The 288,358-nt window shown below is 36.0% G+C and overlaps 1 protein-coding gene and 4 long non-coding RNA genes across 5 annotated transcripts in view; 3 read left to right on the forward strand and 2 right to left on the reverse strand.

The window, feature by feature from the left end:
- The first annotated feature begins 25,511 nt into the window (after positions 1 to 25,511).
- Positions 25,512 to 30,206, forward strand: LOC135297038 (uncharacterized). The gene is made up of 2 exons (XR_010359055.1): positions 25,512 to 25,708; positions 29,002 to 30,206. It is a non-coding gene; the product is annotated as an uncharacterized LOC135297038 (long non-coding RNA).
- A 19,989-nt stretch (positions 30,207 to 50,195) lies between these two features.
- Positions 50,196 to 228,497, forward strand: KCNH8 (potassium voltage-gated channel subfamily H member 8). Its single transcript, XM_064414163.1, has 16 exons — positions 50,196 to 50,667; positions 106,535 to 106,768; positions 121,642 to 121,773; positions 136,474 to 136,601; positions 138,802 to 139,042; positions 153,991 to 154,148; positions 158,720 to 158,927; positions 180,988 to 181,185; positions 186,177 to 186,376; positions 188,220 to 188,469; positions 192,804 to 193,018; positions 207,757 to 207,795; positions 209,478 to 209,833; positions 213,726 to 213,832; positions 214,905 to 214,981; positions 225,599 to 228,497. Exons 1-16 carry the CDS (start codon positions 50,592 to 50,594, stop codon positions 226,307 to 226,309), a joined length of 3,330 nt encoding a protein of 1,109 aa, XP_064270233.1. The 5' UTR covers positions 50,196 to 50,591; the 3' UTR covers positions 226,310 to 228,497.
- Positions 55,212 to 61,170, forward strand: LOC135297043 (uncharacterized). Its single transcript, XR_010359063.1, has 3 exons — positions 55,212 to 56,050; positions 59,445 to 59,616; positions 60,037 to 61,170. It is a non-coding gene; the product is annotated as an uncharacterized LOC135297043 (long non-coding RNA).
- Positions 74,579 to 77,190, reverse strand: LOC135287646 (uncharacterized). The gene is made up of 4 exons (XR_010351208.1): positions 77,069 to 77,190; positions 76,927 to 76,972; positions 76,419 to 76,558; positions 74,579 to 74,819 (listed from the first exon to the last, which is right to left on the reverse strand). It is a non-coding gene; the product is annotated as an uncharacterized LOC135287646 (long non-coding RNA).
- A 55,407-nt stretch (positions 228,498 to 283,904) lies between the features above and the next one.
- Positions 283,905 to 288,358, reverse strand: part of LOC135287655 (uncharacterized) — a 4,708-nt gene continuing 254 nt past the window's right edge. Inside the window, exons 2-3 of the long non-coding RNA XR_010351220.1 lie at positions 285,791 to 285,890; positions 283,905 to 284,078 (exon numbers count right to left, since the gene is read on the reverse strand). This is a non-coding gene — a long non-coding RNA (uncharacterized LOC135287655). The remainder of the gene's footprint in view (positions 284,079 to 285,790; positions 285,891 to 288,358) is intronic.

Genomic DNA, 288,358 nt, shown 5'->3' on the forward strand with positions numbered 1-288,358 from the left:
TGGAATGGGTCTTGGAGCAATCTGGTCAAGTGAAAGATGTCCCCATGGCAGTGGAGTTGTAACTGGATGATCTTTAAGGTCCCTTCCAACACAAGCCATTCTACGATTCTATGACGCTTTGATTCTATGATTCGATTCTATGATTCGATGATGACTTTCATTCTTTGCATCAGAGAAGGAAGGTGGGCAAGATTGATTCCTTTCAGTTAAATGATAGACACAACGAGGACAAATCTCAGGGTTAAGGAGCGATTCATGGACCACTGGTATGGATGAGATCGTGGTGGGTAAGCCTACACCAATACGCAGATTTAGTGTGAGCTTTTCACATTAATAGTTCAGCTAAAAAGTTGATGGTAATGTTACTCGCTTGCTTGTGAAGAACTGAAAGGGATTTCTAGATCCAAAGAGCCTAAGGAATGTAATTTGTTCCCCTACAGACAGATTTTAGCGTGCAATCATGGAGTCACAGAATGGTTGAAATTGGCAGGCATCTCTGGAGGTCATCATCCAACACCCCACTCCAGGTGGGTCACATAGAGCCAGTTACCCAGGAACATGTGTAGATGGGGTTTTTTTAAATCTTCAAGGAAGGAGACTCCACAACCTCTCTATAAAACTTGTTGCAGAGTTCAGCCACCCTCACAGTAAAAAAATTGCTTCCTTATGTTTGTGGAGCCTCTTGTGCTGACACTGAACATTGTAGATTTGTCCTGTGTGCATGGGCCCTTCAGGTATTTACATACATTTGTAAGTTGACCCATCAGCCTCCTCTTCACAAGGCTTAATGGTTCCAGTTCTCTCAGCCTTCCTTAAATGTGAGGTGTTCCAGTCCCTAATCATCCCTGTGACCTTTCAGTGAACTTAGAATGTTGAACAGAGTTTCTGTTGATAAAAATATTGGCACTTTTACGAGTCACAAAGGAGAATAAAAAAACAGACTTTTAAAGAAAATGTCCCTGTGTTTTGTGTAAAGTAGTGAACTCCAAGGTATGATTGGAAAGAGCCATTTCACACCTGAACTGAGTTCTGGGACACATATAATTCAGCCATAATCAGCCATCTTTTTTTTTTTTTTTGGAAATATGACGTAGATGACATAGCCAACTGTTTACAGCATCTTCTATTTGAGTAGAGGTTCTGACCACTATTCTGATCAGTATTAAAGAATAAAGGAGTACATAAATAAGTAAGAACTTCTAATACAGGAAGATGGTAGCTAGACTGTAAAAAGTACTGCTTATTAATTTTTTTCCCTTTGCTTCATACAGTGATTCTGCTATTGCAGGCTGGGTGCCAATAATTTGGGGTGGTGAGACATGGGACTAATACAAAATGTGTTCAGTTTATAGTTGGGCTAAAATAGAAGCAAAGTTGAAAACAAGCAAAGTTTAAGTCAGACAGTTTCAACTTTATAAACTTCCTTGCTCTAGTTTAGAAATATTACTTGTGATGAAGCAAATCTGTTGGTTCGGGTGGGTGTAGGGCCCCCAGTGCAAGCTGTGAGATCTTTAGCCCAAAGAATCAATAAATCTTCTAATTGTGTCATGCCACGTCTGTGATTTAGACTGCAATATATTCTGTGATTTGTTTAATAAACTTGCAAGCTTAAATACCATGCTTTTGTGGGATGCTCCCCTGGGATTCATCCTTAAGGCTGCCCAAATGTATCTCCTCTTCCAGTGACCTACGTAGGAAGTGACATGAGACATGTGGTGGTTTAATTAGCAAAATGTTGGCATCAGATTAATAAAGAAGAGAATATCCTTTTCTAGAGTTTCTGTTTCATATAAATATCTCTCGCAGAGCTCTGGTTCCATATGGCAATTAGGAGTACTTGTTAACAGTTGTTTAGGTATACGAATAATGAAGGTGAATTTTCTCCAAGACTGAAAGAAATAAGGATGGACAGACTTGTTCAGATGGAATCCAAAGTCATCAATCCACAGATAAATAGTCATTGATTTTTTAAAATTCAAACATGTATTGTAAGCTTCTAATATTCTCATTTCTGGGTAGGTTTTTAAAACTATAATTACTATTTTAATTACTTTTTATTTATTATTGCACTGCTAAGGCTTACTTGGAAATAAGAGTCATTATTTCATGAAAAAAACACGCATCTCAAAGAAGCTCATATAGGAATTGGAAATTTCATTATCTATATAAGTTGAATATAGTTTTTAAATATAGTGAAACACTGAGTACTGGATTTAAAAAAAACAAACCCACAAACAATAACTAAAGTTCATTTATTCAGCTGAATTACTTTCTAACTTTGGAACACCCATCAGAAGACAAAAAGAAATTTTGAATTTACATATATTCAGAATCTTTCAAAGATTCTTTCAGTGTTATTGTTTGAGAGGTAAATTGCAAAAGTCAACCATAATATTCAACCATAATATTCAACCATAATATTCAATATTTTATTGATGACAACAGAAGTCATAGAATAGTAAGATTGCACATTTGTGCAAAGTAGAACTGCAAGAGGAAAATTCTTTAGGGAAATTTCAGTGAAGAAAAAACCTTGAATTAAGACTGCTAATGTATAATTTTAAAATTTTCCTCCTTGTCTGGAAAAAAAAAATCTTCAGCTTTCTTAGGTCTAGGAATGTACTGTTATGCTTTGTATAATTGACACTAAGATTGCTAAGATAAGGGAAAATGGACATAAAACTATGATGAAATTTTTTTATTAGCCCAAAAGTGGAGTTTGGGAGTATCACAATCCTCACTGCATTAGGTTTTAAATTATCTTTTGCTCTTCCTTTCCTTATTTCAACTTCTTAGAAGAATAATTAGGAATAGTTCTGTTATTTGTATATCTTCCAAGGAGCAACTTTTAGCAATAGACAAAGAAGACCTTAAACAAATCAGAGACAGATCTCGACAAATAGACTAAATAGCCAGACAGACAACTGATGATCATGACTGAAAAAAAATCCTTTAGTCTTCTCTGTCTTTACAAGAAGAGCACTTCATTTTTTTTGACTTCTGACACCTTCTGTGATGAGGAAGGCCAAAGGCCCACTTGGAATTGAGTCTGGCAAGGGATGTCAAGGACAACAAGAAGGACATCTACAAGCACATCAGTAGCAAAAGGAAGATTAGGGAAAATGTGAGGCCACTGCTGTATCAGATGGGCATCCTAATAATGGAAGACACAGAGAAGGTGGAATTACTGAATGGCTTTATTGCCTCAGTCTTTACTGCTGAGGTTGACCCTTGGAGTCCCAGATTTGGAGATAGCAGAATGCTGAAGAAAGGAAGATTCCCCCTTGGCTGGGTTGGGTTAGAGATCAGGTAAACAAATTTAATACCATAAACCCATGGACCCTGAGGGAAAATACTCATCCGTGCTGAGGCAGCCGTTCAGCAGCCTATCACCCTGATAGACTGGTAGGGTTCTGTGGAGTAACCTAATGAAATTCAACAAGGGCAAGTGCGGGGGCCAACACAGGTTGGTACTTGACCTACTTGAAAACAAATCTGTGGAGAAGGACCTGGGAGTCTTGGCGAATGACAAGCTGACCATGTGCAGGCAGTTCTTTTGCAATCAAAAGACCAATGGTATCATGGACTTTATTGGGAAGAGCGTGGCCAGCAGATTGAGGGAGCTTGTCCTCCCCCTCTACTCAGCCCCACTGAGGCCACATCTGGCTCTGTGTACAGTTCTGGACTCCTCAGTACAAGAAAGCCAAGGAAAAGATTAAGCAGAGTGCCACAAAAAATTGTTAGGGATCTGGAGTATCTCTCTTATGAAAGACTGTAGGAGCTGGACCTGTTAATCAAGAGAAAAGACTGAGAGGGGATGTAATTATGAATAATAATGAATATTATTATAATATATATATTATATAATATAGTTATATATTCAATATAAATATCTCAGAGGCAGATGCCAAGAGGATGATGCCAGACTCTTTCCAATGATGGTCAGAGACAGGACAGCAAGCAACAAGGCCATGAAACAAACCACAAGAAATTCCACCTCAACATGAGGAACTCTTTTACATTGAGAGTAGCAAAGCATGGGAACAGGCTGCCCAGGGAGGTCATGCACTCTTCCTCTCTGGAGACCTTCAAAACCCACCCAGATGCATTCCTGTGTCACCTGCTCTAGGTGACCCTGCCTTGGCAGAGGGGTTTGACTAGATGAGCTCCAGGGGTCTTTTCCAAACCTAGACATTCTGTGAGTCTGTGAATCACGAAATCATGAGCTAAAATATTTTGGTATCCTTCTGACTGAATTAATTCATAATTCATTTTAATTCTCACATGACTACAAATAAATTACACTTAGTAGTGTTTTATGTTCAACCACACATTCAGAATGGTATTATTTTTCACAAGTGCCTTACAATTATAGATATCTTATTATCAGAATAGAATAGAATATTTTATTTGTAAGGGACCTAAAATGGCCACCTAGTCCAATGGCCTGACCAATTCACAGCTGATCAAGTTAATGCATGTATTTAAGGACATTATCAAAACACCTCCTAAGTACTGCAGCTGTCACCTACCTCTCTATTAAGCCTGTTCCAGAGTCTGACCATTCCCTCTGTAAGGAAATATTTCCTAATGTTTAGTCTGAGCCTCTCATGTTGCACCTTTGAGCTACTCCCATGCATCCTATCACTGGACATGAGAGAAAAGAGGTCAGCACCTCTCTCCACTTCCCCTCCTCAGGAAGGTACCAAGAGCCTTAATGTCTCCAAACTGGACAGACACAGTGTTTTCAGCCACTCCTTACAGGACATTCCTCAGGGCTTATCACCAGCTGTGTTGCCCTCCTCTGGACACATTCAAGGCCTTCCACACCCTACTTAAATGGTGGGTCCCACCACTGCACACAGTGTCCATGGTGAGGCCACACCAATGCTGAATGCAGTGGGATGGTCACCTCTGACTGGTTGGTGCTGCTGTGTCTGATGAACCCCAGAATGGAGTTTGCCTGCTGGATTGACAGGACTCACTGCTGACCAGGACTCCCAGATGCCTTTCTGTGGGAATGCTCTTCAGCCACAGTCTCCCAGCTTGTGCAGGAAAAGTTATACTTGAGCCTGGCATCAGAGTTAGTTGTGGTTGAAACCTCCTCAGTTTTATTTATATGTTTTCTTGTTTATTATCAGAATGGTTGAATGTCTGTTGTAGAATTTCAAATGGCTTGAGCAGTGTGTCAAATTCTCTTTGCATGTGATGAAATTGTTTTATTCTGCAAAGACTGTGCCCCCCAAAATGAGAGGAAGCCCACTTTTTTTTGTTCTTAAATGTATGTAGGTTAGCAAAAACATTCTTCAAAGGATTTGAATGAGACTTATGGAACATATGCAACTAAATTATGATACTTGCAGAATTCTTCAAAGACTGTGCAACAGGATATGGTTTATATTGTTATCTAGGTAAAACCATAAACTCAAAGAACAACAGATCTGCAAGAATGATTTTCTCAGAAAACATGCCACTTATGCAAGCTAGACATTCAAAGCTAAAACATTGATTTAAAATACTTGGGGTTAGATTTAATGAAAAGAATAATAAAGAGTCCTCATGTTGCTTAGTACAGACAGGCATACATTAGGCTTCCACAATTTATTTCATCTATTCACCTTGTCCTGCTGTTACACCACTGCTATTTCAATTTTGAGCTTTGTGAACAGAAGCATATCCATGTTCTGAGCTCTACTGGTTAATATAACAGTGATTCTGTAACAAAGGTAAAAGGAGAATAAAATAATCAGGTTTTCCTTTTTTTTTTTTTTTAACCCTTGTAACCTCCGTGTTTGAAGCTAAATTCCGGTAACAGAAAGGTTAGTATCTTCATTTAACAAAGAGGTCTTCATGGACTGACTCCTTTGAAATCAATGGGAGTTTGTGAGAATCATAAATGGCATTGGCAGGGAGTAATTGCAGGGTCAAGGAACAGTGTGTCAAAGCACTTACCTCTGAGATATTTCTCTCTGCCTATCTGTTAGCAGCAACAAAGAGAATTTCTTTCATTTCTTACAGCAACTGAGTCTTTTTAAATAGAGGAAGAAAAATAAAACATGAATCCATTCTTACTCAGATTTGAATTGAATGAATAGAACTAATGTATAATCTTCTTTCTGCAAAGTGATAAATATTTACAGTGTGTAATGAGATTTCATGTCAAAAATTGATGGTATTTATTGTGTTTTAATAAAAGCAGATTTGAAAATGTTAGTTTTATTAAAGAAAAGAAGTGTTGAAAATATTGCCATTTTCACATTTGCTTTTTCTATGGAGACCTTATATGCAAAGACAGATTTTGAGCTAACTATATTACTATGGAAATCAGTTGCAACAGAGTAGAAATGGTATGAAATAATGAAAACATTAATACTTCTTTACACCTTGTTTCATTTATTTATCAGTTAAAATCTCCTCTTTTTTTCTTTGCTATTAAGGCTCACACATTCCAATAATAAAAAGGTTTTTCTTCTCTTTTCATAATTTCTTTTCTCCATTCAAATTTTCAGAATTCTATAACAAGAAACACATTTCATACACAGAAATAAGGAAGTTAAGGGCACTGCCATGTAGGGTGTTCAAGTTATGTGCTACACAGAGATTTGTGTCTCAGTGAAGAAATTATTTTCAGCAATATGTTGCTGTTAGAAAACTGTATCCTCTCTCTTCTCAGTGATGAGTCCAGTCATCAGTTACTTCCAAACTGACTTATAGCAGTACCTTAACAAATGTTGCCATTAAGTGATCTGCTAAGTCTATAGAGCTCAGCTTTCTTGGGGATTTAAGACACCTCGGTCAAAATATCAGTACACTGGTGATGAGTGCTTGAAAATATCCATGGGGTTCCCTCCATTTGTAGAAAACTTTTAATCATTTAATGTTTGACAAATAGATGAAGCAGGTGATCAGGCTTGTTCTAAAAAAACTAAAAACTCTAAGCAAACTCTAAAGTAGTTCAATAATATTTAGTTTCCAGGTCATGTAGCTTCAAAATCCCTGTTGGCTAGTATTTATGTTAAATTAGTGAATGATTTTCAAAAGGATAAATGCACAAGGAGTTCTTATTGTAAGTTAAAAATATAAAGGAGGAAAGGTGAGGGAAAAATATAGTAAGATGTGAAATTTAGCCTATTTTGTGCAATAATGATTGTTTTAGGTTGCATGTATGTAACATGCATGTGTGTATTAGCATGTGCTACTCCTTACATCAGCATTTGTTCTTCAGGCAAACAGAAAGAAACCTCTTAGAGCGTCCCTTTAACTGGCACAAAGCCAACCTTGCTCATTTTCTGCAGCTGGCATGAAAATAAACTCATTTTCCAGAAGTGACCCCCATTATTTCATTTTTCCTAGCTCCCAACAAGTTGATGAGCTATAATACAAAGCAAAGCAATTAATTGTTATATGGCATCTTTGTTAGAGTAGTAGTGGTGATCAGCAGTTGGGGAGGAGGAAATAGTCTTGAGCATGTAGTAAAATACAGATTTTCAGCAGAATAAATAAGTAAAATGGCTTCAGATAGAAGTTACACACTATTTAGTTATGGGTGGAGAAGAAAAGAAAGGTCTTATGTAAAACAGACTAGAGATTTCCCAGCTAATTGAGAGAACTTTGGGGAGGTTTTTTTTTTGTTGTTGTTTTTGTTTTTGTTTTTTTTGTTTGTGTTTTTTTTGTTTTTGTTTTTGTTTTTGTTTTTGTTTTTGTTTTTCCTTTATTTTTGTTTGCTTTTAAAATTCTAAATCCCCCTTCTGCACCTGAAATGCGAGCTTCAGCTCTGGCAAGGATGGAATTCTCTTCTAAGAAGAGGTGTTGCCCTACAGTGCTGCTCTGCCATAGAGAATTACCAACCAGAGCAGAAAGTCACCCAGTCAATCAAGATTAAATCTTCTATAGTGACACCAGACACAGCCTGGGCTTCTGTCTACGGGGCAGCTGCACCCAACCAGTAGATATTTGTTGTGTTTCTTGTTGAATTTTATTCCACTCTATATCAGTAACTAAATATTGATTGAAGTTGCACCTGAAGTTCAGCCTTTTATCCTATTTCAGCATTGCAAATGTGAGTCACTGGCTGTTCTGTTGGTAATTGAGGTCTCTTCCTTCTTTGTCACACTCTCTTTCTCTCAGCACTTCCCATACTAAAAATGCACAGGAACTTCCAGGAAATTTTAACCTCTTACAGACTAGATTCTTCCCTAATTCTAGTTTTGAATTGTGGACATTGAATTGTGGGAGGCCAAACCAGGGAAGCCTCTGATAAAAAAATAAGGCATTATAAAGCAAGTCAGTGAGGCCATTACTGTCATTGGAAGCAGAGATCACAACTCTTCTGTTGCAGAGTACTGCCAAAGCTGGGAAAGGTGAAGGGAGGGATTTTACAGCAATGAATGACTAAGAAGACAGACAGTACTTCCTAGAGAGAAGGTAAGAGTAGGAGATCATTAAAGTAAAAATGGAATACTGCAAATAACCCATTTTGGCACCTGGTATTTGTCAGAGAGATAAAGACAAGAGCAGCAAGACATTGTGCTGTTGGAGAAGGATGAAAGAGGCAGTTGTGATCTGGATGATCATCTGGATTCCATGGAAATGACAATGAATTAAGTCTACTACCTATGTTACTTTAGAAGATACAGTAGAAAGGGGAAGAGCCTGGGGAAACAGGAATGCAAATTGAGAAATTCTTTTTAGCAGCAGTATGACTAACACAGTCAGGTTAAAACAAATTGGTTTTAAGGGACTATTTTTAATCCTTGTCAGTTCATCATATTCCCTTGCTACTGGGTGTACAGCTGAAGAGTATAAAGGATGTGGGAACATTAAGCTACAGACCAGAAGGATGAGAGGGAAGATCTAGGCTGTTTAAGATGGTGCTCTTATCAAGACCACTCTTCATCTCACTATAACTTTTCTGCATGTTGTTATGCTGTCCACATTTCTTTCCATGATCAAACAGCTAAAACCAATTCCTTCTCTGCACCTACACAGAGATCAAAGATAAATTTGGAGCTGGTAAGTCACTTGATGAGAACTAAAGGTCAAAAATACATCTCCAGTTAAGAACATTTATCTTACTGATTTACTACATGTCTTTGGAAGGTTATCAGAAGCTCCTAATACAAGTTATATATTAATATTTCAGTTGTTACTTGCAGAAGGACTTCTCCTAACCAGTAGTGATTTTATTTTTCTTAAGCCCTTTCTTAAACTACAGAATAAGCATGTCTTCTGCCAAGCTGTATCTCAAACCTGGGCAAGAAGGACTTACTGCAGACATAAAAGAAGTAGTCAGGTGTCTACCTGAATGTGAGGTTCTAATTTTCATGTTGTGAGACAGCTGAACTGTAGCAGATGTCGTGGGTATGTGTTGTGTTTGGAACATCTGCCTTCTTCAAGGCTATCTGAGAATGAGGTTTTTTTCTCTTTTCATGCTGTATCTTTTGATATACCTGGCAAATGCAGCAACTCTGAACCATTAACCACTTGAATGGTGTATGTACTTGTTTCCCATAAAAGACAATGTCTTGCTGACAACTGTTTGAACTAACATACCTGCAGAAACATGCAAGTCTGTGAGAATTGTGTAAAGTCTTGGTATTACTGTACAAATGCAGGGATGACAGTCACTGTGTGAAAGTGAATTGGTGAAGAAGTACCACAACAGTAACAACAAATAATCTCTGTTTCTAGTCAAGTGAAGACTCCACAATGGTTAAATTTTTTTTTTGTATGACAGTATTTTTATAAACATGTTTATAAACAGGAAAAAAAAATCTGAAAAAATTTGTTAAACCATCTATAATAATTATTGTTTTATGTTTTCTGCAAAATACAGTTCATGTTGACCATACACTGGGTAGCAGTGGGAAGGATTTTTTTGTTTCAAGATATTACAACATGGCTTTGATGCTATTAGTGACAAATCCATCCCAAGTTCAAGTGACAAAACCACAAAGATGGAAAGATTGTGGTAACTTTAGCCCACCAGTGATATAGTTGGCCTACATAAATCATATTCTACTGAATATCCTTTACTTTGTTATCAGCCTGAGACTGACCACTGGATCCATAAAATCTGTAATCTTTTGCCTGTTGGAAGAGCTCATACACCGTAAACATTTAAAAAAAAAAACAGATCAAAGGCCATTAAATTAGTTAGCAATGCTTCCTGTAGTGATTCTCTTTAACCTTTCTTCTGATTATTTTATCACACATAGGTTAAGTATTATGTTCTGGTCCTGCATATAAATCAAACTTAAGTCCATTTCAGCAAAGAGTGATACAAAAGAGATCAGTGCTATGTGCTGAGACAGACAGGCTCACTGTCCCAGCTGGCATAAACTGGCGTAGTTGCAGGAGGGCTAAGTTATTTTACCCTAGATGAGAATCTCTTTGTTGTGTGTCTCAGAATAATCCTTTATTGAACCAAGCCCAAGGGGAGAAAGGGAGAGAAGAATGATGGAAAGAAGGAGACCAAAAGGTACGCAGGGCAGAAGTAGACAAAACCCTCTTCCCCTATCACTGATTACAAATTATTATACAAGCTGAGCCCCATATTGTATACTTCATTTACAGTAATTGTACAACAGCTGTATAATAGGTGTAGTTTAAGGTATGAGTGTTGCTCAGAGTGTAGCTTAAATGTCCACAGTGAGATGTGAATATGAATATGAATGGTCCTGGCTGCATAGTAATTGGTGGTATTATGGGAGTGAATGGAAAAGCTACATATGGATGAATGGGTGGGGCTGGGGAAGGGCGCAGCACAAGAGACTAATGGTAGATTTTATTTTCTCACATAGATGGCTTTTCCTTTCAATAATTAGCCAGCGGCAGTAGAAGGAAATGAAGAGAAAGAGAAGGAGACTAGTTTGGCACATTGAAGCTCTATACTCATTACATTAAATCATTCCAATTTCCCTCTCTTCACCCCACCTACCTAGACATTGATTCATCCACATTAAACTTGTAAGAAGTTCCAGCCTGCATGGGGAAAAAGGTTTTGAGAATGTGATAGCGTTAAAGCAAAAGCATGGTTGTACAATATACCTTAGAACTCTTAAAAAAACAGCCAAAAGACCTTCAAAAATAACCAGTCTGGAATGGAATAATTCTTTTTCACACATACTGCTGGTTTATGTGTGTTGCTGTTAGGGTGTTAAAAATGAGAGGTGTATGGTGCTGTGCAGGAATGATGAGTTTGGAGTCAGAGCTAAGCACAAAATTACATTTGTTCAGTTTTCATCTTTTGTTACAATAAAATTTGGAAAGCCTTTTCTGGTTTTGCTTGGGGGTTTTTTCCCTTGTTTTTTTTTCTTTATTATTTTTGTGAATTCAAATGCATGGCAATCTGTCCCTTTGATCCAACTGAATACGTGGTTATCAGCCAAATTATGAAATTTTGACTGCTTGGGTGATTTGTACAATTTATTGCTTTATCCAAAATTCTGTAAGTGCAAAGCAAGAATTAAATTTCACAACAGGAAAGAGACTTAAGAAAATCTTGTATCTGCAGTATCACAGATACCACATATATTGAAAGTTCATATAAACTCAGAGGCTGATCCTGCAGATGTTAACACTTCAGAAAACTTGAATTCAGTGTGATTTGCTCACCCAGTACATGTGCTCATATCCATGACTGTTTGGGGGTTATCCCTCCAGCCAAAGCATATGAATCTATTTTGCATTTTAGGTTGTAGTGAAAAGCTCTACAGTACAGAAGTAGCAAATTATAAAACAAATGAAATGGGTTCTATATCACATTAAGACAGAAAATATATTTTGTGTGAAAAACTTGACAAGTTGGTGTTATGCATATTGCTGATCCTCCAGGTCTGTGTCTTTTTGATGACCATTTTTTACTTTGCCAAACATTATTTCCTAGAGAAGACATTTAAATCAGAAAACCTAGTATTGCATCATGCCACCTATTTATAAATTCTAAGGAATAAACACAGCAAAAATTAATTACAATTATTCATGTTCTTGAAAATGACAGTACATCTTGAAAATGACAAGCAAGAAGGGTCACTATTGCTCACTTCTTTTTTAAAACAATCTTTGTTTACCTAGTTCCCAAGTGTTAAGAGCCAGTATGGTACATTTGCATAGGATAACTAACATATACCACACCATTTTCACGTCTGCAAGTACACGTGAGTAACCGTAATTACACGTGACACCAATTACTCTATTACTTTGTATTAAATTATAATGGAAAATTCCACTAGAGAATTGAAGCCTAATTGCATCTTAATTTGCATATTTTTGCATATTAATTACATCTCAGATGAATAATAAATTTCAGCAGATTTTTAATTTATGCATAGACACAAAAACAAGTGGAGAAATAATTTACAAAAAAATACCAGCAACTATTACTTAGGGCATTCAACTAATTTTGCTTAGTTTAGCAAAACAAAACTTGGTTTGTTTAATATAGCATCTTTAGGCTGATTGCTGTTTATTGCACAATATGTCAGTTTTGAAGCACAGAGAAGCTGAGTCTTTTTAATAGAAAAAATAAATGTTAATTCAGAGCATTTTAAGTTGAGGGATTTTACATTTTTGAACAAAACGTTTGCAGGACATTGCTATTTAATTAATTTGAGAATGGGCTTAATTGTGATAGTTTTTTTACTTATAAGACATCTTATTTAGTTGCATTTTTTAATGAAGGAATAAAAAATAGAATATTAAAAAATGTCTTGATGAGGAGGTTTCTCTGTTAATCAAATGTGGAATGTTTTCTTGTTTAAAGACAGCAGTTAAGCCACTACAATTTTGATGACTATTAGTTTCAAACAAAGGGCAAAATTAAGGCCAGGAAATGTGTAACACTTTAAATCAACATATATTTAAATAATTCTGGAGGTATTCTCTTTATTTCAGAGTCATTTTATACACCAGAAAGATAGTTATCAAAATTCACAAAAAGATCTTACTTAAACTTGCAAAGCTTTTCTTAACTTTAGAGACAAAATCATCCAAGTTTCCCTCATGAAATTCACTTGGACAACTCACTTATACAAAGTTAAGAAGGTAGGAAAAGGCAGAGTCAACAACAGTGTTTGCTCTTTTTGGCTTAGCAGTTCTCAAATCTTTATTTGAAAATAAATATATATTTTACATGTCTCTGTAAAATTTATTTAACAAAAAACAATTAACAGTAGGAAATTCACAAAAAGGCTTTGCTTCCATAAATTTCAGCCCCATTATCAACCCACTTACTGCTTTTCAGCCTAGTCTATAAAACTGAAGTCCCTTTACGCTGTCAATTCATCCCAAAGCCTAATCTGGTATGATGCCTTTTGTACCTGCTGCCGCAGTCAATCTGAGACTGCCTGCACAAAGAATAATTCTATTGATCATTTGCCAAATTGTACAAAGAAAATGGATGTCAATGCTCTAATAAATCAGGAGACTGTCAAGATGAATGAACACATTTGTCTTCTCCTTTGCTCCAAAAAAATTTTTAAAAACCCACACAAAACCACCAAACCCTAAAGAAGCATATATTTTCTAATTTGTTTTGTAGTTCTGCCACAGTAGCAGCTAAGCAGAATAGGAGAAGACTGTGTAATCTCCAAGAGTCCACTCTATATATCTTCTGGTGCAGTATTCTGGATTTTGCTGGTTGAAATGGCCTGGGAGACTGTAAAAATAAGTACTTCATAGCATATGTTTACATTGTACCAGTTACAGATCATTATTTTTACTTGTCAAGCAGGAATCTGATGAATACCGAGCTGTTCTTTGTGCTTTACCATGACATTTTTTAGAATTATTATATCCCTAGGAAAAGTTTTCTTTTTCTCTGGAAAGCACTGAATGTAGCAAATGTGTTCTTGTTGTGATGTCTATTGCTATCATGTCTCCAGTTTCTGGTATCAGGCGCCTGTCACTTGGTTCCATCTGCATAGCACACCAAATCCCATTAGTAGCACCATCTTTAGTACCCTTCTTGTTAAAAGTTAAAACAGTCTAGCTTTCAAAAATAGCATTCTAATGAGGATCGGGATTGTCCTTTTACATTCTGAACATCCCATTTGGCAGGGTTCAGATAAGCAGAGGGAAATTGCTCTGAGTGAACTGGGGATATGAATCTTCAACTGTTAAACAATGGTTCCCTCTCATGGACGGTGGGAGCTACCACAGTTTGCAAAATGTGGCTGGAGAGTGGCAGCATTAAAAAAAAAATAATTTTACTTCTTCTATACACCAAACATGATATATTTGCTTCCAGAAGGTAGGAGAAATAGTCTCTACAACACTCACCATTACTTTTGTCTATGGCAAAGGCAGGTGGGAATGCAAGATCTTTTTTACACTGTGCAAAGGGATGCACTTTTTCTTTTTTTTTCTTTTTTTTTTCTTTTTCTGCAAGGTATTTTAACTGGGAGAATACTTACTAGGAAATTTATAATAATATTATGTATTATTTATTAATTCATCACATAAGAGAAAAATTTAGCATCTTATCTCAATAAAGTGCAAGTTAGTGTAAATAACTTGGTCAAATGAGATTATAATGGATAATGTATTTTGTAGTTATACTTCAGATCAGTCTTTGATATCTTGAGATTGGATTTGATCCTGCAAGATAGTAGAGCCTGGATCTCCTTTTGGAATTTGCAAATGTAAAGTAATCCCAGTAATCTGCATGGATATGAGAATTCCCTTCCCACAGCACCTTCCTTCTCCCTTGAATGCCCACTGCAATATTTCAGGATAAAGTTATCTACTTTTCCTTAAATTGGTGTTATTTAAATCTTTTGCTGCCTACTTCTGTAACATTAGGTTTCTTTTTCTCTTTCCAGTTAAGGACCACACTGGACATCACAAAGAAAGCAAAAGAGAATTTGCCAGTTTATTTGCGGTATTTATTATTTATTCTGTTTTTCTAACTAAATGCCTTTTAGTCCTTTGCAGATCTATTTGGGCTTTGAATGTTAACATTCTCCTGCTTTATTCTGGAAATCAGGACCAGCTTGGAACTGCACTCTTGCAGAGATGTGTTTCAAAATCCCTGATTTATCTCTCTTTCCGAAGCATAGTTTGATCAACCAGTTTAGCAAATGCCTATACAAAGGACAGATGAAAAGTGACATTTTTCCTGGATACAATTTTCAGCATTTGACCTATATCAAGACAACCAGTATATTCTACTCCTTAGATTCCAAATGTATCTTGGTACAAGATATTCTTGCAGATGTTAACAAAAATTATTCTTAAATTCAAAAAAATTACTCCAAAATTACTCTTAATTTCAGAATTGCAAAAGAAATAACAAAATTTTTAGTATTAGGATGGAAACCAAAATTATTTATCTGCTGATTTATTTTATAATCTTAAAATGTTTTGGAAACTTTTTTTAAAAATCCAACATAGCTGTCAAAATGTACTGTTTGTAAGGGGAGATTCTATTGCAGCATATGTGAAAATATTTTTTGTTAATTTTCCGAAGTGTAAGAAATTTGCAGGGAAAAGAAGTTAATTTAATGTGAATTTCAAAATACAAGTAATGGACACAATTTTAAAATCAGTCACTCAGATGCTTTTGACATTTGTGATATGTCATTACTGAATCAATGTAATGTTTGTAAAAATATACTGCATGTACAAAATAAGAAAATAATAGTGAAAGATTCTGAAAGTCACATCATAGGGCTGTGTGCACGCAGAAGATATTGATACAAAGGCTTCAGGAATAATTTCTACTGTTTGTCTATAGAACATGTAAGAAGGTGTGTCAATGCTTTTCCAAACTGCTTTATTCTTGTTCTGATTAACTCAAAATTAGAAGTTAATTCTTGGCTTCTTTTCAGAAGGTGAGCTCTAAGTATCAGTTCACACATTTATATGATGTGGATGCCTGGCTTCAGGGAGATGAGTTAGAATAACAGCTCATTTCACACAGAAGTATCATACATATAACCGAATCCTAATTTCCCTCCTTTTTAACTCTAATTGCTCCATTTCACTGTGCTATGCACCTGTAATACTAGAGATAAATTGGCTTCTTTGAGGCTGTAATGGTAATTTTTGTCATCCCTGTCCACTTCAAGGAGCAACAGAAGATGTCTGTTTCCACTAGCAACAGAAAATGAAAAAGATGAATTGCAAATCTGATACAGCCACAGTGTAGGCATGATCTTGCTCAAGTGACCAAGATGTAGTGACCCCAATGAGTTCTAAAATTCAGCACTTTCCTGATATATTTCAAACTTAGGGTGTTGCTGTGATTTCTTCAACTTTTGTGTTGTTAGATGACGGGAATTTGTGTGTTTTGTCAGGTGAGGTTTCTCATGTGCAATGCAATGTTGTTGAAGGGTAAGCTGAATTGGCAACAGAAAACACAAATCCATCAATCCTGGTATCAAAAGACTACAGCAGCCAAGTGTGACCTGTACAGTCAGAGACTGGCTACCAAGCCTCCAAGCAAAGTAGACCCAGGTCACAGATCACCAACAGGAGCAGCATTACCCTGGAAAACTGAGCTGCTCTTGTGCTTCTACAGTGGAGTAGATTAGGACCTGTGGCTGTAGGTTTGGCTTTTCCATAGTAATCTCCTCCACCCCATGGAAACAGTGAATCTGCAACTTTGACTGCACAGGGCTCTCCCTGTCCTATTTGGACCACCTCAGCTTTCATCTGCATGCTTATTTTTCTATAGCTGAGCATCCTGATTTTGAGTTAATATTTATCTGTCATCTTTGGGGTTGCAAAAATTGGTTTTAACTCACTGCTGAGATGCCTGGTGGTGGGTCTGGTGTGAATAGTATGACAATTACAGTTGCATACTTATCCAGGTGCGGGAAAATGCAGGAAACTTTAAGTAAAATATCTGAATATAAGGCAGAATATGCTATAGAGATTTTGGGTAATCTTCTGCTTTCATTTATTGCTTTGAGGTATATATATGTTTTAGTTTCATATGTACTTAAAACAGTTTTGTACTTTGCTATATAATTCAGAAAAACTTGGAAGTAAAAACCAGAGAAAGAGATGTTGAAATAAAACTGATCCATTTCCCTCCTTTACAAGCAGATATAAAGAATAAAATCCATGTGATGAACTGATTGCTGTAGTTGTCTTGTGATTTTTTTTACACTTTTTCACTTATTTACTTGCAATGCAGAATATAGCAGGAGAATGGCACCTCTGTCTTATTTAGTTAGGTGTTTGGAAGGAATGCTCAACATGCTGGGTACGAAGATATGAGTATCTCTCAAATGAGTGGATGTTACTTCAGTTTTCAGAGACCTTGGGTCTATGCTTTTCCTTAAATTAGACTCTCATTTCTTATTCATAAGATTGCCATTTTCCATCCCCGCTTATGCTTTCAAATTTCAACTTTGGAAAGGCAAGATTTGCTGAGTCAGTAGTTTTAACTGGGGTGGTTCAGTATTTGACTTTTCCTGTAGTTTTTTTCTTTATAGCACCCATGAATGTTAATCAGGACAGGAAAGTATTGGGGAAAGCCTTTCCTTAAATCAGCAAAGTGTTAGCTGCAGAAGAAAAAACACAGACTGATTTGTAGCTGCCAAAACATTTTTGGGTTACTAAGCTGCTTACCATGTTCTTTGTCTCCTATCTGCTATATAAAAAGAGTGTTTAAAAACTGTGTGAAAATTTTCAAAAACACCTTTAAAAGATTCCATTACTTAAAGTGATTTGGATAATTGTGTTCAATGGTAGCCATTATTTAAAAATATAATTAGTTGCTGAACTCAGAGAAGGAGGGAAATTTCTGCAGGTGTTTCTCATTATTTGCTATGCATACAAAATATCTGCATAAATTACCATTATTATTTCAATGTATACTAAGAGACAATAAAGCATTAGCAAGCAAAGGAAAATGTTGTTGACCCACAATCTGTGTTAGCAGCATAGAGTTTTGCCCTTCAGTGTTTTTGAGGCACATGTGCAACAGCATTCAAGATTGAAATTACAATTTTGCACCTGTAACAACATTAAATATGTAACAAGAGTGTATCAGAAGAATATTGAAAATGCAAAGACATTCGGAGAAAGACAGTAGCACATGCTACATGACTATGCCACACAAAAGAAACATTGATAGGCAGAATTTTTTGTTCTGTATTAAGGCTTCAGGTAAAGAAAGTCATTCCATAAGATCTGAGCCTCCAAGAGTATATTTTTAAATTTATTGATGCTGCTACAGAATCATTTGTCTGTGAAGTGCAGAGGCCAGTTAAGAACTTCTGACTTTTGATTCTCGTTCTGAGCAAGACATTCTGCAACTTTGTGAAAGTTTCTATTTCTTATTCTGTAAAATGGAGCAATAGAAATAATAAGAGATGAAAAATAAGCAGGAAAAAATATCAAGTTGTTTACTAGATCAGTAATTTTGAATATGTGTATTCTTTATGAATACAAGAAGATATTTCAGACAATCTTGAAATAGAAATTTATTCCATTTTAGAAACTGGAGTTATTCACTGCTTTATATGTTAGTCTTATAAGCCTTTGTAAAAGTAAGCTTTGATTAGTTTACTGGAATGTTGATGTAAAAAAAAAAAAAGCATTTACTCATTGCAACAAAAGTTTTATCTTTCGTATCTGAATGTGTTTTATTTTTGTCCTTTTGTTTTTAAAATGTTATCCCATAAAGAGGAAATGATAGTAATCTGAAGTCAATGCATACACATGAATAGTAAACAAATTAGTTCTCCCTTATTGATTATGAATGCTTTGCATCTTATCACTGTAAGTGGTATTCTTAACATGCCACCAGGTAAATAGGGCTGCCTTGAAGGGAGCTCAGGGTGGAATGGTGTCCACATCCTCAGGATGGAATGGTGTCCACATCAAGACTTTTTTAACACTTCAAAGTTCATAAATTTTGATGACGAACTTCTGCTCTGAAGTATTTATGCTGTAAGCAGACTTTGCATCTACAATACAATCCTATGATGCTTCATTTCTGTGAGGGAGATGCAGTCTCTCCGAGACTCAAGTCCACAAAAAGTCTAGAAGGGCAAAGGATCATAACTAGAACTCCTAACAGAAAATATGGGTATACACTTCAAGTAACCATTTGATGGTTTTTACACTAGAACATTTTTTTTTTTTATTAGTCTTATAACCCCCTTTAAAAAAAAATTCAAAGGATAATCTGTGGTAATTGACTTGCATTTTTTACTAAAAGAATGTGATATGTATAAATGCATGATAACACAGTGTGAATTAAAGTCTTCAGGAAGACTGAAATGATGCAGTGGCTATCTGCGTAGGAACAGATTTCAGTGTTCTCCATTCCTTATTCCTGCGATAATGCCAGACCTTACACAAAGGTGTATCAGGAAGTGACTCAGTTTTGTGGAGAATACTGTATTTGTAATTCTCCAAAGTTCTCCCATGAATTCAAGGATAGCAATTGATATTTAAAGGCACTAGGAAGCATCTTAACGTTCAGGTTCAGAATCAATAGCAGAAAATGTAATGGTTATGTCTTACGGAAGTCAAATTTTCAAAATTTTTGAAAATCAGTTGCATCGGTAAATAGTCAGGTCAGAAATTTTTAGTCATCTGCTGGTAATTTTAGACCAGTTTATTCCATACACTTGCCACTTTACAATGAGCATTGTCTTCCACTGAGCATACTCTTCTATCCTTACTATTCTAATTTTCCTTGCTTAATGTAAAATATTTTCTCTTCTGAGTAGAATGTTCCTTTGTGTTTGCTTTGATCTGTAAATTCTTTTTAATTTGGAAGGGCTGTTTTTTTGTACTGTTCTTGGTGGATTCCTTGTTTTTAACTGGAAAGGGGTAAGAAGTTGTTTATAATTAGTTGAAGTATGATTATCCGAAAACATAACAGTTGCAAAATCTAAGTGCAGGAAAAGTAAGAATTCCAGAGCACATGACAAGTGTAATGATACACTGTATAAAGGTGTCTAGCCAGAATGACTGTGCTGTGTGACAAAGACTGTTCATTTAGAAAAAAACATATCTTTCATTTACTTAAAAATTAGCTCCATTTAAGGAAGTGTTGCATTTATAAAACTATTCTTCATCGTCCTAAAAAATCCTGTAATTTAAAATTCCACGTGATATATTAATACTTTTAACAGTTCAAGTGAATAACTGGGTACTAGCCTTGAAATTTATAAGAACTCTGATCTCCATAATTTTGGTGGTGTATCACAGTAACACGAAGGAGCAGATTTATTCATTCTTTCTTCCGAGATTAAATGTAATTGGTTTAAAGAAATAATAATTCTTTTGTTTGAGTTTTATGCATTACTTATGAAGAGCTAACACATTTTTCTGAAGTCTGACAAAGTGTACGGTCTTTTATCCTCATTTCCCAGTGGATAAATACTTTGTTAATTAATAAAGTATTATACTAGCACTTAGTGCCTGCATTTAACAGTGGAAGGATTTTACTCAGATTATGTTAATAGATTGTCTGCTTTATTTTTGCATTAATTACAACCTTTTCCTGTGATGTTGTCATAAAAGAATTGTCCCTATGAATACAGGGGGCTTGTTTGGATTATTTTTGTGTAACTGTTCTGAAACAATGCCTGTTATATATTGTTATTTATGCTATTAAGCTGGATGATTAATCATGTACTTACAATTATAAAAATTGCAAATTCACCTTTTTTCGGCTTCTTTACAAGTATATCCTGATATATATATGTATCTGTATATAAGTATTTAAAACATGTACATATTTGTGAGTATCTTAGATTTTCATAGTATATTTTTTTCTGATTATATGGCTTTTACAATATCAGATAAATCACATCCGAGAGTAGTACAGTTGCTAAAGAAATATATGAGATTTTTTGTTAAGCAAAATGGAGGAATGAAACAAAATAATAACCAGAATGTAAATAAAATTTCACCATAAACACTTACCTGTGTAACAGTGTTGTAATTCTGTGCATATTGCTGGATTGAGTTGGTCCAGAGAAATGTGTAATTGCAGTGGCAGGTCTTTGCATCTAGTCCATAAGACAGTGTATGTATGTGGGAAACAGAGGAGCTTCATGGAATTGTAATGTGGGACATTCTTAATTAGCCTTTACCTATGTCTATCAAATGAGAAGAAGAAACAGTTTCATTTTTAATGTCTTTTGGACACATTTCCTTGAAAGGAGAAATTATTTGTCACTATAGGAAAGTACATTGTATTATTTGGTTTTTGTATTTCATATCTAATGATAGAAAGAGAATCTCCTTGTTGGACATTTAAATTAGTGAACCTCATTGCATTCTGTGGGAGTCTGATCATACTGGCCTGTAAATAGAAAATATGTGACATTTTTAGAATACTCAAAACAAATCTAGATGTGACCTGGGGTATTAATTCTACATGAGATGTGTTTTAAAATATACTGCAATTAATAATTTTTTTTTTCTTCTTCATTTCCCAATGATTCTGCTGAACTGCTGATACGTTGGTAATGAGGAAAGCCAAGTTTTCTATGTAGCCTCTTATTTATTCAGCTTGTTGTTCTTATTTTCAGATAAAAGGCTCTCTAAAGGCATTGATAATTTTTAAAAATCTATCTCCAATCCTAAAAAATATAATTACTACATGTGCTTCATTAAAAATGTCTGAGTTACTGGAGATATGTTAGTGGAGTTCCATGTTATAATTTAGCCCAAGTGCCCATGACTCAGAAGGAAAATAACTATGAGTGGTTTATCATTCTGTTATCCATGGCTTTGGGGGTTTGTTTTTGGTTTTGGTTTTGGGTTTGAGTTTTCAAATTTTTTTAAATTTATTTTATAGTTACAGATTTATTTTAATTCATTCTATAATTACAAATAAATAATTAAATGAATAAATGTCTAATTTTCCTGTGTTCAATCTGATGGTCTATATATCACTATGTGCTACCAGGACATGATTCCCAGCCCCTCTCACACACCTACACTGTGGTACCACAATAGCTTAGAGAGCAGTCTCTGCACAGACTTGTCCTGCCCTAAAAGAACTGAATCTCTACAAACAAACATCAAGGGACATTGGCAAAACCACCTGCAGAAGCTTACTCAGAGTGCTCACAGTGTGCTAGGACCTGTCCAGATCTCTCTGTAGCTGCTTCTTCTATTGTATTCATCAAATTCACTAAGGAAAATAGGTGAAAATAAAAAGGCAAAAAATACAGATACACCTTCCAGTATTTTACATCATATAAGCCATCTCTTACCATCTAAATATTGCTGGTTTTATTTATTTTACTGACCGCACTCAAAAAAACACCTCAATTCAGTCTTAGATAGAGACAATTTCAGGTCTGGGAAGTCTTCTGACATTGTTGAATGGGAAAGAAACCAGTTTTTTTTGATTTTTGAGACATCAGTTTGTCTCTTAAGGGGTTATAGAGTTTTGGAGGCTAAAGCATGAAGAAACTTCCAAAGGTATTTTTCTTGAGATCAGGAGCACGCTTTTGCTGCGAATCATCCAGTAATCCCCATTGCCATGATGTTTGCATTTTGAAGTGGTTCAAACTTGGAGATGAAACTGAAGTGGAAGCCAATACTCCCCAGTGTGTATTGGAAGAATCACCAAGAGTGTTCATGTCAGATTTCAGTAGGTACAGTTTTGTTTCACAGATCTGTTCCTGATACATGACACAATTTGCCAAAACAGAGTTGGCCAACTGTATACCTCAGAGGATCTGCTAGCAACTGGATACACAGATTGTAGGAAAGAAGAATGTCATAAGCCCAAAAGCTTGCCACTCACTCCAAGTGGGAAATTTGTATTACAGAAAGGCTCTTAACCTTCTGCAGTTTTCCAAGGGGATCGGTGATCCTTGAGAAGACAACACTGACCATCTCCCAGTTTCTAGGAGAACATACAACTCATGATGCTTCTGGATCCTTTGCCCAGTCTGAAAGCTGCCTGCTTCTGATGACGTGGTCCTACCAACTGCTCCTCTTTCATGTTGAAAACACTGTAAAGTTGTATGAAGAAGCAGAAGAGACATGGACAAGACTGACAACTACCAAGACGTAGGTGGTCAACTAACTAAAAGAAGGTCCCTCTCTTTTTTCATCACTGAAAAAACCAGGTACATAAGAGCAGCTTTACTAATTTAGTGGTGTTGACTGAAGTGCTTGCTTGAAAGAAAATCAAACATGCCCAGAAATTAATGGTATGAAGGTGACCTTCTGATAGTACAAAATCTAGTTTTTCTGTGGTAGACAACTGAGAAAACCAGAGTGCATTTTTTCTTTGGAATGAAATAATGTTTTTAATTATTGTGAAATGTTTAGAGAAACCAGCAGACCTGTATTAGCAACTTTTCCAGATAAACAGGAGTCTTTGTCATTAAGCATGTTACAATTTGATGCAAACACATTGCTACCTTTAAAGTGGAACATTTTTCTTTATAAACCTCTAAATATTGTGATAGCTATCAGCTGTCATTCATTTAAGGACAGTGATGTAAAATGGCTGGAATTTTAGAAACAAATCTGCAGAACCTATTATATTTTTGTAACATATTTGGAGGCCTTCCAAGCCACACTTTCAATATAAGACTAAGATGGGCAGTATTATTGGACTATTTTTTGATAATGCAGTTTAACAGTTTGTTTGGAAGGCCCTGGGCAATTTGGTTAGTGCTGTTTGATGGAGCAGTGTCATCAGCATGAAGTGGAACAGTTCTGCTTGTAAGTGTCTGGCAGGAGATCCGAGCTTCTGAGCCTCATACCAGCATAAGCAATAAACAACATGTTATTGTATGCTCCATTTTATATTTTTATAGCTGAAGAAAATTAATAATGCATGAGCATCCAATAGGTCTCCATAAGACTCTGCCTTGAAAATAAAAATACAAACTACAGCTTGTGGTAGTATAAATGTCTCTACTTCATATCTGTGAGCACACTTTCCTGCCTCTCGAGGCAACAAGAACCTGGGCTGAATTCTGGTCTTGCTGAAGTCAGAGTTCCACTAGACCCAGATGTGCCAGCATCTCACCCTGGTTTGCAGTGGTGAATTGTGGCAATGTTGCTGCTCCAGAGACTGCATCAGGTGCTGCTGCTGCTAGGCAGTGCAGATGGAGAACAATCCCTCTTTGTAATGCTCAGCTGCCCTTTTGTTGCCCTGTGTTGAGGCTGCATAGCAGATACAGCATAGACATTCCTCATCAAAGAATATATTTGAATTCAGATTTCCCTGTGTCCATACCCTGAAAATTTATCCTTATTTGCCTTTTATCCTTTTTTCTGCCAAGAAAAGTCTTCCAGATTATTGATCATGTGAAGCTGCATAAGGACAGAGGTGCAATGCGGTTGTTGACAGGTGAAGAGTTGATAGGGTCTGCCTCTAACTGTGCTGTTTTGATCCAGAACTGTTGAAAACACATGAGAGCTGGACTGCTGGGTGTGATGGTTTCCATACCAGAGCAAATGTGTGAACACTGCTTATCTGAAACTTTCAGGTAGGATTTATTGGTTGATGCAAAACCAGAAAATGAAACACCTTGGAATTGAGCATTATACCTCAATAACTAGATAAGGTAATTGCCAAACTAATACTTGAATTAATTTTAATTTGCATCATGCAGACAAACCTTTCTTTGTTTCATGAGATGGAGTTGAAATGCCATGAGCACTTGAAGTCATTTTCTGGTCTTTATGACACAGCTGCAGAAATTCTAGTTGGTTATCTGCAAATTCTTGGATGCTCTGCCATCAAATTAGATCAAATATTGCTTTTCACTTTGCCTTACCCAGGATCTATACATGCTTTACACCTGCAGTTGTGTGGTAACAGATTTGGATCTATGAACTGTGGGATTACTTCACAGTATACACCAAGTAACTAAAGTTAGGGTTAAACTATCCATTGTACATAAACCAATGTAATATTGGTTGTGAGGGAGAATAAAAATCACATTTAGCATAGCAGTGGAGCAGTGTAAGTTGGTGATAGCTAGTCTAGGGATGATGCCTGCCTGGAAGACATACTTCCACCGTGTTTTGGACAAATATTAATATGAAAATCATATTCTAGTTTTGGTCTTCATATTGTGGCTGTGGTGTTTCTACTCTACTTTGTAATGCTCTGAAACCTGATTTACAGTACCACTAAGGTAAATTAAAATAAATAAGCTCAAAGGCAAAGCTAGAATCTAGAAATGCAGCCCTACTTTGCTGGAACCAGTCTTTGGCTGTATAACTCACCTTTACGAGAAGTCAGGCAGAATTCAAGTGTTCATGGTAAAATATAAAAATATCTGCCCTTCACAAGAGCTAGGCTCTAATTACTTGTTTATTTATTGTTTGAAGAGAAACTATAAGCTGAAACCTAAGAGGCAGAGATTTCATTTTCATTTCTAGTGTTTGATTGCACAGAGTGACACCTGATGGCTGCATAGAAGATTGTCTTTGTAATACACATTGTGATAGATTAACAGGTTTTCAAGACAGAAGGATTCTATTAATGTGAGCCACCTGGAAATTAGCACAGATCTCATAATTTCCTCAGGTGATTCTGGTCTTGTCATTCATCACCTGGAAACACAATGAATCCTTCAACATGTTAAAGTGTGTCTGTGAAAGGATATAAATTGAATGAATATGCCCTTGTCCTAGGGTGGTTGATGATCTAGGTAACTATTCTGGTCTCTGCTTTTCTATAATGTTTGTTGTCTTTTTGTTAGATTAAAGCTACTAAGGTGTAGAAAGTCTGCAGCTTCCATGGGTAAGTTCTTCCGTTATTTGTATAACTTTGTGATTAACAAATGAATGTGTCTTGTCAGTTTATTTTCTCTTTCCACAAATTTTCTAGTTTTGGCTAAAAATTCTGCAGTATAGCTGTGATCATGTGAGTTTCTCAGATAATGCTTCTTCTAAAGGTCCTTGGGTGAAGAGGTGGTGGGGTGTTGCAGAGAAGGAGAACTTGCTAGATGTTTTCAGTGAAGAGTAGAATTCCTCCCACTTGCAATAGAAGAAAAGATTTAATAATAAAATGTAATTTTGGGGATTACCCTTTTCACATTTGGTCTATGTGGCTGTACATTTGAAGCAGATCTAGGTGTCTCTTTCATGTGATGCATGAATATTCACTAGGAGCAAAGTAATAATTTGTAATAGGTCAAATCTGTATCATTAGTCTAATATAAGCAATTGCATTTCAGATTAAGGATTTAGTTTAAACGAAAAAAATGAAGCTCACAAACAAGGGAATAAATTGCGAAATCTGGTTAACCTTTGTATTTATGTGGTTAAAAGTCTGACAACTTCTATGGTTAGTAAGAATGATTAAGTTTCTATGCTTAGGTTTAGGTACTATAACTTATAAACTTACAGTTTAGGTACTATAACACTAAGTGTTATAGTACCTAAAATACCTCTTGGATTTTATTATTGAAATTTTCTAAAGTTTTTAGTCAACAAGAATAAAGAGTAGATGGAAGAGTATTTAAAAATTACATTACTTTAAATGTCAACTGTTTTAAACTCCATGGAAAAAGAAACTTGGTCAATATTTACAAGCTGTATTCAGCTGCAGAAGTTAAGAGAATACAATAAAGAACCCTTCAAAAAGTATAATATTTGCAGAAGCAAGGCAGTGCTTTTCACATCAGTAGTTTCATGTTTCTTAATTTGTAGGGATTTTTATAAGTAGCTGTATGACAGCTTTTATGATAATATAGAGATCTGCAATGTTGATAAGGATTTAGATTACTAAAGAGAGAAAGCAAACAAGATCAAAAATATGAGGGACAATGCAAAGTAGAGTTTTATAAAAAGGCTGCCTTTATAGCTCATCAGTGCAAATTTCTTATCAAAATGCTCCTTGAGCTAAGTAAGGGTTACTTATTCATGTGAACACCTGACTTATAAAATCAATCAAGCACTGATATCAAAGATGTCTGGCTTTTACATCTATTCAGGTTGATGCTTCCATTAACTTAACTTCACACTCTAAAAGCGTATTTCATTTCTAAATATGCTGTGTATAACTCATTAACATCAGAGCCCCCAGCAGTAATTGCTTGAAAGTGAGTAAAGAAAATCGGAAAAGATGAAGAGCTGAATTGCCACTTAATGAAAGAAAAAAAAATCCACAGACACACACTTAAATTGGCTATCATGCAATAGCAAGTCTTTTCTCTATGGAAAACATTCAGACTGCATTTACAGTTTGTGTTGAGATGTTTAAAAATGTGTTAAGTAATACTAAATACTCCTTAAAAGCTCAATGTGCTCCTAGATGGAATTTTGCTCAAAAATTACACTTGTTAAGGATCTTTTCTTTATGTTTACAATATTTTGTATGCTTCTTCACACTACATATTGTGGTTATGTCAGCCTTTAGAAAGATCTTAAGAATGAAGTAAAACTCAATTTTGAGAAGGTATGAAGTAGCAGAAATCTGTTTTTAAAAAAACTTCATTTCAGTCAAAGCAACATCACTACTTCCATTATCTGATTGACCTTTGGGAACTGAAGTCTTTTGAGTGCAAGATAGTCCTGAGAATGTGCTTGCACATGCTTCTTGCTTGTGGTCACCATGTAACAGAGGGGATGGCTTCCCAGTGGAGTCTGTCAGTATGGCTCCATTTGCCTTGGTGCAGTTGGATTGACTTCCATCAGCTGCAGACCTGTGTGGGAGTGTGCAGGGAGCATCATGGAGGCAGGCAGGCAGCAGCTTTAAATATTTTAACATCATGAAGGCAAGTAAAGGTGAGGATGACTTTTGTCAGTTTATCAGTCTACAGCAAAAAATGCTTGATTTGATTGTTATAGTGCCACACAAGGATGTATTTGTGTGTGTTCTATGCTACTAGAAGCTAGATTGAAACATTTTGCGGGAACTGTTGGATTTGGATTGAAACTAATTGTTGTTGGTGCTATTTATATTGATTCATCTAGTGCTTTTACTCCAGTTTTGCAACGAAAAAAATTCTTGTTTTCAAGACAGTTCTTCCAAATTCCTTCAGGTAGCTGTTGGAGAGAAGAAGGTGGTACAGTGCACTGGCACGGCTTAATGGTAAATCATTCCCAACTCTTGCAGGGGCTCCTACTGCAGGATCAATATTTGTTATTCTTATCCTGGGAACTAGCATATCAGTTTAATAATGCTGTAAGATTTCTTTTTAAAATATCTGTGTAGATGTGATCAAAGTAGGAACTAAATATTTAGGTACATATATGAATTGTGCTAAGGGTGGATAGGGATGAAAACAACCACTGAGAAAACTGCTCTACCATTGAGGTACAGGAGGAGAGCATCTAGGAAGATCAGTGTTTTACTGGTGTAGCTATAGAGATTAATTTCTCCCTGCTGCTTTACAGTGTGTTATTCAAAGGGACTACAGGGAGCAAGTTTTGGGTTGGATTTATCTCATTTGAATCAAACTCTAAGCTTGACAGGGTCAAGATGGAGTGAAAAAAACCCCACCATTTTGCTGAAGTTTAAAAAAAAATCCAGTATTTTCAAAATAACAATGAAGTTTACTTTTTTTTAACTTAGCTATGAAAGGAGGAAACAAAATATTTATTTTTCACACTGCACCTGTTTCTGAACACCTTCCAGTCATGAACAATATGATTCCTATCAGGCCACATGCCACTCTGATATTTTATCTCCCTAAAATGACAAACACCAATAGACTTTTCCCACATGTATATATGGTATTTTGGGTGTGCCAAAGCTGTGCTGCATGTCTTTAGCAGTAAAGGGAAAGCTGAAGGCTGATAAGCCTTTAACAGATGTAAAAACCAGCAGTTTTCTTTGTTCTATAGACCTACAAAGCCTCATTTTACAGTTTTCAATATGCTCCAGCACACATGTAGTTTTTCTACTTGCTTCTACCCCCACTAATTCCTATCGGCCTAATTAACCATTGCTGCCAGCGTAAGTACTTCTTCTGTGTATATTTTATAAACTTTTCTTAGATTTAAATGTATTTTTAATGCTTCACGACCTGTGGTTTTATATTGCACATGTTCCAGAAATCTGTTTTTGGTAGTTCCTACTCTTTTCAGACACACGTTGAGCAACTCCATTTTGGCAAACCAGTATGACCATTTGCCAAAGCACAGGCACAAGAATGGCAGAAGTGTGCCTTGCTCTGGGACTTGCACCCACAGGTGGCCAGGTCTTGGTGGAGTGACACAATATGTATTTGTGCAGTGACATTTTGCAAAGACCTGATGGCATGTGTTTCTATTGAGAAGGCAGAGCAACTTTGTCTTTGTCACCTCAATGATGCGTTGTTCCTGGGCCTGTTTCTCCTACCTCAGTCATGTATGGACACTTCTGGAGCAGGCATGGAAGATGTGGAGTGAGAAGGTACCACTGTTCCCGTGCACTGCTCTTCACAACATGCGAATGCCTGCTTGGACCTGTGCTAATGGGTGCCATGGAAACAGGATTTGTTCCTCACCACAGTCTGGGCTTACGACCACATAACTTGTTTCAGACAAGTGTGAACTCAAGCATAAGGTTGGACTCATGCTTAAAATCAATCCTGAAGTAGCCATAATAACCACTTCACTAGTTATGGAGGGCTGAGCTTGCAAGAGCTATTTTGTGCCCTGAAAATGTGAATGCTGTTTACAGTACATTTTCTTAGTTGGTAGGATTTATAAGTACACATCCTGATGTAGCCTTTTCCAAGTCTCTACACTGAAAGATAATAATTAATTTTGCAGGAGACAAAAGTCCACAATGAATGAAGTATCAGGGCTTAAAAAAACCTCTAAATCTAACAGTCTGCCAAAACCCCACACACTAATTATAAAGCTTATATAATTCTTTATGGTACACATTAATCTAAATTGAAAACATGGGCCACAAATTTGAGCTCACCACAAGTCACTAACCTGTTACCTTTTTGTTTTCATTATCATCTGCTGTTTTTCTATGCACGCAAAATAATTCTCATCTAAATGTCCAAGTATTTCATAAGTACTTAGATGAGTAACACTCTTGTTCCAAGGAAAACACGGTCTAATATGGAACAAAGCACAAGTAATTAAGAGGAGCAAAAAGGAGATTCGATAACATAAATGGGATCCTGCTGCTTTCCTATGATATTTTTGCTTCATTCTGGAGTTGTCTGATACTAAGTGATAAATAAAATCTGTTATTTCCAACTGCTGCACAAACATGCCAATTGCAGTTTTCTGGGCTTTACTGTTGGACTTGTCTTTGTAATAATCATTAAAGAGGTCAGTTTTCAAGCAAATTGTTTTGTTGTCAATTTGGAAGGTATTCTACAATAGTGACCAAATGCAGAATTAAAATTTGGAAATGCTGAAGAAACTGGAATTGGAGCATTTAAGACCATTACCATTAGTGGAGTAGAAAATGTGTGCCAGTTTACTTGCATAGGACAAGAAATATTGTGAGACAGGAAAAAAAATGTGGGTTGTAGAGGAGAAAGACTTGTAAGGGAATATTTTAGGTAAAGACAAAATAGAAGTAGAATTCTGGACTAATTAATTAACTAAAGGTTAATGTAGTGTGTTTGGCTTCATTGGGCAGCAGGAAAAGACAGAGAAATATGGCAGATACCTCCCATACTGCCTGTGAGAGGCTGGCAGAGGGAGCTCAATTAATTGTGTGCTGTTTTGAGGGTGAAAGTTTAGATATTCTAGGGACAGGGCTCTAATGAGGCTTCACTGCTAGTCCTAAAATTAAGCTTGTTTCTGAGAGTTCAAGACTCCAGTTTCTGATACTCACACAGACAGACACACAGATATCTGACACATTATCATTCACAGTTTAAGCTGCTTTATTGCCACCTCAAAAAAAAAAAAAAAAAAAAAGAGAGAAAAGATCTTATTATGTCTGTTTCTTTTCCTTTTCTCAGCTTTCCAGAACATGCAACCCCAATTTTACATGTTATTCTGTGAAGATCAAAAGAAAGTCCTGCTTCACTCCACTTGTACTACATACAGTTGCTGTGCAGAGAGAGACGCACAACAGTCTTTTCTGATCTCTCAGACTTCGCCAATTAATACATTTGTGTAATTCGGCCCCTGTCATTAGTAATTCGTGGGAGGTGTAACAGCAAAGCGCAGCATCAGTTTTTGTTATTGTCTTGTCACCATTCCCATTACTCCCACCTTAACGTCGAGCCATTTCTTTTTGCACGACTCCCTCATGCTTCGCATAGCAGAGAGGAGTAGGAAGACAGGTCCCTGTCTAAACTTGTGGTGCTGGATGAAACTAGTAGGAATGACGTTTAAAAGGGCAGATGTCGCTGAATTGTCACCTGCCGCCCCTGCCCGTCCCAGAGGAGCGGCCGCGGGGTCCCGGCTGCTCTGGAGCGCAGTGCGGGCGAGCGGCCGCCAGAGGGCGGCCGTGCCACGCCGGTCACCGCCGCGGGAGCGACCCGAGCCCGGTCCGGGATGGATCGGTCCTTGGAAGCAGCCGAGAGGGGGGAAAGGGCTGAAAGAACACCCACAGAAGTGCTATAATAAGAATGCGCGTGTGTTTTTTTTTTTCTTTTCTTATTTTTTTGTTGTTTTTTTTTTTTTTTTTTTTTTTTTCTGGACCCCATTAACGCTGTTTAAACCAGAAGTGTTGCAAAAAATTATTTGAGAAGGGAATTTAGGCGTGTGCAATAGGAATTTGTTAGTTGTGAGGTGCAGTTTGTAACCCAGGATTTCCGAGCGAGATGCTCGAGTATGTGTTAAGCTTGCTGAACAGCCTGCTTCTGTTACTGGCTTGGTTTTGTGCTTACAGTGCGAAATAAAATGTGTCAGTTCTTGATTAATAAATAAGGCTTGTGCGAAGAATGATGCAACAAAAGTATTTAAAACACCTGTTCCTCTGTTTTAAAAATCAACACTGCTGTACCTTTGAACAGAGTTAACGCTATACTTGAAATGAGTCAAAATCTTTCTAAAAGTGCTGGAATGCTGTTTCTAGAGATTAAATCCAAATATTAATTTCTAGTTTGGGCTCATTCTTTTTGTTTGTAGGATATGTGAAAGGCCATGCTAAGGAAAAGGTAAGGTGGGTGGATATGATAGAAAATAAAGCAGTGAAGGAATTATTAAATAGCCATCTATAAAAGTCCTTTAAGTTCTCCTTCAAAGAAGATTTTGAATGAAAGATTCAAAGTATAAATACTAGTGACATATTCTGTCTTTGAAGAGCAACAATGTTGAAAATCTTCTTTTAAGACCTAGAAAAATTCTTATGGAGTATTTCTCTGTTCAAAATACCTACTTTTGCCAGGAAAGACATCTAACACTAGATAAATCTAAAATTTTCACATTTGAAACAGAATAGGTTTTAAGAGACATAATTGGTTTTGAGGTAATGAGGCCAAGTGTTAAAGCTTTGAGTTTTTCCCACAGAAAATCAGATTCCAGAGGCTGTTCTGGAAATTATTTGTAATGTCCGTTGGAAGTAAATGCATCAATTAATTGTCATAATTGCTGTCAATTTCACTAATTTGGATTGTGAGATTAAGCTTCTTACTAGGTTTCTTCTCTCAGTCCTCAATCTGACAGTCAATATTCAGAATTCTCCTACTTGTAATCTCAAAAAGTTCACTTATTGGGTTAACATAATGTTGTGGTTTGACACTGGCCAAATGCCAGGCACCCAGGAAAGCCATTCACTCACTCCCCTCTGCAGCTGGACAGAGGAGAGAAAATTTAACAAAGGTTCATGAGTTAAGAACCAGGAGCAATTGCTCATCAAATACCATCAGAGGCAAACCAGGATAAACTTGGAGATATGAAATTAATTTATTACTAACAAAATCAGAGCAAGATAATGAGAGGTGAAACAAGCCCTTAAAAATGCCTTTGCCCCCACCCCTGTAGCACCTCCTGCCCCGCCTTCTCCACTGGCCTTGGTGTTTGCAGAGTTGTTCTCACTCCACTCTTCTCTAGTCACAACTGAAACTGCACCACAACTTTTGTTTTGATTTTTTTTTCTTAAATCTTTTATCACAGAGGCATTACAACCATTTCTAATTGGTCCAGCCTTGGCCAGCAACCTATTCAACTTTGGAGCCACCAGCAGTTGACTCTTCTGTACATGGAAGAAGCTTCTAGCAGCTTCTCACAGGAGCCACCCTGTAGATTCCCACTGCCAAAAAGCAGGCTGTGCAAAACCAAAACGCATAACTACCCACAAAAGTGGGTGAAACACAGGAGGCCTGTGCTGAGTTTTTGAACTCTCATATTCACATTCATTGTGTCTTTTTGGCCAACTCTTGCTGTCACACATCAGAGTGGTAAAGTTGTTTCACTGAACAGTTTCATACAGTGTTTTCCTGTAAGTCACTTCTCATCTCTTTATGCATGTGCTTATAATGGTGTTTTCTTAATAATATCATCAGAAGTCACATTTTCAGTAGATTCTGAGGAAACATGTATGGCCAGCGCCATCCCACACAAAAACGAGCAGGCTGTATCTGAGTAAGAGGTGGAATTATGCAAGTGTTCCCTCTTTATCTCTGAAGGAAATCACTGTAGGCTAAAGTAATTCTGTAAAGATCCAGAAATATAAAGTTTAATTACTGCAATTACACACACACACCTGAAACAAAAAGTTCTCTAAATGACCTGGGGGATTGGGGGTTTGGTGGGTACATGATGAGATGCTAGACTAATCGTGGTCATGTCTTGGTTCCTTAGAGAGCTGGTAATTGTAAAGTGAATGACTCCGTGTTTGTTGTTGCATTTACAAATTGTGGTATGCTTAGGCTTTGCAGTACAGCTTGATCCTCACATAATTATGAGGCTGCATGTTTTTGAAACTTGTGTGATTGCCTGGTGATTAATGTATGGAATAGATGGAAGATTATGACACATGCTTAACACACTGCTTTTACATAATGTAGGAGATAAGACATTGTTTGGATTTCCTGAACCAAGCTGTTGGATGGCTAGGAAGTACTTGGTATTACAGCCAGGCTCTAATTTGGTGCTTTTCTTTCCCCAAAAGAGGCTTTGCATTCTTCTTTTAAGGTCTTGACTAATCACACAGAACAAGCTGGTTATATTAATATATGGTATGTTAATAAAACTTCATCCTCTTGTATCTCATAAGTTAGCATGTACCGTGAATGATGGGAATTTTAGATGGATTAAAACCATTCTTTCAAGATCCCTTATTTGTTGACTGTGGTATTTTAATTCAAATAAAAAAGCTGTCTGATTCTCATACAGAGGTGGCACAAACCTAGTTTAAAACTAGTTGAGAATAGTGGCAAAGTACTTTCTTGCTGGCCTTAAGGTGTGCAGGAAACTCAAAATGGTCTCAACGCTCTAGGAAAATCCGTAATTTCATTCTCTAGCCTCTAAATCAGTATGTTTTTCTGTTATAAAACATAATGTCTGGGAAATGCTACACTGAGGAGTTGCATGCAAAACCACAAATGGGAGTGGAGGTTATCTGCACTATTTGTGTTCTCTGTTCAATATTTCCCTCTTGTGTAAAAAATATAATGCGTTTGTCCAATTAGTGTGGCTCTTTCCTGAATTGCTCACATGTAATTAAAATGTGATTGAAATATCTGTTTCATTTCAATTTGTGAGCAGAGGACAACTTTAAGAAACTGCACTGTGCACTGCCTCTGGCAGCAGAGGTGGCTTTGGAAATCTGTGTCACCAGACTGTGCTAGGGAGCCTTGTCCCACACATTGTGCTGACACAGATTTTGTCAGGGCTACAATATCACCTGAATCAGAGGAAACATAGGCTGGAAAAGGAATTAGATTCTTGAAGTTTGCTCTGAATCTAGAAGAATTTGCTGATTAATTTGATTAATTTGAGCACCTATTAAACAATTTCTACTGCTAAAATTAAGGAGGCTGAAACTCTTCCAGGGAAGCTAGCAGCACCAAGGAAGGAACTTGTTAAGCTGGTTTTGTGTGCTTTAGGCTGCTTCTCTGTTTGTTTGCTTGCTGGTTGTAGAAGAAATGGGTTATATGAGAGAAGGCAAAGACTCACAGAATACTCTGCAGGTTAGAACATTGGAACCATTTATGTACACAACAATTCTAGATATGTTGCTAGCCAGGTTTGAGATTTAAAGTAAACTGCCTATGCTAAGTCGGTAGATTACTTTTATTTCTTATATCCTTTTCCCTTTCTTCCCCCAAACTGTAACAAATTCTTAGATATCAAAGCAATAATCAGCAGGTTGCCCATTGAGCAACCAATCCAGAACTTTTGAGACAAAGACTTCCTCTGCTAACTTCAGTGAACTGGAGAACAAATTTGACAGGCAAAACCTAAATTTATGTCACAAAGTGACATGCTATTTTCCATAAGTATAACCTTACCTTTTGAGTGCATGTGCTCTTCCAATTAACTGTAAAGAACTCTGCTCTTCTGGCAGTAGAGCACCAATTTTTACATGATGAGCTGCTTGTGAAGCTCTTTTCTGAGAACTGGACTTTTTCACCAGAATCATGAACATTAGTCATGATTGCTTCCAGGTTGCTTTATGTCATTAGGAAACTGGTTTCTCTTAGTTTTAATTCAGGCTATTTAGCAGTAGGTGGCATCCTACTTTAAGATTACAGTGAATTGTAGACTTCCTAGCATGTGTTTTCACTCAGTCTAGAAATAAAGTTCTTAGATCTCTATTTTTATTCGTGTGCAGTATTACCAAGGGAAGACTTTTTTTGGCTTAAAGTAAACAGGAATGTGTATGAGTTCTGATGTGTGTACTATATACTGGAAGCTTGCTAGTACCATGCAGTGAAAGTCCTAGTTGAAATTGAAATTGGAATTTGTTTTGCAAGACTTGAAGCAGACCTTTTAAATCAGGAGAGATGAGCAAAGTCAAATTATTAAAGGCTTTTATGAGAAGCTGGATTGGTTTCAGCTTTCTCGGATGCTCATTGTGTTCTGTCTGCAGTACCAGTGGGAAGTGAAAATAATTAATCCTGAAAATTAGATTGAACGGCTGTTCAAAGCAATAAAGGGAAGGAAATTAATTGCTAGTATTGATACACTATCCTTAAGTCATCTCACTCAATATCACAAAGTGTCAGATTATGTGCTTAGGTAGAAGCTAGTGAAAAAATATAACTCAGATGTGTTTAATGGAAAAAAATCTAAAACAAAGTTTTGAAAGGAAAAGAGTTAGTGATGGCTCTAAGTGATAATGCAGAAGGAAATTGGGGGTGGTAAGAATCTTGGGAGGTGGATGATGGGGAAATCAATCAGTAACTGAAGCTGGTTTTGTAAGAGCTTAATATGCTTCACCAGAATCCCTGTGACTTGGATTAGCTACTGTCTTTTCAGACTCAAAAAAGGTTGTCAGAACTGTTTTAACAGCCTCCAAAAAGGTTCCTAACTTCCTTTTCCTTCCTCCCAGTCCCCTTCTCCCGCCCTGAGGATTTCGTATGTAGAAATACACTTTCAGTACAAGTATAGATTGCTGAGGTATCCCTGAGAGCATTCTTTGAAATACCAGTGCTCACTCAAGTTTGAATGGGAACTACCAGGAGTAGGTAACATTTGACACTCAGTGTCCTGAACTGGGTGAGGTATCTCTTTTATTTTAGTATGTATTTAATCGTGTGGATTTTGGCCAGGACAGATTTACCTAACAGCTGCTCATTCTCTTTCTAATATGATAATTGTATCATGCTGAAAAGGAAGAATACTCAGTGCTTAAATGTTTTTGTGTATCTGGCCCTTGTGATGCAAATTAGCAGCTTTTGTAATACTCAAAATCACATGGGTGCTCAACAAAAATATTTCATTTATTGTCTAATCTTTTCTCTTTAAGCTGATCACTTAGATTTTGCATAAGAGAGCAGCTCTGTTTTAATAAGTGGTAAAAGATTTAAACCTTGTTAAATGTTCCATGAAAATGTACAAAGACATAAAAGGTGTTTAAACATTAGTTTGATATGAATTGTGTATTTAACTTCATTATAATAACTCATTTGCTTAACATCATTCATGTACTTATGTAACCACCTGAATGTGGGCTGTGGAGAGACAGGTTTATGAAAGAATTTTTATGGCACACACTTTCATCTCAGTATTTATATTTCTGAAAGGAAAATGTTCCAGTAACATGATAGGTCATGGGCCAATGCACCTTGGGTATTACTGTCTCTAGACTCTGCTTCATTACAGATGTTTTTGTGAAATATATCACTTGCCCATTTAATAATAAACAATAACACTGAGTTACATGCAGTCCTGTATTGCACAGGAAGCCTTGCTAATGTTACAAACAGTGTTTGGTGAATGGGAATGGTACTCCTCAAATAAAATAATATCTTCCTCTTTATGTTTAGCTCTTACTAATTTACCATCCATAATCTAGTTACAAAATAGGCAAATATATAGTCAGAAATAGAAATAGGACATGGGAATTTCAGTATGTGTTTAAAAAGTGAGAATAGCAATGAAGGAAGCATAGAATGAGTTGCTGTGAGACAACACATGTGCAAAGCATAAAAAGAAGACACCACCCCCCCCACCCCCCCAGTTTTAGCGTCAATTTTATGTTTAGACCACAGCTGGAGATACTGTGTTTATCTTTTGCCAATTTCAAATGTTGTATAAGAGTTCAAACACTTTTTTGAGGTTTTTAAGGAAAGAGAATGGATTCTTGAATTAAAAAATTTAAATGAAACTGCTAAAAAAGATTCTTCTTTGATAAAAGCAATTCTATGTACATCTAAAACTTAGTTTTTAAAGCCACATCAAATACAGATAATGAATTAACGAATTATGTCTGGCTAGCATTATTTCAATTTTTAGGGTTTTTTTAAAAATGTTCGTCTGATCTGGGTCCTTGACACCTGCAGTGAAAGCAATAGGTCCAGTGGGAACTCACAAAATGTGTATGTTGTATAATGTTTAGAGCCAAGGACTGGAAGCTGTGGTGTATCTCCAGTGCCATCAGTACAATTACACCAGCAGAGTCCTAGGCTTTCTGTCTATTCAGGAGCTTTAAAACATATAAGTAATCAGGTCATGCTGTGGCTGGAGGCAAACATTGACCACAGTCCTGGAAAAATGCATGTTGAGAATTTAATACTTGAGTATGCTTATCTTACAAAATACACTGCAGCAAGTGCTAAGGGTATTTCAAACAGAGCTTAACGATAAGCATATTACCAGTCCTATATTAGTATATGTTTTAAGTGTTTTGCTGGATTAGCTCTGGAGAACATTAAACTTGTGCTTACAGTACTAGAGCATTGATTCAAAATTCTTTTTCATAAAAGTAAGTTTAGAGAAAAATCAAGTACTTACTTGAGTACAAGTTGTATTAAAAATATTTGCAGCAGTAGTATATTGCTGAATTGAAGTGGGCCAAAATATGCTCATACAAGCCCTTTTCCTGTAATTCAACCTATGGTCAGTAAAAGTATTAATTTGAACAAATTTCTGCTAGTTATAATATTCAGAGTAGCATATTGCCCAATTAAACTAAGGAAATAGAGGCAGATCTAGCTGTGAAAATAATATCCACCTTCTTCTACCACATTTCTATAACCCAAAACCACACTAATGATGGAACTGGTTATCAGTCAGAGGGTTGCTAGCTTGTATTTTCACCTGAGGAAGCAGCTGGTCCAAATTAATATTTCAAAGCATATTTTTAAAGTTAATTTTTTCCAGAATCTTTCATGTGCTTCTTATATGCTCATTAAAATTGCTTCATGTTCCTCGTGGTAAGGCTGCTCTTTTAGTGATGTAGCTGCATTGGAGGATGAGGGCCCAGATCACATATGATGCAAAGGCCAGACTTCCAAATTGTTCAGGGTCTGATTGCATCCTCCTCCAGCAGCTGCTGCTGGATGGCTGAAGAGGTTCCTGCCCCAATCACTCAGCTCTGCTCTCTGCTGACTTGTCCAGCATTGCCTGGGATGGTGGTCCTTGGAGCAGCCTCCCTCGCTCAGATTTATCAAAATGGGCTGGAAAAGCAAAGGTGAGGGAATGATTACAGGGACATATTAAGACTGGGGAGAAGGAGAATGGGAGTCCTGATGGCTATAAATCATTTGCTTCCTGCACAGTGGAGGAGAAAGTGAGAGCAACTTCTCATGGGGACTTCCAGAAAAAAACAAGTGATCCTCAGGAGGCAAAATTACACAAAACAAACATTTTTGTAAATCCTCTACCTTTCCCACCTTCCTCTTTAATCATCTAAAAACATTTAAAATTTTGATCTTCAGTTGTTAGTACCTTGAACTCAGTGTTTTCCTGACCTTAATTGAAGTTTGAACAGGCTGAAGCTGATCCTTGCCCTTTATTTTAGTCAATGTGATATTGCAATCTCAGTCGTGGTATGAGAAGATTCTCTGCTGTGATTCTTGTATTTTCACCTATTAGTCCCAAGATGCTTTATTAAAGATACAAATATTCCAAAGATAAACAAAAAGTAAAATGCAAAAATTATTTCATGTCTTCAGAGTAAGAAAATGTGGTAATACTTAATGTGAAATGCAATGGTTGTCCATGTTTTGGTTTAAAGAATGTGAAAATCCAAATGCAATCTTACATTTTGTGCTATTTTAGGTAGGATAAAGTGTCCCAAATATCAGAGGTGTTAGAACAAGCTTTTCACTATGTGAAATTGAATGAGATGAATTTTTAAGAGAAAGACATCAATATTTAGCAGCTATGAGAAATGTAGAATATTCATTCCAGAGTCTGGAAGTGTAGTCAAGTATGCAAATTTACAGATTTGGAAGACACATTCATAGTTTTGAAATTAAATGTTTGTGAAAAGCAACAGGATTAGTCAAAAGTTATTACAATAAATCTGAGAACCACAGTATACATTCATAAACTTTGTGTGTCTTGTCAAAGAGGAGATAATTAATTCCAAAGGTGGGTTGGCAGTTATTAGGTGACAACTTTGCATTCTGTTTTTCTCAGTTCTGTACAGAAAAATACTAAATGAAAATGATAGAATAAGGCAATAGGACTCGACTTATCTAATAACATACTATGGCCTTTTGATTTCCAAATGCTTCTTTTTCTTGTTTACCATATGTTATGTCAGTTATATCACTACAATACTTGGATTTTTCAACAGGCACTTTCATGAACTGTTATAAGTGCTTATCTCAACTCTAAAAGAATATAACAAACTAAAACTACTGTGAATGATGATTCTCTGCCCAGGGCAGTAAACTCTAGAATGCTCCAGCTGTAAATTTATCTTTCCAACCATTTACAGAGCATAGATAATATCTGTCTCTTAACCTGTCTAGTGAGCATCTGACCTAAATTTCTAATGAAAAAAATAGCTGTTTAGATTTCAGGAGCCTAGAAGTTTATTTGGCCTGTATAGTTTAGTAATATAAAATTTACTTAGGAAAATTATAAGCTAATATTAATGAGATAACACCATAAATTGCATTTACATGTCTACCTGTGTATATATTGCTTCAAACAAATTGGATGGTAGAGGTTCCCTTAATTTTCCATGTTCATCTGACAGATGATCAGGTAGTGGAGATATTCATAAAGAGCAGGTCATAGTGTTCATATATTTCTTAGTTCACCTGAGTAAATTTGTGATACTTATTTTTGTGAGGCTTTTGATTGTTGTTTCCTGTGGATAGCCTGGTAGAACAACTTAAGTAGAAAAAATGTTACCAAAAGGTGGGAAAATGAATTCTGTCCAAATCTTGAATTCCAAACTGAATGTTTCAGCTCACCTTGAATTTGACTCCACATTATTTGATCCCACTAAATAACTAGATAGAATAATTCCCACCTCTGCTGTTTGACACTAGATCAAATATTTGAACGTGATCACAGGTTTGAGTTCCTTAGTATGAAACAAATCAATTTAAACCTTAATCTGAGGAGGTTTTTCGTACAAGCAGCATAATAAGATGCTATTTCTTGTAAAATAAATGTGCATCAGAAGAACACCTGGGAAACCTTTTCCATGGCTGAGAAATCTCAAAACAGTGCTTACAAAGTGCTCATGGATTTTATATTGTTCAGTTATTATGAGCTTGGAAGAAGCTGTGAGCTTTTTTCTGGACCATGGCTACATTATCTACTTAAATGTTTTAATTTCAGCTCTTCATGGGACAAAAAGTGCTGACACAAATTCTGTACTGAGCTTTAAACTGCACTGTAACAGCAAATGCCATCCTAGATAAAAGATTAGTCTTGAAAATTGTACCAAGAATATACCAGCTAGTCTATGCAAAAAGGATAAGGATATTAATTCAACCTGACTACGAAGTAGATTATACTATAAATAGGACTCTGAGGCTGCATCTACTGCAAGGCTGGTAATTTCCTACAAAATCCATTGCATGTATATGTGCCCTAATCCTGTAATATGATCCTCAGTCTAATCCTTACACCTAGCTATTATGCCACACTAATTTTCCTGTGTAGAGATCTCTGTGTACCAGAGACTTTACTTGCTTGGATCAGAGCACTGCCTGTAAATGGAACATATAAAAGTATAAGGAATATTTTATATAGAAGGTAAGCTAATAGAGGATTGACACATCTGAAATCCCAAATTCTTTGAAATATTGAAAAAAATGGGACAGATCAAAATCTAAATAAAAAAAAGAATTCTTTAGGTCCAAAGTGTCACACAGACTATTTTGCAGCATATTTTGGAGCTGATGAGTTAAAGATTCATTTCTTCAGACAAAGTGCAAAAATAACCTATTTTTGCCCTGTTGGGAGCTTGCTGGAAGAAGAGCACACAAAAACTAGATGGATGTGATTGCAGCATAAAATTCCCCTTAATCCTGATTTCCACATTGCCACAATTGTTTCAGTTACAGGCAAAAATGCTGTGGGTTTTTTTGGGTTTTATTGGTGGGTTTTTTTGTTTGTTTGTTTTGTTTGTTTTTTTTTTTTCTTTCTCTTTTTTTCTGGCCTCTGCACAAACCTCTGCAAAATTAAGCATTTCTTGAATCTTGCTGCTCGTTCTTAGACCTGGTGTGCTGCCCACTCTCCTCTCCCTTGATTTCATGTTCTCCTACTTAAACCCTGTTTTCCCTGTTGTCACCAGTGTTGCACAACAGATTTAGTCCCAAACTCAGTCCTGTGCCAAACATGGTAACTTTCACCTATTAGGCATTTCCTTAAATGCCTGTTTCCATAGGATTTCTTTGCCAATTCTTTGCCTTAGTCATTGAGTTACTTTTTCTCTGAACAGAGAAACTTCTTTCCTGCATTCTTTCTCTGTCTCTATCTTTTTGCAGTGTTCCTCTTTGCAAATATCTAACTCAAAGTACACATTCTGGGAAGACACATTTATGAAAATCTCTCCAAAGTAAGGGAGAAAGATATATGTTTTTCTTATAAGGGTGAAAACAGGGTAGTTTGTATGATTTATTTGTGAAGATTTGGAGTATCTTCTAGATAGAGAAACATGACTTCTGACTACTGAAATATCTACTGGTTCTTCTGCTTAAATGGCCTCATGAGAAGAACAACTAAAGAAACTCTTATTAAGATGGAAAAGAAGTTGATGAGTTGGAGAAGATTAAAAAGCAAATCAATCAGTATTAAGGCTGATCTGTTACAGACTTGATGGATCAAGTTAGACTCCTGTTTCTTAATTACTTGCTGTTTAACTGTTGTCTTCTGAAGAACTTGTTATGTAGAAGATTTACTGCAGAACAAAAGATTGTGGAGGATTTCTTGTGTTTTAGGGGTTTTCAATTTATTTTTAAACAGTTATGCAATTGACCTAAGTAGAGGAAAACTCAGTTATCACTGTTATAATCAAAAAGTCATGTAACCTGAACTGTAGTTAACAGAGGTTTCATCTAAAATCTGTGGAAAATGGCACTTTTCTTCTATTTCTGAAAAGATGTATGTAGTGCAGTATCTTAACCAATTTTACCTAGTCTAGTTGATGCAAGGATTCTTGAAAGAATTCTAACCCACTTCAAATATTTTTTTTAATCAGTACTCATTCTTTTTTCTTGTTCCCCTCACTCTTTCTTCAGTTAGAAGGTATTATTACATTCAGTAGTCTGACAAATTTATTATTGCTTCAGCTAGCTCTTGGCAAAATACTTGATCTTGGTGAGTCTGTACTTATACTAATAAATAATCTTGGGGTTTTTTAAGTGCATTTACACTTTAGAGATAGGTATTTTGGAACTATTGTAATATATTGTAAACACATTTTTCTCTAACAATTGGGAATTTTCTTAAACTGCTCATGACATTTTAATGATGCATTAAATCCACTTTTTTATCTCTGTGATGATTGTGTTTGCAATCTTCTATGGTAATAATGAAACACCTCAAGATACCTTTAAAATATGTGAAAATTAAGGCCACTTACTATCTGTATTGATGTAGAAGGTACATTTGTCCTGCCGTAAGTATTGGTCCTGAATTATTTCTGTGTAAAACAATGCTAAAAGAATTAAGTTCACATCGTCCAGTTACTGTTGAGACATTATGAAAGGTACTAAAAAATACTCTGATTATACTTACATAATGGGGGGAACTTCAATTTTCTCTATTGGGAGCTTTCTAAAGCTAAACTTAATATCTGACTTCAAGTTATTGCTGTTGACTTCTGCAAAGCTTGCCAATAGCACCTTAGAGAAAATGTGCTATTGCTGTTAACACCCAAACAAGCTATATAATTGAGTGGTATTCTTATTTACCATCAAACCCCCTAAATATCAGAGAATTTTCACCTGTGTCTCTCTAGGAGGATGTTTTTGGTAGATTATATTAATATATAAATTAGACCTGACATCTAATTTAAGTTCTATTTAAAGTACGTACATCATAGCACTAATTTCTGTGTCTTTATGATATGAAGTGATTAAAAATACTTTTACATTATGAGCTTGGAATTTTCCAATGATTTTACCTTGTTTTAAACATTAACCTTATTTTTTAATATTAGATTTTCACTTTTTGAAATGCAGTAAAATCTAAGAGAAAAGAAGGAACAAGACCCAGTAATGCCACTCAGGCTTTTTATTAATGAATCCTCTGTCAAGGCAATTGCACTGATAAATCACAAGATGACATCTAGTGAAGTACTATTCTGTTTCCTTTTGAGAATTCTGTGTCTTGGTAGTCTTTCGTGACTTGTGGTGATTTATAACAAACACTGTTGCTCTCACTTCCTTCTCCCTTCACTTCATGGATGGTTACCGAAATCTTAATTCACATCAGCACCACAACAGTGCTGGGAACCAGCATAGCTGCACTGCTTAATTCTTTCAGCATTATCTGCCGTGCTCTGTAGGTCAGAAAAATTAATAAAGTCAAACCAGCTGGCGTGTCTCAGCCTTCTCTTTATTGCACTGGTGCAAGTCAGGAAAAATAGGGCTGAGTCATGCGAGTTATTTTCGTGATGTTGAAGAAGCTTAAGAACAATATAAATTGTGCTCAAAAAACACCGGGTAAGGAACAGAAGAAATTATTTTAGACTGATCTGGTTTAAGGATTTTAAAATAGGTGTACTTATCAAGGGATTTGTTCTGTCTTTGGAGTTCCTTTTCAATAATGGTATTTAGAATGTAATCATGAAATTTAGATAGCTATTTCCCAGTGTTGAGGGGATATCTGTGTGGAAGCATGGTAGCACAATTTCTAATTAACTTGGAGGGATCTGTGCGAGGAATCACTTTTTACACCTGCATGTAGGAAGATGATGTTTAAGGCTTAAGAGAAAATCCCATATCTATAGCTGTGCTTGTGATTAATCTGTATTCAAAGCATCCTTCTACAGCTCTTATACAATCAGTATCACCTCTTAAACTTTTGGACTGAGTTCTCCTTTGTTTTCTTTGAGCACAATCTTGCCTTGCAAATAATTCTGGTACTGTACTCTTTGAATCCAAGCAGATAAATGATAATAGATTGCATTTCATAATGAAATTATTTTAAACTCCAGGTCATAAAAAAGTGAAGTTCTGATATTACTATAAAGAATATTGTCAACAGCTATTTTGATATTCAGTAAGTGAATTCATTTTTTTTTTAAAGAAAGAATTTGGAAGAAAATTAACACTACTTATTAACTGGTGAACTGAATTGAACACATTTTTTGAGGTGTAGAATAATCTACAAAACATCAGCATTGCCTCTAATGCCACAGTGAGGGTGAAAGGCTTATGATGTCTTTCATACCCAGGAAATGCAAAATAAGCCATTACAATGGTTCAGTCTCTTCTGAATTCAACTTTCTTTTTATCTTTATTTTACTCCAACAATTTTAAGAAGAAAATTCTGTTCCTATTTAGTTAACTATAAGGTTTGTCACCAGAATTGTAGTGTAGCTATTTTATTTTACTTTTTTATTCAATATTAGTAGTATTATTTTTGAGGGCTTTAGCTTTAGTTTTCTGGGAGTTTTGGTTTTGTTTTCTGATGAAAACCAAACTCCACTGAAAAAGATACTATTTTTTCAGCTTCAGATGCTAATTTTGTGCATAGAGGTACATTTCTCCTTTATGCAGTACTTTTTTCCAATGAGCAATGAGTTTTTCCCCACATGATGGTGCTCAATTAATGTTAGAACAATTGAGTGTCTTCTTAATTCCTGGTTGTTTGAAATGTGGTTCAGTAACTTTCTGAATGCTACCCAATCTCTTAAATAAAAACTGCTAATTTGTTTCTAGCTTTATCAGAGGTTTTTGTTAAATTTTGTTGTTTTGTGAACATTAACCATATTCACACAATCCTTGGAGATTAAAATTATGATTCTGCTTTTATAGACTGGAAAGTGGAAAATTTTATAGTCTGAATAATTTTGAGATCTGCTAGTCTATTTACCTTTGATTCTTTGTTTTGACAACAGAGCAACTTTTAGATCTTAATTCATTTTCTACTTTGTAGAAAACAAGAGACAGCATCTTCTCTCATTGTAAATCCAATGGACACATGAAATCTGGGTCTGTGAATGCATGAAGAGCATTCTAACCATACAAAACACAAATCAATATTGTATAAATCATTAATATACTTAGTTGAGCAACATGCATAATGGAATTAAACCTTATCCATGATTACTTAGATATTTCAAAAGAAAACAAAAGCATAAATTGCAGCCTAATATGATGATGATATTAGTATAATAGAACCTTGTGCATCTACCACAGTGTTTTTTCAGTACATTAGTGAATGTCATGTCTCTGAACATCAGGTTTGCATCCTTTAACGCACACCTGTACTGAAAATTAGCTTTTGCCAAAATGTTTCCTGGTGTCAGCCAGGAGCAGAGGAAAAGTGAGGCTTAAATCTTTAACTTCATTCAAAGTACCATCAAGTGTGGATTCTTCTCTTTGCTTGCAACTTCATCCGGTTTGTAGGAACTCAGTCTCCTCCTGAGCCAGAAGTGCTGGCTTTGCATTTAAATTTCAACCCAAACTGTCCTTTGTTTGTCAGAGTTTTAGTCATGCAGCTCTAGTCTCGAAAAGTTCTCTTGTTGGCTTATGCGCAACAAAAAGCAGGGGCCAGCATTTCTTCAAGTACAACAGCCATTTATCAGGATAATATTCTTAACATGCACTACTTCAGACTAAATTAGCCTGTTCATTGCATATGAACAGCAGGTTGCCATTCTTTGCCATTTTCAGGCTTTTTCATAATTTCTTTTTTTTCCACTGGATGCCAATGTTAACAAACAAATAAGTGGGTGGCAATTTCAAGCACAAAAGCAAGCTACGGGCAGTCCTTGTTAATTTGGTTTTCACTATCTCCTTTCATTTGCATAATTGTAGCATGTAAGTTGAGGTCAAATGGTTATGCCAGGGAAGCAACTCCTGACTTCTTGCTTCATGAGGTAATTCATGATACTGTGGAACATTAATAACAATATTTAGGAAAAGTTCTGTTGGTTAAATCATAAAGGAAGAAAAGTTATAAGCAAAAATTCTACAACATGTTGGTCCCTACTTATATTTTGTGCAAAACTCTGCCCATGCAGAGTTTTTCTGGGTAACAAGCAATAATATAGATTATACCGTGTCTCACAATGTAATGTGCTATGTTGAGTGCAAGTAGCTGTGGATAAGTAGGGGGAAATGTATGGCTGAGATTTTTTTATATACTGTTGAGTAATTTGAAGTGGCAAACCTTATTTTCTTAGATAGTCCTTCTAGTCTAAACTCTAAGCCCACGAGTAAACTTCACTTGCAATGTCTGGATACTAATGGTGTCCTGAAGACAGTGCTATCAGTACTTAATTTCTCGGCTTTGGTACTGTTTATCTGTAACCCTTATCCATACATTTTTACATATATTTATGCTTTTGAATTCAGCAAAATGCTGAAAAAGAAAGGAATAGGAGGAGTGGGCTATTTATGTAAACTGGATACAGACTTATATACAAAATGTCAAAGTTAGATTCCAACTCTTGTTTACCTGTCCTTGGCAGCAAAAATAGGTATTATAATAGGCATTATGTCCAGATATTCCAGATATTAGAAATTGATACAGCAAAATTGAAGGCTGGTTTCTTGAAACAAGACAAAAAATCACCCGGGTTTTTATTTAAATTTTTGTTAAACATTTATATATATATTTATATTTTTTTTTTTTATATATATATATATGTGTGTGTGTGTATGTGTGTGTGTGTGTGACTATTCAGAGACCCTTTGATTTTCATTTAAATCTTAAAAATAATTTTCCAGGACTTGACTGCAAACTTTCAGCTCCTCCTTTTACCTGTCTTTTACATATGCTCAGCTCTTGTCTGTTTTTCTTAACTATTTCTTCTTTTCTTACCAAATTTCAGCCTGTTAAATTTGTCTGCTTTGAGCAACTCTAAGAGTTTACTGTGTTTTGCAGTAAGCTCTCTGAAGTACCACTTTGTATTAAGGAAGATTACTCTTATTAGTAAAGGTCTCTAGAATATACTAAAAACAAGTGGACAATGGGATACTGCACTTCAATATCTCATCTTTTGTAGTTTGAGCCTTTTAATGTACATTATTTTTGTAATATATTTTATTAGCTCAACCTCCAAGGCATTTGGGTGGTTGCTTTTAGATACACAGAACACAAATACAAAAATTTTAGGAGCTTAGTTGTTATTAATTGTTCATAGTATGTAGCCATTTCCACAAGAAATTTATAACAGTATGGTATGATTGTGGGTACTTGTGAAGAACTGCAAACCTCCTCTTTCCTCAGAGATGAAGAGGCTTTCAGCAGTATTTGGTATCCTTCCCTCTTGTGCATCAGAATTTCCTTGTTGGTAAAGCTTTCACTGCCATTGCTGTCACACCCCCCTGGCTAGTGGTGAATTTCAATAACCAATATGTGTTCACCCCTATCAACATGGAATATGCCATGTAACTCCTCTGGCACTTATCCATCCTTTCTGAGCTGTGTGTTTGCATAACTGTTTGGCATTCTTTGTCTAAGTGAATTCCTAAGGCTTTATTGAAACAATTTTTGTCTTATAATTAAGAAGTTTCCTGGAGCACTCAATAATGCTCTAAACTTACTGAAGCTGTTATGTCCTAAAGCCCTCAAAAGGCTATGATTAGAGCTCAGACTTGGTGTGGCCATTTATGAACTTACAGACTTATCACGCAACAACTTGTCTCCCCTTTTGTGATGACCATAATTGAGAAATACATTTATATGTTTCAATGTATATATGGGTTTGCTTCTCCTGGCTGCCTGTATTGGGACTAAGAATGCATTCTTTTCTCTTTCACTGCATCCCTACTTAAATGGTGTTAGGGCAGGTCATGGAAAAAAATGCAAACTGAAACACAATTGCAGCACCACAGGCTACAACATAGGCAAGTCCTTTGTCAGGTTTCAAACCTTTGGATTTATCTTAACAACCTCTGTTGCTGAGCATTTTGGCAGAAGTGAAAACCTGATCATGCTTTTCAGTTTTCCAGGTATTGAAACAGGATGTTCTTTATTTCACTACTGAGTACATGTACCATCAAACCCAAGTAGCCAGAAAAGCTAAATGGAAAACTAAAATTAGAAATTAATTTTGTGACTCTGCTTATATTGAAATGGAAGATATGAGAATAATAATGAAAATTAAAAATTTCTGGTATTAAAAATTGTTTAAGGACAAGGCTGCTGCTTATATACTTAAAGGACAAGGCTGACATGAATTTGAAGATTAATTATCAGGTAGTGAGAAACTGATAGTACTTTGAGGTCTTGAAGACTTCCAAAGTACTGTACAGGCAGTCTCTCAGTTCATGTGCTACTTCTGAAAACTGATCTGGCAGCTCTATATCAACTAGTTTGTGAAAGGCTTCTGGTACAAGGGCAACTAGACAGATTCATGATCTCAGCAAAATACTGCTGCATTCTCCAGAGCCAAGGTGAGGTTACCATGGCTTTATATTGTGCTAAAAACCCTGTGTCTCAGCATTTTCTGAGGTTCTGGTGGGGTTTTCTGTTTCATTATCTGTTGTAAAGAAAGACCATTTTTTCTCTTTTGTAACCTCTCTGTGCTGCTTATGCTAAAAAGTGGGAATCAAAGTCTTCTAACCATCTGGAGAAAGAGAGAATCATAAATAAACAAGAATAGCAAAAAATACAAATAGCAGTACTGTAAAATAGCAAGACCCCAACAGGCTTCCTCTGCACAGCGGCTTTGTAGATTAGGGAGCGTACTCCCACTTCATTTCTCTAGGGTCTTTTAATCCTGAAAGAACATGGGGCAGTTTTGCCATTGCTGCTACAGTAAGTGAAATGACTGTACTATGGAGAGTTATCTGGCAGCATTTAAAGAGCCATGGTACCAGTCTGAGCAGATTACTCATCTGAACATGGAATGCCACCTCTTTATTACTATTGTTTCATATTCATTTATTGGAATTTACACAATAGATCTTCTGGGCTAGGATATGTATTGATTCTGTTTGGCTGGTAGGAAAAAAAAAAAAATCAGGAATTTTCCCAGGAAGAATGTTGAAAGAATGTTATAGAATGTACTAACAATCAGAGAAATATCATTCCTTAAATAAATGAAATAGCCTAACCATGCAGATGATGTCTGAGGCCACACAACTGGTGGAGAATTATCCATGTCCCAGTCTCACTCTCCAATGAGCACCTCCAGAGGCATTTCCTATCTACCAAGGGTGTTCCTTCTCCTTGCAGCAAAGTAAGCCCGTGCTTTACCCTGTGATATTGTTACTCATGAAACTGTGAGCTGAGATGCCTGGGACCTTTCTCAGGTGCTGGAGCCGAAGTGTGGCTGAGGCTGCCGGGGGCGGAGGAGGCTCGGTAGCCCCCCGGGGCCGCCGGTCCCTGCGCTGCCCCGCCCCACCCGGCTCCGCTACAGGTGGATAAAGGTGGCTCTTCCCCAGCTCCCCGCTCTCCTCCAGCCCGTCCTTGCTCACGGCGGCTCTCCAAAGCCCCCTCCCCCTCGCCTCGGGAGGGGTGCGGGGAGGGGGCGCGGCTCCGCACCTCTGCGGGGCTCCGCACCTCTGCGGGGCTCCCGGGAGCGGGAGCGCTCTGCGGGGCCGGGGCTGACGGGCGGGGGGCTCCCGGCGCCGGAGGCGGCGCGGCGGCATCCCCATCCTCCTTCTCCTCCCTATCCCTCCGCCTCCTCCCTCCCTACCTTCCCCCGGGCGCCCTCTGCACTTTCTTCTCGAGCCACCCTCGTAGACAAACTTTGATGGGGAACCTCGCACCGCGCTGGAAAAATGCCTGTTATGAAGGGATTACTGGCACCCCAGAACACCTTCCTCGACACCATCGCCACCCGGTTTGACGGCACACGTGAGTGCGGGCTGGGGCTCCGGACTCCCGGAGCAGGGGATGCACGGGGGGCATTGCGCGTACAGTGGGAGCTTCCTCTTCCCTCCGCCCCCCGGGGTTTCCCCGGTACCAGAAGCCGGCAATGAGGAAGGCGAGGCGAGGGAGCTCCCAGCCTCTCTCTCCTGCCTGGCTTCTCCACAGCTTTGCAGGCGAGGAGGGCTCCAGGTCCCCTCTTCCTTCGAGGGGGCTCCGAGGGGCTGGAGCCCGGCTCCCTGCAGGAAAGTTGCGCGCTGGACTGGGGCTTCCCTCGCTGCCCGGGCAGCCGATAGACCGCTAGGGAAAGGCACGCTCAGAGCCTGGGCAGGGCTTTGGTAGGAGGTTTGGGGAATTTATTTTGTTTAGTACCCCCAGCCTTGAGGGGGTCCAAAATCTCCCCAGAAGCTGAATTTCTGTGAATCGGGCTCAGCAGCGGCAGCAGCTGTTGCAGGGCGTTGGTGGGGGCCGGCAGGGACCGGGGACCCCTCGGCGGCGGCGCTGGCGGCGCGGTCCCGGCTGCAGCACCACGGACAGGTCCGGCCGGGCGGGTCCCGGCCCGCGCTCCGCTCCCGCTCCCGCTCCGCTCCCCCCGCGCCGGGCAGCTCCCCCGCCGGGCGCTGCCTTCCCCGGCACGGCTGGCGTGCTCCCCCTCCGGCCGTGCGCCAGGCCCCGCCTGCATCTGCACTTTTGTTTCTTCTTTAGAGCATAATAAAAGGAGCAGGGAGATAGCGGATTTGGGCCAAAATGGACTGCCACCCTTTTAATTGCCTTTTAAGAAATCTAGGCATCGATAATGGAGAATAAACAAAGTCATATTTGAGTTGCTGCTAGCTGTTTCTTGACTGAAAACATTGCTATCTAATTGGTTTGGTATCTTCTTGATTATTGGCATTCCCCCTATGGTTCAATTACCGCGTGATTAAGACAGCTGAACTGTGATTACTGAATCAGCAAGTTGTAAAACGTCAAGAAAATGATGCAGTCACAGAGATCAATTGCAGAGAAGCACGGAACTGCATTATAACTGCTCTGCTAGTCTGAGGATGCACAGATAATTATGATCCAGGGCTGTGTGTAACTGATACTTCACTATAAAGCAATCTCTCGTAAGACTACTTAGATGTACCTTTAAATTTCTTTGACTGCAGAACTCAAAGTCCTTTCCCACCATCCTCCAACCTTTTATTTCTGTGTATGGGTATTATTTACTGCGTATTGAAGCATGTGGCTCTTATTAGAGTTTTGTTGCTGCTACTGCCATTTGCCAGAAAAGCAGCACTTCCCTTCTTTGTGCTCAGGACCCTCCCCTTTCACAATGGTTTCCTTTTAAAGGATGGAGCACAGAGCCTGTGAGCTTACACACAAACACTTCACATATTCTACACTGTTCTTCGAAGATTCAATTTAGCAAGCAACATTAGTTAAATAAAACACCAGAAAAATGTCTAATTCCCACCTTCTCAGTGCCACAAACAGGCGAGTGTTGTAGAAAGCTCATTTCTTAGATGGATTCTACACCCATATTGAGCTACTTTTTTTTAGCCAATGATTTTACTGACTTTCACAAAGTGAAGGACTGACCTTTTCTTAAACAAAAAACAGACCCCAGCATCTTACATTGAAATTGAATGCTAACAACTCATCTACTTTTTCCTGGCATATAATTGAAAAAGAATGTAATTAGGTGTTTAAGTTCACCAGAAAGTACAGCACATTATCTATTTATTAGAGTAATTGCAATATTTCTTTTTAGTTAGTTTTCCAGAATCTGACTTAAATATTAAACAGGTGTGTTCTAGAAGTTGTCATTGTACGATTACTGGTATGTGAAATATTTCAGGATGTTCACATGGAAAGATGTTTTATGTACTATATGGTTTTACACCTAGAAAAACTTTGAAGGAAGATACTGTTCCATGGGAAACTGCTGGCATGTCTCTTAAAATACAGAATAATATAACATCTCCTTTAGAATGTTAAAGTGGTGAATCAACTTCATGTCATCTGAAACAAAGTTTCAGAAATAGAAATTAGTTCAGTTCAGAAGCAGCTCATCTGCTTTGTTGCTTTGGAAATGCTAAATTTAAGTATTCTTTAACTGGCCAAAAAAATATTCAAATAAAGAAGCAAAATTTTTCAAAATATGTGTACATATCTGACCATCAGGTAGAAAAATTAAAACCAATTTATTTTTCATTTAAGTTGCCTGTGTGGCTGGTATTCCTGAGCTTGCTCAGGTGGCTAAAGCTAGAAGTAGTACTCATGGCTAATCCTTGCAGGAATCAGTCCCATGCCTTACTAGTTTTACAGGTGATACAGTCTGTGGAAAGAGTAAGATTGATACATGGCACTGAACCTGAGGTTATGTTTCACAAACTTTGACTTCCCACATGCTGATATTTAAATGATAAAATACAGTCTCATGTCCAATGCCTTTTTTTTCTTGTTTCCTTTTTTTTTTCCCCTGTTGTTTTAATACAGTCTGTAGTTAACAGACGTCTTTTCAGTTTAAGCCTCTGGAAAGGATATATTATGTTGTCATCAGTGATAGACTAATCCACCAATGCATCTTTAATCCAAAAGAGGGATAATTCTAATTCCGGGCAAAAGTGCAAGAAGGGATTCCAGATAATATTAGAAAATATGCTTTGCTTTGCACGGAATTTTCAAAATTTCATTGACAGAACTGTACTAGTACAGTGACTTATGTTTAATTAACAGTTATAAATTGCACTATGAAATACTGCATATCTCAAAAAATATATAAAGAAAGTTCTTGGCAGGTGCTTCAGCTGCTCAGAATTTTCCCAGTAGATTTATTTTTTTTCAGTATGTTAGACATCAGTATTCTTTACATATAAAACCAATAATATGTGCTAAAGAAAGCACATATTTGGCGTTACTATTAGCTGTGCAGAAGATTGCAGAAGTCTCCTACAAATTTCCCATTACCTGTGTTACACATGTGGAAGAGCAGCATTGAAGGTTTGCTTCTCTGGATTTCCATGGCAGAGCTCTTGGTTCTGCCTATGTGTTTTTATGCCGACACGTTCTTCCTACTCAAAAATATCTTTTGTGTTTCTGACAATTTAAATTAATGGTTTCTCACAATGTTTTCCTCTCCATCCAAAATGTAAACACCAAGTCATCCAAAGACTTTTTGCCCTCTCTGTTAACAATGTGTTTATTAAATATGTGGAAAACAAACACAAGCATTTCAAATGAGTGGTGTGTGGTTTAAGGGTTTTGGTTGTTTTAGTTTTGTTTTGCTTTTTATATTTTTGAAACAAAATAACATTTTCAAGTGTGAAAATATTTCAAATATAAACCTATCATTAACCCCACCACCAAATATTATGAAACTGAATGTCTGAACTGAGTTATTTCACTTCAAGCTTTTGAATGGAAAATGTGCATATTGTTGCTTCTTAACCCTATTTAGATTAGGCAAAGCATTCAGAGATAGTTGCATGGTAGAAAATTATGTTCTATTGTTTTCATATATATATATATGCAAACACATGTACATAAATATTCTGCATGCACTATTTATTTATTTAAATTGATTAAATACACACCAAGGAGGTGGTTTCTGAAAATTTCTGAGACTTTCTCAGGGAGTAAAGTTAACAGAGATTCAGCAAATGGCCTTATTAATTTGTATTTGAAAAAGAACAACATTTTGTGTATGGTTATACTATAAAATGACAGCTGAAGTTCTATGCTTATCTGCTGTCTGTCATATGTCATCAGATTCCAAATTAAGTATGTACTTCACATTCTTGTTGACAAGTTTACACTACCCATCTAACCTGAAGATCAAGCTGAGTAAATTCCTTCTTGCTCAGTGTCAATGGTCATAATTTGTTAATTCTCCATTTACTGAACATCTTCTACATTCAAATATATTTTCCAATTAAAATCGTGCTCAATTACTAACAGAAGGATCTTTGCACCTAAACGGCAATTTTCATAACTGTTTGGTTTCTTTCCTTCCTGATAAAATGGAATCAGTTTTCTGATTGTTTTAGTTACCCTTGAGGCGTGATTGAAAAGCACCTGATGAGAACATACAGACTTAAGCATACCAAATGTGATGTCAGCATACTTCTGCTGGCACTGTGGGTAGAACCAGGTTGTCTCTTTTGCATCATTGTCAGTAGGTTCGGAGCTGAAAGCCTTTGTACGCAGTGATCTTTCCAGATTGCAGGGTCAGATTCCTCCCCCACTCTTTCCCAGCTACCCCCAGCACTTGCTTTTCTGTCTCACAAACAAACTGGTGATGTCTGCTAAGTTGAACCAATGAACTAACACTTTTTGCAACTTTGTTGTCAAATTCTGTCTCGGGGTGAGTCCTATCTTCTCTACACCAGTCAATGTGCTGCTTAATAGTATCACAGAAACTTCAAAAGCAGAAAAGTGCTTCTTGGCTGCCTGGGGGTTCTCAGGAATTGCAGGCTCAGTGTCATGTGTAGAGAAGCAACAACTCAGTTTCCAGGGGGAGGAAGCTTTCGATTGGACTCCAAGATCAGAATGGTCCACCTGACAAAGACAAAATATGCTCCAATTACAGACTGGGAGCAGAGTGGCTGGAAAGCTGCCCAGCAGAAAAGTCCCTTGGGGTGCTGGGTGACAGCTGGTTGAACATGAGCCAGTGTGTGCCCAGGTGGCCAAGAAGACCACTGGCATCCTGGCCTGCATTAGGAATTGTGGGGCCAGTAGGACCAGGACAGTGATCATAGACCATACATGGCACTGGTGAGACTGCACCTTAAATACAGGGTCCATTTGTGGGCCACTCAATTCAGGAAGGTGCTGGAGTGGGTACAGAGCAGGATAATGAAGCTGGTGAAGGGTCCGTAGAGAATGTCCTCTGAGGAGTAGCTGAGGGAGCTGGGGTTGTTTAGCCTGGAGAAAAGGAGGCTCAGGGGAGACCTTATCACTCTCTACAGCTGCCTGAAAGGAGGCTGTAGCCAGCTGGGAATTGGTCTCTTCTTCCAGGCAACCAGTGCCAGGATGAGAGGACACAGTCCCAAGCTGTCGTAGGGGAGGCATAGGTTGGACTTTAGAAAGAAATTCTTCACTGTCCCTGGAGGTGTGTAAGGAAACGCTGGCACTTGGTGTAAACATGGTGGTGTCCAGTCATAGGTTAGACTTGATGATCTCAGAGGTCTCTTCCAACTGAGTTGATTCTGCGATTCTGTAAAACCCTGTGACCAAGGAAGGGTGATTCAAACTATGATGAGCACTGATCAAAGTCAAAGAGGCTTCAAAGCAGTGACAGTGGAAAATCTGGTGGTCTTTCAAACTGTCCTTCTGAAGAAATAAGAGCAAGGAAGCTGGGCAAATTCTTTGTCATAGAGATGGGGTGAGTTGGGCAGAAGGAAATATCCAAAGATATGTCTCTTGTTGCTCCTATGTTAATGCAGAATTGTTTAGTGCTTTTTCTTATATCCTTGAACAAGTAAATAATAGGGTGTTGTGAATTAATAATTTGTCAATGGAAAAATATACAGCCAACCCTGGAAAGAATATTGCTTGTTCTCGTCTCAGAGCCCCAAAAAAACAGACTTGGCCCCTCTCTTCTTTTCTCTGTAAGATGTGACCAGTACTGCACCTCACTGTAGCTCTGTTACTAAGAAGGGTGAATATGATTTTTAATATAAACCAGGGATTGTATCTTGGAACCTGTTTTGTATTGTTGCTCTTTGCTGGAAGTGACCAATTGGCTAGATTAGGCAGCTAACTGGAAAATCTTTTCCTCTTCTTTTGGCACATGTTTTGGGGGTGTAGAACTTCATAATTTAAGGTCAGTTTATCTGGTTTTCTTCACTTTCAGCACTTAGAGTAACTTCTGATTCTAACTTGAGCTAAAATTGGACCTGAAAGATGGAACTGGAAGGGTTTCAAGGCATCTTAAAACCATATTTTGCTTAATTTTTCAGTTCTAGTCCTAAGGATCTGATTCAAGCAAACAAAAATATATTCAGGCATTATTTTTAAAGTGCAATCATTTTAAACCATGAAAAAATGGTCATTACTCTGTTTTATTCAGAGTCCATGTTACTGCTAGGAAAAAAACCCAAAAACTTATGTATTCAAATTCTTGGGTGATGTCCTCTTATTTTTTGCTAGACAGAAATAAGACAGGATGACAATTCTGTAGTTCATCCATTCAGAGGCTGTATAATTCAGTAATCACACTAATCTTAGATTAGTATTAATAGAAAGTTGGACTTATAGCACACATCATTACTTCAGAAACAAACCCTGTATTTGAATTCAAGGCAAGCATTTGAGATTTAAGAGTGAAAATATTCATTATATAAGGGATATTTTTTTCCTGACTAACAAAAGAATATTATCTTCTGTATTTTTTTTGGCTAGAAACCTGATACACAGTGCAGTGATCAAATCAAAACTGTATATTTGAAGTTACATATATTTGAATGAACATGTACTTTGTGTGAATGGAAGAAATTTTTTAGTGTTTCTAAACCATAGATGATTACCTGGATTCCCACTGGAGAGTTTCTGTAAATGTCCCTTTATTCCCTTCCCAGACATATATTACTTTTTTCTCTGTTTACGCATTTTAATGAGTAAATAGGTTTATCCTGAAAACAGCCTTCTCTTATTGTTATCACTACATTCAACTTCTATTTTATCACTTTTTATTTTCCTTGTGCAGGTAGTAATTTTATATGCATCCCAAGTCTTTTTGGATGTAAAGGAAAGATGCTCAGAGTATTTTTCGGGGCAATAAAGAGTAGAAATGTGACAAAAACACTGCCTCAAGCACAAGTAGGAGTGTAAACAAATAGATGTACATGAATATATTAAAATAAATCAGGCAAGATACGGGTTTACAGAGCATTCACTACTCCTAGTACTAGTCTGAGGAAATGAATTTTTGAAAGAAAAACAAGGTACATATATTGCTCATGCTGTAGCCTGGAAAAGGTTAACAAAGGCAGTTGCTACAGCAGTTTTGCATTATCAAAAGTAAGCTCATCTTACCTTGTGTTGAAGTGGTTAAAAGCAAAAAGCAGATAAGGAACGACCTGCTCACAGAGTAATTTTGTTTCTTGCCCACTCTATCTAAAAATAAATAAATAAGAAACAAGGCAAAAAAGAAAAGGTGGCAAGGGAAGGGTGTGGGGGAAGGGGAGGCACAGCAAGATAAAGAAACAAACACAACATTCCCAAATCTCAGAGAGGAGAGAGATTTCCTTAACAGTAAAAAAATATCTTCTTTTGGACTTTATCTTGCCAAGAGCTTCTGGCTCCTTCTGTTTTCTGGTACTGATAGTAGTATTCAAAGACTATGGAACAGGTGTTGTTCTTAAAATACAAGCACATTCAACGTTGAACTTGACATTAAATATCGTCTGAGCATCCCTAAAGCTTAATGCTGCCTGTCAATCATTTCAGGGACAGCTGAAGACAATTGTGTTATGGAAAAATATGTTGTCTTCCCTGTTGATCTTTTGAAGAGAAAACAGCTTCCAGTGTGCCAGCACTCAATTCACTTTCTCCTTAGGCCTTATTTCTGATGACTAGAAGTCTAGGATTATTTTGCTTTTTTCTCTTTTTGAAACTTATAGAAATAAAGAAAGAGTCATTCTGACCTGAATAGACCTCAAATTCATTGTTACAGCTTTTTTTGGTGGCCTTTTCTTTTTGCCTTTCATATCACTCAATAGCTAGTTATGATATGTGACTAGGCATCCTATTCCAAGGCATGAAAGAGAATTCTGGGCTGGTCCTTTTGTCATTTATTTGATGTTTAGAATGAGAAAATTGTTCTTGGACAAATAGCTTGATTTTTTTTCTCCCCCTAAATGTCAGATAACTCCTGGACAAGTGATAAATGTGTTTTTTGCAAAAGTTCTGCCTTTTCTCACATTTTAGTTAGGAATATCTCACAATTTAGTTTAGGAATTTATAGTGATGTAAAAAACAATAGAGAAACTATATTGTTTTAGAGGAAAATATTTTTTGCAGAAAAAGCAGTCTTCTTTATGGAAAATCAAAAGGACTCTGTGGAGAGTCAAAAACCTTTGCAAGTCAATAATAATCACAGTATATTAGTGACAAGCTGTTTTCTCTACTTTGTTCTGTGTGGTTTTTTAATGGTTGAAATCAAAATACATGGTATTTTATTCCATATATTTCTTTTTACTGTATGAATTATGTTTGTGAGATAAGATATTCACTGCATTTATTAAACTGGATTGTTTCTTTATTGTGTTGAAAGATCTTGAGATTTGGAATTTGGACTTTCCATTTTATTTTTTTCACTTCCAGAATAGTGGGAACAAGAATGCACCTCATAAAACCTGTAGTTATAGAATTATATGTTAGTGATTTAAATAATTAAAAGTTCAATGTAGAACAGAATAGTTAATAAATATTAATGAAAGGTCTTGAGCTACACATTTGCCAAGATTAAGGAAAATTAACAGGATCACTGATTTATAGAGGAATATATGTAGCTGTAAGTTGTGTCTGCTTCAGTGCTGTAATAATTGGGTGACATCACGGGAGGAGAAAGGTGAGAGAATAGTGTGGTTATACACTATATTTTGGGGACCTTTCAAGGTCTTACTGTAAATTAGTGTTTGGGGTTTTAATGATCCTCTTTGAAGCAGAGCTATGACTAAGTTATCATCTTAGTCATGCTCAAGAGTTGCTTCTGCACTGGAAACAGGAACCAGGATGCATCAGAAATCCTGACTGTCCTCTTTGTATGTTTACAGGAATATTTACCCAAAGCTGTTGGTTTGTTTGGGGTTTTTTAGCTGATGTGAATGAGATGTTTAGACTTCACCAGGAGAGTGACTCTGCTGCCTTGCAGAGCATGCACCTGAGAGTGTTAGAGCAAGGCACTGTCCAGAGATCTGTTGCCAGCAACTTCCTGCCTGGAATTGGGTAGGTGAGGCTCTTCCATTGTACTGCACTGAGCACTTTTCCTAAGGAAAGGGGTGGGAGGTTTGGCTACCCACATCAGTCATGTAAATACACTGCAGTGCAGTGTGGGACCAAGAACAGGATTCATCCTTTACACACAGGTTAAAACCTACTTCCAGATTTTCTTCTGATAGGGTGGAGGTTTGTATACAACTATTTTCAATTCCCTGTGAAAGCTTGCCATTTTCCCCTCTGAATTTTTTTCAAATTCATTAGCAATTGCAGTTAATTATTAATTAACCAATATTTGTAACTTTAGAGAGTAGCCATAAGTGATGTCTGAATTTTGAAAAAGCAGTCTCCTATCCTTTAACATGAACCCTTAAAAACCCCAAATTATAAGCAACCTTAAACACAGAATTGATTATTATTTTTTTTAAGTTTTCTTACAGAATGAACTGCAGTGGCAATTGATTTTTAGAGGTAAGAGATAGTCCTGGGTGGTAAAGTGCACCAGTGATGTTTGGCCAAGAAAGGAAAAAGGAGGGAGCAGCTGTGAAGAAGCAGAGATGGATTGACTGATGGGCTTGCTGAGTGAGCAGCAGGCATTGCTCTGGAATGAACCAAATGCTTGCCCACGCTGCTGATCGATCCCTGCAGCAGAGGCAGTGATCAACAACAGTCAGGAGGGACAGGTGGAAATTGCTGCCAACATTTAAACACATCAGTCATGATTCTTATATAAATAAGACAGGCAGGTGTTGAACTGTGTTCATACTGCTGTGAGCAGTATCCAGATGGGGATTTGGGGTTTTGGTTCCAATTACAACTCGGTGCTAATCATCAAATTAGATAGTGGGAGCAGTAACTCTTGGAGAAATGCAGAGACTTTGCTGCCTGCATCCAGTTGGAGCTATCTGAATTCCAGTTTTCCCGCCTGCTTTTGTTCTGATTAAATAAGACAGTTATGTATCAGAAATGTGCTTTGACACCAACAGTGTCTTCAGAAAAGCAATTATCTGTTTGGACATTTCAACACTTAGTATTTCAAATAAGCTTATAAATAGAGAAACATATAGGCTGGTGATAACCTGCTTTAATTACAGGAGAAATTATGCTTCAGATGGTATAAATGGTTCATTTATGAATTTTTCTGCTGATGTGTGTCTCCTGGGAATGATTGCTTGAACTGTCAGGGGAGCTACAGACCTTCTGTTTGTGTCTTTTGTGGTGAATTATTGAAATGCTGCTAATTTCTGCTGGGTTTTTTGTGGGTATGCTTTCTAAACATAAATAATCACAACTTGATGTTATATCAATCTCACCTGGAATATATCAAATTACTGAAGCAATAACTTTATATAAATAGGTATGATCACTCAAAGAAAAAGGTGGAAATAAAACCAGCCAATAAGTTTATGCATCAGTAAATCAGATGTGAAGTACAGGTAAATATTTCAACTGGCACTCTCAAGTGATGAGCATGAGGAGTGTCTCTTCCAGGGAAGCAGCGGACTAAGTTCAGGGACATAAAAGTTGTTTAATAAATAAATAAATAATCTGGAATTATAGTAATTATTTTGCAGTTTAGCTTTATTCTTCATTTTAAGACAAGTTTCCCTTTTATGAGTTCAGTGTAGGCAAGGTCCTCTCATATCCTCTCACAAGGAGGACAAAGGCCAGAAAGCCCAACAGTAGAAATACTGTGTGATCCACACCATGATGGATGGATCTTAATAAGCTGAGTTTTAGGAGCTGAGTGAAATAATTACAAGTAAAGCTAAGAGGTTAGAATTAATTGGGAGAACATTATTAGGTTTTTCCCCAGCCTGATATGGTTGATATGTCAGTTTATATGAACTGTCATTGAAAATAATGCTTCTAGGTGATCTATTAAAGGTTATGAGACATCTTCTGCCAACTTTACATATTCTGTTTTATGGTATGACTTTCTAAAAGAAGCAAGAATGAAGAAGGAAATTTTTTACAATTATAGAATGAAGGCATTGACTTCTAACCTTTTTGATGCTCAACAGTCTATAAAATTGATTGTTTATATTTAATTAAGATGTACATAGCTATTTATTCAATGAACAATTTTTTCTGAAGTGAAGTTAATGAGAAAGAATCCTTGTTACAGTGTTTCTTAGTTTGATAGTAGCTATTTTTCTAGCTATTAAATTTTGACATATTGCTGTGCTGAGAACAGTGATTTTATTTCATCTGTTTTAATGCTTAGTGTATTGCAGCAGTTTGCACAGCACTTGAATGTTTTGGTGTTCATTTATCATGGCTAATTCATGGCTTCCAGGGAGAATCTGTGAATTGCACAATAAACTAAATGTAATAACAGAATAGTTTGCTCTTGAAAGCAGGTGCTTCTTGATAGGTTTTTCAGGGCTTGGCAAGCAAAGTTTGTGGCAGCAAAATAATACAGTGAGTGTTCTAATAGTTTGGCTGTGCAAAAAAAATTGAATCCTTCCTTTTTGACAGACCAGTGTTTTCTTTGGCACGTAATATAATGCCATCTTGGGCCACATGATGCAGAATATCTCTGGGGCTGGTGATGAAAATTTGGATATGTCTTTCAGCCAGGCTCAGTCCAACTTCAGGGCTTGCTGTTCTGCTGCAGGGAAGCCCCAAAACTTCCCTTGTTCTGGGAACCTCTTTTCCAGATAAGTCCTTGGATAACAAATCAAGTATCAGAGCTGGCATCTACATAAAGAGTGTGGACACCTGGCAGGAAAGAGTCTAAATTACAGCACTGTCTAATGGTCACAGGCCTGTCTACTGGGATTATGAGGCAAGAGTCAAGAGCTCTTCTCTGTATTATCAAGAAAGTAAAATAGTCGCCGGCAATAAATTAAATTTTCTACAGAAATTTGATTTCTTTCTGGTAACACTGCTGCTCCACACTGAGGGATATGTTTGTACACTTGTTAAAATATCAATAGCTCCTACATGAATTTTATACTTGCACTTAAAATCAAACATGTGGTCTAATTACAGAAAACAAACTAAAACATATTTCTGAAGCAAAAAAAAAAATCTTCAGTTTTTAATTAACTGAAGTTTTGGATAAATCCTGAAATTTTATCAAGTTTTAAGCTTTAGAAATAATTCTCAGTAACCTTTTACATTTTGTTACTCAAGAAATGTCATGATGACCAAAATAATTTCAAGGTCTCTTGTTGCATCTAGGTATTTCTCTTGTTAAAATATAGTGTTAGAGAACATAATGGCTACAGCAGAAGAGAAATAGAGAAGGAAAGAAAGGGAAGGCTGTGTCTTATTTTCAGAAGTGCAAATTACTATGAGAGTTGCAGATGCAAGATATTCACCACTAAAAACCACCCTTACACCTTATCTATCCTATTCTTGCCATGAAAGGGACATGTTTCACACCCTTAAATCCTTCCAGCATAGCTCCTTTATATGAATGGATTGTTGCACGTGAGAAGCATATTTCCATCCCTGTGTTTCCAGAGTTACTTATAAAATCACATCCAGACAAGACCAGACTAGTTTGGAATGTTAAACTTGGCTGAAACTACACTGATGACAAACAGGAAGGAACAAAGCATGCGACTAGATCATCTAGGCCACAGAAACTCATCTTGCATTAGAAACAGAAAATATCTCGCTTTTTCTAATCTTATAATGGTCTCAATCATAGACTTTGAAGAAATGAAGAGGATTTTTCATGACAGGATATTTGTAGCAGCCTACACTATGATGAAACAGCACGTCTATAAAGAGCAACTCTATCTTTACTTGCAATGCATATCTTTCAGAACATTAACGCTCAGTCAGCAAGACAAAAATTTTTCATATAAATGTGGTTTTAAATGTCCAGGAGAAAAAAAATATTCCTCTAAAAATGTACTCTATTTTCCAAAAAGTTGTTATAATGACACAACTTTCACGTAGCTTTCAGACCAAAGTCAGAAAGCAAATTGCATAAATGTTTAAAAAGAAAAAAAGCCTAAAAATAAAAGAGGGACTCAAACAAACTTACATCAGTGAAAATGTGGCAATAATAAATTTATACATTTTATCACACTGATATATTTTTATTTCAGAACTTCAGGACTGCAATATTGTTTTCTACCACATTTTGGGAAGCATCAAAAACATAGTGGCTTTTACTTGTATTAACCACATTTTCTGAGAGACAGCCGAATTTATTTTCAATCTACTGAATGTAAAAACAGAACTACTATAAATACTCTAAGGTGTCATGCTGTGTTTTCCTGCTTTCCAAACCATCAAGACCAGAACCTCCTGGCACTTCAACCAATTGCACTTAGCTGTTTCTTCAATGTAGTATCTTTCCCGATTCCTTCAATTCCAGCTGGATACCAGTGGCCCAACCTGACTTTCTCCCAAGATAGTTCTTGACTCAGCTCAGATCAGTTGGAAAATTTCTTTTGCCAAGTGTAAGAGAGTTGTCCTTGAAGTGTGGGGACATTTAGTGGCTTCCTTGTTCACCAGGTTAACTGTAAAAGGTTAACTGGGAGGTTTTATTTCCATAGATAATACACAGGTTCCAAAATGTTTCGTGAGAACAACAGCACAAACCCAAGTTCTTCTCCATAACTGAAATATAAAATCAGTGATAAGAAATTAAAACATTTAGACCCTAGCCCTGGACTGGTCACCTTTAGTATGCAGTGAAAATGGTACAAATTCAAATGGACATCTGGAAAATTTCTTTGGATAATCCTTTTCTCTTTGTTTTTAATTAATAGTTTTTGTTTCCTAATTTCACAAAGTGATGAAATTCTAACATTTAATATTTGCTAAAATATCAGAAAAAAATCCCTTCAGCTGTTGCAAATATATGAAAGGGGTAAAAAATAATTCTGTGTGTCAAAGAATCCTTGTTTACCCTTTCAGTTGAGCTGCTATATGAATATTCTGTAATCCAGTACAGTCAAGCTGACACTGAAATTTTGTGAAATTGGGGTACGAGTAATTTTTCTCCTGGCTGTTTCATAAAACTTATTGTAACTCTTCTTCCCTGATAAATGTTGCAGAAAATAGGCAGGGGATTTAGTGTTGAGAAGAGAGGAGAAGAAACTGAGGTGTATGGCAAACACAGTCACTTCAGTCTTGTTTGCTTTATTACAAAAAGCAGCAGTACATTAAAACTTCCTTGAGAGATTCAGCAAGCATGGGCAATCCATTGCAGTTCAAATATCACCCTTTAGAACACTCTGAAATAGACACCTAACTGATTCTGTATTGAAGCTTTCCAATTTAAGGCTTTTTTGGCTTCAGTAACCTAAAATAAATGTGATACATTAATTCTGAGTCTGTTGCTGTGAGGGAGAAAATAAATCAATCGAAATGCTCAGAAGATAGTCATATATGCCATTTGTCCTTCTTGCTATTTTAGACAGGAGTTTTTTTTTAGCACTGAATACCTCTGAAAGGTATGCTGAATGTGGCACTATTTTTCTTTGCTGAACTGGTCCAAGTTATTTGCAGAATGGAGTACAGGAAAGTGCTTTTCTGTCTTTTGTCTGCAGAGGGAATCTTGCATTCCTGATCTTTAGTGCTTCTTGGATGCACTCTAATTAGAGGTCTAAAATAGACTGTATAACTCCCCTTCATAACTGCATAAAAGTTAGAAGAATCTTGTAATAGCTCCTCTCAAATCTCTCATATCTGGAAATAGTGAAACCAATTATGTTTGAGAGTTGCCTTTTTCTGCTTTTATGGAAGGATCTTGCATAACACCCTGAGAAACACACCTCTTAAGAGAACTAATGCAGAAAGTGAAAGAGTGGTCAAAAGCAGAGCCACCTAATTTCTTGTCTTGCATTTTTTTCCATGCAGATGGACTTGAACTAATTTCATCAATAGAAATTACTGCCTAAGTGGAATAATTTATTTGCCTGAAGCAATTTAGAAATAAATGACACTTAAATGAGTTTTCTAACAACATTCTTTTTTTTACACTGTTTCAGATAAATCATATCACACAAAATGAAGCAGCTGGAGATAGTTCTGACACTTAAGAAAAGACCCAAATTTATAGCTATAAATTTAACCCATCTGGATGTGAAGAATATTTTTTTAGATATGTGTGATATTGGTAGCAGTCCTAATATGCACATATTTTCTGATAATTAAACCATTATTTCAGTTATTTAATATCTTTAATATTGCTGAATACAGTTTTGGTTTTGCCTAAAAATGTACTGGAGGAGTATGAACTTAGCTGGTTTTATTATTAGAATCAAAATCTGGTTGCTGTTTGTTTGGGTTTTTTTAAATACTGAAAGAATCACTAATGTAATTGCCAATGAATCACACATTGCACGATACTCCAAATCTTTCATGCAGTCTTTTGTGGTTTTCCCCATGAAAACAATTTCTTTCTAAAATAGAAGCATTGTCTGTCATGCAGTGTCTGAACATCATGTACCTACTACGTTCTCTGTTGTTCCATGCAATGGTAAAGATTATATCAGAGTAGTTTCCATATAAGCTGAACCATAGATTTATAACATTTTATGCCATTAAGTATTTCAAAATAGTTTTATCCACTGTTAGGATGAGTTATGAAGTTATACATTTATAACACAAAAATCAGCAGAACAGAAATACTTTTAAATATTTGTTCAGAATCAATGATTATAAAATGCCAGAGCTTTATCATTAACAATGAAAAATAACTCTCTTATTTGGTTACTTTGGCCTGCATTCATATTTTCATGTATAGAAATGGGGTAATAAGGAACAAGTCCCCCTGACAGATCTCGAAATACAGATACAAAATTATTTTATGAAAAATCATCCATATCTGATGAGTTAGCATGTTATATATAACTTGCAGTGCATTATTTTTTATAAGTGACTTCATTCTTGGAAATGTAATTTTCAGATAAATCTAAGGAATGAAGTCAATTTTAAACTAAAATGTGAAACTTCTGGAGGACCAAATGTTTCAGTGTCTTTATTAGGAACACACTTACTAAATGGATTGCCAGACACAGGAAGGGGACAGGCGGGTCCAGATGGTGTTTTCACCATCTGAAAAGTGTCCTTCTCTCCATTGATTAGAGAACAGAAGTATAGAATAAATGCCTGAAATTTGACAAGGCAAAAGGGACCACTAATGGTCTTTTTTCATTGTCTTTAAATGGCCATAAAGGCCACAGTTATGAAGTTCAATCATTGAAGAATATTGATTATTTTCAATAAATTAATTTTATATATATATATATATTACAGCAAGTTCTAATTGCTGCAGTGATTGAATTGAAAACCAGTTCAGAGATAAAATTTCTTTCTGACAAACCAAGTTAGTATTGATATTTGAACTTAGGTCTACTGACCATATTTATCATCAATAAGGTAGGTTACATCTGCAGAGCAATGTATTGAAAGCTGTGTGCCAAATTAAAACTGGGAATGGTATTTCACAGGGTTGCTCTGACTTTACTCTAGGTCTGAACTTAATTCTATTTTTAATGAAATTAAATTGCAAATTAAAACCCCTGTATAAGTCTTGGCTTTCAATGCAGAGGTAAATAGAGTAGATGTAGAAACAGATGAACGTGGGAAGCTGCCCACTCTAGGTGAAAAGGAAGCATAGGTGGGTCAGGAGCAACTGGGTTGTTGTTTGCCACTTACCTCATGTTAGTTCATAATCCCATAAGCCTTTGGGAGATTACTGTGGAACAGAGCAGTCCTGTAACAATGCCTGTCATAGTCATAATCGGGGAAAAATCCTGTTTCCCGGTAAACAGAGGCAGCTCTGTGCACCCACCAAACCATAAGCCTTTTCAGAGTAAGCTCTCTCAGGCTGGAAATACTGGCTGCTTGCCACTGCATGCTCTCCTTCACTGCTCCTCAGGAACTTGCAAGCCCAGACTTGAAAAAGGAAAGAGGGCTGAAAATGCCACTCCACAGATCAGATCATACACAGACAGAATATTTTCCATGGGAATGTTGTCCTACTCTCTCTTGATACTGCTTGCAGTGGTGCGAAGTGTTTCACTGCATAATGGGAAAATACACAGGCAGTAGGTTTATAGGAAATTCTTGATGTCTGTACTTTGTAACATTATTATTACTTTAACTCAAACTAACATACATCACTGCCTCTTGTTAAGAAGTTTGCATTAAAAATGGGGTGTGGTCTGAATAGCTCATAGCAGTGGGGTTGGAACTTTAAGGTCCTTTTGAACCCTAATCATTCTATGATTCTAAGAATAGGTCTCCTATATATCCTTTAATTTAGATAAAACCTGTATGTGTGGTCCCTGTATGGTATCTGTAGCGTGTTTCACGTTTGCTGGACTCACTGCACTGCTAATTCTATGCAATCTGTGGGACAGGTAGAGTGGGCATGGAGACCTGGTTCATTCCTGGTCTGGAATGGCAGAAAGCATCATTGACAGTGTGCATGACAACCTATAACAACATCCAGATCCAGTGAGATTACACTAATATGCAGAGTAGACTGCATTTCTGCAGTTTTTTTTTATTTTTGTGTTATAAATGCACATGTTGCATTCATTGGTGCTGTCCCTCAGCAAAGGCTTTGCCCACTATTTCTGGATTTCCCATAGTCATTCTTTCTATCTTGCTCCTTCAGAAGTAAGTCCATGGGAGTGTACTGCACAAAAATATAGGAAATTAAATTCTTTCCAAGTAAGAAGACGGAGTGTGATATGAAGGCAAATCTGAGGGGAAATTAAGATATCTGATAGTTCTAGAGTTGAGTAGAAAGGTGGCATTTTTGATTATTTAAGTTATACCTTCATTCTGGCTCTTGAGGCAGCTACAAGGCTGAGTAAATAACAAAATTCCCTAAATCAATTTTCTTCCATCCTTGAAATGAGACTTCATGTACATTTAACTTGCAAGGGAGCTCTGAATAATATTTAATGCTTTTAAAACATCTTGAAGATATGCAATGATCTGCAAATATTGGCTATCACTCCTTAATTATGAAGAAATTATTCATTTTCCAAATCCATTAACACTGTTATTATTTTATCTTTGCTTACTGCTCTAAATTAATATATTTTTTAAAAAAAAGATATAAATTAAACTTAAAAAAGAAAATTATTTTTACTCTGGTCCCACCTAAACCTCCTTTGGGGTGAGTGGCCAATTCCATGAGAGTCCCACCCCTGTTTGGCAGAGCAGTAGGGTCGTGCTAAGTTCCAGCTGCTGCTGTGATATGTCACCCACAGAACAATATTGACACTATAATATTGTTTGTTTAACTCCAGCTTAATCGAAACTTTGGGTTTCTGAGTTATGATGCCAGTTTTGTTTTGAGAAGATTTATAATATCTGTGCAGTTTCATATTCTCTAGGTATCATTGTCAAATTAATTGAAACAGAATTATGTTGTAGAAAAGGGTTTCTTTCCATGCTTTTTTCAAAGTTAATATATAATGTTGCTATTACTCCTTATCATTTTGTACCTCAAATACTCTCTTTTTTTGTTTTCTTGTACATTTTTTTTTCAATTGGAGTTATCCATTCTTTATTAATGCAATGCAATTTTTTTGAAAATCACAATAAGAAACAAATTATAAAGGATTCTTCTTTTATTTTATTTTCTTTTTTTTCTTCTAGGTACTTTGTCATTTTAAAGTTAGAGTACTTACACTCCCTTTCTCTGTGTGAATTCTCCACACCCACTTTCTAGGAGTTAGAGTGATGCATAGATGGGACAGACCAGAGAAATTAATAGTTGGAAGACCAGAGATTCTATTTGCTAAAGACTTCTGAGTCTTAAGCCAAAAAATGCATATATACTACTTTTTCAGGGACTTAATGTAGAGAAATCCTACTATCATGGATCCATTGGAAAGCCTGTTCCTGGAATTTCCATTTTCTTTCTTTCCTTGAGTTCTGGAAGTCTCTTGTTTTGATTTGGTTTGGGTCTTTTTGGTTTTTTTTACATCTGTTTCATACCATTCAGTGTATTTTCACATTCTTATAATGCCATTTTTGCTTTCCCATAGAGACTGGGTGTACATGGGCAGTGAAGAGCATGATCACAAATCTCTATGGCCGTCATCCTTTCCAGCTGCACAGCTGGCTCTCATTCCAGCTGTTGTTCAGTTATCACATCTACTACTCTTATTTAGGAAGAATTTAATTTTTTACTGGCTGATAAAGAAGTATACACAACCCTGCTGACTTCCAACGTATCATGGGCCAGGGCTTAGTCTCTTCTCTTTTTTTGTGCTCTATGAGTTTTTCCAGGCTCACTCCTTAACTGTTTGTGTGTAAATCACGGGAGTGGTGGCACTTTATCTTAAAATATTCTTTAAGATTTCACCAAAAATACACTTTGAAACATATAAAAGCAAGGTCTTCTGTAATCTTAGCAAGTAAATTATCTTCTGAATTGTAAAGTAAATAATTTTTTCATGGGGATAAATTCCAGAAGTTCATACTTATTTAAATCTTAACATTTAAACCCTTGGAGGAAGGAAAAGTATCTATAGGATGCTATAGTTCAGCAATAGCTTACTGTTCAGACTAAAATATTTAAAAAGCTCCTATGCCTATGTGCAGCCAAAAATATATGTAATAAATTATGAATGGTGAACCTTAGATTTTTATTTGAAAGACAATAGGAGAAAATATGTGTTTTTTTAAAAAAAACAACATTTTAAGTCTTGTTTGCCATCCATTTTTAATAATAGGTTTTCATATTACGTGCTACAGTTTGTGCTGTTTCTTGAACAATTTCATACACACTTTCAGATCAGGATGTGCCATAAATATCAGAGTATAAATAATCTATCATTATACACACATTTCATAAATAATGTATGGCTGTGACAAGAATGAGCAAGCATGACTTCTAAGGAAACCTTTTGAAACACTGATAAATATATGCAACAAAAATTTGTAAAATTTATTCTCCAATTGTAACAGCTACACACTGATGTAGTAAGGAGATTAAGTGAATGGTTAATACACAGAAAAAAAGGAGCATTTGCAGACACTGTTAGTTGTGAATACAGATTATAATTTTCTTTTAAGCTATTACAGTGCTAGATGAGAATATTACTGGTCTATTAGTAAATCAGCTAAGGAAAAAAGCTGACATATATCACACTTCTGAAAATCATGATGTTAAGTAATGGTGGTCTATGCAATAGCCTATGAAACCTTTTTGGGTGTATTATCATCAGATGATAAATATATCAAAATGCAAAAGTATAATCTAAAAAATTCTGCTCAACTATTGGTTAAAAATAAAATTTCATTTTTTCCTACTATTATTGATTTATCACAGAACACAATTTTCTTCGTGTGTGTGAATTTGAATCCCGAGTACTTCTTTGTAATTAACTAATTTGATTTCTTAAGCATATTTTGCATGTACAATTTCTCAATGAAAACCATTCCTTTCCCTGTTATCTCTTCCAGTGATGATATGTTCCATTTACTTCTGAAATTTTGTAGATGGTAGCCCTTTCTCCCTGAAAACCCTTAGAGAAGTTTAATAGTTTATCTTCATTGTTGCATTTTTCCTTTGAAAAAAATGCACAATTTAAAACTGGAGGCAGAGGCAAAAATATGTGGGCAATTCATTATAAATGGAGTTGTAAGTTAAGTTCTCCTAAAAGTATCACATATTATTATGTTTTAGGGTCTTTCAGCTCCATTAATGACATGGAGATAACTGATTTTTGTAGCGAACAAGAAATGTTTAAATATCCTGCGTTAGGCATGGCGTTAAGTAGGCATGTATTACACTTTTATTCAATCAATTTCAGTTACCAGCAAATGATGTCATGTCTAAATTCTGGTATAATACTGAGTAAAACTATGATCATGATATACTTTAATAACATGCAGGGCTCCAAATGCTCCAATTGTTTATCACTACAGGATTGTTCCTCTTCATTTTTTGTGTGTGATTTTGTAGTGGTAGGTCAGATGTGCTTTTGAAAAGTGAAGCAGCACTAGGCACCTTCTACTTTCCTGTACAGTCAGATGATACATTTTGATTAATTATAGTGTAGAAAAAACACTACAAAGATATTCTGCTTATTAATAGTTTTTAAATGCTGAAAGGAGTAACAAGAACCAGCAAAAAGTGAAATTAACTTTCTTAGTGTTTCTAAAAGTTGCAGCAAAAAAATACCCAGATGTACATGTGGCTGAATACATCAGTATTTCTTCACCAGACAGTGCCATGCGTGCAAAATCAGGGAGGGGGGGAACACTCATCTGGGATTGGTTGCACTGAAAAGCACAATGAAATCCTGCATTTTTAGAAGACAAAAGAAAAAAAAAGTGGAGCTCTGATTATTTTGTCAGAGGACAAATCCTTTGCCTGTGTTCTGTGTCCCAGTGGCTGGTTTTAAATTCTGCTCAACAATTTGGTTATTTTGATAAGTGGCCTTGTTATCACACTGACTTCTTTCACAAACTTGTTTTTCTTTTTGTTCTTTATTCTTTATCATCGCACAAAGTATCTTCCAGTCCTCTCTGTAGGGAGATTAAGATTTCTGTAAATATCAGATCCCAAGGGGAAGGGGACATCTTTGGGACAATAAATCACATTCTTTTGCTTAAATTGCTTACCAAAACCTTGATTTAAGAATGGACTGAAACAGAAACAAGAGAAATTGTATGTCCAAATCTAGAGCCTCTATTTTTCTCCTTTCTCTTTATTTTGTTTTCTTTAGTTTCTGCTGGAGTGGAAAAGGAAGGACATTGCATTAAGTGATAAGCTTTTTTCTTCTGATTGTGACTCAAGCTTTTGGTTTACTAGATTATATCTACTCAACTTTTTTACTTTTTTTTTTTTGAAATGTGCAACTTCATAATATAGATAATACATCCCTCTATTTCAGCAAGAAAATGATAGATATTACTTTTGCGGCCATTAAGTCTTTATTTTTTACCCTACAAAATAGATGTTCTTCCTAATATACCTGCCTGATCTTCCTTTTTCTAACTTTTCCATATTATTTAACTCAATGACCTTGTGTGTTTCTCAGTTAGTCAGGGTTTGTATTTCTTTGACCATGATCACAATTTGATGATTAGATGTTTATTGTGTATGTATGCATATGTACATATGCACATTCCATAAGTTCATTTTGTATAAAGGAATTTATATGAAATACTAGAAATGACCCTGTGTAAATAATAGATTTTTTAATTTGGGGAGGCTAATAGAGTCTAAAAAGTAAACAAAAAAAAAGATTTTTGGAGCATTTGTGAAAAAGTTTCCAGAGCTGTAGAAATTTTAAATGCTTTCAAAATGTTTTGAAAAATTTTTCCCCTTTCAGTCCCAATCTGTGGGATGAAACCAACCACAGAATTCAGCCAGTAAGTGGTGTTAGTTCAAATTTATGAAAACGTGGTTTCAGGGACCACTTGTTACTTAACTTATGTTCTTTTTTGTGGTTTAGTTTTTGTTAGGCTCAGTTTCAGTTACAGAACATGTCAGAACCAGTTTCCTGGTGTATGCTGCATCCTAGGGTTATCTCCTGCACTGCAGTGTGTCTCAGTAATGATGGAATAACATCCCCACAGCAATTACCCTAAGCAGTGTTGCCACTGCATTTAATACTCCCTTATCTGTTTTAATACAGTGTAACAGGTGGAAATTGGAGGCAACCTGCCGTCAACACAGCAGCCCAGCATGATGTCTTAGCATTTCTGTGAGAGCTACATAGATGGTAGACAGAGCATAATAAATGCAAGTAATTACATAAAGTTTAAGAAACTCTGTCAAAGTATAGATAAATCAATAACATAATGGTTGTTTTCTGCTTCAGACTTCTTAAATAGATATAAAACTAAAGAGTTCTAAAGGACAAAAGACTCCTCAAACTGGAAGAAGTATTATGATTGGTTTTAGTCCTTGATGTACGATTATTTGTTTATTTTAGATGTGGATACAAAGGTTTGTTTAGAAAATGAACATGTGTACTTAAGAATATATAACTTGGATTAGATTATATTATTGTAAATCTAATTTAAAACCCATACTTAATAGATAGTAATCTGCCACAAATATTCTGATTTGCTATATAAACTTTAGGAGGTGAAAAGCCTGTGAAAACAGACTTTAAAAAATATAATCATGAATAGTGGTCATAAATTTGTATATTTAAGTAGGTTATAAATGCTGATAAGAATTAATATTATTTTCTTTTCTAGTCTGTCTAATTTTGCTTTGATTTTATTTTTTCTCAGAATATATGAAATGTTCTCTTTCTGGAACAAAATTTGCTTTAAATTATTTTAATTTGGTTTTTCAGGTTTTTTTTTCTTTCATTCCCCTTCTATAGAGTTTTGATTTTTGAGTTGTATACTAGCCACTGCAAGTCATTTACCTCAGCACTCAAGCTAGCTCTTTAAAGCTTCTTCACATAGCTTTCCCTGTCAATATGTGGTGAAAGGGGCTATCTCAGCACACTGCTGGCTGCAATTTCAGCTTCAGCTTGAAGCATGCATGGCATTTCTAGAGAAAAGGACAAAACCTACTTTTCAGGTCAAGTCTGCGTTTCATGTACAATCCCAGCAAGCTAGCTCTGCTGGAGAATGGTTTTAAATTAATTCCAGTTTCACTAATAATAACAACAGGGCCAGAGTCTGCAATCATTCCCTTCAGCCATGGTCTAATGATTTTTTCACAAACAGCCATGTTGATTTACAATGTTTGTATTCTCTCGGGGGTGATTAGTATCTTCACAGTGCAGCCAGTGGAATGGATGTTATTAGTGTTCTTGATATGTTTTAGTGCAAAAATCAGCCAGCATAGATTAATATAATTTCTGCCTACTTTGTAGAGAGGTGGTGAGAAATACTCAGGAGAAATATACGGCAACTGAGACGAGGGATCATGGTTTCATCAGGTGGAGACAGATTCAGAGGAAGGCAGAAACTCAGTACTGATCATCTTATAATGACTCTGTTTACTGCCTTATGCCACTAAAAACTCCTTTAATTTCAGTGGAGCCATTTTCAGGGCAGATATACCCTAAGACAGAAATTATGATGATGGGCAGTTGTAGTAAATTATCTATGTGGGGCTTGATTTTTATCCATTGTGGTGTCTCCCATTATTCCCAGCAGAATCCTGGAGGAAGAAAAGCTGTTTCTCTGGTGCTGCTCTTCAGCAGAGGCAGGCAGGTAGAGAGAACTAGTAAGGAGCAACTGAAGCCTTGAGAGCTCCTTTCTCTGTCATACATCACCAACTGTAGCTGAGGGGAAAAAAAGAAAGGGGTTTACTCCTCTTTCTTTCTTATTCTCTATTTCCTTCCCTAAATTACAAAGGCAAGAGGGGATGGAAACCAGATTTTATATACTAGAAGGAGAACTTACTAAGTTCTCAGACCTATTTGGTGTAGTTATTTGGTGTAGAAGGAAAAATGCAGAATATGGCCCACTGATTTTTAAGTCTGGGGAAGTAATTAAAGTAAATTTGTTGTGGTTTTCCCCCTGCTCTAATTACAAAACAGAACACTTCAAATGTAGTTGTTGCCAGATCTTTTTGCATATTGAGTGTAAATTAAAATAATCATCCTGATTATCTGACAAGATCTACGTAAAGTGATCATAAAATAGATGGAATACAGTATTAATTTTCTTACTATAATGTGTTGCCTAAAACTGAAGTGTTGTGGTCCCAGGAGTGATCTATGGGTAAATATTAATCTATGAACTTGATATTACTTTTCCATCTCACGCTTGTAAGTCACAGGAAAGTACATAAAATATTTCATTCTGTCTTTTCCAGTTTTGAGCAGAAAGGTTATGAATCTGTGACCTGTCATGATGATCACTAATAACTGAAGACTGTAGTTAAGAAACTGTTTCTGAGGAAAGTAGTCCTAGCAGAGTGAGCTAAACTTGTAAGAGCTTTCTTTTAAGAATGATGAAAATGTGAAATGAAAGACATATTGGTTACACATATATTTTAAAAAGATAAATAAGGGAATTACTCATTTTCCCTCCAAGTGTTTGGATGTATCATCATAGAGAAGAATTTGGCTGTAGAATGATATAGTCATCTGAACTCTTCCTATTTAGATTCCACATGATATTTTAAAAACCTACCACTTTTTTTTGCTTGTTTTTGTAACTTGAAGACATGCTTAGCATTAAAATAGTATTGCTGAAAATTATTCTATTGGGCAAAACAAATCTAGTTGTGTCATTTTCAGCTGACTAAAATGCTATGTAAAAAAGAAAAATAATTATTTTACATAATGTATATATTCTGATGCAGAAACTAAGTTTTTTTTTCTGTTGCCTTTATTACCTCCTTTAGCTCCTTCTCCGTTTAATCCCAGATTTTTTTTCAGAGAAGTACACAATCTAAATTTAAGGCATGGATCCTTCTATACCTTTCTTAAAATTACTGACTCAAAAAAGGTAGGAATAAGGACTGTCATATCTATTATGCTGAACAGCAGACTGTCAGCAACGATGTAGATGCAAAAGATGAAGAAGGAACAATGGAAAAATACATTATGAATTACATGCTTTGGTAAATCTTTCATGTCAGTTTTATTTTGGTATAACAATTATTTTTCAGTGGAATTTGTTTACACAGTATTAAAATAAAATTTGTTTTAAAGTTCTCTGTGAGTACTGAGCAAAGTGCTTAAATCTGTAAATTGGCATGTAAGATGTTCATGCAAACGAGATTTTGTGTCTCTAAGTAAACATCTCTACATATATTCTTAGTTTTACAGCACATGCAGCTATGGTTACAAGTATAATGAATGCAAGTACTAGACAAAGCACAGATATTCACAGTTCCATTGAAAAAAAATAGGAAATCTCTCTGCTGTTACCAGCAGGATTTATCCTGTTCAGATTTCATTTAATTTCTTGTTGGCAGTGGTATCAGTCTCTGCTTCCCTTCAAATGTTAAGCCATGTGCTCCTGGCATAAGTAGGGGAAATGAGCAGCAACTGAAATGGTCATACACCTGCTGGTAAGGAGAGGAAAGAGTTACTGGAAACTGCCTTGGTAAAGGCACAAAACAGCACCACGAGGTGCCTAAAGTAATAGCAGTGTGGTGCCTTGAGATTTTGAGATAAGGCACTGGATTTAAAGACTTTCTAAGGCGTTATTTTGAGATTTTTTTAAAACTACAAGGTTTACATTTTAGCTGAATTTTAGGAAGTTTTAATATAACTTCAGTTAATTAAGATAACTGAAATATGTACAAAGGATTTTAGTAGATTTTATTTAGCAGAAATTGCTCTATATAGCGCTATTCTATAAATATATATATAATACTATATATGTTTATATCTATATATATATGTATATATATATATATAAAAATCTGTACACCTCTTCCTTCAACCAACATCATCAGCCAATTCTTGCAGAGCTGTTTCTGAGGCACAAAAACATTAGTCTTTTTAATATGAAAAATATGTTGTGCTATTGCAAGGACACTGAACAGGTAGATTTGAGTTACTGCATCTCCTACCATGCTATTAGAACCGAGTGGAGAGAAAGAATTAAAATCAATTAATGTTTGCTCTTGGGGATAGTCTTTCCTAGCAGATGACATATGAGAGACAGTGAACAGACATGCTAAACATGATTTTTGATGAAACTTGCATCATAGTGTCAGATAACATGTGTTTATGACAGTGTCTGTCACTAGGAGATCTTGTGTTTCAAACAGAGCAACAGGCAAGGCTGACCTGGGTTTTGTTTATAGAGGTCCTTTCAGAAGTTCTGTAGACTCAAGCATTGTCTTTCCAGTTCTGCAAGCTTTAATAATCACTCCATTACAGCTCTTATGCCATGTCTTTTTTGATTTTTTTTTTGGCATTGACTAGTTAATTTAATATAGCAAAATGCTAACAAGAGACAAAACAATAACCATATAAAGTATGAAGAGTCTTGAAGACATAAGTTTTGCTACCAGTCTTTAAAACATGTATTTGTAAGATTTTTATCCTTACTGTTCCCTCTTTATATATCCATTTTAAAAAATATCTTTGAATTCTAGTGAACCCTTTGGGAAATCCATAATTATAACCTTTCTTATTAATGAGTGTCTTGAAAGATTTAGAATATTGAAAAGGAGGAAAAATCCCTTGAAATATTTTCACATTATATAAAAATGTCCTGGTTTTGACTTGGAGAGTATGCTTGTCTTTGAAAAAAAATGTGAGCGACTTTGACATATTACATCATGCATCATGAAAGAAAATATTACATGGATTAGAGATGATGGAAGATTTTCCCCATTGTAAGGAGGAGAAATGTTTAGAAAACAAGAGTTTCTGCCTCTCTCCTACATGTAATTTAGTGACACTGTAGTAAAGTACTGTCCAGCGAAATATTTAGAAGTGGGGACTTTGGCCCAATAAAATTTTTTAAGAAAGTTTCAGTGTTGACAGAGTGATCAATTATAGCTGTTGATCAGGAAAAGATGCATTTTACATAAAGGCATGGAAACTCTGAACTGTTGTGGATGACTGTGATTAAGCAAATGCAAATGTTCTTGGAGAGGTTTGAATTGCAAGACACGAAGGCCAACAGCAACAGATCTACATCACATTTTAAGTGTCAGTCCTTTCCCTATTGTCTTTCTGTTAGGATAGCAGACCTATTTGGAAAAGAGGTGTTGACTTCCTAAAAGAAAAGTGAATAGCTTGACTGTCCAAGATTGCACTACTTCTGAAAACTCCTGTGGCTGGTGATTCAAGCTGTAACAAACTACTTATCACAGACAGGATTAGGCTGTGGACCAAGGGCAATACTCCACCAGCCCAGCTGATTGAATATGCAACTTTCTATAAGCATTTTGTGTTTATTCCTCTGTGTATTTGAGGAAATATATATGGGAGATAAATGTGAGCACAATCCTGATGTATGTGTTTAATATACATGGAGAACAGGATTGGATCATGCTAATTGAACGTCCTAGTCCTGTTCCAGTCAGAAAAATGTTCCAACTCATGAGGGGAGAAATCTGCAGGAAATTGCTCCCTAATTAGATCTTTCATTAATTTGTTCATTCCAGGCAAACCTTTCACTGTGCTTCACTTATTAGTAATGTTTTTTTTGACCATATGCAATAGAATTTGGTCTGGGTTTAGGTGAAAGTTTTGCAACAGAAATCTCAAGTCATGTCTTTGAGGATCTTTCCTTGAAGGTATAAAATGAAATTTCTTCTGAATCCACACCTCTTTCATAAGCAAAAAATTCACTAAGGAAAACATTCCGTTTAATCTACTGGTGTCTGTCAAACTGCCACATTTCTTCTTCTGTTACTAGCTGCTTCTTTATAGAGTGTGCAAGATTAAATAGACAGAGTTCAAGGTATCTTTTGTAATTGTTTTAATTAAAATAACTTGTAAATTAAACAAATACATTAATAAACTGCACAGCTAAAGGACTTTTTTTTTTCTTCTTTCTACTTTGGCTTTTGATGATAATGATCAGGTAAAAAAGAATAAGGTTGGGGACTGTGGTGTAACTGCTGAGTATTGACTTGTGACTGTACATGTATGTGTGAAGATAGGCCTCTGTGTCATGTTGGATGATATCAATTTAGGAGCCACAGGGTTAGAGAGAATCATTCCCTTTAAGAAAGAAGAACAAGGAGGTTTTATGCAAGTGCAGTATAGGAATGGGTCTGTCTTTTTGTCAAGAGGATGAAAATGAAAATATAAGTATGAAAGTCAATATCAGATTTAACAACTACAAATATTAGAAGCAAAACTTTTGTTTAAAGTAGATCACATATGAGATATTAGCATGTCTTACAATGAGCCATAGAGTAGTTTTGGAAAAATACTGAGTTTGGAATCATTAAGTTAAAATACTCACTGTAACCCTTGATATAAGCTGTGATTTACACATTTGCTAAATTTCTTTCTCTTTCTAGATAGTTAAGATTTTTCTAATTCTTCTTCAAAAAAATTGTATTTCATTAGGATACTTTGAATGAGAGTTTGGAATTTTCATCTTCCATCCTAAATTAAACTCCTCTTCAAACTAGTTAATTTTTTTAAGTATCATAAATACAAATTAATTTTCCCATAGCAAGTAAGGATTTGTCATATGTGAAGAACATTACATAAAAATGACCTATTTTAACATAAGTAGTAGCCATGCAGGCAAGTCAGTTCATAAATATGAAATTATAAGACATTTCAATGAAGTATTTCTTTTATGTGCTTGTAAGTAACTACACTTACTGGGAAATAATTTATGACTAGAGAGGCATTTCCAAAAGTATAATTATTGTTAGAGTTTTTTCCCAACTCTTGAGAGAAATAAAATTACATTTGTATTCTGAAATAGGAGACTCAGGAAGCTATGACACAACTATATCTTCAAATGAATCTCCAGGACAGAAATACCAGCCATATATTTCAGTAGTGCAGCACAAGAAAATGGGAAAGAGCTGTTGTGGTAAATACAATCCAAGCATACTCAGAGGGGATTGGCATGCCACTGTGAAACTTACAGTTTAAGCAATTGGAAGGAAAAAGGACAAATATCATAAAAAGTTGAAATCACATATATTTTTCATCACAAAAAATATCCAGTCATAATTATCAGAATGGAGCAGTGGAGGTTCTTGTTATCTTGGTTTGCTAGTTTAGCTGCATTCATCAAAACTATCTCTAAAAATAATTCAGGAACAGGATAAACAAACTTTTAAAAATATATAGAAATCCTCTTCAATGTTATTAGGCATTCAGTATTTCATGTAAATGGTATAACATTTGCTGTTAAGAATTCTGTACTTACATGAAATGAGCACACTACTACTCCTTCTTTGTACCTCATGTGCCATAGAGTGGAAAATTCTGCAGGATTCTTCTGAGTTTCTTAGCACCTGACAAGTTCCATGTTCAGTTTTTGGCATTAGATTTTAATGCTGCTGCTCTTGTTTCCAGACCATTTTCTGCCAAGGAAATGGAACACAGGTCTGTAGGTACTTGTTTACAGAATCTTATCTACACCTGCTTTTACATGAATTATATCATGACTTCACTGAGTTGAAGGAAATAGGATTATTTTGGTTTTGATTTGTTCTTTTATGTGCACTTACTGTTTTCCTGATTATCTTGTAGTGTTTTGCAAGAAAATATAATGCTGAATAAAATCTTTCACTCATTTAAATCTGAGTTTTCTTGAAACATAAGGGTAAGAGGTAAAATGTCTGAGCATATTCATTTGAATGCAATAGTGTTTTTCTAAGTTAGCCTTTCATTATATTTTTTTGACATTTTTCTTTTCAAGATCAAGTCCCTATGCCTTTAGGGGTTGCTCTGTGGTGTCACATAGGTGTCACTACTTTTCTGAATTTTCCTTGGATCTTGTTGCTACTATCAGAGTTCAGGACCAAGGAGATTGTTTAAGGAAAGTTACATGCCAACTTCTCTCACAATCAAGCTCACTGTAAATATCTTAATTTAAAAGGATACCATATAGTATTGTTCCATTGAAGCTTATGACCCAATTCCCACTGGACACATTCAATACAGCATCATCTCAAATACCCTTTGAGTTTACTTACCAGGCAAAGAACTGGAAAAAAAATCAAATGGTATTAAAAAACACATTTAAACTTTCTTGTATTTTTCTAGTGATTAATTTTTTGTGTGAAATGCATGTTCTCCATATGCATATCACAATTGCCATAGACTGGAGAATTTTACAGGATGCTGCTGACTTTTCAAGATCATTTACATTGTTACAATTAATTTTCAGTGTGTTATTCATAGTGGGTCTTCCTTATTTTGAAACCATACGTGCTATGAAAATTATGTGAGTCTGCAAATGCAGAGCTGTCCCAGACCTGTCAGAGGAAAACAGCACCAGGCAGAGTCATTCCATTACATCCAGAGGGCAGGAGCTCAAGGCAGGTGTGACCCATTAATGAGTCAGAATGTTACAGCAGGATGCTGAGGTACCTGCTCTCTTTTCCTCTGTTGCTGCTGTGGTCCACTTCAACTTATGTTGGGTTACTCTTGATCAAGTCCATCAGGGGCACGTAAGACCCCTTAGATTCTTAGATTGGGTCTTTTTCTGGTTGTTGAAAGTACAATACCTTTATTATCTTAGACCATTTCCTAGAATATTTCCTTTATGTGCTTGTGGGGTGAAAAGAGATAGCAATGCCTTTTTTCTATAAGTAATCCATTGGCCTTTCATTTAAGCAGAAATCATATTAAATTACTACAATGGTGTAAGAACAAATTCAAAGTAAACTTAAACCAGTAACAGAGCTGAAGTTATCAGACATATTCAGTTACAGAACCTTTTGCAGAAAACTATGGAAGATAAATTTTTGCATTTTTTTTTTCTGTTTCACTGGGAGTCATTTAATTTTGAAGATGAAGCAATCACAATTTAAAAGCCATATGCAACCTTCTCATACTGAAAGTGCTGTTGTTGTGGTCTTCATGTAAACTAAAGCAGTTTAAAGGATGTTTACATGAACTTTTCAACACCTGCAGAAAATTAACATCACATAGTGGTAATCTTCCTTTTTATGCTCCCTTCAAACACTTTTTCTGTCTGAGGTTCAAACCTGTAGCCTGTTGTTACTGACCCTGTTAATATTTGCTTGAGAGCCAAGAGAGGAAAACTTGCCTGGCCAGCAGCAGCCAAAATCTGGCATCTTTTTGTAGACTGCATGTTAAATAAACAGGAAGAGAATCTCATTCAAACACGAACAGGTGATAATCTTCCATAAATATTTTAGTTGAGAAATTAATTTTTGAAAGCTGTTTGCATTTAGGCTTAGTCATAAACCAGGAAATGCCTTCTCAGTGATTTTCTTTTAACATTGAAGTCTTTCTAATCTAGTTGATCTAAAAAATGACATTGTTAAACAAAACAGTCTATAACAAACCTGTGAAAGGGTGCAGCCCCCAGTCAGAGGGCTGACGTAGAAGCTTTCTGTTCAGTTTGTGAATGTTTTTTCCTTAGGCTGATGGTAAACTTATGCTTTGTGATATATAACCAGGAAAATAAGAATGAAACATATATGCAGATATGCCTGTAAATCCTAATAATAAGGATTATTATGGATTTTATTTTCTTTAATTTCCTTTTCATTTTTGAACAGTAATATATCTTACATTGGCATTTCATTTCATTTTAGAGGATTCTTTATAGTCTTTCACTGAAATCATTATTGTTATTGTACTCTTACACTGAAAAAAGTATTGTCAGCAAGTGTGAAATTAATTTCCTCCCTATAAATCTAGACTCATGATGACTTTAAAAGAAGAGTGACTTATAATAAGTAAGATTTGATATTTTTATTTCATTGCAATCTTTCAGTATAATATCATAAGCTACTAGAAGTGTTTTGAAATTTTCAAATATTAATTTCATGGATGTAAAATATTGTCTCTAAGAAAATGTGTATGAGTCATTAATCCACTGTTTTTTCATTCTCAATTTATTTTTCTTTGTTCTAGATTTAAAAAATCCAACAAAACCATACCCAAAACAAGCAAACAAAAACACCTTAAAAAAGCCTGCCTATATTTTAGTCAGAATACAAGTTTTATTCTTCATTAGTATTTTAAGATGTAATTTATTTTACTAAAATTCCTGAAAGGTGTAATGTTCAGTCATTAGTGAAAGGTGAGAAGGTACATAACGTCCTGAGCTAGCTGTTTGCAGAGTATGATTCATCCAAGCTCCCCCTCCTCTTTGGCTGGTAGGAGTAGAGAGTTTCTGCCAGAGAAGACAGGTCTCAATTCAGGATGCTGGTGTGTCTCACAAATAGCCTTATGTTAAAAGTATTTGAGGACAGAAAAGGAAATGTGTTTCAAGTGAGTTCTCAATCGCCAGTATACTCTCTAAACTATTGGGAAAGCCAAGATATTGTCAGTGAGCACAACCTGAAGTTTATTGCACTCTGTAGGTGACAGTGGGAACCCACAGCAAAAACCTGATCTTGTGTTCCTAGTGAAACATGTGATGCTAAACAAATTTAATACATATCTTTGTTCTCCTGTCTTCTTTCTACCATAACTACCTGGTTGATATACCAAAGCCCTAGGTTCTTTAAAGTCAATCTTTGAAATTAACTTCTTTTCAGAGAACTTGGTCCAGATAAATCACAGTACATAGCACACAAGGCCATATGTAGCTAAAATTGAGTCTATTACCTTGTCAGGCCTCATACTGCCTGTAAGAAAATATTTTATATGGGACCTGTTCTGCAAGCAGTTTTACACAAGGGCACATTCAGAATTTCTGCCCCTATTTATAAACAACATGAATCATAGAGGATGACTCATGAAAATAACTGCATGTAGATGTGTGGGACTGGACTGGGTGAGGTTAGGCTGCTGGTTCTTGCTCAAGAAAAAAAAACCTGACTTATAGATTATTTGTGTACTCCCTTGGTGATGTGAAGCTGTGTGCTATGCAAGTGTGGAGTCTCCTGGACAAGAGGAATCAGGTACCCAGGCCAGAAAGGCATTTTTCTTCCTAAACATATCAGGAAATTACTATGAATTAGTAAGCTTGACCATGCATATTAGCTGGTGCTTCTGTATAGACTGCATTGAAGGCTTGTTCCAGGACCAAGTCACAGGTGACCTCAAGTCAGGGGATGTTTGAACGTCTTTTGCATTTATAGTAGAGGAATCCTGAAATGTTTGTGTAGGTGTCTTCTGTAAACAAAAGCAGGCACAAAATGGAGCTTAACCTTTCAAAGGTTTGAATTTACGTTGTTTTTCAGTTCCAACAGTTTTTAAACCATTTCACTCTTTTAAAATTTGTTATCCAGACTTTCATAGACCATGGTTTGTCTTCTAAAAGAGTAGTAGAGTGGAATAATAAGAGGGAAGTGATCTCTGCTTTTCCATGACTTTTTGGACTGTATTAAATATGCTGCTCTTTTTATCTAAATATCTACCTTAAGTCAAAGCCATTTTCTCTTTTATAAATAGTGGATAGAAACAGGAAACTTCAGGGCATGATTCATTTGACCTCTCTGTGACACCTACCTTAAAACAGATGAATGGTGACCAGGAAACACCCATCATCCCTCTCGATGTCTTTACTAGACTAGATGTCTAGTTCAGATTTGAAGTAGACCTAGTCAGGGGAGACTTCACCATGATTTAAGGAATGGACGTTTTTTAAAAGAACAGTGAATGTATACAGTCTACCTTTTCTTTCCTGTATGTGGCTGTTGTTTCTTTCCTGTAAGTGATCTGTTGTCTAGGTATCTCGGGAAAAAATAGCTTCAAAGATTCTGCTACATAAATATGTCAGAGCATACTGCTGTGTGGGTGGCAATGGAATGGAATCCTGAAGTCTCTGTTTATAATACTTATTTCATAATACAAGAATTGCAAAAAATTAATATAAAAACTAATATACTCTTAGGTATTTGCTGTTTCTGTCTTAGATCTTGCAATAGATTTTATGGTGTCAGACGGGTGAGAAGAAATAGGAGTCTACAGTGGTAGCTATGTCACAGAAGGAGGTAATTTAAAAGAAAGATAGCTAAAATTTTCCTTTGTTCCAATTAATAGTACGTTTGAAACTATCGGGGTGTCCATCTTCTTCAAAACAAGACAGTCTTTTCTCATGTGCTCTAAAAAATTCCGTCAGTCTATTAACATCTAGACAAAATTTCTGGAGAAAGAAGAGTTAGGGGTGATTAAAACCCAAAATGTGTAATATCCTGGGATATTGGTGACTGTGGTCAGCTCAGTCACTCTCTGACTCAGTGAATGTCATCTTTCATGTGGGCTAGAAAGGACTGAGAGACAGAAATTGAATACATAATTCAATAATCCAGGTATTTACAGATTCAACCCATTTGGGATCAAATCCTGCATGTTGGATAAATGTCCAGTCTTCTTAATTTCTGATTACTGGTAAAAAAGAAGAAAGGCAACAAGGACAAAGATGTATGCAAATCTCCTTTTCTACTAGGAAGAGGAGGCACCCCATGTTGAACAAAATCTGTATTTCCAGACCACAGCACTTCTGATGAAATTGGTTCTCTGTTCTCAGGATACTCAGTTCAATGGAGCTTTGTGTTTCAAGTCTAAATCTTGTTGCAAGCTTGCTGAAGTTGTAATTGACAAACACTGCTGTGACTCTTCTATGTATGCCTCATGTTGCCACTCGAGTTTATGTTCCTACAGTGTAATAAACTTGAATCACTGTATCTAGAGACCACTTCTAAAGCACACTTAATAAATGCAGCTCCTCTGTAAACATTGCTTTTAAATTGGAACTGGCAGGGTAGAATGTGTAATAAATGTATGCTTAGTTGATGGTTAGTTCATTCACTCATAGAATGAAATCCAGAACAAATAAATGTCAGTTGTAGAGTAGGGAAGTCCTGTTTGCCTTCTACAGCTCTTTATCCATAATGGGAAGTCTGCTATCATGTCAGACTCAGTTTATAGATATTTCTGCTCATATCACACAATTTACTTCAGATTATTGTTGCACTCCTACATATATCTATAATGTGTCAAAGGAAGGCCAATAAAGCTAGGGAAAGGGTCTGGAACACTAGTGAAGGATCTGGACTGAGGCAGCTGTTGTTTAGCCTGAAGGAAAGGAGGCTATGGGGGGACCTTATCACTCTCTACAACTGCTTGATAAGAAGCTGTAGCCAGGCGGGGGTTGACCTCTTCTCCCAGGTAAGAAGTGACAGAAAACCAGAAAGGGACTCAAGTTGCAGCAAGGGAGGTTTAGACTGGTTATCATGAAAAATGTCTTCACCATAAGGATTGCCAAGCATTTGAATGAGCTACACAGGGACGTGTTGGAATTACTATCCCTAGAGGTATTTAAAAGACAGAGATGTGGCACTGTGGGACTTGGTTTTGTGGTGGATTTGGCAGCAATGGGTTAATGGTCAAACTCAATTTTAGAGCTCTTTTCCAACTGAAACAGTTCTATGATTCTAAGCTTTTATTAGCTGACTTGGAAAATATTGTTAAATAATTGGTAAGTAGTTGTTGCAAGTGACATAATGACTGCTTAATTAACACTTATTTCTGTCTACGTGCTTGAAGAAATATAAGTACACACTTTCAGTTTAAGCCAACTTCATTTATTCTAGATAGTGTGTTTTTAATCTTGAGGCTGAGTGCAATGTCTCAGCTTAAAGTAAGTAATAAACTTCAGTCAGGTTTTCCCAGTTTTGGTGAGTCTCTTCAAGATGACAATCTTCTTGCAAGTCAGAGGAGAAGGTTAGTATTGGCAAGGAAAGCTGCCATATGTCCTGTCTTTATCACAGATCTGTTGAGATATATTAGTGGATTATAGGTTACAGGAAGGTTACCTACTCTTTGCTCTCTGAAATTGTAATATTGCACATTATAACTGGCTGCACAAATAGGTCACAAACAATTAATTTCCAAGCTCAAAAATAATATACAAAACGAACTCCCATCTTCAATACTTCATCTCAGTCATAGGCAGCACCTTTGCATTTTCAGTAATCTTCTGACTGGGAATGTGGGACTAGAAATGGCTTGTACTGAGCTAGAGAAATTAGAAAAATATAAATGAGAAAAACTAGAGAAGAGAAAGGGGAGATACTAGAAATCAGAGAAGTAAAATAAACATGAGAGGGAAAGAAGTATAAGTCTATCCCATGTGACAAAGACCCAGAACCATCCCTGTCACCAATATAATAATTCATATGAATCCAGTAGGAGTTTTTGGCTAGACTGAAACCCATTTTGACATAATTCTGGTCACTGATTCTGATGCATAAATCTACTATAATTGTCTCTGTGTTTTGATTAGTTTTGAATTTCATGTTTATTTAGCTTTGTTCTACTTAACTTCTGGTGAAAGATGAGATGCTAAAATTACAAAATAATATTTAATAATCAGACTTGTGGAATGAGTATTAAACAACAGTTTCCTCAGCAGGCCCTGTATGCTGGAGCAGGATCAGCTCAGATCAGCAGTTTCTCACAGAGGCAGGTCACATAACAAAATCCATCGAAAGTTCTCTTTTCTTTTAAAAGTAATAATGAAGGTATTGTTTTGCTCTCTGAAGTCTCTTCCTATTTCTCCTGTTAGTGACTTGCAGATAGATGCAATAGTACAGAGCTTTCGCATGAATGAATCTTGAATTAACTTCTGATCTTAGTTAGGTAAAACACTAATTTTGTTGCAGTTCTTATAGAGAAAAAAATGTGGATTTTTAAGGGATTGCATCAAGGGAATAGATAATACACAATTGCGGGGGAGATCTCAGAAGACACAAAAACTCCATTCTAAACTTTGCATAATGCTCTGTGCATTAATGATTGGAAAAATCTTGTTATAAATTAAATTTCAAAATTTGCAGAACACCTAATCTCTTTGGAATGTCTTTTCTATAAAAAATCTTTTAAACAGTATGTTAATGTCCTTTTAGAGAGGTTCCACTGAGTTGCTTTTCTTTTATAGTTTTTAAATATTCTAAGTGTATCAACTTATCAAGCAATTAGTCCTTTTGATACAGTTGGAATTTCTGTCTTTAACAGGTAAAGATTAAAAACCTATCAATATATGTTTAAAGCTTGTCACATATTTTCAGATTGACAGCTGAATGCTGTTTGGCACTCTTGTTTTGCAGGGAGAAAGAATTTAAAAAATGAAACATCAGACTTAAAATAGCAGGAGAATAAATAATGTAACATCTGTTCTAAAGTGGAACAAAGCAGTTTATAAAAGACAGAATGTGGAAGTTTAGAAACAAATTCTATTTATTGACAGTAAAACTGCAACCTAAAATGATTACTGGCTTAGTTGCTGTTTTGCTGGCTCTCTTTTATAAAAATATTGCAATTCAATACAATTGGTTAATTGCTAGATTATGATCCTAAAATCATTGTCTCTCCTTCAGTATGCAGAGAAAATATTTTGTACAAAATGCAAATGAATATTATTGAAATCAGAATCTAATTTGCCAGCTGCCAGGATAAAAGTGCTGGATTCAAATGAAATGTCTTTCAAATGTACTAAAACTTAATCCAAGTTTCCAGATTTCCATCTCTTATAGAATAAGATAAATTTATTGCTGTTAAATGAGTTGCCCTGGGGATGTACCAGAGTAACTGAAAGCATGGAGAATGTTATTTTAAATGTATGTATCTCTAAAGATGAAGATTTGAATGTGGAAAAAACATATATAGATTAAAATGGCATAAATTCCTTCTCATTATGAACGTTTTTGGGTTTTTTTGGGGGGGTTTTTTTAGGGAATCAAGGAGAGGAAATTGTGGTGCTCACCAGGAAAGGGTTTTTGTTTGGTTCTCCCTTCCCACCTTGATTTTTACCTTTATATTAAGTAGTAAAGTAGATTTCAAGTAGTACACAGAACCATGGAATCATAGGATCATAGTATGGCCTGGGTTGAATAGGACCTTAAAGTTTTAACCCCGTTGTCATGGACAGGGTCACCTTTCATTAGACCAGGTTCTCAGAGTCACATCCAACCTGGTTTGAAGAACATCCAGAAATGAGGAATCTGCAACTTCTCTTGGCAACCTGTTCCAGTACCTCACTACCCCCATAGCAAAAAATTTATTTCTAATGTCTAATGGAAACCCACATTCTTCCAGTTTGGAGCCAGTCCCACTTGTCCTGTCACTACATGCCCTTGTAAAAAGTCTCTCTTCATCTTTCTGTGGGCTCTCTACAGGTACTGGAAAGGCACAATTAGGTCACCTTGGATCCTTGTTTTTCTATGGTGAACTATCCCAATTCTTTCAGCCTTTACTTATAGGAGAGGTGCTCCATCCCTCTAATCATCTTGGAAGCCTTTCTCAACAGGTCCATGTCCTTTCCGTGCTGGGGACCCCAGAGCTGGATGCAGTGCTCCAGGTGGGGTCTCACCAGAGCAGAGAGGGAGAATCCTCTGCTTAGCCCTGCTGGCCCAGGATACAATTGGCTTTCTGGGCTGTAAGTGCACCCTCCTGGGTCGTGTCCTCTCATCGAGCAGCACCCCAAGTCCTTCTGGAGAGTGGATCTGTTCATGACCCAGCCTGTGTTGGTACTGTTGTCCTGACCCAGGTGCAGTGCTGCTCTTGGTCCTGTCAAACCTCATGTGATCCCCAGGGCCCACTTCTTGAGCCAGCCCAGCTCTCTCTGGAAGGCATCCCACTCTTCAGATGTGCCAACTGCACAGCTTGGTGTCATCAGCAGATTTGCTTTATTCTTTTTTTGATAACATTATTTTGGTCTGCACACTCATGACTCCAAAGAGACGTCAAGGGAAACCAAGGAAGTTGCACTTGAACAAGATTTTATCAGGATCTATTCAGCTGAGTATTTTCAGACAGATTCAGAATCTATTAAATGGAGAATAACTATGGCAAGCAAAAGTATAGAATTTAACCTTGAGTTGCTAATATCACATTTACAAAAATAACCTTTTAAAATATATATATTCTGTATATTGTGACAGAAAAACAAGATGATATGAGACAGCTTTTGCATACATTTGGAAACAAAATAAAGAAAAAGAAAAAAATGAGAGAGAAATTATAATAATGGGAAATAAAGGGGACTTCAGTGCTCTCACAGCTCATGTAGGAATCTTATGAAGGATTGCAACTACAATTTACATCTCCAGTCAATAGCAAGCTTGAGAGTTTCTATTCTGGCTACTACTTTTGATTATAGATATGGTGTCTTTGAACTATGATCAATGGTATTTAAATTTGAACAGATTAACAGCCCAAAGGAAGAATTAGGTTGAAAACTTAATAATTAAAAAAACCACAAAACGAAAACAAACAAAGAAGAAAAACCACACAAACCCCAAAAGCAAACAAAGAAAAAACAAAACCCGCAACACCAAACAATGAAAAAACAGAGGGGTATTTTTTGGCCAGTGATTGAAATAGGAGAGCCACATTTGATTTGGGCTCTTCTGCCCAGTAAAATTACAAAAGTATATATATGGGACCATTATATTATGCAAAACATGGTGCAGCAGTGACACCTTGGGATGAGCAAACCCAGTGTATTTTATCAATTGTAAACAAAAGTAAGCATACTTTTTAACAATGAGTTTACTGAATTTGAATTGATCTAAATCTCTATCAAGAAAATGGTACTGTTTAGAGATTTTCACTTTCTTGATTTTCATTATGCAGTACTGCTGCATCATTTTAAAAATCTGAGTATTAAAATTAATATCATAATGCAAACACATCTCTTTGCCTTGATTCCAAGAAACAAGCTGTGTGCTTTATTATTCTCTGTCAGTTTTCTTTCCTCAGAAAGTAATCTTGGGAACTTTCTGGATGAATTTAAAAATATTAAGTTTGTGCAACTGGCCTGCAGAAGAAAAAATCAGAAGCCACAAAAAATATTCAGAGCCATTTGTTTGGCTCTCAGCACATGAGAATTTTGACTTGGTTTACTCACCTTGAAATAGGGACCTCAAGAAGATAGGGAGGAACTGGGGGAATCATGAGGGGAGCACGTAAGGAAAACTGCAATAGAGAAAGAAGAGGAATCTAAGTACCATGGCATAAGAAAAGGAATAAGGAAGATGCTCTTTTCATAGTGGACTGCAGTTACAAAGTCAGGGGCTAGGAGCTGCATATCCATATATCTGATGATCCTGGGGTATTTTCCAATCTAAACAATTATATTATTCTATTATTATACATCCCATTAAAGAAACCCAAATTTTTGCTTCACATCTAATAATTAAGCAATGTCTATAAGTCACTTGCTATAACTCCATTGTGAAAGGTCTCCTCAGGATTTTTTTTTTTGCCTTGCAAACATTCCTGAAATTTAAAATCAATTCCAGGAAACACAAGTGCAAAGCAGAAAGCTTGAATGCACCTCATTTTCCTCTCAATACAAACATTTTTTGGGTGAAAGCATCACTGATGGTGCCAGTCAACCATCAGTAATTCTGTGCTCTGACTCGGGGTGTTGAACGCAGTGGAACATCAATGAGACACATCTGTCTCACAGCTGAGAAACAGGCTTCTTGTGAATTATCATGTTCCTGAAAAGTTTTATAGATTGCATGCTAATCTTGTTATGAATGTGGTCTCTGTTTACTTGTGACTTTGCAGAGGAAAAATCCTTACAGAAATGAAACACCTCAGTTACAAAAATAGGATGTCATGATCAATACAAATCTTGCTTACATATCCATGTAGCAACAGAAATGTGTGGCTAGATATGGATTTTAATTTTTTTCTAACTTTTTTTAGAAACAACTCATACTGGGTTTGGAACAGAAATAAAATAAATAGACCATTTTCTCTTCTAGTTTGGTTTGACCTACAGAAAGTGAAAACTTACCCTTTAGTTTCAACAGCTGAATAGGATTGGGTCAATTAACATCAGCTCCCACTTCTTCAGCATGATTAAGAGCAGTACCTGAAAATGTCTGACATGTCAGTAAGAAATGGAGACACTAATAATCAGAAATTAAATATTCAAATAATTGTATACAAATATATTGAAAAATATGAATGTCACTGTATTTAATTGAAAATGTTGTAACATGGTAAAGTGAAATCCTTAACATTGCCTCTTTTTATAAAGGAAGATGTTAAATATAAACTTCACCATTTCCTTCACTTCTTGTGGAAGCTGAAATATGTACAAAAGATTGTTAGGTTACTCACTTTCTACTGAGGGCATGTAGCTGACAGAATAATCTGGTTTAGTTGTATCTCTTGAGGGCTGGGATAAGATCAAGAGACTCAAACTCTGAATGAGGGTATTCATTCTTCTCTAGGAAAGCCAAAATGGAAGTGAAAGCTGTTCAGGAAGGAGATTAGTTGTTAAATGCCGCAAAGGGAAAGGTCCATGTGACTAACCATTGTGTTATAACCTTTTAGAACCAAAGATTGAAGATCAAGAACATGTGATTCTCAGATTTGTACTTAATTCAAGTTTGAGGCAAATGCTATTTCTGTTCCAGTCTCGTTATTTCCTGTCTCCTAAATCCAGAGACAGTTACCATAATAATCAACATAAAGCCCCTTTCCTAGGGATTCAAACCACCCAAAGAAGCACTGATAGTTCTGGGAATTGCAGTGGCAGTGGAGGCCAGAACAGAGATGAGAAACAAGTTTGACTGCTCTTTAAAGCAGAGAGCCTGGATGACCTCTACAACTGAAAGAAACTACTAAGAGTGCCTCTGAAGAATGAAATTTAGTGTCTATGGCAAGGAAATTGGTCCTCTAAATGCCATTCATACATTACCAATTTGCCCATTCATTAAAATGTGGGGATAAAAGCCAAACTGAAAATCCTTTACTGAAATATCACCAGTGTACTACTTTCCAGAGCTCCAAGCATATTTACTTTTCTTGCATGCTGCAAAAATGTTGGTTAATGCATTATTGAGAAGAACATAAGCTTTGGGAAATGGTTTTCTTTATTTCTTTTCCTAATTTTTTTTTCCCTGTGTGCTGTTTTATATTTTCATTACCATGGTGCATGAAATGGTAAAAATAGAGCTTATTGTCATTACCTTTGGTTTCTTCTTGTTTTGTTTTAGGTTTTTTTTCATAAAGTCATTTTTCATAATAAAAATTAATTTACTTGAAACATTGATTAAATATTTATTTCATTTTAGTCTTAGTTTAATGTGTTGAATGTGTTTGAATAATTTTTTGAAGTCATGCTCTTACAATGTAGAGATTATGTGGACAAGGTATTTTTAGAAGCAAATTTAAATGTTAAGTAAAAGCTAGTTAGCAGGACTTCCAGAGAAATACATAATATACTTCCTGCTTCTGAAGAACCCTTTTAAATATAGTCAGTTAGTTGGTGGGCTAGAAACATGGGGAAACACTGCTCTGGGACAGGCTCAAAACTTAATCATATGACAGTCATCCAATTAATTTTTAAGGATTCCAATCAATCACATATTTCTATAATGTGAAAAATAAACTTCAAGGTATTGTAAAAAAATACTCTTATGATAGCTTCAATAATAAGAATATCTTAATTATATCTAAAACTCACCGCTTATGCACTTTTCTCTTTGAAATATCTTTAATGAAATGGAGTGAGGAAGTGAAGCCAAGAGGTTAACAATCTGACCTGTGCCGACATCTGTATCCCACAGTGTCCTCTGGAACTGGCAAGACAATTATGCCACTAACAACTTTCTTGATTTCACCCCCATTTTTTATTCAATTTTTTTCCCATATTTCTAATTTTTTGTCTCTTTGTTCCCTTCTTTGGTGTATCTTCATTTAAATTTTGGTTGATGATTAAAGCAGCTTAGAGGACTTTTTAAATTTCTGTGTGGATATGCTCATAGAGCACCCTAGAACGTAAGCATCTAACAAAGTACAAGCAGTTAGCAACACTGACAAAGGACAGGGAGTGCAATGGGAGAAGGGGAAAAAAAAAATTATCCAGTGTTCACCTTGGAAAGCAGTGACAGGATTCATTGAAGAGCTCTGGGCAGCTCTCTAGGGCAGTGGTTGGCAGTGAGGTAGAAGATTTTTCACCTGGTTTTTCTCTATTGCTATTCACTTTAATCAAAACCTTGTTTAACCCCCACTCTCTTCACCACTGGTGGTTATCATGAAGTGATAGCATTAGTGCTGAGTGATGAATTAGCCAGTAGTGATTTGCATTTATTATTTGTTAACTTTGTGTATACACATTTTACAGGCTAACATTTACTGATACATAGATCAGTATTAATTACTTGCATGTGCATGATGTCTCAGTTCTGTCTAATAAACTGATATCTTGTGAAGTGAGATAAGGAGGCAGTGGGAATTTCTTAAACCATTCTTAAACCAGTGTTCGGTGCTTACTGTGAGAAGCCATCACTATTCAGCCTTGCAGGTGCAAGGCTGGGAGAAGTATGATATGAGAATTTCAGTATGTGGAGAATAAAGGCGAAATAATACTACAGAGGCTGAAAACTGCCTCAATAATGCAGGTAGGGGTTACAAAGCCATAGTATTGCCAAGGCTACGGTACCAAAGACACCTCAAAACATTTGTTCTTATTTCTGATGCAAATCCAATGTGTCATGTTGTCTATGCTTTTGTGAGGTTATTTGACTTTAAAGGTTATGCTTCATATGTTTTGTTTGTTATTTTTGACCAAGAGTTGTAGATTTTGTGAAGTTTTGCCCAGAGATTTTATTATTGCTATTGTAACTTAAGAAAGTTAATTTATGCTGCTTTGCACAGTCTGTATAACTACCCTGTTTACTCATATTTACAGATATGGAGTGGTCTGAAATGGAATAATTTTTCTACATCAAAATGCAACCCACAAGTTCAGTCTCCTACTTCATGCACCTTATTCAATTAGTAGAAAAAGAAAACCATCAAAACCAGCAACAAAAACATGTACTTTTTTTTCCTCTTTCCTAAGAGCAGTTTCAAATTAAGAAATTAGTTCTATAGTATCTCACCTACAGATGATCGTTGACCTTTATTTACAAGAAGGAAAGACGTGGGCACAGTCAGGTGCATTTCCTCAAGGTTTAGAGCCTAGCTGTGTAAATGTAGTACAGAAATGTTCTGATTTCTATCCTGGCTTGATATTGATATTACCTACTTCCTCTGCTTTAAGATAATGCTAGACCTGAAGGGTTTTGGTCACCACACCCTCCACATATGATAGGTATAAGGCCTTATTCTGAGTGACACCTTGAAGATATCATTTCCTACCATTCCAGAGATGTTTAACCTCCTGACCCCAATAGTGAGTTTGAGTAGGTTAAAAGAAAGGTTTTACACTGCTTCAGTGGTTTGGACACCTGTTTTGCAAATAGCATTTTTTCTGGTGTATATAATGCTGTTGGTTAAATTCTCCAACTGATTTTTAGTCTCTGAATTATTTTTTTTACTCTTAAAACAGTATTTAGAGCAGCAATGAATTTCCACATTTATAGCATCAGATTGCATAGGAAATGTGGCAGTGTAATCATGTTGTGATTTATAGTTTTCTTCTACTTTTGGTGTTTTCAGTAAGTGTAATTTATGGAATCTTATTTCTGTATTTTTAGTATTTTTCTGTTTCCTCAATGACACTTTTACTTGATGAGATAAAGATATAAATATCTGGCTTTCTACAAATTATTTCCAAACTCTCAGAATGAAAAAGATGGTTCTCTCTAGCCTGAAAACTTTGCAACCAGATACAAGAACCTGCTGCCGTTTGGAAAGATACTTTTCATAGCTTTCTTCAGATGGAGCTCCAGACAAACTAAGCAAGACTTTGAACTACCTCCCATAACAACACTGGAATTAGACTGCAGCATTCTTATACCTTTTTCCTGTAGAACAAAAAAGTTGTGTTGCTTTTTCTAGTGAGTTTAGTGCCAGCAACTGGGGTTTTTTTTTTGTTTGTTTGTTTTTGTGGGTTTTTTTGTGGGTTTTTTGTTGTTTTTTTTTTTTTTTTTTTAATTTAAAGTATTTCGTACCAGTTAGAAGAATTTAATTAAAAACTCTAGTGGAATTTATATGTTTTGACTGATAGAATTCTCAGAAACATTTCCTGGTTCCCTAATGATACTGATTCACTGCAGTACAGTTAATAGGTAACATTTTCCTGGGATTTTGGAGGCTTGGGACTTACATTAATTATTGAGCACTGGCTTATTGTTCTCCTGAGAGTCTCTGTCTGAAGTAAGGTTTGGGGGTTTTTTATGTTTAGGTAGCTCTGTGGGGAAAAGAGGTGGGAAGGGATATTGGTTTTGTTCCATGGCAGAATAAAACTTTTGCTTTAGAAATGCCAAAGCTGTTTCTATGATACTTAGTCTCTTTATTTTCTGTAAAAAAGAACTATTAAGAGAACAAAGCAAGGAGACACAAGATCTAGGTTTGGGTAGCTATCTTCAGTCCTGTCATTATTTTGGTGTATTTCTTCTCTTATCTGCACAGTTTAAGTCCTTAGGGGTTCAGTTCGATGGATTTTTTATTTTTTTTTATAGCAATCTTCCTGTACCTGATTTCTTTCATTGAGGCAATACTTAGTCCAAAGCTGTTTTTTCCTTCTTCAAAGGTAATCAAAAGCCTGACAATTCCACTGTGTATTTATGCATGTACTCCTTTATTGCAAAGAAGTTCCAGAGGTTTCATGTCTTCAGATCATATTAATTTCTTTAGCCAAAATCTGGATTTTTCTCCAGAAGACCATCTTATGGCAGTGTTCACATCATGCCTTTCTGGTTCCTGAAGCAGCTTCTTCAATAATTATTTGTATATCTTGGATAAATCAGGTACTCTTGATATAAACCATGCCAGTCCTTTAGGAGGTCCATAGAAACTTTATTATAAGTAATAATAGCCCATTTCTACTTCCCACATCTGCTTGTCAATTAAGGTTACTCTACTTGTTTATTCTACAACAAAACTCATCCTTCCACATATTTTTAGCATTTTGCCTCTGGATTTTTTATGAGATCATTCTTAGCTGTGAAATTCACTACAAGATGATTAGTTTTCCTTTGAATATGATAACTTAATTACATTCTCACCTGTAACCTCCCTCTCATAATTTTCCACCCTCAAAATACTGATTTTTTACAGGTCTTGCTGAAGACAATATCAGTGATTCCTATATAGAAATTAGGATGTTCTTATTCAGAAATGGTGAGTTTGGGATATACTGTGTAATTCTTTATAATGGCAGATAGTGCAGTATACAACTCTCCCCTCTGGAAATGGCATTTCCTGGACACTGGTCATTATTTTATGAGCCATTTTTAATATGATTTGTGTCAATTTTTCAGAAGAGCATTCTTGGAACAGGCTTTATTTTCCATGGCATTATTTCAGATTAATGTTCCTACTCTGAGAAAACTGTGTGCAGAAATCTTTGCTGTTTACAGAGAACTCATTTCAATGGAATAGGCACAAGGGAGTCTGCTTTTTCTCCCCATTAAAATTAACTCAAGATTATCCTTTAATTTCAGGGATAGAGAGATGAGCATACAAAGGTTCAAAATGGTTACTTCTAAAGTTCTGACCCCTTAATATTGAAGTACAATATTTATAAGGGAAAATCAATAAGTAAAACTCACCACTAGCTGTCAAGAAATTGTCATGGGAGTCATAGGGGATTATAAAAGTGACAGTGAAAAGCTCAAAAACTTATGTATAAGGGCTAGTATACATGAAAATCAGCTTTGGGTCTCTTTGAGTAACAATTTCAGGTTAGTGTAGCACTTGTATGAAATGGAAAAAAGCTTCTTATTCAGAGAATATAATAGCAACATGTGGTATCCTAAAAGATAGTGGTTTTGGCATTGTCATTTGGCTATCTCGCCTGTGAAAATGAAAATCATATGCAAAAGTTAGGATGCTGCATTAGGCAGATGGAGCCGAGGAGGGATGACCACTGTCCCTTCTGCCTTAAATTTAAAACCCAGATGTGGGTCTAGTTTTGTTCTGATGCTGCATAATTTCGTTCAGGTGAGGAACCTTGGTATAAAAAACCCCACTGTCACCAGAGGAGAATGAGTATGGTTATGATTCATAACTTGCTGGAGTCTCTCCACAGAGAATAGCTTGGTCTGTTTCTTCCATGGTCAGTTCCAGGGCTGCAAGTGGAATTTCTCCTCCTTCATTCTTGGGAATGGTGGCTGAAAGTTCCCTGTGCTCAGCATGTGGACAGTAACTACCTTCTGGCCACACATGGTAGAAGCAAGTGGAAGTACCATAAAGATTTTCCACTCTCTTTGCACTAATACCTTTTTATATTTCTGTGCTGTAAAGATTTGCTTTATATTACTTATTAATAACATTCTTTTATATAGGATTTATAGAAGCCACACTTCTTTTAAGATGGTCACTTTAAAGGGGAAACAAATTTCCATGAAATCTCAAAACTAATTTCAAAACCCTGGCAATTTCACTGTGTGTTCATGTATGTGGTCCTTTACTGCAGAATGTTCCAGGTAGGTTGAGTCTTCCAGACCATATCCACTTCAAGTGATAAGAAACTTTCCCAATGACAGGTAAATAGTCCTTGAACTTCACATCATCACATTATAAAGAAATTTAGTTTCTTGTTTCCAGTACAGATGGTATCAAGATATTTTCCAAGCCCCTGAGCTACCACTCCATAATTAACACAGTCTCATAGAAAGAAAAGAGCATTAGATTTCAAAAAGCCAGGAACTTGATCTCTCAAAGCCATTTTGCACTGGCTTTAAAACGTCTAGCTTATGTTCTTCCTCTCAGTTGTGCAAGAATGTCTGGTAAATCTTTTTTCCTGTGTTCTTCCACTAGCTCTCTTAGCAGAATCTGTAACATATGGCTGCTCACATATTGCACTATCAGTAGCAGTGCATACACTGAGCACAAATATTCAAAGGGTTATCCGCTGCAATAGCATTATAAATAGGTTTATCAGGCATGTGTGTAGTAAAGGAAAGTGTAGGATACTAAACCCACAAAATATTATGAAATGGTGAAAATTTATTATGCCTTTAGACCAAGCACCAATTGTGAGCAGGTAGCATGGTGATTAATACAACTATAAACAAAAGAGTTTTCAATTCCTTATTTAATTTTTACTTCAGACAAGTGACAAAAGGAAGGTATGGACAGAATCAAATTAATAAACATTTGTTGATGATGTAGCCCTTGTCTTTGAAAATATTTCTGTTCAGGAAGAGTGTTGTCTGCAAACCTTTTTCTCAGTTGAACACTTGAAAGCAAGTCATGGTTCCAGACTCTTAAATCATTGGGCTATATGATTTGAGCTTATGAGACCCCTATGTGTTAATTTGATATATAGCAATTCCATTTCTAAATTCCAGGTGAATTTTAAATCAATGGAACATTTGGGGAAAAAAAACAAACAGTAAATAAAATATAGCTGGGCTAAACAAATGGTTCTTCTGCCTGATGGATGAACTTAAAATTTCCATGTATTTTGTTGGAGAAATTGCAAAACATGCTTCCCTTGGAAATGTGAACCTGTGCACCCTGCTGTGCAGTGAGCGCTCACAGAATGCACGGAACAGAAGCTGAAGCCCCTCATGAGGGATATAGGGCTCAGTTCTGGCAGAAAAACAATATGTCAGCAAGTAACTTCTGGGTGACATTGCACATTGCCACAACATGCTGGTGACTCACGAGTTAGTGTCTCTTGATTGCTAATGTTTTAGTTTTTCTGATTTTTTTTCCCAGCGCCATGTGCTGTTTTGCATGCAACACTTCAATGTCTATAAAACTAGCATGTAAATATTTGACAGCTGCAATAGAACTTTTTTAGTTACATCTACACTGTGCACTGGCAATCACTGCACTATTAATAACAAAAATAAAGTTCATCAAATATAATGCAATAGTTTTTTAGTGAAAAATAAAATTTTGTTAATATTCAAAAAACTTAAGAGTGGGAAAAGAAATATTTTGTTGCAACCTTGATTCAGCTGACATACGTATGTTTGTAACTCCAGGTAAATATAAAATCAAAAGCAAAGATTTATTTTAGACTAATTAATATTTCCTTATGAGGATCAGATGTAGCTATTTGCTTCTGCTGGTGGAGCTTAATTTTAAAGAATTGGAAAGTCATCTCTACTAAAAGTTTTTCTCCTTTACTACAGTCCACCCTTTACAACTGCACTGATTGTTTATTTGAATGGTGCTCTGTGATGATAAATGAGCAGTCACAGCAGTACTACAATTTCAACAAGTCCTTCTCAGTCTTATATTTTAGAGTTTAGGTAGATTCAAATGATACTGAGGAAAGCAAGAGGAACATGCACAAAGATCCACAAATGGAGGAACAAATTATTTTTTTCCCTTGCTAAGATGCCAGAAACCCATTTCACTACTAGGTTCACTTCTGCTTTTGATTTTCCTTTTTTTTCTCTCTGATACAGTCTGGCTTTTTGTTCTGCTTTCTTACAGGAGGAGTAGGTAATTTTACTGGTCATGCAGAAAGCTGCAGTCAATATTCCAGTATTGACCTGATGCACTAATGGCAATGGAAGCTGGGCTGGAGATCATTAAATACCGAGTCTCTTAAGTGGCTTATGATCTTGTGTTTATCAGTAGGACTGGGAAATTATTTAGCAACCAGATGCTTAAATTTTGCTTAGATATCTCCATGCTGAACTGCATTGCACATTCCCTCTTCTAGCTATGAATATTGTATACAGTAAAGCATCTTCACTGTCAGACTAAATATTATTTTGTAAATAAAAAGTGAAAGGTTTATTTCTTAGCTACTGAATTCAGAACTTTTCTACTTACTGTAAATTATTCCTGTCAGTTCAGGTCAAGTAGAAACTATGGAAGCTTACCCCTTTAGCTGAGTCCATAGGTCTGGGTACTTCAAATACTGATTCATAACTCTAAATTTGTAGCTGTTATCCAATTTTATGACTCTATGTAATGAAATGAGTATGCCAATTAAACCAATTATAAAGGTTACAGTGAGTTACAGTGGTAGAAGTGGTAGATCTTTTGTTCATCAGTCCATACTTGTATTTTATAATGCAATAGTTTTTCCTCTCACTGTATTACTATAAATTCATTGGAATATGAATTCATTTTCAGAGAAGAGTGGGAGAAAATATCAGTATAATCAGCTTTTTTTCTGACTTAGATCTAAATAAATCTTCACCTCAGTCAACTGTACTGAGATTTTTCAAAAGGAATTTAAATATCTCTAAGCTTGTGTATTACAAAAATCATCTTGGTCTCAATCAGATTCAAAGGACACTAGCTGGCAAATGATTTTGAGCTCTGATAAATTCACTTGCATCTAAATGTGCTGACATAAAGCTAAATGTTTTCATTCACTGCTTTAATCATCCAATTAATCGGTAATCTTAACTGTTAATGTGGTCGTATTCTCCGTCACGGTCATTTGCATGAACCTGGAATGAGATTTCCCTTAAGTTGCCTCTGTACAAACTGTGTAATCAAATCTAAGTGCAGTACATCTGCATCTAGAAGAATTGTAGACTGCTGTACCATATGTAGAGTAACTATGTGAGTCACTTTCTTATTTAATTCAGCTTCTTCGATTGCTAAAGATTTTTTTCTTTTGAGGGATTTTTCTTCCTCTTTAATTCTTAAATAATTTAACATTTAAAATTAGAATGGTTGTTGGCTTTTCTCAGTTGCAAAATAAGTCAGGTGTTCTCCTCACGAAAACTTCTGGACTTTGATTGAAAAGAACTGTGAAAAGAACTGGGGAAGCACAATGATGAGATTTACAGCAGACATAGCCACAGTATTAAAGCAAAAATCCTCCTGTCATTTTTTGCTGGATGTGACAGTAGGATTCGTGAACGGTGTGCAGAGTATAAATGTAACACAATGTCATTACAAATAGTCAGATAAATTGTGGGCATTAATTAGAAGAAAGGCTTTATGCAATACTCTTTTTCTTTAATTATCTCAATTCTAAAACTCTCTCATGGGATGTTTGCTGAATAAGATTCTCTGTATCAGATGGCATGAGATCCAAATTTCTGTTGTTCAAGTTATGATTTTTGTGTATCTCATCATTGAAACAGGGCAACATTGTCTAAGTCCGCGATTGAAGGTACAGTTGTCATGGTTCTGGTTTGTCTTATTTGATTGTCTGTGGCTTTGTGCTGTGTTTCTGGTAGAGATTTCTGAAAACCACGAGTCTTCCATTGATCAGTGTCCTATCCTGTCCTAACACACTCTCCAGTGTGTTCTACTTCTGAAATGAAGACAGGCATGCAAGCTTCTAATAGTCTTCCTTCAAACTTTCATGTGAAAAAGTATCTTGATCTTCATGGAAAATGAGTTTAAAGTAAAAGAATCATGATTGAAAGAAACCTGCTTTTAAATTGTCCTGGCAAGCCAGGGTCCTCTTTCATATTCCTGTACCTCTGCTGACTTGCTCCTATAGGAAAACCTTGTGAATGTTGGATATTTTGTGCTTAGGTTTCTTTTTCCGTCTTAGCAGAAGTACTTTTAAATCATCCTTCCCACAGCTCTCACAGGCTTGGAGAAACAACCAAGAATTTTTATCCGAAGCTAATATAGAGATATCCAATTTGAATTTTAAAAAATTTATTTTGCAGAGACTTACACCATTTAATTTCTGAACTGAAACCTAGGGTCGAGTCGTTAAAAAACCATCCAGTCTGCCCATTCCCTGGACTCTCTGGCAGTCTCACTCCCAGCTCAGAGATTTCACTGCAGGCACCAAGGCCCCTTCCCTGTTGGTGGCTCCAGTGAACCGACAGGTGCCCGCTTGACTCCCCTCCCACCCCACACTCCCACAGTCAGACCAGGTTTCCCTCCCAGATCCACCCCAGCTGTCCCAGAGCAGAGCTCAGATGACTCTCTCCATAAAGCCATTTGTTCATGACGCAGCAACACAGAAACAGCCTCAGCTGTGTCGCCCTCAGTGAAAGAAACCCAAGGATTTTATAGCCTCACAATCTCTCCTCACACAAGTCTCTCTTTGTCCTGAGTCCTCTGCTCCTGCTGTGTCTCCTAGAGTCCATCTTTGCTCCCTTTGCTGACCAAAGGCTTGGCAGATCATGGTCTCTTATCTCATGCTCCCACCCAGAGCTCAATCTGCATCTCAATATGCAGTTGGCAAACTGAGCTACCTGCACCAGATTTATTCCTCAATACTCCAGATCTCTTCTTTCTTAGACAGATTTTCAGCAGCTCTACTCTGTTGTTTCAAAGGCTTGGGGTTACATCTTTCTCAATGGATTAAGTATTTTGCTTGGATGTATTTTCTTATCTAAAAATAAAATTAAAAAGATACATCCACCAGTAATCTAATGCTGTCTCCTGATCAACCAACCTGATCAATAAAATAATTTAATATGCCAGCTAAAGTGCTGAAAGCATAATACAGAATTTAACAACTTCTATATTATTATGGAAGTGTTGCAATCTGCACACAAACATATACGAAATATATAAACATTTGCATGACTCATTGCAACTTTTCTATTGCAAGTTCAAAAATAAGCAAATGTGTTGTCTTCCTGTCCATAAGTTTCTAATACATTATTCTAAAGAAAATGTCATTTATTATACTCTTGATTTTAAAATCCAGCTAGTTATCATTGAAGACCATGAAATTAAATGTTAGATTTGTTATTTGTGTCACAATAAAGACTGAATGATAGAAATTTCACCCTCAATACCTGTTTTTTGAAAAATTTTATCATATTTCACATACACAAGTAATAGCAATTGATATTAAATAGCTGAAGCTATAAAAATAAATTACAGAATTAAACAAACTTTTAACCAGAATATATTAAAGTATGGTATTGTTGGCTTTTTTTTTAAATTTACTTTTTGTAAGAGGTAAATATTAATCACTTTATTAATGTTACTGAAGAATTGGATGATACATATAATTACTGGGCATAATGTTCCTTGGTCCATTTTAGTATGACAAGAAATTTTTCAACAAATTAATTAGATACGTCACTTAGTTTGGGATTATAAGTGCATCTCTCATTGTTTTTTTTTTAATTTAAGCTCAAGAAGAGCAGCAAATATAATTCTGATTGCATTTCCCTGATGCTTTGCTGTTGTACTCCAAAACATTCAGTAAAATTAGGCTTGCAAGCCTTATCAGACACCTGCTGATATTAACACAAAGATTGGCTGGTATTCTAGCTAGTACTGGATTGGCATTTATAAGTAAACTGGTTTATTTCATGAATTTTAAAGCAATCACAATTATTCTGGGTTTATTTTGGTGTAACTGACAATTGAATTTTGCCACCTTACATTTTTCATAAAACTATGGTATGCTTGATAAGTTCCAGTGTATTCCTGTCCATAAAGACATTCATTCACTATTGCACATCCTCTCTACCTTTTGTGTCCTTTTGGTGCTCCAGATTCTGCTTCATACAACTCTCAACAATTAGAATTAAAAAGAAAAACAAAACCCCACAGCAGTCTTTGCACCACATAATTGTATCTTAAACAACAAGAATCAGAGAAGTAAATTAATTTGCTAGCTACAAATATATTTGATATGAATGATCTGCTGGTCTTGTACTGTTACACTTTCATTATGCACTGCAAGCATATGATTTTAATTCTTCTGGCAGTGTGGGGATTTAGTTTTGTGTTGACAGGGGCAGCAGCATGTTAGTGCATGAATGGTAATGATACCTATTCCCCAGTTAGGCAAATAAAAATGACAGGCTAAGACAAGCACTGCACTGAACCAGAATGCATTTTAAAAACACATCATTTGGTAAATGGGAAAAGATTGTTTTAACATAACAATCATTTATTGAAAGAATTTAGTTAAATTTGTACAAAATGTGGGTAGCTGAAGGAAAGTCTTGAGAGTAAATTGATCATTTAATAAGCCTCCATTGTCTTTAAAATACTGAAAGCAGTATAAGACATAGTATTTTATCCCTTGGGTAATTAAAGAGTAACTCTGCTGGTTTTTGGGATTTCACAGATGTGGAACTCTTGCGACAGTTCAGATTGAAACCAGACTTATTTTTCCTCTATTTTCATGTGACCATTCTGTCTCTCCCAATCATAAATAATATATCCCTGTATGGGGATTAGGTATATCAGCCTGAGTTTTCCATTAAAATAATTCATGTCTTTCTCTTTAAATTTATGAATATTTATCAAGGGATTATGGGTTAGTTAATAGTATTTCTTCTTAATACATACACATGAATTCACTTGCACATAAGTCAGAAAAGTGAGAGATGTCTGTCTTGGGACTAGACTGCTCCTCAGCTCCTGCTAGCAAGCTGTAAGGTAAACATTCCTTAACAAGCAATGAGCAAAAAATAGTCTTTCCTCCCTCCATGTGAAATGTAGACAGATTCTGCCCATAAAACCTTTTTCTTTTTTTTTTCACTTCAAGATAAGGACACACAGGCAAAACACCTGTATGAGAAGTTCATATGTTATCTGGAAAGGGTGTCAATGATTGCTGAATAATACTGTAAAGGGTCAGTGTTGCTGACATGAGCTGAAGATGTTCTGTGATTCAAAGTCTTCAAAAACATTTCAGAGAGGGATGGGAATGAGCTATAAGGTTGCCAATAGGTTCAACTCTTAGATCTGCCAAAGGTTTGAAATCAAATAAGGATTTAGGACATGACATTTGGTTGATTGATGTCCATGTAAATATGTTACACTTGAATGTGTCATACATGATTGCCACAGCTTAAACACACTGGAAAAATATAAAGAGCATTAAGTATAACTGAATGGTGAATCTTTGATATGCCTGTTTTATATGGGAGAAGTATGGTGGGGCTCCAAAAGACAGGTGATTGATTTTGAATGAAATGTTTTTTTCCTCAAAAACAAGGAAAACAAAAAACAAATGAACAAAAAAACCCAAAACAAACAAACAAATCAAACAAAAAAAGCAGAAACAAAATCAACCTCATGTACCATAAAGGACAAATAATTCTTTGTAGTTTAGAATGTCCCTAATTCCACATAGCCTGGTGTGTCGCTCAACTGTGTTTTTAAGGGTTCCCTTGAAAAATTATATAGAATGCATTAGTTTGCTGACATAGGTCAGCATTATCTTATTGAGACCATGGATATTTTTGAGTTTTATGATGTAGCTGTGTCTGTGCAGACTGCAGAGTAGTCTGAATGGCAGCATAACATTTGAAATTTCTCCAAAATTTTGATATTTGTCACCAGTCTTTGGTCAAGTGGTTGTTTCAGTGTGTTGGCATCTATCTCAGAGGCAATTATCATAAGGTATTCCTTGAGGAGACAATGAGGCAAACTGTACAAAGCCATGGAAAACTATTGTATATGATCTGTGGACTAGATTTTACTTAATGTCAGAATACCAGTCTGAAACCAGAAGTTAGATCCTGGTTTGCAGGCAAGCTGGAACTTTGCTTTACAATATCTGTCCAGTTGTGCCTTCTAATGGTGTTATAGAAAGTACTGTGTCAAGCAGTGCAGAGTTTAGACTTTAACTCATATTTTACTTTTGTGTTCTTCTGCAGATAGTAACTTTATCCTTGCAAATGCTCAGGTGGCTAAGGGATTCCCCATTGTTTACTGCTCTGATGGCTTCTGCGAGCTTGCTGGATTTGCACGGACTGAAGTCATGCAGAAGAGCTGCAGCTGTAAATTCTTACTTGGTGCTGAAACAAATGAGCAGATGATTCTTCAAATTGAGAAATCGTTGGAGGAAAAGATAGAATTTAAAGGAGAAATCATGTTCTATAAGAAGAATGGTAAGTCCTTCTGTCCTGTTCTGTTAGTCATACAGAATGAAACTAAGCATAAATGCATATAATATATAATGTTCATTTCTAAGTGATAATTTAGTATTTCTATCAAGCCTGTAAAAATAGATTTGAGTAAGGACAGTAGGGTACACATTGAGACCATGTTTATATTGGTGTTATTGATTTTCTATCAATATGTTACAAAGCTGCATAAATGAAATTCAGGATACTAATCTACATTGTGAGACTGTTATTTGCACTCAGTATGACACTGTTTTTTCTGCTTTTTGTTATACTGAATTTTTTACCTGTTATTGCTGAAGCCGTTATGAAAAAAATTCATATTCACCACAAGATAAACTATGCAAAATTTTCAATGCCATCAGTAAAATTCTCAGATGTCTGAATGAGTCAAGTGATTTCTTCTCAACAGCTACTATACACAACCAAAATAATAATGACTTTCAAAAAGTGAAAAATTTATATTCAAGTATGTATTGTCACAAAAAGAAAATGTCCAGGCATTAAGCAACCCCATAGACTACAGGAAATTTCAAGTTGCACGAGCAAAGTTTTGATTCCAATGACAAGTCATTTATAAGGACAATTTCATAGTCAAGATGCATGAGGCATGGAAGAAAGCAGCCCACGATGCACAATTCCCAGCTTATTTCATTTATATCAGGCTCCTTCAGTGTACTTATTCCATATATTCCTATAGCCACATTCATGTGATCTTCAAACAGGTGACACTAAGTTTGAGACAAGGACAAGATTTCAACCAGGGTAACAGAAGCCAAGTGATCCATGGACTCAATGGATCCATGGGTGTTGAGTATCACTTTCTCTTTTTTTATGTGGCTAAGCTTTATAGGCATATGTGTAGACTATATTTTCCTCATAGGTTTTCTCTTCTTCTGTCTTTATAAATAAAACATTTTCCTTTCAAATAATATTACCGCTATTATATGCTTTAAAAACTTATTTTTTAAAAGTGATTACTCCATAATGACAACAAAGTGATTTGGAGTGTTAGAAGAAGACAACTTCAGTTTCATTAACAAAAAAAAAAAAAAAAAAAAAAAAAAAAAAAAAAAAAAGGAAGAATGTTCCTTAGTTGGCTTGTGTTCCTGATTGCTGCTCCTCACAGTATGAAAGTTTGAATTTAATCTGGAAGCTCCCACTAAATGCTTCCTCATCTTAACTTTTTGGGGAGGCTTGGGAGTGTGTATGGGTTTGGTTTGGTTTTTTAGCATATAGAAGAGACTCACACAGTTTCCTGAAATAGCTTCAGGAAGGTTTTACAAATAATGTAGTTCCAAGTTGTAAAAATGTTGGAATATAGAGGAAAATTTGTTTTAAAGAAAGATAAGAGCTGCTTTTTTCCAGTATTCTGTACTGATAAATAGGTATGATAGGAAGATATTTCAATGTATTTAAATTAAAGAAGTAAAGCTAAGACATTCATTTCGTTGTCTTTGTCCTGAATGATAAGTTGTGATTCCTTTACATTTTGAAGGGGTGCTTCAAATCTGTAATAGGTATGATTAACACAGGCAGAAAGAGATTGCAGGTCAATTATCAGAGAAGTAGCTGAATCACAGATAAACAGATAAAGAGAAATTGTTGAGGCTAAAGGAATTCCCACTATACATCCTACATGCATCCCTCTGCATAATTTGACTGGAAGCTTCCCCAATACATTTTCTGAATAGGAATAAATTTCCCCGACTGCCCATTATATTTTTCATTTCCATGTGTTTCTGTACCACTGGGAAACAGAAATGAATAGGTATTAAAATAACATGAGAATTTCTTGTAAAAAAGCTAAATTTATCTTAAAAAAATAATCTTGGTTTTTCAACAGAGCTGCAAAGCGCAGACTCCAAATTTGGCAAATCAGCCATTTTAGCTAAATGGTTTTGCTTTTGGGTTGGGTTTGGGGTTTTTCTCAGAAGAAAAACTGAACTTCTGAAGCTGTTAAGCTTATTCAACTTTGGTTTTTGTCCAGAAAAACTTTTTAAAATATTTAAAGACATAAGAACCTTGGGAATGATATCCCTGAAAAGATTGTATGGCTACATTCCAGTATATCCAATATGAAAATGATTGATTTTTGGGCTGGTATAATGTCAGGAACATAGGTCAGTGGGAGACAAGTAGCTAGCAATGCCTAGTTATCACAGGGCCACATTTCAATGTCCTGCTAGGGCTTTGAGGTGTCAGAGGGAAACCCCTACCTGCCTTTATTCTGCTATTTAGCACAGCCTTGCTTTATAGGCCTAACTACAAGACCAAACGAGCACTTCCAGACCTCAGGGGTAATTTTGAGCTCGTGGAATTCTTCTTGAGATCTCAATAGTTAGTACAACATTGTGATAAAAATTTGCTATGAGAGACATAGATGTATGAATACAGTTTACTCTTGGTTTGTTCTTCTGGATTCAGTCTAAAATGTAGATCATATCTGTCATGGTTTTTGGGGCAGACTTTCAAGGTTACAAAACTGAACATACATCTATTCCTTAATTGTCACATTTTAAAATATTTTAATTTTGATTTAAACTTATTTCAGGGCTTTTCATTAAGTTAGACTGTTCATTCTAAACAAGCAGTTTTGATCTGAATTTATTAAGCTTGAATATGGACCTTTCACAGTTATTTAACCATCATTAAAGAATTCACATAACACCTCTGCTCAGTAATTTTTAATTAAAGGAATGATTGTTATAACTAAAGCAACTCCAGCAATCCACATGCAATTTCATGGAAATTCCAGACTGTCCTGAGCTGATACTGCATCAAGAGTGGTGTGCAAGGAGCTGGGTAGGAATCTGAGTAAAGTGGGTTATCTGTCTGTGTTAGATGAACCACAGTATTTCATTGTCATTTGGGTTTGGATTTCAAGAGAAGAATGATTTTAAGCATTTGTTCTCTGACCAATCCTTCTGAGACCACTAGAAGTGGATAAGAATTTTTTCTATGTGTGTTCTCTTTTGGGAATTTTAATGAATTCTTAGAATAGGATAAACTGGTTGCAATTCCTCATCCTGAACATTTTCTGCCATGCTAGCAACAGAGCCATATTAGAACCATGGCAGCAGATACAGCAGCTTCAGAGAGGGGTGTCTCTTGAAAATTTAACTCAAAATATAGCTTTCATCATAGTTTCAGTATTTATTTTGGTTCCTCAGAAATTTTCTTGCTTTTTCTTTGACAGAGCTGTATTAGTTTCTTGAAGACAATTGGAAAAGGAGACTATTAAAAGACAAGGAATTTTATGATTGTTGCCTTCTTCAGAAAGTTTTAAAATTATATTGCTTAGGAGCTGATTTTTAAACTTTTTTCTGTTACTATTTCTAAATTTTCTTTAAAACATCTGCAACAAATTAAGTTGTCAATTATGATGATAGAAATGCAAATTAACCTTTTGGAATTCAAGTGAGTTGTGAGAAAAATGCTCACTCTTGGATCTCTTGTTTAGAACAATCTAAAAGCAGTTGGACACTATGCTGAGGAGCTATATTTAAATAAACCCTTTTTTTTCTGCCTGTCAGCCCTCTTCTGAAATTTGTCAATAGTGAGTACAGGTAGTTAAATGAGGTCTTCACATTCCGTCAAACTGAAGTAGAGTTAAGCAGCTGTGTGGATTTTTTTTCCTTTTCTATTGCAGCCTAAGATAATGCTGCAGTAACCCAGATAATCAGTGACTTAGTCCAGTCTAAGCTCTCCATCTTCAGTTTCTGAGAAGGTCACAGCTTGGGTCAACTATGACCCCATCAGGTTTACTTCCTTTGTCTCAAAATTAGGTTTGTAGTGTTTGAAAAGAGATCTGTGCATACACACAACCTTTTAAAACATGCAGTAGTTCCACAGCCCTCCTTGATTGAAAGGAAATTCTCTTTTTGTGTATGTCTAAGTTGTGTGCAACACAGTGTAAACAGCAGTGGCCACTTGTGATTTATGGACGTTTGAGAGACTTCACTGTGGTGACCATCATATCTGTGCATCCCAGAAAAAGGGCTGTTTGCACAAGCCTTTTTGCATAGTTAAAAATCCCCACTGTAAGAGTGTGGTAATTACATATCCTCTGAACAGAGAGAGACACAGTTCTCCCAGGAAAATCCTGGGAAACTGTGTAGAAGTTGTGAGAAACTTAGAAGAAAGAATTCAAACAATTATTATCTCTCTTTCTGTAACCATTGGTTATAGATATGGTTCTCCAGAGTGTGTTATTCATAGTTCACCAATAGTGAGAGAAGATTCCTAAAAGCCAATCAAGTCTTAAGTCCACCATTGTTTCTATAAGAACTGTAGATTTCTAATAATAAAGTGTCTTTCATGCCTTCTAATAATAGAGCCTCTGTCTCACCTTTGGCTGTCCCCGATACCCCTTTGGTGGTATCAGAGGATTGCAGCAAGTGGGTTTTGCTGGAACTGTCTTTACAAGGTGCCTTAGGACTTTGGTGCAAGAAGTTTCCTTTGTCTGTGACAGTTAACTAGGACTCAAGGGACATTTTCTCAGCTTCTATGTGTACACTGATTTAAACACTTTCTGGGTTATGTCATAGGAGTGTTTTTGGTCCCTAAAGGTTTGGTAAATAAATTGTAACGTCAGGAAGATATGATGTATTCAATTTCTGTATTTGTTTCTTCATTTATTACAAGTCAGTAAGATTAAATCAAAGTATTTTATCTCTTCTCATCATCTCATATACATGAGAATATCTGTTTTGATAAGGCTGTATCCATACCTGGAAGGCTGGGATTAAGGTATTTCAGATGACCAAAGTATGAATAGAGAAAGGGTGAAAGTCAGACCCTGTTACTGAGCTCCTGGATTCATCAGGCAAAAGGCTGTTTGAAGTCTGGGTGCTCCCACATGAACAACAATGACAGCCACAGGTAAATGAAATAAGGCTCAGGCCACAAGACATCACCCGCTGCCTCTGCCGTGTTTGTGGTTGAATAACGTGGCTAGAGAATAGCAAAGGCTACACAACATCATTTATATTTAATGCATTCCTTGTGTTAGGATTGCAGAAAAGGTGGGGTTTTTTAATGTTATTTAAAATTGTAGAAGAATTATTAAGAAATTGAAGAGAAATTAATTTCTTTTGAAATGAAAGAAAATTGGATTTTCCTCAAGCTTCTCTACAGAAAGTATCTGCCTTCTTTAACAAACTCCTGAAATACACCATATCTTTTGGAAGTTAAGCCCAGCATTAAAAAGAGGCATTTATTAGAATTTTCTGACTGTAAAAAAAATTTCTCTACAGAGGCCTTAATTTCCTTGTGCCTACTTTCTACTATTTTTTAGTGACAATTTTCTACTTACTAATGTAGAGAAAACCCCTTGACAAGTTGCTTGACAGAGTGGTTTGTAGCAATGTGGCCTCACTTCTGCTCCACTGCTTCTCTACCTTGAAAACATAATCTAAAAATAAGAAAGCTAAAAAGCTTTTGTCGTTGGCTTGCTCACATTTGCTAAATTATTGTACAAAATACAGGAGGAGGGAAATAAAAAAAGCAAGCAGCACTGAAAGATTAATCTGAAGGTGATATCTAATTGCAATTACCTGAGCCATAAAAAATAATTTGTAACTTTATAAAAGAATATATTTTCTTCTTTGTTTTTCTCTTTTCTTTCTTTTATCTCTTTCCTTTTTTTATTTTTTTCTTTTTTTTGTTCTTTTTCATTTCCCCCTTTCAGATACCTCATTAATCATTAAGAAATTTCACTGATTTTCGTAGTCTTCCTCTTTAAAGAGCAGTATAAAATATAGACAGAAGACATGTCCTTATTTTCCTTTGTTTCACAGAATAGGGAATTTTTGTTTTCTTTTCTCTCCCTTCATTTGCTTGACCCATGGCTTCTGATTAAAGGTAATGTGTACCTCTGAAATGTTTTGATGTTTTAGAGACAGTCCCAGCTTCTGCAGGAGAAGAGGAAGACAGAACAGGCCTGTGCTCCTCTGTGCTCCTCCCTGGCTAAAACTTTACAGAGGCCTGGGTGAAGTGGTCAGCAAAAGCCTGAAAGAAGACAAAACAAGGGGATGAATTTCAGTTACAAGGCAAAAAAAAAAAAAAAAAAAAAAAAAAAGGGCAGCAAAATCCCCTGTATGCAATGTGATCTCAACCATCTGAGATCTTTTTTCTAGAATTTAATGAGACACCAACAAGGCTGCAGCTCACTTACAGTGCTGATACCTCGTTCTGGTGCATTCACAGTGATATTGGCTAACAGCTTCTTTCAGCAGCAATGTGATGTATTAAAAGCGTAATTCACTGAGAAAAGACTTCTTCTTCTAGACCCACATTGATATGTAAATAAATCTGTGTGAAATTTTCCTGTTCCTTGTTGTATTGCTATAACTTGATGCCCTTCACTGCTAACAGATGCAATTAGTGTTTCCACACAGACACCCTGGGCTTCCAGCTGCAGCTGGCAGGAATGGCTGTTGGTACTGCTGGATGCTTTTTTTTTCTTTTTAAAGTTTTTAAAGACATTTCTTTGTGCTACTTTTTATACATCCATTTTTAGTAAGAGATATTGGTATTAATTTTGGAGTAGGATGTTCATAAGACATCAGTATAGTCACCTTTCTCTTCAAATTTTTTTCTCACAATTTTATGGCCACACTGAGTCTGCTGCCTTTTATTTTTTATGAGACTTAAATCAAGCTTTGTCTAAAAGCTGAGTTGGGTGTCTGTGCTTCACCATGCATTAGGCTGTTTTTTGGATAAAGAAAGTTCAAAGTGTCATTTCTCCAGATGACCATATGCCTCTCTTTGGCTGGCATTTCCTTATTTTGTCCCTGATCCCTAAATCCACATTCTGGATTATGATGCAGACTATTTGCCACCTCCTGTGCTGACCACCACAATGGGTTCTTGCTTTAGTTCCATAGTTTTTTGGAAGGTGGTAGGAGGCTCATGTTAGGACTGTCTACTGAACCTTCTCACTGATTTGGGTAGGGAATTGCAAAAGCAGCTGGATTTCATAAAGCAGTTAAATAACTAGAAGGTTAAAACCTGCTGCTTTCCAGCTGGTGGGGTTGCTGTAATTTCATTGGACAGGCTCAGAGACTGTTTACAGCATGTGCTCACATGGACTGAAGTGGTGAATTGGGAAGATTAATCCTCTCTACCATGTTACATAATTGCTCAGTGTGTGTTTCAAAACCCTTCTGTACAAAAACCTCAAACCTGACAGGATGGAATTATCAGTTCAGATCCATGACTCAGCTCCATCTCAGGTCCCAGCTTTAGGCCCCTCCTTCCAGGAAGGTGCCTATGGACTGCATATGGAGTAAGGTTCAAGCTCTTGAATCACAGCCTCAACAGAAAATCCGTAAACTTGTTGAAAACTTCTGAATAATATGAACATATAAGACAATGATTTTAGGCGAGGATTATAATGCAAAATACTTTCTGACCTAACCCTGTGGGAAAAGCAGTGTAAAATAACTTGATCCATTTCTAAAATGTAGTCTTTCAGTGTAAGTGCATGAGTAACCAGTAAAATCCCTTTTTTCTCCATGTCATGCCTTTCGAAAACTTTATGAATAAGCACAAGGTTGCAGCCAGCACCTCTCCCAATTCTGGGAGATCTCGCATTCTGCAGACTCCAGACTTTCTGTTTCTAGGGGCTGCCACTGCCCGAGGAAGCAAAGTGAGAATCACAAAATATTTTGCAAATATTTTAGTTTATATAATTATCACTTGTTTTTTGAAACTAAAAACGTTAATTTTTTTTCCTAGGTGTAGTGGTCTGTTTGGAGATGGCTGGGTTTTTTCATTGCAGTACATTTCACATCATCTTTGAAGTCTCTCTTTTCAGATTATAAAATAATGAGCTTAAAAGCAAAAGAATGTAATTTGTAAACATGGCTATGTTTAGGTGAGTGTGTGCTTTAATTCCTTCAGATGTGAAAATATAAGATGAAATTTCAGAATAATAAATATGTTTTTATTTATATATATATATACAAATATATATCCAGATATATAATGTATATGACAGATCATCCTGTTTTAAAAATTCTTGCCTTCTTTTCAGAAGTACATCCCTCAGTAGGCTGAGAAATCATATTTACTGCTGTGTTGATATCTATGTTTTGACTCTGAAGGTCCAAAAGGAATAAGCACAGTTTTAACAATAGATTTCAAAAATACAGTGATCAATGGAAAGAAAATTTGGCTTATTTAGAAATTGCTTGGGTGAAAGAAATGAAGTAAAGATTAAACTGATCAGGAAGGATCAAACCTGACTATTTCTGAAGCAGTCTGTATAAAGATATTGGAGAAACTGTATTTTGTTTTGTTTTCTGTTCCTTTAGTTTGGTTGGTTTTTTTTCATTTTTGTCATAGACATTGTATATTTGTTTGTATAAGTATATTGTCTCAATTAGTATTTCCCGGGAGTTAGTTGACAAATGCTGAATGCCCTGTACTAATATAACTGTGACAAAGTAATTATCATTGGAGAGGGAGGGAAAGTAAGTTGCAGACGGATAATATTTATGAGTCTGCCCTGAAGCTTTTTGCATTTAAACAGAATGCATCTCACTGACTTAACTTAGTTTTTAGATAATCCTGTGTGTTTTGCTAATTGTCATAACTGCAACCCAGTAAATGTATTACATCAGGGAAGTACTTATCTCCATAAATGTTATTTTCTTTTCTGATCTGGAAGGTAATATGAAAAGGAAATTAGGGCAGACAAAAAGAAAGTGGTATACCCAAGGATAATGTATCTCACATGGCATTAAATGCATTGCTTAGTTCTCTGCTTTTGTTCAAGGAAACAAGGGTAACTAGAGGATTTTGAAATGGTCTAATAATTAAGGAAGATAGTGGAGCTATACAAGGAAAGACCAGAAAGCAGAAACAAAGCTGAAATGTAGATGTGCTGTAGCTCTTAAATCAGTTTGTATAAAACATTCACTGCAGACTGTACTAGTTGTTGCATGCACAGACTGTTCCACTAAGGCTGGAAAAGACATGCACTCAAACTAGGAGCTGCCATAACACTGACAGTCTGTGTCCAAAAAGTGACAAACACAAACTTTGGGGTCATGAATGAAGCTTCTCTCTGCTTAACATTGGCAGTTTGCAGGAGAGGCAAGGATAGGAGATTGCTGTGTTGAAAAGGGTCTTTTCTTCTCCTTTCCCTCTTTTCATCTCTCCATCATGGCAGAGATGGCAGAGAAACTCAGACATGCTGGGCAGTATGAGGCATATGACATATGAGGCACTGGAATACCTGGCAGCAGAAGGGACAGAGCATAGGTTGAAGCTGGGCACAGAAAAGGCAGGGAAGACATGGAGGGATGGATTGGTGTATCTCTGATGAGATGTAATAGATCTGAATAATTGCACATGGTACTCCATAGGGAATATAGAGGATCGGGGAGCTATTTTTAACAAGTTTTAAATCAACGCCATAGGATTATTCATTCCCTACTTACTCATACTGAAATACAATTTTTGCTTTATTATTACTGTATCTTATGATTACAGTTATTGAAGTATCTTACAGTCTTCTTTCATCTACCAAATTCTTGGGACACAACTGTATTCTGCTTTAGGATGTAAGTAAATTTGGAATGGCTCCATTTTGGATGCACTAATGGATTACAAATCCACTTTGGAATAGATTTACACTGACTGTTAATACTTGTAAGGAGATTTCCATCCAAGATACAAGTGTGATCTGGTGGTCACACAGAAGTAGGGGAAACAAATTCTTGAGTCTTCTTTGCCACTTGTATGAAAATCTAACACAACCACCTGTTTCCATGTAAGTCAGTTTCATCATAACCCACATGAGTTCTTAATTTTGCAGTTTTTTCTGACCAAAGAATGTCACTAGGTGTAGCAGATAAGCTGACACCTTCAGTAGCAGAATTAAAGAAAAATAAATTATAGGTTTTGTTAGCTTATAAATTTGATTTTTGCAGCGATAATGGAGAATGAAGTGATAATTTGCTTAAAGCAGCAGAACATTGCATTAGCTGTATTAATTGATCATTGCCAAAGTTATGATATTTACAAAAGAGAAAGTGCTTGAATGTATAGCTATAGTTTTCTTGCAGCTCACTTCCTTTCCTATTCAGTCCAGTTGAAATTTTTTAAGCATTGTTTTCTTAGAACTTTGCTCTCCTCAACAAAATGTTGACATCTTGTCAAAACCACTTAACTTTCAAAATGATATGTTATCAGTGAGGCTGGGAATTTTTGGGTAAGCTGATGAGAGTTTGGTTCCCTCAGATAAAATCTTTGGCATCCCAGTCTGCCAGTCTTGACGTGCACACTTCCTGTGATGGAAAAGTGGAAATGATCAGGCTCAAATATCTCTGGTGTTATGATGCAGGTTTATTTTGCTGATAATTAGTAACCACCAATGAGACACTGTTGTAATGCTGAGGATTTAGCATCAATCTTGTTGACAAGTTATTACAGCTATCTACGTGAAAATATTTTTTTCTTTGTCTTCTACGTAAATCCCTGGAAATAGAGTAATGTGTTTTAATAGTTTTGTTTAAGGCTTGATTTGCATCTCCCTACAAGAGCATTTAGTTTACTAAGTCACCCACTTAAATGAAAATAAATATTCCAAATTTATGATGGCTTGTGAAGCCTAATTCTGCCCTCTCATGCATATATATAATTATTCCCTGAAGAGCTATTGTTTTGTGCCGCAAGACTTTTATATCTAGTATGCAAATCATTTAAACTTTCTTTCTTTCTTCAGATACTTGTGCCATTAGTCTAGGAACAATTGCATTTGGTTAATTCAATGTGTTATGTGCAGATTCAGAGCTTCTCAAAAGAGCTTGGTCCCTCTTCCTTGTGATACAGAGAAGTGGAGATAGATCACAGAAATTTGTGTGTTTCCTGTTTCTGACCCCTGAATAATAGAAGGGACTGCATAAAGCAGCTCAGTGTCCCTCTGGAGAGCAGTGTGGTAATAAAAGTCCTGAGGAATTGATGGTCTGGAAGTGGATATAACCAGACCAGTCAAAAAGCAAAAAGAAGCCTTAAACTTTTCTTCCTGCACAAAACTACTCCCAGACTGTCAAGAGCAAAATGAAGCCATAGCTTGGCATGAGTAGCACTCATTCCAAGTATTTCTTAGATATTTTTGTCTCTAAAAAATTATGAAGTAAAATTTTAACAAGATGGGTGTAGAGTTTTATTTATTTGGTTAAAGAATTACATAAACTTTGCAGACCATCATCCCACATCATATCTCTATTATGAAACCTCTGCAATACCCAAATATCCACCAAAGATATTTCTGTTCTGAGTATTTCATTGGGCTCTGTATAGGGTGGGCATGACTAGAGATCACCTATTATTGTACAGTGAGTGCACACAGCTCATCAACAGAGCTAATGGTCTCAGTCTGTCCCATGGTTCAAGCAGGCTTTATTTTCTAGTGAAAAGAGTGTTTGGTTTTAAAGGCTACTGGCATTCTAATGACAGGGTTTTGTACAAAATCTCCCTTTTAAATGTTGTGGTCTGTTGACCCTTGTTTTGATTTCAGTCTGAGGACAGACTTCTAGCTGTCAAAATGAGGAAAGGTAGAAAGGGTGGTTGAGAGAGTGACCATAAAGCACTCTCTTTTTTTGTATATATAAAAGGTGGACTACAGCCAAATTGCCTTGTGATAAGATTATGCTTCATTTGGTTTCTTTTCTCCTTCCCTGTGATGTGCTTATATAAGCCTTCAGGATATTAAAATATATTTTGACCCTTCATAATGCAAGAGAAAGATTAGACTCTTTCTCCAAGAGTGGTGGCTTGAAGCAATAAAAATAGCCTGTATATAAATAAACCTCCAAAAGAAATTTCTTTGATAGGCGACTCTTGACAATACAGAAAATCTTTGTATGCACCATCTGAAGCAGGGAAGGAATTTCTGTCTCACAGACGAGTGCATTCAAAAGAACCACAACAAAATAGGGCACTACTTTTTTTGATGTGGAGAAAGTTCTCCTTTTGCTTTATAGAATTAAGAGATGCTGGCTTTCAGTAAAAGCTATGTAACAGATTGCATTGCAATTTATTTTTCCAAGGATGCTCCTCAATAGTGAAAGAGAGCTCTTCTGTACTTGACAGAGTACAACCTTATATTGACCTCGTCCTGACCTAAAACAGATCATCTCACCCCGTCTAAAAACGCCTTCATATTCATTTGCTCCTTTCAGAGAAAAGGCAGGAAAAAACCAAATAAAATTAAAACACAGAAAAAAATCCACCAAACCAACCAGCTCATATTTAGAACTTCTAAACATTCAGTGTATAGATACAGCCAGAACTGACAGCCCACCATGCAGGGTATTACCCTGGAACTCTTCTGGAGAGAAGTAGTCTGCACATGTATTGGATGTGTGTTTTCTTTAGTGGCACATACCATATTTTATACATGTTTTCTTTGCTTAGTCAAAATATTTTCAGATATTTACAGAGAAGTAGAATGAGAAAAGAAAATATTACTGAGAGAAACCAAATGATGACAGGATGTAGAACAATTTCAGTGACCACTGTTCAGTGACAAACCTCTAAAGAATTCAAAGGTATTTTGATTATACAAATGAGCCAATGCATTAAACCATTAAATATTAAATTAATTTTTCTCTAATGATTAACCATGTTGTAATAACTCCCTTAAACCTAAAAACTACTATTTTGGACAATATTACTGTAACTGAGTTAGGTTTGTTTCAAATGGTTGATGTCTGTAACTTTCTTTCAGGCTGTAATGGCTAATGTGTGTGTGTGTATAGGAAAGACATGTAACAATTGAAATGGGTAAGGTATACTTCCACTTCTGGAGGAGATAGAAACATCTTCTTAAAAGACCATTGGCCCTCTTGGTGGTGTTTAGAAGAAGGAGTTGAGAGAGACTTCTCTCTTCGCTGAAACTACTGCTAGAATGCAGCTGGGTAGAAAGTAATTTTGCCACTAGGATTTTGGCCAGTTTAGAAGTTAAGATGGTATTTTGTAAAGACTTATGTTTCTAGTTTTAAGCAGTAAAGTTTCTTAATGCTTCTCCTCCTTGAATAGACCACTTCAAGGCTGGGACAGTGTGACTCTTTAAAACATTTCTGACAGTAATGCTACTGAACAGTTTTCCCCAGAATTTTTAATAGAGTCAAATCTGTAAAGAAAAAAGAAAAAAAAGAGAATGGAGAATCAAAGTGGGAGAAAGAACAATAGAAATGCTTTGCTTCTGATTCTGACATGTTTTTTCTTCTTTTAAAAGGGAATTTTTCCTTGCTTTGTCTTCAAAATAAGAATATTTAAACCCAACACAAAGCAAGTCTGCTTCTTTACACAGGTTTTTCTGTCCTCCAGTTTTCCTTTCTCTTGTTCCAATTTCTCCATGTCCCTTTTTTAAATACCTTAAGTGGAAATGCTGCCACATTTCTGAACTAGGAATGTTAGTCTCAAAGGTGCCTGTGTGACTTGGAAAGTTTGATCAGGGCACAGAGGACCAGATGAATTTCCTTTGAAACAATTTTTTTTACCTTTAACTGCTGTGGTCCCTCAAAAGAAAACCTGCTCTTTCACCTCTCGTGCTCATCTACAGTGTTCAAAAGGCAGCCAGGGAACTTCCACTTGAAAATCTAAATTATAAAACTTAACTGCGATCTTTCTGTGCCCAATTTTTTTTTTCAAAACTAGAAACTTCAGAAGACAGCACAGCAGGAAATGGCCAGTCTGCTTGCTGATCCCAAGGAGCCCTCCAAAGCTCAGCTGATCATTTGGCAGTAGTCAGCTGGGGCAGCAGTTGTCCAGGGAACCGGTCCTGTTTCTTTTTATGAATTTAACTAGACTTTTGTTTGTAAACAAATGCTAAAAATAGTACGTTGTGAAGCAGCAGATTGTGGAAGTGTAAAGATGTACAAAAATAAATTTTAAACTCTCTAGTAGTACTTATATGTCTTATAAATAATATTTGTGGGCTGATGGTGGGTGGAAGTAGTTAGCATTGATACCTAAAACCTGAATGAGACAAAAGCCTGGTACTCTGCTGAGTTACCCCAGAATGGATGGGAGTGGGATCTAGGATGCTTGCTTCTAGGCATTAAATATTTTCTTGTTCCAAGTGGTATTCTTAGGAAACATTAATTTTGTCATTGCAATTGAACAACATATCTTGCAAATAAAACATGTGACACAAACAGTAAGATTTTATTATAAACTGCATCATTATGTAGCAGGTGTGGACAGAGAAAAGTTGACAATTAAAAATATTGTCAAACTCAGTTTTGTCCAACTTCAGTCTTAAAAAGGTGAACATTATGAAATTAAAGAAGATAGCTGATATTAATTTTAGAGATTATATGTGGTATTATATATCTCACTGTCTGTGCAAAGATTTTATTTCTATTCTAAGTCTGATATCTGATTAATTTAAATAGCTTTGAATTAGTGAAATGATGCTCTGACTATCAGGTCTTCTGTCAAGAGCTTTTAATGAGTATCAAGTCAGATGATTAAGGCAGAATGATTCTATAGCAGACATGAATGCTTCAGATGCCAAGTTAACAAAGTGAAAGCTATTCCAGGAAATAAGCAACATCAGTTGAGAGTTCAAAGGAAAGCATGGTTTCAGAGTAGTAAGCAGCTTCATTAAACTCTATTAATGATCCCTGTAGATAAATTTTGCATTTAAATTAATGTCTTGTGTCTGGAGAATGCAGTATTACAGAGCTTCAACCAGTGATGCAAAGTGATTTACATGAGCTGAACATCTGTGATTCCCTGACTACTGACCTCCTAAATAAGCAGTTCACTTTTTTACCTCCCTCTCTCTGCTAAAAGACAGCTGTTTGAATTAAATTCCTTCTTTATCCTTGCAGGGTCTTCATTCTGGTGCTTACTGGATATTGTTCCTATAAAGAATGAAAAAGGAGATGTGGTACTCTTTCTGGCCTCTTTCAAAGACATAACAGACACAAAAGCGAAGATTGCCGCAGAAGACAAAAAGGAAGGTTTGTGAGAATTGCAAAACCATTGATAAGAACCAACATTTCTATGTTTTTAATTATTGCACGTGCATGAGCATTCTCTCACAAGTACACTATTCAATATAGAGACCTCCTAGTTCTTTTCCAAAGAAGAAATTAATATGTGACATGGAATGATAAATAATCTGTTTGGGTTTTTTATTATTTACATACTGCTGCAGGTAGACCTTTTCAAAAGTTCCATCTATGAACCTGATTTCAGCATGGCTGAGAGTAAAGGAATGTGTTTTTTCATATAAGCCGAATTTAAAACAGCTTTAGAAATTATTTTCCTATTGATGAGCATATATATTCTTGTTTCATCTCATTTTCATTACACTTTAAGTTATAAGACTTATTATGTCATCAGAATTATCCAATAACATAAGAAATAATTTCTCACTTTTATTTGCTTCTGAAAAGAAACACTGCAAAGATTCTGTTCCATGAATTTGGAAAACTGGCTTATGGTAATGGCTCACAACTGCCATAAAATAATTTTGACTGTATAATGTAATTAAGGTTTGCTAAATTTTGCTAACACAAAACTAAGTCAATGTAGGGGGATGAAGGCTACGCAGTGAGCACTGAGTTGTACATCAAAGGCAGTGAACTTATTCCAGATTTGCATTTTGTAAAGGTATAGCGAACCAACACTTTAGTTTTGTAATTTTTCAGTCTCTAAGGAACTGCTTAGAAAGAGTTTATCTGTAGACACCATGAGTGTCTACACATTCTTTAAAATGCCATTGGTGTTGTATTTTCCAACCTGGTACAACTCTGGGTTCTATTTAAATTTTTCATCCCATGATAGCCATTGATGCATTCATATCTCAAAAACTACATAGTTATGGGCCTCAGAACACATTTACTCCTCGTGGGAGTAGTAGGGGAACAATTAATATTCAACTTTTTCAGGTTTTAAATGTTCATTTTTCAACAAAAAAGTTGTATTTCAGTTACAGAGGTGTGTGATTCAGTATTCTTTTATGAAATTTTAGTACTTTAAACCGTAAAATATTGTTCTCTCTTGTGCTGATTAATACTTATCAATTAACATAGATGCTTATGCTGTCTGGCTCTTGTGTACATTTGGACAAATAATTTCAACTTTGACTTAATTTTTAAGCTCTGAATATTATAAGGTTTTGGGGGGGGGAGGAATTTTGTATCCTTCACTTTTTACACTGAATATATTGAAAATTTCAAAGCTGGAAGACTGAAAAATGGTTTTGAAGTAGTACACAAGTATATTTTACTGCTTTTCTTTACATTCAATTTGAACCAATTTCTACCTCTTGAAGCAAAAAAATAAAAGTATGAAAAATATTTTATCTTGTTTCTCCTTAAGCCTCAGAAAACCTTACTCTTATGAAAGTTTTAGGAAAGTAATTTATTTAAACCTGATACATGGAACCATGTAGGAGAGAGATTGTCAGAACATCTGTGCTCTAAAGGCTAATGATTTACTTACAAGTGATGCAAATTTTCAGGGTAGACTCAGTGAGAAATCACATTAAGTATGCCAGTGATGACTCGAAATAGGTATGTTGCTGATTACTTGCAAAATGACAGCTATTGTTTATCTGATAAACATTTGGTAGCTGTGTGCTTATTTTAGGATGGAATTAAGATGGTCCTTTGACGTGGTTTCATGTCAAATTATAAATCTAAGCAGATTTTAACTTCTGTTTCCTGTAGCACATTTACAAATTAATACAACTCTGCTGTGTGCTGACACAGGAATGCACTTATGCAGGGCTACACCACAGCAGCAAATGCCCATTCAATTGCCACAAGAATGAATATCGACACTTGGCTTTCTTCCATGATGTATTCTTTGGAGCATCATCCTGAAACTTGGTTGTTCCGTCCCCTCATACTAATTTTAAACCATGACAATCATTTTGTGTTATTAACCTCATGGAAGCAGAAAGTACCACTTAGTGTGGGGCTTTGACAATTATAGCGTTTTATTAAGTAGAGTGAGATAACAAACAGGATTTAACTATTTATTCAAATTTTCTTTTTAAATTCAGGATTTTAGTTTTGTGTATATCCACCTGACTATATAAAAACAAATGTAGAGGTATACCAGGTCTTTTTGAATAACATTAAAATTCTTCTTCTGCAGAGTGATTTACTAATCCTCCAGTGGTGAATATCATCTCATTATTTTCAGAAAAGAATTCCCAGTACAATCTGTGCAACTCATTCAGTACCTGAAATTTCAGGAATGTACAATGCACCTTGTATTAACAAAAGCTGGAATTGCTGTTTTGTTTAGATCTATAGCAAAACCTTTTTAATGCTCAGAGATTGATTTACTTTTTCAAGGATTACTGAATTTGTCCTTTCAAAAATCAAATAATTTTTAAACTTGTAGTTGAAACTGAGCTATTGCTGCAAGGTAATTTCCTTTATGAACAGTTTTCTACTGCCTTTTTAGCATGTCTCTTGAGGTTAGACTGTGTATGCAAGGAGACCCTAGATACAAACATTCTCAGTGTGAAACTATTCTGCCCATGCAAGGCCCCTTTATCAATGTTTTTGTTTCTGTCTTTTTCTTCTGTTTTCTGACCAGAACTGAGTTTTATAATTTGTATGCATCATTAATAGTTATATTCCATCTCACTTTAATTTTTAAACTCCTTAGAAAACTTATCTAACAAAATTCTTTCGTGCTCCTTTTCTCCTAAGTCTGCGCCTTTGAGATCCCACCAGCACTTTATGGTAGCACACTGTCACTTGCAAAAGCCTTCTCCAGACTCCTACTTCCTCAGGTCTTTCCTACGTTTGATATCACCTGTTTCTTCTGAAAAATCTTGTTCTCCTTGTACTTTTACAATGACATCTTCCTGAACTTTATCTTCTGATTTTATGGCCTCTTTCTTCTTGTGCATTGTGTATTTACTTTTGCAAATCTCAGGAGCCAATGCTGTCTGATTTTCTGCAGACATTTTCTTATCAATTTTATTTCATCTGTTCACACAGCTTCAGTTGGTCCTTTGTGCCAATGTGCCTTGCAAAAGTCCACTTTTTTACCTTATTTTCCTTTACCCAGCCCAAATGTCAGATGTCGTCTGTGACCTTTTCTTTTGAATGTGTCATTCTAAATACAAATTTAACAGGGTTCTTTCCTGCTTTTCTTCTCTCTATAAAAGTTTCCAGTGAAAAGAGCCCTATCAGCCAATGAGAGAAGCAGCCTTCATTCTAAGACTTTCACTTAAGAAAAATGGAAAAACACATGCCTGAGAAGTTTAACAGTCTTTAAGAAGTTCTGTGACAGTCAGCAACTTTCACACTTCTTTGGTTTGGTTTGGGTTTGGTTTTTAAGTCAATTTGACAATATCCTTATAGAGCTTCAGTTTTTCAGTATTGCTAATTTGCCTTCAGCAATACATGTTTGCCCTGCCTGTAAGTTTACTGTAGAAATATGCTCTGCTTTCCAGCTGCTTAATAATATCTGTAATCATTCTGCTGTTGAAAAGCAGCTCGCCACCTTTTCTTCCTAAAACTGTGCACTCTAAGCAAATTGATGGTCTTTTCAATATACAGGAAAAGGTTTGTTTGCTTGTTTGTTTTTTTTTTTTTTTTAATAAACTGTTTCTTAAGTGGATTTATGCAGTGTTATTTTAGCATCCTAACTTACAGTGAGCTACTTTTTGGTAAACTGGTTCAAAGTTCCATTGTCCGTTTGGAGGAAAAATTATTAAATTGAAAATTCTATTCTCAAAATCTGGACTCTAGTGTGGCATGGCTGGGTCAGTGCTTCTTCATTTCTGCACATGACACTAGGACATATGAAGAAATTGAGTGGGACTACAGAAATACAGGTAGAAAAATAAGAAATTAAATTATTCTTGGACTATTTTAGACCTTTAATCTGTGTGCTAATGTGGAATAATTTAGATTACATAGATGTAGGTTTCTACTGCTATAGTCACTGCTAAAATTCCTCTGATTAATTTGACTTATTTCACAAAGCTATTAGTAATTTATTTACTTTTGTTTTGGTTTGGTTTTTTTATTGTGAAAATTTTGAACTTTTTGTTTGAAAGCAATTATTTTAGGACAGATTTTCTCAACTTTATTCCAGAATTATTATAAAAGTATGTGCAGCATATAGTAACTACAGAATCACAAAATTTTTGAGGTGGGAATCTCTGGAGATTCCAATGCCCCCTTCTCAAAGCAGGGTCAGATTGAATGAATTGCTCAGGAACACACGCAGATATGTGCTCAATAGCATGAAGGATGGAAACTCCACAACTTATCTGGGCAGTCTGTTCCAGTGTTTGACTCCTTACAAAGCAAAAAAAAAAGCTTTTCTGAAACAGAATTTCATGTTTTAGGTTGATCTGCCTGTTGGTAAAGATGTCTTTACTTTCTAAATAATGTGAATTAAAAGCTGGACTACACCTTCTGTCACAACAGATTAAGCTAAGATGCATGTTATGGTTCAACTGTCTGACTTTTTCTGGCTTCTCAGTAATCCTTAGGTCCATATGAATTTCTGAGGAGACAGATTTATTTTGATTATGCATCATTTGTTGGAGGGAGGAGTTGTTCTTTTCAGTGTGCCAGAAGTGAAATACCATGTGCCAAACATTTTACATTCCAGATTTTTTTATGTTGAAAATGTCTATTTGGAGCAGCACTGGTCTCTTATAAGAAATTCTGCAATGTGCACTTTGATTTATTCTGCTTAATTATGTCTCAGCTATTTCATGATTGCTCAAGCTACTGCAGCGAATATTCAGGAGACAATTTTTCATTTTAAAGCTTCTTATACCTGTCGGGAGGCACTACATTGGGATGGGGAAAATAACCATACAGTCACCTGAACTTACAATAGCCAAAGTAGCTAAAATTTTTTCAGGATACACAGGCACCATGCAGTTCTATCAGTGGAGGAGATGGGATAGAAGCAGAGTTTTACCCCAATATTCCCACTGCCCAAAGGAAGAACATATTGAAGAATCCTTTATTCTGCAATGACTCAGTTACATCCCCCCTAGGATGACTTTGCTCCTGGCTCACCATTAAAGTAAGAAGGGTCTGAAACTCTTCTGCCATCATTAAAGAGAAACTCCTTTCCTGCAGGTCTGTGGACTATAGTTTAAATAATTAAAGGACAAAACTAGAGCTGCCTTTCTCTCCCTGTTCCTTTTTGCATTTGTGAGCATGTAGATGCTCTCCCTCTCACCTTTTCACCTTCTTATCCAAGCAAATAAGTTTTATTTGAGCCTTGAATCTTTAGAGACCTATCAATCTTTGTAGCTCTTGCTTTAGCTTTGCATCGAGTGTTAAATGCAAGTGGCAGTTCCATTCCAGCAGCTCTCAGAGAGGCACAGGGCATGATCTGGAGCTGAAGGAAAAGTGTCCTTTGTGATATATGTAGAATGAAAATGAGAAAAAAGACAAGCAAAGTCTGATTCTTGAGCAAATGCAGAGCAGCAGACTGTTCTGGGATAGTCTGGAAGGTTGAGAGAATATATGTATTTGCAACCAAAAAGTGCATACTCACCAGTCCCTAGATAAATTTATGCCATTGCTTACAGATTTTCCTTCGAAAACAAGGTTATCAAGGTGGGGGAGAAGGGAGACATTGTTTATTTGAGTTTCTGTTTTGTTTTATATTTCATTTTGCTGGCAGATTTTTGAAAAGTATCTTCAGACATTCCTTTTAAAGTTTGAAAACAGCCATGTAAGGCAAACAAGAGAAAGCATAGAAGAAACAGGGAATATCTTCAGTACATATGTTGCTGAAGCACTTTTCAGAGCTGTGTGTGTGTGGTAGGTGATTTTTTTGACTAGTCAGACAGTTTACAACCTTCCTATATAATTTACAACCTTTCTTATTTCTGTGGGAAAAAAAAAAAAACAACTGAAAAGGGACAAATATCTTTAAAGATTTTTACTGGCCTAGGCACAGCCTGGTATCTTACATTTTATTAAGGAACCATGAGGACTAGAATGCATATTTCTTTCATGTGAACTTTGTGTTCAGAAACACATTTGGAAGGCCTTGGGCCATTTGCAAAATTAACTGTAATTACAGTTTTAGGGCATGTAGTTAATTCTGTGGCTCCTCAGAACAATTCTGGGGTCCTGTAAAGACACAGCAGGTCAGATCTATTGCAAGTGAGTTTTGCATAGCTGTAGAACAGATGGATTTACAACTATCCATCCTAAATTCTGCACTTACAATTGTAAAACAGGTTGGGCTTCGGGCCAGTCACTCTCAGAATCTGAGCATATCATTCCTTGAGGGATAATCAGAGATACTGTCTGGGTCTTAAAATGACCACGTGGAATATATACACAGACATCATAAGATTTTGAACGTATATATTTCTAAAGTTTAAAAACTATTTTTCAAAAAAATCTATTCCCCTTCCTCTTGCTGTTTTAACTCAGGGCAAGTTCCATTGATCACTAAAGATTTTTATGGGGGACTTATCTGGTTCGATATTTTACATAAATTGATCAAGAACACAAGATCTTAATTCTCAAAGACGCTTTCATTACAAGATAGCAATTTTTCAGGTACATAAATTAGTATTTTCACTTGAGTAAGCAAGGTATACTTTAATATCATAATCTGTGTAAATTATTTTTAAATTATTTTTGCAAATAATGACTTTAAAATTATGATTTTTTTTCTGAATATAAAAAAAGGAGGAAAAAATATAAATAGATAAAATGCAATATTAAATTTTATGGAATTAAAGGAAAAGAGAAAACTCTCAGGTTCCATGATATTATGTCGTTAAATACTACACACTTGTAGAGGAAGAGATATTAACACTTGCTGAAGAGAAGAAAAAGTTTCTTGGTGATTTAAATAGTTGGCATTATTTCTATATATTATTATTCTATATATGATATTTCTATATATATTATTTCAGTATTATATCTATATATATTATTTCAGTTCTAGGGGTTTCTTGAAAAATATTTCAAATATTCTCTTTATTATTACAGTTACACTTTTGTTCATAATGATATATGAGCATATCACTCTCTCACGAGCTTTGTGGGAATTGGCTGGGGGAAATGCAAACTATTCCTGGAAAAAACAGTCACTTTAAAAACAGCTGTAAGTGAGTGATGACCCAGCAGTAAATTCAATGCTCCATTTTGTTCTGTAAAAAAAACATGACCACTCACTTCACTTGAATCAATAGACATGTCTCAAGTTTGATGACATAATAAAAATGATGATTTTCCAATTTGTGAGACAATTCTAGAGTAATAATAGTAGAAAGCTGTCAAACAAGCTATTTTTACACAATTATGGAATAGCTATTTTTGAGTTTGAATATTTTACTTCATTATAAAAGTTCTGTAACTTTTGGCAGTATTATTAATAAATGAAAAAATAGTTTAAAGTAATTAACTTTCAGTGTTCTGGTGAAACTTAGCCTATTAGAAGCAGTTGAAGAAAGGTATGCCTTTTGGAAATTCTTTTCTCAATTCTTTTTTATGAGTTTTATGAGATAGACCCAAATACAGACATCTAAAAAGGAAAACTTGTTTATTTATTTAGGGGTGTACTCCCATCGACCAGCAAAATGGAAGAGCAGAAAGAACCTTTCTTTTGGCTTTCTGTGTCTCTTATATCACACCATTTTTTTCTTCATAGGGGAAGAATCAGCAGACCAAAATGTGGTTAAGGATTTTTATCTCATAAGTTGTTTAAAAGTCTTTCTAATTCATAAAAAACATTAATAGTAATGTATAATATGGCTTCTTTTCTATTTCTGTTCAAAGTTAATTTTCTCTGAAGGCATAATCCTAAAATTATGATAATTATACTGTTGATTGTGTAAAATTTTCCCCTTTAAAAAATGTTCTGCAATCATGTTTACAGTGTATAGCTGGTATGTGTGCTAAGTACATCTTTTTATTGAATCAATTAATCAGTTAACAGAATTTTGAAAGCAGCTAGAGGCTAGCCTGGATGCACCATACAGAAAAGAGTTTTGTGAATCGTTGATTGTTGTTGTCAGTGAGAATGTGTCATACAACCAACAGAACTCCTGCAGCCTCTTGCCCATGGTAGTGCTTTTATTCTGTCATTAACAGCAAAGAAGACTTTTATCAGTTTTCTATTTTTTGGCAACTGCTGGTGTGCTGTCTCCTGAATAATAACTGAAATTTTTTCTAGATTTTTTTAAAAGTCTAGAAAAAAAATTAAACCAACTTTCCATATAATCTGGTTTTAGAGATTTTTTTGTGTTCATTTAGGGTTGTTTTACCTCAGGTGTCTCCTTCAGAACTTCCTTGGTGGTTTGCTTTTCTTGAAGACTGCCTATGACACATGTTTTGTGTCAATGATACTGGATAAGTTTTAAAACATTTGTGTTTCCTGTAGACACCATTGTACATATTTTATTGCACATGGGTTATTCATGAGGGCCTATTCAAAGATCACTCTTTCTGTTGTGCTATTCCTTACCTTATGATGCAAGTGATGAGGGTTTCTCAAGACATATATTAAAAGGGCAAAAAGAATTTTATTGCACTTCTTACAGGAAGCCTTTTATAAATAGAGTTGTAAGATGAACAAATTATGGACAAATTCTTTAACAAATCATTCACTGAACCCAGGTTCAAAAGGGAAGAATTCAGTGCTTGTAAGATATTCCAGGTAAAAACACATCTGTGTGTGATTGTGAGATCATGATGATGTACACAGAAAAGGTGATGGGGGAGGTTTCTTTCCCTGCCTGATTTCAGAATAGAGTAGCAGGAGAGACCACACAGGTATGACAATATACCACTGTGTCTTGAGTGGGGAAGGGTCCAAACAGCAGCAAAAATCACAGCATTAACCTGGTTACCATGCATTTTCACAGTGTTCCTTCCAGAGTGTGCATAGAGCAGCATCATGGATTTCTTCAAGTCTGTATCTGGATACCTTTTAGCAATGGAGTCCATTTGTCCTGTTCTACTCTGTTGTTGGTGTTATTGTTCAAAAATAAATCTAGTTTACACACTCAAAATTATGTTATTTCTAGGATAAATTTTCTTAAGTGGGAGTCAGCATTACTTGCTGTTTCATCTCATGATTAACTTTGATTTTGTAAACAATGAAACAAAAGTTCTTATCTACAATGCCAACTTACCCAATCCTTTGAGTAAAATGCTAGTAAAATTAAAAAATTAATCTTTTTATTCCTCATACTCCTGGCTTCGCTCTCAAAACAGCTAAAATGAAGCAATCTCATTATTTAACGGAATATATTTATAAAGGGGTACACCACAATGCTAAATAAACCTAAAATTTAGAATTTTCACAGAGAACACACAATATAGAGTCCATGTAAATCTGGAACTTGCTTTTTTTCTTCAGGACTCAAAAAAACAGCTGAGAAAAACTCAGCTGTTTTTCTTTGTGCAAAGTGTTTAAAGAGATCTATATCTATACTATCTTTCCTACTTTTGTCCAATCAGGGTTATTGAACATCATGGCTTCAGATGGTCATATTTACACTCTTTGAAGGGGATTGTCAATGTGCCTGAATCAATCTTACCCTAAGCCTAACAATCCCACCTGCCAAGCAAGTAGGACAGCACTGGCAATCAAGTAGTTGGGGCTGGAATATAATTTTGGGCATGGAGCTAAAATTCTTGTGAAGATAGAAAAAAGCAGTGAAGAGTCATGTCCTGTCCCTAGTGGTGAACTTGTCTTTCCTTGGCCACTGTACTGAAGAAATACTGCTTAGAGATCCAGGTCTGCAGCTTCTTTAGGATAAGTCTGTCACACTGGTTGTTGGTAGAAATACCATCTCTGAATAAAGTTAATCAGTTGTGCATGTGCTTCCATAACTAAACTCCCAGGCTACATTGCATCATCCCTGTATTTCATTCACATACTGCCAGGATATTGTGTTCTGGGTTAAATTTGAGAGGTGCAGGTTGATTTTATTAATTCTTTATGTTTTAGATAAACATGGGCAAATCTCTTGTATTTTCCTGTGTCCTGTGAATGAAATACTAGATCTTAATTTTCCATTTTGTGTCCACATTTGTATTGAAAATTTTCAGTACAAAATCATGGGTAATGACCCATGATCAGACATCAAACTGGAGATGTTTCCATACAAGAATATATTTGGTATGTGTCACACCAGAGAGAATTGTAGGTAGTGGTTTTAACTAATGCAAGAATGAGAAAAGTGAAAGCAGTTCTTTTGAAGGGATACGAATGAATGTTATGAAGAATGAGGAAAAACTACCAGGGCTGAGACATTTTTTTTTTGTAAATGAAGTGCTAACTTTCTGGCTAGAGCAGGTTAGTTCATTTTGGTATTTGGAAAAAAATGCATGTCATGGTCTCTCTCATGCCACAGGTTGTCTGCTATGGACTGAGCATAGTGCTTCTTGGTCAAATCAGGGTTACCGAGTCTTCACTAAGAGAGGGGGAGGCACTGGAACAGCTGAGAACTGGCGAATATTCCATCCCTGGAAGTGTTCAAGGCCAGGTTTCACAGGGCTTTGAGCAACCAGGTCTAGTAGAAGGCGTCCCTGCCCATGGCAGGAAGGTTGGAACTAGATGATCTTAAAGGTCTCTTCCAACCTAAACCATTCCATGATTTTATGATTCTATAGATGTGTCAGACTTTACCTGGAGAATGAGGTCATTGTAAATCATAAAGAATTCTGGACTCTATCTAATGCTATGCTCTGACTATTCTGATTTCAGGAAATAATTCTTCACCAAAAGTGTTATCAAGCTTGGAGCAGGCTGCCTAGGAGAGTGGCTGAGTCACCACACATGAAAGTATTTGAAAGCTGCATCAGAGGGGCACTTGGGGACATGGTTTAGTGGTAGAGTTCACAATTAGTGGTTGCGAATTGATGATCCTAAGGATCTTTCTAACCTAAATTATTCTAGGATTTGGTGAACTGCTTAGAAGGAGAGCAGACATACTTTTGGTGTCAATTTACTCAGTAAAGCTGACTTTCCACTTCTGCATTCCTAGGGCAGCATATACCAATGAAAGCTTGTCAGAAGTTGTCAGGGTTTATATTTCTGATTTATACCTAAGAAGCAGATCTTTTGTTTTTTTCCAAGGGGACAAGAAAAGAGTTATGCCTCCCTTTTCTATTAACTTTAAATAGTTGATTGAAGCCTCATGTTCTTATAAAAACACAAGAAAAGACAAGAGTTACAAAGACATTTGTGTCTGGATGTGCTTTATTTTACTGCAACCTTCCCTAACAAGACTGTAAGTCTTAAGCTCTTAGGAGGCTAATGTTAAGCTTAGCAAAGAGGTGTTCAGTAATTTTATTTTCTTAGAAAATATTTTGTAATTGTCATGTCTGATGGTTGTGGTACTATACCTGTGTTCATTTGAAAGAAGAACAATCAGAAGGACAGCAGTAAGAGTTAAAAATGTTTTACCACTTTTCTGATAATGGGGAAGCAAGACTAAACTGCAAACATCCTTTTTAGGAGCTATCTTGGGGAGGGGATTACCATTACACAGGAAGGGGTGTGTAGAAGTGCCAGGAAATAGACCCCTAAATCTGGGATTTTTCTAGAACAATATTTCTCATTACATTTGGGGAGACGAGAAGGCCTTTTGATTTTAAGCACGGGACAAAAATAAGCCAGTTGTATTAAAGTGACTTTCTGCTTATGCTTGATTTTACTCTTGGATCTTTTTTTTCTATGATCAGCCATGGAAAAAAATAAAAAATCAAGTCTGTCAGGTACCTAAATTTTTGAAGAACCAGAGAGAAACAGATGGGAGTTTATACAAAATGAGCTGTCTCTTCCAGAATAGTGAGCTGTGAACTGAGTATGACAAGAAAAGAGGGAAGTTACAGAAAATAATCACACACTTGCAGATGCATACCTGAACAATGTAGTTTGCTAAAGCTCAGGATTGATTCCTTTCCTGAAGACATTGGGAGACCAGAAAGCAGGAGAATTCACAAATGTCCTTCACTTATTTATAAACTACTGACATATGCTCTGATGGCATCTTATCTTTACAATAAACTCAATTTTTTTCATTTCTAATAACAACAGTAAAAAACTTTTTTTGCCAATTCTAGTTAGTAAGAAAATTACTACTTCATAATTAATGTAATGTTTTCCTTATTGATGCATGCTTTTCTGTCTCTAGGAGTTGAGTGACTCAGAGGTAACATTAGCCCTTTGCAAATAGTGTAATCAGCATGTGATGGAAGGCACTGACTGTGAAAATATGCAATTGGTATGTTTCTAAGTGCCATATCAAGTCCCACAGCCTGAGCAGGTTAGTGACTGAAACTCTGAAGCTAGGTAGGAGAGATGGAATCTGTGTAAAGCCAAAAATAGTCAGGCTGCTGGAACATAAACTTTAAAACCTTATAAGGAACCTGTCCTCATTTAAAGAGTGGATAGAAAGTGAAACTCTGTATCAGTAAATATATGGGGGAAAAAATAAACAACTGAATATGTGTGCATCAACTGCTGCCATAGTCTCATGGCATTCTGGAAAGAGATAGAATTGTGAACAGCTTTCAGCTCAGTGCTCAGCATAGGACAGAAAGGCACATCTCAGGTTTAAGAGTTATAAAGAAAAAACCTGAAGGCAGTATTACACCAATGTACCAGGCAATCGTGTATCCATAGCTTGAAAGCTGCATGTTGTTCTGCACATAGCTACTGAAAGGATATGTTTAAAGAATATATTTTAAATGGCATGGGTGATCTAGCTGAGGTAAAGAGAAGACTTCCAAAGTTGACCAGAGGTAGGGAGATCCACATCCATGCTGGAAGGCATCATATTGCTGGGGATGTTGAAAGAACTCAAGGAAACCACCTGAAGGCACCAGGCTTGCCTTCTGAGCACGGCTCGCTGTGGGTCTCACAACAGATCACATCACCAAGGCTCTTTTAGCTGCCATCTGCCAGCGTGGACTGCCTCAGGTCTATAGGCTTAGGACAAGGACAGGTATTAGGGCACAGCATGAGGATGATGCCTTCAGCTAAAGCATCTCAAAAGAATTGCTGGCCAGAAGCTCAAGAAAAGGGTTTTCCCAGCCTGCCTCCTAGCTGACCTGAAGCCTGTTTTATTGACTTCCTTTGGACGCGGTAGAGTGAACTGAGTGGCTTCTAACAACATGGCAGTTTAGGTTGAGAAAGGGAAAAAGAGAGGCCTGTAAATAGTTTTAAAGAGAATTTTCAAGTCATATGACAAAACCAGGCTACTGTAGCTGAACAATTCTGCAGTGGAGACCAAATTCAATTGACTTAAATTCATTTTTCCTCATTTTGTTCTTACCCAGAATTTAAAAGACCCAAAATTTAGTTTAAGTGGTTTGATGATTGAGAGATTAGTTTTTTTTTAAAAACAACATTAATTTATTTTGGTCTTTTCCAAAATAATGCTTTTCTGTTCTGTTATTCCTCATTATAGCTGATACCAATGTGTGTTGGAGATAGAAAAGTGTGAGGCTTCTTCTTCTGCCCCCTTCAACTTTTGAGTAGCTATTTGGCTTTGCAGTACAAAGATTTCCCTTCTTGGTTTTTTTTTTTACTTTTCTTTTTCCCCCTTCTCTTTACTGACAAGTTAAAAAAAAAAAATCCTCAACTAGAAAGTGTTTTTGCATGAATTACACAGAAACTTCTTGAAGTAAAGAAGAAGAGAAGTTTGGAAAATTTTTCCTCCTACACATTTTGTTATGTATGGTTTTGTGCTGTTAAGCCAAAAATAAATCAGTCTCCTATAATACAAATCTTTCTTGCTTTTCTAGGCAGGTTTCAAGATGTAGCTATTTTGCTTGCTTCTAAATTCTGGCTCTGCTAATTAGTCTTGTGTTTTGTTAATTTTTCCCCCCTTAATTTGTATGCATTCAATTGACTTTAATTAAACCTCCTTGACAGACGGCTTCTTCCTTTAGTCCCATAATTTTTTTTTCTTAATCCTGACACATCACAAAAAGTCTGCTTTCATTTACTCTGGCATCAATTCACTGTAATTCCATCAGAGTGACTAGAATTACTTTGAATTTACTGCTTTATAAGCAAGAACAAAATTTGTTCCCATGATTGACAATTACAGACATCTGAATGGAGGTAAAAACCGCAAACCTTTCCAAAATAATGTTCAGTCTTTACTCTTAATGGGTTTCATGTCACCAAGGAATATGCCATGTGATTTTGCCAGTGGCCATGTGGTGGGAAAAGGAATCTAAACACATGAATGTAAGAATAGGTTATTACTAATGAGCGAGCTTACAAATTAGCATATTCTGACATAATGGAAGCCTAGTACAAGTCAGACTCTGTTTTTAAAAATTACAAGGGATTTCTTTTTCTGTGAAGTGAGGGAAAGAGTAGGATTACCTCAAGGATATTTTCAGTGGTTACTTCTAGACATCCTTCCCTCTGGTCTGAAACAGTACATAGTACATTTATCTGAAGTGTGAAATCAAATGTTGCAATTACTTGCTTCTGAGTTGTGTGAAGGCATTTGACAATTAAAACTTTGCAGTGGTTTTTATTTGCCCTTCAGGAGAGGGTTTGTTTTTTTTTCTTTGCTGCAAAAGTTTAAGCAAAAGAAAAGGTGTGCATAATATTTACATTTCTACCAATGTGAAATGTCAGTAGTTCAGGTCCCAAAGGTTAAAATCTTATTTCCTGATCTTTAATGCACTCTCACTGCTGTTCTGCAGAAAAATGGAAAGGAAGAGGAAGAGCAGGATCGCATTTTGAGTCGGCACGCAGACGGAGTAGAGCTGTCCTTTATCACATCTCTGGACATCTACAAAGAAGAGAGAAGAACAAATTAAAAATTAACAATGTAGGTGAAATTCTTTTCTTCCCCTACACCACCCAGAAAAAAAAAAAAATTAGCCTTTACACAAACTTTAAAAAAAATTTAAAGTGCTGTAAAAGGTCAGGGAGTACTTGAATTATATCTTGACCACAATTTTACAGCAACAAGGATTAGAATGTTTCTCACTGAAGCGTGTTTCTGCCTACTGTGGTGTTTGTTACCATACAACAAGACAGTGCAATTATCATGCTATAAACAGACATTTAATGCCATGAAAGTCACATTGTAAAATTTGTCAGAACTTAGATTCCACAGGTTCTCAGAATTTTAGGTTCCAATTTACCTTGTCATCTCAATGATTTTATCTTAATTATTACTATTTGCCCCCCCCCAAAAAAAAAAGAGACTCAAGGTCTTCCTCTAGCTGAAACTCTTAATGCTGTTAAGCTACAAAAGGTCGCACTTCATTTAGGCAAGTTTTCATGTGAATTTCTTCAACTTTATTCTGTGATATTTAGCTTTTAATTTCATAATTGAAATAGTAATGTTTCTGTCTTCAAATTAATTCTGTATTCTCCCAGTAACTATAAATAATGAGTAATTTCACAAAACATGCTGTGAATATTGCTAACACTAAATCAAACTATAGACAATCCAAAAATATAGCAACATAATGACTTCTAAAGAAATGTTAATGAGAAAAAATAACTCTCCTGCTTTGTGCAGTACAAATTAAAAGTTTAAAAATCTTGCTATAGATTAAGGGCATGAAAATACACAACTGGCCTACCTGTCATAGGGCATACAGCTACTTCCATTGAATTTAAATATTAAATGTTGAAAAATTATTTTTTTTAAGTTACAAGAGTTTCATGTTGAAGAAGCATAATAATAATATTAAAAAAAAAACCCTGCATAATATGACCAGGTGTTCCAGGGACATTTTCATTGTATGGTAATATGATAATATTTTTTAGGAATATGACTCTTAAATAATGTTTGATGCCTTACTTGTACTGTGAAAATGCTAGAGCAGCTCTTATTTTACCATATTAAAACATTTATTCTGAGACTAATTTGCTAGCTTTAGTGCATGGATTTTTGGAGCTATGGGTTGGAAATAATATGAGAAATGCTTTCTTTACTGTGATTAAAAAATGGGCTGACTCTAAAAACAGTGAGAATTCAGCTGAATAAGAACCAAGAATAGAGAAGACAATGACATCAGTATTTCAAAGGAAACACAAAGAGAAAGGCTGTGACAGACAAGGCAAATGTAGTTAAGTCTACAGTTATGCAGGTTTTGTCTTTTTAATTTCATAGTGAATAACTTCAAAATCAAAAGTAATCTTAGCTTGCTGAATGCACAATATTGTTTTGGGAGGCTCTTTGTTACTGGATCAGCATTAGCCAGGAGCACAGTAACAGTGAGCATGAATTTTGTTAGTAAATAATGCAAGACAGGTCATGTCCCACATGCTGCTTTTTCGGGAAGGTAGGTGTTTTTTGTTAAAGCTATGAAAGGTGAAAAATAAGAATTTACAGCTTAACACTGAAATCTTGGTTGCATAAAACAGTGGTAAGACACAGACTCAAGACAAATTAATCTAGTGAGAAAGGTAGTCAGTTCTGGGGACATATTATATTAAATTAATATTTTGATTTAGATCAGGAGTGCAATTTTAAAGAAAAACAAAATGTTAGTCCTACTAATTATGCTTTCGTTAACATAAACTGAATTCCTGCAGATGAAACAAAACCAGGAGAGGTGTGTCAAGTACTGGAACTGTTCAATCCCTAGGCCCAGACTAGAGATAGTCTGAAAGAACTTACTTCTTCCATATGTTCCTATTTACAGTGCTATGTCTTTGTGTATACAAAGCTCTGACTTATCTGTCCAGTAGAATAATATTGCTCTGCAGTGAGAATTAGTCCAACAGAGGAAGAAATAGTTTACCAGACTCAATCCCCTCTTACTCCATGTAATCTGTAATTTTTTAGTCTTCTTCCTGCCTCAACATTCACAAAAGTTATTCCATGAACACCTGTATAAGGAAATGTGAGGCATAGGTTAGAAAAAAAAAATAACATTTGTCCTTGCCAGCATATGTTATTATGATTTTTTTTACCAAAACATCAACCATCTAAGGGCTCCCTTGCAAGAAATGTTTCTGTGTAATCAAATAATTGTTTTGTCTCATTTAATGTTTTCTCTCTTTTTCAGAATGTTTTTGTAGATAAACCAGCATTTCCAGAATACAAAGTTTCAGATGCAAAAAAATCCAAATTCATATTGCTGCATTTTAGCACTTTTAAAGCTGGCTGGGACTGGCTTATTTTACTGGCAACGTTTTATGTTGCTGTGACTGTACCTTACAATGTTTCCTTTATTGGCCATGATGAGCTGTCTACAACTCGAAGCACAACTGTCAGTGACATCGCAGTGGAAATTCTCTTCATCATCGGTAAGACTTGTTTGGGGGTTGTTTGGGATCTCTGGGATCTCTTTTCTGACATTTGGGATTTTCACAGAATGAATAATATTTTAGAAAAGGAAATAATTATCCCTTTCACGACTTTAAAGAAAATCAATTTTAGTTGAATGGCTTGATATTTTATCTGAACTTTAGATCACTTTTTTTTTCGTTTCTTTAAATTTATTTGGGTAGTTCTGCTGTTACTTTAAAGGGACGTTAGATTTCAAGGAGGATTGAAACCCAATGTTTCAATGGTTTGGGGATGCCTCAAACCTTCCCAATATAGGGATGTGCCCTAGAATTGCTACAATTTTGTTCTCAATCTATGGGGTAATTTTTTTTTATTTCACACTTAGAAGAGTCATGGACCACAAGCTGAATAGATTTTTTTAAATATCAACGTAAGATTTAAACTCATACTGCAATAACACACATGTACAATATCAATACGCTATATTGATAACTGGAATGGAATTTGAGGAGTTTGAGTGTGTCATCTGATCCATTCTCTAAACTTTTTATTTCTGTGATCTATTTAATTCTTCTGTATTTTAAGAATCAAAAAGGAGACAAGGTCATATCTGATTTTGGCTTTCACGTTTCTATTTTCTTTTTGGTAGTATCTTTTTTCAGTTTATTTCTGAAGATTGAAAAGAATCCCTGTATAGAGACAGACAGATTTTTCCCCAAGATTTTATTGTTATAATACTACTCAGTGCTGTCACACTGACAAACTAGAGCTCAGATCTGTTGCTACTTGCAGGTGGAGAAGCTATCATTTCTAAGAAATAAGCCAAGTTGGATATGTCTTTCTTGAACATGAAAGGGTTCAGATGGGTTCTGAGAGAGAAAGTGTCTTGGTTTGAAAAAACAGGTGTCTGCTAAGGAAGGCAGGAGCCTCTCTTGAAATGGAAAATGTAAACCCCCTCCCTGTATATTGTTATAATTTTGAAACTAAAATTCAAAGGCAAAGGCAAAGTTATGGGAATAAGAATAACAATTCTTTATTAGGAAAAATAAAAGTAAAAATAAAATAAACTATGCAGTAATACAAAACAACACTGACAGAGTCAGAATACAATCTGACACCCTGTTGGTCAGGGTGTTGGCAGCAGTCCCATTAAATGGTGGCTGCAGTCCTCCTGGAGTGATAGGTGTGGTTTTCTGGAAGCAGTGACCCTGTAGAAGGGTGTAGTTTTCCTCTGAAGGTCCAGTGGAGTATAGATGGGCCTGGTCTTCCAGGCATCCAGTGGAAAAGGCTGACTGGTGTTCCAAATATCAGATTATATACAGGTAGGAATTCTTGGCTCCTCCCTCTGGGCAGAGGTTCTCACAATGGAATGATGTAGTTTTATCTGTCATGCAGTGTGAGACTCAACGGCCCATTAACAGAAGAGATCTCCCTGGAGAGAGGATTGGTTGTGGAAGAGATTAAAAAAAACTGCTGCACCTGGTTCTAACAGATGGCAACAGAATACATACCTCTGGCCACATCTTGCATTTGCAACCTGAGACAGAAAGAGAGCAAAAAACCAATAAAATAATTTGCAGGTTTGAAGCTTCTTTCCACTTGAATCTTCCTTACGTTTTTGGGAAAAAGTACAGTTTAGCTCAAATATTAAAAGCAATATTACAATCTTCTCTAGAAATAAATAAAACCAAAACACTTATAAGTATCTCAGAAGATGTTATTATAAAAAAATTGAAAAGTTTATTCCTTTTCTCTGTCAGCTTTACTGTAAACAGTAAGACTGATAGGTGATATGGCTGATGGAAGACTCAAATGTTATCATTAATAAATATTTGTTTCTTCCTTTGATCATTGTTTTGTCATTAGACTTAAGGTCTAAATGTCCATTTTATGTTCACTATTAGACCTTGGTGAACTCTTTCACATTAATGCAAACAATTCATATTCAAAGATTCTCAAGCACTGCAGTAAGAAACTTGCATTCTGCAATGCAGATCATCGAGGATCATCCCTTGTCTTGTGTAAAAAGAGTGAGGTTGTGACTCTAATCACTCATAAATTAATGTTACATTAAGAATACTAAATCAAATAAACCCATTGATGTACCTGGGTGACTTTATAAAAAGAGTAGAATCAAGGTTGCAATATTTTGATAACTGTGTAAATAACTGATTTGTGTTATAAATGTGTTTATTTGAATATAAGCACAAGAGAGTATAATCTTTATCTAACTGATTTATCTGATGTAATATTCATTTGAAGCATGAAAGGTGGTGAGCTGCTCAGTGGTACTTTTCTGGTTATATATTTTACTGGAAATATGGAGTCTTTCTATCAGTAAGTCAAGAGCAAAGACACGTTTATGATCAATAGAATGGCTGAGTAAGAAAAATAAAGTGAAGATTTTCTGTAAATTTTACTTCTTATTTTCTAGTTAGGTTTTTAGGTCTGCAGTCCAGGAAATCACATTATAGCTGTAACTAGATGCATTCAAAGAAATGTGCATGGAGCACTAGAACAAACTTTGACTAATCATGTTACTGGTAGCCACAAACACTGTACTGTAGGATAACGATATTCCTCCTCCAGAGTTTGAATAACAGCTCAATTTTCCCCAGAATAATTTTCTTTTTCTAGAGTTATTATCTGATTTAAATCTCCAGCTCTGAGGAAAGGTTTATGGAGTATTTTCAAGACATTGTCATACTGCATTTAAATCCCTGCAGTGAATTTAAAGAGAATAGCGTGTTTATGATCATCTCTCAAGGGTCGCTTGTCTGTTAAAATGTTGAATTAATGTGTCTCAGAACATGTATAACTATATTGAAAGTGGTATGATTGACAACATACTTAAATTTAAGCATAAGTTTCCAGGCATTTGTTGCATTGTGGCTCTGACAAGCACATCTTTGATGGATGATCTGTGTGCTCTGAGAAAAGTCAATGAGAAATGTTGAGAGAAATTCTTCTTATGATGCTGCTGCCTCAGAAATGCAGTTGGGAGATCTGTTTGATATAGGATCTTCAGCTGTATTACAGCTTTGTAGTCACAGATTGAGGTATCACAAAATAGTCATGGATTGAAGAAATAGAGTCTATCTACTTTGATTTTATTCATATTTCTGAGAACATGCAGCAATATCCCTTTTATAAATATGGATTGCATAAACACTCATTTGGACTTGACAAGGTCTTTGTTTTTAGCTGTGTTTTCCAAGACTGACTATATTCTGATGCATATGGTGTGACTCCTGGAGATGGTTCTGTGGATGGCCAGGAACTGGACTGGAAAAGGAACTGGTGATCCTGGTGGGTCCCTTCCAACTCAGCTTAATCTGTGATTCTGTAATGTGTCAACCTATGCTTAAGCATGATAAAAATACACATGAAAGTGTTCTTCTGACTTGGAGTGCTTACAAGTAAGAGCATTGATATGAATTAAATTATTTATGAGAAAAGCCTCTAGCTAGAGGTGTAACTGTTTTAGCCTTTAAAGTTATCTAAAACTCAGACAGGAAATAAACAATAATAACAGCCCCTTTTGTGACATCTTCCAGGAAGAGCATGAAGGGAGAACATAATTAGGTCTTCTCATATGAAACTAAAATTTTCACTTGATGTTTCCTGTGATAACTTGTGTGATGTACTTCAGTGTAGTTCCATTATCTGTTTCCCTTTGTTATGTGGGCAAACCTTCTCTAATATCCTCCTGTAAATAAATCTTTTGCTTCCTCTTACCAAAATAGAGTAGAATTAATTTAGTTTTAGAATTTTTATATTGTCTTATGTATTCAAAAAACATAGAGAGGTGCAGAAAAAAAAGCTTGTTAGCCTTAAAGTATTTTAAAAACTCATAAAAAATAGCTTAAGAAGTGTTTTATCTGATGAGGGCCATTACTTGTTTTATTGCACTATTTTCTTCAAAGTTTATGCTCCTGTATTTGCATAGACGGTATCTAGGTCCTTCATTTCTGAATATGTATGCCTGAGAGTCTGAATGCCAATACTTCTAAGAAGCATAAAGGATCTTGGTTACTTTTCAATAATATTTTTAAGTTTCTGTCTTCTGGAGAAAAAAAAAAAGCAGAAGCACCTCTCAGCAAGTTCATTCAATTTAATTAGCAATAACCTCCCAATTTCTTAATTTTACTGTTCCATAACTATCTGGTGCAATGTTATTTCTGCAACAGTTTCATTCCAGTTTTCAGATATTGCCTTTCTTTATCTGTTTTGTTTTCTTAAAAATGTATTGAACATCTTGATTGAAGAAAGCAATAATATCTGAAAAATTATCAGTACTTTATTGTCTACTCACAGGACTATTTGAATAGGAGGCCTTCAAAAGGAGTTGAGATCAGTGCAATGGTTCTGTGAAAATATGCACAGGCTTTCTGGGTAATGGTAATGCATTATTTGCTGAATAAGATCAAAAGGGTTTGAGTATTTCTGTATCTAAGATGGCCAGGAACAACTATAGAGAGAAGAGCTCAATTTTCTGTTTGTGGATCATTTAGTTTTTAGTGGAAAAAAAACACTGGTTACTAATTATGGCTGTAAAATTATACTTCTTTTGAACAGACTGGAGAGTTATTTTAAGTGATTTCCTGCAGTATACTACTTCGGCACCTGTGGGGGAAAAAACCTATACCCATTCCTTCCTTCCTCCAGTCTTCCCATACACACTGACATCTCAAGACTTGATCTATGGTTTACACATTCAAGAGATTTACACTAAGATTTCCTCTATTTGTATGTATATTTCTCTCTGTCCCACTAAATATTATTTAACAAAGTGGTTTACCAGCAATTTATGCTTTTAAGGCAGTATGTTAACAGTACTAAAACTCTGATTTGTGTGGCATGACACTATAGACTAAGGAGACTTGTGTGGCCATTACCATCTATCACAAATGTAAATGACTCAAAATCTTTCAAAAACTGTTTTAAATCATATGAAGTCCTTGTATCTTACACATTTAATATGTAGAGACTTCAAATTATGGTATAAACCTTGTAGAAATTAATATAATAATTCATGACTTACACAGTAATTCAAGTATTCATATTATACTGAAAATAAGATATGTTGAATGAAATTTGTTGGAATAAGATGAGAAAGTATTAAATGTTATAAATTTTATTAGATTGCTTTAAAATGGAAGGTTTGTTTTCTTTTTTCTTTCATCTTCTTATTCATTATTATAATGATTATCATTTCCTATCTTTGCAAGTGCACAGAGGATCATTTAAAACAATTTCTGTGTCTGGGGGACACATCTAAGAAAACTTCTGCATTTTGAAAGGAAGTGGTAGTATCTTGAAATTTTGAAGGTGTGGTTTCAGGTCGTAATAGGAAAGGACCAAGGGAGTGGTTTGAAATTATCTCTGGGAATTTATTTCTAAGCAACAAATAGTCTCATCTGTGAATGTATATGAACAGAGCATGTAAACAGATAGAGTCACATTGTTGATACACCTAATATTTGAAAGAGAAGGTCATAAGAAAATGTTCATGCTCTATGGATTGCCTAGTAATGCGAAAAAACAGTGCAAAATATTTATGCTGAGAAGCAGTAGTAAGTTTATTAAAGATTCTCTCTCAAAACGTCAAACCCAGGTGGGCAAGACCACTATAATGCTAAAATCTTTCCAATAACGTTCCTTGGATTCTTGTAAGGAGAAGAGATGCTTGTCTGCACACAAGACGCTGTTTCCAAGGACAAAAACATCAACTTTGACCTGAAGGAGAAAAGTCTAAGCCACATGTGATTATTTCATGAAAGTATTTCTGTATCTTCATTTAGATGCAGATAAGTGTTATGGTAACGGAGGCACCCTGAAAATTTTACTTGCATTGCCTCTACTAACTCCTCTTTATTAGAGCTACAATCAGACAAAAGTTGTATTTTTCATTTGCTATCCTATTGATAATACAATATTGTATTTTTCAATAAGATTAAAGTCATTAAATCTTTTCTAGGTAATCTGATCTAGATAATTTCCATGGAAATTATTTTATGCTTAATAGCCTACCCCACTTTTTGTGAATTAGCATGTGGTCTTTTTTCCCTTTTTTTGGTATGATTTATGGCGATGATCCTTGTGAATTGCTGTCAAACTGCATGGGGTAAGTTCTGAGAAAAATATTTCAGTTTTTCCCTTGAAACTGGTTAAAAATTGCAAGTGAATGAGGCAGTTATGCCACTGCCCACTGAATATTTTACTGATTTGATCTTTGTTTTGTTTGCTGCAACATTTGTGTGAAGTAAAATCTGTTCATGAAATACCCGACACTTATGTCTTCCTTACATAGGTTGAATTTAGTGAAAAGCTACATTATATTATTGATGTTTCTCCATTCTTTGGAATTACATCTTTCTGCCATATTTCTGCAGGTTCTATTAAGAAAATTGCCCATGTAGAATTTTTCACACTTCTGCAGTCACACCTAGCAGCTTCTTTTCAAACCGGAGCTAACAGTTCACTTTTCAGAAATACTTCAAGTTCTTTGCTTTTCTTTTCTTTCTAGACTCCAGTCTTTCTTTGTAGAAAAGTCAATAAAACATATTTTAGCTATTCAATATGTTCAGGGATTGAGTCTGTTTTCAAAAGATACAGCATAGTTTATAATAAAAAAGTCTTTCCAGTTTAATGTGTTATTATAATGGTCATGATATGTGATGCTTTTCTGGTGTGTCAGCTACTATGGGACTGAGATTAACTATTCACAGTTAGGCACCCTCACAGTCAAAGAAAGCAACTAAAAAGAGCAAACCCCAAAGGATAAAACAAAGAAGCAGGGAAAAGACATAACTCCCGTCTCGTGACATTGGGGTGCTGGTCATTCATGTCTACAGCATCCAAAGCATGGTGTTTGTTAGGACCTATCATATTAGTTCATTATCACTGACCATGTTCTTCTGGAGGGAGTGACTTTTGTTATAAAAATACCCACACAGAAGATGCCTTCAGATTTCTTTCTTTATATATGATGGGTAATTTACCCAAGAAAAACAGTATTTCCACGTGGATGTAACTTCAATATCACATTACTTTGCATTGTGAGAACAATAGTAAAGAAGAGTAAATCAGACAGTTGCAGATGAATTTTGGGAGTCAGTTCTGCTATGACCCGTCACACCCAAAACCAGATTTTCTTGCATTAATATCACTGAAAGTGTTGTTTACTTCACAAACTTGAATGAACCAAGGCTTAGAACGTACATCATAGCACTGCCTTAGGACAGGGACCGTGCTACTCCTCATGTACCATGCAGTGATAAGCAACTTGGTGTCAAATGGTAAATAAACTCTTCTCACTGGAGAAGTTTGCCTGGTAAAACAGGTCAGTGTATTAAATCATTACTTTAACAGTAAAAACTCTAAATTTTAGTTACTACATGCTAGCAGAAATCTCTTATTCAGAAATCCACCATGTTACATAATATCATGTGAATTGTTGTAGAGATTTTAAGAATTTCTAGTGTTAACCATGTTCCTGCTGTTCATCTGAACTTTAATCATCCAGCTAAATCCACAAGGCTTCTAAAAAAGAGCTTCTTTCAATGGAGGTGTAATGTGGCTATTAAATGTGTTTTCCAGACTCTGTGACTACCCACACAAACTAAATGGGTTTGTTTGCACAATATTCTGAAGTGCTAGTGACCAGGAGAAAATAATATTTGGGTTGTATCCAAAGAAAAATAGGAGGGAGAGGAATACTTGATAGCCATATTTTACGTTTTTAAATGTACAGTTGCTTAAGGGCTAATTCTAATAATTTTCTATCATTTTCTTAAATGATAATGCTCCTCAATGAGCTTTTTTATTCTTTTGTTTTCTTTTTTTTTCTGTTTAAGCAGTGGAACAGAACAAATTTTCCTACTTAACAAAACACCATCCTGGTAGTACAATGATGGATCGTGAAATTCCATTTCAGATATTGAGTCCTTTACAATCTAGACATCATATCTTGGGATACTTAATTTCTTTAAGTTCCAGCAGTATATTATTTGGTCCAATTTCTTCCTTCTCATCAACACAATACATCTGAGACTTCAGTTATATGTAGTTTTGCATGATCTTTCAGTTCTCAAAGCTTCTGACAAGAACTAGAAATTTTTAGCATCTAGTACAGTCTTGAATAGAAGATGTCATATTTAACCCATGTATTAAAGAAACTGTATTTGGATAAAGCATGTTTTCCTGAAGGACATCAACTCTTCTTCAAAGATCTTAAAGAATCCATAACTTTATTTACTTATGACTTGTAAACCATATATTTCTATTTTTGAAGGCTTTTTTCATCAATCTGCAGAAGTGACATCTCGTGAAGTGTTTGGTTTTTAAAATGTTACTACCTCATGACTCTTATTTTGGGCACACTGGATTGTAATTTGACATCTGATATGACACAACCTTGCTTTGCTGCTTCGTTCCAAAATTAGATAAGTATGTATGGAATACATCTAGATTTTCTGCAAGAATACTCTTAGCTGCTCTTGTAATGACATAAAACTATTTATCATTATCCTTACTATTTACAAAGGAACTCAAGTTTTCTGTTAGTGTTTCTTTCCTAAAACTGTCATTTTCCTTCATTATGGAAACCAGTGATTTCTTTCTCTTTCTCAAGCAGGTCTAGGTTTTCATTACAAATTTTCTATGTTTATATTGGTTGTTGCTTAAGATCTGTTCACCATTTGATATAACTTTCTAAAAAAGAAGAAAAAAATACTGTTCCTCCATCAGCTGCAATAGGCTTTTAATAAGACATAATTTTGATTATATTATTTATATAGTATGTATTTTATTTTATACATTTATTACATAAAATTTCTACATTTTAGTACTTAGTTTATTAGCACTTAGCCTTTGTTTTGCTTTTTTTTTCTTCTTGTAAGCTTTATTTGATTTGGTAATGGCTCAAGTTCTTACACAATGGTATAAGATGAGCATTATTTTCGTTTCCTACATAAACCCAGTTCCAGCTCCCTCACCTGACCATGTCAACCTCTGAAAAAAAACCCATTAAGCTAATTGTGGTTATAAATGTCTGGAAGGAAGACGCTGAACTGAAAAATCACACTTCCATTTGAATAAATTGTTCCTAGGCAATTTACTAAGAATGTTTATCTCAGCAGTAGAATAAAAAAATAAGGGTTTATATAGGGACAAATAAATTGTTCTTCAAACAGTATGGCACTGACATTTCCTGGAAACTTTCCTAATAACTCTCTGGCCAGATTCTAACATCATTTTCCCTGTACCATTGAATAAAATTTGTTAAAACAATCAGACACATGAAAGAGACTGAACTTTGGGGAAAGTCTTACTCGCTAAGGATAACCAATGTAAAATATCATAAAGGAAAGTTAAAAAAAAAATACAAGAAATTAGAGTCAAGTCAGTCATACCATCTAGAAGAGGGAGATAATGTAGAAAACTGTCTTTGAAAATCAGTGGGCTTAACATACCTCAGTCATCTAGTTTTCAATACAGGTTTGAATGACTGCAGTCTAACGAAACACCACTGCTTATATGTATGCCTCTTGCCCTAAAGGTACAGGGTTTTTTATCTCATTTAGTTCCCAATGAAAGACAGTTAAACTAAGATATATTACATAACATTTTCTGAAATTTAAGACTGTATCACAGGCAGTTATCAAATCACCTGCCTAATCCTGAAATGTTATTCTGCTATAACTTGATCATATGTTTAATCCCAGTAGGATTTATTTTTTAAACAATCAAACCTAAAGAGAGAAAAAAAATGTTGTCACAGGAAAATCAGCTGCTTCAGGTAAAATAATCCTGTTTATGGTAAAGTGGTTCAGCTGGCCTCCAGATACCTATTTTTTTAACAGGGATTAGAAATTGAGATTATACAAAAGACATAATATACTTTTAAAATTTTACAAGGGGAAAGCATCTTAATGATGAATGGTTAGCTAGATGACTAACTGTTGGTGGCTTTTGTTCCTTTTGTATCATTTAGGAGACCAATCTGCATTATGCCCTAAGTAGAACCTCCATTTTTTTAACATGTGTTTTCTTCCCTTTGTTGAACACCAGCTTCAATTGGTGTTTTCCTGCTATTCACTGTGTGAATGTGTCTGTGTGGGAATGTGTTGCATAGTAGAAATCTAGAAAGAGGCAACTTGGTCAAGGATGTAGCATGTCCTACAGAGCTTTAATCCAAGTGAGGTCACCAGTTTCAGAACCTTAGGAACTTGCTTGGATTTCCCAGCTCTTTTATGCCCAGCTATGAAGTAAGTTGTCCTTTCTTAGGAATCAAGCATTGCTAGGGTGTGGATTTCACACTGGAAGCTTGTAAAAAAGAAAATAGTCACCAATAGGTGAGTAAAAGCCACTTAAATAAGGAAAGTAATTGTTTAGAGCTTTCCAGTTATATCATGTTATTGGAATGTTATTGAAATATGTCATGTATTTGGAATGAAAATATCACAGACCCACGTAGTCATGATAATTACAAACTTGGAAAACATTTGGGTAATAGTGGTCCCTGTGTTCTGGTGTTTACTATGAATAATGTGCAAGAGCATAATGGGAGCAAAATATATAAATAAATTAGGAACTGCAACTGTATCAAGATTACAATTTTAAATTAATTTCATGGCTGAAAATGCTGGGGTTTGTTTTATAAAAATGTATTTTCTATAATCTTTCAGTCTATCTTTGCATGAGTTTTAGAGATATCATATTTATTACAAGATTTTTTTTTTTGAGCTATGTGTGTCCACCAGTAGTGGAAACAACAGACGGAGAGTCCATGCAGATGGAGCTAATTAGCCATGGGATCCAACCAGGAGAAAAATCACAGTCATGATTTCACAAATTCACTGTTTATTATCTCTGCATGCATCTTAAGGGCTTAGTGCCTAAAGGGGCTTCAGGTCTGTGTTGTGTTGGGTTGGGAGGGAAAGCTGATCAGTCTGCAGGGTAGAGAGAAAGGGGAATTCAGAGGAACAGGACTCAAAAAGTCGAAAGTAATTGCATCAGCAGGGAACTGTGATCAGAGGGTGTGTGGAGCAGAAGCCCATTTTCCTACACAGTGTGCAAGGGTGACATGATTCCAAGTTCCAAGTGTCTTGAAATTGGAGATCTTGGGTTCTCCCTGTTGGGTACTTTCAGGTCAAGTTTACCTTTGTGTTCAACAGACAAAAAAAACCCTCACTGCTTGGCAGGCTGACACTCTTTGCTCGAGGTTCACACACAGCAGTGTGTGCAGAAATGAGTGGGGAAGGAGAAGATCATGGCTGGCTTAAGACACATACGTGTTTGTTAACATGTGTCTGTGTTAAACACAGTATAAATCTTGTGGAAAAGGCCATGTAGTTAAACATTATTTAAGGACCTTTCTATAAGTCAATAGGATAATCTGGACTTTATACTGAGCTTTAATTTTCTTGAATCTTGACTTTTTTTCTGTCTAATTTGAACCGAAATTGAATTATGTAACAAAATAAGAACTCAAATTTTTCCTACTGAAGATTATTCACTCTTTTTTCCCTCACTACATCAAGAAAAATATGGTATTTTAAATATGCGTGTGCCGTACTTCAAGATAGGTGTAATGAGTTAAGCAGTCTGATATTTTCTGCTGTTCCTCCTGCTTTAGTTTTAGGCAACTTTGTTGATGATATTTCTCATGCCAGAGACATTATTTAAATGCTCTGTTTTGCTTTCCTGAGCACGTGACATGTATGACTCACAAGACCAGTTAAAGTGATCCTTTCTTATCTCACATTTTAAAAAATAAAATAAATTCCGATTTTTTTTTCTTTAGTAATAATCTTTGTTTATAATGTTTGCTGAGAGGTGCTAAAGCAAAAGAGAGATTGCAGTCTTTGTCCCAGCTTGAAACAATTAAACACAGCTTTAAATATGAAGTTTGCACAGGCTGAAATTTTTGTTAGAGCATACTTGAAGATAGTGTGAATATCTTTATCCTTTGAATACCTTTGTGAATACCTTTAAGCATACTTAAAGACATTCAAATGTATCTCTTGTAAAAAAAATTTAACCCACTAATTATCCAAATATATTGGGGTCACTTCATATATGATTTAAGAATCAGCTCGGAGATTAAAAGTCCCTCTTGCCTTGTTTACTTATAATTGTTGCCCTTCATGTTGTAGGAAATGATTAAAACTCACCTCATCTCAGAGCATTTGGAACAAACTAAGCACTAGAGAAAACCATTAGTTTTGAAGCCCTTGAGTTATTTGGAATCTCCAAAGCTTTACATTATTGATGCTTGTGTTGAATTTCAGATTGTTCTTTCAATTGTCATCAATTTGTAAATGCTACTGCACAATAAGATTAACAAACAATTTCTAAAATTTAAATAATGCATTATTATTTTCTATCTTTGTATTAATAAAGATATTAGAGATAAGAAAACATTTATAATAAATGAAAGAGCAAATCTTCGCTTTCTTAACAGAAATGCCAAAAAAACTGTGGAATATATAATTCCTAGAAATAATACAATCTCTCAGAAGAAATGGTAATTTCTAAACTTGTGTTAAAGATTTTGTTGTGCTCTTAGAAGTTTCTTGCCTCAGGAGTTCTTTTCTTGTGTTTTCCCTTACAGATTTCACAGTAAGTACTTTAGCACAGCAGTTAAGCTGTAAATAAGATTGCCCAGATGAAGAAACTGTTTACACCCAAGTATAGCTCAGAAAGTTGTTAAGAAACACAAGATGGATCACTCTTACTTCCCACCCTCTGGACTTTTATCTAATAAGCTGGATGCAAAAAGAAACAGTTAGCATTTCCTTTTTTTTTTTCTGTATAGCTATTATCTGGGGCTGTTGACCTATCTTGCTTTGATAGGATGGCAGAAAAGGGTGCTGTGCAGAAAAACCTCTAATCTCTTCAATCTTGAACAGTGAATTGCATACTCACATTGATAAGCCTTTGGGGTACTGGATGTACTTACATTTAAAGCAAGAATTTATCTCCTTTTCTGTTAAAGCTTTAGTGGTTTCACAGACACTAATGGGCAATAAATAAGCAAATACTTTTTCTGACTTTGATAACTACATTTTGGGGTTTGTGAGACAAATGAGAATGAACAGTTTCAAAATACTAGTGATGCAAATATCTTTATCTTTGTTATCTCTATGAAACAAATCTTCATGAAGGTGTTCTGTATGTGACTGGTGTTGCCACACTTATCTGGAAATGTGGCTAGCAACGAACTGTCTCTACAAAGCACCTGTGGAGCTAAAGTCACTGCCTTGCTCATTATGAACCATGTGAAATTATGCCATATTCCCATCTCAGTTGTGTTATTGAAAGTTTCATAACATTTTTGTAGCTTTAAGAATGCAGAGACAGCTGAGACTACTTCATGAGGTAATCTAAAATCATTATATCTCTGATTTCACTTATATGTTCTCTTCAGCCTGAGGACTTGGTTGAAGGAAAACATTTTTTAAACCATGAACCAATTATAACCTGCAAGACCTCAGTCTGTGAACCAGATACCTGCCAATGTGTGTCTAGGTCACTTTGTGTTACAGTTTTGCACTAAATCCTAAAAAAAATGCAGAATCAGCAATGTGCCAAAAAACTGAGAAATTCCCGAAAGATTTCATTAATTTAGGAGACTTGACTCTACTAGGTCAAAGGGATGTAGAGACCAAGGTCAAACTGTTGGAAATGCTATAGATTTATTACTAGCAAAGTACAGGTTAACCAGTAGGACAAATGAGCATAGCAGGCTGTCTGGCTTCCAGCTTCAGAAGACAGCATAAAATTTTTCTGCTATTGAAACCTGGAAATTATTATTCTTCAGACCCAGAACATTAGAACTTGGGATTTGATCAAAATTTATCCTAAATGAATCTTTTCTGATACCCTAAAGCAGCAATCCAGCATGATTTTCTCTGTTTGCTGAACCTCTCTCTTGTTCCCTTTTGCCCCCAGTGGGGAGGAAAAAGATTGTTTCCTGTCTTCTTGAATATTGTGGTTAACAGGCTTGAAGAAAAGGTCATACTTTATGCAGTCTTAGCGTAGCCTACCTAAAGAAGTTCTAGGGAGTGGTGCAAATCAATCTCTTTTTTCCCCTAAAGCTATCTTGCTGTAAAACACCAGCCTTAATGGTTGGCTGCACGCTTTTCTGACTCTGTAAAAGTTACACCAGTAGTTCTTACTAATGTTAGTAGAAACAGGGTACATAGCTTGAGGACAGATTATAGTCTATGTCTTGCAGGACATGAAAATAATTGAGACTTTGTTGTCAAGACCTGAATTTTTTTTCAAGTGCTAATGTGTTTTGACAAGACGTGTCAAAAGCACATCTCATACTGAAAGAAACGCATCCTGGAATGTTAGATAGGAACATACAAAATACACAAGTCACCAAGCAATTCATATCACTTTTGTGATATCCACCATAGCCCAAAAAATCTTTTGTTCAAGTGTGTTCAGCATTTTTCAGTTGATAAAAAAACATTTATCCTTGAGGATGACATTTGTCATCTGTGCTAAGTAGTTATCACTAAAAGAGCTTAAATCACATCTTTTAAACAAAATAATTAATGATTTTTTTATTTTAAAAAAATGCAAGTAAATTTTATGGACAGAAATAATACCCTTTTTTTTAATTCAGAAAAATACCACTATTTGTACAGTTTAAAGATCAGTGTGTGTGGATGTTGTTTTTTTTTAATTTAAACCCCCTTTTAAATCAGTGAGTGATAAATGTTTTAGACATTTTGTTTATTCCTTGAAAAGAATAATGCTTTCATTGGTTTAACTCAGTGTATGTGCATCTCTTACTACTATGCTTTTTTGTTGTTTCTGTATTAGATTATTCACCTGGTATTTATAATGCAGAAGAAAACCAACCATCATTATTCTGAATTCCTGGTGCTGTGCCCAGGAATTAAGAAATCACTGTCTCTGATTATTTTCGTTCTTTCTCAAGCAGATATTATTTTAAATTTCCGAACAACATATGTCAGCAAGTCTGGCCAAGTGATATTTGAAGCAAGATCTATTTGTATCCACTATGTGACCACGTGGTTTATCATTGACTTAATTGCTGCACTTCCTTTTGATCTTCTTTATGCTTTCAACGTCACTGTGGTAAGTACTAACCCGTGTTCTTAATTGTTCTCTTTTTTCAAGAGAAGCTTGTTGATGTGGGGTTTTTTCCCCCAGATCTGGAGACTGAAACTGAATTCACTAAAATATCTAGATGTCTTTTACAGCTTTGTGGTGGATTTTCACCCTGGATGCACCAATTTTTTAATTCCATCATCTTTGCTTTGTGAATGGTTGCATCCATGTTAGCTTCATGTCTAATTACCTTACTCAAATACAGTTTGCTATGACTTTTGCTCTATTATGGTACATAAATTCAGTCCTTAATTTTTCAAGACTCATACATTTTATTATGGTAAAGTAAATCATTGTTATGGTCAACATATTTATTTAGTCAGGAATCCTCTTTCTCTTTACCTGTGGGAATTTTCATGCAAAAATTACAGCATGACTACTAATTTTTTTGTGTGTTCTAACATGTATGGTTTACAATTGTCACTTACTTTAACTTTGGTTTCAACTCATCTTTTTTTTTTTTTTTTTTTTTTTTAGGAATATAATGACAAAAAGCATAATCTGCTTTGAAAATGTTCTAAAATTAGGTGATGTCACAATCATGATGGATTACATTTGTGTTGGCTTACTTATGCTAAGACAAAGGTTTTTATTCTGCTAGCCCTATTGGATTTTGTAGAGTAAGGATCTACAAAGAAAAATTGCAATAACAAAAAAGTAAACAATCCCCCCCAAAAAATGCAAACACCTCCTACACCTCTGAATCAAAGGGTTCAGTTTTTGAAAAAATATCAGCAGATGTTTCTTAATTTTGTAGATTTTTATCAAAAAAGACTAAGTTTATCAGCTGTCCACTTTCTAATTCCCATAATTTTTATCTTTCATAAACAGATGCACTCAACCTCAATTTCATTACAAGTGACTTACAGACTAGTACAGAGATGATAGGATAAATACATACCAAAAAAACTAACAAACAGAAAAACACTAGTCCAGAAGAGTCCCATATAAGGTGTAACACTTGATTTTATAATTTAGTTTCATTTCCTTCAATGAACTCTCTTTTCATGTCATTTATTACATTAAAAAAAAATCAATCTAATGCTAGTGCAGATGCTTTTTAGAACCTGATTGTTAGTTTTACATTGTTCACTGTTTCTTTATAAAAGCTGGATAATCTATTTAAATACATTACTATCTCAGTTTATCCCTTACACTCCTACCAAACAGCCAGCATAATGCTGTTGATTTAATTTCTACTAAAAATTTTCATTAAGTTAACCATGTTTACTTTTTCTGCCAAAGAAAAAAATTAAAAAATCTGAAAAGAAATTTTTGTCCCCAGTGGAAGGACTGATAAGATTTCCATACTTAATTCTGGAAAAGAAAGTATTATCCAATTATTCTTTTTACAGTTAAAATGTCACATTATTAAAAATGCTGCCATAATATGATTAATACACATCTCCTGTCGTACTTTTAAGCTTTTTTCCCTTAATAAGACCTCTGTATGATTCCTTGATGGGAACACAGTGACTTACTGTATCACATCTCCTGTTGTGACAAGACATAGCAACTGTTAATGTAAACCTCAAGATAACAATGGCTTATTGACTGTCTCAAGAATGGGGGATGTGTTAATCACACAACACTGTTTTCAGACTTCGTGATTTAATAAGGCATTTCCTCATGTCTGTTCTCAGATTTTCACTTCATCCACTTTCAGATGTTGCCTCAACAGAACGGTGAGAAGTGACATCAGGGAGCATCTCACTCCTTTGTTGCTCGGGCCCCCCCAGCACAAAGGCCAAACCTTTAGGGATGCTCTAAATTCTGCAAGCCATTGGTATAGTGCCATACATACCTGTGTATGTATGTATGGCACATATATGTCATAGCCCAGCTGGAGACTGATGGAGCCAGAGTGCATGTAAATGCTGTGGAGTCATTTGCTGGTTTTTTTATATATTCTAAAGAAACAAAAGTTAAACGGTAGGAGTTGGCTCTACTGCCTTTACACCTTACCTGGATTCTGCCCTAGCATTAAAATCAGGGACTCTTTGGCGATCAGAGACCACAGGCACGTTCCTGCCTATCCTCAGTGCCTGCCAAGACCCCAGCTCCTTCCATCCTTGTGTTCATCTAACATAAAGGTTCCCTTAATTTGGGAAAATATTGTTTCAAATGTTGCCATAAAAACCAGGCCATTAAGCACTAGTTATAATGGTTTAATTTCTCCTTTTTGAGCAGCTATCGATGGTTGTAGAGCAAGATTATAATTTTTTGAGGAAAAGCAAATAACCAGGTGGACAAAAAATGATTAAAAATCTCTCCCACAAGTAATTTCTTAAAATGTGTCCCATTTCTTCATTAATTCATTTTTTATGGAGATGGTTCTTCCAAGCAGAGAACTTCATCATTGGTTTGTAGCAACTTTATTTTTTGTCAGTACTTCTCAGGACTTCTATTTGAGTTTGTGTTAGTCTCAGATAAAATTCTGTCCCTATCCTTTTGACAGAAAAAGGTTAACACAGCTAGTCTAAAACGATTAACAAAATGGAAAATTTTCATGATTTTATATCTGTGGGCAAAGAAAAATCTATGCAGGCACAAGTATGAGTGCTGACTCCTTATTTTGTCTTCCTAAATTTGTGACATAGAAAAAGAAGTTGCCTGATGGCATTTTAGATCTTTCAATGACATATTGGGCACAATACCAGAGGAGCATTTGGCATGACTAATGAGAAAATTCAGTGCAATAATACATGATTAATTACATCTGTGTTCAATTTTATGAAGAAATGATTTTGAAATGGGGTAGTCCTTAAGCCTTAAAATGAAACTGCTTCCACGTTAAAAAGAATATTATGATATATGATTCATGTCTTTATATCTGTAGCTTAACAAAAATGGTCAGAATTTAGGGAAGACTGATAACTGGCAGGGCACACATAGAATTATAACACTCCTTTTGCAATTTCTTGTTTGTAGGAATCTTAAAAAAAAGAATGAAATAATTTCAACAAAGCTATCATTATTTAACTGTGATGTTTTACAACAGCCTCCCATGTGAAGATGACAGCTCCAATATGTAGGCCATAGTGCATATACAATCATTATATATAAAATCGTTATACAAATGTTTTAATGTAACTGCTACACCTTGAAGAGTCAGTCATGAATAGGGACCCAATTATGTTATAAATGCAACAGAACCATATTTGGTTCAAACAAGCTGATGAGAGAAGAAAAGGAGACTGTGAGATGAATTACCACTGAAACAGAGGCGGTTGGTACAGTTTCACAGCAGTTAAAGAACAACTATAAATTAAAGTTATATGATTGTAATAATGTAAACATGGCAATTACTTCAGCCTTCTGTCCTAGATTTGCAGATATTCTTGGACTTAAGACCACAGACATAACTAATTCTCTGGCACTGTAGATGGAGAATGACATAGAAATGAAATGCAAGAAACGACCTTGTAAATATTTGTGTGCTCAAATGTCAGACCTTATTTTAACAATGTATTTTGAAAAATGCTATATTTTTTGTTGATTTTCTTTTTTCCCTTCCTATGTACATGAAAAAATGTAAAGGTTCTTGAGAAAAAAAAGCCACATTAAATAATGGGCTGCAAATATTGCCCTTTGAAGAGGCTCATGGGAGGATTACTTATGCACTACCAAAACTGTAGTGACAAAAAAAAATAATGCTTGTAGATTTCTGTTTTCTTCTTTACAGGTTTCTCACATACTTAATTCCTGAGAGTGGAATATAATCAATGAGTTGTTAAATCTTTAAAAAAATCAAAAACACCTGATGTTACAGAATATATCAGTCACCTCAGATCTAGCTGATGGTGAATGCACACCAATAAAATTTAGATTTCAGACTACTATCTTTGGTAAGAGAAAGGCTGAGCATCAGCATATTCTGGATTAACAAAAGCAAAAAGGTATTGATTGAGCTGTGTTTTTAGAATTGCTTTTGAGAGAGTGCTTTACTGCACTCTGGGAGAGTGCTGTGGCAAGACATGTCCAGTCTGATGTTACTTTTCCAGCTGATGTGGGTATCCTGTATCAAGCAGGCCTTAATCCTAATGTCTCATTAATGGAGGAAGAAAAAAAAGCTTATTGTTAATAAAAATTATGGCTATTTAATCTTAGACAAATACATTAAATCTCTTTGGATCCTAATCTCTATATTGTTTGCTATCTCTGCCCAGCAGCTGAAGCTCAAGCCGAGCACATTCCCTGTAAAACTGTGGGCTGTGCACAGTGTGCTGTGGATGTTGGTTGCAGGATGCTCTGGAAGGGCTGGGATTATCCAGAGACTGTTCACTTTATGCTGGAACTCCTCTAAAGCCAGGGCCATACGCTTCATTAAACTGATGTACACTTAGGGTGCTGAGCAGATTAGGTGCTGCTTTTGCCATATAAACATGAAAGGCAATATTTTAGTTAAGAAATTTAAGAAGCAGTATTATAACTTTCAATGAAAGCTTTCTTGAAACAGGAGAACTGTGTGATAGAAGTACATTTCTGCCAAGCTGTTTAGGTGCTGACAAGTGGTTTTTCTCTCCCTGTTCTCCCAGGTTTCCCTTGTCCACCTTCTGAAGACCGTGCGGCTCCTGCGCCTGTTGCGCCTCCTGCAGAAGCTGGATCGCTACTCCCAGCACAGCACAATCGTTCTCACCCTTCTCATGTCCATGTTTGCCTTGCTTGCTCACTGGATGGCCTGCATCTGGTATGTCATAGGGAAAAGGGAGATGGAGCAGAATAACCCCCTTACCTGGGACATAGGTAAGTTCTTCCTTCCCGCATGGACATATACACATATGTTTATATATCCATAAATGTATGTAAATATATAAAAATGCATGTATAAGTCACTAAAAATTCAGGTTTTATTCAATCTTATTATTTAGTGCTGTTTGTAGAGAAAACTCTGAATTTCCGATCAATGAAAAGAAGAGAGTTAAAATAAAAGTCAGTCGGAAAAAATATGAAATAATTTTAGATTTTTAATAGTGATTCAAAGTTTGGAAAATTCAGGATCTGTATAGGAAGTGACTAGGCAGACTGCATAGCGGAGTAGATTAGACAACTCATCCTGGTTCTGCAAATTAGGAAAATTCATCAAACAAAACATTCCCTCAAGTGTGCAGATTCCTACGCATTGAAACAGATAGGCTCTGAAATGTCTTCAAGTTAAAAACTCCCTTTGAAATTATTGTTTAGAGGATCTGCAGGCTTATATTTTTCAGAGCAGATGTTTATCAATGTTTATCATGTTTATCAATGGAATGCTCAGTTTTGGTCCAATCTTTAGTTTCTACCTCAGCCTTCATTCTGACCTGAGCATTCCAAATTAACTCTTCAGATTTCAAGATTTTCATTTTTTGCAATAAAACATCTTCCACAAAGTTTATCTAAAGGTGAGACAGTTTCCCAAGAGAAAAAAATATTTGCTGTGGGGGAAATAATGCAAACACCTCTGACCAAAGGCTGAGTGATATGCATTCAAACTGCAGATTGGCCTACTCTTATTGCCTTTAATTTCTTTGTTTTCTCTTACTCCTGTTATCATCTTCCTAAATATCACCTAATTGTGATAAATCTGAGGGGAAAATGACAATAATTTAAAAGTGCTTAACCTCAGAAAAGTGAGGATGCTGGGTCAGGAAGAGAAAAAGAAGAAAGTTCAAGAAATATGTGTTTCTAGTTTTTCAATAGGTTACTTAAAGATTTGTGGAATCTTCTTCTAAGTTGATTGTTGACTTGTCTTTTTTGTAAACTAGGTCTGTGACCTGCTGCTGAACTTTTTGTAGAGAGCAAACTTCTGACAGAAAAGACTGCAGCTCTAGGGGAGACTATACAAAGAAAGCCCACTGTGCAAAAATTGGTCAAATACCGCAAACAGAGAAACAAATCCAGATAATAATAATAATGATAAAAATGTCTCTCTGGTGGGAAGTAGCTCTGAAGGCACTTTGTCAGCTTATGTAGGCCACAAACAATAGCTGCTTTCAAAGCATTCACTGCAGTCCAAATGATGATGGTGGGCTGCAGCCTTGCTCCCTGGGTAGGGCTGTTGGCCATGCTCCCTATGCTCTCTTTTCCCTGAGGCAAAGCCACATTCAGAAAACTCTCCTCATATACCCTAGGGCTCCTGGCATTTATTACTATGAAAACATTAAACTTCACCTATCAGTTTTGTCCTTTCTTGGGCAACAGCAGTAATAACCAAATGTCCCAGCAACCTCACTAGAACCAATCCCAGTTTAACTGGAACAGAGACATTTCCCAGAAGTCCCATTTGTGTCTCAGTGCAGGGGGTTGTATCTGGGTTATCAGAAACTGATCATCTTCCAGTGGGTTCCCAGGCTGGAACTGCTCCTTAACAGCCCTCACAACCAACTCACCTCAATCTGTGACAATCAGGGACATTCCTTGGGTAGCTGTAGGTAATGCATTTCCACATTGGATGGGCTAAAGCACTTAGTGGTGTGTGCTCTCAGACTTTCACCTTCTACATGGAAAAGGTGCTTTTCTATTTGGCTTACAGGTAGACATAAGTTTAGGGTTTTTCTTTCCTAAAGGTATGAGTTTGCATTTTTGCCTGGAAGGGTGTTCCACCACCTTCATGGATGGTCTCTAAAATATTTAGATGCTATAAATTTATAATAAAAATTATACTGCAATGACTACTGTAATGCTCCTACAGATATTAGTTTTAGAGCTGAGTTAAATAATTTATAGCTTTGGGGATTTGTTTGGATTGTTTGTTTGTTTGGGGTTTTTTAAGTGAAATGGTTTCAAAATGTTAGAGTATTAGATACTGGTTGAAAGAAAAGAGCTCAGAAAATTTCAGATATCTGTCATGAAGCTGTTGTTTTGCAAGGACCACTCCAGCACTGACAAAATTTCTGGTTAAGCTTATATGTCACATATATGAGCACAAAAATTTAGATTATATAATATTTTTCAATCAGTACAAATTCTATTTCTCTCCACATGCAAACTACTTGCTGATGAAACACAAAGAAATTAAGTCTTGGTCCTCTGGGTATCTTTTGCTATTCTGGTTATTATATGTAGCCAGCCTTTCTTTGTCATTTAAGAAAACTTCAAATGACAAGTTCACTACACCTCATAGCATCCACACTGGGGATAGATTGAGGGGAGAATAGTAGTTGTAATTTAGACTATGAGTGATTAAGCAAAGTAAAATGAGGTCTGGAAATCATAATAAATCATAAGCAAATAATGCACACAGGAGAAATCTTGCTTGGAGTATAATTAAGGTAGTATTACTGTAAGGCACTGAGGATATTCTGTTCTCCTAAAGGAAGACCTCAACTGAAAAATTTGTGCTGTTTTGGAGAGCATGGAAAAGAGGTTTCTTAGTGCAGGCAAAGCAGTAGAATATGATCCTTACTCTTACAGGTTATATGATCCTATACTTACAGGTTTTAATTTTTTAACTTTTAATTTCTATGTATTAATACCAGAACTGAAGACTCAAGTTTCCATCAATGCATCATACACAGAGTTTATTCCAGCCATTGAGAGGCTTTTTAATGGCAAACATTAAAAAATACCATACAAAAATTATAATTCCTATACTGTTTTTAAATTAAAGGAAATACATCTCTTTCTTGGAAATTCTATTTATCCTTCACTGGAATGTGTCAGGTGATGTCCACTTGAAAACAGTATGGCACCATAAGTATGGATGCTGTAATGTATGGAATAGATGAAATATAGGAATGAATTTGTTCTAAGGAAAATTATGTCTGGAATGAAAAAAATATTAATTTGCTTTTTATGTTTGCTGCTATTTTGGGGGGTTAGATGCAGAGGGAGAAAAAAGCTATTAGCTTTTACTTACTCCATTTAGTGCTTCCTCAGAAAGCTGTAGCACAGATTTCAAGACCGAGATTTGCTAACACTTAAAGCAAACATTTTAAAGCTGCAGTACTGTTAACATAATACTTTGAACCTTGCTGTGCCATCAGATATGCACCACGGCCCAGATCTAGCAGCACTTGCTTCTGTGTATCCATTTCTCTAGCTAATTTAAACAACTGTGGTGCTTAATTTGCATTTGAATTGGGGCAATGGGAGTGATAACATTGTTCCTATGAAAATACCCGGAACAGAAAATGGCATTTGCTTTGTTCTTACTGTACCTAATTGTAAACCTTTATTTCACTTTTTGTCCTTATTCAGGCAGCTTTCCCATGGCAAATAATTTTAAAACATGGTTACATTCACAAATTTAGCCACGTGGTTGCAGAGTGAGAAAGGTGAAGTATTACTGACAAACTGTCCTGACTTTAGGGCATTAGGACATAAGGTTAAAAACTGGATCTCTTGCTTAGCTCTAGTATTCCTAGATTTAACTGATTACATTATTTGAAAGATACACATCATGAGCACTGCTTTTAGCTGGAAATCTTTACTTCAGCAAGTTCTCCTATCTTAGGAAAGAGCTGTTCCATGTGCAGCATTTTGACTTTAATATCTGATAAAAACCACAGCTCCTGGACACATAATTCCCTGGAGACAGTGGTACAATTCTTGTCCTGCTTTTCCCTTTTGGCATTCTCAGGTCCCTCTCTGTTACATTTCACCTTGTTCCCCTCATTTGTTTTCACTGGTGAAAAAAATGTCTCCCTGAGACATGGCATGATCTTCACCAACATGTAAAAATAAGATTAATTTTCTGTTAGCTGACATGGAGTAGAAGCTAGACTGTGTTTAGGTTCCTGTCTGATCCTAACACTGCAATTCCATTGGCTCCCATTTCTAATTGGCATCAAATTTAGGCATGGTCTCTTTATATGCTGATTGCTGTTTTGTATTAATATATAAGGAGCTGTATATTATACCCTTTAAAGTTCTTATTAAACATGAAAAAAATTATTTTTCTACCTGTCTCTAGAGGAAACAGATAATATTGAAAATGTTTCCTGTTGCTGAAGGCTTTCATTCTGTGAGAACCATGTGAGCTGTAGAAGCCCAGCTGTTTTGAGTGTAGCAAGGAGATTAGGAGAGGGCCAAGAGTCAGGATGCTGGCTCCCTTAGATAATCAAAACTGTCAGGTATAATTTGTGTCACTGTCTCAAAAAAAATTCCATCCTGTCCACCAGAAATTTAGCTGCAACCTTTTCTTATTCCTACCGTAACACAACAATCTGGCTATGGAGGGGTTGTTATCAATGCAAAATACAGTAAAAAAATAACCTGTGATTTTTATATTTAATAAAAGTTTTCTTTGGAATAAGCTTTAAAATCAGGCCTGTAAAGGGCATTGTTCTTCAGCTATTTAAATCTTTATCTCAGTTGAATACCTCAATTTTCATCTCAGGTTTTCGCACATTTTTTTATTAGTTTTTTAATGTACAGCAGTTTTCAAAACAAGAACTTGGTTGTGACTGGACCACATATTCTGCAATATAAAACTTCCCACACACACTTTGCTTATCATACTCTTGCAATCAGAGCCTTTAACAGGACTTGGATGCTGACTCTCAGTGAACACTCACAATCAGCTGTCAGTTGCAAGGTACAGAAAAAGGTACCCAGCACCTGAGTGGTGCTGCTAGTAGGAAATGCTGAAAATAAGACAGTGTCTTTCATTCAGGTGTTATATGTCGATGTTGGACTGAAGTGAACAGCCTGAATTCAAAAATCTACCTTCCCCACTGCGTTCTTCAGTAAATTTATGTGCAGGGACAAGATGGCTCAAAGATCTGGTGACCTCATGCAGATAGGAGAGACTCTCCAAGTATCTTAATCATGTAAAGATTGTGGTGCTTCTGGCCCAATGCAGGAGTTGGCAGAAATGGGTTTTCCAAAATGCAGGTGTCCTACATCTTAGATGCAAACTTTAGGTTAAAACCTTAAGTTCAGGTTCCTAAAATTTGCCCAAATCTTTTGTGGCCCCCATGTAGCTTCACTTGACAGAATTTTGTAAGTCAGCATCAAGTTGGAATATCCATTAAGAGACATTTACTTGTAATTCTCTTGAGTTTCAACAACCTAGGAAGTTTTAGTGCCAGGAAGCTTTTTCCTGGTTTATGCTAAGAAACCAGAGGCAGCTGGTTTTAATTTTCACAAGGTTCTGAGCAATTTTACCAGGAATTCTGAAGGTACAGATTTAAGCTTATGCTTGACAATTGATATTTGTGGCATTGGTATATTTATTCAGGTAAAAACTCAGGCTATCCTCTTTTCAGAAGAAAGACTATTTTTAGGTTTGTGTGCATCTGCTAGTTCTTCTAAAAATATTGTATCTTAGTGAACTAACAAGTTTCTGGTGTTCTTAGACCCAGCATAACCATTAGGTAAATAACAGTAGAAATCATATTGGAAAAATCACTGCCATTACTTCCAATCTCAATCAATACAATATGTGATTTGTCAAAGTAATAATTAACTTTAAACTCCTAGTGTTTTCATATTATAGTAAGTCTCAGAATGCACTATAGAAGCAGGTAAATATGAATGTACTTTTGCAAAGCAAAATTACTTAAATGGATAGACATGACAGAAGACTTGATATGAAAGTTCAGATAGAGGTAGTGCTTATTTTTCTTTTTTATATATTAATTATCTTCACTATTGATGATTTTAGATCATTCCAGCTTTGTCCCTGTACAATATTTCCTTCTGCAAAAGGATTAAGAACTTGCGTTTGAATGTGACATGAGCACTTTTTACTAAATCTAAGCATTCAATAAGGATTTTAAAAATATGAAAAATAATGATTTTTTTTAAATGTGTGATTATCAGTCTGCTTTTGAACCCTCTGAGACTCATGTTTGCAATGCATTCTTAGCAGCATTGGCAACCAGGAGATTTTGTGTGATCACACAGGTAGTGAGGCTGTCAGGAAAATCTGCTAACACATGGTAAAACTGTAGCACTAAGGAATGATCAGGTTTTGGACCCAGATGATGGGAATGTTTGGTGCATTTAACTACTTCTGCATTCCAGACCTACCTTCTGGAATTTGGGCCTGGACCTACATCAAAACAGCTTCCAGTAATTTCAACAAATGTTCAGCTTGTGAAGAGCTAGTTCTAATGAGCTACAACTGGAGTCTAGGGAAAGGCTGCAGCTGGCACCTGCTCTGGTGCTGTCTGGCAGATGGCAAGGCTCAGCAGAGGTGCCCAGCACACCCTGGTCTGCCTTAGTGGGAACATCAGTTCACTTTTGTGGCACTGTAAGAACTTAGTGAATTCTCCTCACTGCCAGAAAGAGTACTTGTAAATTTCCAAGGATCTCAGCCAAGAGAACTGTGTTCTGCTGTAAAATATTGGTCTGGTTTCACTGCTCCAAACACACATCCATCAGGTTAGAACTGACACGTGTAGATTTATGAATCCTTGTGCAGAACAAGAAAGAACATCATGCTGACTACACTGCACAGCACTGCACAGATATTATAGTTTATAAAATATTATAGTGCTAGCTCTTTCGCTAGCAGTGATCAATTGCTCACTTCAGTCTGTCATCTCTCTACCTGAATGTTTGATTTTAATTTCTTTTCCAGTCTGCTTCATTATGTTCTCAATTATCGGTTTTCTTCATTTTTGGTCATTAGTATTAACAGAACCTGTTCCTCTGGAACTATGGTCCTTTCTGGTTTTGAAGATGCATCTTTAAGAAAAAGAGTTTTAAATATATACTTATGTCATGCATGAGTGCTGGTATCTTCAATTTAGTAAAATCAATTTTAATGCTCTCTCAGCCTGGGGTACCTGTATTGAAGATCCACTGCTGTGTGGAACAGAAATATCTGTATTCTCACCGTTCTAGTTTTGTGGTGGATTTTTTTTTTTTTTTTTTTGTAAGAAGCACGGCTGAAAAATCACTGCGAATTAATATTTGAAGGAAATGGTTGATGGTTACCACTCTTGTGAAATATTTGGGTATCAATATCTGAGAGACTCAGCCAACTAGTTTGGGTGGTTTTTTGCAGCATTATAGAAAATAATTAGCCCCTGGAGTGTCATACAGAAATAATAAATAGGAATAAAGTAGACAACCAAATCAAGATGATCACTTTGAAGCTATGAAACTTTTCAAAGTACACATCTTAAGAATGACTACAAACAGTACTTATTACATTGCACATACTTTGAAAAAGACAAGAATATACCAAAATTCTGAAGAATTATATAGTGATAAAACACTCTAAAGGAGTTCAAACAGAAAATTTTAATCCCAGGAGAATATCTAACATTGGAATGCTTTTAAATAAATTTCTTGCCGTTTTTTAATCCTTAAAAGTTTTAGTCCTCAGTGAAAGTAATGCTTTTATTATACACACAATGTGTAAATTTTCCATGAATTCTTTGAGGTTCACAATATCTAGCCTTGTTAGAACAACATAAAATAAAATCATTAAAATCATGAAAAAATTAGAATTAATGTACTATGTTTTTCAAAACAACCAAAAAATCTTTATTTAAAGTCTGCTGGATATCTTACCTGAATGGTGAAAATAATTTTTTATGTAAAATACTATATATGAGGCCAAATTTGGAGAAGGTTGTGGTATGAAATATTATTGAAAGAAAATTTTTTTTTTCTCTAATTGGGTTAGACTTTTGAATAAGTTAGAAATGGGAGAAAGTTCATCTGGCTTTTGAAGAAATCATATTTGCAAATAAACATAACTATTCATTATTTTTAGCACAATAGAAGCAGAGGCACAAAGTATTTTCTGTGTCTGCCAGTCAGTTGGATTGGACAGAGAAAAATTTAACTGCTGCAAGGGAGTTTCATGCGCAAAACAGTAATCATATGTGGGAAGTATGTGTGGAAACATGTCTGCACAAAGTAAAGACCTACACTTACAAATTAAAGTCTTGGAAAGGCTTATCTGAAGCCCCGGTCCTGTTTCTTTGCCTTTTTTTTTTTGTTGAATGCATATTATATAAATAAATATACACCATATATCAATATACTTTCTATAACAGGTTTTCTTTATTAAAATGCCTCTTTTTTAGACCAAAGTATACTAGACCTTGTATTTAAAATACAAATATATATTTTAAAATATTCATAGAAATTAAGTTTGTGGAAATAATTCACTTTCTATTTGTAAACCCAAACCAGTGTTTTTGAGGTGCAGGTGTGTGAAACTAAAATATCATTTATTGAGGTATACTGAAGCATTCCCTTTGCATTTAGATTAACATCAATTTGTATTTTAGCTGCTCTGGGCCTTAGTAAATCTTCCCTGCTGTTCTTTCCTATAGGCTTAGTTCCTTGATTAAACTGTATTTTCCTTTACACACCGTACTTTGCCTTCTGATTGAACCATTTTAAGCAATCACCAAATACCCCAGGACTGAGATACCCTATTGGATTTGTAGCTCAGAAAAAAAGCAGGCATGAAAGTAGCTTATTAAATGGAGTGTGAATTTTTTACATCATTATTAATACATTTTCTAGATTTTGTAACTAGTAAAAAAAATTTTGAACAGTTTTTACGTCAAAAGTAAAAATCTGGCATGCGGATGAAGCCCCTGAGATTTGACAAAGTGTCCTGCTGCATTGAACCACAGATTACCTGGGTATCATTTATTAATGCTACAAAGCAGTTCTTGTCTCAGTGGAAAAGCTGTATCTCGACCAATTTCTGCAGCCATGACAGAAATTCTCAGTGCCACACACAGGGGGAAAATCTGCTTAGTAAACACCCCAGAAGACGGGGTGGTCCCAAGAGTAAAATAATGCCAGGATCGTTCTACATGGCTTCTGTAATGGGAACACCAGAGAGTATAATTAATTGCAAGTTGAAAATATTGTGCATAGAAGCTCTGTTCAATCAATTTGAAGTTATATCAGAATCTTTAACCCTTTATTGTACTTGGAACTATAGATCTCTTGGCTGCAGAGAGCCTCTGGGGTTTATTTAAACCAGTTAGACTGTTGAACCAGGACTATCACAATCAAGTCAAACACAGCTTGCTCCATCCAAGTCCTGAAAACCCTGGCTGGGTATCTTGTACTAGGGTTACACTACCCTCCTCTGACAGCTCTGTACAATTTGCTAAAACATTAGTGTCTCACACACTGGTGTTACAGAAAGTTCTGTTAGGACTTGGAAATTTCTGCTTCTGTTTTAAAGCTCATGGCTTGGCTGTTCCAACTGTAACTTTTCAATCCAGTTCAAAACCACAAAGCCTTTGTTATGTATTTTGAAATCTTTCCAGCAGCTGCTTCAATAGGTGATTGGACTGCCTCTCAGCCCCATCCCATAGGAAGAGATCCTAGGGTGCTGGAGTGCCATGTTGCGTTCCAAAGACATCCCATAAAGATTAAAATAGCTTTTCTTTTCTTTTGTAGCACAAGAATGCCTTAAATTTTTAGTGTAGAGAAGTCCTTTGCATATATTCCTATTTTCTATTTATCTCTCCTTTTTCCTCTGCCCTTTACCAGAGCAGGTGCTTGATAAAAGAAGGGTTTTCTGCTGCCAGAATAGAAAATCATTTCTGTACAGAAATGAAGAAGTTATTCAAGAGTCTTTCCAGTCTCTCTTCCATTTTCCTATACCCTGAAAAATATTTCTGTTCCTTTTGTCCTTTCAGTTGACAGTGCTTAAAGTTACCTGGTACTTACTTTCAGTCAAAGAAGCCAATGTGAAGCTGTGAGAGTATGTCAATGAATTCTGCAGCATGTAGTTTTTCACAAGACACATTCTGCAAAAGTAATTATACCTAATTATTTTAAATTGTTTTTCATTGTCAGGTTTAAGAGAGCTGGAGATAAAAATGCTAATGCTTAGGATTCCCTTATGTCACACACTTCAAAAAGACCTGTCATGTCTGCAGATGCAGACATATTATTTCAGAACTACATCAACTTTAAAATGTAGTGTACTTTTCCATTAAGACACCACCTTTTTTCTTTAATTTTTACTCTTTCTTTATATCAAGCCCTTATTACACTGCAAATTCTTGTGGGTTTTTTTTTTATTATCTTTAGATATAACCCAGAGTAACAGATCCCCTGTTACTGATCTCCCCCTCACAAAAGCCAAACATGTTTGGATCTAAACTTCCTTGATTCAAGTAGCACATAATAAAAAATAAAAAAAAAGAAAAAATTTACATATGTCGTAGAATCAAGGAATAAAAACCTAAGACAAAGCAAGAGCAAATAAAGTGCTCATTTATCATAGGGCTGCCTGTCAGAGGCAGGTCCCTGTACAACACAGCGGCTCCTTAGATAAGAACACAAAGAGAATGTTTAGAATACTGTAAAATCTATGGAGCAAGCAAGGAGAGGATTGTAGCGAGGGTTAGCACACTTAGCTGTTATCTCACCAGCATGGATGTCAGCAATAAAGACAAGGAGAAATGGATGTCATGTAGGCTGCAGCAGTCTGTGCTGACCCCAGCTGAACTCCATACTCTCATTACCATCTCCTGTGTGATCATGCAGGCCATTCAGATGGAAATTAGCATGGTTTTATTGCAATTCTGCCATTAACCTTTCATTTGCAGTTAGACCTACAAAAGAAAAAGTTTCTGTGCTGAGGCTTCTGCCCCTGCTTTAAGGCTTCTGCCCCTGTTTTGCCAAACTGGGAGACTGCATTTGAACAGGTAGTAGGTGCTGAGAGTTGGTTTGATTTCTGGAGTAGGAAAGATGGCAGGAGAGGGGCAGGTACCACCTGCCAGGGACCACTTCTTGCATTACTCAGATTTAAAAAGAGGAGTCTGGAAGTAAACAGCCCTACTCTTGCAGACTGTTGACAATTAGACAGAATGAAAATATAAAATACATGTAGCAAATTACCCTGCTTTTCTAAAAAATATAATCCTCTTGATATCTTGGTCTTGTAAATAAACAATTTTTTTTTTTTTTTACGAACATTTGAAGATATTGATTACCACTGTCACTGCCTCCACAAGAATTTATTTGCAGATTCTGAGTCAGAACTTTGATATATTAATTCTTAGGACTGAGAAATAGTCATAAGAACTGAAAGGCTTTATTTTGTATTTCTCTGATGGTGAGACCTGAGCAGGTGAGAACAGCAGGGCAGAGGTGAAATTAATTTACCAACTACGCCATGCTGCATACAGTTAGACAAAAAGCTTTGTTAGCAACTTTAAAACTTACATTCTGCAAGGCTGTGTTGTGTGGGAGATTTTGGCATATTTTTATAATAAGTGTTTCATTTTAAAGTCATCCCTATTGCTCATGGGGGAGACTGCTTATTTCTTTAAAAATGTATGAATAGCCTGCCTGTAGTAGCTCAAAACCTTTTTGGCACGATTTGGACTCCAAACACATAAAGCTGAAAAACAGGTTTCTAACTCTTTAGCTGACACCATAAAAAAATTCCCTTATTACCATAAATATTATTGCAGGAACACCTGGGGTGCTACTTATGGGTCAAAGCCCTCTTGTCTCCATTGCCGAATTAACACAGGATAAAAAGGCTGCTCTTGCCCAAGAGGATATTACAGTCTAAATATAAGAAATATATTTAGAAATATCAGAAAAGCTCTAACAGATGGGTACAGACTGATGGAGCACAGGGAAGCAAAGAGGGCATAGATGGACGTGCTCTTTGCACTGAATGGACGACCAGCACAAATGTGTCTAATTCCAAACTTAGCTGCAAGGCATTTAATAGCCTGGAAAAGGACAGCAACCACCAGTGTGTCTAAGGAGCAGTAATGTTAAATACTGAAACTCTTTCTGCAGTGACACTGTGAGAATTTCCTTAAAGAAGATGATATTCACATGATTTAAATAATTCTGATTATGGCCTTACAAATTTATTTCTTAAATAACCTATACGTTTAGACTTCTATGGTTTACCTGTAATCTACAGATTAAATTAAATTTATACTTTATTACCAAAAAAGTAGTTAATTAACGTATGCTACTATTTTTTTTAGTGTAAGAGCCCTAGGAAAATATACTGGGTAGAACAAAGCAAGACAATTTTCAAAAAATGAAAAAGTGTTTTTCTTCACTCCAAATATGGTAATAGCATTAGAGCTGTTTGTAAACTATTCTTAGTAAAAATAAAACTTTAAATAAAAACATTTAGCTATGTTAAGTGATTTTCATGTATTGCCTTCTACTATTGAAGAAAGTTGATATTGAAATTTTCCCCATCTTGTTCTTTCTGTGGACCTGATGATCTCCAAGGTCTTTTCCAATCTAGTTGATTCTGTGACTCAGTGGTGTGGGGAAGAGAGAGTAAACAGCTGACTTGCAAAAGCAAGAGGGATTTACATCTCCCACACTTTCAAACACAGTCATCTAACAAATTACTGTTGGGAAGAGCTGTACTAGCTTGTCACACAGAAGAGTTTCAAGAACATTCCTTTTCTAAATGACTCTTTGATAAATGAGGCTGAAGGAAGTTATGACCTAGTTCTGCAAGAATGCAGGTGCACTGACCATGTACTCTGGAGCTTCTTTGCAACAGTAAGTCTAAGTATTTAGGGAACTGTCATAAAATATCAAGAGGAATGTGTTCCTTTCAGGTCTGCTGAGTCAGCTCTTAAAATCCTTATACATAGCTCTTGTATGTAATATAGACAGGTCTCTCCCTTGGAATAATGTATCTCTACTGTAAGGGGAATCTTTATTACATTGTAATGTGAGACTGGTATGGAGGTATATTGGAGTCTTCCACATAAATATGAGGAACAGATCTGTATGATCTGTTTAGCCTTCCACAGAATGCCAGCTGCATGTCCCAGAGATGCAATCTGCAGCCTTATGGGGCAGCAAGGCAGCAATGCAGTGTAGGGGTGAGAGGGACAACTCACCTTATGGAGGTGATAACCTCTGTGCTCCTGCAGAGCATTAGCTGGCTCTTTGGAGTCTGTCTTGGAGCTCTTCCCAAAGGAATATCTCCCCCCAGTACCATTCCTTTCTTCCTTCTCTTACCAGAATAAACTCTACTTGCAGGCATGAAATAACTGCCCCAGAAAGACAATATTTTGCCACATGGTGGATAAGAAATGTAAACAGCTAATTCACATGAATTATCTACCAAAGAAGCTTCTAGGGCTCTGACTGTAAAACTTTATCTGGGCTCTTCCTCAGGGATTTCTCACCATAGGAGAAAAAGTAAAAGTGCAAAACTTTATTTTGCAGACAAAAGAAGATAGGATATCATCTAGAAATTTTAAGATTTAATGGACCAACTATAGTTAGATTCTGGCTACAAATGTACAGGGCTTGAAACGTGTGAGGCTGTTGGTAATTCATGTGGACAGTGTTTTGTAGAGTGTTTATGTAGCATTTTGCGTTAGGTGGAAGATATGCCAAACTCCAGATTATTCTGACTTGTTGCTAACTAAATATTTTAAAATATAGATTTCCAACATTGTTTTCTAATAAAATGCTATCATGGCAAGTATTTAGTATCAGGACTTTTGTTCTACTATCTTTATCCATTAACATGTCCAGGAGTGATTAACCAGAGGTTTTTTGCATTATAATTCTTACGGTGCCTTCACTGGGGCAAGCTTCCCATAGGAGGTACCTCTCCTTGCACTTATGGCTTCCCAAAATGAAAATGTAAATTATTTAACAGACCACACCTTGGTAATGATGAGAAATTGCTTCCTACAAGGAAGTTTTGTGCATAACTCAAAGGTGGCAGCAATTTTACCATGAGAAAAGAGAAATGCTACTTTTTAATTCTAAGTAGTAATACTTGCAATTTAGAGTTGAGTTTTATCAGATATTTAGGGCTTAATTTTCAGGTTTTCAGCACTTCTGTGGACTCAGTTGTGTTTTTCTTGTTATAAGGAACATAGAAATTAGATCTTAGATTTTTTTTCCTTTTTTAATTCCTTAATTGAGCTCCTCTTCCTACTGAAACTGATTAGTTCATTGAGTATTTATTTCACCATGAAAGTTCATTTTCAGGCAAAACAATGTGTCAATATCTTGTTACGACTTTGTCAAGTTAGATGAATTCAAGCTCTGCAAAATGTAATTTTTTTATGCTATCTTCTAAGTATACATTCAAGTAGAAATACAGCAGTGAATTTATTTACAAAGAGTATTCGTTAGCCTTATAAAAGAAAACACCTTTCAACTCAAATTAATTTTTGGTAGACCTGACAGAGGTTAAGCTTGTACCTAAAAATGCTCTAACACAACAAGAAGTGCACATTTAGCTCAGAAAGCTCTATGGGTTTTGAAAGTGTTTAAAAAAATCTGTCTCAATCTAGGTCTCTAAATAGTCAAAAGCTTTCCCTAAGGATCTTGGGAATTACACAGTTTCCTCCAGATTATTGTACCTGCAAAGGGTAAAGCAGGCATTCAAAAGGAACCACATATGAAGGTATTCATGTCACCTACTTGTCTGTGACTGCAGAGATTTGTGCATCTTGAATGTCCAAGCCTCATGAGCAATACAGGAACCTTTAATATTTATCATTGTTTTTCTCTCCTGACTGCATTGTGTCCAAGTTCAAACTTTCTCTGGATAATGTTACAGATGCTCAAAAATCAGTGGTAAATTCCCAAAGTCTGGTGGAAGATTACAATTTCATCTGATATACGTTCAAACCCTGATTTTTTAATTTCATCCATTAAAAAAATATTTAAAAAATTAAAAGTAGATGCAATTGTCAACTTTATTAGGAGTGTGTTTGTGCCTTGGATTTTGGCTCATGACCATCTCTCTCTTCATGTGCTAATTTGGGGAGAGATAAAATAAAAATTCTATCCAGTTTCTCTGCAATGGAAATCAAATGGCATATTTATTGAATCTATCCATTCCTAGTGTTCAGCTGAGTTCTAATATGACAAGGATACTCAAAGTTTCTACTGGTGGATCTATAATTCTGAAGAGATGTCTCATCATGGTTTGTTTCTGAGAATCATGTGGCTTTGAAATTCTCAGCTATTTTACTTGTAATTTTAAAATATTCCATTTTTTAGTTTTCATTGTTTGCAAGCTCCCTAAAAATACACTGTTAATATTTTCACAGGGATGTTTAAATGATGTGTATATATATAGCACTTACATGAAAGAAGACTCTATTTTTGTTAATGGATTAGACTTTAAGGAGGTGAACATCTGAGATCTGAAGCATGAAATAAATCTTCTTATAAAATGTCCTCTCCCCTCTGAAGATTTTATCTGCTGAATAGAAAGAAGCATAGAGTACTTGATGCAAAAGGGGTTCTTTTTCTCCTCTTTGATTACATATTAAAGGGGGTTTTGAGGTGTTTGCTTTTTTTTTTCTTATTGTCTGTAAGGTGCACATTCAGCAAGTAAATGTATATAAACTTCCATATATTTCTGTAGAAAATCTTGTGTAGTTCACATCAAAGTAATATCCACATGTCTCACATTTTGGCACTTGAAAATCTTCTCAACCAGAGGTTAAGTGTAATCTTCTTGTACAAATTTAACATAGCCCTTCATTACCTGGGTTAACTGATGCAACAAATGCACCAGAAATTTGCCAGGGATTATGACCTTAATATAGAAAAATGGGGAAAAATACTAAAATAGATTTAAATTAAATTTTAAAGCATAGAGATAATAGGTTTCAAAGGTAAGAGAAAGGCAACGCTATGATGTGTGGAGGGCAGATACCCCTGCCTTGCACTGATCCAAAGCACTAATCCCCATCCTTGCTGCACGCATGGCAGTTCCATGTCAGCACAGCTGGTGTCTGGGCTCTGCTCCCAGGGTCACACAGGGCAGCCTTGAGAGCGTCTCTGCCACAAGGACTTCATTCACAGGCAGTTGAGGTAAAATTATGTTTCATATAGGCCCAGTTAAACCTGTTCCTTTTTTATGCCATGGCAAAAATTTCCTTGCACAAAATTTGAATACTTCAGTAGGTGTTCCTTTACTCTTGTAACACTACCAATCTCATAGCCATGTTATGTCTTCTAGTTTAAGGAAAAAATCATTAAATTCATCATAATAAAAATACACACTGATAAGGACCATATTTTTTCAAAGCTAAGAGAAGTATTTTGAATAAGTTATTTTGATACTTACTTTAACATTTTTAAGCAGTCTCAGTACTTGATAAATATGTTATTGTCTTTATAATATTTGTTTTCTTTCTCATTTTAGGTGTCCACTCTTTGAAGGAAAGTGTGTTAGCAGAATAAAGATCAAGGGAACTAGATTAATGCTAATTGCTCCTTATTGTCCTGCAGCCATTATGGTTATGTCTATTATAATAATATCAAAACCACTCTAGCTTAAATTTCATTGCTAATTAACTTTTACCTATCTTGGATACCAGCTAATTTTCTTCACATATAATCCTCTTGGCCAGAGCTGTTCCTTTGTACCCTGTACTTGTTGACATATCATATAGACACACCTCTATTTCCCTCTTACACTTTTATTTATTGTCTTCATTTTGAAAAGAGCATAAATTCATGTCCTGTATTTTACTAGTATGCAATTCTGCCATTTGAGCACATGTGCTGGAGCTGTGTTTTCACATTCTCAGAGCCTGCAACTGTGACACATGCTCAGGACTGTGTCTTTTTCTTGTTTTTTTTTCTTTTGGGGTGGGAGGGAGGGGGAAAGTTTGGGGGGGGAGGTTAGTAACTATTTTTTTTTCCTAATTTGTGTGAAAGAAAAGCCTGATTCTTGTCCTACTTATTGACTGAGTCCAATAAGGTCTGGAACATTTAGTGTCCTCAGAAACAGTAGTTGAAGGTATGATTTCTCTTGTCATCTCTGGGGTTCTTTAATCCTAAAACCATCTGCTCTTGTACCTGGGAGCCTCCCCTAACATGACAGGCAAAGCTTTACTATAAATCAAACCTGTAAACAAATGATCAGGTTTTGTGAAAATGAAAGAGTAACAGCAATATTCCACAGGGTGAAATAGTAGGAATGGTGCTGTTTGGTCTATTAATAGTCTGGGGAAAAACTACAAAGGTTTTAGCTGGGAAAAGTTGCACATGTCAAAAACATTTTGGCTAGACAGGGATAAAAAAAGCTTTGAAGCTGTTGTGAAGAGCCTGAGTAGTCACCATGAGAACAGAAGCAATGATTATTCAATAATACAGTCATACGCACAAGAAGAAATAAAATGATTTCATCTTCTCAGACACCTTTAGATTCTGAATGAATTATATCAGCCAGCAACACCCAGAGCGTAATTGTGCAGAATTCTTTGCAAGAGATCTTAAAAAAGAAGCTACTGTTTTAAGGTCTAATGAATGATAATTAGGGTTTGAGATGATAAAATATATTCATTATGCTGTTATAAAAAATCTCATCTCAAATACAATATTAGCTCTGACCTCCTATCTTCAAATGAATTTTAGCTATGTTACATTCTGAAGAAGCCACACAGACAGTTGAGGGAAGTGATTTGGACATGTAAAATCACAGAAACTGTAATCCCAGGTGCTTTTACCTAAAAAGAAGGAAATTCACCTCCTTGGTCTCTCTTCACAAATGCTCTGCCTTAAGGTCTACTTTGTGGAGGTTAATACAAAGAAAGTTAGAGATGAATACAGCTGAGAATCTTGGTTCATTGAGATCAATAGAAACTTGGACCATTTTTCCCCCATTTAAAATGGAAATATGAGATGTTTATTTGCAGATTAGAGGATGCTGCTATGTGATGAAAGGGTGGTGTGCTTTGCTGTGCAAACCTACAGCTTCTGGCTGCCTGGCTCTAGATCTGAAATTAGGAGCTATCAGCAGTGATCAGGGACTACTGCACAGCTCTCAGGCTACAGGGTGATTTTAATTTTAAAATGCATTCCAATGATGAAGGATCTAATTTCTCTTGTACAGTTTTTGTCTTCTCCTTAACGGCACTAAAATGTTCACTGCAACACACATTAGTAGCCATAGGATAGTGACTTTTGTGTTGAAACTTACAATCTATTTATATCAGAAGGCTGCATGTGCTCCAGTTCAGGATATTTTTCTATTGTTATTTCTTTTCAGTGGAGCCAGAAAAACAAAACTCAGCCTGAGACATACTCCTTGAATATAATCCTCACTAAATACAATCGACAGTGTCCTTTAGTTAACTCCAAGAATTCTCACTATATATTCTCTTTTTCTACTATCAGCTTAGTATTGCTTACTCTCTCTCCTCACTAGCATGAAAGGGCCAAGTATGGTCTGGCCCTGAGTGAGGTTTAAACATCAGAAAAAAAGTGATTGTGTGAGACCAGATAGGCTTTTCTACCTTCACATTTTCCCTAGGAATACTTGAAGTCCCTAAATTTGATATGGAATTATAGCTGAGAGAAGCTCGGCCTTTGTCTCATACTTTTCTCCTTTAGCATCATCACTGCTATTGCTTTCAGACATTCAGGGATGCTCTGAGACACTCCTTATCCACACCTCTTTATTCTTCCTGACACTATAGCGTAGAATAAACCAAAGACTTTGGGCCTTTTTTTTAACTGGAAAAGAAAATGTTTCTCTTATTTTTAAAATAAGTGCTATAGTTAATTAATACAGTAGAAAATGCACCTAGTTTCTAAGTTTTTGAAGTACCAGACAGTATTTTGGTATGTTAAGAGACCGGCATAAAAGGAAAATCTAAGTAGTAGTGTAGAATGAAGCTGCAAATCATAGGGAGTATTGTACATACTCAAGGCAGAGAAAGCACCAAACCAGGGGAAGGAGTGATTTTCTGGATGTCTAGTAAATGAAATAATGTGATTTACATCCAGCTAAAAAGTATGTCATCTATGGAGGTTTAAATGGTTTTTTAGGCTTCTGCTGATACTTGAGTACTTCCCAGATATAAGTAAATGAAACTCAATACAGATTCTTACAGCAATTTTCAAAGTAGCCTAATGGAGCTAGACATCCAATTTCTATTGACTTTTCCAATGGGACGTGATTACTTAAGTGCTCTTTTTCCCTTTGAAAGGCCTTCCTCTTAATTATGCTAATTGGTACTTTAAAATGTTTTCAAAGTCAGAGAGCTGTGCCTAGACAATGCTAATTCTGAACCAGACAAGACTCATAATGCTAAATTCTAGGAAACTCCCTCTGACTACAAGGTATATTTATTTTTCTCTTCTTCCCTGAGGGCAGAAATTAATTACTCAAGCTTGCCAGAGAATCTGCTGAGAGCTGTTACCTACAGAAACTGAAGAGGAAAAGGCATTAGTCAGTGATGCTACTTCATGACTGTTTCCATTGGTTTATGAAAGTATTTACACCCATCCATAGCTCACCTCTACCCTGAAACTCAAAAAAAAATGCAGTGCTATCAACAAATATGAGAACTACAGTTGATCTGGAAGATATTGCAGCATTTTATATACTCTGGCTGAAACATCACTTTATATAATTTTTTCAGAATTTCCTGATTAGGATAATCTCTGCCAGCCAAAATAGAAATGAGAAGCTGTAAACACATCTACAAGTCAGAGAAATATATTTTCCGGCTTTTCCCTTTTAGAAATACATTTTCTCTTCCAAGTCTAAATCTCTAAATAAATTTACTTCTTAGCATTTCTTTACATTTTGGGCATTATTTTAGCAATCGTTAATAATTGCTAATTATTGCTAAGTGCTACTCTTTTAGCTCAGTAATAAGCCATATATCCTAGTGAGGGGATGATTTGTCTGACCTTCAGTTATACCACAGAACAAGACACTGGGTACTAAACTCATCTCAGATACTGGTATATTGGCCAGAAGTGTTTGCTAGAAATTGTAAAATTATTACATTGGTGTTTTGGTAGTAGAAAATGTGTAGAAATATTATAGAGGCTTCTACTGATTGACACAATATCGACACATATTTTTGTACCTTACTTTTCCTAGCAATATGAATCCTTTAGGAGCAATAATGTTTCAGTAGGGTTGGATGAAAACCTTGAACATAAAATGAGTTGTAAAGGAGAAACCAATTCACATATATCTCAGTTAAAGAATGCAGTCATCCACCTTTCCTGGATAGCACTGGAAATGCATGGAAAGTGAGAAAAAAGGAAATAGGCTGAGAATCAGTGGATTTTAGAACACTCAGAGGCAGGAGATTTTCTCCTAAAAGGCATATCAGTTACCATTCTTTAAAATAACTTATTTGTTTCAGTTTTGCAACTGAAACAACCTTGAGCTGATCTTGAACTTTATGGTTGTATTGCTTTACACTGGGTTTAGATAGACCTTTTTTAACTTTGTCCCCTCTCTGCCAGAGATTTTCTTAGATTTTTATTCTATGTTCTTTAATGTTTGTGATTCCATTCTCTACTACAGAAATAAAGGAATTAAATCTGCCATGCAAAGGACTATCCAACTGTTGGAGAAACGTAGCGCAATCTCAGAAAAACAGTACTATACAGAGTACTGATATTGACTCAACTAGGCTTCTTTTTTCTTTTTTTTTTTTTTCCTATTTTGCTCTACTTTCACTTTAAATAATTGGGAGCCACAAATATAAAATAGTCCCACTTAGATAGAGAATAGATCAATACTATCTATCCAGGCAAAATCAAGGGGATTTTCATATGCTTCCCTGTCTGTTGGCAAGGTAAAACATCCTACTCAGTACTGCCATTGTATGACAATGCAGGTTGCTTCCATTTATGCTTTTGATCAACTTCCCTGTCCTGCACAGAGTGCATTAGCAGGGTCATGGCCAGACCTTGCTGTGCATTACTCAGCCCTTCTGGCTGAGCTTTCTCTGGAGAACAGCATGCCAGAAAGCATGGAGCTGATCATGGGATCAACCATGGTTCAGCAGGACTACTCTAGATGCTAATTTCCTACAGACTTTTTTCCCTACTTGATTGGAAGTGTTGGGATAGATGCTCTAAATCTACCCATGACTTTTGCAGACATTCTGTGCAATGAGATTTCCCCCAGTTCATATTTGGATTCATCTAAATGGATGCTGACTGAAGTGGAGAGAGAATAATCTCCAGGAGGTGATTCAGTCTGTCATGTCCCAGCTTACAAAAGGGGGACCCCCAAATAATTTTTTCTAAAAATAAAACTCTGTCTGTCAGGATTATTTTCTTTTGGCGGTTCTCCCTATATACCCAAGAAAGATTCCCAATCTCCCAAGCAAGCTGTTTAACAGGCAAAACTGGGCACACAAACAGGTTTTTATCCTTCTTTTTTCCCCAGTCTTGATTTTTGTGAAGCATTGTGTTTATGTAATTCATTCAGGTCGTGTTTTCCAGCTGGATATTTTTTCCTGCATTGTTGCTTTGGGGTTGTTTTGTTGTTTTTTTTCAAATATCTGAGGCAGTAGCTAATTCTGCTTTCTCTGGCACACATAGAGCCGTTAATCAAAATGAAAGGAAAGATTTAATGAACAATTTAGAAAATACTTACTGAAGCATGTTTTGAAAATTAATTCTGGTTTGTAAGTTATGTTTAGTTCTTTAAATCTTTTCTACTGGAAAAAGAAACATGTGAAAATCTCTGAATATGTAATTACTATTATAATGATTTAGTCTTAGAATGTCAAAAAGCTTTCCAAGCATTAATTAATGGAAAGAATCAAATGATGTTGCATTGTTGCTGCAGTGCTATTAGGTGAAGATTTTTTTCTTTTTAGTGACTTAATGGATTTTATAAATTATATCATTAGACCTGTAATATGCAATTCAAAACCACTTGATTTCAATGCAGAAATACAATTCTTATCATTTAAAATTGCACATAAAAATAACTATCCCAGAGACAATACTTAATGTGCTGCATAAATGTTTAATGTTCTTTTTATTCTTTAAATTATGTGAGGAATATAATGCTTTTTAAGTAGATTTTTGGGGGTTTCTAGAACTGTTTTTTTTAATATAAAGTTTTCACAGTGGTGTCAGTATTACTAAAAAGTAACTCTTTTTATGCTTTGTTTTGCAGGTTGGCTTCATGAGCTAGGAAAACGAATTGAATCTCCTTATTATGAGAATAATACACTTGGAGGCCCATCAATCAGAAGTGCCTATATAGCTGCCCTGTATTTCACTCTCAGCAGCCTCACCAGTGTTGGCTTTGGAAATGTTTCAGCCAACACTGATGCCGAAAAGATCTTCTCCATTTGCACAATGCTGATTGGGGGTAGGTACAATTAAATGTCATTTAAAACCTTTTCCACAAATAAGAAAAAGTCAAATAAAAGCTCAAATTTTGCTAAGTTTCTTAAAAGAAATCCCAAACAAACACAGCAGAAAACTTAATAAATTTAATTTAAAATGGCAAAAAGAAAACGTTTCTCTTATTTTTAATATAAGTGCTATAGTTAATTAATGCAGTAGAAAATACACTTAGTTTCTATATTTTTGAATGTAGAATTTTGTATTTTGGTATGTTAAGTGACTGGCATAAAAGGAAAATCTAAGTAGCAGTATAGCAAATTATAGGGAGTATTGTACATACTCAAGGCAGAGAAAGCCCCAGGCCGGGGGAAGTGGTTTTCTGGATGTCTAATAAATGAAATAATGTGATTTACATCCAGTTAAAAAGTCTGTCATCTATGGAGGTTTAAAACTGCAAAAGAAGGAAACAACTTTGTTTCTTTACACTAGATAAACTCTCTCAGGCAGATCTATTTCTAACCTTTTGTTCACTTATGGTGATTAAAAACAGTGTTGCCCACTGAAATGCAAGTTCACATTATTAGCAGTGGAAGTGGCCCAGCCATGTGTTGGGGATTTCAGTCCCTTGTGGCAGACACTTTAGCAGAGAGCCAGGTATGATGTGCACACCAACTGCAGCTCCATCCCCACAGCAGCCCTGGGAATGGTGATGAGGGGAGGTGTGCAGCCCACAGGACAAAGTGTCTGTGAGCTGGTGTGTATCTTTATGTGAAGGACCAGACCAGAAGGAGAGACAGGTCAGAGCCAGGAGACTGTTTGTTGAGCCTTGGCATAAAAGATTCTTAAAAAACGCCATTCAATTATCATTGATAAAAATTTGATTCAGAATTGAACCAGAATGCATTTTTTTGTCATATTTGGAGCTCTTAGTAACATTTTTATTGATGCTGATTACCTAGTTGTACTGTTCGAGTAAGCCACGTGCTCCTGCATGGTCCCCTTCCTTCTGCTGAGGACCTGGGTACAAGAAGCAGAGATTTGTAAGCCTGTAAGCCAAGTCCTTTATACAAAGGACCAGAAGCTCTGTCTTTACATTCATCTTTCTCCCACAAAAAATCAGATATGCTATTTCATGATGTGTACAAAATACAGCTCAAAGATGCCACACTGACCATGAAGGGCAAAATCAAGTCACTGCTAGAGTACTCTGTCCTTCCTTTTTGTTTCTGCTGGCTTAGCTGTCCTGGAAATACTAGTAGGTGTTTCTCCAGGGCTAGTCAGTAAAGCCCTGGGTGTCAGCTTTGACTATAAATTCTCCTGGCAACGATAAATTGGAAATTTGGCACTTATCAGGGAACATGATGAATTACCTGTAAGCTATATATTTGCAGCATCAAGTGGTAAAATAATTTTTCAATGAATTATTTTCATTTTCCTCAGTCCTGAAAATGAGAGGCAATAATATAACGAATCATCCAAGAATGAAATAATTTTGGTTTTCACAATGTCAAAAAACCACAAGCAGCTCATTAATTTCTTTTGATGGTTGCATAAAATTATAGTTTAAAATACACTGTGGTCTCTATTCTTTGGGGCTTTCACTACATAAAATATGTTGTAATGAAGGAAGGAGTTTTCATTTCTATCAAGAAATCAAGAGGTCTCCTGTATAAGGCAGTGATGAATATTTAATGCGTTTTGATATGGCAGAGCTTCCATAGAGTAGAATATAGAAGTATCCTATACATCTATTTAGCCCAGTTACAACAATTTCACATTTATTTCTTGTAATATGCTTGTACATTGAATAAATTGGGAAGAATTAGTCAGGTGAGTGGAGTAAGAGGAAACTGATGACTGAAAGGTGAAGTTGCTTAAAGGCAAGCAGGTAGGAGAATGGATTTAAATCTACAAAGGTCCAGTGAGCAAGATATGTCCAGGTAAAAAAAGCAGAGCAGACCAACCTGCAGCTATTTTCTTGAGGAATTCAAGGAAACATGAATTTTCCTTGAGGAAAATCAAGGAAACATGAAAGAGATAGAATGATACTGTGAAGATTGGTGAGCATGTCTTAGAAAGCTCTGTTGGGAATAAAGTGATAATCTGTATGCTTAGGGACATTATGCCTCATCATTTCATAAAACCTATTTTAGTGTATCTTTTTGGCTGATATTTAATTTTAAAATTCGCTAATGGAAAAGCATGTTATGAGAAAAACTGGTGTAAGTTTTTCAGACTTTTTGACCAAGTCATTAGTTAATGAAATTTCTGCTGTAGTGGATAGAGTGAGTTAGTTTATCAGTAGTTTTTTTCTGTATGTATGACACTACAAACTGAAAAAATGAAGTAAATTTACTTAAACCTTGAGAAAGCTGAAAACAGAAAAAAAAAGTATAAACTTAACAAATAAATTACATATAGAATATCTTTTTCAATTTACTGGCCTCTTCACATTAATTTTTATTTTGCATAAATTTGAAACTTAAATTTTTTATAAGTCATATTCTAAAGATAAAAGGTCTTGTTCAATACAGTAAGTCTTCTTAAAGTTGGAAAGAAAAGGTACTTAATAAAATGTAACCAGAATTCCTAGGACACCCAGCATCTCTAAAATATTGATCAGATCTGCCCTCCACCATGTGATCATACTGTATTCTGTTTTATAATCTCCACGTTCTTTCAGCAAATAATGTGTGTTTTTGTATTTAAGAGATTGGAGGCTCACTGTAGTAGCTCCAGTCCTATAAGGGTCAGAGGTGTTCCTCTTCTCCCTAAGCAAAATGTGATTTAAAGTATCTATTAAAATAAAGGCCACTGTATGAAATACAGTTCCTAGAAGTTTTGAACTTGTCCTACTTGAGTTTAGTCAGAGGCATAGTAGGTTTCTTACAAAAAGTAGGGTAAGTGTATGATTATTTGATAAAGAATTCTAATGCCTGTCACAGCCAAGAATAGCTTGTCATTATGAGAAGTACTTGCCCTCCAATGTATATAGGCAAAGACAGATTCTATCACAATAACAAAATTCTAGATGATATTTGTGCCTATAATAACATTACTGAGATCTCTACACTGTCCAGCTCCTAACCTTGGAGTCTGATGAGGCACTTTCATCACATGTGAGTCTTATATTTGCATTCATACACCACCTAATGCTTCATCTCACCTCCTTTTAAAGCTGATTATTGCATCCTTAAAGAGGCTACACTATTTCCTTAATCTATTTATCTGCATCTGGCTGAATTGTTTCAGACCTAGCTGTCATATTTCTAATATAATATCCCGTATCTTGTATTATACCAGTCCCTCACATTCTGTTGCTCTAGCTTCTGACATTAATGACTTAGCAATTCACTGCACCATCATGAGCAACACCTAGTTGAAATAGCTGATTATTTTTAGAAATAAATTTCCAGTTAGGCTTACTATTCTTACTACATCCATAATCCTTTTTTTCTGCTATTTCTCCACTGCAGTTCTTTATCTATTTTTCTGCACTCCCTTCACAATAAGGACATAGATATTGTTACTAGCTCCTTTGCATTTTTCTCAGCCTGTAAAAGTTTTCTAACACTCCAAACTACAGAATTTTCTATTTCTACCATTTAAAAGTACATCCCTTCCTCCTCCTGTTCCCCCTTGTCTCGTCTCACTCACATTGGACTTCTGTAAAGTGACATACAAGGTCAACAACTTGTATCTTGTTTATAAACCAATTCCTTTGTCACTCTGAGAAGTCCGACTGCTTTCTTTCAAACACTATAAAGACAGTTTTCACTATAGAGAAATAATCAAACTTTTTAGTAATTTTTTTAATAAACAATTGTAGATTTGTATGTTCTATACATCAGATCAATATCACATGACAGACAATTTAGCAGTGATTTTTCCAACTCAAATAAGCAAACATATTTCTGCACAGACAAATCCAGATGACCTATATTTGTAAATATTTCTTCAATTTTGCTTCTGGTCTTTTTTATTCCCAAGCCAATCAATTGCCAACAAACTCCAGGTCATCAGAACGATTTTAACTATATTTGACCCTGTCAAGGAACATTAGAAATCAGATTGTCTCTTTGAATATTTCATTCAGCCTCAATTTCTGCTTTACAATGGGGTTGTTTTCTGACTTTTTAAAATATCTCTCGAAGAATATGATACATTTTTAAATGTTATTTGCAACCTCATTCTGCTACACATGCTCTCAATTAGTAATTGTTTTTATTTACATGAGTTCTCTGAAATCTATTACATTCTGCGTAGTTTCCAACTGTCCATTTGAGTCTAGTTTCCATACTGATTATTAGTATCTCATTATTTTCTGAGCATACCTGCCTACATGTGTTCCTTCCTGTACTTTTTCAAAAGGCCTGTAGTGATAGCACAAGTGGGAATGGTTCAAACTGAGACTAGGTTTAGATTAGATATTGGGAGAAATTCTTTACTATGAGGGTGGTGAGGCTCAGGAAGATGCTGCTCAGGGAAGTTGTGGATGCCCCATCCCTGGCTGTGTCCAAGGCTGGACTGGATGAGGCTTTGAATAACCTGGTCTAGTGAAAGGCATCCCTGCCCATGGCAGGGTGACTGGAACTAGTTGATCTTGAAGGTTCCTTCCAACCCAAACCATTTTATGATTCTACGATTCTATGTTCTGTTTTCCTTTTCTCTTAGACTATGGACTTAATTTGACTTAATTCTTTTGTAAGGTGGAGTAGATTTTCTTAGGTAGACTTAATATTTTGCTAGGTAGATTGACTAGATAGAATAAGTTGTAGTTCTACCCTATCGCATGACAGTGATTCCTCATGTCTCAAACACCAGAAATGAATAATCACATCAATACCACAGTATTAATATACCATTACTCAAGGAGTCTTACGTTCAAAAGCTTTCTTATATCTCTTAATCAAGAAATTTTCTCTCTGTGAAGATGCTGTTTATTTTCTGTGCTAAGATTTATTAGTGATCAACTAATCACTCCACATTGCATGTCATTTCTGTCCTTCCTAGCTCTGATGCATGCCTTGGTGTTTGGCAATGTGACTGCCATAATTCAGAGGATGTACTCCAGATGGTCCCTATATCACACAAGAACCAAGGATTTGAAGGACTTTATCCGGGTCCATCACCTGCCACAGCAGCTAAAGCAAAGGATGCTTGAATATTTCCAAACCACGTGGTCTGTCAATAATGGAATTGATTCCAATGAGGTAACCAAACAAGGGGGAAATTGTGTTTGATTGTTTTGACTATGAGCTATGACTATAAGTCAAGAAGGGAGGTATTTTTTTTTTTTTATGCTGTGTCTTGTGTGAAGTTACATAGCAAAGAAAACCGTGCCTAAAAATAAACCTGGATTATCCCAGGAAGTGGGTACAAAATTGAAAAAGCAGGTTTAAAACATCAAATAATGTAGTAAAATTCAGTTCTCCATGACTCTCAAATGCTGAAGAGGCATTAATCAGAAACCTTTTAGATGTTGCCAGCAGAAATGTTATAATAACTATTTCTGTCTTTCACTAAACAAAATATCTACATGGGGATTTTAGGTCCTTTTTAAATGAGGAACTTTGATGCCCTTTCCTTCCTCCTTCATCTTTTTGTTCCAATACTGTCAACAAATTATTTCAGCTGATTTTTTATGTTATTTATATCAGTATCTTTTTAAATATTGCACAGTGTAACTTGAGAATGAAATCAAAAGACAGATTTCTGGTGGTGTCTGTGCTTGCTTGTTTTAAATTACTTATCCAGGTTATGAGTTACTGTACTGCAGGAGAAATAATGGCTTCTCTCTGCTGGAGTGTTATTTGAATGGAACACTCCCTTTAGGTTTCTTGTTATCTGTGTTATAAAACGCAGTGGTCTCTAAAGATAATGTGGAAATAAGCAGAAAGACTTGGGGTTTGGAACATTCTTTTCCTGATAAATTCTTTTTGTGTTGTGCACAGCACAAAGAACGGGATTTTCGACAGCATCTTAGCAACAGAAGGAGCTCAGTAAGATTTACAAAGGTGCAAAAATGACTTAGATGTCAAAGCTTTCCTAGATGTGGTTAATGATCACCTTCAGCTTTTGTACTTTCTGTACCTTTACTCAAACTGAAAGTGAGTGACTGCTGTACTACAACCACAGCCCCTGGAGAGACCATCAGTCTTTCATTATTTCCAGCCTATGGATAAAGCACCTTGTCTGAGCCCACCTGGTCAAGCATTGGCTGAGTGCATTGTTCATATGCCACATCCCCTCAAACTACAAAAAAGCCCTGTATTTGTGGGCTTGCAGATTGGAAGGAAAAAGTGAGACCTCATGGTCTTTTAGTTTCCATAGGTTCTTCCATTGAACATGCAACTTGTCTCCATTCCTTTCCCACCCTTCCTTCAGTGTCCAGTTACACTATTAAAAATGAAAATAACAAGAAAAAAAACACATTCAAGGCAGTGTGTCTTTTAGTTATTCCTCTTGCAGTGGTGTTACTATAGAAGAATAATATTGCATATTGATGAATTTTAGAATTCTCTGTTTTCATTGTAAATGTCACTGCCACAATGGTATACCTGAGCAGCCTACTGTGTTTTATCACACAGAAGAACTGGGACAAACTTAAATTGTGCATTAGAAGCAATTTGTATAAACAGTATTGCTGACCTTTTCTCCTGGTTTTCTTGGGGTTTTTTGTGTTTTGGGGTTTTTTTGTTTTTTGGGGGTTTTTTTGGGTTTTTTTTTTGTTTGTTTGTTTTGTTTTGGTTGGGGTTTTTTGGGGTTTTTTTTTGTTTGTTTTTTTGGGGTTTTTTTTTAATGAGGCTTTTTGAGTTTGGTGGGTTTTTTGGTAGTAAAAAGGCATATATTTATTCATATTTTTGCAGGAATTTACCAGTGTTAAAATTTCTTAAAATAGCACATCTCATCAAGGAGATTAAGAAAATAAAAGGGAAGTATTTGCAACAGTATGACATGTGCCACACCACTAAATCAGGCCACTTCTGCAAAAGTGGAAACAAATAATTTTACAAATTTTCTCTTTTTCATAGTTTTTTTCCTTCTTTTGGACAGCTTTTAAAAGACTTCCCAGACGAGCTGCGTTCAGACATCACCATGCACTTGAACAAGGAGATTTTGCAGCTTTCCCTCTTCGAGTGTGCCAGTCGTGGCTGCCTCAGGTCTCTGTCTCTGCACATCAAAACCTCCTTCTGTGCTCCTGGGGAATACCTCCTCCGGCAGGGGGATGCCCTGCAAGCGATCTACTTTGTGTGCTCAGGTTCCATGGAAGTCCTGAAGGACAGCACAGTGCTGGCAATCCTTGGTACGTTCACAATCATAGACTCAAAGAGCAAAAATTGTCCCCCAGTGCAGGAGAACCTTCACGACTAACTGGTGGTTTAGTGTGTTCTAATTGTCTGATGAGAAAGAATTTGTTTAGTTTTAATCTTCAATACCTATTCTATGTACACTCCTATTTTTTTAATTTTTTAAATTCAGTTTAACCTTCCTTATATTTTGACCTAAGGAGCTTTCCATTGCCAGATTGTTGGCTGTGCAAAATTTCACTTCTGGTTTCCTTATTCTCTCTCCTTGTAAACAGGTACTTGCAAGCTTTTGAGACAACTTGCTGCTTTCTGCTATATTTGGTGATGGTATTGACAGCTCAGAGAGCATTTGTCATCAGTTCCTAAATCTTTCATGAAAATTAGTGTTCGGACAATGCTCCCACTAATGGTCCCAAGTCAAAGAAAGCAATAAGAGCCTACTTTTTCATTCTTTGGCACTTGCCTACAAACACCCCTTGCAAAAAAGCCATGTGGTGAAAAACAAGCATTGTTGGCTCTGCTCCTCCAAGCTACTTCATGCTAACTAATGCTGTCTGCAGTTATCTGAGTATATTGGAACTGAGAAAGACCAGAAATTCTGTTCTAATAAATTTTTTGTTGTTGTTTGCAGGATGACTGTTTTTATTCATTGGGGTCTAAGTATCTCTACCTATAAATTTCTGTGATTTGCCTCAATCTAAGTCCTACTAAAGAAATTCTCTTTATCTTCAGTTAAAAGATTATTAGATCTGTCTCAGTTAATGTTTAAGAAGTTTTTGGCAAAATATGTAAATTTTACTCTAAAAGTATGGAATTGTTTTATTATGATTTTAATATCTGTTTAGACTTAGATGTATTTTTCTTTCTAATGACTTTGAATATTCTTATAAAACAGAGTTAAAAAGAACATTTCCTTTTTTCTTTCCTTCCTGTTTTGTGGGATTACACTAGACTGCTGATAATGGAAGCTTCTGGTCTTCTGTAGTTGAATTTTCTTTAATTTACTGGAATGCATTTGATTTGTCTTTTTTAGAATGTAAATGTGCTACAGGTCCTATTTGTGTCATAACTCTTTAATTCTACTAGATTCACAGCACACATCACTCCATCTCTTCTTTGTTTCTAAGATGTTTAAGAATCTCTTGACTTCATTGGATCACATAGATCAAAGATATAAAATATGACTTATAATAAAATATAAGCTAAAAGACAGCAAAAGTTCAAGAGGCAGTTCCATTGGAACTATGATTTCATTAATGATTCCCAGTTCCGGCACTTCTGAAAGTGTTAATTAAAGCATCATTGTGTAATGGTGACAATCAAAACAGTAAGAAAGAGATTAGTGGATTTCTGAGAGAAGTTAATGAAATCATATTGTAAAAAAACATAAACATTACAGAAAAATAATGTTTTGTTATGGGAATGGGAGCTTTATCATTTAAACCTAATTAACACCAGCAGAAGGTGAATGCATCAAACATGTAGGCCCCTATGAGAAATTTTGTTGCTGATGTCATGTAAGCTCAAGACAGCAGCTTTTTCCCCTGACAATGCTGAGTTACTTGCATTTCCCAGAATATTTTATGTCTGTCCTGATTCTAATTCTAGTGGATTCATTTTTGTTTACTGAACCATTTTTACTAACAAGCGGTGCAGCAACAATTCAGTGAAATGCTCTCATTAAATACATCTTTACCTCCTCTAGAGGCTATTACTTTGTCTCTAATAATGATGGTTAGGATATATTTTATGGTAAAATATGTTTTAATATGAGTTATGTACTGTTTGAGCATATATCTTTGATTTGTTAAAAATATTAGTCATAAATTATTTGAAAAATATCCATAATGAGAACACTTATAACTTTGACTATATGTCCCTGATTTATTGAAAAACAGATGTGTCTGTGAGAAACATGTATATATAAGCTCGTTATCCAATTAAAGAAAAAAGAAAAGAGCTACTAAGAATAGCTGAAGTTATTCTGTTATGTAACAAATGTTGACATTCAAGGTAGAATCATTTAATCACTTCATTAATTCTACATGAAACTTCAGATTACTACCTACAGCCTTTGCTGCATGATTTTCATTTGAAAAATAAACATATATTAACACTACCAGATCAATTTTAGTATCTTTAAGCCTGAAATTACTTCAAAATTTTAACTAGGATCCCATAAAAATCTAACATTTTTTCCAAATGTTTATACAGTATGTATACTAATACTGTTCATATATCTAAAAAGTTTCTAATTAAGATGTTTAAGAATCAGTTTTAGTATATTTAAAATATTTTTTCCATTGTCCACATAAACAACCAGCAATGAATTAACACTGGCAGCCCTTTGCTTAATAGGATAGAAGAAATCTAAGGAATTGTTGATATTTACAGTAAAATGTAAAAGTGTATTACTGCTTAGATTTATGCTGTATTTTATTATGTAGCAACACATGTTGTGTTGAGCAATGACAGATGTTAGTGTTACCTATCAAATTTCTCTTTTTCAGACTGACCTAATCTCATACTAGTTCGCATTTATATTATTTTAAGAGACACCAAAGTAGCATTAGTGTATGCATATTCCTAGCATAAGAGAAAATCTCTCTCTACCTTCAGTTTATGAAAAAGTTGTTCAAGCTCTATGTAAATAAGAAAAAAAAAACTATCTTAAAATAGATTAAGAAGGTTCAGGGATGGTTGACTGATTAGTTTAACTTACTCTGCAAGCTGGCCATTTCCTGTGTAATATACAGTTGGAATTATATTCTGGGTGGATTTTCTGATGTGACAGTCTTAACTTATTATTTATTAATCAAATAATAATGTAAGATTGACGGGATCTTCAGACCTTCAGAAGCTACCCAACTTAAACCTGCTAACACAGGGCAAATTCATCTCAGAGTCATAAGAGTTATATTCAGACACATTTTGAACATGTCCAAGGATGCTCGCAATTCCACAGCCTCTTTGGGCAGACTGCTCCAAACTTTCATTTCCTGTTTTATAACGAGAATTTAATTTATTACACCCTGTGTCCAGTATATCTTGTTGCCCCATGCACTCTGAAGAGAAGTTTAATTCTGTTTTCTCTACAATTTTCTGCTGGACTACTGAAGACAGTAATAATATCCCTCCTTTGCCTTTTCTTTGTAAGATGGAACAATAGCCTGGTTTTCAGCCTTTTCTCATAAATTATATTCCTTAAACCCTGATTCTTGATAGCCTCTTTTGCACTCACTCTAATATGTCAATATTATGTCTTGTACTGGGAAGCCCAAAAGTGGACACAGTGCTCCAGATGAAGTATGACAAATATAGAGGGAAAGAGTAATTTCCTGGGAGTTGCTGGCTCCACTCTTGGTAATGCTGCACAGGAGGTCCTTGAACTTCTTTGTTGCAAGGACACGTTGTTGACTCACATTCAGCTTGGCCCCCATGACCTCCAGGGCCTTTCCGGAAGAGCTGCTGCCCAGCTGGTCAGTTCCTAGTCCATACTGCTGTAGGGAGGGTTTTCATCCCAGGTACGGGACTTGGCATTTGGTTTTGTTGGACTTCATGAAAATCCTAGTAGACATTTTATCTTTCATTGAGGTCCTCCTAAATGGCAACTTTGTCCATCAGTATCATCAACCAATTCCCCCAGTCTGGTGCTGCCCACGACCTGCTGATAATGCACTTCATCACACTGTCCAGGTCTTCCACAAAGACCATCTGCTTTAACTTTTGGGGAGAACCTCTGGTTCAATGACTACACTTTGGAATTTATATCTCAGATCAGATATTTATGGAAACTTTTAATTATAAAATTTTTGTGCTCCTCAATATGTTGTCAATTGAGGTTTTTAATACAGCCAGTGTTCTAAACCAGTCTTGCCCATAAACGAAAAAAAAAAAAAAACCACAAGAATTCTTTCCTAAGCAAATTTTTCTTCTTGACAAAAACATTAAAATGCTAGTTTAACACCTGCACGTTTTAAGACACATACAAAAACCCCTGACAACATCTTTTTTCAAAAATAATTGCACCTGCTATTAGTTATTGGTGTAAATCTTCATTTTACGCATATTTACTTTATTGGTCCCTTAAATCAGCCAGTTACCTACCTGAATTAGGTTTTTTACCTCCAATTAATTGTGCATAAGCTTGCACCTGCAAAAACAGGGAAAAAAAATAGTCTATGATCCTTTAGCATGTTATTAATTAAACAAGGCGTTAGTAACAATGGGATTTCAGGTTCAGGTATAGCAATTATATTAAACAGCTTTATGATTCAAAAAAGTAAAGAATTTATGCTTTGAAGATAATTATTTTTGTATTCTCTTTCAGGTAAAGGAGATTTAATTGGAGCAAACCTATCCATTAGGGATCAAGTTATTAAAACAAATGCAGATGTTAAAGCTCTAACATACTGTGACCTCCAATGTATTATCCTCAAAGGTCTCTTTGAAGTGCTCGACCTTTACCCAGAGTATGCTCACAAGTTTGTTGAAGACATTCAGCATGATCTCACTTACAATCTGAGAGAAGGCCATGAAAGTGATGTAAGTATCTTTAAAGGTCTCTGCAGTTATTGTAATCTTTCAGGTGTTTCACATACCTCAGTAATTTCTTATAATTTTGTCACAGTAAAGAATAATACACCAATTATGTTAAAGGAACTGCTGATTCCATTTGTTTGATAATTCAGATATTACCTATATTAATTTTTTATCAGTTGGTCAGACCATAAATATAGAACAACCTCTTTGCTTCTCGTTTTCCATAACACCATCCATGAGAGAAAATTCTTTGGTTTTTAACATTTTTTGTTTGTGTCTAAAAATAATTCATAGTTATGTAAGCTGTGTGTCCAAATAAAGGTTTTTACCTTTTCTAGAAGCTCATGTGCCAGCCTAATGAACATTCATTTCATACTTCATTAGTTATCACTTTTAGTAAACAATGTCATCACACACTGAAAATAAAAAACAGTTGTTTCTCATACACTGCAATTAAAATATGTTTTTTCCACTTAAACAAGTACCTTATTTTTGAAAAAAAAAAAAAAGAAAATCAAACGAAAGCCCCAAGCAAAAATAAAACGAGAAGAAATTCCAGATAAAGCACTTCTGAAAGGCTTCAGTGAAGACTCACCAAAGTACTTTTACTGATATTATATAGAAAATAAATATATTCAGATTTTAATAGTGAAAAGCTTTTATGATATCTCTTTTTTTCTGACTTTATCATGCTCAAAGACAGTTATAGCCATACTTTCAAGTGTTTAACAGTTCAGGTGTTTATTTTATTCTTCTCCTAACACAGAGAGAAGTAACATTGGAAAAACATGAATTTTCACTAGGATACTCTCAAAACAGAGGACAAATATAATGCCAAGGAAGAGTGCACCAAAGTACTTTTCAGTGCAAAACCCCAATGAGTTTGATATATGAGCTGATTTTTCTACACAGCTTTCTATCAGGTGTACTTTGGTGCCAGTGTTTCCACAGCAACACTCTATTAAACCATTGCAGCAGAAAGGAGCCCATATATAAGCGTGTACTTCTGGAGAGGAAAATAACCAGGGTATCTCATTTGTTTGTCTCTTGAAATGTCTCCAAACTTTCTGCTGCTGAAAACAGCAGCTGAGACTACACAGCTGTTCTGAGAGCCTGGTGATCAGTTTGTATTACACTTTTCCCTAGGGGAGGAATGTTTGATCTGCAAAGGAGTAAAACTCCGTGTAAAGATAGGGTTTGAAGATTATTGCATTCCCCACTACAATTTTGTCATGGAACTTGATGGATCCCCACAATGTGTTGTTTCATATTTTTCTGTATGGTGACAAATCTGGGGGTCACCCTCTCAGCTGCATTCAGGTTTTGTAAATTCAGAGACAACTCTTCCCAATTAAAGTCAACCGGATGATGTACAGACTCTCTGCTGAGAGCAAGCCTACAGCAGCCTTGAAGGTGAATGTTTCTCAGGCTCTCTGAGGAGGATGTGATTTAAAGTAATGTGGGACACATCCAAGTAACTTTTCGGCTTTAAAGTAGAAAATATTTAGAGCATTTTTGAATCTATGCTATATTTTCATGGTATGATCTGTTACCTTAAAATTAAAGGAAAAAATATCGTGATATGGAATTGCATCCAGTGTCACAGGCAGATAAACAGAATCTAAGACAGATTGTGCATGTCACTTTTGCCTACATCCTCTGCTTAACTATCCCCTTAGCTACTATTTCTCTTGCAGTAGAATATCTCATTTCTTTTCCAACTATTTTACTTACCAATAAGGATAAACAGCATAAATAAGGCAGCCAAAAATTTTATCATCACGAAAACAAGGCTCAACAAGTGAACATGCTACTATGTCAGTAGCAAGTGTGCCTGGTCAACCATTCACTTTGCTTCAGCAGGAAAATACCCTGTCTGTGCTTCAGCTGGAGTATACTTGCAAACAGAAATAATTGGTGTTATCTGATGGTTACTCTCAGAGAAAAGTAAGAAGAAAGTTTTTCTGGGTATGTTAATATGACTTCTTGCTTCTTTTTGTTGTGGTTTGTTTTTTGGTTTTTGTTTTGTTTTTTTTTTAAATACAGCACTTGGAAATGATGTTATGGGAGAGCTTGTCAGCTAGACCACTGTATCTGAATTCCCTCTCCCTAGTATAGGGAGATTTTACTTTTGAGAGTATCTGTGACTTCTGCAGCTTTATGGGATTTTTGAGTTTGGAGAATTTTCCACAGTTAAACAGTAGATCTATTCATTTGAATAACTGTTTCTCACTCTCTTTTTCTTGGATGTTTTAAATGACTGTAAGTCTGTAGCTGAATGTGAATGTAATACTTAAAATTTATCACCAGCAGTATTTAGGTTCAGGTGAACTACAGGTGAAATAGCATGAATTTCCCCCCTATGACTTGTGAGCTGTCTTTCAGTCTTGACCTAAAATGTTATTGCATTTTCAGCCAAAGTCCCCAAAATCTACCGTAGGTTGAAGATTTATTAAAACTTTAAGCCAGCATTAAAAAGCTGAGAATGAATAAGAATTTACTCCTGGTTGTTCACTATCCCATTTCCACCTTCATTGTTCTGATTAAAATTGAATCAGAGATTTAAACTGAATTAGGAACACGTGGACAAAAAAGGGGTCAGGAGTCATCTGTAGTGTCCTTCTCTTGAAGTGTCAGAAGGAAGATTATTTATCTTCTCTCCTTACACAAACACAAAAAGGAAGTATTTTAAATTTGTTTTCTTGGTTCATTCTAAGAGGATATATAATGATGTGGTTCATCTGCACTTAACTCTGAGTAAGGTATGACTGTGGAAAATGCTCAAAGACTTCCATGGTTGTGTCTCTGTCCAGTAAAAAGAGTGTATGTATACAGCTTTCCCAGTAACAAGAAGAAACTGTAGCTGTCTGGTTACAGACTTATTGAAAGAGCTATTTAGTAATCTTGGGAGAAAAGCCCAGATACCAAGTATAGCAGCAGACAACTGTTTCAGGCTCTAAAGAGTAAAAGGTAGAGAAACAGACACAGAATCAGAGATATAGCATTCGAATGGCTCCTCATGATAATTCCTAAGCCAGAAATTACTAAGCGATTTTTTTATTAAAACCATCATGTGTGTTCAGCCATACTTGCAGTGCTACTTTCCATCTTTTTATACATTTTCATCATAGCAAGATACTAACTAGGAGAAAATACTTTTGTTGATTTTGCATATTCTTCCCCTTGCTTTCTTTGCTCCCTTTTGATCAATAAATCAATAACTGTGTTTGTAAATGTATTCAAATATTAGGGACAGTTAGAAAATACTAATTCTTATGGTAGCTGGAGTTGTGACATTAAAACAGTTCAGCCATTTCAACCAATTTATCTAGGTCTGTGACTGTGTTGCCATAGTAAGGAAATAGTTTGCTGAGTGACACAGATTTTGACATGTGCCTCACCCTATCTGTATAATTTTTCACTATAAATTACAGATTACATATGTATTAGGCAGTGAGAGTGTCCCATACCTGATTTGATAAAACTGAGCACTCAGAAGAAGGTTCTGAAAACATACGTGGATACATATATACATTATTATGGAAGAAACTGGAAATTATTGCGTTATCCACCAGCCCTGGAAAATGTGTTATTTGATGCATTTAGAGAGTAGCAGCAGCTGTTCATAACTCTGAATTATCCTATGAAAAACTCAGAATAAGTAAATGTTTGTACAATATCTTTGTAGGCTTTGGGAGAGTTTATTGTTTCTGAATATTTCCTATGTCACACAGAAGAATTTACATTGTAGACAACATTATCCAGATTTAAAAAAAATCACAACAACCATCCAAAAATCACACCGAAGGCTGGTTAGTCACAGTGATAAAAAGGACGAGAAGCCCTCTTCACACCTATACCATCAAGCCATAATTAAGTCCCAAAGGAAGACAAGGCACAAGATTCACGCATAATCTTTGTCTCACTAAAGCTATATCCATGTGAGTCATTTTCAAAAAGAGGTTATATTCCTGAGGAGCCAAAAATCTCTGTTTGTAGATAGAACTTGCAACTAAAAAGAATTTACTTTTCCTTTTGTAGATTTAAAAGTAGTGTTCTGGCTCCTACAAAAGCTTTCCTTCCCTCTCCCCAAAGAAGAAACTGTGTTCTAACATGAAAACACTCAATTTGTGAAACACGAGGAAGGGTTGATTCCATCAGTGCATCTCAGTGTAAAGGAATCATAAGGATAAGGTTTCATGAAAATGTGGAAGATTGCTTCTCCAGTAGGGAACATGGAGTCTTACTGCACCTTAGCCAGGCTCTTTGGTAATAACATAAATAAATAGACAAATACATTTTAAAAGGCAATCTAGCAACCAAGAAGCAATAAAACCGAAGGATATGCCCCCATCTTCCCTCTGAAAGGCATTGTCTGACAAAATAAGGATTAATTCTTGTTCTTTTAAGAGGCTGGTGTTTATAATATATTAAATTTTAATGACTGAGTTGTGAGGAATTTTTAATATAATAAAGCTCAGGTTGTTATTAGCAATATCTAAGAAATTACAAGGGATGCTCCTCATTTTCTGTTGGAAAATCTGACAACTGACCAAATCAATTGTTTGTAAAAGTGAAAGTAGCTCTAAGCTCTGGAGCACACAACAGAGGTGTGTGGAAGCTTGGGAAGAAAAATGTCTACAAATTCTAATCTAAAGTATACGGAGCTTTCTTGTTCATTCCAGCTAAACCTTAAGTATTTTAAAAGCATATGAGTAATTCCTCTTCTTGTAATTTTAACTGCTTATTTGAAAACTTTTTCTTTCTTTTTTCTAACAGTTAGCAATGCCCTTGTAGTCAGAGAATGAATAGCAAAAAATATTTTGAATGCAAGCACAAAATTGTGATTAAATCCTGCCTTGCCACTGTTTGGTTTTCAGCTAGTAGATTACATATTTGACATGAATTCATTCTTGCCTTTTTAGTCATGCTCTTTCTAGATCTAGATTTCTACTATAGATCATCTGAATTTATGAATGCTGCATTCCAATACAGCAATAACACTTTCTATTACATGTTTGATTATCTATTATGAATCAGCATTGAAAGTAGTGTGACATTTCTGATCTTTTAATGCATTGATTGTCTGCATAGAAATGTCACTTTAAAGAAGTAAACAACTTATCATATTTGCTACACTATAACATTAAGGAAACAAAAAAAAAAAAGCTTTTTTTAAGGATGTTTTTAAGTTTGGCAAGTTTTATAAGATAAGAACACCTGTTAGAAATAGTCACACAATTACTTATTGAGGAGTTTAACTTCCAAAGTAAAAAAAAAATAATTCTTATTTCATGGGTATTACCTGTGTGTTTATAATAAAAATCATGCACTGAAAAAATGAATTTCCAAATCAGCTCCTACTGCACTGCCATACTTAGTCACTATTCCTCTACTCCAGCCTAGATCGCAGTTCATCCTGCACACTGCAGGACAATCACAGGTTGCAAAATATTTTTAATAATAAGTAATTTTCACGGAACATTTCCCAAATAATTCCAACCAACTTTTTAATAGAGGAGATGTTTCTTTTCACATTACCCAGCAGCTATGCAAAATGAAGTGGTTTACCTTAAAAAAGTCAATCAGTCCTTTTTTAACAGTAAGTCTGGATAAATTTGAGGAAAACCTCTAATTTTTAAATATTCTTAGAGCATATTAAGCACGCACCTTTGTCAGTAGCTTGTCTGGTGGAGGATCATGTATTATTTTTGCAAGTGCAACTCACTGATGTTTATTGTCAGTAAGAACAAAGCTTGCAGAATAAGAGACCAATAAATGCCAATTTTTGTGTTTCTATACAATTATTACAACAGGTAGAAAATAAAATTGAATAAATCACCTAAAGCAGTGGAAGTCTAGTACTTTATCTGTATGATTATTCAAAAAGCAAAATCCAAAAAACGACTAAAACAATTTTTAAACTGGGAACCAACTGTTTATGGTCTTTCTCTTTACTCCACGTGCTCCTGGTTCCCTTTGCTCTAGTTGTTCTGGTACATGCCCTGAGTGATGGCTGAGCAGCCACTGCTTCTGCCCAAAAGACACCATATATTAATATTTCCTTTTTACGTCTTGATATGGAGTCTATAAACTTCTTAGTGATTATAGTGTACGAATGAAGGTGCTCCTCATACTGTCAAAAACTAAACTACTTTTAAAACTACTAACATATAATTAACTTTGATTCCTGATATTTTCATTGGAGTAGGTCTCTTACTTGCCTCTGTGCATGGACTACTCTCCAATTAGGTTGCTGACAAGTACAACTCAGGGCTTTCACATTTTACAAGCTACTCAGATTTTTCATTTGTACTGGGACAATCTGGATTTTTTTTCCTTCTTCCCCGTCCCCCCCACCCCCCTCTTCCTCTTCACAAAAAAGTTACTCTATTGGTGAACAAGGCAGCACTTGCACAATGTCGTTTACACAGCTCAATTTCTTCATTCCTATGGGACAAGTCATGCAGCTGTACATAGGCATGAGCACTGGCAAAAAACAAACAAAATCAAGGCAGTTCATTACCTAAATTACACTTCATTTTTTATATTAAATGGAAAATACGTATTTTGGGAATGAGCTCTGTTCAATAGCAATCTGCAAGATATTCCAGAGGTTTCCTACTTGTATTCATGACAGTAAGTATGTTTTGGTGAATCTTTGGCTATTAAGTTGGATGCTAGCTTCAAACGAGGAAATCTGCTGCAATAACCTCCTCCCTGTGCAGGGTTACAGCCAGTCCTTCCTCCAGACCCTCAGCCTGACAATTAACTTCTTCACTTGCTATGGGAGCAAAGCTGACCTGAAGCTATAGTTTAGGCCAGGTCTGATGCCTTTTTTATTAGTCTGGTATCTCATAAAGCTTTTTTACTACCAGTTACTGGTGAGCCTGACGTGTGGTGCCTCTGAGCCATCTCTTCCACCCAGTCCCCCTCAAGATAATCACCTCGCTGTTGTGTTTCTAATATATCCTTCAATATGGTACGCTGCTGAGAAATAATGCAACAAGGAAATATGTAATTCAAAAAAGATAGACTGGTTGGCCTTTTTATTTTCTTTCCTAGAGTCTTTATCCGAAGAATCATTTTTCACTAATGATCCGTTTCATTCCTGTAGCCTTCAGTTATTCTGATATTTTTGAAAATAATGACACAGACACCTACACTGTCTGGTTTTGTCTCTAGCAATTTATTATTCTGATTTGTGGTCATTTTCCAGTTAGAAGATTCATCCCACCAAAACTTATTTGAGCAATTATGAAATGTTTTCCATTTTTTTTTTTTTTCATTCATTTCTGTGTTTTTATAAATCTTTCCCATTTTACACTTAAAACAAGTGGCCAATTCACTGTAAGGGTGAATCAGAGAAGATATGGAAAAGGACAAAGATGAGGGGAGGAAATTAACTTATTTACATTAGTCTGGGACTATGTTAGGTGTATGTGACATCCCCAAATTCCAACCCCTTTACTTTTGTGAATGGACTAAGAGACAGGAATTATGAGCTTTACATTATTTATTAAAAGCTTTACATTATTTATTAAAAGATTTTCACAAGTAGACCTTAGCACTTTCTTGACAAATACAAAAAAAAATTTAATTGTAACTAGAATTAACATGTTTAAATAAGTGATGAAATTTTACTTCTAATTTTAACTTTTGATTATTTTTGAACACTCTCCACTCCCATTCATTTAACTTCCTGGGATTATTACATTCTGCATCAGATTATAAAGCTTAACCCGAGGGTAACACATTGAAAAAAATCCAGGCTAGCAAAGCAGCTTATTGATGTTTTTAGACTGTTGTATGGGGAGGGTATAAAACACTGTGTCAAACAGAATTTTAGACAGGAAAAGCTCCTGGCTTTCAGAGTATTGCCTTGGAATCCAACCATATTTCTATTTTAATTAGACAGGCATGCTAGGGGATAACTTTTTTCCAATATGTCTCAGTGTGCCTTAGGGAACATGATAATATTACTTTACAATATTAATATTATCTTTGTCTCTACACGGTAAAAAATGGAAAATAGAATTAATCCTAATATAGCTAAACTTTAAATTATATCAATTTAGAAAGTGGATTGATTTTAATTTTTTTTATATTGTTATTCTTTTTATTTTGTCTTGATAAAGCACTGATCCATTGGGGACCTTAAACTTGTCTTTTTATTATTCTGGGTAATATAGGACTAATTAATGAAGGAAATGGTAGTACCACAATGTCTTCTATAAAAACATTAGTTCTGAGGGCACAGACTACCTTGATATCTTATGTTCACGTCAGAGTGGCTTATGTGGTGAAGTTTCTACATGACTTGCAGAGTCATTATAACCCCAGGATACACGCTGAAGTGTGGTATAGTCTTCAAGAAAACTGTCTATAACCTGTGCAAGCTGTGTATCAAACTGGCATTTTACATTGATACCAGTGTGTGCTCTCAGTTCTGGGCTGGTAATGTTTTTGATACAAGTGTGTGCTCTCAATTCTGAGCTGGTAATGTTTTTAGTGAAACTTCTCTTTAAACATAACAGAGCAGTATGTCACCGTCATATTTTCTGGAAAAATCCCTCACCCGGTATTTCTCTCCTGGGAAGCTGAGAAGCCTCAGAGAAAAAAGGAAAACAATAATTATCTCCTTTGCTTGTCCTGTGTTTTCCTGCTTTGGAATGTGGTAGGTGATTGTTTCATTGGTTTCACGTGAATTGTTTTTACTTATTGGCCAAATACGGCCAGCTGTGTTGAGGCTCGGGAGAGAGTCACAATATTATCATTAGTGTCTTTTAGCCTTCTGTCTGTATCCTTTCTGTATTCTTTAGTATAGTTTAATTTAGTACACTTTAATATACTATGGATCGTAAAATAATAAATTAGCCTTCTAAGAACATGGAGTCAGATTCATCATTTCCTTCCTTTGGCTGGGAACCCCACAAAGGCAAGAGCAGTAGAATAGCAGAGCTTGGAAAGAACCTCTGATGGTCATCTAGAACCACCACTCTGCTCAAAGATATAAAAGCATGAAAACCAAAAATTATTTCTGTAAAAATGAAAAGTTTTTACTGATATCAAAAATAACATATCTGCATATTTTTCTTTTTAATTATATATACTTTCACCTCATAAAACCAGAGCTACAAAACCTGCCTACATAAGTGCAAATACAGTTATGCTGAAAATAGATTTGATACCCAAGGCATTATACTATTATAATCACATTATTATTTTCCATGTCACTGAAAACTTTCAATGATGTGGTAAATAATAACATGATTGTAATAATAAATATATACATACATTTTATACACATATACTGTATATATAGTACAGTGCTGTATAGATAGTAAGTGTTCAGAGACATATTCCATTGCTAATCACACTATGTTCAGTGTTCATTCCATCATTGTCCAAAACTGATATTGGATTTCTATTCCTGTGTTTGGTTTTATATCATGCTACTTCAAAGAATTCAAGCAATTTTCTTAAAAATTCTCCACGGATATACTGCTATCCTCAGGGAGGCACTTGCTAGCACTCATCCCACTCATTTGTGCTGTGAGTGCTAACAAAAGACCTGGCCAACATTGGGAATATGTACAAATAGGCAATTAGCAGTAATAAATTTAACTGGAGAATATTCTTCAATATCCACTTTATTGCCCCCTCTATTCAAAAGACTCTCTGAAGTTAGATATACATATTTACATAAATACTAATATGAAATTTCATTTAAAGATAAAGCTAACATTACAAACTCAATTCCTTCACTGTATCTACAGCTTCAAACTGAGAAGTCTAACAAAATATCAGTCCAGGGCCAATCATGCAAATATTTATGAGCCTGTTTAAAATTTTAGAACTGCTTGAAGTTAAGCATATAAGTTTTATTGTCTTGGAAGGCGTTAGCCTTTATTGTAGTTTCTATTATGTAAGTTTTTACTTGACTGTAATCAAATTGTAGGAATATTAAAAAGCTTTCTCCACTATATCTTTTTTTCTGCAATAATCTGTATTTCCAAAAATACAACCTGCCAGAAAGTACAGTCACTGCCAGGTCCATTGTCTGTTTTAACAATTCCTTCTTTTGTTTTCTTTTCATCTTAGTGATAGACTGTTCTTTTTCTTTTTTCTTTTTTTCTTTTTTTTTTTTTTTTAATTCTTGCTGCTAGTGCTACACATTTACTGTGAGAGGTGTATTTTCAGAGCAGCTGAGACCCTAATTTCTTCTGCTTTGGGGTGCAGAAAAGGGATGTAAGCATATAGAAGTAAAAATTACTAATTATACTATCCACATTTCCCATTTATTTATTCTTAATGGGGCACAAGTGGCATAGATATTAGTTTTTGCATTCTGTATAATCTTTTTAGCAAGAAATGCAATACATCCTGTATTGCTAATGAAAAAATTAAAGTATAATTTAAAAAAATTAATGAGTTCAATGAGGTTAACATTCAGGTTTTAAAGAAATATATGAAAAGTAAACTTTTAACATTAAAAAAAAAAACTCATGTGAGAATTTTGCAACCAAGAAAGTATTCAATTGCAAAAGAAAAAAAGTTGTCCAAAGCGAAACACAAGCAGCCAGTTACAGAACATTTGCACCAACTTTGCAAGTTAATTACAAAGAAACAAAACACTCAGGACAGAAGGTTAAAAGGAGATTGCAGAACTCATGGCAATTCACCATTACTGTCTCCCTATGACAAAACACCTGTGACAGATCTGCTGTTCAACTTTTGCTGCCAGTTCAATGTACTCTGCATTGTAAGAAGCATCAGAGAATGCTGAAAACATCTGCTCCCACAAAACACTCTTTCTGTCCATTAAGTGAGGAAGAGAGATAAGAATAAACCTGAGAAAATACAGGAACAAGCCAATGAACAATAGAAAGTCTTAAAAAGAAAAACAAAACAAGAAAAAAAAACCACAAAGTGGGTGGGGATGACAAATTGCTCAGTATAAAACAATTATATCTAACAAGCTCTTTGTGAATGACTGAGTCTTTTGTGATTTAGAGGACTTGTGATATTTCATTTAAAAATTTCCTAATTACAGAAAACTGAGGCCGGAGCACATGTGAGGCATTAAGCTTTGCAGCAGTACAATAATCTCTTGTTATCTACTTGTATCTTTTCCATTACCATACAGTAAATTTGCAAAGAATAGAACATCTGGAGTGCATTCTTATGGTTTTTTCCCAGCCTGCCAGTGCTTCTAAGTGGGCTTTTCCCATTTCCAAATGCTGACTAAGAACATTAATACTCCAGTTTGATTTCAAATCCTTTCCTGAAAATGTATTTTATCTTTTGTCTCCTCAATATAAAGAATTATTCATGTATTTTAGTAGCAAAGATTACAAGAAAATGAGTGAAATTATGTTTCTATTTTTATTTCTACTTTCTGTGAAGGCAACAAGAATCAGACCAGGAAACACTGGAAGCATTCTATTGAGCCCCAGCATGCAAACCTACTGACTGGACATATAATGTATTAGGCTCCAATTTAGCTGTGTCTCTGTATTTTTCTCTATAGGATTTTATCATTTCAATTAATCTTGAATCATTGTACAGCTAATTACCTGGGTTGGTCCCAGTTCCTGGTAGAGATTCTTTGTAAATGACTACTGCCTCTTGACACTGAAAAAATTTTCACATCACCAGCTTTCAACAGCAAACCACTAGTGTTTTCAGATGGAGAAAGATTCTTTTTCTGCTTCTAAAAACAATATTAAGGATTACTGAATTTTTAAAATCTGTGTATTAAGATATTTAAAAATTGGAAGATTCTAGATTTGTGATTCCATACATGGAAGAATTTTATATGAGTCTGCTTTTGGTACATTATTATTTTTTTGTCTTGTAAAATTAAATTTAGTAGCTGGTTTCACAAGACATAAAGAGAAACCAGGATTGAAATCATACTTTATTTAGACTCTTTGACTGTATTTCACATAACTCATGCTAACATCAATCTTTCTGGGTTTTTTCCCAATGCATAGTAAGTTAAATATCTGTGTTTTTTCTTTCAGCAGCCCTTATCCTTTAACAGCTCTACTTGTTTTAAAAGGCAGGCATATGAGGTATTTGGCACGCTCTTGGCATAAGGAAAAATAGAGCATTTTGTAGAAGACTGCACTAGTGTGTTGCCCTAAATAAAAGGTTTTACCATCCTAGAAACTAGGGCAACACCTCCTAATTATTTACTCTGATACTATATTTTTACAAAGATAAAGCTATGTGGATAATGAGGACTTCCAATTTACAGCACTTTGTCTGGCTTTGTCCAAGTTCTTTTTCATCTTTTCTCTTTGAGACAGAGAGGAGGAGCTGGAACAAGTTTAGAAGCAAAAAAAAAAAAAAATGTTGAGAATTCTCTCTGGGCACAGATTGGTTTCTTTTGCCAACTTTCAGCTACTAAGCCATAAAGCCCAGGCCCCTGTTGTGTGTGCAGGACAGGCAATGAATATGGTTGCAGTGTATTTATACAGAAGCAATTAAAAGGCTCTTTGCTGTGGATTTTGTGCTATAGGAAAAATGGCTTATAGGTCCATAGTTTTTTGTCCCATAGTTTATTTTAAAATGTCGATATTTTCAGACTGAAATAGTCCCCAGAGGGTTAAAGGAGATTGTTTGGGAGAACAGGAAGAGTCTGATAAGCAGCTTCTCACATCATGGACTCCATGTTTGTACTTACCCTTTTTTTCTGCTACACAGCCTCCTGAGAACACTCCTTCCCCTCCTTGCTAAAAGCAACCTGCCTTCAAAAATACCTCTACCCTTCTCTTGGGAAGGTCACAAGGCAACAAAGTGCTGCCACTAACCCCATTTGCTGTGCAGCCAGGTTCCCCCTGCTGCAGTGACCAAGCCAGGGTGATACAGAGCAGAGAGGGATCGATGGGCGGCTGCGGCTCCTGCGCTGAGCAGCAGCAGGGAGGTCCAGAAGCAAGGGCACAGTGCTAGCAACTGGTCATGCAGCTTAAAACCCACATAATGATTTCTTTGTGTTTTCAAGACGTACAGTCAGGATTAGCAAGTATTCAGGAGGGAAAAACAGCAACATTAAAACAAAAAATGGGGGAAATCTTCACCCACTTTACAAATTACAAGTGACAAGTCATTTCTAAAGCCTCCAGCAGGAAAATACATACTTTCTGAGATGTTTTTTGTGAAGCTGCTAATATTTTGGATTTGCCTGGAATTTTAATCAAGGCTGCTATTTAACATTCCTACTGTGCCTAGAAACCAAGCAAACTGATGTCCCAAAATTCTGGGCACAATTTTAAACTAATATTTTAAACACATGTGCAAAGCAGGCCAGTAGTACTTCCTAATTCTGACTTTAATATTTTAGCACATTTCTAGTTTCCTCTCATCCTGAATCTTGAAGATACTGATTTTTCAGTTGGCATAGATTACAATGCAATTTATGAGATTTCTGTATCTGACATCTCATTCTCTGCTAATATCATCTAATACTCTATCTAACTCAGGAAGAACACAGCGGTTATTTTGTTTGCATAGCCTCATTCTTGCAGTTTCTCTGTTTGGCAGTTATTAGAGTGTTATTGCTACATTTAATGACACACCTGCTACTGGCTTGGCTGTCATGGAGTAGGATTCCCCCTTAAGAAAACTTAAATATTCTGCATTTGTATATTATACCACTACTAGTACCCTCACTACAAAACAGGTCTTAACCTGAAAAACTTGGAACAAATTAAAATATCATAAAACAACACACAGATTATTACTTTCAAATCTGTGCCTAAAATTTGAATATTTAGGAGTTCTGAAGACATTTGTCAAAAAAACAGAAGTTCAAATAACTTTCAGAAATGCCTAACTTCTACCTATGTTTGCAGAAAAGTAAATTGACTGGTGGGTTAAGCATTTTTTGCCTTGATATGTGGCTTCAGGAAAGCTGAAAATAATCTCCCAAAATTTTACCTGGCAGGCTAAAATATTCATATATGTACAGTATATAGGCTGCCAGAGACTTGCCTATGGTCAAGATGTGGACATTCAAATAAACAGCAGAATTTTCACAACATATATTACTCAGCAGTTCCAATGGATTTTATTAGAAGTAGCTACTCTTGAAAGCTGCATAATTTTTATCTTTTTCTTTTTTATTTGTTTTACTTTCTCTGTAATTGAAGAAAATTAATTATTAAAAAAATAATTAATAAAAAAATATTAGGGCCTTGAATAGGTTAGACACCTCTCCACAGGACTACCTTGCTCCTACTTGCTTCAGTCCCACCACTGCTTTTGAAAATTCCTCAAAGATGCTGGAGATACTTAGTTCATTTTCACATACAGACTAGGCTGGCACAAGAGCTAAAGCTAGGCAGGGCCAAAGTAGAGCACTTGTTCCTGCATTTCCACCAAACCCAATACCTGAAAGCACTGAAATCTATCAAGCATGCTTTCATTCATCTATATTTATTCACAGGTTTTGAATATTGATCTACTTTTTTATTAAAGTAAAATATTTTTTTTTCATTAACTTGCTTTTTATTTAAGATGAAACAACTATATTTTTTTACTCTCACAGCACCTTTCTGCAAGGATTGTCCTTAGTTCAGTGTTATATCACCATTTAATTTAATACAGCCATTTTATCATGAGTGTCTTTTCTTTTATTGATGTAAGTGTTTTGGTTTAGATGTTTGTATCCCGTTGGAATCCCAACTGTGCAGCTGTACATATTTCCTACCTCTTTGGTTTGTTTTTTGCAGGTAATATCAAAATTATCCAACAAGCCTACACTATCCCAGGTATGTTGATCACATTTTAACTATGCCAAGCTTCACTTTGAATATGCACATAATTATAACCAGAACAAACTCCTTCCTTTCCTTCTTGAAAACAGACTTCAATTTTTTCAGAATGAGAATTCAAATAGCATCCTGCAGATAGTTCTGCCACTGCCTATTTTATGAGTAACAGCTTATGATCTTTTTTCCCAGGTACTAAATTTGAATATCCTCCTATAGCAACTGCATTTCAAATACATGGCTACCCAAGCCAAAATTTTGAATATGGGTAACACTCATTCTCTGTAGAGTATAGGCAGTATCAGTGCCAGGTCCTGTACAATTTAATCATCATGACAGCGTTTGAATGACTACTACAGTTGACAACAAGGCTTTTCTATTTTATAAAGACATGCCTTCTGTCACAACTTGGAATTCTTACCTCTTCATATATACCTCAAATTAAAAGATACCAGTTCACTAAATCTGTCAACACATACCAAGAGAAAAGCATACATTCAATGAAAGTGTGTTGGAACAAAATTAAAGCTATGCTGCAGAACATTTACACAGATGCTAATAGGGACTTAGAATATTTTGATACATTCCCCAAATCTGTATTTCCACCCAGCCAATCTGACCTGGCCTGAATGTGAGATATCTGACTATGCAGGGTCATCTGAGGTTTTCTATCTAAAGCTAACAGTGCCTTAATCAAGCCTGATTAAGAGGATAGCCTGTAAAAAAAATTGAAAACAACAGCTCCCTTAGAAAGCATGAAATTGCATTTGATTTGTTAATTTGACCTGGAACCTAAGTCTTCCTTAGGTCTTTCACCTACTACCAATACAGAATATTGTACCATGGGAACAAATGGAACTATTTCTGAGTTAAGGTCTGATCCTGTCTATGCTGGCACGTGTTGGCACTCATGATCAGCAGACTTTGTTACTACGAAAAATAACACTGATCTCCTACACTGCACTATAAGTAGTACATAAATTATAGAACCCAGGTCTATGTTGTCTCTAAATTTCCATGGTTCCAACATCAAGCATCTAAATTGCTTTTTTTTTTTTCAAAACCAGACGTAGCTCCGCATTCTGATGACTCAGTTCTGAAGCCAAAACCATCACACTATTGGTGCATTAACAGGACTTGGAGTGAACTGAAAAGTCTGTCTACCAGCTATTATTTCAGTTACAAAAATTTGGAAGGACACTGTGACCATTGGGCTTGAGCTGAAATGGTGTAAATGCCGTTTATACCTTATAAAAGGTTCCATGTGAAAAAGTGGTATTATTTGAATTACCAGCCTCAGATCTTTGCTGTGGATCACTAGATCCTGGTAGCATAACATTCAAGAAATAATGCTTCAGCTAAACAAAATTAATCTTCTCAAGTGTACATATGGCAAATGGCTTGCAAGAACTAGTCATGTACTCTTTCTTGGTAACAAAACATATTGCAGTGCATTTGTTGACCGTGTCATGAGTGACCTTTTTTAATTTGTTTGCATTTTTCTTGTATCTGCACATATAGCCATAGCTGAAGCTATGGATGAGTTCCAAAAGAGCTGTCTCTAATGAGGAATGAAAACTGTGTTAGGTCTGGGTATGTTCCAGAATGAACAGCAGAAAAAATGGGTTTCTGCAACATCAGGCTCTCAATTTTACACTAGTTTGTATTACTTGTTATTTTAGACAGAGCTCAAGGGAAATGGAAATATAAAGAAGAGACTCCCTTCCATTGTGGAAGATGAAGATGAGGAAGAGGAGGGAGAAGAAGAAAGCAGCACCCTTTCACCAATTGATACACGAAGCACAAATAGCTCCCAGCAGAAGAAGACTGCAAGCAGCAAAAGCCACCTAGGGAGAAACTTGAAGCAGCTGGCCTCAGGAACTGTGCCCTTTCATTCCCCCATCCGTGCTTGCAGTTCAAACCCCTCAAGAGCCAAACACGAAACAGAGCTCCATTACTACTCCAGAAGGAAGGAAAAAAACCTTAAATTGTACCTGTCAGCACTGACCACCAGCGGCCCACCAGATATGAGCCCAAGGTAATAGTTATGAATGTTCATTTTCCTATCTATCATTTGACTCCTATTAAAAATATCATGATTTTGATGCCATAAGAGTTATTCTTTAATAGTTTATACTTCGTTCAGCCCATGTTATTGTACACTATACATTGCACACTACGCAGAATGTTATGATTTTAGAACTTTATTGCAACCTAAAGTATTTTTACCCATAAAAAAGGCAGTAAAAAAAGTGAGCAACTGAAAAAATGGTTATTTAAATAGTCTGGCCTTATGGTATTATTTTGTCTATAATATTCATTCCCATAATAATACCATGAAGCGTTCACTCTCAAAGATGAGTCCATCAGTAGTACAAAAATTTAGAAAGCAAGTAAATGAAATTGTAGCATAGCCGTGAAAACATAAAAAGTTAGTGGAGTAGAGGACTATAATGGAAAACAATTTCCAAGCAATCTTGAAAAATATTTAGAGGATTTGTTTCATTAGAGACAGGAAACCTGACGATGGAAGTTACACAGACATCAAACACAGAGTTTATTAAATCTGTTTTGCTCTGTCATTTGATACAAAGAAGCATCATATAACAGTTTATTGAGGTATTACTAGCGTAAAATTTAAAATATTTAATTTTTTATTTTTACACTACTTACAAGTGATTTATATAACTTGTTCCTAAATTTCTGCAGTGCAATCCTAGTTTTAGGAACAGTTCTTTAGAGAAATCACAAGCATACATACAAGGAGATGCAGTAGCTCATCTTCCAGTTCAAGTTTTTTCTTCTATAGATTGAAGTGGTTTACATGTCCAAGCACTTCTTTTATTCATTAGTGGCAGAGTGGAAGGTTCAGAAATTTGCCACTGCAAATGTGGAATAGCCACAGCTTGAACAATATTTGTTTAACTCTGTCAAAGCACCAGTCCCTAGACATGCAATCATAAAAAGGACGTGGAAGATTATATAGAACACTTTCTCCCTCATCATGTATTTTATTAGTACAGACACATTTCAAATAGTACCAGGATACAAAACAGCTTTAGTTTTTCATAAAATCATAGCAATCACAGAATCATTTAGGTTGGAAAATACCTCCAAGATCGAGTTCAACCTTTGGTGAAACTCATTTGTTTTCTAGATCTCGTATGAATTTGGTTCAATCAGCTATGAGTAAAGGTCATTATCATTCAAATAATAGGTGATAATTCAGGGAATGACTATTTTTTATATTTTCTGCTGAAGTGTAGTCCTGCTCATTGCTCTGAATTTATGCAGCCAGACATTGGCACCCAAGGCTGCAAAAGGAAACAAGAAAAAAGTATGTTTACATATATTATTTCCTGTTTCCATTCATGATTTTATAACTGTAGACTAATCCTGTTAATAGGCTGGAAAACTGGCCCAAGATGTGTGTTTTTCAGCCTTTTTTTTCCAAACAAAACATTTTCATGTTATCTCCTAGAAGGAATTTATATTTTAAGAATATTTAAACTGACAAGTTAATACCACTTTAAAAAATGATCTTAAGTGTTTCCTTGTAAGCATTAAGGAGAAAATAAGGCCTTAATTAAAATTGTCATTTACATTTGGTGTTGGCAGGAAAAGGCAAGGGAGACAAGACTGTGGTTGAAATATCCAGTCAGTGCTGTTCTGAGGTGTACAACCACAGTTTGTTAAGAATCTTCTGCTGTGAATATTTTCTAGAGGACACTAATTAGAATTCTTTAGCACCTTTTTTCAGGTGCTTCAGGTTCTTTCAGGTGCCCTACAGTGAAAGCAATAAAGCCCAGAGACTGGGTCAAATTTTTAAAGAGCTCTTGGTGCAAAGAGCAGAAGCTAGAATTGTAGTTTCTAGAATAGAGCCAGAGTCTTCCCAATTGCTTTTTGTGAAGTGGAAGAGCACCAAAAAGGAAGAAAATATAAGTGATAATAAAGGCAGCTCTAGGAGGAGTTTTTATGTAATTGAATCTCCTTAGACCCAAAGAGAGGAGTGCTCTCTAGCCCAAAGCAACTGGATATAAGAGGTCACATGTTAATCTTTTCTGACTTTTTTTGCTTCTAAGAGTAGAGATTTCTGTCTTCAGGGGAAAATTCAGAGCTGTACAATAGCTGATTCAGAGAGGGATGAGGCTTACCAATTACCTTTGTCCCCTCATGCTTTCAATTTACTAGGTTATGCAGTTCCCCAGCCAGACCAGTGTATATGAATAAACATATTGTACATTACATATTTTCCACATAGAAGCCTGGCACTCCTAACTAGGTATTTGTGCTAATATAATTTCCTTTTAGTCTGAATCTTTGAACACTACAAAGAATGTAATATCTATAAATTCCAAGTCACATCTGAGTAAGCTTTCTCCTGTGTGCTTTAAAGGCAGTTAAAATGTTAGCATTTTATATAATTAGAAACCTCTACAAAAGTGATATTGGTGTTTAAAACTTGCCTTTTGAAGCACTGAGGCCAAATGACATTAAACAGGTTTTATAGCAAATTTCAAACAAAATAATCATTCTGGTTTTTAGCTGCAGATAGCAGTATAAGCCAGGGCTTCTCAAGCATCACATTTTAGTCTCCTTTTCTACCAGAGTCTGATTAAGATTAGAGTCAAGTCTTGTAACATCCAACTGGCATCATGAACACTGACACGTGACATGGAGATCTAAATCCACAGGAAGAACCAAAAAGGTCAAGAATACATGGTATGCATACAGAGGTCTGAGTTACATGGGGTTTTTCAAGCCCAATACATCACGGATTTCTCTGAGTCGTCTGTTTTTTCTCCAGGAATTTCCAGACAAGAAGCTTTCCTGAAAATATCTTTATTAGAAGAAAAGTCTAATGTTCATCATCAGAAATTTAACTCAAATGACTGAGAGGCTAAGAATTTTCTGTCTTAGCCCTTCCAGATTATTATTTAACTCATCTCTCTGCTGTAAGACAGAATATTAAGCTTGTTCCTGGACAAAACAAAAAAAAAGAAATTGATGCTTTATATCAGTCAATTAGCAGTTGTATGATTCTCTTTCATTGACTTCAATATTGTTCTCTTTATAGCACAATCTATTTTAGCTGAGAACAGAAAATATTCATAATAAGATATACTTTTAATACCGTGTATTGATTCCTCCAATACCTGTTTTCTGTTCTTTGAATGAAGAAATTGATTATTGTATAAAATACTGCTGCTTTTTTTTTTGTTTCCTTTGGCTTTCTTGATGCTGCTTATTAGAGATAACTGCTATGTATGGGTAGAAATAACTGGCAAAAATACCTTTTCTAATAGTCAGATCCAATACCATTGTTAAGGTAATTGGGACACTGCAGACTGTTCTGCACATCTTCCTATATGAAATTTGCAAACAAGATTTCCCTGCGAGAGCTAGCTCATTTTAAAGAAATTTCAAATAAATATTTGCATGGAAATGACACTTTTGACTGAAGTTTACAGAGATGTTTTCATAAATATATTATGTTCAGGCTTAGGCTCTGCCTAAGTAAGCCTAATACAAGAGCCTGATTATGTGCAGGGAGATTTTAACTTCACCAGAGCATAGTGAAGCCTCTTTAGGTTGTGCAGAAGAATAGCAACAGATTACTGTAGTTATGAAAAGCAAAATATAGTCCATGTAATTTTGGATTAGACCCAGAATACGCTGTAAAAGTCATGAAAATTTTGAAAACTCAGTTAATTATACTTGGCCTCACATGCCTTCCATTATCAGTAATTTTCATTTTTAGTGACTCACAAGAAGTTATGCCAACATAATAGGTTCTGCTTTTCTCCAAACTTGATGTTGTGGAAAATTTACCATTGTTTAAAAATGTGCCCTTTAGGAGTAATTTTTACAACATAATTATGAGCATGGTGTTTATGAAACTGCTCCATTACTCCAATTTTTCTCAACAGAATTGTCGATGGGATTGAGGATGGAAACCATAATGAAGAAAGCCAAACCTTTGACTTCAACTCTGATCAGCTCAGGCAGGAATCCAGGTTATCTCCTACAACTGGAGGTGAGCATTGCCTGGGAAAATCACTCTTTAGAGAAAACAGTTTTCATAACTGCTTTTTGTTCCCCTTTATTTCTTTCATCCTCACTAGTGGCATAAATGGATTAAACATATATTTGTACTCTCAGTACCATTTCAGTGCCACAATTGTAAAAAAATACAAGGACCCAAAGGTCATTTGTTATTTTCCTGCTAACAGACAGTCACGATAAAACAGTTTGTTGTGGGAACTGTTTTTCCATGCTTCATGCTTTAACAGAAGAATTGTACAATCTGCCTCATGCTCCCAAACCTTTGGTCATGGAAGGTGCTAAATACAAGGATAAAACTGAACATAAAAACATTCTAATACCAAACTGAAAAAAATACAAGCCATAAATATGAAGAAAACAAAGTAAAACAATACAAAACAAAAACCAACCAAACAAAAAACCCACCCAATTAATTAAGAGCCATATGTAAACCTGGCTCTTAACATTTTTAAAGATATTTAGAGAAGTGGAGGGAACTATATAGATTTTTAAAAGAGTGAAAGCCTTGAATAACAAGGAGTTTTAGGAAGTCTTAATCACCTATACCCTGAAAAGCTTGGTGAAGTAGCAGCACAAAGCAATGGAACTTATCAAGATGGGGGAAAAAAGATTTAAAAAAGAGACAGAAGGACTGTTTCCAACATCCCCTCTTTTAGAAGTAAACAGTTCCCACATAGCTAAGTATTTTCATCATGGGGGCAACTAGGACTTGTTTAAGACAAACAATATATTGTTTCTCTTAAAGCCAAGCAGGAAAATAATAATTAAATTTATTCACATTTATGATTTTTTAAAAGTGTCAAGCTGTCACGTGGATGGCACCAATGTTGTCATCTTCATTCCTTTCAGGTCCGGAGTGAAGAAAGCAGTAATTGCACTTCTCTCAAACATTACAAAATGAACATTAAATACATGGTTTAATTTTCATTCTAGCCAACTGCAAAACAGGTTTAAATTTAAAGGATTGGTTAAGTGCAAGAACAGTATGATCATTTCTAAGTGATTATATTCTTGTCATTTACATGAATTTGAATTATTTTCAGAGGCTGAAATTGGTGCTGCTGTGCTCGTTATCAAAGCAGAAGAGACCAAACAGCAGATCAGCAGGCTTAATAATGAGGTAACAAGATTTTGTGGGGGCTGAAGGATATTAGCAATGATCCAAAAAATGCTGGAGAAAACTCAGGAATATGACAAATGTGTTATAAATGAGTTTACAAAACTGGATGAGGTTCCTACATGTAGGGCAGTTTGGGGCTTTTAACTGAATCTTAGATTAATTTTCTACATGAAATCTACGTAAAAGTTTGTGTCATGCTAGGGCTAAAATCAGAGTGAGGTTAGTGTATCTGATTTTCTTAGGATTTAGTCTCTTCTGGGTATGCCTTTATTTGTCTCATTCTTCTCATTATTTCTCCAAGTTCCTTCTCCCATATTTTCTTGTTTTGATGCGTGTTGTGCTTTTAGAGAATTTCCTTGAAAGAAATGCAAATCCCTTCATGTTGACATTTACATAAAATGATTCCGATTACTTTACCTACGTTCCACTTAGGATGAAAGAGAACTTCATCCCTTGCTGCTCAAACAATATGACCTGATGAGTGCAGGGCCAATAGTGTTCAGTGGCACTTTCTATTCCTCCTGTTTAATAACTTCAAACCTGTAATCACCTATCAATCCAACACTCAGGAGCTGTTCTGTGGCTAAACTGTTTCATTTATGCAGTCCTGGCAGTACTTTAGCTAACAAAATTAAAGCAACAGACTAACTTCACAACTGTACTGCAAGACTGAAATCTGTTCCCAGCCTACTACGTCTTTCAATGTGAAAAGATTAGAGACAATTCCTTATACTTCCACATGAGGAAACATTTAAATAAGTTCCACTACACAGTTGAACTTTCCCTGAGCTCTTTGGTTACCAGAAATGTCATGGGGTTTTTTTAATTTTAATTTTTAATTTTTCCTTCTTTATAATATACATTTAATTATTAAGTTATTATTTCCCACTTACAAAGTACTGGGCTTGCAAACCTCCTTCATCCTGAGTCAGCTTAAGTTGATTAGATAACTTAAATATCCTAAGCTAAGACTGCATACATGGTTAGTTAGTTACTATGGATGCATCATCTCATTTGTATGTCAAACTGTAGAGTTCAGACAATAGTCTCATAACCCATTGACTATGGGTCATGAAAAACTATGGGTTTTTATAGAATTTGGTCAAAGAACTCAAAAAAAAAAAATCCTTCAAGATGCTCATTGACACCACCATCATGATAGAAAATTATATTTCCTATGTAATGCTTTTGAAACGCTCAAGTCATATTGATTCATCCCTTTTGAGGAGAGTAATTTTTAAAATAGGAGAATGTATTATGTGGCTATCCACAAGAGGTAATTGGAAAATAGATCATGGTGACAAATATTCCAAGGCAGGCATCCTGTGGATTAAACAAACATTTCAACTGGAACAGTTCTGGGCTTGTCATTGCTTTTCTGGTGAAAAGTGAGAAATAAATAAATCTTGGAGCTGGGCAATATGTTAATCAAAAAAAGAAAAAAATTTCCACATGTTCAAGGTCATTTCTCTGCACATGTAATTTTAATTTTAATTTTGCCCTAATAATACTATCTGAACAAAATGTTATGCAACCTGCTTGTCCACATTATTATAACACAGGCAGTAGGATTAGATTTAGATTTCATAGGTAATATTCTGGGCGAAATCCCAGAGATGGATGGGTATCCTCCAAGTCCTCCAATGGATCAAAATTTACATTGGATGCATGACTGAAAGGCTGCTTAATTGCATATTCTACATGTACTTAAGCATGCCCCAGCTGGAATTTCTGAAGTGATAGTATGGAGTTGGTGCTTACGCAAATGATCTTCTGGGTAGCCTTGCTGATCCACAGTAGCTGCAGCTTGAAGTTTTTTGTTGTTGTATAAAGTATAGAATATTTTTAGACCCAGTGCTTTCATCATTCCATCATTTGATGATGACCAGTAATGGGAACTTAGCCCTGATGCTGCAGCAGACTACTAGCAGTAGTTAAAATACCAGCAGAGTCTGAAACAAAGCTCTCTATTAAAGACATGCAGTCTCCTCCTGGAAAAGAAAATATGAGAAAATAGGCCACAAGTAACCAGCAGCAGTAAACACTGTCATTAATACATTTTCCAGTGGAGATCAGAAATCAATGAATGAATGCAAAAATAACTGCTTTCATGAAAGGCAATTGTATTACAACACTTCACTAGTTAGCTTAGAAACATTTAATCTGTTTTGGGGGGGGGGGGGGGGGGGGAATAGACACGTGTCTTTCCATTCAGACTTTCAATAAAGTCTCTTGTTAGCAAAAAAAGTAGTTACCCCAGAGAAAAATCTACAAAATTAGCTATACCTAGCTGAGCTCTTGGCAGTATTTTAGATACATAGCATTCACTACATAATCCAAAGGCCATTTCATTTACCTAAGAGAGTAACAGAAGTCAGTGCCTTGGTTTCACTTCTCAGATTTCTTGACTTTAGTAGTAAAGGATGCACAGATTTCCTCTAAGGAGAGTAGTCTCCAGAGTCAGCACAGTGGATGGGAGACAAACTTGAACACACCCCCAATTGCTGTTGTACAGCTCCATGGTTTGGCTGCTCAGCCAGTTAACCACCTTCTTCACTTCCTCACCTAACTTCACTGTTCATTGAGCATTCAAGCTGATACAGGAATTTCCTCCCAGTTCAGTATTGCAAGGTAGAGTGGAATAGGAAGACTTTATCTCCTGTCATGTTTGTCCTTTCCTCTTAGAATAAATAATCACTGAATAAGGCAGGCATGCTATTCATTATAGTCCAGTAACACCAGTATATGGCAGGTGAGAGCTACGGTTCAGGTTCTTGTTCTGGTAAAAACACACTTACTTAAACAATTATTTCAAGATTAGGTTACTAAATATTTACCAGCACTGTACCTTTGCTGAGTTGGGAAGAGCTTGATTCAAAGATCTGGTCCAAACTAAGCAGAGCAAGAATTCAGGAAGAGTATTCTGCCTTACAAGTCTGTGTCCCTCTTTTACAGAGATCTCTACATATGACCTGGTCTTTCCAATGCATTTGTCTGCAAAGGCTGATCAAATTAGTGTATCTGAACATTTATCATATTTTCAGAGGCACCATTTACCTGATGCAATCATAGATAACTACTAAGGAGCCCACAAAGTAAAAATAGGAAACCACTAAGAAGATTTTCTGAGGTATACAGACGGACAAGACATTTAGATTAAAGCACGTGCCTATCACTGTTCCATTGCCTGTATCCAATAAGGCTTTTAACTCTCTATCATTTGAATGACACTGTATAAAAAGAGCACAGAAATACTTGTACTTTGAGTCAGTTAGAAAAACCCAAACCTGAATTATTTAAAACAGTTCAGTTAAAATAAGAAAAATACCCAATATTTAGTCATATTCCCCCCCAAATTACATGTACACATTCTCCATTCAAAAACATGGTCCATGATTTTGAGATCATAAAAAAGCCATTTTATACAGCACATGAAGACAAACTCAGATTGCTTCATCTTGTCCCTTGGTTTCCTCATATGTAACCCAGCTTCAATGCAGCTTCCCTCAGCTTCAGAAATCTGGGGGCTGATTCCATGTTTTACCACATTAGTAGATCCCACAATTACAGTACTCAAACAGTATAATGAGCACAGTACTCACATTTCTCCCATTCAGCTGAAAAACAAACATGAGGAAATATGAATAGGGTCAGGTTTTGAGCTAGGTAATTGCCTTCTATTTAGCTCCACATTGAAGCACTTAGTGGAAATTCAGCTATTTTTAATTTTAGGTTTTTTAAATGCAAGTACTTAAAATAAGCATCTGGCACTTATGCAGAACAGAGAAAATATATTCACGGGGATATTTAACTTTCCTGTAACAAAAAGAACAATCTTAAACAAATATGTTTATTTTCCAGATCATAAATTTTATGCATATTTTATTTTAAATGTATTTCAACTCCAGCTGCCAAAAGAACAATCCCATTCTCCTCTCGGTACAGAAAAAATGCATTTTTAATATTATAAATATATGCAAATGTTAATCAAGGCCACTAAAGAAAATTTGGTGAAGCTAGTCAGGCTTCTAGTTTTACATAGGGGATATACTGTTAAAGTTCAATTTGTGACTTGAGAGTTCATATAATGAACTTGCTTGACTTAGAGTAATTAAAGATATGTTCTTCTTAACAAGTTCATAACTATATCATCACACAAGAGAAATCACTTTGCAGCAAGGTTATCCCAGGGATTTGGTTTGTAAAATATTTTTCAATCAAGAAAAATGTGGCAAAAAGTGAACTAACGGCAGTTATAGATGATGGAAACTATTAAAAGTAATCTATCCATTTTGGATTTTAGACATGTAAATTTCATATTAATGCAAAACCATAAAACCAAGTATCATTTGTATGAAGAAATAAAAGCTTTCTAAACTATACATGCAGACTAAATTCACTTTGCTTACTGAGATTTTTAAAAATACTTCTTCTCTTTTAGCATTGACATTAATGTTCCCAAAGAACCTTGTTGTTTTGTCTCTACTCTCATACTTTGATTGCTGTAGAGACCTAATCTTTCCAGCTAACTTTTTTTCTTCTTTTAATGTTAGTTTAATAGGTATTGGCTGATGAAGGTAACAAAAATAGTTGATGCTCTGAAGCTTAGATTATATTTTTTTAAGCAGAACACACATATATGACATGAGTTCCATGTGCTGTGGTGTGTCCCTGACACTTTTCCTTGGTGGAAAGGCTCCTGAGACAAAGGAATTAACCAAGAGGCAGCCATGCAGTCTACAAATCAACTGGACACCAAAAGCTGACTTCAAATTTGAATAAAAAATATTTTTACCATGATAGATGATGACAATTGTCCAGTTAATATCTAACAGGAATTTCAAAATGTTTCTGTACTCATAAGATCTATTTTCCCAACATCTGAATGTCAACGCCTGTGGATATGCAAGTTCCTAAGTTCTGCTTTTTTTTTTTTTTGCCTAGATCATAGGAAAAAGTTGATTGGTGTTCTCTTTCTAAAGTCAATTTATTCTGGAAACATGCTATTCCACCAGATCTCAGCAAACCAAATTCTTTTTGACTTTCTTTGCCCATTACATTTGCTAAAAGCTCTTCACTGGTATAATTTTCTTTTGAATTGTCTTTACATCTTTGAAGTCACTGACAAAGTACACAATGTCAAGCAGCCTTAGTAATTCCTTGTGAAGAAAACCCCCTTCTAAAGTTCAATTAAAGGTACGCTGTTTGTATATCCTGGGAATATGATTAATGCCCACAAAGTGTCATTCAACAGACCTCCACAGACATTTTTCTATAATACTCTGCATAGGCAGAATATTATATTCATGCCTCTGACATTTTCTTTTCAGATATAATGTTTAACATTTATCTTTCTTGAATTTCATATTACTGATATTTAAAAGTGAACATGAATTCCATTTAGACATTAAAAATAAACATTAAATAAAAACAGATCAGGATAGGGTGCTAAAAAGAATATCTTAAAATGTCCATGGATGACAGCTAGATATCAGTCATAAATCATACTAATCATGCAAAAATCCAGTTTATGGTGATTATGTCCCGTGCATATTTTCTTGTAGTTCTAGAAGAATGTCAGGTGGACAGTAATATCTTAGAAGTCTTCTGACAAGGTGTATATTATGTTTAAAGTTTCTTCTTATATTTTAAAATAGCTTTTCAGTTAAAGAAAATAATTACAGCCTTGCCATAATTTATTCTTAAGAATCATAATGTTTCTGGTTCTCTTTTAAGTATTCCTTTAACTGATTATAGAAATTGTCTGCTTGATATTTTTGCCCAATATTGCCAGCTTCTCCTCTCCCAACCACCTGAGATTTCCACAATCCTCCATTTTCTCTCAATCAACAGCTAGTCAGTCAGTTTGGCCCTGGTAATTTTTAATTCCTCAAAGCAGTAATTTCCAAACCTGATTTTCTTATTGCCACCACTATGCTGACACCATCCTGATTCTTTGCCAATCTGAAGGCAGAGTCCACATCCAACAATCATAGAATCATGAAATGGTTTGGGTTGGAAGGGTCATAAAGATCGCCCAGTTCCAGCCCCCCTGCCAAGCACAGTGACACCTTCCACTAGACCAGGTTGCTCAGAGCCCCATCCAGCCTGGCCTTGAACACCTTGAGGGATGTGGGGCACCCACAGCTTCCCTGTGCAATCTGTTCCTGTGCTTCACCATGCTCACTGTAAAGAATTTCTTCCTAATATTTAAACTAAACCTACTGCCTTTCAGTTTGAAGTCATTACCCCTTGTCCTGTCACTACATCCTCTTGTAAATGATCCCTCTCCATCTTTCTTGTAGCCTTCCTTTAGGTACTGGAAGGTTATTTCAAAGCCTTCTCTCTTCCAGGCTGAAAAATCCCAATTCTCTCAGCCTCTCTGTAGCAGACAGATGCTACATACCACCTCCCTTCTCCTTCCCACCAGATTCACTCCCAGTGAAGAGCCACAAATTATTATTAAAACTGCAGTTTGGGAGCCCCTTTTCCTGACTGAATTTCATGGGATCCCTGCTAACTTGAATATATTTAAATACTCTAGTCCTTTATACTTCTCTCATTTATCCTTCTGTTTAATAGCAATAATCTTGGTGTCCTAATTTACCCAAACTGGTCACTGGAGCTACCAAAGAGCTGGCTAGAGAGTAAGCAAATGACCAAATTTCCTACTCTTACGTGGCAAAGCTAATTGCACAACCTTCCAGATTCCTGGATTTATGTCACTGAAACTAAATCATCATATCATTGCACAAATCCTATAGATTTAGTCTGAACTCAGATTAGCTACACTGGATTTATTTTTCTGCAACTAGCTTTGTTCCTAAAGCCATTAAATCAAAAATGTCAGTCACCACAATACCAACAGCCACAGAGCTGCTGATAGATGATCAATGAAGTCTGTGTCTGCTCAATTCTTGTTTCATTCATTCAACAACACAGTCAGTAAGAAACAGAATACCAGCAGTTAGTCAATCAGAGCTTCAAAGGCAACTCATTCTAGCTGAAAATCTCCCTGACTTAATGAAAAACCAGAATAGAAGAAGCAATGAAAGACCAAGCAAGGGAATAGAGAAGCTGCCATATGCAGTGCAAGCCAGGGAACTCCTCCACTTTGCCAAAATGCAGCTTCTATTTCTCAATAAACCAATATTCATCTTCATTTTGGGAGTTTGGAAAGAGTCAAAGCAGGAAGACATCTGGGTCTGAAGTTTGAATTTCAAAAGGGAGTAAACACAGGGAGAGAAAAATATGTACAAATAAGAATCTAATCAGCTTCTAATCAGAAAAAGTCTTATTTTACCCATTATTTAATTTAGGGTTCATAAATTAAAGTCACCCTAGGACATTCAGAATTATCCAGGAACAGGGATGAGAGCTAGGCATTCCAGTTTAAAATTTGTCTTTAAAAAATAGATATTGGAATATATAATGGGAAGAAAAAGAAATCTGTTTAGCCATTTAAACAAGAACAAGCATCACACCTTTCCTACCTAACTACATGGAACAAAATACTCAAACTTCTCAACAGTTTAATACTGGTAGTAAAGAAAAATACTCTTTCTTCTGCAACTGTCAAAGTAATTTTAAAATACAAAATACATCTACTAAAATTATATTTTAACCTCTATTTTGAATATATTCTTTCCTGATAAAATAGTCTACTAAAAATGCACCAGCACATTCCTTTCAACCAGTTTGAGAAGCACCTCTTGCTACTTGAGTTAAATCTGTATAGAATCCAGTTTCTACATCCAGAAACATTGCAATATCTTTTTCACTTTTAGGAAGTGTTAAGGCAGCATTTTTAGTATATTTGGGATCTCAGAGATAATTTTAAAGCTGTCTGCCTAGCACAGCAGGAACCATTTGTACCAGTAGCTGTTTTGCCTAGCAATAATCAGTGAGCTCCTGAAAAGAGTGCAGCCTTAGTGGTATGCCAGGAATTAGTCCTTTTTCCTCAGGAAGAAACCATACTGCTTTCAATTTCTCTTTCATAGACTTAAAATTCCTTTGGCTTTTAATCCCTGTTCTTTTGCACTTTCTCAAACACTGTGAAATTGTTAAGAGTACTGATAACATTTTTTTCCCCCGTTACACCTTTTTATTTGTATCTGCTCAGGGATCTCTTCAGGGTAAAAAAAATAATAGCATAAACAGTGTAATATTGGTAGGAACACTAATAGTATGCTATGCATGTGTAGAACTACAATAATATAGAGACATATGATAATTAATAGCAATATAGATACTGGATGTTTAATCTTGTAATCTTTTGTTTATGTGACATCCAGAATAGGTCCCAACAGGTCTTACTAACTGATAGTGGTGAATTAAGTGTGGCATGACTACTCTGACTATCATACTACTGGAAACCATTAAAGCCTACTTTATAGGGGTTTATCAAGTAAATTCCTATGTTGGTGCAAGAGCAAATTTGTGAGTAGAAAACACTCTGTGACCTAGCTGATAAATCAAAAATAGAGTATCTGGGCACTAGAGCAAGTTGTAATGAACAGAAATTCAGGGCTGCCACAAGTGCTGATACTGGGATTGATTTTTGCTGTATTTTCTTAATGATTTGGCAAAGGAAACATGTTAAATGATGATTCAACTTCTAAAAAGCTCATAAGTGATGAGAAATGGAAAACAAAAATGAGGATCAAACCAAACAAGACATTTTAAAATTGCGGATATTTTCACACAGCATTCATAGTCTAGGTAAGGTACATACTCATAAAGTAGTGTCAATATTTTTATTTGCACACCTGCAGAAAGCCCTGAAAAAAATGATGCAAGTTGGGACGTTATGCACAGAAAATTGTTGCTGTATCCATGAGGTGTAGGGGCCAGCCAGTGAGGATCCCAGAAAGAACTGATGACCAGTGAATCTAGATAGCCGTGAGTTTGATTGTCTGTCTTCTCCCATCCTTCCCAAAACATCTTTTGGAGGTTTTGCAATATCATTTCCTAGGGTCCAACAGAACACAGGAGTTCTTGTGAAGTTGATTTGTCCAGAAATCTCACTGTGTTTTCTCACAGTCTGATGGTACCAAGAACCTTCACTGGGTGCTCTGACCCCACGGGAAGCCTGCTCACAGAGCACTTTGGCAGCATATTTTAATTTCTCACATTAACTGAAGTTACCAGGCATTCAAAGCTTAATCTCTGCTGGCAGAAGAGAATCTCATGATATTTTCTATCTACCATGACTCAATTAGACAATGAGGTAGAAAGAAAAAGAAGTGCAGAGACAGAGATCCTGTCACCTGCCACTCAAAACTCTCTTCCCTTTAAGGATTTTCTCTCCAGAGGCAGTGTGATCATTAGAAAATTATTAAACAAGAAGCTCAGAGAAAAATAAATAGATCTGTAGGAGCTGTATTGGAGCTTCCTACTTTCTTCTCCGAATTTCTTTATAATTATTGTGCCTGTAATAACACAATCAAACTCAGCCTGAAATGTATTTCCAGCAGATTTCTTCAGAGCTATCCTGACAGAACAATGAAAATTAGTCTGTGTAGGTCATCTAATCAGTGGTGTCTCTACTTGAGATCAAAGAAAAGCTCCCTGAATTATTTTCTTTTTGACATGTGGCTTGAAGATGAATGCGCAGTCATGTCTTTTTTTCAACAGAGTAGCACCAGTATGAGAAACTCTATTTTAATGATAATGATGGTGCTATGACCTAAGATAGATTGATAACTACCATGGAGACAAATTTACTTTCTACCCTTCAAAATTATGTGTGTTACTTTTATGTTTGAGCTAGACTTTTCTTTGCTCAGAACACCCTTACAAAGGCCTAAAAATATGTCCCCATTAATGTTCAAATGCCAGTCAATTTTAAAACACAAGTTCAGAACTTGCCAATCCAATACCCACCCAAAACAGCAGTGTTGAGAAAAGACTTCATGTACTTCATGAAACCAAATGGGTGCTACCAGTAGTTTCAGCATTTAAGATAAAAGGTCTAATAAAAAATCTGATTGTTCCTTTTGCGCACGCACCAGAGAAATTTATGCAATGGATTAATGTCTGTTATATGTAGTACCTTTCAAGCATACTCAAAAATGCATGGAAACTAACTGCTTCACAATCTTTTATATTTTTTAAATAATTAGAGGTAACAAGTGGGTTTTAGAGTTTCCAGTTTTTCCTCCTTTTTTTTTGTTTTTAGTAGTAGTCCACAGCTGAGAGTGTGGATTTCTTTTATTTTCCTATGAAGACGGCATTATACTTCATATGTATTTCTAAACATGATTTCACAAGACCTCATTTTTATGTAATTCATCAGCACGAAATTGTTTAAAAACAAAGTTTTATGGTTTAAACTATTTAAACCATATTGATTAAGAAAATATTGATGTCATACTGCATCTGGAAATCATCTCAGTTCTCACCCTATGATCAGTTTTTATATGCAAAGAATAATTTCAAGTCAGGTGGATTAAAGTAGCTGGAATGACTATTTCCCACATATACACTAGCAAAATTCATTTCTACACTGTGCCAAAGATGAGAGTTGCTATTGCTAGAAAGAAAAGAGGGATGTATGTACATATTTTAGGCATGGTGGGTGAATAAATACTGTGATATTTTGCCCTTTCACAACAGATGACATCTTTAAGTCAAGAAGTCTCACAACTACGTAAGGATATGAAAAATGTGATGCATCTTCTGGAAAACCTGCTCACGTCCCAGAAGCCTCCAGGATTCTGTGCTGTGCACAGCCTATCTCGAAGTCCCACACTGGACAGTCTGCAGCCTCGAGTGGCTTGGACTACACATCAACCCTGCTCGCACATGCAAGCTGGGAACTTCACTTGCACCAAAGCACAACTTTGTCGTGGAAACACACTATGTGACATTTGGAATACAGATCTGTCTTCTGTAGGCAGCAGTCCCCAAAGGACTGAACCCAACCTGCAAAATTCTATGGATGGTGAACTTTATTATACAACAGGCCTTCAAAATTCCCCTTCCCAGTATCAGGTAATTCAGAAAGACAATCTGCAGTTTTTAAGAAGCACCTCTCCCCATTCAGACACTACCCTGACTCCTCTTCAGTCTATTTCAGCAACGCTTTCTCCTTCAGTATGCTCTTCATCAGAGACATCACTGCACCTAGTGCTGCCCAGCAGATCAGAGGAAGGGAGTTTTAGCCAAGGAGCAATCAGCTCACTAAGTCTTGAAAACCTGCCAGGATCATGGGACCTGGAAGGAACAGCCGGAGTAACTTCTGCACAGACCCCAGATTTCCCAGTAGACATTGAGACAAGCACAAGGGATGTTAAAGATAAAGACTGCCAAGCCATAGATGTATGAGAAACAGTGAAGTGGTACTCAAAGCATGTTCCACAGCTGCCAGTTTTAAATGTAGAGAGTACTGCATGACTGCTTTATTTGATCCCTGTTTTGGCGATCATGGAGACTTACAAACATGAAAATTCGGACTTATAGAAAGTAAGAAAAGGTAATGGTTCATACTATAGGATAAACAATAAATTTCTAGATTCTAGAAGCATGTTGAAAAAACATTTTGAATACAGATATAAGTTGTCTGTTTGACAGACTTTTGTGATAGTCCAAAGACCCTGAGGGTCAGAGCAGCTGGAAGTCTAGCACAAAGAACCATCATGGGTGGCTTTTGTTCATTGAAGCAAAGGTTTTCTCTGAGTGTCTGACTGTTGTTTCCAAACAATATCTATGGCACTGTTTGCTTCAGGTGATCGTGGGTCCTGCTGGTCTTTTTGTCAAGTTGTGTGAAGGCAAAGGACATTCGCTGCATGTCATCTAGACAATCAACCAAATAGAGCCGCTAGAGAGTGCTTAGATGTTGCACGTTATTTGTCATGTAAATGAAACCTCTTAATTTATCTAAAAACACTATTTTTATATACTTGGTAAGAAACATGTACCTAAAAATTATTTAAAATATTTATAAAGAGAATAAGAGTTTGGTTTCACTTTGGTAAAAGCTTGCAGTTTTACAAGAAATGAACTACCATCGTGTATTAGATCAAATACTATTTATTGTTAAGATATCATGTAGTTTACAAATGGCTTCCCTTTTATGTGCATGCAATTTGCAATGAATGTACTCATTCTGGTGGAATACAAATAAATTAAGGTATTAATTTATTTTTAAAAATAAAAGAGCTGGAATGTTTTATCCTATAAAAAGGTATCACTACTTAAAAAGTGAGTTGTTATACTGATAACATTAAGTACTCTTGGTTTGTGTCTTAGCATTACATTGTCATTTGTAAGACCAGATAAGTCAATATTTTAAAATACATTCGTTTAGGGATGTTATATCTGGTTAAGAACATTAAAAGGGATGAAAACCAATGAGCAAACTGAGGAATATTAAATATGAAAATTACAATTTTAGTAAGTCTGAATGAAAGAATTAAGATTATGTAGCTAATTATTAACTGATCTTTTTGTTTCATCTCTAAAAACTAGCTTTGACTTTTAGTCAGATTTTTTTTAAAAGGAGATACTACAGGCTTGGAAAATTATTTAATCCACAACCTGACTTAATGCCCCCTCAATATTTTTTTCTGGTATTTAATGTACTAGAAACATATTGCTACAGTGCAACCAAGGCTACAGATTTGCATTGGAATTTTGATTTTTATATATAAAGATGTGCAGTGAGCATGAAATTTACATATCATTTAACAAGCTTTCTAAAAAAGCATGCTTACAAGCCAAAATAAATGTCCTAAAATGGATAAGTAAGCTGAGTTATATTTAATAATTGCAAATTTGTGGCTATCAAATTAAAATTTTTATAGAGCACAGATTTAGGCTTAACTTCCTTAAGAGGTTGTTTTGGTGGGATTTTTAATGGAAACTTCAAAGACAGAATATATTTTAACATGTGGCTGTGTGTGGGAACACAAAGCCCAGCTGATACTCTGTGCCCAACCTACATCCTTTCACAGCCATTTTCCTACTGATACAAATTAGGGATGAAGTGTCGTCTCTCATTTTGGGCTACCTGAACTTTGCCAGTGTGTCTACACCTCAATGAGAGTATTTGTATACAGGGTTTCTTACTTTCCCTTTATTCCAGATTTTACTTGGTTTAAGGTTAAATAGAGAAGTGCTGATTAAATAAAGAATATCCCAGAAATTTTAAAAAATAATAAAATATTAATTGATAGTAGCAAATACAGCAGCAAGTACAGTTCTGTGGTATTTCTGCAAACAGTTCTGGTTCACCTTTAGCCATCTGCTGCCACCCACCCCACTTCAGCACTGGGCAGGAGGCTGAGGGAGGCTGCCTGCTCCCCAATCCCAGGGCAGGAACCCCACCTCACCTCAGCACACTACAGCCACAGTCCTCTCCTCACCACAAGGCATAGCTCCTTGAGGATGCATGGATACCTGCTGCAGAGCTGTCCACAAATCCTGATTCTTCTGCCTACCATATTCCAGTTATTGACTGACAATGCACAAACACACCATGCCTAGTACCTAATATCACTTAACAATTTTCACTGCCCATATAAATTGAGAGAAGCATTTGCTTTCTCATTTTATGACATATAAATCATTATGTATGTGCATTAAGATTTTGGCTTTTTTTTTTTCCAGTATAAACACTGGTGTCATGAGATTAAAACCAAATATTTTGTCCTGGAGTTTTTGTGCCAGTTGTGTATGAAAGTTTAAAAAGGTCAATGGAAATACAAAAATCCTCTTTGCATACACAGCCTAAGCTTTAGTGTTGTACATTTTATTCACAAAGAAAATAAAAATGCATGTGCAGTAATTACCTAGAAATAGCACCAGGATATCTGTTCTAAGTTGTTCCTTGTTTCTGCAACTGTCAAGCACATCCCAAACAAAGCTGGCAAACACTGTACTGGCCATAGTTTCAAGGAATACACCAGAACTGCAGAGACTCTGTAAATGGGCATCACACAGGTGAGTGCACTGCCTTCCAAGGAAAAGCTCAAGGAACTTCAGACAAGGCAAGAACGACACCTTCATTCCAGGTGTTGTGGTTTAACTCCAGCGAGCACTCAGCCCCATGCCACCACTCACTCATTTCCTTCCTGTCAGTATAAGCAGCAAAGTTGGAAAAGTAAAAGGCAGAAAATGCATGGGTTGAGATAAGGACAGTTTAACAGGGAAAGCAAAAGCCATGCCTGCAAACAAGGCAAAGCAGGGAATGAATTCACTGCTTCCTGTGGGCAGCAGGTGTTCAGCCATCTCCAGGAGAGCAGGACTCAGTCATGCATAACTGTGACTTGGGAAGACAAACACCATCACTCCAAATGTTCCTCCCTGCCTTCCTCTTCCTCCAGCTTTAGTATGCTCAGCATGGCACCATATGGTATGGAATATCCCTTGGGTAAGTTGGAGTCAGCTGTCCTGGCTGTGTCCCCTCCAACTTCCTGAGCACCCCTCACTGCTGGGTAGGGGGAGGAATAGTAAAGGCCTTGGCTCTGTGTTAGCCTTGCTCAGCGTTAGCAAAAACCCTTTCATCACCCTGTTTCAGCACAAATTCAAACCATAGCCCCATACCAGCTGCTGTGAAGAGCTGGTATGAAGAGCTGTGTGCAGCAAATTAAAATTCCCAGCTAAGACCAGCACACCTGCCCAAAGTCAAGTAAAGAGGAAGGTCTTGAAGAGTTGTACTATTTTAAACTCCCTGACAGCATCATAATATGAAAGTCCCAGAAAAATAATTCCTCAAGCAGCTTTTGTTGGAAAGTATCTGCAAGCAGTGCAAAACATTTCACTTTTGAAGGTGAAATGACAATTCACAGGGACAAAAGTGAAGGCTTATATTTTTTGAATGGAATAGTATCCAAGCAAGGCTACCATGGACATAATAATTCTAACACAGAGTGATCATTGAGGATATCTGGCATTAAAGCAACAACCACTGTAATATTAATATGTTACCTTCAAAAGATTCTCAATATGAAAATCAATACAAGCATCCCATGCCCTAAGATCCAACCACCCAGCTGAGACAATTGAATTTATTCTTTTTTACACTAAGCTTTACAAATTTTTTTTTAAATTGTTTTTGTTAAGGATTGTCTTCTTATCTAATTCTGCATCAGTTTACTTCCTAAATTTGCTACATTTCTTTCCTTTCTTGCATTTACCATCACTGTCTGTGTCTTCTTCTGTAGAGTAACTATTTTTTTCCATCTCTATTTGTTTCCTCATCTTTTTTGCCACTTATTCAGTTTTATATTCTCTTTCTAACTTCATCCAACTCAATAATGTCTTTCATTTCCTGGTAGTTTTTCTATTAAGAATCATCCTAAGTCTGCCACTAATAAATTAAATATTCACTGAACTCTGTCATGCAATAGGACACCACATTTGATCTCTGTCAAGACTCAGGCAGTAAATCACTGGACTTTAACCAAAATCTCCTGCACTGTTATATTCTCACAATGCTGAAGTTCCCTTCACGGGGGATGGGAAAAAGAATGGAAAACATGAAAAAAATGCACTGGAAAACAAACAAATCAAAATACCCAAAGTAGGAAATTTGTCTTCTGCTTAAGATACATCATTACAGATATGTATTTGTCTTGTGCCTGTGGTACCTACTAGATTCAATTTAAGACACACAGCTTATCACAAATTCTGCAAATACTTAATCGTTTTTTCACAAATCATAACCAGCTCTTGTGATAATCTTGCTTTGACCATTGGCTGGTTATCTACCACAAATAACTTACTCTAATTAGTCCATCTGCTATCTGCACATGAGATTTCGACACATTTCCCGTTGTGAGGCAATTTTGTAACACACTGTGTCAATAACCTACCTGGTTGCTTGTAAAAAATCCTGTGTTTCACAAATGAAGCCTTGGGTTGAAACAAGCTGATCTCAACATTTCCTGCGTCTTCTTTCCTTAACTTAAAAGTACACAGTCCTCACATGCCTCTCAGTAGGACACACTTGAGATATCTTCTGCTGCTGGGACTACCACAAAAAGTGCACAGTCACATTCCCATGTTCTAGAAAAACACTTCTAACAATTTACCTCAGCCTTAAAAGAATGAGGCTATATCTGGTAATTTAGCAGTGGAGTAAGAAATAAGAAACGGAAAAGGGCTCGTGCTTGATTTTCTGGATCACTCCCCTATCTCAGTAACAGGAATTTGCCCAGCTGTCATCAATTCCAGCAGCCTACATGGTACTTTGCTACACTCAGAAAATCAAGTAGCTTATCTCAAGAAATGTAAGTTCATCTCATTCATTATCTGCAAATTGTCAAAATAGTTAGATACCAGTAAAAAATAATTCACAGCTGCATGTCTGTGCAAAAATGCATGCAAAATCAGTTTCACCCCTTTCAAGATGAGCATAAAAATCATATAATTCCCAGACCAACCACTAATCTCCTGTGTATTTTATAAAATTCTCTTCCCAGGGTCTCTTCATTTCTCCTATCAAACATTGTCAGTGGCAACAACAATGACAAGAAACAGCAATTTCTGTTTTCATAACCAGAAAGAAATGCCACAGATCTGATTCTTTCATTTAGAGAAACTGGATTATGAAAAGAAAATTTTATCTATGTACCTTGATACTGGAATTTCCCAGTCTTTGGAAATCTCTCAAAGAAACAAGTTAATAATGTTTAGTATTTGAAAGACTCATGTCAGTCACAGCTTGGTACCACAAAAAGAGGAAAAGCAGTACCTTCCTCTTTCAAATTGTTTTAAATTTTAAGATTTAGTATGGATCCTTACATCTGTGCCTTGATGGTGTGTTTGAAGTCTGTGCATTTATTTCCAAGAGATTAACACTTGAATTTATTCTCTCTTCACAGATTTTCTGAAACCCACTGATAAACCCACTGATTTTTTTTTTTTTTTTTTTTTTTTTTTTTTTTTTTTTTTTTTTTTTGCAATGGTAAATCCAAAGGTTTAACACATGATCAAGAAATGGAAAGGTAGAAAAAAAATAGTAAAGATCTTTATCTTCAATGACACTTAATTTTACAAATTATACATTGCAATTGTAAATGGCAGTATGTATTTAACCATAGTATAAAATATCAACAGAAATAATATGACATGCAATAAATATTTCCACCAACAGGCTTATGAGAACTATTTCCTCAGTTTTCAAATTTTATTATCCTAGATTATGTGTTATCAGCCTCACATACTCAAAGTTCTCTGACAGGATCCCTAAAAGAGCTACAACTCCAGACAACTATTTGAATTCATTTTCTTTTTCAAATGCCTTTGATCTATTACATTGATTTCTCTCAAAATGCAAAGTGGTGCAAGAGTTAACACTGTCATAAATGACAGCTGTAGGAACAGCTGCATAAACTTGCAGATTTGCCTTTTGCCAAACATTTTCTTTGTAAATCTTGGGATGCCTCAAGGTCCTTTGTGCAGAAGAATCCAAGGGTCTTAGAAAACAATGGTGGAAGTTTTAAGTAAATCAAAGAGCAATGGAAGACTTCTCAGGAAAATGTGCAAATGTAATAAGGAAATTTTTTTTTAATTAAAATTTCATAGGCCTTCACATTTAACATCCACACATCCTAAGGATTTTTATGACAGTCAATGCAAATTTCCAAATGTCTAAGCGCACTTTTATCTGCACTTAAATTTCACATTTCATATGTAGTGGGTAATGTTATGTGTATGTATTCACCCTGTCCTGGCCTACATGGTAACTATTCTGATTCTTTATTCTTAGTGTAGTCTACCTCTGACTTCTTCATGGAATTAAATAGACTGTGTTCTTCTTCTGCTCACCCTGATACAATACAAAATAACTATAGTGACTAAAAATCCACATATTTGGAGGGGTTTGCTTTCATGAGGCAATTTAAAGAGTTTGCTTCCTGCTCAAAAAACCCCAAAGCTTCCTTCAAGAAGAAGGAGATTTAAAAAAACCCACACAGTGTTAACCTTCCTAGGCACAAACAATCAAATCCCATGCGCCAGCTCCTTCTTGACTCTGCAGTCAGACACAGGACAAAAACAGCAGCACCCTGAGACAAACTGGAAGCACAAGCCTCAATAGACAGCAATATTACAGACTAATTATACCTTTTTAAAGGCCAGCATTGTCAATCATTTACTTCCTGGCTTTCCTTACATGACTTTTTTAACTTAACACATATATCTAGAGCTGCTGGATTTCATTTCTCCACCTCTACACAGCACAGAAATACAGCTGGTATTCTTACTTGAAAAATGCAAGCAATATTTCAGTAACCATGCAAATGGCTTCTAAGCAGAATTTTAAAGTCTGTAGTATGCAAATAAATGAAGGGGTTTCTTGCATTATACTTGTTTAGAGGAAAGGAAAATTATAACCACTTAATAGAAAATATTTTTCATCTCACCCACAGTAGTCTGAAATTTTCCAAAAGTAAATAACAAAAGTCTTTTCTGTGCCTTTGCAGGTAATGAAATTGTGGGAGGCAAGGACATGACACAGGATGGACAGGAGCATCACCAGCAACACACACATTCTCTGAATGCTACACTATCTCATAACATCAATTTTAAATGTTACTGAGTCATGATTATCAAGCAGCTTAAATGTGTTCAAAGACATGCAATCACCTGCTTATTTTTTCCCATACTGAATTACCAGTTTACATTACAGATTGTGCCACAGAATCTCTGACAAATGTATATATAGAGCAGAAAAATAGTTACTTGTATTTGTACCACAATCACAGAGAAGGCAAAAATTCCTTATTCTCCACCTCTCCAACAACATGAAAAGCTTTTTTTTTAAAAAAAGAAAATTGCTGCTTGGTCTTTTGTAAAACATTATACGTGTATTAGGTTTGCATGACCAGGTTTTTGTATCAAGGGCTGCAGGGGTGGCTTCTGTGAGAAGCTGCCAGAAGCTTCCTCCATGTCCAATGCCAGCCAGCTCCAGAATGGACCTGCCACTGGCCAAGGCTGGGCGAACCAGAAATAGTGGGAACACCTCTGTGATAACAGATTTAAAAAAGCAGGGAAAAAATTATTGCATAGATGTAATTGTGGCCAAAAAAAAAAAGCAGGGTAAGGATATGTGAGAGGAACAACTCTGCAGACACCAAGGACAGTGGAGGTGCTGCAGGGACCATAGCTGAGGTTCCTCTGAAGCCTGTGGTGGAGACCATGGTGAAGCAGCTGTACCCCTGCAGCTCATGGAAGTCAATAGGGATGCAGAGATCCACCTGCAGCTATGGGGGAGACCCACACTGGAATAGGCTCCTGGCATGACTTTTTGGGGCTGAAACTAAGGAACATAAGGGTTTTGAGAAAAGGATGGTAAATGGGAGAGGCAAAAAGGAGCTCTGCCTCAGCCAGACCCAATGCAATCCTTAGTACTCTCCTTCAGGATCGAATTCTCAGCAGTAACAAGTATAGGGCATCCAAGGTGATAAGCTGCCTATTCCTGGTGCATATCAATATGTAAATATTGTGTTCTTTCAAATGCTGGTGAGAACAGAGTCTTTGAGCAAACAGCTGTTATGAAAAGCTGGTGTCTATATAGCTACTTACTAGCAGAAAAATGAAACAGGTGAATAGTAAAAACTCTCAGAGACATATGACAATGTCCTTACCAGAGCCATAGCACAGCACAGAACCTTTTGAAACATTGGTTGCCCTTTGCTTCAATAAGAAAATTGTATTTGAAAATAAATGGCATCATATGGAGCTTAGTTTAGCAATTATTCACATTGCAGTAGAAACTAGAGCACCTAAAATTGTTCAGGAGTCTGTTGTATTCACCACAGTATATGGAGATAATAAAAAGTTCAGAGAGCTTTCAACCTAACAAAAAAAAAAAAAAAAAAAGGAGTTGCACAAAGAGAAAAAGGAGCATGAAAAATTTATCCAAGGTCCCACAATGGCTTGCAGGGAGGCAGAAGCAGAACAGTTGGCTGCCTGAGCATGGGTCCCTCTGCCCAGCCTGGAGGCAGCAGGCAGGGGTGGACTCCCTGCCTGCCCTGCTGCCCAGCAGCAGAGGAGCAGTGAGAGCTGCAACAGGAAACAGAGCCCTAGGAGAGCCGAATATATTTCCAAGCATAAATGCTAAAGGATTCCCAGGACTATGCTCTGTAAAAAATAGAGTGCCTATGAAGAAGACATATGGGAGAGTTGTCTGTGGTGAGGGCAGTATAGCAACAGCAGTTTCTGTAACTGAACTTATTAAGTTTCTGAGAGCAGGTGCTTGAATTATGCCAGCCAGTTGATAATTAATTAGCCTCTTTTTGTGTGCAAGGTAGAATAAAAGAAAGTCTCTGAAGGCCTTGTGTAAGGTTTATTTTGCACCTGCAATCCCAGGTTAGCAGGAGCAGCCAGCAGCCCTTTTCCCTAACCTGCCATCAGACATAAAAATCACATCTGAAAAATACCGACCCATGACAGTAAAGTTTGCCTCAGTCAAGTATTTTCAGGGGCAAGAAGGCAGACAGTGTGTTCCAGCAATATGCAGCACATCTGCTGACTCTGCATGCACAGCTGTGCAAGCCACACTGCTGCTGCAGCAAACCTTGCAACCACAGGCAGCCAAGTCCTTCAGAGGCATTTTACATCCTATGCTTTCTCTTCTACACTTTCTCCCCAATCATTGGGTAAGTGGTAGTCAGAGAACCCCAGGCCCTATTTGATACCAGAAATTAACTATAATTTGGGAAACACTGTAATAAAAAATTGAACAAACTGTGAAAAAACCCCAAAAAATTATGTTCAATGTTGCCTCTCAGCATAGTCTTTGTATGACTTAATAACCACTGAGACACTCAACAAGGTAAGGAAAAAGCTGGCAGCTTTGGGAATAGGAACAGGCTCTCCCCACACCAGCAACAATTAGGTCCTTTACAGTTATTTACAGCCAAACTTCAAGCTTAACATTTGAACAAATTCCATATTGTTAACACAGTTGGATAATTCAATGTTTGACTGATTTGCCAGGTGATGTTGAACAGGACGATGTAGACACAAATTCTTGTGTGGATGAAGACGTTAAAACTGGAACCTGCCACGAAAAAAAATGGGTTTTTTTCTAGGAATAGGGAGTTTAGGTATTTTGTTGCATCTTTAATTTGAAGAAAAGAAAGGCTGCTTCAGCTTTCATATACTTAAGCAATTAGATTCAACTAACTTCAGATTGTCATATATGTATCATTTCAGACTTTTATTTTCCATTTAATTTAAACTCTCTACATGTGGTCAGTTGGGCCAAGGTTACCTTCTGCAATGCCTCAGTTAGAAGTCCAAAATAGACCTAGGTACAGGACCTTCCTCTTGTTTTTTTTTAAGTGACCATTTGGTGATTAAATCTGCAAGCTGTCGTCTCTCCAATATGTCTTTTGCCTACTACTGTTAGTGGCATTTGTTCTCCAAACTATATTTGAGAAGTGAAAGTTTCCAACAGTGAAACAGTTTCCAGTTCTCTTTCTCTCTCACAAATAACAGCACTGAACTTTCTAGACACATCCAAGTCTAGCCCAGAGAGTTTACTGCAAGATCCTAATGCTTCTAGGGTCCCTTGTCAGCTCTAAGCTGAGTTCTGCAGGGTGGAACATTTAAGAGTTTTTTTCAGTCAGAAATGCCAGTGGTAGAAATTAATCTCTTTTTTCTTAACTACAACTTTATTGTATTTCTTCAGCCAGGGTATGACTCTCATAAAGCTTGAGCTTTCCAGAGTGAACTCTTAAGTCTTAATATTGATGTGAATCTGTTCTCACTTTCTACTTTCCCACTATTGTTTGGTTTAAATCAGAATGTGGTGACTTAGAAGTAACCTTTTTTCCTCTCCACAGGGAGAGTTCTTGAGCCTGTTTTGTTTCCTTAGCTTGTGTAAACTCTGTCATGTGAGCAACATTGGTATAAAACAAATGGTTTAATTGCAAGATAAAAGGAATTAATTGTCCTCTTCAAATTCAGCCAAATATTAAAACTGCTGATCCACACAGAGTCTAAATCTATTATTTTTAAAACAGAGCCAAATGAACACTGGTTTTAATATTCATTGTATGTGGGTTAAGTGGCTGTTACAGGCTTTATTTACGACAGCCATGCAAGGTGGCCTGGAACAATGTACTTTGCAACTAATGACTATGAAAAGGACATGCATTTCAGTTTGCTATTGTTCTTATTAATAAATAAAGAAACCCTCAGAGCAGTGGAAAGCAGATAAAGTAGCACATAATGATTCACTGCCAGCTGGAAAACATTTAACAAGAAAAAGCTGTAAAACAACAACGAAAGACAGACCAACTGCAAGGAAGGGGAAAGAATCACCCACACACAGGAAGAGGATTGCAAAAGCCTGTAAATGTGAGGTTCATCAGAAATCTGTGGCATTATCCTGAAGTTGGGATGGATACAAGAGCTGTCTGAAATAAATTAGGATCCTCAGGACTTTAGTGCTGAAGTCATCTCTTGTTAGTGTCAAAAACAAAAATCAGACAAAAATACTGATGCCTTTGTTTTCAGATAATGTCCCAAGGAAGGCAATAACAGAAACCCAGACGCTGCTTAAAGTTGCCTGGTTGTTTAGGATACATCAAACTGCAACAACTCAGAAAGACTTTTTCCCACTAGACACTGTTTTCTTCACACACAGCAATACATTTTATGTGCTTATAAATGATGAAGGTCTGTCAAACACACTTGCTACACCAGGAATTTTCAGGTGAAACAAATTTAACTAGAAAAATTTAGAATCATTGAGCCTGAAATGCATTCTAAAAATATCTGAGTTTCCACTGATGTTTAACAAAACCAAGACAGGTCCCAGACAATAAGCATGATAGTCTTTGGGCTATCCAAGCCTGCTTTTCCAGGGTAGCCCCTGCTATATAAACCACCAGAGGTGTATACCTGTGTGATACCAAACTGTGGGTGCACTGGAAATTTAGATCATGGATACTAAGGAACCCTAAACCCTAATTTCTAATCTCAAGGACTTTGAGAACTTAGCTTTGAAGTTTCAGAAACTATGTCATGTACACACTAGTAAATAATTCCATTTCAAATAACTACATAATAAAAGATTTTGAAAATCTTTAAAAAATCTCCTGGTTGCTTCAGATATAACTAAAACACCAGCTGCTGATATTTCATATTGAACAGAAGTTCCAGCTTTGGACCATCACATCTCAGGCATCTTGCTAAGGTGTACTTTATTGATGCTGCCTCAACAAATAAGTATCCTTCTTTGCTATGCTCATTCTATTTGAGCATTTCAGAAAATTATTTTGAGCTGTTATTTTTCCATTAGTAACTACACAGAATACTGAAAAACCCCTACCCCTTCCTTTTCTGATCTATTGTGAAGAGCCCATTTTCTTTCTGCCAGTGCTTTCAGCTAGCTGGGTGTGTGAAGGTCAAGGATGGGCATGTTCTCTCTGCAGGCAGAGCCAGCCTGCAAACCACAGATACCACTTTGCTATTGTCTTCTGGTCCAAGCAGGAGCATGAATTTCTCATCTATTACAGGATGAGAAGCAGCTCACTCTCTAAGCAACAACTTTTTGAAGACACCTGAAAAATTATATTAACCCATTTCTAGGGAGGGACATTATTTACAGAACTTAGATTCAAAGAGAATACTTCTCTCAGATGGCTGCCAGTTAAGGCTTTATAATATGTAATCAATCTCTCTCTCCTCTACATATACAATCAGCATGCTGCCAGAAAAAGCTTTTTCACATGATTCCGTAAAACTGTGTTTAGATCAATTTTTAATACTTGATGTGTTATTAACAATTTCCTTTCTTTTGATAATTCCTTGCCTTTCACTTCTTTCACTTCTAAAGTGATGTTCTGTAGGGATGAGAACACAAATTTCCAACCTGCAGGTAGTTTTCTCTTTGTCTATTTATACAATACTTTTGTCATCAGGTGCAGTTCCCTGAGAAGCCTGAACTGTCACAGCAGAGTATATGATCAGCTATGGAAAGAATCAGATCCCACCCTGGCCAGACCCACACAATAACAATAAAAGCTTCACCTCTCTCACCTCTGTCCCTGAACTCTCTAAGGAACCACTAAGCATCACATGGAGAAAGCAGCTACTCGAATAGCTAGTGAATGTCATTATAACTGAAAACTAAAATTGTCTGAGGTAGGCTCCACTTCAGGTAAAATCACAAAGTAACAGTTTCCAGCAAGGGAAACTGGACTTCTAAGACTCCAGTGTTGTATCAAACATATAGCTGTGCTGTTAAGACAAGTTTCTTGCTGTTTCAACCTTTTCTTTCCATTCATTTTAAAACCAGGTGTAGAAAGCCTAAAGGCAGAACACTGAACTTCTACTTAAAAGTCAACTATTTTCAAACTTCCAATTCAGCAAAAATTTCAAAACTAATTTGTTCTTGTTCAAAGTGAGATAGTCTCCAAACCAGCATTTACATTTTCAGTGAACTAAAAGCATGGTTCTTTTTTTTTTTCTTCTATATACTTCTGCAACTGATGATAACTAAAATACATTTAAATTACAAATAATTCAGGATTAGAGTAAAATCTGTGTCTGAAAATTCAAGCCAACCTAGGAAAAGAAGAATAAAAAATTCAAAGCAAAATCAAAACAGAGAGCCCAGCTGGAGCTGAAATTTCTTCTGACTTTCTTATTCTTACCTATCTTCCCTCAGCTTCATTTCATGCCACACTCCATCTCACAAGAAGGAAGCAAACAACCTCCACATTAAGCTTCCTTAAGGAAACCATTAACAACTGGATTGGCTTCCATCAAGTTAACTCAGACTCAGTGGCTCCTTTGCCCACAGAACAAGCCTTGTCATTCTCATCTGAGTACTCCAATGTCCAGGATGTAAAGGAATTTATAATCTTTATAACTTTTATAACCTGAGCATTCTTTGGCTACCATTTTAATTTGTTTACTACCCAAAAGATTTTTAGTGAATTGTGATAATCCTTCAAAAGCAAAGTCACAGCAGAAGGTAAGAAACACCTGCAATGAACCTCCAGGGAGGGAGGCACTCCTACTGCAAGGAGGAGAGGAACAAAGAAAACCTCAAGAGAAGCAATAAGTAAAAAATTGGGAGGAGCACGTGTCTGTGTGTTTGTATGTGTGAGTTAAAAAATAATGGCAGTGCAGCCAGTATTTGCAGGGAATGGCAAGAAGCAGGCAAAAATCCTAAAACAGGAGTAGACAGAATGGCCACAGCAAACTATTCTGCCAGGGAAATTACAAAAGGTTTTGACAGTTGAAAATTCTCTGGGATTTTTGACAGCTCACAGCAGTGCCTTGTGACAGCAAGGCACAAAAGCATAGTGCATACTCTGTGACAATACATAGTCTGTGACAATGCATAGTTGGTGACATTCCATACCACCAAAAGCTTCCTTTTTTAGTAAAGATACATAAACTGCCAAAGCAGCAACAGAACAGACAGGAAAAGCAACTTGCCAGGGAGAGATACCCAGCAGTCTGGCATGGAAAGCAGAAGCAGGCATGAGTTCTCTGGATTCATAGGACACATCCCCTCCAAACAGCCCATACCATCTCCCAAACATTGCTAAACACTTCACATGCCAGCTCACACTCAACCCACCTTGGTACCAGTGCACATCCTGCCTTTGTTTAGAAATAGACCACCAACACCAACAGGACAGCCCCCTGACAGCCTGCACAAGCCATTGAAATGCTCAAGAATTACGTGATCCATATGAAAATTGTACCAGTCCCCATCCTCGAGTTCCTGGTGACACTCAAGATGAAAACTGTGGCCTTATTATATTACTCAATTACAGTAAAAAATGGATGCAACATCTTTCTACTGCTCTCCAGGCAATTTGCACATTTCCTGAATGTAATTTTGAATACTAGTAGCACCCAATCCCTGCCACACAGAAAGCAGCAGGTAAAATTTAAAAAGGCAAGAAAAGTCAAAATACACAAGTATGTGCCTAGAAGGACAAAAATGCTATGAGTGTCTCTGTCAATATATAGGAATAATTCAATAATAATGTCAATATATAGGAATATATAGGATAACAGGAAGAACTGTTAGAGACCTACAGAGTGATAAGACACCCTGAAGTAAAATAAGGATATTTAACAGGGTCATATATATCTAAATATTCTGAATTTTTTAACATCAAATAATTCATAATATGAGAGCACCCGTTTCACATGTTTTACATATGGTTCTGACATACATAGACCAAATGCATATGCAGAAACTTACATGAGTACATGCAGTGCAAAAACAGGTGATATCACATGTGCAGTGTAGCGTCAAACTTTTTGGGAGTTTGTAAACAAACACCAAGTTATTTAAAGTTATAAAGCCATCAGTGACAAATTTTTGTCAGCCTGACATGAACACAGTGTTAAATTCAGGTAGCACTTTACAGCCTCTCTTTAACACTGCAGAAGACAACTTGCACACGTATCATAGCTTAGGATGAGCATTTACTCTTCCTAACACAAGTTTCCAGCCTCTGCTCCTCTCCTGGCTGATGTTGTGCCCTCTTCACAGCCTCCTGACTGCCAATCCCTGATGACCACGATGAATTACTGGAGTCATTTGCAATCTGAACGACATCCACGTGACTTTTATTTACACAATTGAATTTTCATTTTCACAAGAAACTCTTGCTTCTTTTGTACTGGAGGGATAATGCTGAGGTTCAAAATAGTTGCACATTTCTGTCATGTCACTTGAGAGGCACATAAACGTCAACAAATGAACAAAAATAATAACCACCTTCTCTATGACTTTTTCTCCCTTTGCCACACCCTTACTACAGTTTTATTATATAGTTATATTTCTATATTTCTGTCATACATTTCAATTTTTCTTCCTCCACATTTTTTTATGCCCAAATGCTGTCTAATATTTATTTGAATAGTAGATGTTAGCAAGAGGAATAAGTCATGTCCAAAGGCACTTTTAACTCACTCATGCATCACTAGCAAATTACTTGTAACAGTGGTTTGTAATAATACTGTGTACAGATGCATTTTTGAGTGGTTTTCAAAAGAAACACGTCTATTTATCATCTATCACAGAAAATCCCGGAAAAGAAAATTCTCATTTGAGTGTCTACCACTTCTCTTAAGCTCTCTGAAGAACAAAGCATATTGCCTCTGACAATTTTACTTCTTTGCAATCTGCTCCTGAAAAATCTATCCAGTTATCAAGAGAAACACCACATAAAATCACTACATGAACAACAAAGGCACAGTAGAAGGAGTGCCAGGGCTTTTTCTTCACAGAAGTAGTGATTGGGCTTTGGAATGGGCCTCCCAGGGAGGTGGTAGAGTCACTGTGGTTTGAAGTGTTTAGGGAAAGACTGGATGTAGCACTTAGTGTCATGTTATAATTTACAGGGTAGTGTTGGTCATAGGTTGGACTTTATGAGCTCAAAGGTCTTTTCCAACCTAGCTGATTCTGTGATAACAAGGAATGTTCAGAAAACATATCCATGCTAGCATGTGAATAAAAAAATAAAGCCTAGAAACTGAGTTGTGATGTCCTCTTACCCTTTTGCTGCCTTATGAAATTATTCAGAGACATTCAGATACAGAGAAACCAGAACCAGGTAAACAGCCTGGGCCTCCATACATAAAGAGATATTTTTTATGGTGACATACAAAAATGAGACATTGAGATCAGCTGGCTGAACCCAGTATTTAGATACAGCAAGCATGAAAATGCTTCCAAGAACCAGATGCAGGCTTGGTTGCAGGACATGAAGCTGTTTGCACTGTTTGATACCTTTTGAAAAGACTGAGTTTTTCATTTGTTTGAAAAGTAAATGCATTTGGCCTTCAATATCAAGGTGAACTCTGCTATAGTGGACCTTACTGCAGCAGGCTGGAATGCAGAGTGGGATTGAGGGAGCACCCAGCCAGACTGCTGGGGCACCTTGAACACAGGACCTCTAAATGCCTGGAAATTGCCAAAAAAATCTTCTTCCCCATTCTGAGAAAAGTCATTATGACAAAACTCATTAATAAATGTGCCATGTGCAATGCTGCCTTCAAAATAAATCTCAGGATGCTAGTCACAGAAGTGAATCAAAACATTTGGCTTTTGAATTCTGTGCCAAACTTGCTACTGTTTTTCCTGACAACTGTCCCATCTTTAATAAAGAGTTAAGATATTAAAAAGTCCTGAAGTCAATTTCCCTAAAAACGTCATAGTCATTTTTCTTTCCATGGCAAATACAGACTTGTATCTGTTCTTGTTTTTATAACTTCCTACATTACACTCCATATATGTTTTCTTTCCCTTTTACATCTTTCTCCTAGAAACCCATCCACCCATGCGCACTCCACATGCCAAATAATTTCTGTCATCACATTACACAAAGGACTGTTACAAGAGATTAAAAAAAGGCCAGAAAACCGTGATGACACCCATCTCCTCCTAGCACCCTTATTCTCACCATCATACTTTATGCTTTCATATTGCAGGGACATGATTTAAAACTTCCCCCGTCCCAAGACCCAGTGTGCAATGTCATGTACCACAGTCACCTGCAGGTCATGTATGTCATCTCTGTCATGAAGAAGATGACAAGCAGAAAAAAGGAGGACAAGACAGGAAAGGTGAAAAGCACTGCCTAGGAGAGTAGTAGAGGTCCAGGCCTTACCACCTCACTGCTATATCCACTCAACCAATTCTTCATGTGCCAAGCCAAGTCTTGGATTATTACACTTTTTTAAATCAATTTGTGCTGCATATAAATATTTTTTATATAATTGTTAAAGGACCACTTATTGATGAGTTGTTTTTATAGCTGCAAGACATGCCAAACTTTCAAAAGAGGCTTGTGTTTCAGCAGAGACAAACACAGCTATAACTTAGAGAAGACTGACTTTTGCATGACAATTTTTTACTGGATGTAATTGTGGTTTGAAAACACATGCCTTCATAACACATAACTACCTTTTTCTTAATAATCTTTATTGTACAAATATATCTCTTTGAGCTGTGTTAGTGCAATCAGCTGAGTTACAGTACTTGAGCACATTATACTTTCTTAAAGCTTCTAATGATTGACTGCCAGGGTAGTTAGATAAGATTCTTCTGTGAACTTGCAGACTACACATAGCAGATACTCAGATCTGAATAATTCATGGGCAACAAAAGCAGAATTACTTGCATTAACATTTTACACGCTGCATTTAAGCCTAACCTAAGAAAGTTATCTTGAAAGGGATTAAATACTCTGAGTGGAATATCTTGTCTCTTTCTACACTTGACATCATTTGCAGTAAAGCAACTACTGACTGTCTTAAAACAGATGTATTTGTTTATTTACTTTCTGTATTCAAGACTGTCTAGTGACTTACTGTAGAAAACATGTTTTTAAAGTATAGCTTGTCTCCTTTCAATGAATGTAGTAAGATTAAAAGCAATGGGAAATTTGCTAATAAGATAGATTGAAAAAAACACATTTATGAAATCCACAGTAGTCTTATGGTGTTCAGGTGTTATTTTTAATTACAGCACTATTGTCAGGAGGTGCCATATGGCATTTGTATGTAATACATCATCCCACTACGTTGTGACCTTCTGACAGGAGACAAAAAAATCTGCCAACTTTGGCACTCCCTGCAGTGATGGCCTGTCTTCCTCATCTGCAACCAGCACCAGTGCTGTCCAAGAGGTCTCACAATGGTTCTTATCTCTCATCTCCCTTCAGGTAACTCTTCTTTTCCAACAGATAAGCAATAAAGCTAAGAATCCCGCCGTTCTTCCCTTCCTTATTATATTATGAACTTCAATATTTACTCACTGACTAGGACTTACTAAAAAATTGTCCCAGGACCAGTGGAGTGTTTACTTTGGTTGAAGAAACTGAAGCCTTCAGTCGGAGTTCTTGGTAAGGCAAAAGACAGATCTCCTGACACCCTTCAGTTGCTGTTAAAGACAGATTAAAAGTCACTCACACAATAATATTTATGCTTTTTGTGCACCCATTAAACCAGAAGTAAATGTGTGTGTTTTGTTCTGGCCTGGCACTCATGACACTGTCCTCATGACGCAGACTAACAGTAAACTCCAACCACAGAGAATTCATCAATTTCAGAATGCACCCTAAGGAAGAGAAAACCAACATGCAGGGGTTGGTTGAGGCTGTTACCATATGAAAGACCACATTCCACAGATATTAGTAACATTTGAATGCCAAATGTGGAGAAAAATTGAAAATAATAAAGAACTTAACTAGAAGACAAGCCAAAAATATCTGCACAATGTCAGTCCCACACAATGAACTGCTGAATCAGTCTTCTACCAAAGATTCCATATCATTATTTCAATTTATGCATCATAATCCAAACTTTTAATTTACAAGCAGATTATTTTACAAAGAATGGAAGTAATGCCTTTATTTAAATTTATTTAGACTGTTAGCATTATTTTATCTGAAACTGACTGTGATGCATTTTTAGCTACATGTATTTTATCTGTATAAAGCACACTTCTAACACCAGTTCATATTTGTAACAGTAATATAAAAACATCTTTTTTGGAAAAAAAAATACACTGAGAACAGTCTTCAAGAAATTTAAGAGAATTTGTAGTAACTCATCCAGATGGCTTGAGAAAACCAGCTAAAAGATATAACTCTAAATTACGTGACTGTTCTTTCACTCACTGCAGACAAATATTAGATTGCAGATTTCTATTTTTTTAATTGACAAAGTATTGGTGTTATAAGAAAGGACATTGCATGAGCCTACTGCAGTTCCAAACAAAAAGGAAAACCCTGCTGAAGCTGAGCTCCACCTTGCTACTTCATTCCACCATGTCAAGATACAAGACACACAAACCAGAAAACCAAAAGCACCCTTCCTGCACTACTTGTTATTGTTCTAAGAGCTGTTAATACTCATTAATTAGGTAGCTGCAGGCCTTTGAAGGCATGGGTGGTGCCTTTGTCAACTTTGCATATGCATTACACTTCACTACACAGCTCTTCCTTTTGCCTCCTTAATGTTTCTCTACTGCTGACATTAGTATCAGCTTCCTTGTGTCTTCCAGCTTCCCTTCATTCCTTCTGTCAGGCTGATCAGCAGCAGCCTCCCTTTGGCACCCACAGCCCATCACTGTCAAGCACAACAGCTGTTTGTTTTTTTTCAGAGTCGCAAGCTTAGTTGGTCTTCCACAAGCAATTTGTTTTCACATTTTAAATGCTTGAGCCAATTTAATAATTGTGAGTGATAACCTGACAATTTTTTTCCCACTGAAGAGAGAACACGTTAGACTTGCCAAAATAGAGCAATGTTTCTTCATCTTTGATACCAATTTGCTTTACTCCTCAGATGATGAAAGCAGCTCCAGTTGCTAAGTACTGGACCATGAAGAAAACCCACAAGAATGTGAAAGGCCCATGTATTATTCAAGTTTCTCCGAGACAGACTTGTGGTGAACAGACCTTGGTCTCATTTAACACAAACCACAAGATAATGAGCAGTTAGCAACCACCCAGCAGGTGATCTATAAGTATAGAGCCCTTAAAGTGGTTAAAAAGTTCAATAGAAAGTTACTGTCCTATCAGCCATCCCTTTTGTTAGCATGTGAGTTTTTAAAGAGGTAAGTATTTTACAAATACTATTTCTTTTTAAACCCTACTGTAAGTACTTTCTACAGATTTTATATGTTATACAAATCAGAAGTTTCCTTTCTGCACTGAGAAGTGATGTATGGCTGTTCAAGAGGAGCTGAAACAGCATGTGCTTGGCTCTACAGTTTTGATTTATTACATTAAGTTTTGAGAAAACAAAGGTTACCTCAAAATACTGTAGCACATATGTTCATAGAGTTATTTTTAGACTTGCATAGATTTCACCTAAGAAAACAGGTTGGCTTATGCTGTGCTGTGTGTAAGCAATACCCTGTGGACCTGAATGTACCGGAACAGTCTATAAGCAGGGTGATTTCATTAAAAAATTAAATGATACAATAGGGAAAGATTCATACCTACTGCTGTATTGCCAGCATCTGTCAAAAACTCTTCAATATTCTGACGAGAATGAAGATGTTATTGATGTTGTTACTTTTAATTAAACTTAAATTGATGTGTGCCATGTTTGGGAAAGATGATTTTTACTTTTTAGCATCAACTGTTCGTGCTTTTGAAATCAAAATATTCCAATTTAATTTTAATTATTTTCTTCATTATAGACTGCAAATATCTAGTAAACATTCATTTGTCTTCTGCTAAAGAATTTTATTGTGGAAGAGAATGACAGATTAAACAGCTTTTCTACTAGCAAATTTACTCAAGGGTTGAAATAGTGAGGATATCATTACTGAAAAAGTTCCACTCAATCATTTGGTAATAGGATCCAACCCCATTTTCCTTCACTGATCTAATAAAAATATGTGTCAGTGCCAAAATTTTCAAAGCCTTGTTTGTTTTTCAAACAAAATATATTTGTTAACTTAAGATACTACCATAAAACAAGCTCTATGTTTTTCCAGAAGATTGAGAAACCATGTTTCTACAGCTTTCTCAGATTGGAAAGCTTTTTATCATAACTGAGTAAAAACGTTGTTATTTAAAGCAGAGGCAATGCACATAATAGTTAAACAGATGCAAACAGGTACAACTATAAGCATTCTAGAAAAATAACTTTACCTATGATCAACAGAGGCTGTTGCTCTCTGAATAAATTCTTTCTATACTGGACTTGTTCTAGAGCAGATTTTTACAGTTTCCCCTGCATTCGTTTTGTGAAAGAAATTAAACTCAGAAAAACTCACTGTCTGCTGCTTTCTCAATGATTCAAGCTCAAGACCACTACAAAATATACTGGGAGTAATAGAGACTGAGAGAACTTATGGAGAGCAAATATTGTGCCATGATGCATACTCATGAGAGCTCACGTGCAACCTAAATCTTGGCCTTTTTCAATTTTCACTGCTTAATTAGTCAACTTAAATTGAATACCATTATATTATAGCAAAGTTAAGTTTTTTCTAAAACATGATCATAAAAACATCTTTTTACCTACACATATACTTTTCAAGATTTGCCAGCTGTCTTTATCCTTTCACTTTTATTTTTTTTTCAGCACTGGCTGCTATAGTTCTAGCTAAGTTAAATGATAAGCTAAGTTTAAATCCCTAGTTTTGTGAATTCAGTTGCCTGAGAACACTGCTGTGTACCTCTGTGAATTGCCCTACTCAAAGACATGAACCTGATGTTTAGCCAACATCTAGCCGTGTTCACCCAGTTAGCCTTGGAAAAGACAAAGCAAGCTTGCTGCAGGCTCCACAGGGAAGTGTACGAGCTCTGGGCTGTGTGGTTCTTGCAGGGAATCCCAGCCTGCCCCCAGGCAGAGCAGGCAGTCACCCATGGAACACTGCAAAATGCTGCTAATGATTCCAGCTGCAATCTCAGCTCCACCAGCTGCTGCCAGGCTAAGCAACAAACTGGCTGAGACCAGTGGAGTGACTGTACCACTCTGTTTCGAGTTCTTCTAAAATCAGCTGGGGATATCTACTTATCATTTGCAGAACATTTTGATACTGTGGAACTTATTGAAGATAACATCTAATTACATTAAAGTTTGAATATCTGATTTAAAGGCAATGTACCTCAAATGTAAACAAAAATGTCTTGAATAGAACACTTGAACATTTAAGATGGTGACTATTATCTTTTTTCATTTCAAAATTTCACTTTTCTGCCATTTAATGAAATATATATTTTTTTTAATGTCTTTCATGCTCACAGAATTTCTAACCAGTATTTTCAGAAGTCTTTCTCCACTCTGATTATGACTACATGATTACTATCATTTGTGAGATGGAATATTTTCAAGCACAGAAGTGTCATAGATGGTGGTATTCACTTGCTAGGAAAACAGCCAGCTTCCCATTATTTCTCCAGTGAAAACATTTGACTAATGAAACTGGTGATAGACCAGTTGTAAAGGCTCCTCTGGGGCACATTTCATGGCAATACAGTGTGCTTCCTTTCAGCCCATTACTATCCTCTCTAGATTTCAGGATGAAAATCAACTCGAAAGGAGTTCCAAGTCTGATTCTCATTTTAAAAGTTTTTTTGGATCTCCAAAAGACTAGCAGATGTACTTGTCTGTTAACTTCTCTCATTCTCCTACCTCTAATAAAGAATTTTATCAGGTTATTAATTGCAATGAAATATCAATCACTAAATAAATATGAAAGCATTTTACAGGCTTTAAAAATCTGTACATTCTGTTCCCCTCTGCCAAGCAGTAACAGATGTTGAGCCAGCTTTCAAACAGATCAGTGACATGGAATCGATGTTTGTTTATACATATCAGTTCCTGAACACAAACGGTGTCAGATAGGCTTGGTCATGATCTTTTTGACAAAATATTCTAGGTCTGGGTTTGGTTTTTTTTGGTAGAGATGAGGGCAAAGTGCTAGGAAATATTAATTTGCCAAAACCAAAACTGTTGGAAAGACATTACAAATTATAAATATCAACCCCTTAAAATAATTTATCACACTTGCTTAAAATGTGTGATGTTTTAGATCACACGTGCAGGTGAAATATTTGAACTATAATATTTGAACTAGACTGATAGGGCTTAGACAGCACAATAAAAATTAGCTGCAGTATATCAGCCACATAAAACCAGCTATCCACGAACCTGTTCTTCCCCATGTATGCATCAGAGCAAAGAGAAAAAAATGTGACTTCAGATAACCTTGCATTTGCCAAAAGAGTTATTCTGTATCCTTAATTTTGTATTGAACCACCAATATATATTTTACTCAGGTATCACAGTCTTTAGATTTCACTTGAGTTTTATTTACCACTTAAAACTCCACTAGATCATTTTGTATCAGCCACAAACTTCCTTTTGTATCAGCCACAAAAACTGTCCATAATAGGTTAAAAGGGTTGAGAGCTGCATGCTGCAGGGGTGCTTCCACGCCTCATGAGATGCTTCACTTCAGTCAAATCTACTTCCTCTCCTCATCCTTGCAACTACATAGTGTCTCTCCCTCAGTTATCAGTCTGGTTGTCTCCCAAATCACAGCACAGTGAAAATCCTGAAAATAATTAATTTTCAAGTTATATGTATTAAGCTAGAAATTATTTTTTTTTTTAATCTGAAGGTTTACAGCAGTCATTTGTCAACTTAGGTTCCCACATGCTCTTTTGGTTTACTCGAAGACAAAGTCAGCCTGGTCCTCTTTGAGAGAGTAACACCTAGTGGCAATACCTGAGAACTTCACAACACTGCCAGTATATCCAATGGGGGGGCACTTTCTTTCACTGAGCCAGAAAAAATTCTGTCTGCAGCTGGGTCAATGCTGCTGATTTTACTCTCAGCAAAACTTGTGTCAGGACCTAAACCAAAAGTTTACTTACTAAAGCATAGGACAAAAATTATTCTCTCAAAACCTGGAATTTGTTCAGGGTACTTGTAGCACACAGTTGGTCTCCTTCAACAGATCCTCTGTTGAAATATCAACAGTCTTTATTGCTGCTTAATACTCCAAGTATTCTTCCCTCTGTGATTCCCAATATAAATGAGCTCGTCCTTATGGTGCAGCTAGACAGGAGCTCTGGTGGAGCACATGCCTGTGGTCAGCCTATGGACCTGCTGGCTTGGCTCAGAGTTACTGCCCTTCCCAGCACTTCTGCCAGTGGAGCTCCATGTCCAAAATCAGTTGCTGGGCATGACAGTGCACCAGCAGTGGAAGCTGTCTGTTGTGACAGCAAAAACACAGAGGCAGCTAGATTATGATTTTAGGCAAAAAGATCATATTGTGATTAAGGTAGCTGTAAAATCCTACCCTATAACTTGGTAGCAGGAATGTAGAATACTGAATGAAATATTAATTATTATTATTATTATTGTTATTATTATTGCAATAAGTTGTGTAAATAAAATTTTCTATTATGTATGGAAAAGCAAAGCACACTATAGTTGATCACTGTAAAAAAAAATGCTACTTTTACATGTACTATCTTAGGAAAGCTCTCACAGGCTAACTACTAGAGGGCAGGCTATAAAACAGACTGATTCATTTACAGTCTATTAATGGAAAACTGTGTGGTTCTTGTTAGCTGTCTGGGACTGAGCTAGGTGTCTCTGAAATAATCAGACCCTTCAGATCTCTGCCATGGAGGTCAAGAAGGTTGCTGAAAGGCAAGGCCCCCATTCAGAGATTCACTAGACAGATTTTCTTTCTAGTCTCCTCTCAGAAACTATGACATAAGCATTCCACAATTTTAACTCCTATGGAAAAGCATCTTTTGCACTATGCAGTAATTTTAATTGTTCCTACTTGCACCATTCTAAAAATAATTTCCTCCAAAACAATTTTAAGTTATATGATTTTTTATATTGCTTTTTATGTTCATTATACAGCTTTTGAGATTTGCATTACAGATTAAAGAATTTCTCTCCTACAGAAGCCAAACTAGTACTATGTTTATGGCACTCTTCATCTCAGATTTATATTGTAAGTGAATGTATCTCAGGCAACTTAGCATGGAAATTTTATTTTGGCCGGGTACAGGAACAGAGCTTTCAGAAACTGTCATAAACATGAGTCTCACCCATGCTATTAAGTCCTTTATTTTCACATCTTTTCTTTCTATAGCATTCTGCCAATATGACTGCTCATCTGGATAAAACAGGATATTAAAATTGCAGCTAGGTTCAATGTAAATCTTTAAAACTTTCTCATATCAAATTTTATTCTTCTTGCAATCCTTTTCTGGGGTATTGCACTAAAAAATCTTCTTCCTCCCTCCTTAGATAACCCAGACCTTCCTCCATTCTCCTTTGGGTTGTGTAAGAAATGCTTTGTAAGCATGTGCATGGTTTTGCACTGCTGTAGACATATTTAGAGGTAATTTAAGAAACATAGTAGTCAGCAGTGATAGAAATTATAACCATGCAAGGAAGTGTTTAAACACACGTCTCATAGATTCTGAAATCACACTGCTGGATAGTATAAATTTCCATTCTTTTATTTATTGACTCTTCTAAAGAAAGAGAGTTTAATTTCAGTTATATTTGGTTTCGAGCCTTTCCGTCACTGACAAAATATAGCAAAGACAATTTAGGCATGTGAACTTTAGTTAGGCAAATCACTCAATGAAATTTATTTCTCTCCAATATGGTAATTTTGAAGAACATATTTTGTGAATCTCTAGCTTCAGAAAGCATTGCAACATCATATGGAAAGGATCCTTGTGATTCTATGACAATACAGACAGCGGGAAATACCTAATTGCTATTTCAAAATATCTGCAACAGTCCCACCTTCAGCAGTGAAGGATAATCTTTCACCAAATAGGCAGTGCTGAGGAAAGCACCTGACAGAGCTTAGGCAGGAAACAACAATTAAGCATGTCCCCACAGATAACATTTGGACTGTTATCTCTTGCCTGAAATGTCAGGTGGGAAATTTTGGGTAAAAGGTAGCTACATTTGAGGTTAACACAGACAAGGAGATGGAAGATGTATGTGACAGACCATGTAAAAAAGGAAAAATCTAGTAGCAGAGATAAGGTTTGCCCATCACAAGCCTTATAGCCTGTTCTAACCATCCTCACCTCCATTTGCAAGAGGCCTATACTGTACAGTCCTTTCCTTGCACAGCCTTACTCTGATGCCTCTTGTTTTATTTCATTCAACTGCATTCAATTAAAACAACCCCACTGCTGATCTTACTGTTTCTGTGTAGAAAATCACTACTGAAATTAATGGATGATAAAGAAAATTATCTTTGGATGAGCAAAGCAAAATAAGAATTGCTGCAGCAGAAACTCTTAGAGCTTTTCTGAAGAGCTCTGGATATTGGAAATACAGTCATCCACACAGATGCTGTCACCCATGCCAACACTATTCTCCATGCCAGGAAATCTGTGCTGAAACAGAAGTAATTTTTTAATGTATCCCTGGGATGAGACATAATATAGCTATAGCCTGAACTGTGAACTTATTTTGTCCCTGAAAGTCCTCATTGCCTCTAGAATGACACAAAAGGATTACAGCTACTCTTTGCTGTTGCAGACTTTTCAGCTTCATGTATTTCCATTTACAGTCTCAGTAGAATAACCTCTGGAAAGACGGAGCCAAAGAGAGATTCCATTCAACCAGCAATTTTTTACAGGAGAAAATATTAAAATGGTTAAAAATAAATTCATATGATAAATGCCATTAAAAATAAAATCATACCAATACTTAAGCATGGGAAATTTTTCAACAGCAGCCTGTGAAGCCCATAAAGGAGAAAACAATAAGGGTGTCAAAAGCAGCTGTCAGGTACATGTAAAAAAGACAGAAACACTAGTCTGTCAATTGAACAAGTCTTCAGAGAAAAAAAAAATTGTTTATATGGTAAAAAATGTATAATTTTTTTAAACAGCTGTGTATAATTAAACTTGAATAATTTTTCACAACAATTGTACACAAATTCCATATATACTGGGAACTGAGAAAGACATACATTAGCAAAACTTCTTTAAAATGTGCCTTCTACCATAATAACAGAATCACAATGAATTACAGAATTTGCCAAGCTAGAATGGATCCATGAGGATCATTGAATCCAACTCCTCTCCCCGCACAGGACCATTCCCAAGAATCACACCCTGTGCCAGAGAGTGGTGTCCAAAAGTTTCTTGAACTCTTTCAGGCTGGTGCTGTGACCACTTTCCTGGGGAACCCATTCCAGTGTTCTAGTTTTCACAGAAAGGGTAGAAGTTTAATTTTCCTGGATAGCTTACTTCTCTAAAGTATGGCTGCAATTGGTCGTGTTTGCAAAATCCATTTGAGAAAAAGTGACAAGAAGTCCACAAAAAGCAGGTGTATATGAATACTTACAGCCAGAGAAGTCAAATAAATGGCAGAGCAATTCAAATGTAGCAGGTTTATTGGACAGGGATGAGGTAAAGAAAATTATATGAATGAGAATTAGCTGATTAAAAAAATACCCTCAAAACTTAGCAATGATCAAGAGGGCAAGAAACAAAAACAGCAATGCAGGAGAGAGAAAACAAATACTTCTGCCTGCTAGGTCAACACAGGTGTCCAATCAAGCAGCAGGAACAATGCTGGAGTTCACTGATAAAAAGCATAAAGTTACTCACAAAAATCATAGTATCAGAAACACAATCTACTTTTCAGCAGCAGAAAGACAGAAATATGGAAGTGAAAGGAATTAATCTGTAGGATTGACAGGACAGGAAGGGCAATAGCAGCTCACTCACAGCAAGCGGGACACTGTAGCAAAGAAGGACTTAGAATAAACCCCAATATTCACACACTAAAAGTCTGGAACAGACTGGGACAACAGCTTGTACCAGCAGGAGCAGGGATGCTGAGTGTAGTAGGTAGAATAACACAGGACAGACAAAACAAAGTTGAATGATGTAACTACAGATGGAAGAATAATTGTCTTCATAAAACTTTCCTCATCACCAAGAGCAAAGGAAAAATTTAAGTATTATTATCATTCACAAATCCCAGAAGGCAGACACCATTTTAAAAGCTACAGACTGAACTTATACTTCATCCACATAACACTGTGACAGCTTTAACAGCAACACAGCACGTAATTTAACCCCGTAATCAAACCCCATAACAACCCAGATTTGTACCGTAAAGTATCTACAAGTAAAATATTTTGCCATTGCCTATTTAGCTTCTCTTTTAATTTGCTAAGGAAGAGGAAGACACAGAGACAAATAACTCATTTTTGGTGCAGATACATCTGACACCTTGAAAAACCCATTTTACAGTTTGGACTTCAAGCCCTGACAGAATGTAAACGCAATGACAGCATGGATTACATTAATGTGAAGGGGATAATGCTCCTCCTTCATAATGACCTTCTGGCAATGAGGACTGAAAGAACTAGCAAAGTCAAAAATATTTTCAGGTACTATGAAAATAGGTGTCTCTCCCCAGTGGTCACTGCTGCCTTAAAGGAAAACAAAATTTTAGCTCACGTGGCACTGCTAACATAAGATTTGCTAACAAAGATGCTTCCTGCATCTTTGACAGCTGGGGAGGCAGGTTATGCTGCTCTGTATGCCTAGCAACTGAGGGCATTGGTGGGTGTTCATGTAAGATCAGCACAAGCAAGGCTGCCCAAGCTCCCTTCTTCAGGGGCTGGGATGAGAACTCAAGACTGTTCTTCACTTTTCACCATCTCCACTCTCAGAAGTATCAAAAGGTGCTGAGAGACTTCACATACTCCAAATTGCAAAGCAGCTTTAATTTATCTACATCAAGCAAGAATCTCATGCAGCGCCACTTAGACTTAAGGTGCCAAGCCAAAGCTTGGGCATAGAATCCCTGGTGAAAAACATTGCATACATCTTGCTTATTTCTGAGTTTAATTTCTTCCAGTCCCTTGTTATCTCTTTTCCTTATTCAGTATTACCAGCATTTTTTCTCTGCCTCAACTGTTCTTCTTTGCTAGTTGCTGCTTTCCCTTCATGCAGGTACAGCACACCCATGGTGTTTCTTCTGCAATTAAACTGTAAACTGTGGTACTGCACAGCCTGGCTAGCTTGGTGTTTACTAAACAAGAAAGCAAGCTGCTCAACAAAAAATTTTTTAATCATTCACATCTTTCTGAACAGCAGACAAATCCTGGCTCATCCTCTCCTGTGGACTTGCTACCCACTGCAGGTTCAAGTGCTGCTGGCACTCATTAAGAAAGAAAAATTTCATTGCTCTTTGGCAACAAATGAAAGTCATAGTTCCTGGTGAAAGTGATTCCCTGATCCAGCTGGTAGACTGCCCAATCCTCCAGTTTCACATCAGAAGCAGCTCTGAGGGTTAGCCAGGCTATTGGAATGATGAGGCACAAGCACAGATCTTTGGGAAGTTTAACTTCAATTTACTTCCCTCATCATGTGACAGACAGACCCATCTGCTGGGCTTCTGCTGACCCAAACACTTAATTCCTCAGTGGCTGTTACCACAAATAACTTGTATTATTTTCCACTGTGTTGGGTTATTCTACCATATCCCAAGTTCCCCTGTGTGCTAAATGCCTGATGGTTAAAGTCAGAATTTTTAAGGCAAGTCACTATTCTTTTGGTGACACAGTTAAAAGTGTGGGTGTTTTCATGGCAAGAAGTAGCCCTAAGGGAAGGAGGAAAAGCAGGTAAAGAGGAAATTATGTCCTTCAGTGCTCATTGCTTAACAGGTATTGGAATTAAAATCAATAGGATACTTTAAAACCTGCCTGTAGTGAACAGAGACAAATGTTGTGGAGTCATTTACACCCTCTATCCTGAACATTCAGTTCAGTAAAACAGCAGAATCCAGAATTCTAGAGCTGCTGAAGCTTAAGTGGATATATTAGATCGCAAGCACTCTTGATTGTTTGTACTATTTTGAATTATTGTTCTATTTATTTTGAATTACTGTGTTATTTAGCCTAACTACTATTTTGTAGGCTGCTGTAATTTCAAACATTTTTTCTTATTTTACAGCTGTGAAGAGTGAAAAATGTCAGTTCTAACCACCAGTGACCTCATTTTTGTAAAAACAAGGATGAGAAATCAGTGCATTCCTAGGATTCCTGCTCTGGACTATTCCTATATTACATGATGCTGAGTGGAAGTCAGCATAGCAGTTCTTGTTATCATCATACACCAGGTGTGACTGCCACACTATTGACACATGCTGGGCACCTGATTGTTGTGTGCCACGAATCTCTTCTAAACCAAAACTTGCCACCACGTTCCAACTATGTTTTTACCAATGTTCAGAATCTCACATTTTTTCAACTCTTCCATTTAATTTACCCTTTTCCATCTGATAGTTGTGTGACACTGTCAGCTTCTGTTCAGGTTCTGATCCATGCTACCTCCCAGACTTTTTAGGGAACTGCTACCTGCACAGTTGTTCCTCAGGTTTAAATCGAGGATTTTTAAAAATCCTCAATTTTGTCATCACAGTGATAAAAACATTGAATTATATTTCTGACAGGACGGATCCCTTAAGGATCCTTTTTTGTTTACTCATCCATTCTGTCTTTTTGTCCAATGACTACTGAAATTTTTTTCTACTGGTTACAATTAAATGTATTAATCTACTTTGCTTGTGGAAATGTAGTGCATATCAACAAGAAAGCTTTACTAAAGATATTCAACATCTGTTTCTTTTTTCTATGCAAAGCCCTGCTACCTTGCCACGGAAGAAGTTAGATTGGTTTGACATGACTGTTTTCAACAAATACACGTTGACTGTTACAAGCCAGAAGTTTCCCACACATGTCACACTGGCTAATAAGATGCCTGTGAAAAAATGACATCAAGACCTTTAGCTTTTAGATAAAAGGCAGTTAAAGACATTTCCTTGGTATTATAGAGGTAGCACCTTGCTCATGTCGCATTTTAAACAGTTTTTCAAATGGTCCCAAACAACCATATGAAAGAAAAAAGTCTGTAGGAAAACAGAGATTAACAGAACTAAGCTCAAGGATTTTTAGAACTTTAAATAGTACCCATAAACAACAGTGATCTTAACAAAAATGTAGAGATTTTAGGGCATGCAACTCTTTCTTGAGCAGAGGAAATAATATATATGTTCTTCTCAAACAGAAGGAAGCTATTTGAAGTCTGAATGTTACCAATTCACCACAGTGCATCCTAGCTTTTATCCTGACAGGCATCACGTCTGCTACTCAAAGTCACTACACTTATCCAAATTTTAAATCAACAATGAGTTCCATTGATATCAGTGGTCTCATGGAGATTTGTAGCTTGGTTTTATAATGGGCTTTTTTTTCTTTTTTTCTTTTTTTCTTTTCACAAAATTCCACAGTAACACTGGGGAGGTTGAGGTAAATACTATATGCTCTCCTAAAACACACATACATCAATCAATAAAGCAATTAAAGACTTAATTCTTCTAATGTAACTGTAATATTTTTTTTAATTTTCAAGAAAATTTACAGGTTCTGGATTTCCATTCCTAGAACCAAACAGAATTTTTTTCCAATCATACCAGCAAAAGTCCTGCTAAAAAATCCCTCTTGATTCAAATATCAACAGTGGCCTTAGTAGAGATTTGGAAAGTGGGAGATGGGGATCTAAGCAGAAATTAAGCACTTTCTGGAGTGCAAAGCATTCCTGATGACTCCTCTGGAAGCACAACTGGGCATTGCAGAGAAGCCTGCTATCAGAGATGTGCATAAGCACTTTTATCTCCAGATGCAACCATGGAGGCAAATCCAAACACTTTTCTGTGCTAGAACACAAATCAGTCCAGGTGACAACTAAAAACCCAGACAGCTTTGATTGCAAGTCTCATGCTGTTGAGATAAGAGAATTGGCTCTCACTCCACCTTTCAGCTTACACACCAGTAGTGAAATGGTTTTCAAAGCTGTTTAATTCTAGTCCCTACTGCTCTCTCCATGGGTTTACTGCTGCAACCAACACATATGGCATTTTGCCTGTTCTCCATGACATTTCTCTTTTTCTTGGTTTTTAAAGCACCACATGCTTTCTCATATATTTGTTCCAAGTCTGGAAATTAGTTTGCTTGAATAAAAGATTCATCAGCATGGGTAGTGGGAGAGAAGGGGGTATATTCATGTCTTTGCAACTAAATGTAAAGGAAGATTGCCTTTCCACATCTCATTTCTCAGTCAATACAGAAAGATAAGCATCCCAGGAGAACAATTCAGAGCACTTCCTTCTCTGCAGGAATTATGTAGGTGTGCAAAGTAAGAGCCAAAGCTCTGTTAGAGACATCAAATCTCACCGTACAAACAACTCGCTTTCCTCTTCAGAGACAAAAGAGCATTTAGAGATGGATGAACAATAGGAAAACTTACAGCCATTTTAGGAGAAGGCTGTCACACCTGTGGTGTAGATCTGTGTAGGTGTACAGGTCTGTTATACCTGTGCTGTGCTCCTGAACACAGCATCTGACTCTGCATTCCTTGCACTGAAAAGCAGAATTGTGTAAAACCATGCAATCTATTTAGACAGCTCTGTATTATTAAACTAGATTATGTATTCTGCTGCAAGATAACATTATAAATCCAGCTGCTCAAGAACTGAGATTAATAAACCTAAATTCACTAGACTGGTTTAGGAAACATACTATGAGATGCTATAGGGTTGAGGGGAGCAATCTGCTTTCAGACTGTTAATACATAAGAGACATCCAACCAATCTTTTTACGTTTCCCTCTATGAGCACATTTTTTCCACTCCTCAGCTGTTGCCAGATGAAAAATCATTTGTACCTCGTGGGTTAATGCAGTGCTCATTCTTCAAAAACCACTAGCCTATGGAGCCACACAATATTCATTCTGTAGGAAGAACCGGAAATCAACCAGCCAAGTTATGCCAGCTTTTACCACTTCACCAGGAAATCAGGTATGACTCTGGGGTCACCAACTACCAGGGACCACCAAAGAGACCTCCAGGACAGAAGAACACATGCACAGAGGGTAGGGAACATATGTTAATGTGTTCAGAAAAACCTATGAATATGCATATAAAATATACAAACAGGACCTTTTTCTGTACTTAGCAGGCGTGATATTTCAGAGGAGATATTCCCTCGTGCATCCAGCGGAATAAAGAGCGTTGGAAAAGAGAATGTCACCAGGCTGGGGGAAAGTCAGACAGAAAACCTAAGCCCAGCTCTTCAAGCAGTCAAACCCATGACCTTTAATGAAGATGAAAAATCACCCTGAAGGGGTCCAGGGTAATCTTCCTCAGCTGACCTCCTGGTTACATTACTGGTAGGGAATTAAAAGTTTGGGGTTTTTTTTAATTTATACAGAAACAACTTATTCAGTATTGAACACCTGCAGTGGAGAATTTAACTTGGAATATATTAAAACCCACTAAGTATCAATAAGGATGGTGGACAGCCAGTAGGTTATAGTTCCACCTACTCTAATGAGGAAAATAATGGAAAAAGAACATGACAAAACCCATTGGGGCATGGAGTCCATGATCTCTAGTCTCCAGAATTCTGCATTTTGTGTGTGAATGACTGAAATAGCAAAATCAATAACAGTGAAATGTCCCGTTTGTTTAAAAAAACATCCTATAAATCAGAAAAGGTCACCTCCTGCAACAGTAAACACGGAAAATCACCTGGAGATTACTAGCAAATAAGTTTCTCTGAATTACCTAGACAAAAAGGGTGCAGGTATCTTCTGATATTGGTAGGTACATTTTCTGGATGGGCAGAGGCCTTTCCCTGTCATACAAATAAAACTAGAGAGTTGATAAAATTTATGCTTAAATTATGCCATCCTGGGGACTTTGTATATGTAAAGACTTGGAAGTTTGAATCCTTGAAGGAAAAATGGAAAAGACCTTTCCAAGTCCTCCTGGTAACCAACACTGCACTCAAGGTAGAAGGAACTGAACCCTGGTAAAACCAGGATAACTGAACCCTGGTAAAACACAGGTAAAACCAAAAACCACAAATGAAATACAGCAAAAACAAGACTGATAATTTTTTCTTGTAGTTCTTGTGGGGTATCTGCATTGCTGAGTTTCTGTTTAGAGACATAAATCCTATTTATTGTTTTAGGTATAGAATATATTTTTCTTGCTACTTCTAGCTCATATTCCTCCTAGGGAAGGCACCATCAGGTAAAGAGATTTTCAGTAAAACTGCAAGAATTCCAACAGATACACAGTGGCCTTGACTCACACTGCTTACAAAGAGGAGACCAAATGTGAGTGACGTACTTGGAAGGAAGAAAAGTAAAGAGAAATCTGCCTTCGATGTTGCTATATTGCAGAATGCCAAAGCTTCAGCAAGTATACCTTTTTTAGGGGCTTGAATGTAATTATGAGTGAAATAAAATTTTAGTTTCTGCAGGGGACCAAAGCAGTTTTTCCACTTTCATCCTTCTCTCTCTGACTTTTCTCCATGTCAGGAGAATGGATAAATCCTCCTTTACTTCCATGACTATGCATGGAAAATATAAAGTTTCTTTATCAGATTATATTGCAGCAGATAATAAAAGAAAAATGAAACACAAGAGTATTGTCAATCTGCTAGTAGTGTATGGCAAATCATTTTGAAGTACAGGTGCAGCAAGACAAGCCTGGAGACTGACAATAAACTTATGTAAACTCAGAAACTTAGATTTCTATTTTAATAAAGGAGAATGCCAAAGGAAATCCCTTCCTGAGATTGAAAACAGGAATGTATGAGAACGAGCAAAGAGGGAAAGCCAATGAAAAAAGGATGCATCAAGAAAGGATGAAGCCAAATGTTTAAGACTCCAATCTTCACATAATTCAGGTGTGAACTTCCTGCTTTTAGATCCCATTCGCAATCATGTTTGCTTTTCTGGAAAACAATAGCCCAGTTTGTGAAGTTTTCCTATCCTTTCCCATCTCCTCACTTCCCTGTAAAAGCTATCACCTTTCTCTCATTCAAGGTTTCTTTGTCTTCACCAAAACAATAACTATGACCTTAATCTGCAGGTTTTACACTGCTTACATAAAATGGCAGCCATGGTACAGCTTCACAAACTGTTCAAGTGTGTAAAACTTTCCACAGACAGCAACAAGCCAAGTTGCAAAATGCAGAAGTTGCACTTGACATAGCCATCAAAATTTTGCAATTTTCATTCATCCTAACTGTTATTGTTCCATCTTAATAACTGTGCTAGAAAAATGTGTGAAAATGGCCATGAGAATGCCTGATAATTGGTTTTTCTGCCCTGGCACTCTTACATGCTTTGAATTACAACAAAGTTGAAGTTATTGTTCTTTTTGGTCATGTTTGGAAATTTATTCTGAAATCTTTCCATTGTAAAATACCACCTGCAAGACTCAGAATATAACAAAGAGTTTTATGCACTATAGTTATTATACACACCTAGGTTTTATCAGTGTTTTTTTTAAAGAATTAAACAAAACAAAACCAAAATCCCTTGAAGTATCAAACATTAAATTTCAATCTTAACTATGGAAAAATTGCAGGATCTAAGTTTTCAGACTAATGTACTTGAAAATACACCTGTGCATAGGTGCAGCATGCAGGAACCAACAAGCCACCATATGATGCAAGCCAATGAATCTATTTTTTCAAAGTATTTATACAAACGGGTGAAGACACAACAGTAAGCTTAAAGGAAAATACTTGTAGTTAGCATGAAAGGCTGAAGGTAGTGATACACTGTTAATTAAAAATTCCAGCACAAACAGCAAAGGCTTTTCACACAAATAAAAAACAAATTTGAGCTGTGGTTCCAGGAATGTTTTGTTTTGAATGCTAACTTGGATGAATGTCAACCTTGTATTGCTGCTCACTGTCCACTCCCCAAATAAAACAGACACAATTTTGTCCATGGAGAATTATATTGTCTCTCTTCTCCTCACAGCATGAAAATAATACTTTTAAATAGTTTCTAAATTTGAGACAGTTCAGTTTACATATGCCCTCCTGCACCCTCCTCTTATTCTTGTATATCTTCAGAGAATGGGTGGGAAGGACAACACTTAGGACTTTTCTACAACCAAACCCAGAACCTCAGGTGTGAGCAGAAACAGCCTTAAAGAGCATTAAGGCTAAAAACCTTTTAGAAGTATCAGTAATTTTTCAGTATTTCCCACACGCACCTCCCTTGCAGACTTTATCGGAAACGTACACCTATCCCCAGGAGCACAAATACACCAGACATGCCTTTCTCGTAAGTAAGAGCAACACAAAATGTGGGAACAGGGCTAAAACAAAAGATTCTAGGTGATGCAGTCTGGGGGATATGGTACACCAAACACATCTGCCAAGCAGAAATGTCTATTGCTTCCCTCCCTATTTAGCAGGCACACTGCCAATTTGTCCCACATCTCCTTCCTTTCCCCACTCAGCGTCCACCTTTCCCTTCATCACCAGCTTCCTGTGGCATCCACAGCAGCCATTACCCTGCAGTGTGCTTAAAGCAGCAGCAGTATCCTTCAGGTAGCCCCCAGGGGCCAATGTTAGTCACAAATACAACAGGAGAAATACACGTGAAGTACACCTTAATGAGCAATATCCACTTTAGCCTCTCAGACATTAATTGCTTCATTCTTCTCAAAGCTTTAGGAACAGAAGTTCCCACAGGATGGAGAGCTGGCACAAGGTGTTTTCTCCACAGTAACCTCTTGTTTCTATTTTGTCCTTAGTGCAGTACAGCTGATGGGTAATAGCTTGCTCCTAGGTCAAAGCTGAGATATTAAAATGACTATCAATAGCCATTTACGGTGCTTCTGCATCTTTACCGTCCTTCCTCGCTTCATTTCATAAGAGAAAAACACATAAGTGTTCCAGGGGGACACTCTCTGGCAGGAAGTGGGGAGCAGTAAGACTGTTCTCTCTTTCCAGCTCACAAGATATCTTGGCAAAGGCAGCTGCTGGAATTAAGCTGGAAAATCAGAGCAAATGTAGTACTGAGTAACTTCTATCTAGAAGGTCACATAGGATGAGAGGCCAATGCCTTTCTGCATGGCCCGATCTCCTGCTCACAGCAGGTCAGCAGCAAGCAATAGATTTCCACACATATTTGCATTGCCATCAAGCTAAACATAAGAGTTTGAATAGATGCATACCACCCCTTCAAAGGTAATATTCATGCACAGGGCAAGGCTTCGTGAGTTGGTTTGTTTGGTAGGGTGTTTTTCTTTTCCTTATCTCATCCATATTCCATCCTACTCGAAACAGGGGGGAAAAGTCCTCATTTGGGTCAGGAATCAGTATTTCATCAGAGGGTACTGGACTGCTGGGGGAGAATATAGAAATTGTCTGAGGGCTATCTGATGGTTATGGGGGCATTGTTAAACCCATTGTAAATCCCACTGCTGAGAAGTTATAATCTTTCTGTTATGCCTGTGACTCTCCATAAACCCTACTTCCATAAGATGCACTTGATCTCACACTGGAGCTCTGACATCTCAAAATTACAGTAACAAGTTTATTCACAAAGAGACTCTAAGAGCAGAGTTAATCTCATCTCTACATTGCTGACTAAATCAGTTAATATCACTGTGATGGTTTCATTTTTAAGAAAATCCATAAGGGAACAACCCATTTTGTCATAGAGGAATGTATGCAATTACATAATAACAGCAACAAGAACCCTTCCTTTCTTCCTACACTAGAAACACTAGAATAGAATCAAGAGCTGGAAAAATTAATTTCAAATTTTGTGGAGGAAACAGACTCCTGATTTATCAAGATAAATAAAGGAGTCCTGAAAAGACAATGAAGCTTCTGTTCTTTCAGTTAGGAATAAAAACCCAGCATATAACACCTCTTTTGAATTACATGCTTCTTTCTCAACAATTTGCATATTTTTCTATTGAATTTCAAAAGAGTTAAAAGCAAAATTAATGTGATTCACTGTGAATGCCAGGAAGACAATTACAGCCCATCAAACCTGCACAAAAGAAGGACAGAATTGATGTGCACAGTAATGCAAGACTTTTTTTCCCCCCCTTCTTTTAAGGCTTTCTTTAGATTCAGCTAAGCACAAATCTAGAGGTTAAGTCTTTTTTATTCATGCTCTAACCCAGCTGTCCAGCTGTCCTGGTGTTATCTTACAATGTGTTTACCAGCCTGACTTTCAGAGATCTTACATTAAAGAGCAGTAATCTCTTCTTTAGTCTATCCAGACTGAAACAACTATTTTCTTTACTTAACATTCCTTTAAAAACCAGTATAAATATGCTTCCTTTTGTGGATTTTTAGGATTGCAATGCTTTGAGTAGCATCATATAAGCTTGCTCAAGACACCATGCAACTGGTTCAGGAAAGGGAGTTACAGAGATTTGACAGTGTTTTCTGGCTATGAAGGTATCTCAGTGCTTTACTGAGGAGGGAGCACCTGATAATCTCACTTTAGACAGTCATTCTGCCCACTCACAGGATCCTTTGCACCACTGTCTGTTTGTGGTTTACAGCACATATGCACTAATATGTGCACTTACTTATATGCAACACTTATATGCATTTGTTCTCATGTGTAACCATCACTAATCCACCCCAGACGTAATAAAGACATTTTCCACACTTCTTTTAACAGAGCCACCCATTCTAGTCCAGACTCTATGGCAAGGGAGCTGTTCACTCTGAGATTCTAGAAGTGTGGGCAAAGGAGAAACACCAGGTTTCTTGTTCCTGCAGCCAAAGTTTTAAGATTAATTTACTGTTTCCATTACTGAAAAGTTCATACAGACAGCATTTATAGACAGATTCCTACTACCTTGATGCTTTCTTTTATGTTCAACATGTGAATCACTGGTTTTGACCTTATCTATAATATTATTCATGATTTGATAGATACTTCCCTACCTGCTTGAATCCTCTGCTGAATGCACAAAGTATGTCTCAAATGTCTCATTTGTGGAAAAGGTGATATTCTGTTTGAAAAAAAAGAAAACTTTTACACAAAATTGGAAGAGTTCGTCATCAGCCAGCCCTCTTTTTATACAAAACATGGATCTCTTCTTAAATACTGAATCAAGTTTCCACTCTCAGCCAGGGAAACTCGTAAATTCAGAGTATGAAAATTCTGCTGTTGCAATCTCTACAGCTCTTGTTCCAACAGGATCCAGTTAGTTTTACCAGAATGTTGCTCTGACTGACCAATATCCCACATGACAGCTGACAGCCTTCATATAGAGGAAGCTCAATTATTCCCATAGGGGATGATCACTGTTGGGATAATATTTGTCTCCCATTTACAAAGCATCTGACCTTTTTTACTTATCCTAGTGCTAAAAAATGTATAAAGCAAGTAAAAAATTTGCAAAAAATCTCTCCTTAGTTACTGGTCGGAAGTTCTCCACTGTTTTTCCTTGTTCCAATATTGAAAAGGGAGATACAATCCGTGTAGACTCCGTCCAGGTTCTTAAAGTGTAACGAAGATTAAACTGAATTACCTTCTGTCATTCAACAGCAATAGTTAGATGCTTTCTCCCTTCAACAAACTAGGGCCATGTAAGTTGTAATTTTTGCAGGAGATCCAAAAGCAACTTTCACTGCCGGAAGGTTTGTCTATGTTGATCTTTAACCCAGTAGCAGAGAGTGGAATGCCTTGACTGTAAGCAGTGTATTCCTCCATTCACTTTCAGTTCCAAAAATAATTGGGATTTTTCATTGGTTATTTTTATTAGCCTAAATGAAAAGTGTGTCTAACACCACTTTTACTTAGAGCATTTTTAAATGCTCTAAGCATTTAAATGAGACAACTAAAAAAGTTGAAGGAAATTTGGATATAAAAATTGATTAAATGTGTCTCTCCACTAAATGTAATCTTTCCATTACATAGTAAAAAATCTAAATTAGGTCCCCAAAGTTCATGTTTTATTTAGACTAAGTATTTGAAAATTAATTTTCTGCTCTCTGAAGAAATTTTTATCCTGATTTGGCTCTAAGATATTCTGCAGCGTATCTCCTTCAACAACATGTTTTTAATTTGTTCCTTTCTATGCAATTATTAAATACTTAGAGACCTGTATTCACTATGTCCCTCATGGCCACTGGCATCTTATTTCTGAGGCTATTCATAGAGCCATAGAAAGTTAGAACTTCAGATAAAAGTACATTATTTCAGTGAAGATTTTCCATAATGTGCTTGCTGAAGGCAAAAAAGTTTGGCTGTACTCTGTTACTTCTTAAGTTACAAACAAATAAGATATTACGTAAATCAAAGTATGTAGAAATCACTTTAATCAAATTTTCCCTGGCAAAATTCTAGGGTCAGACTGCAACCTGTAATTCATATAGCTAAGCAGTTTGAAGAGGACACTCAATATGTAGTTATTGAAAGAAAAAGGGCATACGGTCCCCAGTCATAAAAGAATTTGGTGATTATCACGGCCCTTCTAGGTTTTACCCCATTAAATAGAAAATATTTCAGCCATCACAGCAAGGTAAGGTATTCATCATTGCAATAACAAGTAAATTCTTGTCATGTATTACATCAAAATTAATAGAGGATAGAAACTCTTCAAAATGGGGGAAAAACACATCTTCCTTTGCTCTCAATAGGTGTTTAGCTGTGGTAGACAGACATTTAAGGACCACTGCTACACACTACAATAGCCATTGTCCCAATTTTCCAAGCTGCTAAAGACTCACTATTATCCTGATTTCTGATTGCTGCAGCATTAAATATCTGATTAAAGAAAAGCCTTTCCAAAACACTAACAATTGCTTTGTTAAAATGCTGGATATCTTCACAATCCTTGCAATGAAAACTTCTATTCTTAATTCTTTATCCTCTGAAGCATTCAAAGAAATAAATTTAAAATAAAATAAAAAACCCTGAATATTGAAAGGGTTTGAGGGGCGTGGTTTTTTTGTATTTTGAGAGTACGAGAATAATATTTTATGCTTCTTAGGGAAAAAGAATGCAGAAGAAACTTTTTAAAAACAAGGCTGAAATATTAATAATAAGGATACTATGTCTACCCTGGAAGCAGCTGCAAAGTATAATTTCTGTTGAGCCATTTGCATTACTTTTACTCAAACACTTTAGCAATAAAACTGCAAATACTTTAAAGACATTGTACTCTTTCAGAAAACACAAATATATTAACTCCCTCCCAAAAATATACAGAACTAGATTTTTTTAGTGGCAAAAGCCTCATATGGTACAGATCAGAATAGATTATTTTCTCTCTGTTGAAGTCTGATACAATATTGAAATATAAGATTTACCCCCAAAAGAATTTGATACATTCAGCATAATAATTCACAAAATAAGAGGCTAAAGGTTTATGTGCTTAAGAAATACAAAATGACTTTTCTGAATATAAAATTCTGACAGGAGGTTTTTATTTCAGGAAAGAGAAAAAAAAGAAACAAAATACTCACACACACAGAATCTGTCATGTCAAAAGTCAAAAATCAACAAACTTTTTGAAAAGTAGTTTAATAATTCACACAAACAGAATGAAAAAAATAAAGTTGTGTGTTTCAGATGGAAGAGCCCATAAAATAAAAAGCAAACTCTTTATCTAGCTCCATCTGTACCTCCTCCACACAGCACCTATAGAGTTGAACAGACCACACAGAATATTGTGACATTCCAAAACTGCACACATTTAGGAAATTGTACATCACCATCTCAGGGCTTTGGAAGAATACTTAGCTAATGCCTGCTTAAATACTGAAGTACACAAACATGTGGCTCTAAAACCAAACCATTTGCCTCAATGCCATTTAATCCCCTTCTGTTCAACTAAGATCAGAAGCATTTGAGCTATATTCAGGCTCAAGTATGGCTCTAAGAAGGAAAAGCAAAACAGCCTTACTCTGGAGATCAAAGGTCTGGCGTGTCAGCAGCAGACCCAGGGATGCTGTGTGATAACACTGGAGACAGTTTTCCTGCCTGTGCCTATCCCATCCATCTCATTTTTCCCCACTCACTGCAAAGCCTACAAGAGCCGCAGAAGGGGAGATCTGGCACTGGCTGACTGGTGGCTGGTGTAACACCCACAGGCCACCATCAGTGTCTCTACATTTTCCTCCAGAGGAGCCTTTACAATTCTCTGCTAGAGTCCAGCTCCTGCTGTAGGAACATCCCATCTCTGTCCAACAGCAACCATCCCATAAAGGCAATATATGTGTGGCCCACCATGGGGAAAGCTGTGATCTCAACCCTATTCAGAATCCAGTACTTTTTAGCTGGTTACTTTAAAAAAATATATAATACCAACAAACCTTATCTGGTTTTTGTCACTGTCAACATCAGAGTTTGAAGCCCACAGTAAGTGTAGTTTCTGAGGTACCAAGAAAGAGAATAGGGTGATTGAAGCACACTTTTAAATAACCAAAATTAACCCCAAACTAAAAAAATCTTTTCTACATTTTTTTACCTTGTTCTCACTACATGCTATTTAATATGATCCAAACAGAAAATCTACCAAAATTCACAACTAGAAATTTTTCTAACTCACAGTTAGGAAAAATCTCATTTGATTTTGCCAGTCAAAATGACCATGTTTCCTGACTGCCTGCATGACAGAAATTCATTATAAATTAAAGAGAAATGTGAAACACATTAACCTGGCTCAGCAAATTCATAGTGGTTTGATTGGACACACCTTACATCAACAGTTGTTTGAGACTACGGAGTCTAATTTGACTCATTTATATGTACACATCCACATTTCCTTGTAAACTGGCCTAACAAAGGAATCCTCAGTGACCTGAGATTTCATCATCCTACACCTAAAGCAGATTTCCCATATGCACCTAGCAATGCACTGGAAGAGAAAAGTTGTTTAAGAGCAAAGGAGCAGATAGGTCCTCATGTCTCATAGCATATCCTACAGCTCACATTCCCAGGGAGTTTATCACGCTTTACATGAGCCAGATAAATATTTTAGCGTAATCAATGTATCTTATTGAGATGAAGATGGAGGTCTGAGATAGACATGCAATTGTCTGTGCTTTTCTAATGCCAGCATCAAAAGTTGACAAATACCTATTACATTCTCTTCAAGGGAAAGAAAAAAAAGAGTACCCGAAATTAAATTTCAAAAAATGTTAAGAAAAAAACAAAAAGGATGGCAATAAAATGAGTTTTCCATATTGTGATAAAACACTGCAACTGTAATCTGATATTTTTCACCTATGAGCTGAACTGCTTTGATATGTATGAATTATAGTGCTTGTATGAGAACAAGTGGCCAGTATCAGGCCTGGAAGTTTGAATTAATTTTGATTTCCTCTTTATAGAAGTTTAAAAGTCAGGTTTGCGAGAAAAACAAAAGAGAGAAACAACCCAGCACCCATGGAAACTAGAGAAAGCAAGGAATTTTATAGAAGTAAAATACCCTAGGTAGATCAAAAGATATTTTCCAGTCGCTAAAAGCTTCAGTTTCTTATGGGAGTTTGGATTTAGTGTTCATGTCTTTTGTACTGGTTATTCAAGTAACTTTGCTGAAGAAAAATTATTAGTTCAGCAAATAAAAAAGGAAATAGCTTCAACATTACTTCATGAAACAACAAAACAAACATAATATCACAACATACAATACTATCAAATAATATCATATAAAATACAACATATTATAATACTATATCATATAATATAAAATAATATAATATATCATAAACTATAACATGTTATCATATAATATATTAAAAAATAATATTATCACAAAATATATAATGTAATAGTATCAAATCATATAATACAATATCATATATCATATCACATCATATAATGTCATATAACATCATATAATATGACAATGTCATATAATATCATATAATAAATAAAATATTATATACTATTATATATCATATAGTATAACATCATACCCTGTGATATAATATAATATCGTATAATAACATCATAGCATATCACATGATATCATCTCACATAGAATAATATCGTATCAGACTATATAATTTCATACAATCACATTGTAACATATAATATCACTTCATAACACAATATATAATATTATGTAATATCATATCACATAATATCATAAAATATATTATCATATCTCATAATGTAATTTAATATAATATCTAATGTCACATAATATCATATAACATAATATTATATATGGAATCATATAAGATATCATTAATAAAATATAACATAACATCATATATCAATCATGTAATATATAATAAATATAATATAGTTAATATAATAAATTCAATGTAATAATTATTATATATAATAAATAAAATAAAATATAATGAATATAATAAATAAAATAATATCATAAATATCATCATATCATATATAATATCACATAAAATCACATAAAATATATCTTAATATATCATACAATATATAATACAACATATCACATCAAATTATATAATATAATATCACATGATGTAATGGAGGATATCATATCATATCATACAGTATAGTATAATGTAATATAATACCATATCATACACTATCATTTATTATAACACAATATCATATATAATATCACATCATATAATATGCTATCACACAATATAATATCACATAATATCATATCACATAATACCACATCATATAATATCATATCATATAATATCATATTACATAATATCATATAATATAATATCATATATAATTTTATCACATAGTATCACATCATAAAATATAACTTAATAAAATATGATGTCACATCACACAATATAATATCATATCATATAATAAAATATCACTTCACATCATGTAATATCACGCAATATCACATATTCTATTATATAATATATAATATCACATCATATCACATAACATTATAGAATATCATATCACACCATATCATATTAAATTCTATAATATCATCTATAAAGTAAAATATAAAATATTATATCATATTATAAAATAGTTTTATATTTTATTTTTATTTATATTATATTTTATTATATCATATTATTTTATTTACATGTATACTTTATTTATATTTTTATTTGTATTTTATATATATTATAATATTATATCATATAATACCATATCATATAATAAAAGATAATTTCATACAATATATCATATAGTAGCATATCACATCATATAATATCAAATTATATGACATAATATCTAATACCACATAATATGACATAATATGATGTAAGATGATGTGATATGATATAATAAAATACAATATATCATATCACATCATATCATATAATATCATGTCATACAATAGTAATTAATAAAATATCAATAATACAGTATAATATCATTTATTAAGATATAATGTAATATCATATTGCGACAAATCATATAATATCATATAAGATTACATAACATAATATCATAGGTAATATAATAACAAATCAAATAATATAGTATCCAATATCATAAAATATATTGTATAATATCACATTATAGTCTATTATATCATATTATATAATACTGCATAATATAAAATCATATCATATATCAGATCATATATTATCATATGATATTACATAATATAGTATTGTATAATTTCACATCATATCCTTAATATCATATAACATCATATCATAAGCCATAATATCTTAGAATATCATATCATATCATATCACATCATATAATATCATTGTATTATATCCTATATTATCAAATGATACCATAATATCATATCATATCCCACATATAATATAATATCGCCCCATATCACATGATATTCCACCATTTAATATAATGTCACATCATAGAAAATCACACCATATAATAAAACATCACACCATATAATATAATAAAATGCAGAATCATATAACAACCCACTATATAATATCCCACCATATAATATCCCACCACAAAACATAATATCCCACCATATGATAAAAAATCCCAATGTCTGATAAAATATCACACCATATGATATAATATCATACCACATAATATATCACACCATATAATATAGTATCATCTAATAACAGACCATAAAATATCCAACAATATAATACCATATAACACCATATTATATAATATCCCACCATATTATATAACCTCCCACCATATAATATAATTTAATATAGTATCCTCTAATATCATACCATATAATAACACACCATAAATGTAATGTCACAGCATGTAATATAATATCCCACCATAAAATCTAAAATCCCATCCTGTAATATTATATCCCCCCAGGTAATAATTGTAATATTATTACACATTTTAATATTATATCCCAACATCAAATATAACATCCCAACATCAAATATAACATCCCATCATGTAATATTATATCCCAAGATATCATGTCATATCACATCACATCCCGTCATATCACATCACATCATATAATGTATCATATTATATGATATCATATCATATCATATGATATAATATATTACCATATAATATAATATCATATAATGTCTTATTCTATCACATAATGTGATGCCATATGATGCCTAATATTATGTAATATAATGTAATATATCACAATGTAATATAAAACACAATACAATATACTGTTAAGACTAATTCATGCACCTGCAGTAATTTAAAGTAAACACAGCAAAAATACAAACATGAGTATTAACTGGGCTCAAGGAGATTAAGGAAAAAATATGTATTGTGTTTTGTAACCAAACCAATGTGCAAAGACGTCCAACTAAGAGGAGAGAACTGTGAAAGAAAAATGCTCAGTGGCTTATTTTAAATGCCAAAGTTTTGGTTTTTTCATTGAAGCCAAACCCAATTGTTTTCATAGTACAATGTTTTAGAAATAATCCACTTCTTAGTAGTGACAGCTGTCTGGTTAGGGACTTAAGAAGTATGTCAAACCAGCAGAAATGTTCAGACCATACACTATTCCAAGACCTCAATTTGATCACTCCTAGTCATTTTGTCAAGGGACCAAAAGATTTTGAGGCCTAGTCTTTTGGGGCAGCATTTCAGGGTGGGATACCTCCAAGCTATTTTAGAGACAGGGCATAGTGACTCTGCCCCTCTGTCTCTTTCTTTTATTTGGGATTTTGAAGGAAGAGAAGAGACATTTACTATCAAATTTTGCTTTTTTTAAGTCTTCCAATACCTCCCAAAGCAAAAATACACCTGGTAAACTGGAGACATCACAATTCCTCTAAAATCTTTTTGCTTGTTTAGATGTTTGCTTCACAGCACTATTATCATTACACACAAACTTCAAATTTCAAGTTCTCTTCAGTCACCAGTATAAATGCTCTAAGATGTTCTTCCTCCAAAGCCATAGGCACTAACCAAGAAAATAGAAGGACATTGGGTCAAATGCATTCTCCATGGGCACCCTGAAATGCTAGAATTTTAAAATGATTGCGCAAAACTCACAAGGTTTCATCTGTCACACAGCACAGGATTGTAAAAAGGATTAACAAATACTAACAGAGAAAGCTTGAACATGACATTTCTTCATACTTTCCCTTGTTTGCAGGTAGCCAAAGGAATTTTATTTTTAATGGTGTTATTATACCAACTTTCTCAAAAAATAAACTCACTTTTAAAAAACTCATAAAACCTCTGTAGAGCACAGAAGACTGATATATATATATATATATATACACTACTGTGCACATTGCTAACTCAAAGATTTCTTCTTCTATTCAGTGCATTGTGCTCCTGACACATACTTTCTATAAATAGATTTTACTCTGGTAGTTTACCTTTACAGTTATTTTGATATCACCACTAAATGTGCATTTCCCAGAGCCTTGACTTGGTGTTTCCTATTTATTTATTTTTAATCTTATGTGCCATGTAGCTTTGCTTCACAGGAGTCTATCCATGATGTGTGAAAACTTTTATAACATACAGTTTTGATCATTATTAAACCAGGGGAGACAAGAGAATATGCAAACCCAAGATAACAGTAAACTTGCTTAGATGACTCTGACCACATAAATGGATGTTGGCTTATCCTCAAGGGATTTTATGCCACTATATAAGACTGAAACTGTATTACAAGCTTGTCCTCGTTGTAGAGAGGGGGGAGAGTGTGTGTTTCTTACTCCATTGCTGTTTTACTTTCAGTAAATTGTCATTTCAACCCGTAGTTCCTACCTTTGTCCCACTCTTACCAGAAGGAGCAGGGTAAAGAGATGTGGCTTATTTGGAATTTAATTTCTGGCCTGTGTTAAAGTACCAGAAATCTGTTCATTTTCAGAGAGTAGGGCATACTCTTTTCTCCAGTGGCATATTTTTGGAAGTAATATGTAACAAGGAAGAATTAATATCTGATTCTGTGTGATTCTACAGTAGGATTATATTTCAGTAAATCTTAGACCTTATTAAAGACTACCAGTTTTCTGCAATACAAAATTAGTGTAATAAAAGGGGCTCCAATTTGTGTTTGCAAGTGTTTTTGACAGCTAAAAAAAAAATTGAGGAAAGTTGATTAGTTTGAAAAAAGAGCACAAACTTCACAAAAGCCTAAAAAAAATCACCAGTTTGATCAATCACAATGTCATCTCACATCCCTATGAAAAATCATGTTCAACTGTGATAAAACATTATACAATCGTTAGTACTTAGCACAGAACTATTTAGATTGTAAATTAGGATACCTAGGAACAGACATCCTGTTTTAGAAAACAGTTTATCCATCAAAAACTACAAATGGCTGATTCAGAGTTTTTGCAAGAATAATTGTCAAGTCCAGTTCAGGAATAATTTGGTTGAATAGAAATGCAGTGCTGTGGACATGCCTTCTGATATCCTTTCATGTAACTTTTACAAAACTCACAGAATTAAACTGATAAATTAACAAACCTCTCTCTAGCTCAGCACATATTGCTGCCATGAAATACATGGTATTCCTGTGTTGAACTCCCTCTAGCTCATTATGAATCAAATATTTGGCAAATTCAGGAAGAGAACATGGGGGTTTAGTCCCCATTTATCTGAGTAAACTAGCATTTTGGTCTGTGTTCTGACTTAACAACAATCTGTGAACCAAGCTGATCTGCTCTTAAACTTGAGTGTCCTCCAACGCAGGCTACAAGGGAGGGTACAACACCACTACTGCCACTGCAGTATGAGTGTATTCATTGCATTTTATTTAAAACTCACAGAACTAATTTTGTTTCATGAGAAAATTGAGCAATTTGACTTTTCAAGAAGGAGGAATTCCTAAACCTAGTACATATGCACACAGCTGCTGAGTGCAATCCCGAGGACAACCATGACTCAGAGACTTTATTCTATTAAAGGGTAGCTGAGTAATTCAGCTGAGAACAACCTGAATTTTGCAAGAGTTTTTCCTCATGAGTTGTTACTTTTAAGGAAATAAGGTAAGCTCTAGGAATTAACCTCCATCTACCCTTCTTCCAGATTAAATCCAGGCAATTGTTTATGCAATTGAAAACCTTACAAGTTTGCTGGCCCATGTAGCATCTAGCACAAAAATAAGTTATCAATAATCATAGGGTAGATGTTTCTAGGATTCTAATGCTGCAGTCCATCTGCAATGTCACAAAGGACTTTTACTTGTTTTAGTGCCAAATTTTAATTCTTTCCTCCTCAAAAATGTATGAATTTTCTTCCACTGAAAACTAGCTTTTCTGTGGAGTTAGTAAACTCTGAGCATTTGTTTAAAAAGACATAAGTAGCCCCTTTTTGTTGTGCAATGCCAGAGCCTCATTAGCTAAACATTTGCTCAGGGAAGCTCTAGATAACGAGGTAAGACAAGACAGTCTCAAAAGAGAATAGCAGGTTGCTTAGCTGGAGAAGGGGAACAAAAAGTGATCCTGGGACCTCCTCAAATAAGTGGATGTTAAAAGAACTTGCACAACAAGGGCTATTAAGGGTTAGGTAGACAAGAGGGAAGGTGGTCTTGCTAAACATTAGGATTTGTGATGCTCTGGAATGAAAAGTTAACTTCTTATTTGGAATCAAATTTCAGGAGATGTCAGAAAATGCATCTCTTGGAAGAGGAGTCCCAGAAAAGGAGAAGGAAACAAGAAACTGTCTAAAACCATTCAAAATACATTTTTAGACAAACCATACAGCCTGCAAGTTTCAGATCAGAGTTTTTCTCAAACATGGACAATATTGAATCTTAACTATAATATTTGACTCTTCTAAATCAAGAAACTGAGCAGGATACAGGACATATCTGTCTGTCTCCAAAGCAACAGGCTGCCACGCATAAAGTCCCTCATTCCATGAAATCCTGTGATTACGCTTTCTGAAGGTTATATCCTGTTTTATCTAGATTTTAAGCTGTGAAGCTCGTGGTCATACAAGAGGGATCATTATAAATTTTCAGAAAGATAAATGAAGCATACCGGAAGAAGAGAGTTCCCAAGCATTACAGAATTGCTGTATGGCAAGAAACCAAACTTTTCTGCATTGAAGCCAAGTGCCCTACTTTGAGACCATACTGTTTGACAAGAACAGGATCTGCTTTGTTTAAACAGTTTCAGCCTTTCATTAGGTCACTTACACCCCTCACAAGGCTCCCACGGCTTTACAGATTAGAATAAAAAGTTGTGAATGTAAATCAAAATTTTGCTGAGCATATTATTGATATGTAGGGAACCATTATTTGTTTCAAAGGTTAAACACAAATGAGTTTTGTCATGGATTCAGAGTCTTAGGAGACCACTTCCTCTACAGTGCACTTCCTTGTACAGAATGACTGCTCCAGGGTTATGTGCAGTTCCTTCACAGCTGCTGTAAGGTTTTCTTTGCCTATAAAATGCTTTCAGAAAAGAACTCACTTATTTACATGTGTATTCAGAAAACAAATGCAAAATGGAACCTAAGAATTCTGTAAAATGTCACAAGAAGCACGGATGTTCTTTTCTCTCCATTATGCTGTCTAAATTCACACCTTTTAACTCTTGAGTATCCTTGTTCCAAACAGCCTCAAGTAAATAAGTGGAGAACATGCCAAATCCATTCTTGGTATAGTTCCACAGTCCGCTGGAAGCTCCTCCCTGCCTTTAGTGCAATGCAATGCTTAAACATGTTCATCTCGATAAAATTCCAATTAAATTCTAATGAATGCTGTTAGAAAGTGTGTTTGGTTGTGGGTGCTGTTTGTTTTGTCCTTTTTTTAATAAAAATACTCTAAATATTCATTACCACCCACGTTGCCATTCCATTCTCACAGAAAAAAAGAAAAAATTGCTCGGATATTTCCTGTAGGCAACTACCCACAAGGCTGAAATATCATTTGATGTAAATTAAATTTGTACAGATAATGATGCTGTTTTGAAGAAGACATACTATGAAAAACAGCAAGCACATAGCAGTGGATTTAACTGGTATGCAGTTAAATCCAATTAAGTTATTGATGGCCAGTATCAATAAAATTACTGATGCTTATTCTGGGAGTTAGAGTCAGTGAAACCTTCCCCATGAGAGACAACACCACTGATTTGCTTTGTCATACCAATGTCTTGTCTTCCTCTTAGGAATCTTAACTGTTTAGTCCTACAGCTTATTAGGAGCTGTAAATATCACAGGTAAAATAAGGATAGGAAAGCTGAAATGATGATTCATCTGCTCCTTTATTTTCCAAACTGAGGAAACAGCTGGAGATGAGGAAGGTGGAATTAAAAAACAAAGGGAAAAACAACAACAAACAAAACAAACAAACCTAACACAAAACCAAACAAATCAACATTAGCTCTCTGAAGCACACCAGAAAGCAACACCTTTAATCGTAGGGAATCATCATTCTCAAAAGGAGGGGTGGGGGAGGGAAATCCTACCCCATATTTGCAAAGATCAGCTGCCTTTGTTGCAGAAAGCCTTTGACTACAAATAGGCTCCCCAGGACCCTGATCTTAGGACACAGAGTCTTTTCAGGGCTCAACTCCTACTGAGACAGCTGAGGCTTGTGTTGCAGTGCCTGAAGAGATTGAAATGCAGTTTGTACTGAGAAGTGCAGCAGGATTCAGATCACCAGTAACAGGATGCTGGAACAGTCCTGTACAGTTTGCACCCACCATTTTCTTCAGTTTCATGCATTGTCATTGCAGAGAAACTTTTCAGCTTAAAAAATTTTCTGAACAGTGTAAAAATCTTTCATATGACAAGTAGAGTGTTCTTCATATTGTCCTCACACAGTGTGGGCTGGGATAGCTAAATACTATTCAAAACTGTTGTCTGGAAATGCTAAAAAAAAACCCCAAAAAACAAAACAAAACACTCCCAAAGCCACACAGAAAAATAAAACGTGCAGTAGAGCCAACTCAGCCCGCCTGAGGAGTACAGGATGTCAGCACAGAGAGCCAGAATTTTTTCCATCTCCCTCTGCATAAAATCAACCTGTTAATTTGAGTGGATTCCCTAACAAGCCAGTTGACAGGTAATAAAGATGCTCTCATGTCCCTCCAAGCCTTGTAGCATAATATGGTGGAGACTGCTTGTTTTCTGGCTGGCCTGGACCTCAGCAGAGATTCAATGATCTGAACCACAGTACAATGCAAGAGAAGCAGCATGCTTTAGTAGAATTGGGTATCTTCATTGGTGATTTCTTAACATCCATAGGGAGCAGTAGCCTGAGAACCTTAACCCCACACTACTGCCTTCATATTACAAAGAACAAAATGCAGACAAAAATACCCTGGTTATAAATATCACAAGAGCAATTACAAATAATTAATGATTCTTTCAATACCTAACTACCATTTTTTAAACACAGAATGCGTCACCTCAGGTGAGGTAGAAGTAACATCTAATATGGTAGAAAACAGCCACATTCCCAATGGAAATAAAAAGCCTACTATGCTGCTAATTTTGTAGCGATACGTCCACATCCACTTCAATGAGTTATTAAAATCAGCTAGACCATTCTAAGCCACTGGAAAAGTATGGTTTAATATAGGAACATATGTAATTCCAATGCAGAAGGAATTAAGTCAGAGCATATGGAGTTTCAACAACAACCCTTTTGTTTACAAGTTCCAGAGCCTTTACCCCCATGAGGACATTGCTGAGTTAATATTGTGCAAAAGTGATGGATTTAAAGGTTACCTCTCTTTTTACAGACATGTGAAGCACACACATAATGTCACACAAAATCCTGAGCAAATGGATATTTAAAGCCATTCTAATGAAAGAGAAGAATAAATGTCAGCCAACAGAAAATATCTATTTTGCCTTTTAGGTACACTTGATGCTCTGCTTCATCCTCTGCACAAATTCTGAACAAGCCATCAAAAGGCAAGGATTATTTTCTTTAATCACCAGCTCTTGCCCGTTGGCAGCAGTTCCAGTCCACAGGATTTCAGATAATTTCTTTTATGCAGACATGGATTTACTGAGGAATATAGATCTGGCCCTTTCCCTCACCCCTACTCATTGGTCCTGCTTGATGCTGTGCATGAACACTTCCATGCTGCAGTCAAACCACAGCTGTCCCCTCACCCACCTCATTTTATCAAAAATCTAAAGACATTCACTCTTCCCAGAATGACTAATGCTCCCAGTGAGGGATAACAGAGGGTAACAGAGCCTTACCTTCACACACTTAACAGTTAAATCCATGCTGGACACTAGAAGTGATAACCAAGTGATTGTCATGGAGCTCCCACATTTATCCTTCTAACAAGTTTGACCCCTGATATTTGTGTAAAACCTGAGCTACAACTCCTATAGGTATTTAATCTGCTTTGGTGTCATTTGGATATGAATCACTTCCTCAAAATCTCCAACTCTTTATGCCACTTTTTAAAGATTTTATTTTAAAAAAGGCAGAATAAAATCACAAAAGGAAACAAAACATTCATACTAAATGTTGAGGGGTTTTAGAGACTGCTTTTGGAAATGCAGTTGAATGCACTTGATATTCTGGGGATTTTTCTCAATTAAACATCTAATACTTAGTTGTCTACAGGAAGAAAAATGGTTGTGTTCACCAGTTTCTATAAAAGATTCTATTCAGATTAGTACCACATTTCTGAAGTAAAACATCATTTAGGTTTACAGTTAAGTTCAGGGAAAAGGAGGACAGAGGCTTAAAGTTGGACACTTTAAACAAAGAACAGTAGAAGAAAATATAATCAATCTTGCTACAGTAGCTGATAAAGGCAGAGGTTTTCCTTTAAATGAGGATTTGCTGTTTGGTTTGGGGGATTTTTTGTTTTGTTTTAGAGATTGATTTTGGAAAAGTGACATAAGTCCATTTCTAGGAGGTTTCATATTAGGGTAGCCCTGTGTTCTGCTGCACCCCACCTGCCAATTTCCTCTCCTGCCTCAGAGAGCCACTGCTCACTAGTGGCAGCTCCCATTTGCCCCACTGGCTGTGACTGCCAGCTCTCACTCTGTCACAGCAGTGGCTGGCACTGGGATGGGTTGTGTTCTCTCTTACTGCAGGACTAGGCCAGCAAGGGTGTGGAAAGACAGACAGTGACTGATGCTGCAGCTGCTCTTGCTCCCATCTGAAGGCCACAGTTCCTTTACTGGTGACAGATCCAACAAATGAAGCCCAGCTTTTCTCAAGGCAGTGAAGGGCCCTGGGATCATTTTCTTCAGCCACCACTTCTCCTGGCTGTGGTAACATTTACAAGTGCTCAAGGGCTTTCACACTGCTCTGAAGACCGATGTCTGCAATTTATTGTTATGAACCATATCATGTGCAAATACTTCTGGAGATGCTAATAATAACAGTAATCATAAATAACCAAAGATGCATTAAATCAACCACAATTAATACCAGCATTTTCCACATCAGCTTTACTGGGGAAAATTATTTTCTGTAAAATCCAGTTTTTAACCTTTAAAGTTTGCCATCTTCTTAAAGTTATAACAAAGCAAGGATTTTCAAGCTAAGTTAAATCATGCCTTGTGCTGTTCACATTTTTTGCCAGCTGTCTGTATTTTAAGCTGACTCTTGTGGCTCACTTTTATAGCATGGCTCCACATCTCAGAAATATATAATTAAATTTCCCTGATCCCTATGAAAGCTTAAAACATCAATGCTTAGTTGAAGATGTATATGGGCATTATATAATGAATAAATTCAGATATGTAACACAATTTCATTCACCCTTTCTCCACAATTTTTGAAAAAACTCAGACATATCTGATACATTTAAGAACCACACAAAAGCTTATTTCTATTGTTTTCAGAAAATAATTCCTACTTCCCTCAAATCACTCTCAAAAAGAAGATATTTATGTAATAATTTCCTACATTCACTGCATTAATTAAAAAAAAAAACCCAAAAAAAGTACCATAGTCCAAATTCTTCCACATTCAGGGCAAAGAGGCATATTATAATTTAGTTTTCCTTACTCCAAGGACCTTTTCAGACAGCACTTACCCCAACGACAGTCCGAATTTTTTTCCCCCAAAAACAAATTCTACATTCTAGGATTGGAATTCTACATTATAGAATGTAGTTTCTGCAACTCTTGTTTTGACCATACATTTTGTTTTCTGCAGCTTCTCTGTGCTATCATCTATATCTATCTATATGTTTTGTATATATATATATATATATATATCTCCTTAAAGCTCTCTTTCTGGCCAGGGTTTCAGTGCCCTATGTTTGACAATATATTTAGAACCAAGTGACTCAAACGGCTAAAAAACGGTTTAACCTCTTCATAAACAGTCATGACACCACCTTTCAGGAGAGTTTACTCAGTCCACAAAGAACTAAGGAAACTGCTCCTACTTGAAGCAGATACTGTAGAATTTGAAGAGATTTGTTTCAGACAGTCCCATTTAAGACACCACCAACCTTTTCCACATGGTTTTTGATGGATTATCATGATTTAGCAGTCTATGACTAGTAACCACTCAAAACCTAATTTTGAGACAAGACAGAGAATCTGAAGCAAAATTTAAACATTAAAAAATCCCCAAACTAACAAACCACAGAGAGGAAGGACTGACAGGTAACTTATAACTGAGATGTTTTCCCTTAAAGAATGAGTCAACAGTTTCAGTAAGCACACAGCTTTTTTTTCTCCAAAGTTATTTTTGGTCATTCTCTAAAATGGAAAAATGTCTCTACTATGGCTTCAACATATCTGAAAGCTTTTGTACCTCCTTGCACAAATGTAACTATATAAATTAGATCTCAAATTTGTCAGCAGCATACATTAATTTTTGTTGTTTGGCAAAAACCACAAGAAAACTGGGGTTTTTTTTCTAAAAAGCATCAGTTAAGCCTTGGGCAGCAGAGGTGTTAGTTTTTGAGTCTTTCTAAACACAATAAAAGTTGTCTTGAAAAATAGTGTTATGTTTTCAGAAAGAGACAAAACATATAGGGCCACTGAAGGCTCTGAAAAAAAAATAACTCATGTTTCCATGGCCCCGGCAGGAAGGTTGTGTGTAACCATCTCCCAAAGACTGATAAACTCTAGAGACTGATGGTCCCACTGAATCTACAAGGACTGGAAAATTCAGGCCATAAGGTTCAGCCCAGCCTGCACAAGGCCACCAGCACACATCAGCACCAGCAAGGAGCTGTGCCAAGCAGATAAAGCCACAGGGATATTTTTGTGCCTGCTGGAAACAAGGTCTCTGGAATCGGGCAGCCTCTGGGCATCCAGCTCAGGTTAGCCCACAAAGGGTACTAGAGAGAAGGTGTGAGTGAGTTAAGTTACCTACTAATTATTGTTTAATGAACATAGGAATTCTTAATAATGCTGGTGTTCTGTGACTTGCATGCCCATACAAATGGGAAAATGAAAATCACATTGCATGCAGTAATAGCATACTGATGTCTTTATAAGGAGAAACTTTGATCAAATATTTGCCACTGGTGCTTTTATGAATGTGTTTATAGGTGTACCTGGAGACTTCTATTTCAGTGTAGCACATTTATGTATTTAGTATCCAAAATAGTCTCTTAAGTTATTATTGCTAATACACTGCATCCCAAAACCTCACTGCTTTCAAGTCCATTTCACTATCCATTTCAGAAGCACACAGGGCCAGCTTTTGTAATTTTCTCCCTGCCCCCTTTAAGCCAGCAATGACTTTATGCTTCCACAACAGAATATCCATTAAAATTAAAAGAACAAGTCCTACTTGAATATTCTAATTTGAAAAAATATCCATATTACTGGATGCTTCCACATCTTATTTTATATACATTGACATAATTCTGTTTCATATCTGCTGTCAGCACATATGTTGCTTCAATAAATTCACATTGCATACAAGCTCCATTTCACATGTGAATGTAAGCAAAGACTGTCTCACTTAACACCTCCAATCCAACTCAACAGAAAATACAACAGGCAACCTGCTTTCCATAGCACCATGCTGATTGGCATTAGCTGTGCTAACAATGTCTGATTGCCTCCCATATCAGTCTCAATCGTCTTGTCTAGTGGCGGTGTCCAGGCAACCAGCCCAGTTACCGAGGTTATTTTGTCTGTTTTGTTTAAGTGCTGATGAGATCTTCCCATTTCCTGGAACTTCTCCAGACTTGCAAGACTTTTATATAAAAGATAATCACAAGCAATATTAATTTTTGCAGCAATTCTTAGTAAAATTTCTCTGTGAACATTCAGGAAAGTTTTAATAATAGTAAATGAAAAGTTCTCACAGCCCTGTGAATATCTCAATTTGATATATATTAACATGCATTTACTTTTACTCCTAATAGCAGAAATATTAATATTACGTATGCAACAAGCTGGTAAATGTGGTGGTGGTAGTTTGTTGTGTTACTCTCTGCAGATTTTCATTCTGCATTTTGCTCCTTGCAGTTGCAGTCCTCATAGCAGGAGTTTAAAAGCCTGGAAAAAACCAGAAGCAGCACCCAGAGCCCAGCTGTCACAGTTCACAGCTTATTGTCTCAGGCTGTTAACATCCATTTACACTGAGTGCAACTGGAGTCACAACTACACAAGTTTCTCCTCTTACACTGGAGAGGACATGGGAATTGCTGGAGGAACACAACTGCTACAGATGCTTATTTTGTGAGACATTTGCAAGAGGCCTAATAGAGAAATGGTGTTTTGAAACCACTAGCTGCCACATATGGCCAAACAGCTTTTTGGTTCCCTTTTGCTCCCTGAAAGTTGTTCTGTAAGCTGTTACCTGTTTAAATTTAGATATTTTGTTCATTTAGGTTTGTCTTATTGCAAATGTTTTCAGTGAAACTCTTTCATTTCCTATTATAAAATTTAAAGTCTGGGGTTTGACTTTAGTGGAGCATCAAAGTATTATTACAAAAGACTCAGGGATTTTTTTTTTTTTTCTATATCCCATATTATCCTGAGGAATTAAAACAGGCAAGTTAAAATGCCAAGCTCTTAAAGGAACTTAAATAATTTCATTAATACTACAGGTGAATTATGTGTTCAAGAACCCAAATACCATTCCTGTGCCTTGAAAAAGAGCATCACTAAGCAAATGTAAATTGCTTGCATATGCTTTGGTTACAGCTGCTTTTTTTTTTTTTTCTTTTGCAAAAAATTTGTGGCAGGCTGGTGAAAACCCTGGAAAAAATTACATTTGTTTCGGTTTGTACAAGTTGTTTCTCAGTGACAGATAACACTACATGAAAGAAAGAGAAAAATTTAACATAGAGACTGACAATCCCAGTCTTTCTCTAATATTTTGTGATTTCTAGCATCTTTATTCTCTTGGATGAGCAGTTATTCTTCCAGTTGGATTTACTAATCATAAAGGTCTTTTCCAACTGTAGTGGGCTGGCCCTGGCTGGATGCCAGACCCACCAAAGCCTCTCTATCACTCTCCTCCATAGCAGGATGGAAGAGAAAATAAAAGATTCATGACTGAAGGACCAGGAAAGATCACCCACCAAATACCATCACAGGCAACACTGACTCAAATTTGGGATATTAACTGAATAACATCAGAGCAGGATAATGAGCAGTAAAACAAATCCTTAAAAACACTTTCTCCCGCACCCCCTACTCCTTCCCAGTTCTACCTCCTCCCCTCCAGCAGAGCAGAGAGATGGGGAAGGGGGGCTATGGTCAATCCATTCTGTGTTGGTTTTCCCACTGCTCGGGGAGAGGAGTCTTTCCCCTGCTTCAGCATGGCGTCCCTCCCATGGGAGACAGTTCTCCATGAACTTCTCCAATGTGAGTTCATCTCATCAGCAACAGTTCCCCACAAACTGCTCCAACATGGATCACTTTTCCCTGGGGTGCAGACCTCTAGGCACAGGCTGCTTCAGCATGTGGCCTCTATAGGGTCATGAGTCCTTCCAGAAAACCTGCTCTATTGTGGGCTCATCTCTCCACAGGTCTGCAGATCCCTGCCAGGACCCTGGTCCAGCATGGGATTCCTTCCCATGGGGTCACAGCCTGCTCTCAGGCATCCACCTGCTCTAGCATGGGCTCCTCCATGGGCTGCAGGTGGATCTCTGCACTCCCACTGACCCCCATGCCTTGCAGGGGCACAGCTGCACCACAGCCTGCTGAGGAATCTCAGATCCAGTGCCTGGAGCACCTTCTGCACCTTCTCCTCCACTGACCTTTGTCTGCAGAGCTGTTCCATGAAGGAAGATTCTGGCAGCCTTCCACAGAAGCCATCTCTGCAGCCACTCCAGCTACAAAAGCTTGGCCATGCGCACCCTACACACGAAGCATTTGCACCTCTGAAATATCAGGTAGATTTTCTCTTTTGAGTAGGAATTTTAAAACATTGACCTGTAGTTTTAGGACTGTTTCAATACTTGTATTCTCAGTATTCCCCTCTTACTAGAGAAAGATGAATAGTTCAGCAAGCTGGACTCTGTGCTGTAGTTCAGAAGATCCCAGAATGAAATCCTCAAGTTATCACCCATTATTCAATGAGACCCCTTACAAGTCACTAAGGGAATAAAGGTCTAGAGAGATGTAGGCAACAGATACCTGCACCTCTGACTCCAGGCTATAAGACAGGTTAAATACCTCAAGAAATGTTAAAAGTTCAGTAAATATCAGTTCAGAAATATCCAAAACATATCTAGTGGAAAAAAAAAGAAAAAGAAAGGAGCGCAGCTCACAATTCTATTTAAGCAGTGAATTAATCAACACTGCTCCCATCCATGCAACCTCCTCTATTTCAGAAGAGCAGTGTCTTTTGTTCTTTTAATTGAGTAAACTTTGATTAGTTTTCTCAGTTAATTTTCTAAGAGACTTAAGTATATGTAAGTGCTAGAGAAAAGTTAATGGGAAGAGAACACTGTGACTATTTTATCATTCGTGCAGAAAATATTTTTGAAACATAAGGGTCATCCCCTAGCATTGAATTGGGTACAAAGATAGTCAGGAGGTTGAGGAGCCATTGTGCATAAGTAACATCAGTAGAACCTGCAAGGAGGATACAGAGATAATTCCTGGATGGGCAAGGTGCAGCATACTGCCTTGCAGGAAGAAATGGCTGCCTGCCTTTCCTGTGCACCTATGTGCAATGAAATGGGAAAAAGCACTTTCATTCTGTTCTCTTCTGCCTCATGGGGCACAAGGGAAGAATTGTCAAATCACATGTCTTATCACAGCAGTGTGACATCACATTCCCTCTGAAGAATCAAAAAACCCATAGTAATAACAAAAACCTTGAGACCAGAACTAGACAGAACTACATAAAAGAACTCCTAATATTTTTCTTCTGAGAGAGAAAAACTATATACAAAAGCTATAGCTACAATAGTTCATTTTATGAAGCTTGTTGTAAGAACAGGTGCAGCATTTCAGGGTATTTGGAATCAATTTCGTTCTTTCCACCCCCCTCCTTCAGGGGAAGGAGGCACAAAAAATAACGCCTCTGTAGTTTTCTTATCTAGAGAAGGCCAATATTCATACTTTTTTTTTCCTTTAGATAGAAAGAGGGGAAAATATTACATAAATGTGGATTTAAAACCTAAGGCCATTAGTGACATTAACTAAAACATTTACCCTTGGTGAGAAATATCTGCTGTAACAGGAAAAAATTAAAATAATTAAGGAATATTTCAGGAATGTGTCAGCTGGATTTCTGCAACCTCATCTACAGGATGCTCTGCAATCACTTTATTCATGTGTTTACTGATTTCTCATCATTACTAGCTAAAAAAGTCTGAGCACCTTCTGTTCATTTTACATTTATTCATAACAGATTCACTGTTTTCCTGATATGAATGTTTTCAGCAGTTTATAAAAAGCCAGGGCAGCCATTCAGTTAAAGAATTATGGTCCCTTCTCTTAAACTGAATAACCAGTGCTCAAATCTCCTAAACATAGGGGGACCAGACAGTGAGCTCAGAAGCACTAAATAATGAGTTGCTGGGCATCCTCTATCTCCCAGGATCACATTGAAAATCATAAAGTGTCCTCATTCTGTGCAGCTGAACTCCTCATCTAGGACACCACTGAGGACAGCAGCACTGTCTGGTTTTGCACCAATCAAGACATACTCAGCATTTACACCACTATTATCATGCATTTGGTTTTAGCTAGACTTAAGGATTAGCCCTGCTCTCATATTTTTGACAGCTTCCTTAAATTGTTTAGCTTCATATAGTTTACAACCAGTTTATAACCAGCATTGCTAGAGGCAGAACCAAATTCTTGACCCAGAGAGCAATGAAGAGGATTTGTAACTCAGCAGTTATGAAGGCCCTCTGAAATCCAGATGGCAGCGTTTTGTAGTGCCACTTATGGTGTGAGGTTGCAAAGAATAGACAGCTGAGAGTTCCAGAAACATTGACAGTAAACAAACAAAACTGCTTAGGAGAATGAACCAAAATAAATTTTGATGAAGGCTGTTTTGACATTTGTTAAGGCAACTTCTTGGGTCCCAGTGGGAAAGCAGAAACAAGGAAATATGTATCCTTGAACCTGAAGTTCCAGGCCTATATCCTAGCTTCAAGGGTTGTTTGCATGACTTTGAGACCCTTCCAACTCAGAATATTCTGTGATCCTGTGTGTAAATTTGATGGATTTCATAGCATATTTTATAAAAAACATCATTAATTAGTCTTAGGAAAATTAATTATTCTTAGGAAAATACAGTACAATACTACAATACAGTATCCATATAGCACATTGCAATAATACTTTCAAGTTTTTCTTTACAGCTA

Source organism: Passer domesticus, chromosome 1 (genome assembly GCF_036417665.1).
Source record: "Passer domesticus isolate bPasDom1 chromosome 1, bPasDom1.hap1, whole genome shotgun sequence".
Lineage (NCBI taxonomy): Eukaryota > Metazoa > Chordata > Aves > Passeriformes > Passeridae > Passer > Passer domesticus.

Excerpts from the sequence above, each read along its gene's own strand:
- KCNH8 (XM_064414163.1), top strand. The coding sequence starts at position 50,592 with ATGCCTGTTATGAAGGGATTACTGGCACCCCAGAACACCTTCCTCGAC. Across the intron at positions 121,774-136,473 it reads CGCAGAAGACAAAAAGGAAG|AAAAATGGAAAGGAAGAGGA; the intron begins GTTTGTGAGAAT and ends GCTGTTCTGCAG. Across the intron at positions 188,470-192,803 it reads CACAGTGCTGGCAATCCTTG|GTAAAGGAGATTTAATTGGA; the intron begins GTACGTTCACAA and ends ATTCTCTTTCAG.